This window comes from Gasterosteus aculeatus, chromosome X (assembly GCF_964276395.1).
Source record: "Gasterosteus aculeatus chromosome X, fGasAcu3.hap1.1, whole genome shotgun sequence".
NCBI classification, from domain to species: Eukaryota; Metazoa; Chordata; class Actinopteri; order Perciformes; family Gasterosteidae; genus Gasterosteus; species Gasterosteus aculeatus.
Window position 1 is genome coordinate 7,293,302 of NC_135698.1, and position 288,358 is coordinate 7,581,659.

A 288,358-nucleotide genomic window follows, 5' to 3' on the forward strand; every position below is an offset into this window, starting at 1 on the left:
AATTGGGGCTAATCCTCAACCTGTCTTCTTGACATATTTTGTTATTAAAACACCCGTGATGATTCTGCACAAACTGCAGCTGTTTTCTAAATGAGTGCAGACACGGGGAACCAATCACACACTGTTTCATAAGCGTGAGTGAGTGTATATGCATCCGAAGCCTTCCGTTTCTTCACCGGTGTCTATTTGGAGGAGAGGCCATCCCTCACTGCCACCCACACCGCTCACCACTCGGTACATTATTCAGCAGAGAGGGTGGGCAGACTGTCTCCTGGCACCAAGAGGCACCAGGAAGCTGCCCACATCCCAGTTTTGGTGCCCACACCTTTAGTAATCATATACACACAAATCCCTGGTGCCCATATTAAGAAATACAACCTGGATAGCGTTTTTTTGGATACCAGAAAAAAGATCCGGGGTAAGCTAAAGTGATTTTATTGTGGCAGGTTCTGGTGTTGCCCCACACAACATATCACGCTTTCTTTGCGATACTCCAGCTATCTTCTTGAGCCTTTGAACCTATTTAATAGTTAAGATATTTGAAGATATTTCTCACTGAACCATACATTTTAAACTTATGGAGGCATTAGATGAAAAGTCCAGGGGTCATCGAGGTCTTGTAAGCATTAGGATAAATATTTCAGCACACAGACAATTGATGGTACAGTCGAGCAGATTGCAGATTAGATGTTCTTTGATCTCAGTCTAATTGCAAGGTTGGCATAAGTTCTGACAATGGCAGTGAAAGACTTGGATTTCTCACTAGGTTTTTGTTCCTCTTCAGTCTAGTAGTGAGACGCACTGAAACCACATTAAATATCTCATTTTACCTCCTGGTCATTTGTCATCGCCCGGCTTATTGCCGCCAAAAAAACGACCTTACTTTTCTCCTGATAATAGAGCCATGCTAAGAATATAATAGTCCATTGTCCGGAGTAATATGCTTTCTTCTCCTCTCTGATGTGTGTGTGTGTGTGTGTGTGTGTGTGTGTGTGTGTGTGTGTGTGTGTAGACAGCTCAACATTAGCAGCCTTGTGAAGCTTAATTAAGCAATACTGTCTCGTTCATTGAGTTGCTGTTGCACACGTACAAACTCCCAGAAGCAGCAAATGGCTTAGACACTTATTAACTTCTCCGTACAATGAGAGCTACAGACGCGACTGTCCGAGGCAGTTTAATTATGTGCTCACGGTTTATTAGTCAGTTCTGGCTGCTGTTCAAAGATTAGCACTGTTGAATTTGCTGCTGGACTTATTCATTCAGTTCAAGTTCTGTAAATATTCAAAATGTATTTAATTGGCCCACTCACACTCCCCCCTGTGCCCTCGTTTGACATTGGCTTAACATCTGGTCTCTCTGTATCTACCCAGAGGTCATTGTGGGTTTGTGTAGTAACTGTTTCATATAACGACCAAAGATACAGATTTATATATTTGTTATACAGATTTACAGTGCTGCAGTTTATAAAATGAAGGGATTTTTTTGCGGTTCAGTTGCTCAAATTTAGAGGGTTTTTTGTTTTGTTTTGTGTCAGCAACAATGCTATTTTCATGTAAAGCCTATTCTAGCATTACATTGTGAAGCATGGTTCAAAAACTAAATTAACTATATTCTGTATTCTGTGTTGGACGATGTTATTGAGTAATACTGAAAGGTTACCAGAAGAGAGAAAAACTGGGATTTCTTGTAGCGTGGAGTACTTACATCGCTCCTATAGCAACCGAGTAGCATGTATTTCATGTCAGTAGTATGAATATATACGAACAATAAGGGGGATGGGCGGATGCGCGTGCACAATATTGCGCGTGTGTGTATGGGGGGTTAATGTGTCAGCACTTTCTATGGCAGCGCATGTAGGTGTGTGTGTGTGTGTGTGTGTGTGTGCGTGTGAGAAGTGGGGGTCACAACCTTGCATTTGAAGGGTTTGTGTGAGTAGTAATAAAACAATAAAATGGATTAGAGACAGGATGACCAGTCACATAAGCATTATCAGAAACAAACAACAGACAGGTTGAGCAGACACATTTTGACCAGAAAATACCCAGGGCCCAATAGCTGTATGTAACCACCCCCACACAAAAGCATCTTTTTAGGTATTTGGGGACATTTTTAAACAACTTTGTTGCAGTACGTGGTTACAGAGAGTTTTAGATACTCTTGTAGTCTTGTAAAAACTTTTATAATTGTTTCATTTTCTCCATCTGAACGTATTTAAATTGTATTTACATGTTTGCATATGTCTTTTAGAAAGCGACTGCAGCCAGGATCCTAAAGATTGTGGAAGGTTTACTACAAAAAGCGTGGAAACAGACCTGCAGACACCTTCAAGAAATACAAAAACAACTCGAAGCATTGAGTGGCTTACCACAACCCTCAACAAGTAAGCCGTCCTTGGATGGTAAGGACGTGAACAGCATGATATAACATTTTAGACCTTTCACCTACTTATAGAACTTTTGTCAAATATTCTCCAGGGTGTTCTCCAAAAGGACCAAAGTGGGTTAAACCCACAATAAAAACGCCTGCGATAGAGTCCACATCCAAGGATACGTGGGGAGGTATTGAAGTTATTATTGGCCGATATAGCAACATTTTAGGTCATTATATAACATTCAAAATTGTTTTCTACTCAGGGCTGTGGTATCCATCAGAAGGCCCCGCGGTGTTTAAACCTCCAATAAAAAAGCCTGCGTTAGCTCCCACCCGTCAGGACACCAGGGGAGTAATAATATCTCTATCCACTTTATATAACTTGTGTTATATAAAAACATTTTTACACAGGTCTATAGTTTCCTCCAAAACAGGCACGAGGTGGTAAACACACTCAAAAGGTTAAACACACAAAATGTTAAAAGGTACGTATCAATCAAGACATATTTTTGAGTTTGAGCTTATGTGCATATATTTATACACTTTCTTTTATTATTGTGCAGACAGCCTTTGGCGGCGTGGACTATACCGAATGAAGAGCTGGAACTTTTTACCTCAAGATACGACGACCTGATGAGCGATGAGGAATTAACACGCCGTGTTGAGGCCCTCGAATCGGACCTGAGAGGAGACGAGACCAGAAGGCTGTAGGTGAGCAGAGAGGCCGCTGCGCTGGTTGTACCGAATGCCGAAGAGAATGACCGACATGGCGAGTTGTTAAAGGAGATCCGGGATTTGCGCCACACCACCCAGAATTTAACAGCATTAGTGACCAAACTCTGTAAATCGCAGGACGAGACCAAGCGAACCATAAAACATAATACGGCAGTACAAGAGAAAGCCGGTACGACTATCATAGACCTGCAATTAAATTAATTAAGAAATAAGAATTTACATCTCAAACTAAATACTAAAATTAATAAACTAAAAACATAAACATAAAAAAAATATATTCTCCCATCCTGCGACTCGATATTGTCACTCCCCCTGTGACATCATCGATGGAAGCGGGTTTGATGACATCATCAATGGAATGATTTAGGCCAAGCCCCTTGGATCTCCAGTACATATAAGCTCACTCACAAGTACACATCACACTTCAGCCAACACCTACGGAGACAAGCGTTCGAGATTTACACAGAGGATTTACACAGAAGATTTACACAGAAAAGGAAGGACAAAGACAGAAATTCTCCCAAAAAAGAAAAAACTGAAAACAATACAATGGATTTTTCCAATAAAATGCGTTTTTGGAAGAAGCGTGCCGCCAACCAAACGGTTGCTCCAGGGCCAAGTAATCTGGAGAACGCAGATATGACAGCGGCTCAACAAACCATTATGAGTCAAGCGTCAGAGATCTCAAGTCTGAAAGAGTCTTCAAGATGTCAAAAAGATGTTTGAAGATCCGTGAAGCAGAAATGCAGCTTCTGGTAAGTAGGGCGATCAAGTTAAACAACCTTGAACTTGAGCACCACTTCTCAGAGAAGGCGGCCAAACTCCAACAGATCCAGACAAACTCTACACAAGAGTACGAGATTCACTTGGCAGAACACCGAAACGTGGTTATTGCCCTCCATGCTGAGCAGGCCAAGACAACGCAGCTGGAGGAACACAAGAACGTTCTCGAACAGAAAAGAATGTTGGATTTATTCACATCTTTCATGGAGATTACTAAAGAAAAAAAACTACCGAGGGATAAACTTATTTCTGTCTGTACTGATGGTGCTCCCTGTATGTTCGCCAGTTTAAAGCTTTGTTAGAAGAAGTTGGGAATCATTATCCCGGTCTGCTTCTACACAGCAACATGCGTTGGGTGTCAAGGCGGAAGGTGCTCAGCCGTTTTGCAGCTTGCCTGTGTGAAATCCGGACTAGTCTTGAAAGGAAAGGCGTCAAGCATCCTGAGCTAGACAACACTGACTGGCTCCTGCGGTTTCACTATCTCGTGGACATAAGCGGCCATCTGAACCAGCTCAATGTAAAAATGCAAGGAATTGGAAATACAATCTCATCCCTTCAACAAGCAGTGTTTGCATTTAAAGGCAAGCAGTCTTTCTCAGGGACATTGAAACAGGTCGTCTTCTGCAACAATTTAGAGATGCATGCTTAGCAAGTGACTCCACTCAACATCTGGATCTCCAGCAGCTAGCTGGCTTTATGTCCAATCTCCTGCAGCCTTTGAGAATTTTATCCTTGCACACTGGTCTTCTCATCCTCATGAGTGTGCAGTGGACAAACACCGACCTGACATCCATCTATGGCGGCAAATCCCTGTCAAAATTCAAGAGCGCAAATAAAATTGTTGCGTGCGCGTAAATCAAACATCCGCGAGCAAAAGTTTGTCCCGCGTGAGATACTTGCTCGCGGAACGTGAAGCTCGTTGCTCACGAGGTTAACCTCTGCTCGTGCTCGAAGGTGTTTTCTACGCGCTCGCTGTTGTTCCATTTCCGCACTGAAGAAGGGATATAAAGTCAAAATCATGAGATAAAACGTTGTCAAAACACAAAGGACACCTCTCTGTAATCGTAGTGGACCGTAGATGACAACCAGCTACAACCATCATTTACCATCATTACCGGCACATTAGCCCAAAGCGTCCAGCTCTCAGACCGGTCGTCAGTCTGAATCTGTGAATATCTTGGCAACTTTACCGAACTATGGAGGAGCCTGCGCATATCTTCTCATTATTTTGATTTTCCAAAAAGTCGATCCGTATTGAAAGTTGGCAAGATATATGCAAGACGAACTTTTGCTCGCGGAGGTTTGATTTAAGCGCGCAGCAACCTGATTTGCGCTCTCGAATTTTGACAGTGATTTGCCGCCATATGCATCCCCAGGGTCTCTATCGGAGACTTTGAGCTGGAAGTTGCTGACCTGAAGGCATCAGACATGTGGATGAGTAAGTTCAAGTCACTTTATGGAGAGTTGGAAAGTCTTGCGCGACAGCTAGCAGAGCTGGCGAGGGAACACAAGTGGACAGAAATGAAAAATCTTCAACCAGCAGATTCTTAAAACTTGGAACGAGCTTCCTGTGACATACCACACAACGCAGCATGTGAGTATTGCCGTATTGGCCGTGTTTGGCTTTATATATGCATGTGAGCAGTCATTCTCACATATGAGGAACATTAAGACCAACCTACGCTCACGTTTAACTGATGGAAGCCTCAACGCCTGCATGAAGCTCAACCTCACCACGTATGAATTAGACTACAAGGCCATCAGCAAAACCATGCAGCACCAGAAGTCGCAGCAAACGTAAGACATATTTAATTTATTATACGTTAAAAATACCGTATGGCTCTCAATGAAATAGATTTCGAAATATTTGGCCTTTATGGCTCTCCCAGTCAAAAAGGTTCCCGACCCCTGGTGTAAGTGATAGTAAGGTTGCAAAGTTAAAGAACTTGCTTTAAGCTGCCAGTTCACATGACTAATTATTTTTTGTGCTTTCTTGCCTAGCAGGTCTCCGTAGATCGTAGATCCTTCTGGACCCTGGTCCTGACACCTGCCGTAGCCCTGGAGACACCTGCCACTGCTATCATCATCATCATCATCATCATCATCATCATTACTTTAAAACTAAACTATTACTGTCATCATTAACCAACATTACCCTTTTCTAACATCTTTGTGCTCTCCCTCCCCACAGGCTTCTGTGGATGGTGGTTCTATCTGATGGTGGTTTCCCCTGCAGTGGTCCTGCCCTACACCTGGCCTACAAAATAAAATGCTATACAAAATAGATGAATTGTTGTCCTCTGTGTAGAAGCGTTCGTAATGTGTTCCCCTCTCTGTCCCCTCTTTTAGTTGCACATGCAGGCTGTATTCTTGAGAGCTGGTCAGCTTGTGGATGATGTCGTTCCCCAGACGGCTCTCCGAAGCCCTGGATTAGACACAAAGAAACAATGGAAAAATATACTTCATTACATGTCATTTAGCTGACGCTGTTATCCAGAGCGGCTTACAATAAGTACATTCAACCATAGGGTACAAACTCAGGAGCAAGAAACAGGAGAGTACAATTTCCTCAAATAAGCCAATCTACAATAGATAAATTGTACTTAAAGCGCCACTTAAGTGCTGCAATTTGTTAGTCTTTAGTGGAGGTAGAGTCTGAAGAGGTGTGTCTTTAGTTTGCGGCGGAAGATGTGAAGGCTCTCTGCGGTCCTGGTGTCTTCAGGGAGCTCGTTCCACCATTTCGGAGCAAGGACAGCAAAGAGTCGTGATCTAGTCGAGTGTTTTGCTCTCAGTGAGGGAGGGACGAGCAGTTTTGCAGATGCAGTGCGGTTCGGGATGTAGGGTTTCACCATGTCCTGGATGTAGACTGGCCCCGATCCATTCACAGCATGGTACATGAGCACCAATGTTTTGAACTGGATGCGGGCAGCCAGTGAAGAGAGCGGAGGAGTGGAGTAGTGTGGGAGAATTTTGGAAGATTAAAGACCAGTCGAGCTGCTGCATTCTGGAGGAGCTGTAGAGGTGGAATGGCGATAGTGGGGAGACCTGCCAGGAGCGAGTTGCAGTAGTCCAGGCGGGAGATGACAAGAGCCTGAATCAGTACCTGGGCAGCCGGCTGAGTGAGAAGGGGACGTATTCTCCTGATGTTGTAGAGCGAGTATCTACAGGATCGTGTTGTCGCAGTGATGTTGGGAGTCAGGGTGTCACGCCGAGGTTCCTGGCGGTCAAAGTGGGCGTTAGCATGGAGTTGCCAAAGTTGACCGTCAAGTCCTGGGTCGCAGAGTCTTTTCCCTGGAAAGAGAAGTAGCTCAGTCTTGTCGGGGCTGACTTTCAGATGGTCAGCGGACATCCACTGAGAGATGTCAGTCAGACATCCGCGCGAGCAGGTCTATGATAGTCGTACCGGCTTTCTCTTGTACTGCCATATTATGTTTTATGGTTCGCTTGGTCTCGTCCTGCGATTTACAGAGTTTGGTCACTAATGCTGTTAAATTCTGGGTGGTGTGGCGCAAATCCCGGATCTCCTTTAACAACTCGCCATGTCGGTCATTCTCTTCGGCATTCGGTACAACCAGCGCAGCGGCCTCTCTGCTCACCTACAGCCTTCTGGTCTCGTCTCCTCTCAGGTCCGATTCGAGGGCCTCAACACAGCGTATTAAATCCTCATCACTCATCAGGTCGTCGTATCTTGAGGTAAAAAGTTCCGGCTCTTCATTCGGTATAGTCCACGCCACCAAAGGCTGTCTGCACAATAATAAAACAAAGTGTTTAAATATATGCACATACGCTCAAACCCAAAAATATGTCTCGATTGATACGTACCTTTTAACCTTTTGTGTGTTTAACCTTTTGCGTGTGTTTGGGAGGAAACCATAGACCTGTGTAAAAACATTTTTTAAAGTTATATGAAGTGGATAGAGATATTATTACAATACATTACACACGCACTAACAACTTTATTACCTCCCCTGGTGTCCTGACGGGTGGGAGCTAACGCAGGCCTTTTTATTGGAGGTTTAAACACCGCGGGGCCTTCTGATGGATACCACAGCCCTGAGTAGAAAATAATTTTTGAATGTTATATAATGTAGATAAAGACGTAAAATGTTGCTATATCGGCCAATAATAACTTCAATTCCTCCCCACGTATCCTTGGATGTGGACTCTATCGCAGGCGTTTTTATTGTGGGTTTAACCCACTTTGGTCCTTTTGGAGAACACCCTGGAGAATATTTGACAAAAGTTCTATAAGTAGGTGAAAGGTCTAAAATGTTATTATATCATGCGGTTCACGTCCTTACCATCCAAGGACGGCTTACTTGTTGAGGGTTGTGGTAAGCCACTCAATGCTTTGAGTTGTTTTTGTATTTCTTGAAGGTTTCTCAGCTCGGTCTGCAGGTCTGTTTCCACACTTTTTGTAGTAAACCTTCCACAATCTTTAGGATTCTGGCTGCAGTCGCTTTCTAAAAGATATTTGCAAACATCTAAATACAATTTAAATACGTTCAGATGGAGAAAATGAAACAATTCTAAAATCACTAGACCTCATCGATACTTTAGATGGTTAACCCCCCTCTGGACTGTCATATCGTTGAGAAACCTTAATGAATATATACTTGTAAGTAAAATGCTTGTTTTACTAAAATACAGAATCAACAATAAAACACATTACTCACCACCAAGGTGTTCCATCGTCGCTCAGAGTGGCAAAATAGGAACCGTAGACAAGAGTATGTAAAACTCGGTGAGTTTTACATACTCTGTGGGGGGTCGTGTTTTTTTTTCAATATCTTGAATATTGGTCTTCAGAACGTAGTTGCTTTGATTTTGCATGATGTTGTGAACTTAACAATCTCCCGGTTGCTAGAAACACATTTTGCTGGTGGTTTCCAGACATGCATAAAAGTTAAAATATAGACAATTTATCACCAGTGTGATCAATGACCACTGTTCATCAATGACGCACCAAAATCAATCAAGAAATGTGCCTAACTACTCCGCAGACTTCTTGTTTTGCAGTTAGTTAGCTACTGTGACAACATTATGTAGGCTACAGCGAGCAAGAAAGCGAACCTCCCAACTTCATTTCAAGAAACTCTGATATACATAAAGAAATGCGTTTAACAGTCATACTGTGCTACTTTGTATCTAATCAAAGACACAGTGCTGCAGGTACCCAGGTGGATCATTCTGCCTCAGTGTGACACGTCGGTCTGTGGCCTCATCACATTCACACAAGGAGTTTTTTCCCACCATGAGTTCCAAAAATGGATCAAATCTGCTGCTGATAAGTTTTCTTTCCACAATTCGCCATCGCCTACGCCTCAAACACAGACAAGCCACGAAACAACATTAATCTTTTACATTACAGGTCATTTAGCAGACGCTTTTATCCAAAGCGACTTACATTACACTTTAAACCCATGGCTTTTTCACATTTTTGCCTGGGGAGCAATTGGGGGTTAGGTGTCTTGCTCAGGGACACTTCGACATGGAACATGGGGCAGTCTGGAATCGAACCAACAAACTTGTGCTTCCCAGCACACCTTCTCTAAACCCTGCGCCACGACGACCAATCTTTCTTATTAGACTTTACTTCCCTCAAAAACCACAGTGGCGATCATCCATTTTTCTGTTTTAAGGCACTGTTAGAACAAAAACTGAACAGTTTCACAATAGCCTCTCACCCACCACAGTTTAGAGCTTTTTCTTTCTCTTTTGTTGTGCCGTTTGGCTCTTTTTTTTGTTCCGCGTTGATTAGACCTCGGTGCTGTGAAACGAGGCAGCGGACGTGGCCGTCGTTCGCAGTGCACAGGATGGGATGAGTGACACATCAAAGGCCGACAGGGAGCCGAATCAAGCCCCTTCTGTCTGTTGCGGGTGACTGTTGCTTGATTGCGTGAGGCTGTTTTTAGCTGGTTCGTCAGATACCCTGCAGGCACGGATTGGTGACAGTGATTAGCGCCTGATGATAAACTGTGTTTACTCTGGCATTTGAAAGCGTCGTGGTGATGTTTCAGGCGGCCATTGGCTGATTAGCCTGTGTGAATGGTGGATGCTGCTCCGGCGAATCCGAACACTCAAACTGGAAAACGGAATTAACGATCTGTATGTTTCTTCAACATATTATTATCATTGTTAATGACAGGAACCATAAGAGAAAATAAGCAATCATCCCATACGTAATCCATGAATCACGGCATAAAGTGGCATGGTGGTGTATTACTCAATTTTTTTACATCTTCACATTCTTTTTTTAATCATGTTACAGGTATTGTTTGGGAGACAAAGGCCAGTGTTTCCAACATACAATTAGCGGGTCTGCACAGCGCTCTGTGGGTTGCGTCCCTGCATTGGAAACAGATCTAATGGAGTCTGCTGAATGTTATTGACCCTCTTGTGTGTTTTCACTTCGATGAGGTAATCTGAGTAGCGACTGGGCATTCGGGCGTATAAGATTTTGCTCTGGCCACACAGCACAGGCATTCACACAAAAGGATTTTGTTATTCTAGTATTTTTTTAAATCCTTTGTTGTGAGCTTTTTGACAGGACAGATACATGGCTCTGTTCCATTAAGCACTAAAAGATCCCAGCAACAAAGCCGGCTGATTTTGATGCTTTGACTCTGTTGTTCTGAAAGTAGGGTTTAGGGAATCCTACTCCACTCACTAAGCTACTTATGATAAATGAGTTGTGCTAACGGTTACTTACGTGATCTACGTTTTTCTCGCTCTTGATCGTTGTTTCCTGTCAACGGCCAAAATGATACGGCACCATTTAAATATTGCCGGACGGAATTATCTCCTTTCCTTTCGTAAAGGAAGGTGCAGAGGTTCCTACGCTGAAGGAGCTTAGTAGGGAAGCATTGTAGCTCCTTCATAGCATTAGAGAATTCAAACTGCTCTCATCATGGCGGCCCCTTACACTGCGTCCGGGTCGCTTCACTCAGTTAGGAACCTTCCTGAGCAGATTCGACAATTGCATTCCAGCCTCGGGCTGCAGTCAAAGCTACATACTGGTGGCGTAAGCAGAATGCAGCACACGGTTCATTGTTCATACTGTGCTCATCAGTGTTATGCAGTATAAAACCGTTGAATCAGTTTATTTTGAAGTGTGCTAGAAACAGCTTTTGAAGCATTGGACCACCATTAAATAAAAGCCACATTGACAGGAATTATCAGGCCATTAAGTTACTGTTGTTATCCACCTCCATTTTTACCATGTTCCAGTTTTACTCTGCATTTGCCGTGTCTCCCTCTTGTTTCAGGTGTCTCATGTCTCCCCAGTGTGCTGATTGCAGCTTACCTTCCCGATTGTGTCCACCTGAGTTGCGTTATCTCACCCTCTCACCCATGAGTACTTACTGGTGGTGCTCTGGGTTGTTTGTCTCGGAACAATCATCAGGTGTAACTTAGCTTCAGCAAGCAAGTCTTGTCAGTTTCAATTAAGTCTACAACCTCGTTTCTGTTTTGGGATTCTGTCTCCGCTTGACCCCTTTTGGGCTTTGGCCTCCGACCATGTTTGTGTACTAAACCTGTTTTTAGACCCTTCTGAGAATAAACCCACCCTTGACTTCTACATCCGTCTGCAGAGCCGTGCACCTGAGTCCTCCTGTCGTTACCCAGGTCACGTACTGCACATTAGATTAGATCCCTTCCCTCTCTGTCTGCTGAGATCTGTTTTTAAATTACAAAACCTTTTTATAACTGCAAACCTCTCAACGACTTGTCTCACAATAATCACGATAACTTGTATTTGTGATCTGTATTTTGAATAGATATAATCCAGACATTGCAGCATGTGAGATTTAGCCTGTGCACTCCCTCTGTGAACTGAATGCGTTTTCAAGTAGTCAGCTGCAGGATAAAAAAAGATTTTTATTTTTTTTTACGGACCTGGTGGTAACTGCATGGAAATGGGCCGCTGCGGAACCCGGCAACAGGCCCGCTCGCATATTTTGATGGCACCCTGATCTTTTAAGGAGGCAGAAAACTTGCATTAGTGAAAACACTCCCTAATGGAACACTAATGGCAGAGTGGTGTCTTGGCATTTTAGTCGGCCATTGATTGAAAATGTTAAACTGTCGAGAGCACGCAAATTAACCTTTGGAGTTAAATGTAATGGTCCTTTTTAAAGAAAGTACTAAGAAAACGACAAAAGGTCACATAACTAGACTTTGCCACGCAGATAACGTTTTAATTATATCTTTGCAGTTGTATGAGATGCCAAAAAGTCACTGTACATCATCTTCATAACTAAACACTGCAGGAAATCTTTTTGTCTCTATCATTGGTAGAATAACTGCCTCTCCACGATGACCGTTATTCATTTTGAGCCTCGATAATGAAGCTCTATGGCTCACTTGTTTTCAACAAGAACTGTCCGCGCGGTTTGTTTCTTTTGTTAGATCCATCATCGCTTTGGTGCCATTGTGTATGTGTGTGTGTGTGTGTGTGTGTGTGTGTGTGTGTGTGTGTGCGTGCAACTGTGCCTCAATGACTGCAAATCCCAAAGCAAGGTTATGAAACCCATTTCCCGTGTTCATCAGCCCTTATTGGTGCTTTAGGAGACAATGTTTGGACTCCTGGTAGATTCATTTAGCATTTGGCTGCTGTGATTTCAACCTCAGTTACCCGACATGTTCCCTTTCCAAGACTTAATTTAATGCAAAACGTAACAGAAGTTGTCACAATCCTCCATCAGTCCCCCACCCTGCTTGTACCACATATAGTATCTGGTGTTACACACAGGGGCCTTCAGGATTCAAGTAGAAAACAGGAGACTCAGACGCTAATCATGTAATAAAACGTGTCCTTTATTAGTAACGTAGCGTAAAAAGGGGACAAGGTTAAATTCAACAAAAGGTTCGTCCCAGTCTTGGGTCTTCGGCCTTTGGTCCACACGCATGTGAGACGGTTCCTTCCTCCTGTGTTGTGCTGCAAGCGAGATTTGTTCATGCAGATCCAGACCGGCCCTCCTCCAGTCAAGGAGGTCACGTTTGCATCTTACCTTTGGATTTCAGTCCACCTTGAGTGCTTCTTGAACGTACTTCGACTTAAGCTGGCTATCCGAACGCTGGTGTGTTAGACGTCAGGCCTCTTTGGCCCCTTTGATGCCGGTGTTCTATCAGTTATCACACACTTGGGCTGCAACACATTATATTGTAATACTTCACGCATGTGGGCCTTTGTTTTTTTAAATGGTTGCCGCAGCTGACAAAAGAGAAAAATCACTTTTAATTTAAACTGATTATCACCAAACCAGTGTGGCGTGAAACCCCAATAATGTTAATAATAACAAACATCCGCCGGGCTCAAGCAGCCAGTTGGCTGAGGCTAGTGCGCAGGACCAAGGAGGGCTATAAAACGGTTCATTGCAGGTGACATCGTCTTGAGGGCATTCTGCCAATATAAAGGCTGAAAACCCATTTATTCATGAGCAGCAATTCATATTCGTTACTGTTTCACATCTGCGTAACCTGACCGATCGACTGAGATGACCTGAAAATACAGAAACAATTTTAAAGTAAAGTGCAAGTATAGACACATTATGTATTTACGTACACATAATCATACTAATTTAAATGACTTGATACCCACCTTCAGTGGCCAATTTACACAGTCTAATGCAACCGTTCGGCTATATATTTTTTTATACCTTTTTCTGTTTTTTTGCACTGAGATGTTATTAGTCGCTGGATTCCATTGTACTGAGAGGTGTTTTTAAATTCAGCTCCCCTCCCGTGTACGTACTGTAAATGGTAAGAATGGAAGAAATACAAACATGTGGCAATGAATCCAGCTCACCACTGCCTCCAGCTTTGACCTCAATTTAAAAAGAAATGGAATTTACACATTTGTGACGATGTTTCCAAAAGTGGAACAATCTGTGTGGAGGTAATTTATGGCAGGGCTCTTGTACTGAATTGCAATAGGTTGAACAGGTGTACCCATAAAGTGGCCGCTGAGTGAACAATAATACATTGTGTTATTCATAATTGGTCAAATGAGCCGCTGTCAAATAAATGTAGTGAAGCGAACGGTAAAATAGCTCCCACTAAAATATAAATCCATAAGTATCAGCGGCTTTTCAAAGCTTTTATTACAAGCACTGAAATTAACACACTAATTATTTCCAGTCCACCAATTAGAAGAAGCTGATTTATTATACCAAAGAAGAATCACCCATTGTACTTTATGTTCTGAGGAAAAATAATTAGATGAATCAAATGAATCCTGACAATATAAGTTAATGCCTCTAGTCCAAACTCTGCATGCACGTTTTTGAGAGTACGCTGGTTACACATCGCGTGCCGGCAGCACCGCTGACGTCTGATGTCTCTCCGTCTGCATGTGGAGGGAGCGAAGGTAGCAGCTCTCTGTCCGGGTCCCAGCTGTGGCTGAGCGAGGTCACAGCTACCCGCCTGCTATCATCCGGACTTGGATGCCTGCAGATGACAGCGGATGATTGACGGCAAACCTTATCAAATGGATTTGACATTCAGATCCCGGGGATCGGAGGAGCAGACGCCGGGCTCAGAGGGCATTGACGAAGGCTGTCTGAGGTCCTGAACGTCTGCTGGAGGTCTGCACGTGTATGATAAGTCTCATTGGGGTTTTCTTTCCACCATTTGGTCACGTTTCCATTCATTCAGATTGCGGTCATAAAAGCCCAGCGGATTGCTTTCATAGCAGTGTTCTACACAGAGGGTTTACATGAGAGCTGATCGTCCATCTTGAAGAATCAGGATGCCACTCGAAGAAGAAGTTGATTTACCTCCACGACGAAAGTTGTGCCCTACACGATGACATACGCTTTTCACAGAAATTGGATGTTGAAATGGTACAGACGTCGATGATATTCATTCAATGCAAAATAAGCCCAATATCTGCTGACCCCTCAAGGTTTCACCAGACAGTCGGAACTAAATGATGACCCCTCACATTGAATAGTCAAACAATCTGTTGTCCTCCATTTCTTTATTCATTTTTTAATCTATTTTTTTTGAGAAGCCAATGATTAAATCCGTTCCAAACATGAAAATGGTGCTTTTGTGAGACTATTTGCGTCTAAAGTCAGTTTCTCACATCTTTTAATGAATTGAGAGATCATTTTTTTAGTCAAGGACTGCCCTAATTTACTGCCTTTTTATTTCCTCGTCAAAAAGGTTTAAGGAATGGATTTATACTTTTCTTGATAAATAGCTGCTGAAAATTGGGATAGACACACGGTGTAAAAAGCCTTGGCAGTGTATTTAATGAAACAGTTCTTGTTTTTTTGAAAAAACAGATAAAGGATCTGCTGCTTTTATCTTTCTGTGGAATTGAGAATGTCCCTTTTTCATTTTGCGATGTCCCTCAAACCTCAATACAAACTGTCAACAAAAGTCTATTTCTACTGTAAAAGGAGGCATTCAAAGAACGCCTTGAAGTGGCTCGCTGTGATGAACACTCGATTCGTCTCTTGAGTGTTTCGCCGTATGTGTTTCGTTTTGTCCTTTGTCTTTAAAAACCCAGGTGAAATTCTCCTCTGAGAAGGTTTTTCATGCCACAGCAGTGTGGTAGAACTGGATCACAGGCTCGTCTGTTTATTTGATTTTGTGATGAGAAGGTTGAATCATTAAAGGGAGCGTCCCGTTCCTCCCGTTAGTCCTTGAGCAAACCCAGGCACAGTGACGTGTGACGTGTGAAGGCTTTTTAAAAGCATCGCATTAACACAACCGGCGTTGTGTCAGGAAGTCGCCTGTGGTTGTCTGGGTTATTGTCAGAAAGAAACATACACATTTGGATACACGCAATCATGGGTATTGGACTCTTTTGTGACATTACCCTCGTTAAGGATAGCGCGCTTGAATCACCCTCAGTCACCTTGCTGCTCTTCTACACACACACACACACACACACACACACACACTAAGTTAATTAGAGAGTGAGGCTGACGGGGAAAGAGAGGAGCTCCGAGGGCCTCTTCCTCCATCAGCGGCTCCCAACCAATCTCACCAATCATCTGTAATCAGGTTTGACCCTGACTGCGAGGGGGGGAAAAAAAAGAGGCGGTGAGCTTGTGATTCAGTCTCAGCGCTCAGACTGAGTGCTTCCACTCCCCCCTGCTACCTGCACATGAGTTTATAACCTGATTAAAGCTCATGGAAAGCTTTGAAGCTGCATCCAAATTCACTCCCTGGTTGAAGGAAGTGGATCCTAACTCACACCAGGTGCCGAGTGGAACTTTGTGTTTGGGTGAAATGGGTGTTGAATATTTCATAAATTGGTAACATTGTTTGAGCTCACGGCTTTCGTATTGTTAATTCAATCCGCTCCTCAACATTGAAGGAACCCATCAGTGGGTCAGCAGTAGTCTCCCCAATACATCATTTTGTGCAAAAGTGCAAAAAAAGTGGGCAAAGGGCAGAGAGATTAAATCACGCCCTGTTCGGTATAAGGGAAGCTTTGATGAGGCATCTGAAGACATTAGCGCTAAAGTAGCTCGAAAAAAATGTTACACGGGGCACTGAATGTGATGGATTTTGGGGACTTGCCAACGTGGCTTTAAAAAACAAAAATTGAGCCATTTACCTCTGAAAACGTCCATCTGTTCTCTTCACTGCTGTTGGCTCTGCTCATCATGCAACCACTGTAACATTGAAAACTGGGTTCAAGCTACTTTAAAATGTGAAATAAAAATATGAATAAAGCAAGATATGTGAAAATTTGGATAAGTATTAAACAAAATCGATTGGTCACATTCTTTAGTATACAACTTAAAATTGCATTGAGCAGTTACTCTTAAACAGTGTTTTATTTAGTAACTTATGCATATTTGCTTTCTTGGCAAGAATTCAATTAGATATCCTACTACTTTCATATCTGTGTTTTGATACAAACAGACTTCCCGTGCACATCAGTGTTGTTGAGGCGGTGTTGGTACCAGTGAATCCAGTGTATCAATCAATACAGAGGATTTTTTAGCAACAATTCTGAAGCTAGAAGTACAGCAATATTAGCTTGACGTTTGATGGTGTTAAGTCAGAAAAATAAATATATAACATCCTCCAGCAGAACAATTGTCAAAGTAAAGCATATTTTCCAACAGCCCACAATCAGACAGAAACAATTGCATTCAAAACATCAATGCCAGCAAAAACCGAGCAACGCCTGCTGTCACTCAACCCCTCGCGCACCCGTACCAGTGTTCATGCTAAGCTAACTGCTGATCGTAGCTCCGGGTTCAGCATAGACGCAAGAGAGCGTTGCCAGATTCTCACCCAAATCTCACTAGGAACATGCATCTCCCAAGATCTTTTCCTTTTAATAAATGCCAAAAAAAAGCCTTCCCAACGACCTTCTTTTCATTAGATCTGCTCATTAATCTATACTTACCCTGCAGCATGTCGGCCACTGCAGCATCTGCCAGGTGTAAGGAGGGAGCAGGTGGCCGGGAAAGGCCCGGTGGTGGTGAACATAATGTCTGTCCTATCATCATCTCCGTGTGGACGCATGGCTTCACATGGACGCACGGCTGCCTGAGAGGAACATTTCGGGCGCTGCAGATGCTCTCTCTCTCTCTCTCTCTTCTCCTCTGCACACCATCACAATCACACACTCGCAGATGTACGATTGCGTTCATGGCCGCTGTTGCGATTACTCTTGCGAAGTTGAACGAATCCATCAGAAGTAAGTGAAGAAACTGAGGCGGCTCATTTGCCGCGGCGGTCTTCTCCGTTTCTCTGGAGATTTCGGGAAAGTCAAAAGGAAAGTCAGTTATACCGTCAGGTTGCTTTAAGGTTTAAGAGGACACGGTGGGCAAATGATGTTTAACTGCTGAATCCCTCAAATTAAAAATAGCTAACATTCAAAGAGCACACAGCAAAGAACTAAACGGATTTAATGTGTGACGAGCAGGCGTCAGACGACTTTTACAACCACATTTAAATTGCGTTTTCACAATGACTGAACATTTGTCACACTGCTGACGACGACGATAAGCTCTTATATTACGAGGGAGTGCTTTTTAATGTTCGCCTTCAAGGGGAGGAAGAGAGCGGGAAGGAATCCAATTTCCATCTTTTTCACAAAAGCTATTTCTAGGGGTTCTCAGTCCTTTACGCCTTTATTTAATCAGAATTTACAGTGCTGCAATAAAAAAATAAAGTGTGTGTCATTGTGCCTCTTACATGTCACAGATTAGGTTAAAAATAGTTTTATTGCGCTGAGCAACATATTGGATTTATTTGTTTCTGATCTGCTTTTATGAGGTATTTGCTGTGGTTTGTGCAATAAAACACAAAGGCTCTTTGTATCAGAGGTCAACGTGCTGGGTTTTGCTCCACCTAAAACTTTTGACATTTGTGCTACGTGCATGTGTTTGCGTATATATGTTTGCACCGTGTGTGTGTGTGAGATAAAGGCAGCACCATTAGAGAGACACTGAAATTGCAGTTAGATGAGTCAGGGATCACTCGGAGATTAGCATCATTAACCTCCGAGGCTGAGGTCGCCTTTCCAGGCTTCTGTTTTTTCAGGCATGGAATTCTGCAGTGGAAAGAATGCAGGTTTTTTTCATATGAGATCTTCCTCCACATTTTTCATCTTTTTATTATTATATAAAAGAACTGAATTCGATACAATAAATCAATTTTGACACAATTCAGCAATAGGAAAAAAAAAACGTACTCTTGAAGTTCTTCCACCACACAGAAAGCCGGGGGGAGCAGTGCTGGCATTTCAGTCCTCCGTCTCCATGTTTTCAGGTTTAGGTCACAAAATAAAAATCTTTGAAGGATAGGAAATGAAAAAATAAACACGTCCTGTGTTGTGAATAAAGGCATCATTTAAACTTTTAAACTACCAATATTTAACCGAGGCCACAATCTCTCCCTATCACCGCCCTTCAGTTGCTTGAACCTTATTTTATAAATGACGCTGTGTTCATTTTTTTTGCTGAGGAAAACAAAATAAAGATTGAACATTTTAGAGAAATGTTCCATATTAATATTTTGTGGTTTTGTCATTACAATATTTTAAAATACTTCCTCTTTACTGAATGTTCATGGAAAAACTTTAAAAAAAACTAGTTTAAGATATGTGCATAATATTAATACATCAACATATTAATATGACACAACTACGGAGTGAAATATGAGTTCCCTTCACCGATCCTTGGCTCATCTGAGGCATCCAATGTTTATATTAACAACAGGATTGAAGGTTAATATAATGAAAAAAAATGAGCTTTAATAAACCATAATTATCCTTAAACAGCTTTCCTTGATCTCAGTTTTTTATTATTATTTTTCCAAGAGGATAGGCTGGATTAAGTGTTCCTTACCCATCCATCTGCCTGAGGCTTTTCTCCCCCACTTGCCTCTCGTGCATTCTCCCCTGCCATACTGATCAAAGACCCACCGGCAGGTGATGTCCACGCTGCCCGCAGCCACCCGTCAACAATGACCATTCATTCATTTTCACACGGGCCCCCGAGGTCCGAGGCCACAGAGCCACAATCATGAAAGCCTCAGCCGCTCAGCCCCGATGGCAGAGAGCGGCACGCCGGCTCCCAGCTGATGAACGAGCTGACAAAGCCTCCTCCCCCGTAAGTCATTTTCCCTCCCGAGGAAGCACGGAAAAGAGAAAGGCGGGGAGGGAGGGAGGGAGAAACAGGAATATGGAAAGAAAAAAAAAAATGAATTGACTTTGCAGCACGGCTATTTTTGGTGAGCCCGTAATGTGCTCTGTTAGTTTTGGAGGGGATGGGAAAGGTGAGAAGAATGTGCTTGATGCAGACAGGTTGCAGATAAGATAGATTTTAGAATAATGAGGCAACGGGGAGGCAAAGACAAATAACAAGTGCACATGACAAGATGGTTTGTTTATAATCATTCGTTGAACTCTCTGTTGCTTCACAATGACTCAATTCAGACATCCACTGTGGGTTTTTTCCTCAAACTGATAAATGTTTAAAGAGTAAGAGGAGAAATGTATACGTCTGTTATCTTCCATGACAGTTAATTACAAAATACAACCTCTGCAATGTTTCGTTACGTATTTGGCCTTTTTTAACCGCCAATTTTGTATTCCTCACAAAAAACAAAACTGGTCTCCTCAACCAGCTGGCAGACTGCGAGGTCGGTTTATTTTTCCCTCCACCACTCAATCTGTGTTAGGTGACTAAAAATAACTGCTTGGAGGGACATATTTAAAAAGGCAGCTGGCCAGAGGTTTGGGATCAGACAGTATTGAGACTTAGCTTGGAAAGGACAGGAGTGTGTATATGTAGATAACAAGGGGCGGACACTGTGTGGGGTAATGTTCGGGCCATGCAGGCTGGTTGATCACATCTACAATACTCTTCCTCATACCTTTTCTGTGGCTGCTGTTGAACCATAATGAACAACAAGTCCCTGGTCGGCCATTTTTGTTCTGTGTGGCCTATAGGGGGACTAATATTTCCTGGCAACCCGGCGCTGCAGACACATTAGCAATAAATAAAGCAACATGCTCTTCATACTGCACCTCTAGTGGGTCTTAAAACTGGAGTCTTCCTCGCCCAGGACTACCCACATGGGTGAAACAATCCTTTTAGAGGGAGTCTTATTGAAATAGAGGGATGTCAGGGGAAATTACGCGGGTATCGAGTAGACTTTAATGCTTCCTCAACATCCATCATACCAGCTTTTACAATACAGCGCAGATAAAGTCTTGTCCTCCGGATCGCGGTGAGAGGTGACGTCTTCGGCACCCTGCTCCGCTTCATTAACCGTTAAAGATTCATCTCTCAGTTATTCCATCTGGTTGGTCACAGAATGAGAGTTCAGAGCAGCACGTACATAGTGCCGGTTTTTAAAACTCCGGCTGCAGATCTGCAGCTTTTCTTTGAACAAACGAGTGTTTGAATGACGTTTTGGGGTCACTTGTTTTGTTTGACCACAGCAGTGTATTAAGCTGCAAACAGAAAGGCAGTGGGCTGGGAGGGATAAAAGTGGGGAAAAGTTGTTTGCGATTTATATGTCGAGCAAACCAAGATGTGGCCACAATCACAATTCAGTAACCTCATGTGTCTCATGTTGGATCTCTAAAAACAACAAGCATCCTCATTCTCTAATGGGCCTGAGTGCAACCGGAATACACTCCTCCCCTCTCTATCATCTCTGCAAGATGCATCGGGAAGATGTATGGTGGGCTGGATGCCATCACTGAGTTTACAAAATGACCAAAGCATGATTCTTCTTGGTAACTTGCCAACCCGTTCTCCTCTCGATTGTAGCAGAGAAAGTGCAGGATCAGGGTGGTTCTTTGGTTGAATATGTCAACCTGACTCTTTGACCCTTGACCTGATTGAGGTTTGTGCAAGTTTGGAATTCTGATTACTGAATTCTGAGTCCCACCTTTCTGTCAGTTTCATCACAGATTGATAATATTCCCTAAACTAAGTATATGACTATTATAAGATACAAAAACAAAATAGTTGTTCATAGGAGGGGGGGTTAGAAATTGACAAGTTACCGACATGGTGTTTGTTAAATTAAAATGAGTCTAGTTTGATTCAATATGATATGATTTCTCCAATCTTGTTTATTTGCAATAAGTATAACATATTCTGCAAGGAAGTAGGTTACTAGCCAATGTTAAGGGGGGGTTACACTTAGTTAGTATCAACTGTGTCTTTATTACAGGTCATTGCACTCTTTTCAATAATTGAAATCTTGATTGTTTTATTCTTATTTAATTCAAACATTGCTGGTCTCATGGAGCGTTTGAAATCATAAATGTGAATTCCCGGATTAGTGTTTCTTCTCCACCAACTGTGACCTCTTCATTTGTGGATGTTGTTCATCCCTCTAAAAACCCTGGATTTTCCAATATTTGGCCCACAATAACCCACATCTCAAAAGAGGCGTAAACTAGTTCAAAACAGGAAAAGAAATGATGGAGAATTCCTGTAACTGTGACTCAGTAGCTGGGTGGAAAAAGTCATTTGGGGCGAGCAGGGGCTCCTGCGGGCAATTCCTAAATGAAAACTGCTTGTGAATCGCACCAGATGTTTCTCTACGGTTGAAAATAAAGTAAAACAGTTTTTTCAAACACCCCCTTCTTTTTTGCTCCTCGTCCAAATAGGTTTGAATCGATCTGAGAGAATAGCGGGCTGAAACACCAACACAGCACGGGGGGGTCGACCGGAGGTCTGGAGGAGCCTTTTTACGGGTCGCCGCAGTAACCAGCTCAATGAAAACGTGTATTTACGGTCACTGGCTTTATATCAACGACTCAAACTAAGATGTTTTGGTAAACTTCAATGTTTTTTTAGAAGTACTTTTAATGATTGGATTCAAGACCATTAAAAAATGAAATTGTTAATTGTTCTCCAAAAACACACGGAATAGTGTATTAGACAAACTCTATTTAAATGGGGCTCACCGAGGTAATAATAAGTAATAAGTTAAGTTACTTTGTGTGTATTTTTGACCGAGCAGATTTGGTCACATTTTCAGCAGACCCACAATAAATCCATAACAGAACCACAATCCATCAATGTTTTTTGTGACAAAGAAGTTTGTGCTCCAATCGTTCAATCACAGAAAAATAAGAGTTGTAGAACCGATTGGAAACTCAACACAGCCGTGATACAAATTGTTCTTTACAAGTGTGTGTAAACTGTTGACTACTGGCATTTATGCACACTTCTAATAAAACCTAACAAAACATCCTGTTTTTGTTGTTGACCTCATGCTACATTTCATGCATTTATAGTGAGCAGGAGTATATCGTCTTCTTTACAGGTTGTTTTCATTTCCTCACCACCTCGCTGTGGTTTGCTTGGAGGCTAAACGAAGCGTTGTCTAATTGCTCCAGTGGAAACAAAAAGTGGTGTCGGAAATGTTGTAAACAACAAACAGTGGAAAATGAGGCCACGTGCTTTTCATTTCCAGACGGCAGCCTGGAATCATCCATTTGCGACTTTGTTTCATAGTTGATTAAAGATCCAAACGTGAGGCGACTCTCACGGGGTCTTTGACCACAGGAACAACTTTACTCCAGTGAATTGCAATGAGGGGAATCCAGCAGTGGAGTTTGGATTTGAGTTGTTCGAGCCTCAATCCCTTTATGGAAGGCAGGTTTGTCCTGCTTATTTTAGAATCTACTTGATTTAAAATATGATATGCAACCCGCTGCACGATTCTGGGAATTGCAAACGTGTTGCTAAATTGCCTTCCGGGATTTCAATTATTTTCAAATTAGATCTACAATATTTGAATACTGTATTTATCTTAGCCGGTTTGCTATTTACCTATGTAATTATTTTACTCTAGCTTGTCAACATGCTATCATTTACTAATTAGCCATAGTGCTAATCATTTACACACTGTTAATGTTCCCCTTGTGACACCCCATTCAGTGTATGTGTGTGTTTTTGTTTTATTTTGTCTATCAGCACAGTGAAATGCTGTAGACGGTCGCTTAAAGCTGTGCCTCAAATACTGCCCTCGAATGACCCTTAAATATGTTCCACAGATTCTCCAATTCACCCTCTGGAGAGAGCAATTCGTTTTTTAAAGGGAACGACGAGGATGAAGCTTAAGAGAGAACACTCACTTTGAAAGAACCTGTTTCCAAATCATTTACAGGTATCTTACTTTTTCTTTAATAAATTCCAGAGTCATCGTTATTTTGTCACATTAACCATGTAGGCCATCACATAGTGACCATAGAAGGTAGTGTAGCTTGCGTGTGAAACCAAATACAATGCTTATCCTCTGATATTTATACTTACATTGTATTTTACTGCAGAGATCTAATACCGCAGATAACTTAATGACGTTAATCTTATTTATTTACATTACTCCTCATCAGCCGTCGAGAAAGAGAGATTAAACGTGTCATGTATGCGTGTTGTTGATTTTCTTGTAGAAAAGTAGTATGGTGCAGATTGTCCTTTCATTTGCGTGAACAGTTTGTATGTTCGAACAGTCAAGTTCACTCGAGAACTAATGGAGGGCGGCTGTTTGTGGGAGAACTCCTGAGGCGTTCTGGAGATTGTTAGAGCAGCTTTTTAAAGGCTCACAGGTGACTTTTACTACTTTACATACCACACAGTTGGAGAAAACATCCATGTGGATTTTGTGACTAAGTGACTTTTTCCGAACTTTGGTGCGACTGAAATATCTCAACTGTTTTCTCAGTGAAGTGCAGACCTGGTGTTATTTGATTGAACACACAATCACAATCAAAGTGCTGCCGCAGAGCCCACGCGGTAAATAATGTTTTTTCCAGGGGGGGAACAAAAAGCAATTTCAGAGAGTATTTAACTGCAAGGATGTCAAACTGACTCCGCAGTGAAAACATGGTTAAAACGATAGATAAATAGCAATGCCAACGGATCCCGCTTCACCCGGGGAGAGAAGCCACACAGACACGGGGAGAAGATGGACTGCAGACAGAAAGGCCGCTGGGTGCAGTTGAACCAAGGACCTTCTTGCTGTGAGGCGAAACCACTGGACAGAACTTTACTGGTACAATCATTAAAAGGGTTAAATCATAAAAAAAACATCATTGTGGTTAGTTGTCGAACCCTGGTCAGAGTTCGTAGATTTGGCCGGTCTGCACACCATGGGAGGGACGTGGCGAAGGGGCGTTTAGTTAATTGGTTTTGAAAAGGTGTGAGCTCACGGCAGGCAGCTGTATCTGGACACCCAAAAATCTAATGCTGTTCACTGCAGCGAAATGAAACTACTGGTGGATGGACACGAGTTTTTTTTACGTACCGGCACCATGGAGGCTTTAGCGTGATTCTCCTATAAAATAAAAACAAAACCTGCAGGTGTGGCGTGTCGGCTGCAAGCTGTGGGGAGCCACACCGCTTCCCACATCTCCTCAGGAGACGGGACGTTTCTTCTTTTAGAAAAAGAACCGCATATCCTGTTCAGTGCTCATTTGGCCCTCAAGGACCTTTTTTGCTTGTGGTGCTTTTAATGTTTTGTCAGGTGATTTGTCTTTAAACGATTACTTCTGCGTTTCCATTGCTTCATCTTGGTTCTCATTTGCCTTGATCTCATTTTCTTCAGCACTATTTCCTCACACGGAGGAAAAGCAGTGTTGTACAGTACATCTGCGTGAAAAAAAGACTTCTGGATTCTTTGACTGGGAACGTTTAAAAAATATATATATATATTAATAATTGAAGATGTGAAATCAATTTCTCATCTAGTATATTGATTCAGCTGGCGTCAGATTGAGCATTTTTTGTAATGAACAGCTTACTTATTGATAAAAAACAGACTTTCATTACAGCTGGTGTTACAGGCATCTTTTCTGTAATATCGTTGTATCGAGGCAAAAGGTCTATGCCTTGCATCAAGATTTCAGACACACTCAAGTCTCTAAGCAGCCTGTTTCGCTTCATGCGCCGCGTTATTACCCAGGCGATATGAGTCAGACTGCGGATTTATCCTCACTCTCCTTCCCTTGCAAAGTCACATTGCATGCAAGTAAAACTTCTTAATTCCAGATGACAATAGAAGGTCGTTTCTGGAAGCATGCACCGTCTGCAGGTGGTCTCCCTGCGGCCTGGTGTATTTCTGCACACAGCCGTCATCGGCATTCATGACAGAAAATTAGAAAACTGTGGCTGTCTTGCGACGTGATGACCGAGGGAGAGCAGATTTCTCCCTCTGGTTGATGTCGTGGAATGGAGCCATACATTATAACAGACAGAAAGAAAATGGGAAGGGAGAGCGAAGACTGCAGGGATGGAAGAGACAGAGACGGAGAGAGTGAGAGTGGTTAATAATCAGTTCGGAGAAGGATGGAGGCGGTGGCGTCGGGAAGACAACAGACTAAAACAAACAGGGACAGCAGAGAGCAGATGGACGAACAAACAGCTTTGGGTCCAGAAGTCTTTGTCACGAGAGGCTCATAAGACCAACCTGACATCCAACCTGCTGGCCCACCGGCAGTTGGGCCAGACAGGTAGAATATATATGGCTTCCTCATAAAAGAACATTCCTGCCCTCTATATGCCACGTGTTAAATATTTAAAGGCTCATGGCTCTTTCTTTGATCACAGAAGTCATTAGCGAGGCTTTGCTGAGTTTGAATGTTCCTATTCATGATCCTATTCCTATGCAGAAAGACAGCCATTCAAAGGGACTATAGATTGTCTTGTTTCATTCATTTAAATTTTTTGTAAATGGTCAAAACAACATGTCCTGATTAGGCAACGGCGATGTGGTGACCAGTTTTTTTCCCCGTTTATGCTAAGCTAAGCCAACCGTAGTAGCTTAATCTTAACCATACAGACATGGGTGACGTCAATTATCTCATCAAACATTCAGCAAGAATTCAAAACTGTATTTCCTCTGTATGATGTTCTTATGTTAATCTGCCCTGTGTTGAAATAAGTTCTGGGAAAAGCCAGATAATGAACGTTCACTTCTCTGATTTATTGTAGCAGGTACAGTCCGTCACGCCACATGACACCAGAGGCTGGTTAGCAAAAACAACACACACACGGCAACCTCAGCAATCTGTGCCTCTCAGCAATCATCACATCAGTAACAGTATTTTGCATATAAACAATGGCATCAGTGTTTAAAGTGCTTAAAGAAACAGTAATGACAGCCTGAAATGTGGCAGCAATAAACTGGTCTCATTCCATCCGGATCGTTCTCCAGCCTGATCTCCAAAACCTGTTCGTAAAAACGTATACGAAAATCTTAAACATACAAATTCGTAGTGATACATACTAAATAAATACGGACTGCAACTGATGACGTCACCCTATTGAAAGTGAACGGGGACCTGCACCCCGTAAACACACTTTGTGAAGTCTAACGATGTAAAATTTTTGGAGATCACGTTGCCCCAACATGGCAGCGGGACACGTTCGCTGCTCAGTCCAATCATGCAGATGCTCAGTGCTGTAAAGTCTGTCTGTGGTCACACACGGTTTTCTCTCATTGTTTTACGATTCCACTACTGTACTTGCATGATTGAATTTATTATTTGGCAGACAGGGGAAAAGTCCACCTAAAAAAAGCTTTTATTAGAGAAAATGCATCCAGAAAGGACATTTTATTTCTTTCCATTAGGATGACACTGTTACATTTTTTTCATGATGTTAAAATGCCATTTTTTCTTAATAATATTATGAAGGTATGACATTTGTGTCGTTGATGTGGAAACTAAAATGAAAGCGAACGTATGGATGAATATAATTTGAGCATTTCTTACTACTATGGGGGTCTACCACCTGTTTCATTTAGTCAATGAACAAAAACAAGGTTGACTCGGTTGCTATGATTCCCCGTTTCAACGATTTGACCCATTGACCCCTATTCAAGCCCACTGAAGGCGTTTCACAAGCCAAGGTCAGAGCACTCACGCTGTTTCCTTCACTGGATCCACCCACAAGCGCTGCGCAGTCAGCTCTATCGCACTGCAAGTCACATGTTTACAGGGGACTGGAAGACCTGCAGCTATAAACACTTTTTTCTGTACATCAATCTGTTGACTTTGAAAATGCAATGTCACTCCCCATTGTGTGTTTGCTCCCTACAATGAATGAATGTTTGCTTCTGAAGACGGATGACAGTAGTTCACCCCCTGGTGTAGGATTATAACAAAATCCCCATTAACTCAAACTCAAAGTTACGAAGCAGCCGACAGCTTTCTTGATTTGAATTGTCACTTGAGGCGAACGTGAAGCATCACAGTACTGTGTCTTTTGTTCAACAGGAACCTTTCTGTCCTCCACCCAGGAGGGTCCGATCAATCACAAAAAGGAAGAAGACATTGTGATTAAAAAAGACACCAGTTATTTCTCCAGTCGGTCTGACTAACAGAACAGAAAAGGCCTGTAAAATGAAAACAGTGGAACAGTTGCATGATACCATCGTACTTGGTTTCTCCTTCTTTCCAAATAAACCAACTATAAAGCTGTCAACTTACATTAAATGGATTGTCTCTGTAAACAGGTCCTTACTAGCCAATGTCCACGGCTAAACTTATGAGTCAGTTTAAATAGGTCTACTTCAGGTTTGTGTTAAAAAGCACACATACTCGTTCTTCGTCATTTTAGAGGATTTTGAGAAGGTCAATACAACACTCGTGTCTGTGTGCTGAAGATACTCAGAGAGACGGGAAAGAAGGGGACATCTAGCTTGCACATGTATGTCCAAAGTGTAAAAATCCATCACTACCTCTAACGGTCACTAATTATCTGGTAAGTATTTTTGCATTACAGGCGAAATAGTTCCAGCATGCAATTTCCTTGATTACATTTCAGCGTATGGATCAGACAAGACAAAAATTTAAATAATGAGTTCACAGCTTACAATTTATTTTTCTTCATCCGTTTGATAGAGCGAGGAAAGGACCTTCACATTAAAGCTTTCAGCACATCCAGCCCCCACACACACAGAGAAATATTAGGAAACATCCACACAATGTTATCTTTGGGAATAAAACCACCCCCCCAATTTCAAGCTATTCTTTTTACAACTGAAGCACTATTTTCTTGCAATATTTATCTCTCTGAACACTTTTTCTTGTTTCACCAAGCTTAACAGTGTGGCCTTTTTGGTCTGAAGGTCTAAAAATAAAGGACTTGGAAGAGAATAATTTGCACATAGCTCCAAACCCCCCTCAGGTTGATGTAGATAGCAGATAGTGTGCACTCTGGATGGTGTCCCTTGGTGTTTTTTTTCACAAAGAAACCTCGGCTCACATGGTTCCATTTTAAAGGCCACTGTGCTGCTCAGCAGAGCTTAATGCTCCATTTAAACGTTTAACAAGCAACTCTGTGGATATGAAACGGCTTGTCAATCAGCTCGTGTTCCTCAGAGAGGTACAAATAGTCGATGACAAAGCGGAACAGATTTGCTGATGACAGCGTTTTGTCCTCAGTCTGCTTCAAGGTCCTGCAGTTATTCGCAGGCTTTGCTGATAACGCTCAGATGTCTGCCGGCTGTTTTGGGTTTTTGCGCCTTTGTGATCATCTGTCAATGGTTTCCACGTGTGAGAGAGCATGTGGAATGACTGGGGTCTGCAGGGGGGGGGGGGGGCTGCTACTTGTGCCTATTATTCTCTCGGTTCTGTGTTATCTACAAACAGCAAACACAAACGCACACAAACCCGTACACACACACACACACGCGCCGTTGCTGTCACCAGCAGATGGGAGCTGAGTGGCTTCATTAATCTGACTCAAGAAGGATCAGATAAATAGACACCCACATTGGAGCTTAAAGACTTCAATAAGTATAAAGCCACCTTTCATCTCACACGTTCTCCTCACACTTAACGTGAATGAAACCAAGCAGAAGACGGGAATGTTTAGCTTGATGATCAGCTTCGTTTGGAGTGTGAGTGGATTATTGCTATTTTCTGCATTCTAGTGGTGTTAAATAGGCTACAGATTTATGAGGTAAAACAGGACCTAATTGGATTCATTCAGCATCTTTGTCTCGGGAGCAGGCATTCGTTTGCAGAGACTGAAGATCTGGTCCGGCTCTCTGTCCTTCTACAGTTATCTTCCGCAGCAATGAGTGCCCCCAAAACATGGAGGATCAACTCCGGTTGTTCCTCTGCTGCTGGGCACTTAACATTCAAATTATCATTTTAATAGAAAAGTTAATAGGCAAACAGAAATACTGCAAAAGCTTATCAAACCTTCTCCCCTGTAGACATACGTTAATAACACAGAAACACACCGTGAGCTCAATGTGTCAGCCAGATATCGCCCCCAGCTGCATTAGCATGCGACCTAAAGGGACCTTGAACAAGAACCAAGGAGACAAATATGTAACAGAGGTTATGTGATGTTTGCATAGTGAGGGAATATGTTTGTTTATTACAGATTACAGAATGAGATTGATTACTGGAGGCGGTGATTGATGGTGGTGTCTCTTGAGAGAGCGTACTGACACACGTTAGTTAGACGTGAAGAATGTCGACTTACATCCCCGTCATGTGGCTCCTCCTCACGATCACTCCTGATATGCAAAATAGTTTGATATTATCATACTGCAGTCACTCTTGAAATGGTATTAAAAAGTCAGATTTCTATCCTGCTTATACTTACTTATATGCTTTTCTTGTCTGCCCTAATCAGGAAAAGTGAACGGATACCAGAATCTCACCAACATTTCCCGAACGGTTGCATGTATTTACACTTTGTACACACAAACTATATAACCAATAAATAATTTGTCTCATTTATGCAAGGAAATTTGATCCTTATATAATGGATTACAGTGTCTTGCGGTAGTGTCCGATTCTGCTCAAAAATCAATAAACAATTCACCGGTGCAGGACCCAAATCAAGGGTTGACATCCAGCAAGGTTCTGGTCGAGCTGTCTCTGTATTTGTGCCTCGTATTGGAGAACCAGGCCTCTGGACTCGGCTAACCAGCCCATGACCAAACGGTCAGTTTGTTGTGAGGTCAGATGATTGTGTTCGCCATTATTGAAGCACTTGCGGAGTCCACCAGCAGGTACTGTCTTCAGTGAGTGTGAGTGAAAGCGTCTCCACCGTCTGTTCCACATTCGTTCAGGAGAAAGCTGGATTCTATTTTACAACCCTATGAACCACAATGAGTTACCATTTGAAAAAAGTTCATCCCTCATAGCAAACACCTTCAAATAGGAGCAGACCGGTCAATTTATAGTTGTGGGACAACAGAGCTTGGATGGGAAGTTAATTTAAGCTCAATAAATCCAGTAAATTACTACAAATATATGAAGATGAAGCTCAATTAAAAGCCAGATTCTGATTTTAGCCCCCCTATTTCCTAAAGTGTTGAACAAAATCAATATATCCTTAGGGCATGTTGTAGTGTATTGCCAGACAGCCTGTAATGCATCTCTCCCATTATAAAGCTATTAGCAATCACTCTGTGCTCGAATATGATTTACGTCTCGACTCACTCGTTGCGTTCTTGCAGTGCAAAGAGGGACGAGTGCCATCACGGAAGCTCATGGCAGATGATTTGTCGTGGCCAGCAGAATGGAGTCTTTCATCACAAACTACTGAAATGGACGAGGCAAATGTGACGTTATTCTATCCCCGAAGGTCTGAGGCCTTCCCTCTGGTTTTCACCACAGGAGATCTATTGCACTGGCTCCCCGAGTAGGCCGCATGGCTATGTGGAACCTTAATCGACACAGCCGCGGCCCTCGGGGCGAGCTCTGACAACTTATTATCTGGCCGTACCATCCGTGGCGAAAGTCAGAGGAAAACGTAGCTTCCTCCGGGCTGCAGCAAAAGATTCATTACGGCTTACATACACACTACTGTATGTTTACAGAGGGCGGTTAGTGGAGCATGGCTGCCAAGGTACACCCCTGTGTTCCAGATGGCTGGCTGTCTTTTAAATGCTCCTTATCATGCACCCTCAGACACCCGTCACACGGGACTCACAGACGGCGGACAGAGACACCGTTGGCAGCGATTTGATGACGTTACCTGTCCGTTAATGCTCCGTACAACTCGTATGCATCATACCTCATGTTGCCTTGTAGTCGGATGCTCGCTGTGCGTCTCCCAGTGGTTAGAACAACATGTTTGCAGGCATGTGAGAAAGAAAGGAGGCCGAGCTGAGATGATCAGGTGAGTCATGAGAACGAAGCAAATGAACAGTGGAGAAGAATGCTGCAATCCGTCATGACTCCTAATTACCCCCCAGTGTGACTGGTAGGTCAACCCTTCAACCCAAACCCCGCCCCGTAATTGTTCTAACACATGAATACACGCTGCTTATGTGCGCGTTCACCCCTCAATCTTTTTTTCTTCTAGTTTCTGTTTCCTAAAAACTAATTACTGCTCCACAGCAATAGCAACAGAGGCCCAGTTCCCATAGTAACTGTAATGTGCAAGCTTTCTCGCCATAAGAAGTCTCTGCGGACACCCAACCACCTCATTTTACAACGAAGGCTGGCTTTCACTACGCTGTGACAGAGGTCAGATTTTACATGGAATTCCTGGCGCCTTCTTCAGAAAATGCATGCAAACGTTTTTACTGCAGAGGAGGATTAAAGACGGAACCTGCGGTGCTCAGAACCGGCGAGCTTCCTCTTATTGGGGCCTCGACAACGAGGAGACAAGCAACACCTCTTTTGGAAGTTGACAAAAAGCCGATGTTTGGAACTAAATCGCAATCGTTTGGGTAATTAAGATTTAAGAGATTCTCCCGTCTATCAGACAGTCAATCGACTTTGTTAACATCCTCGGGGAGGCCACGTCCTGGCAGAACCACCTCCCCAAGTCATCTGTTGCCCGCGGTTGATTGATGGGGATGACGCAGTGTGATTAAATCAGTCATTATGCTTCTCGGTGCGTCTTCACATGGTCTCCCAAACGGATAGGACAACCTCTTCTCTAATTGCACAAAGATGTGGATCATTGTTTATTTGGGCGCAAGCTGTTGGTGGACTGCAGTGTGTCTATTTATTTTTAATCAACCTGTTTGTGTCTATGCAGCTTGTGGCAGGAAAGCTCATGAAACGGGGATCCGCCCTGTGTTTGCTGCAGTGGATTCATTTGCAGAGCCACCAAAAGCAACGACTAACTCCCGACATGTCACACATCTTTAGGTCAACCATTCAATCTCATTTGATTTGTATGCTACAGCAAAAATCCCAACATTATTCATTTATAACGTTATAGATGTATTATTCAACAGATTGAAATTCAAGTCTAATATAAAAGTTCTAAAGAACAGTTCACCCAAAAGTAAAAGGTACATATTTTTCCTTCTACCTGTAGTGCTCTTTATCAATCTAGATGGTTCGGGGGAGAGTAGCAGCGTTCCCTCCACAAATTATAGACGAGACGACACTTGTGATGCTTAAAGAGCCTCAAAAAATGTATGAAAAACTTTACAGCCGTGTGGCTTTCCGACATCAAACAGGTTACTAATCGATAATCGACTTTACAATAAAAAGTTTCATAGCGACGCTGCTCATCACATCTCTTCCTCCAGCACAAGCCCAATGACATCATGACAATTTGAGCTGGTTGACAATCGTTTTTATACAAACACATCACCATACACTTGTGGGTCATAAAGGACAATTGAGAGAACAACTTCATTAGTTTGTTTATCACTAGGACTCAGATACGGCGTTGGGAGAGTGCACTGTGAACAGTAAAGCATTGGATCATTTCCTGCAAATCCCCCATGAATAAGTAGGCAATTTCATTGCAGCACAGCAAAGGCAATATTAACAATAAAAAATATACAGAGGTAAATAACGGTTGTAAATGAATTCATTCAATGACTGCTGCTGGTAAAATGATCATCTCAAAAAATACTTCAAATCTTAAAAATCAGAACTCTATGCATCTGTTTTGCTCTGTTTATTTCAGAAATCCAGAGCGTTGTAACATATGTGCTTGAAGCTCGTGGAATGAGATCTGGCCTTAAACACTGCCAGTGTGTCTCACCAGCAACAAGATTACTTGATTGTCAGACCCGCGGGGCTGGAAACTGGCGCTTACACCAACATTACATTCTTGCACTTTATTCATCCCGCTATTGTTGAGAAATATCTTGTATCTAATATCTTGAGACGCTGCCTTTCCCTCTTTCTTCTCTCATGCACAGTCAGTCAGCGACACTGCTTTCACCAAACAGACGGCGCTGTGAAATCACCTCAGTAATGAGCAGAACAAAAAGCCATCACTGTTCTGTGACCTCCTTCAGAAGGTCAGAATATCACGAAACAAGAACTCCCAGCTTCTCAAATGCAGGTGTTTGGTGGTGGAGATAAAACGCTCGTTATCTCCTAACATCTGAATATGCATTTCATTCAGTCTGAAAGTGATTTCCTGCTGCATTCCTGCACTTTAAAGGAGCAGTACGTAGGACTTAATGGCACGCGGCGGTGAAGTATCAAATTACTTCTTGCCTTCTCTCGTTCTTCACTTGAAGAACTTCACTGCATGAAGGGCAGACTACACAAAACATTGCAATCGGAAGCAAATGGTGACGTGCAAAATTATAAAGGGAATTATAGGGAATTTTAAGTGCTCATCCCTTTGTCCTACATGGAAAAAAATCTCGGACTGCTGCCAGTATCGCATTTCTTTTATGTTCAGGCTGTCTGGCTAAGTTGACGCCCTAATGCTGGATCAGAGCAGGCGACCGGTGCCATGATGATGAAAACCAAACAGCGGATGGAAAATGGATGGATTTGGGAGGGAGACCAGGAGCAGGTGCGGTAAAAGGTCTTTTACTTTAGTTTAACCCGTCTGCATCAAGTCTTTGAGCTCTCAGCTGCCCATAACCGGTGAAGGAAGTAGACACTAGTTGTGACTGGTTTCAACCACACCTCCCGAAGACATTCTTCTTTCATCTTTTATGCCTGTTACACATGCTGAAATAAAGATGATCCGTCAGTTCCCTTTTACTGCCTGTATTGAAAATCCCAAAGGACAACAAAGGGCCGCAATATTCACTTACCTCAGAGTTCATTTGTGACAGAGATGCATGATGTGTATCACTGTGACTGCGTTTAAAGTAGCTTCCCTCGGGGGGGAAGGTGTCAGCTGCAAGCACATGGAGCCCTGTTGTTCACTAACTTATGAATGTTAAAACCAGCCAAATGCAGCATGTAATATAATACGAGCAAAGCTATTTAGGATATTATATGAGCTGCCATGGTGAGGTCTCTGTTGAGTCATAAAACCAAAGCCCTTTTCCACCCTGCAATCGACAGGTAGTGTGAAGGTTTAACTACTGGGGGGGAAGTCTTGCCTTTGGTCCCTAGGTCACTCCCAGTGACGGGAGTACTTTGACATGTGGATATGGAGGAAATCAGGCATTTGCAGGAAAAAAAGAACGAAAGAAGACCCATCTTTACTATTTCTATGGATTGACATTCCATATTTCTAATATGTGTGACCTGCATATTGTCATGAATGCTGTGTAGCATTTCTATCACTCCACAATAAAATTCTCAGACAACCGCACTGATGGGAGGCTGATTGCCACCGTGAGGGAGACCTAAATGTAGTCCTGAGCCCAGCTGTGATACTGTGGCCTTTTCTTATTGGTCGCTGCAGGAATCTTGGTCGCGCAGAAGGAGCTGATTGACTGTTGACCCAGTGATTTGCATGCCACCCTGCGGGGACTGGTGACAGGCGACGGCTTCTTTCCGGGTTCAGCTCCGCTGTGCGAGGTGCATGATGCTGAGCTGCATCACACAGACAAGCGTTGTTTTGAAAGGCATTGGTTTCGACAGCTCAGGTGCAACAACAGCCCAACACTGAGTGTCAGATTAATAACCAGGATCCAAAAGATACTTTGATCTTTTCCCAGTTGCACACTGTCCTATCAAAGAACGGCTATTTAGAAATGACGGGGTGGTGTTCATCAGAGTTTGGTGAAAACATCTAATACTCAAACTCATTGTGCATCAATTTTAACGGATAAAAAAGTTGCATAAAGCCTTTGGAGAAGAAGAATGTGTGGAATAAAAAACAGCAGAGCTATACTGCTGCATAATTTGGATTTTTGCATGCTAATGCCTTTCCGTGGTACTTCTGGTAGGTCTTTCCACACCGGAGCCCCAAGCATTCTTCTCTGGAGCAGCGTGGGAAGGATTTTTCTGCACATTATCACGGGAATCATCTTATGCTGAATTGACACAGTATAAAACCTCTGTAGTCTGGCAGAAAACTTCAATGCTTAATTTAACCTTGACAAAGGCAGCGCCTACCTGTCCAATTCTTCCCTGCTTACCGTTCACTGTGAAAGCCCCAGAAATTTAGCACACTGCGTAAGAGTTTTTTGCTAAAGGTAAACTCATTAGAATAGCTTGCAGCAGCTCAGGCGGTTCAACAAATTACAGACCGCCAGATGCTGCTCTGGGTCAATAGGTCATTTGGTCTCCCAACTTCAGATTCAAACCATATTTTTTTTTTGAAAAAGTGTTTAAACTGTTGCACATTGGCATCGCAGCTGACTAGTTGATGATGAGAAATGAGTGGTGCCTAGTATTTGTGTGCCAAATATGCATCACCTCCGCGGTGTGTAAAGCTGTTTGCTGCCCTGAATACTCATGAATCCTCTTTTTTTTTACCTTTTGAAAAAGGATCAAGGGTTCACTTCTGCAGCCTCTAGTCTTGCACACGCATCATTAATCTACAAACCCTTCACAGCTATATTTCACAAAAATTAGAAAGCAGCCTGGTACAAAGAAGAAAGACCAATAGTCCAGCAGTAAGATGTGAGTAAAGCCAGATTGTGTTCATCTTGTTCTTGGTCGCCACTCCTGTCTGTGGTCTGACAAAGCTGTGAGGAACATCTCCCACCTGTGCCAGCTACCAGTTTGCACAGAGGCCCCCCGGCACCTACAACAACAAACACACCCTGATTGGACTTGAAATGAATGACCTCCACCTAATTGGGTCTGATGAAGACCAAAAAAGTGTATTTGATGCCTTTGTCGGTTGACGATTAAAAGTCTTCACGGATACATGAGTGATTCAGAGTGAGAGACAGAAGACAAAACACATATCACCTGTGACACAACTTGTTTGGATTAGTTTGGATGTAGATTTTAGCTGGAATTGGTATATCTTTCTTAATATTAATATAAGAGCATTTACCTATAAAACAAGTATAGAGCAAAAAACAGGGAAATTGTACATCAGTGCATTTGTCTATTTTAGGTGTGATACGCTACTGAGTGCAGTAGTAACACACCACATATATTTAACAAGTACATACCACCATGAACCAATATTTGCATTCAAATTCTTACTAAAGTTACTATAAATACCTGAGTATTCTGACCAAATGATTCATTTTAGTATTATACTGTAGTGTTCTTGTATTATTACTGCTGAATTGATAAGTATATCACATTTTACTTTTAACTACTTCATGCGCTGGACTCTCCGTGCTGTTTCAACTTACTCCACACTATACTCCACACTTCCACGTTGTAACGCTGCACCGTACGTTTTGTCATATTGTGACAAATGTCTTCCGCCAGTTGCCAGCCTCTCAAGTCACGCCTCAAGAGTTGAGCAGATCACAGCATAAATCAGTTTCCCCAGAAGACTGGATCTATTTTACCCCCCCCATCGTTCATCTGTGTCCTTGGTGAGAGAGAGAGAGGCCACGCTGATCCTCACGGCGTGCAGGCATCGTCGTTGGTCTCAGGTTCGGCTCTCCTCCAAGAGCTTCCCACGCAGGCTCCACTTGCACCGCTCTCCCATACATTAGTGATGGTGAGAGGGGAGACCACATTATAGTCACGTGTGATGCATGTTAGTCATATGAAAGATGTACAGCTGTGTGAGACCCAGAGGGCCGCTCCCCTCACTCGCTATAGGAATGCGTGATGCTTTCTGCTGGTATCGTTCTTCCTGACCAAACCCTGGCTGAGAATGTTTGGAAGCTGCAGCAATTCCCAAATGCATTAGACGCCAACTCATACATGCCATTGGAAGAGGAGGAATCATCTCCCAGATTCGATTTATGTGGACAGAAATCTCTGTATTTAAAGGATTCTTTGTGTTAGCTTGAAGAACCAAGGGAAGGGATACAGTTTTTACTGCACAGCCATCAGGCTGCTTAGCTTAGTTTTATAGAGTAAACATTACACGTGCAATGATTGCATCAACATTGTAGTATTACTACTGGACAGTGATGGAGGAGGCCAGAGAAGAGCTTTAAAGTACTGTTAGATGCAGTTTAAACACACCGATTGTACTTTCTGCTTAAATGATCCCATCCAAGATGTGCCGTTGAATTATTATGTTTTCTAAATTTGTCTCAGCACGACTCTATTAACAGCGGAGTAATAAAGCAAGCAGGGGAATTTACAAATTTAAAGGAAACCGATGCACTTTGTCTTGTCGTTTCCTTTCCGATCATGATGACAACTCCGGGCAGACGGCAGCTCCAAGTTGCTACATAATCAATGGTAACGTGCAATTGCTTTTCCCCAGGAACAGTTTGGACAAGCATGTTGGCTCCGTTTAAATGACCTCTGCACTCTATTGACCTTTAACCTCTTAATTACACATATGGGGGAAGGGAAGCCTGTTGGTTGATTAACACCACGCATGTATTTTAATGCTGATTCATGAAGTAATTCAATCACTCAGGAAGTTAAAAAACATTTAAAACGTTTTTTTACTTAATTGATCCTGACATAGACAGAACTTGATGCATTGCTATTCACGATATTTATTTAAGTAAATGACATATTGCCCAAACCATTTACGTTACCTCGGTCCCGGTGGGAAGCTGTCAGAACTTTCTTTTCAACAACTGCCAAATGAATATAACCTATAGTTCAACCTCCAGGACTCATCTCGATAAATCAAAGTTTTTAAAGTTTTTATGAGCCCCCCCCCCCACCCCTCCTCCGACCCCCCCGGTGGCCCCTGTAGTCTCCCGGAGCTCCGGTACTTTGACCCGCCTGTAGGAGTCACCAGCAGCCCGACCAGTGAGCTCCCCATCGGACAAGCCACCGAAAACTGTCACCGAGAGAGTTCCGGGCTGTTGTTTCTTTTGTAAGGGAGGCTCGGGGGGGGGGGCAGGGGAGCGGGGGGGGGGGGGGGGGAGTGGGGGGGGTCGAGGAGGCGATAGGCTGCATTTTGACGGGACAGAAGCGGGAGGAGGGTCCGGACTGGAAAGTTTGCGGGGATTTCGCTCTCTGTCGCGCGGCAGGTTGCAGCGGGTTCGACGGTCCCTCCGGAGCAGCTTCCACAGGTAAGAGACGCCGTTTTTTGTGTGTTTTTGTTGCGGTGTCGGTTTGTTTCATATCCGGGGGGGTGTGGGGGTCGTAGTGACGTTATCACGACCCCCAGCGGCCAATGTGAAAAGAAGAAACAATGTGATGTTGTTGGGTTAGTAGTGGCGTTTGTAACTAACATCAGACCACTGGAATGTTCCAAGGTTGTCAATAGTAAAAGAGGGGCTGATTCAAACTCCTGTTAAGACCATAATAATTAAGTAATAATTAATAATAAAGGCTACACTTAATTTATGAGTGCTGCTACATCATTTAGGCAGAAAGTTTCAATTGGAACTCGAATAGTCCCAAAGGTTCTCCTCTCATCCTCATCAGTCCACTCAGTCAATCTATCCCGCCGCGCAGGAGGCCTCAAAAAAAAAAAGATTCCGAAATTTAGATTCAGTTTTTGGTACGAGTTGCATTATCAGGTCTGTCACACAAATGCCTGGAGGAATTTCAAACATTTAAGCCACATTTTCTGAGTTCCTTCAGAGGCAACAGCCGAATGACGTCCACGCGACGTGTCTCTCTCAACAATGGGCTCATCACCGATGGTCCCGTCCGTTCGGCGTCGTGCAGCTCGCTGTGTCCGTACACTCGTACGTGCCTAATCACCGTGGTTTTGTCTGCTCCTCACTGAGCGTCCCGGGAACCTGCCTGTAAATCCGAGCTGATCACCCATCTGCTGCCGGCAGCGTCGGTCCTGACCTGGCCTTTGTGTCCAGGGCTTTAAATCATTCCATTGTGTTTTGGGGTTTATTTGATCAACAGCTGTCTGTAGATAAAACCAGCAGCTCTATTCGTTTTTATCGTGGTGTTTTTGCCGTGGATCATGTCTATTCTGGTGTATGGGAGGGAAGAGAGAGACGTCCTCCACCGTCTGACCCCACATTCCTGCTCTCCTCGTGGCATTGAGGTCAGAGACCCCGACCACGAACCACTGCTGAGAAGGAATATGTCAGTTTTCCACCGACTCTCACTAAAGCTTCACTAACATTTGGTTTCTAAATATCGGATTCATTTCCCACTTGTGTCGACAGGCCGTGCCGACCGTAGGACACTGACAGGACGAAGGAGTCAGCCGTGTCTCATTGTGTTCAGCTCTTCAGCGAGCCCCCGGTTTTACACAATGCACAAAACAACACGCAGTCGCTGACACCAAAGGACCCAAACTTTGTCTCACCATTTACATCCGGTAACAATCGTGACCTCTGTCTTTCTACTGGGACCCGCCGGCCGATTGTCCGCGGTGGCGAACAAAAGCGGCAATGTGAGCCTCCGACTGTGTTCACCTCCTCGGCTCGACTCTATGTGCTGTCCCTTCGTGAAAGTTCCTATTCTGTGGGACGAGGGGGGGGGCGGGACCGCCCGTGCTGGGTCGATCTCATTCCACCGGGCCCCGACAATAGATGAGCTGTGCTGCTGTATCAACATTTATCTCTGCAGCCCCCCCGAACTTCTGCCACTTTAATCACATCTTCCCTCTGGGCCAATCAGCAACAGGAAGAGCGTGGCCGCGCATCGCCGCCTTTGTCCGTGTGAGATATGGCTGGTTCCGCGCCGCTGACCCCGCCGGGGGCCCGTGACTCACCCTGACCGTGCATCTTGTGCCAGACAAGCCCCGTGACGTATATTCCTTATCTCGTTTTCATATGTGCCCATGCTGAGGCTGTGCATTCGTCAGACGCCGTGGCTGTTTACAGCACAGTACTCGTCCGTGTACGCACACTCGAGCATAGATGCCGTGCATCATTTTCGCAGTAAAATGGACATGTGGAGGCTTGACCCGTCTGCTCTCCCTCGCGCTGTATGATGAGTTTTGTGTCCGCACAGAGCGGGATTTGTAATGTCAGACTTGTTGATTTTAGCCTGCAGGGCTTCCTCTCCTGTGTAGTTATTGCCTTTTGTCTGTGTTGGCAAGCTGATGTGTTCCTTTTTAATCTGTTCTCTAAACCAGGAGCCAAAGGACTTCACATCTGTTATGTGTTTAACGCTAACAAATGTGATGTTGGAGAACGAACTTCCATGATGGGATCTGGTAAAACATCGGGAGCAGATACTGATGTAAATTACACAAAATAATAAAAAATCAATTTATGGCTTATTTATGCTGAGGTTGGGCAACAGTGCAGCTTTCCTTCAACATTTAGACCCTCTTTAATTTGGGATTATTTAGATTAGATTTTTATGGAGGAAAAAAAGTGAGCACGTGCTTCCTAATAATGACACATGTGTGCTGTTGATACACATCATTTATACATGCGCCATGTCCACACCCACACTTTCAGTCACAAGCCGTGTCTGTCACTGCTGAGCCGAGTCTCCTCTTGAAGAGAACGTGTCATTCTTAAACCGTGCTCGTGTTTGACGGGAAGGTGTTGATTTTATTTGTGATCAGTTCTTCAAGTATGGAAGGGATTACGGTTTCATGTGACCATCTATACCCTGTATCAAACAAGCCTGTATCAAAGCCCTTTCAAAGTGTCCAGGAACGGGGGGGGGGGGGGGGCTTATTACTCTGCTATCCAAATCGTACCATTACGTGTGAGCTCCGTGGACTATAAACACCACTTTGATCACGGAATAACTGAGTAATGCTGCACATATAATGTCTCAGCTTTCATCTTTTAACTATAGAACTGCACTGTGAAGAATGTAATAGGGTAAGCCAGTGCAGGTGATGTCATGCTTTGGGAAAAATATTTTTTTTCAAGAGGGGGTGTCGTGTGTGGACAGACTGCAAAGCCCTAAAATGAAAGTGAATTCAGTCTACACTTCTCATTATAGACTCACGTCCCACGCGTCCACTTTCTGGGACTCAATGTTCAGGAAAAGGGACGACGACCAGCGGAACACATTTTTTGATTAATTTATTTACCACAAGCATTTGCATGTCAGTTGTGATAGTTTCTTTTCAAAAAGGACTTCACTGTCGTCCCGTATAACAGCGGCACGCATCAATAGCTTCCCTGTATACAAAAGACTGGTTTGTAATGGGAATTCGAGACCGGCTTCTCGATTTTTTTAAAAATGTAGACGTTCGGCATTTGAGTGACTACATACTGCAAATTAAAAAAAGACAGATCAACAACATAAACGTTATCCCTGTGAATCAAAGGCTGCGGATGAAAGAGCTACCTGTACCGCCACCCATCGAGGTGTTATCATACCAGATATCCCAAATGACTACAAAAACTTCTCCTCTCCATGGTAAGTCACCAACAATTGTAAATCACACCTCTGTTGTTATAAAGCGTCAAATGCATTTGAATTTCACTTGGAAAAGCGCTTTGGTTTAACCGTCTCTGAGGGAAAACAAGAGAAAAGGAAAAAAGAAAATCAATGTATCATTTCCCACTCTGCCTGCTTTGTTGGCACAGCGTGTCCTCGCTTGTCGGCTCCCCTTAAATGCTTGTTGAATTAAAAAAAGACCCTGAAAGACCGATCCCTCGTCAGCTTTGAAAGCGGTTGCGATTAGCTATACACAAGGGAGCCTCATTGGCAAGGCACAGCCAGCTCTCCTCCCGCCTCATGCCAACGGTGCAGTGAAAAGCACCGTTTGTGAGTCGCTGCAGAGCCCGCTGACGCTTGGATTGAGTCCCCCCCAACATGGCAGCGGGACTCTAAACTGTGATCCGCTTGAGATGCTCTGTGGCCGCTTCATGCGCACTGTCCCCGTTCGCTCATCGCCGATGAGTCAAGTCAGGGAAGAGGTCGGCAGTAAGCGATGCACCCACTTGTAAACATGTCTGGAACTCATTAGATCGAACCCATACAACTCAGTTTTGGCAGGCTGCTGAATACAAACTACTCAACTCTGTGACACAAACAAGTGTCTCTTATCTTAACCTTTCATGATTCATTTAATGCTCATGAAATATAATCAGATCTATTCATCTCCCAGCATCTGGATGCACACATCGCTGAACGCTGTATCCCATCAGTGAAATATATGCTTCCGTCTCATGGGTCATTTGCTTTTCAATTTGCTCTGATTTGTATTCATATAATGCTGAGGCAAGCCGAACATGCGTTAAACACATCTTCTGCACCCTCTTTGCCGTTTGACTTGGAGTAGTTGGAGTGGTGCATCATCCTCCTCTCATGGAGGCCTTTCCAATCTGGTGCTACACAGGCTTTTAGGAACTCAAACTATTGAGGGTCTCTTTAGCGGTAGTAGCGATGGGGTTTTAGGTACAGGAAATGTCTCTCCACCACATTATGAATTCAGTCTTCCATCATTAACATCAGGTGCGCTCAAATTATCTTGACAAATATCGGATGAGAGGACACGTCAGAGACAGGAGACACAGTTTGACAGGTTCGACTCTGCTCAGAGCAGGTGACAGTTTAACCTTTTAATGTCAAGAAACGCGGGCTCGGTCTCGATGATTGACGTGCTTGATCTTTTCATCTCGTTTTTACATTTGACTTTTGATGTTTTTTCTCCAAAAGAAAACATTGGGGGATGGATAGCCTATATTTCTCCAAGATTAGAGCTTATCTTCATCTATGTCCTGTTATTTCAAGACAGTTGCATTGGTTTTCCAATATCCTGCTGCATTGTTTGTATTTACACAAAAGAAAAGCATTTCATGTTTGTGGAGAGTGGAGTGTTTTTGCTGTGGTCCACTAACTGCACAATAGGCCCCAAAACAGATTGGTTGAGGTTTATACATATATAAACCTATATATATATATAAACTCACTAACTTTTTTTTACGATAAATTATGTTTGTTTATTGAAAGAGCAAATATTTGACTACTTTGTTTCCCACCAAATTGTGTAATTGTCTGTAAATATTATGGTGTGTTGATGTTGACAAAGCCATTACATTCACAGTTTGAGCCCTGTGACATAAAAGCAATTCAATCAGGACAGACTCGGTCCGAATTGACAAACATTACACATGTATAATATTGAAATAGTGCAAAACTTTGGCGATTGGACTCCATCCTAAACCGGGATGCAGAGTTCTGCTCCCCCCAAAAGATGAATTTGATATAAATAAAATGATCAGTGTCTTACCTACCGCTGCCGCAGCATCCTAAGCAAAAGAGAACATTAGTGAGACACCATCATTTTAGGTGAGCTGGCCAGAGTAGACCCAGTGACTAGTACAGCGAAAAACACCCACTACTCTGCTAACATCCGACTGGTCACTTTAGACCCGGAGGCAACAGCGGTCACTTTAGACCCGGAGGCAACAGCGGTCACTTTAGACCCGGAGGCAACAGCGGTCACGTTAGACCCGGAGGCAACAACGGTCTCGTTAGACGCGGAGGCCGCAGCGGTCACGTTAGACCCGGAGGCAACAGCGGTCACGTTAGACCCGGAGGCAACAGCGGTCACGTTAGACCCGGAGGCAACAGCGGTCACGTTAGACCCGGAGGCCGCAGCGGTCACGTTAGACCCGGAGGCAACAGCGGTCACATTAGACCCGGAGGCCGCAGCGGTCACGTTAGAGCAGCGATCACGTTGGACCCGGAGGCAACAGCGGTCACGTTAGACCCGGAGGCAACAACGGTCTCGTTAGACCCGGAGGCCGCAGCGGTCACGTTAGACCCGGAGGCAACAGCGGTCACGTTAGACCCGGAGGCAACAGCGGTCACGTTAGACCCGGAGGCAACAACGGTCTCGTTAGACGCGGAGGCCGCAGCGGTCACGTTAGACCCGGAGGCAACAGCGGTCACGTTAGACCCGGAGGCAACAGCGGTCACGTTAGACCCGGAGGCAACAGCGGTCACGTTAGACCCGGAGGCCGCAGCGGTCACGTTAGAGCCGGAGGCAACAGCGGTCACATTAGACCCGGAGGCCGCAGCGGTCACGTTAGAGCAGCGATCACGTTGGACCCGGAGGCAACAGCGGTCACGTTAGACCCGGAGGCAACAACGGTCTCGTTAGACCCGGAGGCCGCAGCGGTCACGTTAGACCCGGAGGCAACAGCGGTCACGTTAGACCCGGAGGCAACAGCGGTCACGTTAGACCCGGAGGCCGCAGCGATCACGTTAGACCCGGAGGCCGCAGCGGTCACGTTAGACCCGGAGGCAACAGCGGTCACGTTAGACCCGGAGGCAACAACGGTCTCGTTAGACCCGGAGGCCGCAGCGGTCACGTTAGACCCGGAGGCAACAGAGGTCACGTTAGACCCGGAGGCAACAGCGGTCACGTTAGACCCGGAGGCAACAGCGGTCACGTTAGACCCGGAGGCCGCAGCGGTCACGTTAGACCCGGAGGCAACAGCGGTCACGTTAGAGCCGGAGGCAACAGCGGTCACGTTAGACCCGGAGGCAACAGCGGTCACGTTAGACCCAGAGGCCGCAGCGGTCACGTTAGAGCAGCGATCACGTTGGACCCGGAGGCAACAGCGGTCTCGTTAGACCCGGAGGCAACAGCGGTCACGTTAGACCCGGAGGCAACAACGGTCTCGTTAGACCCGGAGGCCGCAGCGGTCACGTTAGACCCGGAGGCAACAGCGGTCACGTTAGACCCGGAGGCAACAGCGGTCACGTTAGATCCGGAGGCAACAGCGGTCACGTTAGACCCGGAGGCCGCAGCGGTCACGTTAGACCCGGAGGCAACAGCGGTCACGTTAGAGCCGGAGGCAACAGCGGTCACGTTAGACCCGGAGGCCGCAGCGGTCACGTTAGAGCAGCGATCACGTTGGACCCGGAGGCAACAGCGGTCTCGTTAGACCCGGAGGCAGCAGTGGTCACGTTAGACCCAGAGGCAGCAGCGGTCACGTTAGAGCAGCGATCACGTTGGACCCGGAGGCAACAGCGGTCTCGTTAGACCCGGAGGCAGCAGCGGTCACGTTAGACCCAGAGGCAGCAGCGGCCACGGTCGAGGGCACCACCACCACCAGTTATATGCATGACTTACCGGGTTGTTGGTTTCAAGTATCGTGGCGATTCAGAATGAGGCCAGGGTTTTCTGGCCTCCCTAACCACCCCCCCAAAAAAAACTTGCAGATGCCCTGCATCTGCCTCCACGTCCTGACTCAGACCACCCTGCTGTTGTAGAGATGTTACACGACCCCATAGAATAGCCCGATCTGATGCTTGGTCCGCACGGCCCCTTTTAAGCAGGGTAGGCAGTGCCTTCTTTGGAAGGTAAAGTAAAGTAGGTAAAGGTAAAGTAAAGTAGCCTGCTACTATAGCAGGCTACTAAACTGCCTGCTACTGTAAACACAGCGGAGCCTTACGTCCCGACGCAAACTAGCATCACCCCCCCCCAAACACAATGCCCCACTAAAGCAGCACATTTGCGCTGCATCTCAGACAAAATTAAAGCTGCACAACGCTCAGCTTTCCTCGGCTGTTCAACATGTGCCGCCTCTGTTGGTCGCATACACCTGGGCGCAGCCAATCTCTGCTGATTGGATGATTCTGTAAGACCAGCTGAAGCATCTCTACATTACGTGTGGCATAAAGGGAGTCTTCCTTCTAGAACAGGGGTCTCAAACTCAAATCAGCTGCGGGCCAGATGCAGCCCACTTCAACCGAACGCGGGCCAGACTAGCGTCCGAACGGCATGGTCGACAAGAACACAACTTAACGCTCACTTTCAAAAGCAGTCATTGAACCCCACCCTGGGGGATCGGTCCGAATGAGACTACAACACTAGTCCTCCTTTAACTCAGCGGGGGAGACCTAAGGTCATGTGACCGTGGAATTCCTTTATAGCCAAACGTGAAGTTACGTGAATCGAAGCTGCGTAGTAATGGACGGAGACGCTCGTCGGTGACGTCAGATGCTTCATGTGTTGTTAGTGTGAGTCGTAAAGGAAAACTTTATTAAACGAGCGATGCTAACGGTTAGTCACATGATCACCTGCGCGAAAGAGGGCAGGAAACTGAATTTCACCCTCCTGCTCTCTGCACCTCGGCCGACACACACGACCCGCCCCCCATGTCAGTCACATGCATGCCACGTTCACTGGACAAGCACACAGTAGGAAACCAGAACATCATAACATGTCCCACACAGCAGCTGACAGTGGGGTTACAGTATAAAACTTGCGGGCCGCACTAACATTACACTTTCATATTAAGGATGGGGCCACAAAATATCGTCCCGAGGGTCGCAATTGGCCCGCGGGCCGCGAGTTTGAGACCCCTGTTCTAGAACTACCACTTAAGCTCCATTGAGTTCCTGCTTACAAAAGCTTTCCAAATCTGTGTTTGGTTTCATGAACGATCCTTTCTATGAACTACAAGTCCTGCTGCACGGACACTGCATTTCCTTACTACAGAGGTTAGGAGCTTTATGTTTCTGTATTTACGATGCAGCTTTTTCCATTGTTCAGAGTCTGTATTGTTGATTTTGTTGTTGTTTTTAAAGGGTTGAAATGGATATGTCAGTTTATTGTATTGGTAGGAATGCCTTCAAATCTCAGAATGAGTGCTATTTTAAGAGGTAGTGGTGCTTTTAGCTTCAGGGCAATGAACTCGAGTACTGTGTTTGAACAACTGTCACTTTCTCCACATTGTTGTCACAAAATGAGTTTCTTCAGCCAAGCATGCAGGGATCGCACGGACAAAAAAACAGATACAGCGTGGCAAATTGCACTTTGAAAACCCAAGATAAGCTCTTGGTGTGTTGTTGTGTTTAGGGAAATGGAAGTAATACCTTTTCAAATCTGCTCATGAGCCATCTTCCTTTTTGCCGAGGGTTATTGAGGACTTCTGGAGGCCATGCTCGGTTACCGAGGAGGATTATAAATGGTGAAACTATTGAACTCTCATTAAATCTATTACATTCTTTGGCATGTTGCTGAAAGCCGCACTGAACAATTTCGCACACTTCAGGCTGCATATGGCAATTTGTGCCACTTTTGACAAACCTGTGCCGGAAAAGTGAAAACGTAAGTTAGTTTACAAAGATTCTGAGGCTCAGCAGTTGTTTTCCTCTGAGGCGCGCGACGTTCACAAATTGATGGATGATCGTGTTGAGATCATACCAGCAACATCACACCTTTTACCACAGTTTCATGTTTTGCTTGATATGTTTATTACATTTAATCTAATCTCGAAATTGGGTGTTTACGCGTCATGAGAAATGATATTCCACAGCAAGAAAAGCCAGAGTCGCACCACGCTTGTAGGGCACTAAATCCGACGGCCGCAGAGCTTGCATTCTGAATCTGAATGTGCGCTTACTCACTCAGAGACCAGTCTTCAGGTGAACGTATGAATGTAGGCGTTGTGCGTCCGATGACAGTTGACGACACACTTTAAGTCCCATGTTTCTGACTGATCACACCAACAAGACTGAAGAACGCTGCTGCAAGTTCTGAACGACACCGCTTGCGTTGATTCACATCTTGTTGTCGTATCAATGCAGAAAAACAGAGAATAAATAACTGCATTCATATTAATTGTGCAAACTCTTTGAAGATTGGACTCCTTCCTGCTGCAGGACAGTTAAGGGTTGAGGATGCAGAGTTCGGATGAGGCACGTTCATCCCTTGGTGTCCCGGCACCGGAGGAGGCCCGAAGTAAAGCAGGGTCTCATCTGATGCGCGCTCAAATAACAACTGACGTCAGAAGAGAGGAGTAGTGATCGAGGCGGCAACCTGCTGAAAGAACACGATAGTTCAGCTTTACGTGTAAGCTTCACTTGCAAGATCGTACTGCGCCTGGAAAAGTAACCCAATAGGAGGGTCATGCAGTGCCAATCACTGCTTGTGAACTCTGTCAAACTAGGCCTCTTGGTTGTTTTCAGAACCTGAGAAAGTTGAGGTTCGGTGAATGACGTTGGCTCCACTATTTTTCACCCTGGGTGGCACAGTCACTCCGATCGCAGAAAAGCACCACACAATTGTTTGTCTCATTTACTACTGTTGGAGTGCCTCCAATAGTGGAGGCACTGACTGAAGCTGTAATGTATGTATTGAATTAGGTTATTAGGTCTTTGCCAGCAAAACACTGCTGCAGGATTGATGAAGAGATTACAAAGACAGTGGTGCTCGGCGTCTCACTATTACTTGAACTAACAGGGCAATTTGTAATATGTCTCACACAGTTTCCATGCTAATCATGTACTTAACACAAATCAATTTTTTGATCTTTCCTGAGTAATACGTTTATATGTTAAATCCACGTGTGTGGTTTGAAATTAGCAATATTTCTCAAGACTAATTCAGGTATTGTTCATATAAGTGGATTCATGGGGAAAGTAGATTAATTTATTCACTGATCGCTTTTCCATAGCTTAACTTTAAATAAAGGAACATTACTGATGTTTTTTTAAAGCGTTGAGTTTTGCATGGTAGCACTGCTGACTGAGGACCGTAATACTGAGAAGCTTTTTGGTTTGAACTTTTCAACAACTTTCCCGTTCAAAGCTCAGCTCCTCCCGACTCAAGATACCTGTTAATGTCCCGCGAAAAAGCGTGTGCGTACGTGATCCCATCCACTACCTGGGCTCACTTTTTAATATGCATGAAATTCCTTTTAGCTGCTTGCTACGCTCATGGAATTTGTAGTTAAGTGATTTATGGCTCCGTCATTATATACTGTTCAGGATGTATTGATCTCTGAGGCATCATCAGTCACAGTGAGTCCCAGAGGTCGTACTTATTTTTACTGCCCTTTCTTTTAGAAATGGCACACTAAACGTATAACAAGCATATCGCATATTTCAGTATATCAGTCGGCTGTCTGCCTGGACAAATTTCACAGCAAACAAACAGCGGCTGTTGTTAAATTATCTGACAGTAAGATATCAGCGAATAACAGACAGAAAGTTTAGTTTTCTTTCTGAAAACTTCTCTTTTTGTAGATTAGCAACTGGTGATTTATTAGTAATTGTTCATCTTTTTCACACTAATTCTGTATCGGAAGTCATTTTTTCCAACACCTCAAACTGGTACCGAACGTAGTTGTCATTCTTACCCTCATTTGCTTGTCGTCTCTAGAACGGTCCGTGGGAGTTAAAGTCGATTTACACCTTTTCTACTGAATGCAGATCAACCAGTAGGCTGTATGAAGTATGTCGATCGGTAACAGCTGCGTAAATGGGCTCTTAGTGCTTTGCCTGAAGGGGCGCCATGTGGTTGTGCTCTCTGCATCATGATCAATTATTTATGGAAAGAAAGTTCCCAGTAATTGAGTAAAGTTGTACCGTATGATCGCCATACAAGTGACTGCGAATACAATGATTACTGCCGAAAAATTGGTTCTTGGAAGGCAATGCCAGAATTTTTTTTTATATCAATTGAAGGCAAATAATGTTGGAAATTAATTAAAATAGTTCAAACAAGCGTCCTTTACTACATTGTACTGAGCTTTGTCTGGCAAATAGAATCACGTTCTCTCTTCTTTTTCAAATGTGGGAGGAAGCCGGAGAACCCGGAGAGAACCCACGCAGACACGGGGAGAACATGCAGACTCCACACAGAAAGGCCACTGCGCGGAGTCAAACCCAGGACCTTCTTGCTGTGAGGCGACAGTGCTTATATTGCTAACCTTCCACTAACGTTCCTGCAGGGTTATTTTCCTAATCTACCGTCAACGTTCCCGGTAGGTAGGGTCCCTAACCTTTCCCCAAGCTTCCTGAGATGGATTTAAATCCATCTTTTATCCATTCCTCACAGCTTCCCACCCTTACACAGATGAACACAGCTCTGTGGTGCATATTGAAGAGAATGCACTCACCAAAGAGATATTCATCACCGTTATCACACCAGAACTAGTTCTTGGATTACAGTCAGGGCTGTTTTATTCATGAGATCAGGTTCCCTGAGCAGCGTCTCTTTGTGTGGTCGTATTTGACGATGTGATTGGGATGCCTGCGTGGGAGAACATAAACAGAGTTTTATCTGGCCTGGGTCAGTCTTCCTGTTGTGAACGCAGACTACACCCGAGGCTTCAGGGCTGTCTGGGTCAGTCTGGAAGCACCGCTGTCCTCTCTCGGGGTGAAAGTTCAGTCGGCGGGCGAAGCAGAATATGCGCGTTGGCTGCAAAGCAGGGGAGAAGTCAGACAAGCAGATGCATTTGTAGGCAGCTAAATGGAAGAAAGTGAATAGTGGTTAAATGCCACCCTGTTTCTCGCTGGTTATCAGGTTTATTAGGACAGCAAACAGGCGTCCAGTACTATAACATGTGAGACAGTAGTAAGAAAGGCCCATCACGATACTTAAAGGTGGTAAATTCGCTCAAATGTCATGTCCTGTGCTTTTAGAAATGTATTCAATAATTAATAGACAATCACATTGGTAATTGTCCCTCATACTACTTAATTTGGACGTTTTTGTTCCTTGTTTACTTCTTCATTTTGTTTGAAATGTGATCTAATATTCAGATTCATACTCTATTCTTTATGTAGCCTAAGTGCCGTGAACTCTTGCTGAAATAAAAGATTGATGGGTGAAGCCTGAAAACAAGGTGCACTCCAAGGATCTAGACTAGGAAGTGAAAAAGAGAAGCTAGAAGGGGGAAGGACATACTAAGAATACATTGAAAGAGCTTCTCACGCTTTGGCTTTCATCACAAGCAGCTGAAACCTTGAGGGAGCATCTCAGTCTTGCCCACTGTACCCATTTATACTGACAGCTGGGGGATTCAACCTTCCTCCAGGGAGCTGCTAATATTATGAAATCAGCCCAGCTTTACAAGCATCCATGTCAAACCCAACAGTGGTCGTTTTCCTTTGAATCCTCAATGTTCTTTGCCCCAGATGTCTTTTAGTAGAGAAAATATTACCATGGCACAGGGTTAAGGTTGAAGCTCCATCATTTATTAATTGATAATTGGATCAATTTAATCCTGCAGACCCGTATGAATAAGCTCATACATTCTAGATTGGATGTTCTCAAAGCTCTGCTAAATACTGGCTCCAAAAACAAAAGCAGTTGGGTTTAAATTCCCTATTGTTCTTTGAGGTGTTTTTTTTAATAACACATGGAAGATTGAAAAAGTAGATGGGAAAACAACCATCCATTGTGTTATTATTTGTGCCACACATGCTTGTAAGACAATAATAAAAAGAAAGACTTAGTCTAGGAATTCAATCAGTGCTGCAAGGGACGAGCCTGCAGGTTGCAGACGCGCTCTGTGCCATCAGAGGCCATCAGGTTCTGGCTTTGGTCTCAGTTATGTTGGGGACACGTGAAGGCAGCGTGAATGTCTTGTGACGACCCCGTCACCGCGTGGTTTAGTGCGAGGTCACGTGACAGGTTCTGGTCTGGTCTGCACCGGCGACCTGCTGTATCCACATGGACACTTCACGAGCACGACATACTGCTGTGCACATCATAGGTTAGACCATCAAACACATTATGATTTTCTCATTCTAGCATCTAAACAATTTGTCTGTGACTATTCTTATCAGGCAGTTGGACTGTTTCATATCGTGGCCGTTAGTCACGTCCGTCGTTGTCAGGAATAGCATCGTTGGCATGCTTGGCGAGTTCAGCGGGGCGGTGTGTCATTTTAATGACGGTGCATTCTGTCATCCACGTAATAAAGATTTGTCCAGATGCCACTATGTGTGGTCAGTGGTAATGGCCCTGCCTCACTGGGACGTGAGGATTTTAGCATTGGTGTTCAATGGACGTGTTTTTTAAATTTCATTTCAACCACTCAAAGTTGTTTGGGTGTTTGTTTAGAACAGCACTCACACTTTCAAACCCTCACAGAATACAAAATCACATCTACTTGTTTGGCCTTCGTTGCCATTATTGTTCTGCAGATCTTTTATTTTTTATTTTTACCACTGAGCAGTTGATTAAATCTCATTACTTGCTCTCAGTCCCTGTTTTTCTTCCTCTGTTTGACAGGCTTTCGCTGGCAAACCGGAACGAGCCCAACGTCGCCGCTTCCGTCCACATCTGAGCCGGTGAGAAACCGCGCCACGCTCCAGCCCGTAGTCGGCCTAATCCCGTCTTTAACCCATCAAACTGCGTCCACTTTGTTTAAAACAGCATTTTGAGGGAGTTCAGAGTGTCTTTAAGTCAAGATATGAATACAATTTTAAGGATTGGGATGGAAGGGGCAAAGCCGCCTTTGTGCTCTTTAGCGTGTAGTTCGGGTATTTCCCAGCTTGCTTCAGGGTGTTGTAACAGCAAAGACAATAGATCTGCCAGGAAACGAGCTCCTGGGACTAAGTCACACATTGTTCAGGGCTGACTGGTATGGGTATGCTTCCTGTCCAACCACCTCCAAAAGGGAGGGAGGGGAGCGGGACTACAGGAAATAGCCCCTTACGCATTCACACACATTCACACAGACACACACAAGCACTCTGACACAAGCGCTGTGCCTTAAATCTTAGGCACCTAACCCTCATGACCTCCAGGGATGCCTGGAGCAGTAATTGGTTATAGACATAAATTATTTTGACAAAAAAAAAAAAAGATGGCAGAAACACATGGGAAAGCAGCCAGAATTTCCCCACAGTATGTGGTCATTAAGGTCAAGTGTCAGCAAGAATAGTGAGTGCCTGCTTCTTAAAGTATCTCAAAGAGCCATGTCGCTGTTATACCCGTGTAAGTCATGTCAAAAAAACTAACTTTTGATCCATCGTGAACGTGTGTTACTTTCCTTCTCCACATGACTGTGCTGTTCACACAGGATCGAAACAGTGGTCATGCACAGATCTCTGCGTATGCACTCTGAGGTGAAACTTGAAAAGATAACAGTTATAGCTGTTTTTACACACCGTGCAGGCACATCAAATCAAGCTGTCTGGCCATTGGTAACTCCTTTCTATTCCAACCACTATGCATACACGCTTTAAATACAGCTACCCTGTACATGTAACTATTCATCCCCTATACACACGTTCATGTCAGAGGCGGCCAAACAAGATTTCCCCTGCTCATCGGATTCAGTCTTATCATCGTACTAGCAAATGACACAGCACCTGCAAGCAACTTGGGATTCAGTATCTTGCCCAAGGACACTTTGTGAGCTGATCGATCGATGAATGTTGATCCTGCAGCACATGGACAAGCTTTATTGTGTTCGCAGGCAAACAAAAAGAGGTCTTTGATACTGTGTGTGTAATACCAGGTAGACCTGGGCAAACGTCAGTATGGCTACGCAACACTGTGCAACAAACACCTCAGTATGATACACTCCCATACAACAACTATCATATGATATATATTTTATTTTAGCACTTGTATTAAATTAAATTAAATTAGCACAGCATTACATCGTGCAGGTGCTAAATCAGAGCAGACTCGCACTTAAAGTATAAAAGGGGGTAAAATACATCAGCGGCCAAGCTGCAATCCTGGAGCAGGACAATGTATGCTGACATGTGTGCGCAGCACTCTGGATCACGACTATCCGTGCAGAAGAGGCTCAACCAGGCTGCTCAGTGGGAAAGCTTCGCTGCTGCTTTTCCTTCTGGGTCACACTGCCCAGGACAAAGTATCCTGTGGGAAGAAAGCCCCAAATACTCTGTGTTCCTTCAATGTTCTCAGCACAGATCATGATCACAACACTGTGATCATGATCGGGCTCGGTGGCTTTGGCTCCACTCGGTCAGGGACCTTATTGGACTGTCCAGTGAGGCAGCGACCTCTGGCAGCCACCGTGGGTTCTGCAGTCAGGAGCATGCCGTCTGCAAGTTTTCTTTTTTAATGTGTCACACAACCAATCACAGAAATTCTGAAGTTGCAAACATCTATGAAGCTTTTCTCTTCTCCATTTTCTATTTCCATTCAATGGCAGGAACATCTGGGCCCTCGGCTGGCTCTGAGTAATAAAGGAAGTTGTCCTTGGGGACAGGATGGTCTGGACAGGCTTTTTGGAGGGCGAAGAAACAGGGAAATTAAGAGCCCACGTTTTCTATGAATCCCCGCGGCACGGTAGATGTAGAAGCTTTTTTGGTCGCGCTTATTCACTTCGCTTTTTAAATTCTGCTCACACTTTTCTCCTGCAGCTGGGTCCAGCAAGGACAACTGTTAGCAGCCTGGTCTGTAAATTGCTCATCTCTCGCTGTTTCAAAGGGTCTCACTCAAATGGTTGCAGTTCTGCAGAATCCATGCTTCTATTGGAACTACTTCTGATACCCGATGGGGAATTTAAATTGTCCGTCTTCAACGGTGTGCAGGCAGGCGTTTAGGTTACTGCCAGCTGGTGGGATAGCATGTTTCTTTATGTCAAAGACTCCTCGTGCTTCTGCCGCGCTCGCAGCTCAGGTTTCATTTTCTGCTGTTCACAAGTGGGACTTCGAACACATGTGTTTCCATCGCTGGGGACTAATGGTGTTAGTTAATGAGGATAGAAAAATGTTTGCTTGCAACCCAGACACTATGTATTGATGACCAGTGGTTGTGTCACCCATTTTCATGGCAGGCTTTTCTGAATGAAAATCAAATAGGCTAAATCATAAGTAAAGAACACTGATTGACACCTCGTCTGCGCTTTGCCGGCTTCAGTTGCTCATTTCCTTGTTTTTCACTTAATTTGCAAGTGAGAAAATGCTAAAGGCAGCTGGCCTGCGTTTTCTCACCACAGCGGCGTGAAACCTCGTAACGGCAGCTCTCCACGTCTTCTGGACTGTTCCTGCGTGTCGTCTCTTTGACGTGTGTTTTTGGCTCTCGGTTGGAGGAGCGACGGGCTCAGCTGAAATGCGCGACGGCCTCGTGGCTGCCCAGTAAACCCTGAAAGGGGAAGCGGAAGAAATGGAAGATGAAGGACGAGGAGGTTGAAGGAGAGGGAACAGGGGCATGTATTTCACAGCCCCAGTTTGTGTTCTTTCTGTAAGAACATCAAGGCGTTGCTTCACTGCACTTCACAGCACGGCTCTCCAGCCTCCGTGTTTGATGGCTTTGTCAGCGGACCGCGGACACGAGACCCTCGCTGTTGCAGGGTCAAATGGGTTCAAATAGGATTGTGGACTTCAATCAAACTATAAGGGATGAGGCTGAATGCTGACTTTCCTTTAAAGTAATGGGTTTTTGTTTTGTTGACCAAAAGACATCTCTGCAAAGCCTGTTTGTGATATCGGAGGTGATCTTTTTGAAGCAGTAAGGGCTCGTAGACGTTGTGCACGTCGACCTTGAACAGATGTGTCATGTTGATTGGATTTTTTTCGTTTATGACAAATGTCTCTTGCAATAACACGGATTTACATTTAGGAGGTTTGCAAAAACTGTGTGTCTACACGTTACAAATTCCCTTGACTTTGTGCTGAAAAGTTTCTACCAGGAACTCGGGTTGGTTTCAGGACATCGAGAGCATCAATCTGGGTCAAAGCAAGATTTCTTTGCACCGTTTGCACTTCCAAGACTTCTTTTGTTCCCCATCTGCAAGCCTTCCTTTTGAAATATTTACCATAGCCCTCTAACAACTACACATGATGATATAAAGTAAGTAAGTTGCTCTTCCATATTTTCGAGCTCGCCTAATAAGCTCTCAGAATGGACCCAGATGAGCAGGTATTAATCTCCCTCGACTGCTCCGGCTAATTTGGGCTTTTATCAAAGGACTTGTTATCTTCCTCTTCCTCTGCAGTACAAATACTTTCCCTCTGAAGTGCCCTCTGCTGCTTTCACCCCATTAGGAAAGTGTGTGCTTTAAAACCTAAAGCAGGAGCCGATAAAAAAAAAAAAAATAGAACGTATTGAATATGAAAAGACGAGTGGATTGTTTTTAAGCCTGACGAAACTCGAAGCTCATTGAGGTCGCCGACGTCTCCGCTTGTAGATGAGTGCTGCGCTGCACTTTAAATTCTCTAAAAAACCTTTTCCGAGACTTAACACAAATATGTGTTTCTGCTTGCTCGCGTGAACGAACACACATTGTAATGACTGGGCCTCATTCATTCTGCTAAAAGCGGCACTTCGCCCCCCAAAAAACTTTCTCTCACTGCTTGTGTGCCCGTTGTGTTCGTTCAACATTTAGGCCCGGTCTCCTGTGAGGACCTGAATAGCACATGGAGCCCCAAGAGGGATCGATGAGTGACGTCTCAGTGGCTGGCTGTGAGCTCTTAACAATGTCTCTCTCTCTCTCGCTCTCTCTAAAGGCAGAGGGTGGGGGGGGGGATTAATATTCAAGTTGACCGTGTCCCAGAGCCTGTCCCCCGGTACCGTTGTGAGTCTTTGCTGACCTAATGGCTTTACTGGCTAGAAACAGAGTGTGTGTGTTTTGCGTGTGTCCCACGTTGTGAAGCTATTAAACGTCTTTCAAATGGGTTATGCTATTAAATATTATAACAGCAGGCGATTGGTGATGATTTGATAAGCTTCGAGAGAGAGAGACAGTTTTGTTGCTGCGAGGCTCCAGACAGACAAAAACAGATCTAGTCCTACATCCTCTTATCGAGGGTGACACTACTTTAAATCATGTGACAAATCACTGTAACTTTGCCTCAGATCAGCTCTCTAACATAATTATGCCTTCATTTTATGGCGCCTTTGATGGAAATAGGGTGAGGAGAGTTAACCCGAGTCCTTATCTTGCGGTATCACATGTTCTGCAGCAGCCTCGAGGAGGTGAACCATCTAAATGACATTTTAAAAATAGATTGTTTGTAGCCAGACACGCCGTATGTGTCTGTATTGGGTTCTCCCACTCCACAATGAATTAGTTCATAGGATCAGGATTGATTACTTTAGTATTCCATATAATTAGCATAACTAGGTTGAAGGAATAACAGCGCTGATGAACACGTTTCCTTGCAGTGTGCGCCATCTAGTGAATTTGGAGTATTATAACATGATTTGTTTATGCAAGTAATAGTCAGCTCTTTTTTTTTGCACTCTTGCAGCGTTTGAAACCTCTTACTACGCCTCTGATTGGGTTAAGGCCTAATGTGAGGGTAATACAGCTTTCGGAGTTGAGCAACACAACTCTTACCTTGCAGTGTCCCTTAAGAAATTTGATTTAAGACGTGATCCAACCCTCGAGGCTCTTAAGTTGCGGTTTAAAAATATCTAGTAAAGCCCTCACCATCAAACTCCTAACTCCATTTAACGACTCCCGGGAAAGAATGCACTTTGATCCCCACACTGAATAGAGTGGTTTCAAGCTCTGCCAGAACTTTGTGTTGGGTGCGACCCGCAAAATCAATAAGTTTCAATCGTTACATTCCAAACGTACCTTTGGAGAGAGACGTAGAAACGAAGAGGACGGGGAAAAAAACGAGATACCGGAAAGGAGCAAAGGAGGAAGAGAGAGTGTGTGTGTGTGTGTGTGTGTGTGTGTGCGTGTGGTTTTATCACAAGTGGATAATTGAAAAACGGGGAGTTGGAGACTCCGGGGTTGAAATAGGCTGTTCACCGCTGCCATTTATCCGCGTCACCTGAGAGGTGCTCGACCAGCCTCGCTGACTTAAAAATCAATTCTCTAATCATTTACGTCAATCACAAATGATCCCTCCGTCATGGCCTTCTCGCTCCGCGAGGCCTGTGTCCCCCGTCACCACTAGAGGTCAGTGTGACCCTGACATGTGTCCATGTGGAGGGGGGGGGCACGCTCTCCGGTCATCTCTGCAGTGAAGGCCTGCGTGAATGTGCAAATCTCCTGCTGTTTTCTCCTCAGCAATCTCTTATATATTCCCCCCCTCGCCTGCTCTGGTTCTCTGTTCATTGCCGCTCATCTAGACCTGAGACACGTTCAACCCGTCCGTGCAGTTGGAGTGGCTCCATAACTCATAAGCTCCTTCTTACTGCTCCGTTAGAGTGATCTAGCCGTTCAAAGGGAACAGCTAATGACTCCCGTTGCCCTCATTGACGCACGTCGGTCTATTTCAGGTCGCGGCGACAAACGCGTTCAAAGGTGGCCAAGTAAGAGCTGATGATCTGCGTGCGGCTGGATGGACCCCCCCCAACCCCCCCCCCCCCTCCCGTGACGCCAGTCTGCCAGTTGGTTTGTCGGCCGAGGGACTTCCAACGAGGGCAGAGCACCTGATCCTCGCGCCCATGAACTATGGCTGAGCCTCGCGTCACGCCGCTGACCGCACTCCGCCGATGGAGGAGACACACTGGGCTCTCAAACGTTTGAGCTGACTCGATGTGCCAATAATGGCATTTCTTCACCCCCCCACCCCTCCCCCCCACACACCCAACCTCCAGCAGCCGTCCTTCAGGCCCGTCTCCTTTATTGATCTCCATTTGGCCCGGGGACCAGTCTCCCCTCTCCGGGGGTAAATTTAGCCACAGCGGCCCCTCTCGGTCCTTCTCTGGCTGCCCCCTCTGTGGTCCTCTCTACCCTTCTGGAAGAGTCAAGGAGGTCAGTGCTGCAATCACAATGTGAATCACCCTTTACTTTTACAGGATTAATGGCCAAATGGGGAGACGTGTCACATGGCAATGTGATGCCAGTGGGAGGGGGGGGGGGTGGATAAGTCAGCCACACTTTATTTTCCAGGCTCTGTGAGGGGAGGCATCTGTTTGGCTATTGGATTTCAAAAGCAATAGTGCATGTCACAAGCGGATGTTTTATGATAGCGTAGATGATAGAACAGTTTTGTCATTCGATTCATATACAGATGTTGCTCTTTGATGTTAGTCATTCAGCCAGTCAAGCTATATTAAAGCCACGTTTCGCCACCAAACACCCAGAGGATCTGCCGTCTCTCAATGTCAGTGGTTTTGTCCTTAGATTCATCACACATGTCTCCCTCTGCTCCCTCCCTAACTCCTGTCTCTTTGGTAATACATCATTGAGCAATATCGTTTGACGATCATATTGACTTCAGCTGTAATGGAAATATTTGGTTCTGCACTTTGAAATGATTACCTCTCATAATTAGCTCGGAGAGGTTTTCTCCTCACCCCTTTTTTTTTTTTTTACATTGTAATTTACTGTGTTAATTACGTTGCCGGAGATTAAATATAGCATGGGGAATAATAATATTTCCCACTGTGATAGTTCTTGTCACATTAAGCAGGATTTAAACAACGAAACATTCATCATTTCTTGCTATTTATGTCACAAGAAAATAAATACAAAAAAAATCTCAATCTATAGAACACCCAACCGTGGTACAGCAATGTCCTCTGAGCCAATCACCTTCGTCAAAACTCAATTCCATTTGTGGTCAATCATGCACGTGGTATTGTCTTAAGCCAGCCACTGGCACTAGCAGACTTTAATGCTTGTTGTTTACTATTGCAGGCTCATGGTCCACATTATCAGGGCTGCTGTCCTGAATAACAAAGACTTCCCATCTGCCGTTAACCAAATGTTCCCCACTTGCTGAGGACACAGACTGTGAATTTACTGAAGGTTCGGACTAAAGGAAATGCACGTGTTGTGTGAGTGAGTGGATGCAGTCTTGGCAGCGTGCTTCATTTCTTTTCCTTGGTTGTGTTTGTCTTTGGCAAGGGGGATGAGTATTTGCCTACTTGGCCTGAATCTTTATTTCAAATTGTCTTGACAGCCCTGAAAAGCTAAGCTGGGCTGTTGGCAGCCTCGTTTTGTTTTGAAAAATGCAAGATTTTCATTGGAATGAAGTGATATGAAGATTTAGTTTTAAGTAATAATGGTTTAGAAAAGTAGAAAGAGAACTTGGTTTGGATTGAGTGGTAATTCATGCCATTAATGTTCTGTAATCCTGTTTTATGATGAACAGATGATGCACTTAAACAATTGGTATTTTCTTGCTTCATCACATAATAAGTCCCATATTCACATGGATCATTTTTTTGGCATGTGATTCATAGTAAATCAAATAAATGAAAGCATTCATGAAGATCTACAATGCACTAACTCCTTTAATGTTTTTTCTATTTTGGGGCTTTTTAATCTACTTTTAAAAAGAAAAGTTTAATTTGATTAATTGCATGCTATGTTTTTCTTTAAAAAGTTTTGGTAAAAAATGAAATGAATGAAAGCAACGTATGGCACATGGATTATTTATACTGAGGGACGGTCTCAGGACACGGAGCGTGTCTGTTGTGTCCAAATTCTGACAACAAAGGTTAGAGCAGACCTGCAAATGACACTGATAGTGTAATTAAGTCTCATTGATTTTCTATTACCTCAGCGTCTCAGCCTTGCCCCCCCCCTCCCCGAACAACGTACGGCTTTTATTGTCACTTATTGAATATGAGCTTTTAGCCTTTTCCCTAATGCTCCTCAACATACTGCGTCTTATAATACAAGAACATCATGACCATGCAGGCCGGAGGGAAGTCAAACTCGTGTGTGTTTTCAGGTGGTGAGGGAGGGGGGGTTCAGGGGGGTTGCTCGTCATCATCAGCTGCCCCGTTGCTGCTTTTGTTCCTGCCATGACTACATAACACTGGCAGATGCCTGCAATTAGCCGTCGTCTAGACTGACTCACCCAGACTCTTCTGGCTGTTCAGTTCTCGAGCCACAGGTGTGATGGGCTGCTTTTTTTTTTTTTTAGACGTCTCCAGCTTCCCCGCTCATTCCAACTGGTCACCCACCGCCTGTGTGGTCAGCGATGGTCGGTCAGACTGCTGCAGCGGGTCAGGGTTTTAATTTAGATTCCTGGCTTTAAACTGTAATGCGATTGCTGCTTATTATCGCGTGGTGTATACAGTACATTGGTGGCCTGCGGACGGGGAATACGAAATAAGAATAATGAATGATGCCGTATGGAGGGCATCAAGTGTTTAACAAACAATTTAGATTGTTTGCTTTTCTTTGCACAAATTCTGTCTGCTGAATGTAACTCAGCCACCACATTGAATACGTGCTGCTCTTATCAGCTTAATTGTGAGCCCGTTTACAGGCTTTAAATGCAAACCTCCCTTCTGTGTTCCACCTCTGCTGGGTGTGTGTGTGTGGGCGGGGGGGGTCATTGCCAGACAGTGAATTAATATGCATTAAAGCTCAGCGCTCAGGTGTGGAAGAAGAGACCTGGCATTTTGCGCAGAGCGGCGGTAAGAAGGTGGGCCGTGAGTGATGAGGGATCGGACCGATCCTGACACTTCGAGTCAGCCTTTATTCAATGTGTGCCTTGTGTCATGATCATGGGCCCGCCACTCCTTTCATCTCTGTCATGCACAGAATGCCATGACTCGGTCAGCGACTCCCCCGACCAATACCGACCACAGCTCCGAAACACACACACACACACATACTTTACTGTGTTGCCCGTCGTCAGGGGCCACTGTTCTACGGCTTTTTAATAGCTATTTATAAGCTGAGCTCTTTTCTGAATGCAGGAAATCCTGATTCCCGGCCAAACCGTCGACCTCTGGGCAGATCCATACATCACCTTTGCGTTGACTTATTTCTTCTTCTTTGTGCTCCAATAGGTTTTTTTTTTTCATGTCACTCCAGATAATATGAACAATACAAAGACATAATGATGAAGGTGACATTAGAAGGAATAAAGGAGGAATCTTCCTCTATGAGAGAAACAGTCCGACACACATGCACACACACATATTGTTACAATGAATAAAGAGATGGTGCGTTATGTGTAGGTTGTAAAGCCCCTTGAGGGAAATTCGAGATTCATGATATTGGATGAAATTGACTTGACACCCGCACACAAACATGCACATCTGGGAAAGGAGCAGCCACCACTGCTGCTGACATGCAATACTGTCCCCTTTTGCATCTTGATCCCCATGAATACCCCCAGTGGAGCTCAGAAATACACTTTGCTCACCCGGGCACGTAAAGGGAGACAGTGGTCAGTGGCGAGGTGCCAAGGAGACGACAAGACGCCTAATTCATCACTACGCAGCCTGCAATGTTGCCTACACACAGTGTGCATTCCCATGTCTCTCCTCTCTCTCCCTCTCTCTCACTTTCACTACACGGAAGATCTTGGAAAAGGCTAAAAAGGCGATATCATAATTAACGGATGCACATTAAAATCCGAGCCATGAAGCGTGTCATTAAAAAGTCCTCTGCTCCAAGCCACCTCCGTCCTTCTCGACTCCCCCATACCGAAACCAAAAGTGCTTCCAGTCTCCCGGTGGATTTGCCATTTGCATCACCGCGAACCACTGTCCGACCGTTTTTTTCAGCCTGTTTTGTCCCCCTCTGCTCTTTTGCGGCGAGATGAACCGTCTGCGGGACGGACTCGGGCACCGTCTGTCACCCCTGTCAACACACAGAGGTTGGTGAGCAAAGCCGCTGGATAAGACCTGTCCCCATCCGCAACATGATTCAGCCATAAGAGAAGAGGAGATCTCTCCGTTCCTCGCTGTGCCCGTCAGCACGCCGATAAATAAAAACCAACAGAGAAGATGGGGGGGGGGGGGGGGGGGGGGCGTTAAGAAACAGGGCTTGAGGTGCCTCGTCCTGTGCACAATTGTCTCATCCTGTTTTTCTCGGTGCGAATGGATGTCGAGGAGATGAGGGCGGATCGAAGGAGGGTGAGGAGATGCAGGGCAGGTTGCTGGAGAATGTGCGGACGTGCCTGAGAACTCGATTCCCGCTTGGATGAACCTCGCTCCATGCTTGTTGTCGAATGATCAAGCCCTCAACCACTTCTTTTCTCGTGCTAGCTTACTGCAGTGAGTTGTTCTTTTATCATCTTGCATCTCCTTTCCATTTGTTCAGCCATTCACGGTTTGTGTATATATATACATATGAAACATTCCATCAGACCGCCCATGTCTCCATCCAGCAGTGAGGCCGGCTATTAATGTCCGTGCCAAGACGCACTTCCTCAAGCTGCATCTCATTTCAGCTTTTATCAGCTTCAGGCATAAAGAATGTCTTAATCTATTTAGAGTCTTGTGGGGCATAAAAACAAATGGTGAAAAGATGATGTTTCATGTACATCTGCAATTTATCCCAAGAAATATGTCCCTTTTGATACGCACAAACACAAAACCACATTTAACGATGGCGGAAAGTGTTGTTCCCTTGTGTCTCTGCGATGCATTTTGACACCAGATGCTCTTTTTAAGTGTAGCCTGAGGTCGGCTCCGTGAATTCACATGAAGTCCAGTCAAGGATTTGGAGGGGACTCAGCGGATGTTACTGCGTCTTTTGTTTGTTTTCAGAGGGCAGACTTGGGATGGCTGACGACACACGCTCAAACCCTCTGGAGGGAGCTTTTGTGAATGGCCTTGTCAAAGGTCACATCTACTTTCCCCCGTTTGTGTACTGCTAATACACTCCGTTCCCATTTTGTCCCCCCTTTGCTTTTCCCCAACCTACTCTCAATTTCCCCTCTTTCCGAAATCTTTTAAAGCTTACTCCCTCCTTGTTGGTGCCGTTTGTGTCTCCAGTTTTCGCACATTGCCTGGCCCGGCCTCGGGGGGATTCTAGAGGAGAGGAATAGGCAGGACGAGGGCCTGAAGTCTCGATCCCTCTGCTGCAGCTAGGAAGGACATGTGAGGATTTCTGGAGACCTAAACACCCTGCAGGGGGCTTGAGAGAATCGCCAAGATGTTCGCATCCTCAAACACCCGCAGACACGGGGGGGGGGGCATGTTCTCACACATTGCGTCGTGTTGTCTGCACTCGCCCACGCGCGTATCCACAATGGGGAATACATATTGATAATGATCTCTTCTCCCTTTCAACCTCTGCTGTTTGTGAAAAGTGCTCATTAACCTAAACTTAAAGTCGAAAGCATAAAAATGCAGGGGAGATGTATAAGCTCCAAGTATGTGAGTGTGTATGTGCTACTGTCTATTTCATTACAACCAAGTGCAACAGCCCGAACACATTTCTGTGTGAACAATGTTTCTATGCAGACCAAAACCTGTTTGAAATATGGAATAACTGTGCAGTCCGAGCCTCATTTGGAGGCCAACGTTGTCCAGTTGATTGGAGGGAGAGGGCAGGGAGCAACAGGGAGGAAGCACTGCTTAACGTCGTGGTAAGAATCGACGGAGAGCGGGTGAGAAAGTCGATTCGCTTTAGCTAACAAAAATCAGTGGAGGGCCAACTTGAGAGAGGTGAAATAGGGGAGTGTCTTGGGAGATGGAAACCTTCCGAGGGGGTCATCCTAATTGCAGTTGGAGGACGCAAAGAAAGTGATTAATGTTGGAAAAGTCTTAGTGGAAGCAGAGGTCGGGCGGTTGCAAGAAGATAATTCCCAGAGTGCCTCCGAGCGTCAGCGTGAAGGAGCTGGAGAACTGAGAGGTGTGGAAAAGTTGAATCGTTGACTTCGGCAGCAAAGAGGAAGATTGCAGCTTCTGTGATTACATTTTAAACTGATATGATGCTGATTATTGTTAATAGTGCAGTTTGAACCTACTTGGATGTGGATGATTGGATGTTTCAAATCAAGCATTTGCATGTGTGGATTGATATAATTTCAATCATTCAGTGGAATTCCAGCATCCTGATTGCGAAGGGACAAGACTTCAAAGACTTTGCAGTTAGTTGAAGAAAGACGCCAGTTATTGTGTATTCCAGATAGTGGTTAATACTGTTATTACAGAACAGTTTAAATAAATAAAGGTGGAGAGAAGAAGCTAAGAAGTCTTACAACAACTAAATATAAGAAGAAAAAAAAATCCTATATGTTCACTAAAAAAAACAAAGTGCAATTACGTGCAGTTGCATTTATTGCAATATCTGAACTATAAATAAAGTGGGAAATATATGCTCATACGGCACTTTTATTTAAGCCATTTACTCTGGTTCTGTGATGTGTACACAAGAAGCTGTTAAGCGTTAAATTGTGGTTTGTGGAATCAGTCGTGAGTAAAGCCACAAAAGCGAGAGCAGGAAGGTGTTAAATAACATCAGCTCTGGAATAGATGTGAATCTGCAAGGATTTAGTCGGCACAACGACGCCTCCGGAACACAGACGTGTGATCGCTGTGAGTTCTGCGATGAACATGTTGTGAACATGGTCTTTCTGCAGCCCCCCCCCCCCCTTTGGACATGACCCACCTCGCCCCCCCTCTCAAAATATGTAGGGCATTAAGATGAGTAGGTTGCGTCAGCCTGCTTGTGTTTGGCGGTCGCTGTTGGGGTTTTTGTTCTCTGCACTGCGGAGCCATGATAGACATTTTTGCTAATTACGTTTTCCAAGCACATATTTCATCTGCTGCTCGCTGTTCCCTGTCTGCACTTATCATACTCCCTTCCTCCATATTCATTCGGCCCGCGCTTTAATTCTCAAATAACGCACCCCCAGCTTGACTTTTACCATTTGAAATTGCGGGAGAGAAATGGAATAATAGAGGTTTTATCAGCTGTATAAATCCAGTGTGGCATTACTTAGAGCAGGCCTGCTCCCTGGGAAATTACCATAAGGAATATAAGTGGCTAATACCACATCTTGTGTCAGGCTGATGAAAACTGCTTTTTTTGTGGTTCATCCTGAATCTGTTTTCAGATCCATTTTCCACTAACTGAGCCGCCCTGTCGGGGAAATAGGGCACGAGGTTTAGGCAGCATAGAAGGAACCAGATGCTTTTTCTTCTCCTTTTGTTTTCTAGCTAAATCACTTATAAGTCTAAAACAAAACATATTATTGAAATTTTGAAATGTCCTGTCCGAGGCCAATTAAATCAATCACACCTCAAATATATCACTTTTTGTTGGAATCTGAGACAGTGTTTCATCAAGTGGTGAGTTGAGCGGAACGGTGACCTTTGCCATCTGCTGATGATTCGCCTTTGTCAGCGATGAGACGGATTCCGTTCGGTCATGGGTGGTGACAGCGGCACCCCAGTAGCATCAAAACACTTACTCACTTCCCAATCCCCTGTGCGCAGAGATCTCCGGTGAGTGTGTTTCCAAAAATGTGTTGTGCACGCGCGCGTGTGTGTGTGTGTGTGCGTCTTGGTTTGATCAGTGCACAGCTGCAACTCCTTGGCATGCATGTGTCCCAACAGATGCCGGAGTCTGTCTCTGTGCGTTTGAGGGACACGCAGGAATTCTGGCAAAGAGGATGCTGCAGATGCCTCTGATTGCATGCCGGATCAGAAAGGAAAATTCCTCCAGGACAAGGATAGAGGATCTGCAGCCGGAGGCCCGCCGGGGCCAAATTGGCTTGGCTTCCGCGGTGAACACGGGCAGAGCGTGTCCACGTGGGGAACCTAAGCACAAAGACGCACACACACACAGACTAACACACACCAGGGATATCAGACCTGGATTCTATCCAGAACCCCTGGCGATGGTTGTACACGATGGCCGCTGTTTATCTACAAGCGGCGGTGATAATCTGCTCTCATGACTCCCCAGAGACTCCAAACCTTCTCTTGTGCGGTGAAGTCACGGTTGGCCAGCGCCACGGGGGATACTGGGATGGGGTTGGTGCAAAGTGTAAAACTGCGAGAGAGAGAGATTATTTGCTGAAGCAGGGCCTCGGGGGGGGGGGGCGGCTGAATACTTTGGGACATGTCCGGGTATTCAGGAGATCTGCAGCCCTCCACCTCTGTATGTGCGAGGATCAGTAAGACTTGCATTAGGATCTGCTTGACATTTTTCTCATATGAATAAGTCCTAACCGCAGGGGGACATGCAGCTAACAACCAGGGAAACACCTCCTGAAGTGGACAAGATGGGACATGATGGGTTCCATCATCACAGGCCGTTTGGTGTGTGAGAGATAAATAAGGTTGCGATTTGCCGAGATGGACAGATGTGGACTGGGGTAAAGTATAAATCAGATGATAGTCTGTTACAGCTGTGACAGGCTTTGCGACCAACACAAGAACGGAACAATAAAAGGGAAAAGTATGAAAATATAACGAGTCGTATCTGTCCCTGGGCTTTACAGGCAATGTGATGAGAGAGAAAGATCCTGTATCTTCTCAGGGAGTCGTAACACAAAACGTTTGGGACCCACTGCTGTAGCACACGGTAGATGAAAAGCAAAGCATGCAGAGTGTATCTGCCGTGGACATCATCGTTCCATACTAATGAATCCAGAGAATGTAACGTACTTCAATTGATTTAATGACTTTTTCTATTTCACCCGACTCGTTTTCCTTTTTGTAATTCTTTGTTATGATTTGTTTTGCACTTGCTTGTCATTCGGCATCTGTCCTCGGTGTGCGTTCGTTTATTTTACCTCCCACACACACCAATAATCTCGTACTCTGTGACCATGAATAATGAAGAGAAAACAGGATGGAAACTGCATGGAAAACCACAAAATATTTCTCTATTTTCATTGTAAACATCACAGTTTACAGAGATATGCAGCCGGCTCCTTTTGGATTTCATCTGTCCACTCCTGTTCTTTTTCTTATCGTTGGAGACGCAAACCTCATGATCAAACATTACCTCTGACGTCGTCTTAACCCAATAACACACCCGTGAACTTCAGAAGGCAGCATCGTTATTAGTCAAAAGAATTGGATTGCCGAACCTAAGTGTTGAAAAAAAAAAAGGGGGGGGGAATAGAAACCATTTAGCACCTTAAGCAGCTCTTGACGCCGCGATGACAAAGCAGAACCTTGCTGCGGGGCGCACAGGCCAGTTTTAACGACGCTAAATTAGTTTTCCTTCCTCTGCCCAGCGAGAGGCTGATTGTCGATAAACACAACAAGCCTGAGGCCGCATCATACGGTATCTCCCCTCTTCTAGCGCGGTTTGCTGTGTGCCACATGTTTCCCAATGTAACGGCCTATCTGTCATCCACGGGCACAACGTACCCCGCAGGAAGCCTAAACTCGAGGGCAGTTTTGAAGGGCAAACGTTCTCCGATAAACAAAAGTAATTGCTGAATTTCTCTGACCAGTTAACCACAAAACTATCGGTTCAATTAAGTTTTATTCCCTGTCCTTGTTTTCCGTCTTTTTTTGTGGGGGTTTTGTTTGACGAGGAGTTTTTATTTGGCTCATTGGCTCATGTTCTGGTCCACTTCCAGTTCTTCGCTTCGGTTTAAAAGAGCCCACATCAATTATGCAATACACACACACACACACACACACACAAACCTCACCACCATCAAAAGTCCGACCTTATTAATATCTGACTCTGACCGACCACTTTACGAAAGTTTGTCGGAAGCCCGTACTTCTTGTAAATTCAATTTGGCCTATTTTTACAGTCGTCTCTTAACTGTGAGCAGTAAAGTGGTGCCGCCGCTCTGATGATTTTGGCCACACGCTGCGTTTTGTGTTCAGCCGTCAGGCTTTCACACATAAATGATGTTGTGTGAGTTGACAGTCGGGCTGATGAGATGGAGCGAGGGGCGGTCGTAACTCCACCTCGCCAGCACACCAATAACCTTGGCCCACGGATCCCTGAACGCTGCAGACATTATCACAATGCACCAGGAATGAAGGTGCAGAAGCAGCAACAGCTGATCAAATGTGACTCAGATAAAATTATGAACATTATGAAGCTTCCTTCGTAGGTGAAAATTGAAGACGGCTAAATCCACATTTCCCCTCCTTTTTTTCCCCCCTTGCAACCGAATTTAAGATGCTGTCAGCATGTTCCCGCTCTACATGTAGGGAGCAATTGCATTGGTTGAAGCTCTTATGATTCAGCTTCTGCAAAGGCCTCCGGGCATGGATCACAGAAGCGCCACACAGTTTGGCTCGCTGATAGAGGCCCACTGCCGCCCCCAGCCAATGCCCCAATTTGACCTCCGCCCAACATCGGCCTGCAATCAGAGCTCGGCCGAGCCGCCACACTGTCTTGAATTACACAGCAATTCAGTCATTCAGATTTGTGATAGTAGTTGTGGAATGAGGAAAAGTGTAGCCTAAGTTCAGCCATCTGAGCTTTACGTTTCCGTTTTCAAATCCCTGTGGTGCCGAGCGAAACAATGAGTGTGTGTGTGTCTGTGTGGCGTAAAAGCTGTAGGCATCAATGCCACTTGGGGGGCTCCGTGGAAGGGGATCTGTTTTGGCTCCTTTCCCCCATTCCTGGGCGAGGGCGTCATGCCCTTCACTCCCCCATCCTATAATATGAGCGGTGGCGTGACGAGCGAATATCAGGCCAGACGGAGGCACGGCGACAATGCAAAGCGATGAGGTAGCCAGCGTTTTCCCCATCTCACCAGTGCAGCTGTCGTGGATTTGGAAAGTAAAAGTTTTCTCCCCTTTCGGCGTCGTAGAGCGGGTTTAAGCCGGGACGGCATTTACTGTTGGGAGGCGGTTTTGGCCCAAGGAAACCCTGTCGTAGGCAACGGAGAGGACACACGCTGGGAATGGTGATGAAGAAGAGACTGATCCGAGCAGACAGATATGGAAGGGGCAGCTGTTGGGTGCATGCGTCCCACGGATGAAGAGAGAGAAGGGCGGGCGAGAGACACAGGGGGGAAGTAAAAGGAGGAGTAAGGTATGCAGAGTAAATTCGACAGGATGGTTCTCTGGATTACACTTGGGTTGTGTTAACACAGCAGAGTCAGCAAGCAACTGCAGCACATGATAGATTCCTTACTGCCCAAACTACCTACTGTACCTTTTTTGTTAAATTTTTGTTTTGTACGCTTCAAACTACGACACAAAAACGCGGGGGGCGACGACGTGTCAGTTTTCCGGCCTTTAGTCGCATAGCATCTTTTCCAAAACAAACTTCGGCTTCCGCTAGCGTCTCTTTTCAAAATGTATCCAACGTAGGTTTTGCAGCTAAGCCACTTGATTGGGCAAAAGATCACGGTACTAAGTGTGCGTTTGATGCCGGTTTCACGCGAGACACTAGCCGCTTTCCTGGATGAAAACCTCCTGTGTTTGTTTGACCCCTCCTACATCCTCACTTCCTACCCGGGCCTTATTCAGTTGCTCTGACAGTCTACTAGGGACGCGGGTGGGAAAAGGAAACCATTTGCATTGTCATCGGCCGCAGAGGGGCACTGACCCGGCGACTGTATTTGACCCGTTGGGAATGAGACCCAGTTAAACCCCGAAGACCCAGCCGACAAACACGCAACAGCTCATTACATGTGCTCCCGTCAGCTGTACAAAATACATGACAAACTGAGATTTAGCATTGCGGTGTCCAGATGCAATAAAAGGAGACTGCTTTCTGTAGCATATTGTTCATAATCCCCATGACATGATTCAAGGAGGCAAACAAAGACAGTGGTGCGCCACAGTTATTTGGACTTTCGGCCTCCCCGCCTAAAGAATGAATGAAATTAATCTAATCAGGCGAGTCTACAACATAGCAGCGCTATTTTCAGACAGATATCTATATTTAGGATGGAATAAATATTTAAATAGATTCCTTTTTAAAACAACACTTCATCTTTGAAATGATTATGCAGAGCCGTTGAACGCGCTACGTTTAACCTCCAAGTGCAGCCAGACGTTCTCGGCTGACTCGCCGCCTCACTCACAGCCGCGTGAGCTCTGCGGACGCCGCTGCTGCAGGACGAATGGTAGCCCATTACCGCACGCGGCACCGCCGCCGCGGCTCGACGCCTCTCCTCTCGCTCTCTTGTTAAAACGAGGTTCCTTGTTTTTGCAAGGCCGCACATTTAGCAAATTCGCGCTGTAAGAAGAAAGGACGCGCTGAGAGCCTGAAGTGTTCTTCTGGGTGTAACTCCAGATTTTCTTTACATTCCTCGATTGGTCTCGGGCTCAAGAACCGAGGGCTTTTGTATGTGTTTGGAATGCCAAGGTCGTCTTCCTTGCCGGGTCTTTAGGAATTGTGTATGAATGCCAGTGCGCGAATGAGCACAAAGCTGGGAAAAGGGTAGAACAGAAAGTATCTCTCTCTCTCTCTCTCTCTCTCTCTCTCTCTCTCTCTCTCTCTCTCTCTCTCTCTCTCTCTCTCTCTCTCTCTCTCTCTCTCTCTCTCTCTCTCTCTCTCTCTCTCTCTCTCATCATTGTGGCTGCAGGATCTGATGGCAGCTCACATCTGAACACATACAGTACGCTCATATGCCCGTGATCTACATGCTGTATATACACACACACACACACACACACACACACACACAGACGGGGTAAAGGGCCACAGATGGTAAATACAGCTCGTAGGGAGTGAGTGATCACATCTCCAGACAAATTACAGTATGTTTACAGCCAAAGGGACATTACTAACTCCGCTGTATGATGCTCGATGACCAGAAACCAACATCCAACTCCGGAGCGTGACTTATTGTGGAAATGTGGTCGTGCTAAATGAATACTGACAGCATTCTGCATTTTCTCTTTTCCGCGGCCACGGTGTAGAGCTGGCCGTCCGCTTGGCTGTACGCCGGCGTCCGGGGGGACGAGAAGGCCGGCTTTTAGCGATGAGGAGTAATGATGTGACGTAATTACATTTGTCTTGTTGCACAGTGCGCCAATGGATCCAAATTAATTGTGCCCGGCTAATGGGAAATGCAGTGTCTAGTTTTTGCCTCCTGCGTCACTCTTTGGTTTGCTCTGTGCAGCGGTCGGCTATGTTCCCGCTCTATTGATCCCTCTGTGGGTTTTTTTGTTTGTTTTTTCCTCCGTCCATCTTGTTATCTCTGTTTCCTTATTATCCAACAGTTCTCACCTCCTGTCACGCTGGCACACAATCAGGATGCTCATTCTCCTCTCACTACTTACATTATTTTGTGTTCCTCTCTACTGTTGTGCCCGTCAACCCAAAGCCACACTGTGCTTTTCGCCCGACCTTAAGTATTTTGACATTGTATCTTTTGATGGAAATGAAATAACCCTGAAGCCAATGCATTCAGTCTTGCCGGTGCATTCATGCAATATGTGTGTTTCGCAAGAGCTTCTGAAAAGATGTGTGGGGGACAAAAAAAGATCATAGATAAAGTCAATTTTGTCAAGCATAGTAAGATACAGTGCGCGCGCTCGTTGCTCCCTGGCCATCAAACTCAGCTTCGTACTTTGTGCTTGAATAGATGGTGACTTTGCCATGTCCTCGAGTGCAAACCTCCTTCCTACACACGTATGAACATTTCAGCCGCCCTCAGATCTCAGATTGATAAACCTTCAATTGATGCGTGCTGCAAATTGAAAAAAAAAACCCATATCCTTGTACATAACCTTGCGTAGCCACACATAAATAGCCCCTTTGACCATTGTCCTTGCGGTCAGCTTATGCAACAGCTTCTATAACAGACGGAGGGAAACAATAGAATAGGAACGAAACCAGTGACTGTGCCCTCGTAAGTCATCTTGCAGGGAGGGACAAGTGACCCCTCTTGTGCGAGATTGAGGCGCTAAATCAGCCCGCAGACGCTGAAGGTGCTCCTGGAGAACCATCGCTCACGCTGCAGAGGTGCTCTTGATATTCTGCGTAGCTTTCTCTGCAGCTCTGTGGGGCCCCGTGTGTTTTTGTGTATGCCTGCGTGTGTTTGATCTCCGAGGTGTGCTGACAAAGACATCACTGAGCAATAAAGAAAAAGGGAATTGTGTATGTGCACGGCTTTTCCTTTCGCCAGGAACATGTGCTTACGTTGTGACTCGGCTGTCTGCTGGAGCGTGCAAGGTTCTCGTTCTAAGGGCTTCAAATCGCCTTGAGTGAGGCTCAGACTGGCCGACCAACTAGTCTGTAAAATCAAATGGACACAACTAAAGTGTACGGCTGTGTGACCTGTCAGAAACACACACACACACACACACACACACACACACTGCCTTAGGTTGCACTGTGGACACGCTCCACAATTTTAACAACAACTCTGGGCTTTTTGGACACGAGCCTTGGTATATTCCTGTTTTATTGTTTAAATACAATTTCTTCCTCCAGGAGTTTATAATTCATTCGGTGTGGTAGGAGATGGCAATAACAGCTCGGTACACAATGCCCAGTTGACAGATTTGATAAACAAAGTTAGTAAATAAATACAAAGTGATGACAAGAGAAATATTGATATTTGAAACGAAGGGTTTGAGTTGAATTATCTGACTCCCCGTTTGTTTTTGCAGACTTTTGACCCCCAGCTTGAGGTGCAGACAGACATTCTCGTCCCCCAATTCTCCTCCACCTGGGAAAGGTAAGACCCCACCCCTCCTCCACATGCTATGACAATCTGTTAACATTGCAGCATGAGAATGTGAGACACCCCAGAGGATTTGATAGCACTTCTGCTCAAACCCCTTATTTATATTGCTATGTTTATATAACAAGTCCATGGATAATAAAAAAAAAAACCTCTTAAGCACACATTCAAACATTTCTTTTAATTTTAGCCCACACTCTTGCTGCAGGGATTCCCCAGTAGGCACAGCTGTATTAACATACAGATGTAGCCAGGTGGATAATCTTCTAGATTACAGCAGACCCTCATTCATATAAGTGAATCCTGAATCCTTCTCCCTGAAAGCTGAAAGCCACCCAGGACATCCTGCTGCATGGTACCTGCTCTTCAAAGAGAGGCAAAGCTTAAAGGGGCTCCTAAAATTAGCATTGCAACAGATAACCTGCACCTTGAGATCAAAGCGATGCTGAACTGTTGGAGGAAGGTGGAGCGAGAGAGCCACAGAGATGGGCAGAGAACGTGACAGGCGGAAATGCTATTCATGCAAGGGGCCGAGCGCATAAGAGCCCCCCGTATGGAGGTGTAACGTTCCACTGCAGGAGATGATCCAAAGGGGGGGGGTTAGATTGAAGGGGCCAGGTTTTTTTGTGATGCTTACGTTGCTGTGACCGTGAAGCAGATGTCGTTTAATACTATAAAGTTGGTTTGGGAAACACTTATGGCACTTTTTATTGTATTGTGTGTCTTACAAATGGTGAAGCTATCGGTCAAAAACAAACTATAATACATTTAGCAAGACTGGTTATAAGAACCAATAGTTTGAAATTGCTGCTTCAACATTTTTTTAAATAATAATATAACAATACAATGTAAAAAATATATTTGTTTCAAGACTTGACTCCCACCAATAAGTGAATGTTGACAGTTCTAATATTATATTGTCCCAAATAGTCAATACATCTAAGGTATAACAACATTTTAATGGTCTGTAAATCCTTTTTCTTAAAGCAAATTGCTCCTCGAAGGATCATTACACTCTTAAATGTGCCATTTAGTTAATGATTACCTGCTTTGATTTGAGCATTGGCAAAATATCACACACACCATTTTGTAGCAGAATGTGATGATGATTATGCATCATAATTGCATGATGATCTGAATGCGATTGACTCTTTCCGGCTGTGTTTGTGTATCAGAAAGCCAGCGGCATGTTTTTCAATTGTCTGATACTGCTGTTGCTTTGATGTCTCTGTCTCGCTTCTGTGAATTTTTCATATCTCCTTGGGATTGTCAGCGATTGAATTCTACATCTCTCAAAAACAGCTGTATCCTACTTTTTGGGGGGATTTTACCACCGTGGACATTTTGGTGCACCAGAATAAGGCCACATCCACGTTAACCAATTAATACGCTTTTGTTTAAAAAGACCAAAAGGTACTCTGTCTACTCTAGCATTTCAACAAATGATTTCCTTCCATACCTGCAAGCCTAAAAACAAATACCACATGACCGTTCATGCACACTGGATAAGTAGGTCTAGGCAGGAGGTAGATTGGTTGCTTAAGTTAGTCGTTTTTATTAATAAAAGGTAGCGCTTTTCTTTCTTTTTCAACTTAGTTACAATACTGCAGACTTCAAAATAAAGAACTACAAATCAAAATTTGATAGATTATGGGTCAATAAATTACAGCACTGTTTAGCTCAGTGACAGTCCGTCTCCGTCGCACTGGAGAGGATTTATGCTTTTGTTCCTTTACAATGACTGTGAAGAACAGAAGAGGCCTTGATGAGAAAAGGAAGGTCGTCTGTTTTATGTCCAGCGCCACAACAACTGCAAGTACAGTACAGAAAGTACAGAAAACAAGATTGGCATTGGCTGTAATTAGTTATCAATTATGTTGATTTAGCTTTGCAGTAAAATCTATAGTCAAGGCTATTGCTTCTTTTCTTCTAGAAAGAGGTCACGTGATGGGGACACTGGAGACAAGTTTTCAAAAGTATCCGTCCTTGGAAGCGTTTTCAATCGTACGCTTTATCGGTGATCTAAAAATCCGGCCTGGTGTGGAAGCTCAGTTTATTAAAAGTTGTAAAATAAACCGTTTTAAAATGAAAACGTAGTAGCGTGGACATGGCCTATGTAAAATAGACTTAATCATAAGACCCGTGAGTTGTGTTTTCAGTGCATTTGAATTTACTGCCACGTTTTTTGAAATTGGACCGTTTGTTGCTTTAGATCCATATTTATTCCATGTACCTTTTATATATTTATTATTCAGTTAGCCTTGGTTAACAATCCCTTTGAGCCTCCATGACCACCAGCAGCCTTGCAGCCCTCCACGGGGTGCTGCGGCTGTTTCTGTGTGTGGCGAGTGTTACTGATACTCCTGCTGTTATGTTTGCTGAAAGATACTGATTGATGCTATTCCGCCAGTGAACCATTTACATATTTATTTCTTGGACCCAACAGCGCCACATGCACTAGTGGCCACGGGAGACCCCGTATGCCTGTCTTTAATTGGCTATTGATTGACTGTGCTATGGCAGGCAGGAGAGACAATAAATTACCGCCTGCTTGAAGAGAGCAATGTGGAAGACAAGTTGAGTGTGTGGGGGGGGGGTGTCAGCTCAATCCACAGTGTCAAAGTCTGTGGTTGTATTATTTATCCATACATCATTTATATTTATGTGGCGTTCAGTGACGCAACACACAACACGGCAGTAGCAATGCAATGCAGCTTCCTCTCGGACACTCTGTATTTGCGTAGGTCAATGCACACTGGTTGCCTTTGGAAAGATGGGATGACCCAGTGCAGAGAGAGGCGATGCATATTTGGAATGGATGATGAAACCAGTTTGTGTCTCTTAGAGCGCACAATTGGCTTTAAATTGGTTCCCCCATTACCGTCTGCATTGCGGAATTAAATAATATAACATCAATGTGGATATGTGCAACTTATCCACAGCATATAAGGGTGCATGAATTCAATGTCTCATAACAATGCAACATGATTGCAATCTCATTCCCAATGAATAGAAATAGGAAACATGAATATGATGAGTTTGCAACTCACTTTAGTATAAATGTATAAATAATACACACATCATTTGCATGTCATTGCAATTCTTCTATTAACTCAGACCAAAACGATGTTTGGGGGAGAGATTCGTAATTTCTCCCGTCAGGCTGGTAATTACTCTACCTCATTGTGCCTGTGCTCATGAGAGTTGTAAAAAAACAAAAACTCTACTTTAACCTTTTTTTACTCACTCCAAGTGGGTACTAAACTATTTTAAAGTAAAGTAAAACGATTACCCGATTTTTTTTTACGACCGTCCTGTCAGATACACGAAAGTAGTGAATGATTTAAATGTTTAACATGTATTGTAATTTAGTGACTGAATCCTCACCTCAGCCAAAACCAGAATTGGCAACAAATTACAATAAGGTGTCACTCATACATACACACACACACACACACACACACACACACACCTCCCAGACATTTGAACCTCTGCATAATTTATTCAACTCGTTGCTTTGTTCGCTGCCAGTCGGCCGGCCCGTCCATCCAAATTTCTTAATTTAACCAGCCAGCGGAGCCAGAGGAATATGGGAATTCCTCAGCTTTGCGATACTTCCCCAGACCAGGAACTATCCCGGAAAGGTCCCCTCCTGCTGTGCAGCACACATTCAGGCCCTATTCGGGTAAACGCCGGCCGGTTTGGCTGAGCTTTGAAGCCGCCCCTTTGCAGGAGAACGCGTTTTCCTCGTGCATGTGCAAGCTTGCATATTTGTGCAAATGCTGACACGCAGCCAGCTCGGGTATTGATCTGCAGCCATCCCGAGTGAAGCCCAGAGGGCAGCTTGTATCATCTGTCAGTGGACTGAGAAGGGCACTACGGCCACACTCTCAGATCGCAAATCCCACCAAGAGAGGCAGAGGGGAGCTGGTGAGCGACTCAGAGCTAAGAACAAGGAAGGACCATGAAAGCATAAAATAAGAGTTGCGAGGGACATTGTGCGTGCGTTTCGCTGAGCTCTGCCTCCACTGGCGCCTGCACAGCCTTTGCTGATTGATTAAAACAGACACTTCTTCGGGACACGCGGAGACGTCACTGCGCTGACCTCTTCACCTCCATGACCACCCTCGTGCTTTAACCCCGCGCCCCGCTCTGTGTCTGGGTCTCTCCCAGCGGGTCTCGCCAGTCTTCAGTAAGACAATTACATGCCACTCAGACAGCGGACAGGACTGACGCCCAGCAAGTGAATTACACACACACACGCACACACACACACACACACACACACACGTGTTTGCAGCCGCATGCGTGTGTGCGGCGCTATGCTTTGTGCACCATACACAAATGCGCATAGCTCTAGGAACAAATAATAATTCCTAATCAGGTGCGGAAGATATCGCTGCTCTGCTTATGATGACTAAGTTATCTTTAAAGCTTTCGATATCTCTTTGAAAAGATAAGGATAAAAAGTGAGCCGATTACAACGTATTTTCCCCCCCTTTGCATATTATTAAGTCACTACCATTGTGATCTTTGTCTACATTGTGCTTTTTCATGCTCCCCAATCTCTGATATGAAATCTACCCATTGTCTTCAGATGGGTTTGATATGAAGTGTTGGTCCAATGCACCAAGCCCTGCGTTGTTTTGGAAAGAGACACAACTGATTTGTATTGATGTGGTCCAAGGTCGCCACAGCTGGCGTCGCACGACTCCTCCCGGGCCGTGGTCCTTCACAGTGATTATTCCATTACCCTAAATCTGCTAAATCTGTTCCCACCGCACATTTAACACGCTGATGCCTCTCAGAGTGGCCTCAGTTCAAACGTTTCACGACAGCCAGCGCAGAGTGTGGGAGCCGATCGGACCCGCAGAGCAGGAGTGCTGATAATGGATAGAGGTTGGCTGGAGGTTCGTATTTGTTTGTCTATTACTGGCTAATGGGCGGATGACCCGTTTTTGCACCCAGACATGTGCCTTCAGTGCTCGACCTGGATAATTCCTGATGTGCATTGATTTAAGCTGTCCTGAAACAGTGTTACAAGAAATCCCTTCTACAACATCGAGTAATGAAATGAAATATGAGGTCAAAAATGACTGTATACAATATACGTTGCATTATAGAACGTTTTCTGGTTACTCAATTAAAACAGATGCTCGACATGAAATCACAGTTTCACCACTAATACTGGATTAAATAATTGACAAATGAAACGTATGATCATGATATGATCAGAATATGATTTTTTTGAAAAGATAATAAATGATCATATTGAGCCCTGTCATTGAAATCTAGAAATGATCCTTTGTGCCGTTTGATTAGTGGCCACGATGTTCTGCGAATGTCCCATTCAGGAAGGCTTTCACCTGTTAATCAGAATTGTTAATCAGTGGCCAACTTGAATCACTCCAATGATTTCTGCTTGTTGCCAAGCAGCTTGAACCACGTTAAGACTTTAGTAATGAACTTCGGATGGAGACTCAATAAGTTTCAATGCAGCCTCAGTGAGGTTTGATGAATTGGGTTTCTCACCAGTGATTTTTTTTTTCTCCATTTTCGAACGTTAATGTTTTATATATTTACACCCACAATAGATTTGGCTGTATACTGTAATTCAATCAAATCCCACCGCATATGCCCCACCCCCCTTAAATAACACTCCCTTTGATTACGCCTGTGTATTACCTTGCCCATAATCACATACAGGTCGTATTTTACTTTATATTTCTGTAAATGGTGGCAGATCATGAGTGAAGGTTACTTCCCTTTTGAGCTTGATAAGACATTTTACACGCCGGGTTACCGAATCAAAACCATCTCTTAGAGGATGGTATCGACCGCCAGCAAGGCTGAGATGAGCCAGAGCCTTTTGCTGGAGCTTCAATAACCGCGGATGGCTCAATAAAGGTGGCACAGATAATCTTGTTGCGAATGCATCAATATTCATTTTAAAAGCACCGTGTAACTCATAACGTGTCTTTGTCTGACTCCAGCAGGTGGAACCCTATGCGGGCTTCCATATATAATGTCTTGAGGAAGAACAAAGTACACCAGTCCATTAGTATTGAGTAAATAACAGTAGAAAGTATTTAATGACAGAAGGTACAATTTCATTTGAATTGACAGTGAAGTTATTTCATCTCAATTTTTTCATTTGTTAAACTTCTCTGGCGGAAAATATCACCTCAAGATCTGAAGAAAATCTATATGCATTTTTTTTTTCGCCCCCCCGTAAACTGGAAGACTGTAAGCGGCATTCAATTTGACATGCAATATCTTATCCAACATCACCATCGTAACGGAAAATGACAGCAGCCAAACATCTTACTCCATCGTTCGACTCCGGCTGAGGATCTTCTCCCGGCTTACCTCACCGCGTGGTCTGCGTACGTGTTTGAGGGTAAGAGGGGGTCGGCGGGGCTGGTTGTGTTTCCGCATGGTGTCTAAATAACCAGTGTGTTGCCATGGAGGGGCTGCGTGCGACTGAGCAGCGCTGGAAGGCTGAGAAAGGATTATTGGGATATTTCCATGGTATTTTTCTCTCTGTGGAGGTGCCCTCTGTCAAGCCCCGTTGATGCGTGTTTACCCGGCTATTTCCCTTTCTAAAGTCCATCTTTTACACTCTAACTCACGCTCACTGCATCAAACGCTTTGCTCTCGGCCCTTTTGGCCGTCACCGTCGTGTGCACTCACCTCCACGTTAAGCGGATATTCAAATTTGTATCTAGTTGCTGCCACGAGCTTCCCTTCGTCAACATTCTGCCTTCATCAACATTCTATATTTAAAGGTAACATTCTTCGTTGAATAATAACACATTTAATCTTCCCGCAGATGATGTTGACACAGTTATGATTTTAAACTGTTTTAGACAAAGGATTATGCAGAGATATAGGTCTTTGGCCGCAGTAATCTCTCGTTGGTGTGCAGCGTGCGTTGCGGGGGGGGGGGTAGATTTGAAGCAATCCTACTCTGAAGGTCTGAGGACAAAAATATGTAGACAGACAGATGGGTTGTTTTTTGTGACGCTGTTGAACATTGCCACTAATGCCGGGGATCAAAGAGAGATCAGTGGCAACCTTTCACCTCAGACGCAAAGTCTACGACAAAAGCAGGCTGACCTGGTTGCTGTTCGCGTTAAATCAATATGCTTTTGCAACTTTTGCAAGCAGGAACTCTGCATACCTTGACTGACATTGTGGGCTTGAGGGGAGAAGAGGGACTCAGCCCACAATCTCTATAACAGTATTTAAAGCCCCAGCAGTGTTTAACCCTGTCGCCAGACAGGAATGACAATATCAGATTATTCTGATCCACAGATTACATTCAACAGCAGTTTAGTTATACATTCGCTGCCAGATTGAATTTTTAGATTCTTGCTTTCTACGTGATTTGGGAATAGTAACTCCTGACACGGGGAAGGTTGTCGTTACGGGACAATCAATCCTTGCTGTTCAGACTGCACAACTAAATTGGGAGTCATAAAAAAATCAATGGTTTCCAGCTGAATGTTGGTGAATCGACGTGAACATGAGCAAATGCTCCAGTGGTCAGATTTGCTCAAATGAATGATGTTTCTTATGAAACCCCCCCCCCACCCCCCCCCCCCCTCGCCCGGGGCAGTTGTGCACTACACACCAAAAAACATCTTTATACCTTCCTCGTATTGAAATATGTGAAAATGATCACCTGTCATTAGCCGATCACCATCTGAGAGCTTCCCAACTGTCTACCTGAGGACAAATGAGACTCTGTCTAAAGCCCCACCCATGGGTGGCCTCTCCAGGTCCCCGAGGGATTGGTACAGTCCGTCTCTGAAGAAGAGGTCAGAGGTCTCCCATTGCTGTGCATCACCTGCTCGGGTATGTGCACATGCTTGGAGCACATGTGGGGGTAAATGGTACGCCGGCCTCGCTTCTCCCTTACAAGCCTCCCTTTGTCTGCAGATCATCTGGCAGTAAGAGGATTATTAACATTTTATAATGTTGAACTGGAAGCCGGGTTATCATCATCTTCTGAGGACGACCGGCCTTCCGCCTCTCAGGCGGAGCGTAAGCAGCTGTGCTCCACCGAGCAAACACCAGAAAGAAGAGGGTGCTGGCAGTCTGCGGCCGCATCCTTTTACCTGTGATGTTTGATTCATGACGTTATGTAAACAGATCTCCGTCTTGCACGGCCGGTGCCGCGGGCTTAGAATTCCTTGTGCATGCTTCTGAAATAGGGCTGTTTAGTTATTTAGATTGATGGTGTGCATCCACTGTTCTGTCTCTGTGCTGCAGAGCACACCCAAGGTTCTTCCACCCCCCCACCCCCCCCCCCTCCCCTGGGCCCGGTCAAGGCATTATGCGTATTGCAGACACGTTTGCAGAGCGGATAGAGAAAGGGGAGAGTTTAAAGGGTGTGTGGGGGGGGGTGCAGGATTAAAAGGGACACGAGATGTGAAAGGGAGCAGCCAATTGGTAAGACTTTTTTTTATCGGGAGCGCATGCTATATATTGCCATGAGCTGCCACATCCTTTATTTTCGAAACGCCGGCTGTCCTTGAGACATCCATTGTTTTGGTTGTCTCTCTTTTTTGTTTTTCTCCGAGCTTTTCCAAATCATGTGTTGCTGTCGCCCAAGTGGACGTGTTGTTATTTTTTTTCTCTTTATTCGACACTTCCAAAAACAAGAAGTCACCCGTTCCCACTTTCCATTTTCTAAAAGACGTGTTACTGTTTGGCTTGTGGCTCGCTGAAGAATGAAAAAGTATTTCTATAAATAATGGTTTGGCTTCTCCTTGGCAACCTTTTGAGGCCAAGCTCCTGGCATACAGCAACCCCAAAAGTGTCCTCAGAATTTATCTGGTCCCACACCCGACAGTATTCATCACAATGTGAAATGTCGCGCCTCAGCAATACATCACCATCTGGCCAGAGGGCCGCTGTAAATCAAAACTACACTGCCCTGGACGTCTCTATTAGGCCCATAAAGTTCCCTTTTATGCATTCAGACCCAGTCGACGGTGTTATGTCCTTGTTGACCACAGCGTCCTGTATGTGTGTGTGTCTGTGTGTGTGATTGTACTGCATATGTGCGTCTGCATTTATGTAAAGCTGCAGGCAGTTGTGAGGTGAGTTCTAGCCGCTGTGACAGCAGGCGGAGACTTTTCTGCGTGTGCGCCTGTCGCTGGTCTGGCAGAGCCGTGATTTACAGCCTCTGCCTGCTCCGTGGCTTCGCTGCGTGGCTTCGCTCCGTGGCTTCGCTGCGTGGCTTCGCTCCGTGGCTTCGCTGCGTGGCTTCGCTCCGTGGCTTCGCTCCGTGGCTTCGCTGCGTGGCTTCGCTCCGTGGCTTCGCTCCGTGGCTTGGTGTGGTCTCTGCACTCCTTTTTAGCCCGACGTTTTGATGAGAGGCCCCCACACACGTGCACACGCGTGTGTATGCGCTGATTTCGCCTGGGCGCGTGCGAAACGCATCGACGGGAATGGTTTCAGCAGAGGGCTTAATTCGTTTTTTTAGGAGTGAGGAGTGGGTGTTTTTGACTTTTAGAGCGATTCAGGGGCGGTAAGACGCATCCGGGTGGTTTCCCCGTGCATTAGCACTACGTCAGCAGTACATTGTTCTCGTCCGCTCTCTAGTCTCCCGCGCCGTCAGGATATCTTTGCCCTTCAACTCCCAAGGAGAAAGAAGGCTTTTTTTGTGAGTAAAGCTATGAGTTCCTTTCAACGTACAGATTATTCTCACCCTTTGATTCACATGCGTGATAGAGTGGGCTCTTTCTGTGGGCCACATTTATGAAAATTGTTTGTAAAATACATTTTTTCCCCCAAATAAATAGTGTGCATGAAACCAAGCAGTGTTTCTAAGGTGACACGGGGACGTGTATATTTTCAGCTGAGCTAAACCAGCGTTGTTGCCGTGTGACAGCAACATGGTGCTGCAGGGGAGGAGTTGTTTTTTTCATGCTGAGCTACAGCCGTCGTACTGCTGAGAGCTGTTAAACGGCCGTTAAATCCAAAGCTTACAGATCATCTCTGCATAAAAGTAATCACAATTTGAGTTGTAGCTCATTTCTTTTTAATTTGTTTCAAATTGTGTTGAAACCTACGTACAGGTTCCTGGCTTTGTTTATTGTATCAAATGAAGAGCGTATCAATCATTATGCGTCTAAATCTTCCATTAGTAACAAACTAACTAACAATAATCAATATTTTTTATGAAAAATGTCACATTTTACAGCTACTCATTTTTGTCCTAAACGCATTCGCTTGTCCTTCCTAGAATCCTGGACCTGCAATATTCCCCTCATTGCCCCATCACAGGTTAAGGCTTGGAGGCGTTTGGAATAAAATTCTCTAAATTGATGAGAATGCTGCTAATAGTCTTTCATTAACACGGCTCCATTGGCTGCGTGCACGGTAATTATTCTGAAGACCCCCATTAAACAGAAGGCAGATACACGCACTTTGAAATGCGGTAATATTGATACCAGTTGACAGGAGTAGACTTTTTCCAAGTTTGAAAGAATGCTCCTCTATCGTTTGCTTTTTCACAATCACAAAGAACTTTCAGGGCAAGAAAAGCGGGTCTACTAATTAGTCACATTCAGTGGTTATTATCAATGCATGGTAGGAAGAATAAGACTGTCCATCACTAAAGCTAGTTGTGCTGTACTGAAGGCCTTTCCTTTGATGACTCCTTAAAGCTGTGTGAAGGCAGCAGATGTCACTTCCATCTCTAACAGGAACATTTTTTTGTGGTAGCGCAGGTGTGACGGACATTGTTCAAAACTACGCTGACTTACTTCACACCAAAGCCCCAAAACTACAATACGATTCCGCTGAGGAAAAGTATTACCCTATTATATATAGTAGTACCCTATTGTATGTTCAAGATGTCTGTACGTCATGACAGGGACGGCGCAGTGATTTAAAGGGGCTGAAAGTAGTGAATGTGATTCTCACAGCCTTTCAGTCCACTTAAAATGACGCTTTTTTACTTATTCCACCGTGTGCCAAAATCTTTGCTAAGGGTGCAACGAGGGAAGTTGGGCTCAAAAATGACCAAAAGTGGACTTGGCACACATTCCCGCAGACTTGGACATGGGAGAGGGGGCGTACGAGGGCAACGTGGCTGTGCTGCTGGGATCATGAAAGTAAAGCCTGCGGAGGCCTCTCGTGCGCACAAAGCGGCAACTTACTTTACTGTGAAGGGAAGCAGGGAAAAAAACAAACCCTCTCTGCAGAGAAAGAACTGACATCTGCTGATTGTGGGGGACAGAAAGTATGAACATCTGCAGCAGCATGTTGAATAATACAGCACACAGTACGTAGCAGGGTAATCATTTTCCCCTTCGTCAGCTGTTTATTCTGAACATGAAAATGCGCGTAGACGTAAACTTTAAAAACAACACTTAACAACAGCGAAGCTTCGGAACTGTAAATGCAAGATGACACGTTTCGCGTGATTACATTTGCTAAATGACACTGAAAAAAAGAAAAAAAGACAGCTGAGGCTGAATGGAGCATCGTCCTGCAGGAATTCTGTCATCAACTCCAGTATTGGAGTCTCTCGAGAAAGACACCGGTCGGAATCGAAGCAGCAGGCACTGAGATGGGGCGATTTATATTCAACAGCATCTTTGGTGAGAGCGACGGGTGGATTTCGCGTGAAGTGTGCGGCGACGAGTTCTCTTGAATCACCGGTGCCACTTAAGAACGAATGTGTTCACGCGAGTGGCTCTTGGTGCACGTCAGTCTCTGCTTTAACGCGATCTGCTGCGGTACTTGCTCGCCTGTCTACCTCGCAGACACCGATCCTCGGCGAGCTCTTCTGATTCTACACAGTGGGGGGGGGTTTCTCTCGACCACCTACCAGCACCACACACACACACTCATTTCGCAGACACCTGCTCTCCTCAGTCCTCGGGGCTCGCAGCAGGCCTGCCCGCCATTCTCCTCAGCCATGAGCCAATCAGTCGCCCACCCCCGCTCCTCGTTGGCTGACTCAGAATCAGGCACCCAGGTTTAGGGAGGGAGCTGCTTTCCTCTTTGTTTTGCTGCACAATCTGACATCTTGTATTCGGGGTCAGCGCTGTTTCATTAGTTGAATGCTTTACGAGGTCAGAGCTTTCATTAGCTAAATCCACCCTTTCTTCCGTAATCAAATCAGCACAATCGGATCAGTCTCTTTCATCAGCTACCTTTTTTTCTCACAAGGGGATCTCCTGCTGTACCGTTTCATCCCGAGAGACTCTCTCCCTCACTCTCTCTTATTGCTTTCTACAAGCTAAGATTGTGCATGTCAAATATGTCCAAAAATTGATTCTTTTTGTGCCCACTTTGCATTCTGCGCGCTACTAATTCTCCCCGCGTGTATTTCTTTTTCTCGGTTTTCTCATTCATGCTTTCCCAATAGAGGCGAGGGAAGGAACCCCGGTTGGCGCTCAGTATTTCTCGGAGGACTAACTCCAAAGAGAGAACTCAATCTTTTAAAATGCTTTTTTCTAAAAAAAAAAAAAAAAGGCTCAGGACTGACATGAATATTGCAGAAAGAAGTCAGGCTTTGAATTCAGCAAATGGGAATAACTTTTACGCTGAATAGGCGTCAGCACAGAAGCGTGCTCTGGAGTTGGGACGGTGGCTCCTGATAGGTGGACATTGTACTGCAGGGATGAAAGAAAATTGCGAATGCTGTCACGAAACAAAATGAAAAAATTAGACGTCCGACAGTTTGACAAGCACCAGCAGCTGAGGCTCATTCATCTCTCTAATGTCAAAGCCCATGGGGGTGTTGTGGAACCTATGACCTCACTTCCTCCCGGTTCGTGCCTCCCTTTTCCACATGCTGCCTGCCTCCTTTGGGAAAAAGGAAGTGAAGCAAATTAATGAAATGTCCCGTCAGATCATTTTGTAATGCTGCGGGCTCTTCATTTTCATTTTATTGAAATGCAGCATCGTTCCCGTTGGAACTCTACCACTTGCCTCTCTGTCTTTGTCATCAGGCTCACAGACATGTGACGCAGAGACGCCGTCCAAAAATAATTGATACACATGAGAGAGCTTTCAAAGATGGAATGGTACCGTCACACCAGAGTAATACCTGAAAAGGGAGGAAACATTGCATTCTATTTGCACAGTTGTTCATTTGGCCCTCTTATGTATAATTATATATTATATAATTATATATAACCGCATAAGTGTGCATCTCCACAACTTGAGAGCGATAAATGAGTCATTTGAACTAAACCTGCTCTCCTCCACTCTCCACTGGATTGTAGTTTGTTTCATGAAGTGAGATTCTGGTTTTTGTTAAACCTTATTCTGTAATAGTTCTGACATCTTTTATCTGGGCCCTAGAACAACCTGTTTCCTTGTGCCTTGACAACTTTGTCCACAACGCTCCCTGTGGGTCATGTGACTGACATCAGGGAGAGTGTGATGTTATGCGCCTGCTGACGTGCGTCAACCCAACGCTCGCAACAGGGATGAAACCGGAACTTTGACGAATCTAAGTGGAGGTCGAATGTTCATAATAATCGAATGTCAAACGGGCAAACCGCAAGTCTGTGTACTGGGTTTGTAATGCACCAAAAATGAATGTAGAGAAAACGAGCCTTACCAGGCATTGATCGGCTCTGACCGCAACAGATCCGGCTCGTTAGTTACAAAACCTCAGATAAATAATATACAAATAAAGACAATCTTTATTCCTCACTCAGTACCCCACTTGTTCAGATAGCGGTGCAGGGACCTATTTTGTGGGGTATATTGGTAAGATGTATTGTTTATTTGATCACAACACATTTCAAATGTATTAAATCAATCATGTCCTCGATGCACTTTCTTCTTCCGTTGCATCACAAAATGGGTAAGACCAGTACAAAGCAACTAAGGGCCACTTCTTGAGGTTAGAGGTCTGGTCCCCCATCTCCAAGTTAGATGGAGGACTTCTTCACCCCCTGCCACAGTGTAGTTCTCAACACACGTGGGCTAATTACTCTCCTCCCTTCTGAAAGAACCAAGTCAAGGCCATTTTCCAACAGCAGCGGGGTTATTATAGTCTTTAATGTTGCCGGAGACTAAACTGGAGTGGTTTTTCAACGCATAGACATCAGAGTGCGACACTTTGAGTGGCACTCCACATGCAATGAAGCGGAGCTTGTTCTTTTCACCTACCGCTGGAGCTCAAGGTGAACCTTCCTGCCAATTTGACTGAGTAAGTGCAGAACAAACGGAGGACTCTGCAGCCATGCGCACTGTTAGGATTGTAAGGGTGCCAAATTGCCCACAGAGAGCTGGTTCACAGCCTCCCTGTATTCACCTCTGGTGGGAGATTCCATCCGGCATGAGGTCTTACTAGGGGGCGGCCGTGCACCGCGTGCCACACCGGCGTGGCGGTTGCTGCAGCGTTGCCATTCATCGCTTTGCTCGGGGGAAAAAAACAACAATGCGTTCTGAATGAGCTCAAGTGTTAATTCTGAGAACTGCTCACATGCGGTGGAACAGGAATGTAACAGTGTCAAAGAGCCGCTTCAGTGGGGAAGAGTGGGTGGGCATCATAAAGGGTTAATTACAGTACTTGGGTTTTGGTTCAAACGCTTAAACAATGCAGGTTTTAGCTTAGGAAATAAAAACGTATGATAATCTTTTTTTATTTAAAAAAAAAATGATGCTGCTCAAGACGTCTCTATTTTGCGTCTCATTCTGACACCCTGCCGTGTTCCATCTGTAGTGCCAATAACCACTGACCTGTTTGAATGGCTGTAGAGCAGAAAATGAAAAGTCAATAGATGGAAGTTTTGGCAAAAGGACAACCTGTAATATGTGTCAAATTTTATAGTAATCCATTCAACAGCTGCAGGAAAACCTTCCCAAAACCATAAATGTCAACCTCATGATGACGCTGGAATGAAAGTCGGGGTTTAACCTGTTTTGGTCCTCTTGAGAACATGAGGCGGTACAACGCTGTGTGACGACCCTTTTGCAGATGTTGAGATATTTCATTTAACTTAGACCTCGAAAGTAGTGGAATTAGAAATCATCTTGCAAAGGAAATCTGCACCAACATTACAGTATGTTTGTGTCTCCAATAATCTCAGCGGGGCTTCAATGAGTAGTTAGTATTTTCAAACATGAGGACTAGAAAATGCCAGGGCTAATCTGTTCCATAGTATTTTGGGATTAAACATATATAAAATATAGAATTATTGATGAGGATAATAAATGCGTTATGAAAACAGCCAAATTGTTACAAATAAGTATAGCGTCATCAGAATGGAGCTGAATAAAAGGAGGAAATGGAACAATCAAACAAGGATACCACATGACCAAACCGCGTGGAGGCAATTCATAATTCTGATAATTCATTCTGATTGTCATGAATCATTAGTAAATATGCCTCTGAATAAACTGTGGATCTTCATTTATGTCAACTGTCAGTTTGACAATTCTCCAGCTAGTTAGTTGGCTCTTACGTGTTGATTGAGAGCTGCAGAACTACAGAACTCAAACGGTGCACAACTTTTTTATAACAGGCCGGCAATTTGACACTTTATGAAATGTAACTTCTAAACACTTGATCCCTTGTCGCTTGAAATGTTTGAGTTACTACTTTACCACAAAGTCTCATCACACGGTGGAAACGCAGGGTTGACATTGTAAATACAGAGAGCCGAGCGCCTCTACCTCCACTTACGTTATTACTGGAGTCCAAGTGGCACTTTTGTCTTTCCTGAGACGGGAGTGGATTCTATCCTCAATGTGAATTAAAGCGTCAACCGAAGCTATGTAACATTTTAAGGTTTAGTTTATATCTTCTCGACAAAGATACGTTGCTTGAGAATTCTGTTATTTTTTATACTGGTGGAGAAAAAGGGCAACAGCTTTTACTTAGATCAGGTTTTAAAACCTGTGCAGTAGAAAACTGTTGTAATTCTACTGAAACCGCTTAAAGGATGAGGACAAGGTGGGAGAGACATTCAGAGGGACAAAGGATTACAAAGATATTCCTGAGTATTCTTAAGCAGGAGCCAATTAGAAATTAGTCTTTTATTTCAGGAGAAAAGGTGATAGAAATAACGATTAAAAATGTTTTGCACACTGAGGATGGTCTTTTTTTAAATTTCTTGTATTACTTTGGCTTAGATCCACATTCTCTACTGTTGCAGTGAATGCTGTTTCATAAATTGCTGAATCAACCCCCCTAATATAAAAGCAATTACAGAACATGTGGGCTCCATTTCAGCCTGTATCACCCAGGCTGATTGCGGCACTTATTCTACATTGCAACTCACATCATTCAAAAAAAGTAATGTGTGTGCAGATGAGATTTTGGCACCTGGACAGAAGGGCTGTGAATCCATGCCTGCTAGCACGAAGCCGTGCTGCGGTTGTTGCCAGCTCGATGGAGGCGCTCTGCCGCTGCCCCGAGATGACCACAGAGAGTATTTTTTTGCACCAGTGCCACCAGGCCTCCCCAAGTTCTAGATCAAAAAGGGGTCACAATTACACAGTATGTCACAAGCTATCACTCATTATGTTATGTAACACTGTTTCGCCGTCGGGGGGGGGGGGGGGGGGTAATAGATGTCGCTGCTCCTTTACCCCGTGATAAAAACCAGAGCTGAGGCCAACCCGACCACACGCACGCACGTGCACAAATGCATGCGTCGCCTTTCAGGTGTTTAAACGAACATGGGCTCAGGTAACCTTTCCAGCTGAGCTTTGGTGGGGGATGAGCTGCAGCGCGTCCTGTCTCTTCAACTCTACGTCCTGGTGTCACACCGAGCCTAAAGACTACTCATCTGTCACCTTCACGTTTCCTCCTCTATTGACAACCTACCCTTAAGCTCCAATACGCACTGCATCTTATGACGAGCACGTGTCACATCTGTGGCTCTCATAAAGACATACTATATATATATATATATATATATGCATGCGACTGCTGTTATGGAAACCACAACAGTTCAAACTGTTTTCCTCCTGGAACAAGGCTTTGGTGAACAGACATTTGGTCTTGAAACAACATTTGCAATCTGACTCATCTATAAAAAGAGTTGGAGAGAGACACAGAGGGCAACAGAGGGAGAGAGAGAGAGGACCAGCGGTCGAGCAGGCTGCTCAGAAGAGCTTTATTTAATACTTATATAATGTAATTCCGAGGTTTAGTCCATCCTGCAATCAACCCATATCACACACACGCGCGCACACACACACACACAGAGTTAAAAACACATAGGCCTACATGCATACGGTATCTTTGCTTTTCTGTATTACATTCTATTACTGCATTTGTGATGACGATGCTGGAAGAAGTGTAAGAAGACTAGATTAAATGCAAGTAGTGCGTGCAATAGGGGGGACTTAGCCGTGAGCCGTTTCACTGTATCAAATTCCCCAAGCCGCAAAGATCACTTTTCAAGCAGGCTTAGTTGTTAACCCACATATTGAAATGCATTCCTATTTAGAGCATGCGTACGCTACGGTCATTGTTGCGTGAGGATACAGATATGCAAATGCCGCAAAAAAACGAAGTAAGCTGTATCCATGTACGCGTAGGGACGTAGATTTCCGCTTCACCTTCCCAGGTAACGTTGGGTAGTGCGGAAAGCATGTTCTTTTCCATTAATACAGGGTACGAAGGCCATGCAGGCCGAGGAACAAGTGGTGCTGTAAACGTTGCCACCTGATCCGGATTTGGTTTTGTATTTTTCTTCACTCCATTCATCAATCCGGTTTGTCCCTTTCCACGGTCGCTGAGGAACGTTTCAGTGTTAAGTCCTACCTCTGGCACCTCACAGTCTCAAAGGTGGATCATGCACGAGGCGTTAGATGAGTGAAGCCAAGAAAACGCATTTAAATACCAGGATGTCGAGATGAAACGTTTTTTTAAATTAATAATCACTGATTACTTTCTAGTTTACAAATGGGGAATTACAAAGTTTATTGCCCCCCTGCGTTTCCACTTGAAAGGCTTGACATCTCAGAACCATTCAGGAAGAACATTTGACTAATTTAATCACAAGAACGAAACATGTTTGCGGCGGAACCACGAGAAATGTGTATTGCAGCTCTGCAAAAACTAATATTTGGCTCTGATGTAGAGCCAACAGCACCTTAAAAGCCAATAGCTGGAAATCACAGCCGGGATGAGGAGGAGGCTGCTTCCCACCCTATAACCCTCAGGGCTTCATTCATCCGAGCGAATCCTGTGGAGGTGTCAGAGTCCTATGTGTGCCAATCGTTTGGGGCACTGGCTGTAGAGTTTTTATAATTGTTATTCTGTGCAGAGATGGCAAAAGGTATGCGTGACTAGCTTTGACGCAGGGATGGGCTAGAGTTTTTGTTTACAGAGCACACAGGAGGGAGGCAAAGTGAGCCTTTGCAAATGTGACAGTGTGGGACCTTCCAGGCGCAGACAGACAAAAAAAGGAAAATCCACATGAATGCACATGGAAATCCAACCAACACACACAGTGGTTCGACTAAAAGAGTTAAGAAAAATACAGTTCAAACAATCAGTCACGTGTTTTGCGTCCTCTTTTCTGCATGCGACAAAAACTATTTGTTCACATAGGAATAATTAAAACTGGTGCAGCTATGGCAACAAAGAATAATGAATCATTGAGTGCAAGCCAGAGCGACTCACGTCTCACGTCTCACGGCAGTGTTGAAAACTCACTTTTCCCATTAGCTCTCTTACAAGCTGTCACACAGCAGGACCACCATCCGTCATCTCCAAACAGAGAGGACGCCAACAGAGCTGGCTCAAGGGGGACGGGGGGGAGAAATTAATATGTTGAACGCGCTCGTATGGGGAATTGGATAGAGGACAACACATGGTTGGATTTGGAGAAAGATATGCTGGACGGACAGAGAGAAGGACGGACAGGTGAGAAAGAGGGAAGGAGACAGGGGCACAGATCAGGGCTTCGATGCTGATACTGCGTTGGCCCCCCCCCCTCCCGCTTAGCTTGGTGACCTCATCGCGGCACACGGCCGCATCCTCGCAGCCCTTTTAATAGGCAAGAAAACAAAAGAAACGGAGAGCGGGAGCTCTCCATCCAGTTCACTTCACTGGCAGAGTGCCTGACGATCACAAGGTCACACTCCTGCTCCACTTGTTCCTGAGTGACAAGCACGAGGTCAGTGTTAAATGGAAGACTGCAAAACAACAAAATAGTAAAATAATTATGCACAGCTGAGATGGAGAACAGAAAAAGCTATTCTGGGTATCAGCCTTTTATTCATTCACATGGTTTGCTCTCTGCTGCAAACATTTCAGTCAGCCTGTTTGTTTTACAAAGGTCCATTACTGTGAGCATCATTTTCTCATTTGCCACCGCCTCTCCTTTCTGTTTGCTGTTTTAAAGTAGGTATGCTTTTAAGTGCAACTGCTGCTGCCGCTGTTGTTGTTGTTGTGGGTTGTAAATGGCAGCAGTTGCCATCAACATCTACTCAGCCGGTCTTAAAAAGGGGCGAGCAAGGCATTGCCAATTCTATTTCCTGACCTTCTATTTTGCAGCCGAGCCATCATGAGCTCATATCGTTTGTTCTCCAGTGAAGGACTACCTCAAATGACCCTCGCTCTAAACCTCCTATCACCAAAGCCAGCGTCAAATGGCAACGCATGTGAGAGGAGTGTCGGGACGTGGGTAAAAAACTATGGGTAACACAGAAAGAAGTCACAGAGTTGTTGTGCCCATCTAAGATATTAAAGCCGAGTCGTCTATTTTAACCCGCAGTATGATGCTTTATTGAAAAGAAGAAGATGGAGAGGCGAAGTCACAGAGCAATCCGGATGGACATGAACTATTAGGCCAGGTTATCATGTTTTTATCTATTTACTGTGCAATAAATTATAATCCAAGACGTTCAATGAAGGTTTTTTTTAAAGTTTGGTTTATTGCATTTTGAGTTAACATTATATAGGCAACCACTTAGCTTGACTGGAATTGCATCCCCAATATCAGAAAACGATATCGTGGAACTACATGAAGGCAATGGCATCAATGGAAAACTATTAGGAGATTGTGTTGACACAGACATCACTCCCATGAGAACTGCATGAATGTTTCTGAAGGCCAACAGGCTCACAGTTCACTGTACTGCTATCAAGACCGATACTCAATCTGTAGCGTCAAATCTTTCTTTGAGTTAGCCTGTGAAAAAAATAAGTCGAATGCAGGCGCCGGCCTCTGGCTTCGCCGATTGAAGCACATTTGTAGGTGTCAGGAACATTTATTACCAAAATATGTTAGACGTACAAGAAATTTGATTTGGCGGTGCGTGCATAACATCAGACAGTACAATGGACAACAAGACAGATGAGTGTCTGTGCAAGTGACAAGTGTCGGTGTATGTGCACGTGGAGTGTGAAGGGAGTGGAGGACCTGGGCTCTGTTGATGAGCCTGAGCAGAGGATGGACTCGATGATGGCTGTGTAGAAGTGGACCATCATCGTCTTTGGCAGGTTGAATTTCTTCAGCTGCCTCAGGAAGAACAACCTCTGCTGAGCCTTCTTGGTGATGGAGCTGATGTTCAGCTCCCACTTGAGGTCCTGAGTGATGATGGAGCCCAGAAAACGGAAGGAATCCACAGCGGTGACGGGGGAGTCACACAGGGTGATGGGGGAGGGTGGGGCTGCGTTCTTCCTGAAATCCACAACCATCTCCACTGTCTCCAGAGCGTTGAGCTCCAGGTTGTTCTGGCTGCACCATGACACCAGATGGTCAGACTCCCACCTGTAGGCGGACTCATCCCCATCAGAGATCAGTCCAATGAGGGTGGTGTCATCCGCAAACTTCAGGAGCTTGACGGGCTGGTGACTGGAGGTGCAGCTGTTGGTGTACAGGGAGAAGAGCAGAGGGGAAAGAACGCAGCCTTTGGGGGAACCGGTGCTGATGGTCCGAGAGGCTGAGACATGTTTCCCCAGCTTCACGTGCTGTTTCCTGTCAGACAGGAAGTCTGTGATCCACTTGCAGGTGGAGTCGGGCACGTGCAGCTGGGAGAGTTTGTCCTGCAGCAGAGACGGGATGATGGTGTTGAAAGCAGAGCTGAAGTCCACAAACAAGATCCTGGCGTAGGTTCCTGGGGAGTCCAGATGCTGGAGGATGTAGTGGAGGGCCACGTTGACAGCATCGTCCACAGACCTGTTGGCTCTGTAGGAAAACTGCAGGGGGTCCAGGAGGGGGTCCAGGAGGGACTTCAGGTGGGACAGGACTAGCCGTTCAAAAGACTACAGAGGTCACGGTGACGGGCCTTATAAAGTGAACATCTCTCTGGCTGGCTGTTTGCAGAAACAATTCAAATTTTTGGAAGTTTAGGAGAACATTTCCCTAGTTCTCAAATGATTCATTGCCTCAGTAAACATTGTAAACATGAGTTTATGGTCTCAAGACATCTTGAGTACAGATAATTAAAAAATGATGGCCTAGTAAAAGAGCAAAACCTATTAAGGACGTCATGATGACGAGGTCCATTTCTTATATACAGTCTAAGGTTGAATGGTACTGAAATATATCAATGTTAACTAACAAAGACTATTGTACGGCAAGTGAGCCAAAGGCACTGTAGCAGACCGTAATACCTAGCAACCGAGAATTGCTTTGACGAACGCCACACTCAATTTCAAGGAAAATGAAATTGCAGTAAGGAAGTGAGTCACGAGCGCAACAGGGTACCTTCATCCTACTAGTAATCCTTGACCACACGTACACCCCTCTGGTATGTAAGCAAAGATATCACTGCGAAGAGGCAACAGCTGCTAATATTATGTGGTGATGGGTACAACCATCAAAGAGTATTTAAGAGGTAAATTGTCAAAGAGAAGAAGCCACTTCAGGGCAAAATACCATGTTCCCATGCTGTGCAATCCCTTCTGCTTCGTAGGCTGACTGAAGGAGATGGATATGTTTGCTGTCTTTTTGTAATGAGTGACTGTCGTAGTTGAAATGTTTTGCAATATTCTCTTGTCTCTCGTTCATGCCGTGACAAAAAACAACACAATTACATTGTTATTCTACAATTCACCCGTCTATCAGGGTATCGGGTATATTGAGTACACACAATAGAACAAGATGAAAAACTGCATTGCAGTCTTAGTGCACAGCATTCGGGGTGTATTATTCTGTCCTCTTGCATTTGACCTGCTGACGCTGCCGATACGTGCCTCTTGGCGGGACCTAAGGCCCGTGTGGCAACCTTGTAATAAGTATCCCTCGGGCCTGTACCTGAAGCCGGTGCTCAAGGCTGCATTAAACATGGATGCGTGGACGAGGGAGGCCGGCGAAATGAAGGTCCTGGCGCACACTGTAATCACGAGTCTATCTGTCTCTGCATGCGCAGGCTGCTGTGCTCACATTCCTCTTATCGCGGGACAGACGGCTGTAACCCCGGCATTAATCCCCCTCAATCTACACAGATGACACTTGATGCTGCAATCCGTCTTCGTTCGCTGTGATCTCTTTTAGACCGTCCTGCCTCCAGCGCCTGCCTTTAGCCACAGCGACAACCCTGTGATGTCAAAGTCCTTCTGAATGTAGAATAAAGAAGGATGCCAACATCCATTTGTCTGGCAAGTCATAATATATTTACACATACTAGCAGGTAATAAGTTACACTAAAAGTTAAACTAGCATGTGGCTAATTGACATTGCTCAGGTAACTTCTCATTGAAGTGAAAAGGGCTGCACTGTTACAGCATACCTAAGTTATAGTATTTCTGTTATATAATTAAAAATTAAACTAAATCAAATCAAAATGAACTAAAATGGAGAAGTACCGGCATCGGACATCAACAGCCAGAAGTTAGGTAACAGCTTGTATTTATTTTTGCTCACCCTGTTAAGTATTTACAGCTCCAAGTGTTATCCCAGATCAAAAGGCTCTCTCGTTCAGGTTTAGTGTGGTTGCTTGAGAGCAGATTTTCTTTTCTAACAGCTGTTTAAATCGTTCCTTTACTCGCCAAATGCCCTACATCTGTGCTCTGGCTAAGCAGTGCCAGAACACACGACATCCACCCAGATTGACTCATTCATCACTGAATTCTCACCTTTTACCATATGTGCCCTGAGAGCGTGTCAGGGGTATATAGGTTGATGAGTGTGTATTTAAGTGCTAGTGGTTATACATATTGTCAACTGAGTGAAAGAAGGGGAATGACTTTTTTGTTTTTTTGAATTGTTGGTAAATTTGTACTGGAAGTTTTTCATTTTCAACTGGATAAGTAATCACGGTCCGACGTTTGCAACTTTGAGCCATATTAAATAAGTCGCATTGACTGTCTTCCACATTTGTTTTACTAATCACAGTAACTACACCCTCTAGCTATATATTTTCTCCTGGAAGCACAGTATTAATAAAAGAATCTGAGCTGGAGTAAAGTAATGTGTATTAGCTATTTTTTGAAAAATAATTACCCCTGCTGCCTCTTATTATTGGACTCCCACAGTGCAATTGGTTGTTTCAGTAGCTACTCATGGAAAAAAAGGAACCAAGAACACTTCATAAAGACGTTTCATTATTACTGATGCTGTCATCTTGCACAATTTCATTATCCCCGATGCTTCTAGCGCAGCAGGGCCCCTTCCCGTCTAATCACATGGCTCTGTTTTTCTGCTGCTATATCTCCGCTCTGCTATATCTGTTGTGGTTGGTGTGTCAAACCCACCACAGATAGAGAAGATTGTAAGGCCCTAATCTCTGTTCAAATTTCTTGTCAGCATTAAAGCTAATTTGATTCGCTCCATGCTTGAAAAGTTGCAACAATGGAAGTAGAAATGTGGGTGTGATATTTTGGGGTTTGAAGGGTTTGTGGGGGTGGGGGTCGGTAAGAGGTCCGTCGATGCCTTATACAGTTGCAGGCAGTTTATTATTATGCTGATAATCAAACCATCAATGTCAATCATTCCTGCTTGCAGCTCAGGACACACCTACATCCAAACACAGGGAATCATTAAACGTCATACAATGCAGCTGACATTTAGATCAGGTGACCTAAACAGTGATCCCGGGTCAGTTCTATGCTATTCCTAGAAGCTTTATGAAAGCAAACCCCGGAGGCTCGTTTAATAACCCAGATCATGTATTCATGAAAGCTCCCAGTCTGAAGGTGTTTATTTTTTGCCTTTTTTGATGGTCTCTTGAAAAAGAGCTGAGAACATTACGAGAAAAAAAACAACAACACCAAAAAAAAAAGGTGGGAACAATGGTGATTGAAGGCAAAAATAGCATCTATTAACAAGGCAACTAACGATAGACAAATCATAATTAGAGTGCACAGCAGTGATACTTTTGCCAGTGTTGCTGCAAAGCCGTTCCCTGGATTTTTCAGTTCCTCGGTTTAGTGGTTAGGCATATATAAAGTATGAAGCATTATGTTTACCAGCCTAAGCCATTACAGCAGATTAGATTTAATTCAGCCCTACATTGTTGCAGAAGGTTGCCGTGTTGTGAATATTTGCTCAAACATTACTCTCAAATGTTTTGCTTCCCTCAGTCACCTTGAGTAGGAAAATTGCTTGCATGTAATTAATAGCGGTATGAAATTGGAGCTGATATTATTAAAATTAATGTAGGTGCAGCGCAGAGCCAGTGCGAGTGGATTGGATTTGTTGGCCCTGGGACTCGCATATGTGCTGTCCCTGCTCCCCCAAAAAGTAGTTTAGGTAAAGGTCAGTGAGACCTTTAACTCCAGGCCTATCGCTTGTGCTGCTTCTTTATAAACTTGCATGAGTCATCACGCTGGGGAGGCTTCTTGTGTGTGTGTGTGTGTGTGTGTGTGTGTGTGTGTGTGTGGACAGTTTTTCGGTAATATCAGGAATACTAAATTATTATGCCTGCTTTATCAGCGAAAACCTGGACAAATCAAAATTCTCTCTCAATGTAAATCCGATGGCATCTTCAGCATTGGAAACCTGCCGTTCACTTTTCACTGTGTGAGGTGCCGGCTACTTATAATGGACGATGACTGTCTTATGTCGAAGGAGCAAAAAAATGAAGGATGATCCGTCCCCCCCCTCCTCCCCCAAGGCGTTTTTTCTGCATTCTGTGCAGTGTGCAGTTGCTCTCCGGTTCCACCTGTGCCGTGGCCGGAATACCACAGCCGAGACAGACTGGAGCCGAGGACACACTCTGAACGGGAAATAAAACTCCTGACCAACAGCACATGACAGACAGATGCCCCCGCTTGCATAAACGTGGCCACCTACCAACACACGTTGACATTAAGTGCACTTTAACAGCCTGATTTGAGGGCCACTGGTTCTCCATTGTGTGTCAGGTCAAGACCAATGTTCCATGTGGACCCAGCACGCTGTCAGTCAGACTGACTGTTGAATCGTTGAATTTCTGATACTTGACACTATGGCTCTCCTTGGCCCGAGGTACGTTGCAATGAAACCATATGATAGTGTGTCAGTGAACTGTGAATGCAGTATTAATGGCTTCACAGTAGGGGTGTAACGATTCATCCACTGAATCGATTAATCGATTTATATTCCTGCGATCCAACTGAATCGATCTGTGCTCCACAAATCGGCATTCCGGACGACATATATCGATTACATATCGATTGAAATGGTACATAATCGATTGTATCGATACTTGGAAACTGCACATTGGATTTAAGTACAAAAACGGTGTGGATGCGTGTGTGTCTGTTTGTTTTTTAGCACTTTAGACACGTTAAATGTTACTGGATTCAGTCTGCCTGTCTGTGACGTCATCAGTACGCAGCGGCAGCCGCGCGAAACTCAGAACAACAACAAAACACAGCGTGGAGGAGACGACTGCGAGCGAGACATTTACAAACCAACTTATCGATCCAGCGCGTGGAAACATTTTGGCTTTTGCAAACACGGAGGTGTTCTAAATAAGTCGGTCGCTGTTTGTAGAATATGTAGAAGCCAAATAAAAAAACACGGAAATGAGACGAATCTTTCCAGCCATCTACTAAGGCGCCGTGGGATTAAACAACGCCGACAGTCAGGCGCCTCTAGCAGCGTTACCGCTGCAGCAGCAGCAGAAGGTAACTGCAGCTCTGCAGACACCTCAGGCCTCGCCAGCACCAAACTCAACATCACAGTAACAATTGGCAAGTTTATCTGTAAAGACATGCGACCCTACAATGTGGTTCAAAATCCAGGGTCCAAACATTGTGTAATTTTTGTGTAATGTTTACATTGAAAATGGCACTTGATTCAAATAAAAGGTTAATAGATTTGCCATTAATTGTTGTTTGCTTGTTTATAATATCCATAATTAATTTAAACCTGATTTTCTTACGAGAAACAACAGGGATCTCAGAAACTTTGCCTGCACTGTCCAGTAAAGTTACTGAATCAAATCGAATCGTTCTAAATTAACCCAGATCGTCCATGAATCGAATCGGCAACCCTGAATCGCGATTCGAATCGAGTCGTTCACAGGCATACACTCTGATTAGCTTTCTCTTACAGTGGACTGAACAAGCCATCTTGTCCCTGCAAGTAAGGCACAGCGTTTTGTTTATTTATATATGAATGTAAATCAGCAGAATAAAGAAGCTACTGAGGCCGTTTTCTCGCTCGGCAGAAGGTCAGCGTGTGTGAATAAAGAACGACAGGGGACTCAGCGTGTGTGTGCGTGCGTGTTTGTGTGCACAAGCAAGACAGAGGGCTGCATAAAGTATACAGTTGTGTGTGTGTGTGTGCACTGAAGAGAGAGGAGAGTTACTGCATTAAATGTAACTCTGCAGGCAGACGGGCTTTGCCGAAGCCCCATATCAGGTTTCTTGTGTGGGGACAAAGTTAAAGATCTCCTCTGTTGCTGCTGCGCACTATGTGTAACGGTATAGCCGTGTTTTGGGAGTCTTTAAGGTCACTCGTCTGCAACAGCTGCAGAATATTGTGTGTTTTACCTGGCTGAGGCTGTGCGCGAACGTCATCAGATGTAGCACATGTAGCCGGCCATGTCGTCAGTGGGGTCGTTATTTGCATAATAGCAGGTGTACTTTTTACACTCATTTGCAAGTATATAAAATGAGACTTCTTTTCCCTTTCTTCAGAAAATGAGATTACTGTTGAAAAGCTATAATGAGGAAGCCGGGTCCTTTCCCGCAGTGGCGCCCCGAGCGAGCGGTTTTCCATGCAAAACCTCCCGTGACACAAAGCAACGTTACTGTTTGATGTGTGTAGATTAGGATGTGCAAGGAGAAGGGGATATTATATTCCGATGCCACGGGTGATAGGTCAGAGGAAAGCCATTTTCTGGCCTTAAATCATTTTGAGGGGGGCCGTGTGCTCTTGAAAGTGATGTAAAATTGATGACTGAGTTGGCAGAGGGGCTCATATTTCCTTTCCAGTGGCCTCCCTGCCTCTGAAGTTTTTGGAGCATGTCATAGCTAATCTTGTTAGAATTCATATTCAATCATTTCCTCGGAGAAAATACATTCATTTATACTGCTCATTTACATAGAGTATTTTTATATGTAGAAGCAGACAATGAATAATCAATTCATTGAGGCTCTGCCTAAATTGCTCCTGCCTTCATTATGTTGTGGGATTTGTGCTGAACCAAAAATGATTTTCATTTAAAACACCTACAGGCTATTTGGTTGCAGAAGCACCGCCAAAAGCATGACATGGGGGGGAAAAAAAATTAGAGTTAATTTGTAATCATCTGTCCTTAAAGGGAATGCGCAGAAGTGCACAAAATGTGTAAGTAGGTGAAATCGGAAAAGTAGCCGCAGCCAATTTAAGCTCGAACTGTGTAGAGAATTCAAAGGCAGACTTTAATTAAGAATGTCCGGCATCCAGCAAGCGTTTTGTTTCTACGTGTGTGTGTGTGTGACAGATGTGTATTGAAGATAATCAATGTAATAGATTACTAAAAATGTTGTAATCAACTGGCTTCATAAGTGCTGCCAATATATTGCTGCAGGAGAAGCTATAAACCCACATGGGATACCACAGGGAATGTTGTCTGTTACCCTGTTTATTTTCATTTTCACATACATTCAGATGGATATTTTTCAGTCTGATTCCTCTTTAAGATGATCAGACCTTGTGTTGCAGAATTTAGCAGAGTGCAAAAGACTCCTCTTGCCTTGTTCAACACCATTTATACGGCTCTGCAGACATCTGCTGTTTCCAATCCCCCAGCCGGAGGTGAAGAAGCTATGTGCGTGGCTTCTTGTTGTTTACATAAAACTTCCATCGGCTCCGGTTTGTTCTCCATTGCTGTATCGTATTCACATGTGCTTCGACAGGAACTTCCAGCTGCCTCTTAGATTGCATCAAGGAGATGTGTATGTATATGTGTGTGCATACGCAGACACAAATACAAATGTTTGGTTATTTATTTGACTATTTGATGGGGTAAAAAAGACGTTTGCAGGCATTGCTGTGCCGTACGAGTGTGAATCTGTTGCTTTTTCGGCAATTCTTGACTAATCTTTGGAGATTGTCCCGCAAACACAATGACATGGCAGCTGCTTCTTTAGAGGAGGGCATTAATCCACGGCGGGGCAGTTACTGTAAAAACGAAGGGATCCAGGGCATTTTGCCATTAATCTCCTTCTTTTATCCCTCTCCTCTCATCTGAGGATGCAGCTCGTTGGAGAGGACTCTCTGGATGGCAGTGACAGAGTGACCAGAATGACCAAAGCCATGTTCAGGGCCAGACCCCATGTCTCCAGTTCAAACACACACACACACACACACAAAAAGATGAGCCAGTCAAGGCATGCCATATTGTGGGGAGGTGCTACCCAGCTGGTGGGATCAGAGCTGAAGTCTTGGGGATTACCTTCTGCTCTCTGCAGGTTTCTTGCATATTTAGTTTGATATTCTTGTTTCTCCCAGCGCACCTCAATTCGTCTTTTTTCTCTCCTTTATCGTTGTATGTGGGCGTGCAAATACTCCTTTATGATAAGCAATTATGTTAATGGAGGATGGTATATGTCATTGGCAGCTCCGGGACCATGCTATATCCACTCCCCCCCAACATCAGTGTGAAGAACGTGGATGAGACGTCTTTGTGGAGCACACAATGGGGGAAGCTCCTCTGGCATGCTGTTGTTGCCTTTAATCCGTCCTCGCCTCTGAATCCTCAGCCAGGAGCTGCGGCGCATCCGGCACAAAGAGCAGAGCGACGCTCCGACTTTCTCCTCATCTTCTCATCGCTGCGCTCCCACTTGTCCAGATTTCTCCATCTCTGTCCCAGCACAGCGCTGCAGGCTGCCCCCTCCTTTGCGTTGCATTTCAGCAACGGCCGACTGAAATATTGATGAACCCCCACGTGACCTCTCGGAGCAGCATGTTTAACGTTCCCTTCAGAGAGGCACGGGCGTTGGACGGGCTTCACGTGAGGCTGCCGTGCGTCTCACCAGCTGTTTCCCGCCACATCCCGTGGCCCGGGGGAACCACAGAGGAAACCGCAATGATGCCTGTAGTCCCTGCAGAGAGTCGCTCTTTAATCCGCGTATTTAGATTGACAGAGATCATAGACTCACGTAAGCTGGTGGGTGATTTGCATCCCCCCGCCCCGTAACGGTGCTCTTACTGCCCAATAAAAGGAGACGCGTGGGCTTTTGGTCTGGTTGTTTTCTAATGGTGCACATTCGCCGCCCTCCCGCTCGTTTCATATCATCTCTCTCTCCGTACAACTCGTTCAGCACCCAGGGGGGGTTTATTTTGTCTTTAACCTCTTAACCTGTTTCCTTGATGCACTGGAGGAGTGTGTGTGTTTCTTATGAGGCGCCACACAAACACAACTCAGCCTCAAGGCGTTCCACAGCAAAGACAGATCACACCAAACATATGTGTTCTTGTTCCTCCACAGACGTAAATAGTTAATATATGTCGCGCCAACGGCACCAGCTGGTTATGGACACTTGAGGTCTGAGTGGCGAGCTTTCCCGTTGCCGTTGCCATTTCTTTCCATATGACTTGGAGATAACTGCATCCTCTCTCTCCCCTCAGAGCGCATAAGAGCCTGCTTCCGTTTTCTCTCCCGACCCCATCATCCCTCACCCATTCGGCACGACACACAAACTGCTCAAATGTGTGCAAGCAAAGTAACATAAACAGTGGCACTTATAGAAATTCAGTTGCATTTTTTCCTTGTGTCATCACATTTTAACAGTGGCTTTGGTACCCGTGTGTAATCTCGCCATAACATCAAAACACAAACTCTCTAGCAAATTGAATTTGTTGTTTCTTGTAAAAGACAAATATCTGCTGAAATGATTTCCATCAGGCTGTATTCTGCTTTCCTGCCTCACATCGGAGTGATTTTGCATTATATAACAGTTATTGCGCACATAACTAGTCAGTGGGAAAGTTTTTCTGATATCAATACATGTCAAGATTAAACATGTGCATATAAAATCACATATGAAATCATCAAACTGTGAGTAAAGGTCATTTGGCATCGTTAAACGTGAACTGTTCTAATGTACAGTAATAGCCACTTATAAAACGTAATATTTGACACCCTAATTTAAATGTTTTATGGGTGATTTTTATCTGTGTGAATGAATCAGCATCTCATGTAATGACTGATACTCAATTATCATATTTCAGAAAAGTTTCAAATCTACCATCTCAAATATGGCAGCAGAGAAATTCATCGTACTTCATCGTAGCCCCCCCCCCAGTCAAGTAGGATTAACTGACATCAAATCAATAACCGAGCGCTGGCAGCGGTTCCCTCCGCACATTCCCATTGAAATGGATTATTTTCATACTGCCGCCGTACCATCTTCATCACGTAGTTATGAACCTTTTAAATATTACATGAAGCTCAAGACACTGGTGACCGACATTATCGAAACACGGCGTCACTCCAGGTTTATCTGCGGGTCTATTCTGGGGTTCGACATCACAGGCACAGGCTCTCTACAACGGCCGTTATTGAACTGGACTTTACTGCATGTGGCATCTCAATGACGAAAGACACTTTCTGGTCTAAATGCTAATGTCTTGTAGTCAGAGTGTGCTCACATTCCTTGTAAAAAACCCCGCCCGTCTCTCCTGTCCAACCGTGTGTTCCCCAAGCTGTGACGGACGGGCCTGCAGGAATTAAGTTTAAAATGAGGCTTGGCTGCAGGACTGGCTGCTGGGGCTTTGGGGCTTTACTTGCATTTAATTTTATATGCGCATGTGAGTGCGTGTGTGGGCGCCCCGAGTGCACCTGTGTCTGTCTGTAGGTTTATGGATAAAGTACGACATAACTGCCGCTTTTTCACTCGCATCCCGACGAGAGCCACTAACACTCGACTCAGCTGTTAGTTTCTTTTCTCACGGGGTTGTCAGGGGTTTTCCCTCATGGAGGAGAGGGCGGATATTTGTTATCCTTTTCTCTCTCGGATACAAAACTGTTTGGATAAGTGCGTGAAATATGAGTGAAGGAGCAGTGTTGAGCGTCGGTAATGGACAGTGAACTCAAGTTTCATATCCCCGGATGCCGGTTTGACTTTGAGAAACAGCGCTCAATCTTTTCCCAGCTTTAAGGCCCTTATCTGGAATCCTCACACACTATCACAATTGGATCTTCAAGCGAGCGTGATGTCATAAATTCCTAATTAACACCCTTTCCCAGACACCTTTATTGACTTTTTGGTTGCAAATCATCCAAGAATGGCTGAAGAATGGCGGCACTGTCTGGCCAGCTTAATACCAGAGGGTAATATAAAGAATGTCATAAAAGGCCAAGATAAAGGCATAAATATCACGGCAGATTGACGTCTGGTATTAACTTGATTTCGGGGACGAGGCGGCTGTCAGAGTGGACCGTGTTTGCACATCATAACACATTCTTTAACCAGAAGTCAGTGTCAACCTGCGCTCATCTTCCTGTTTGACGAGTAACTTCTTACTGCAGCGACTCGCCAAACCTACGCAGGAGCTAAGGAGCCCCAGCAGCGGCATATTGTACGGGGAGGAAACCCTTTGTAGTTTTAATTCTCTCCTCGTGCCAGGGCCCCGCTCATACATTCACACCAGGATCATGTGCCGTTGCATGTCATGTACTGTGTCTCTGCAGGTTGGATATGGTTTCAGATTGACTGGTCAAAAGGTTTTGCAGCCTTAATTCCATGTGTAATGTGAGCAAAAGCGTATTAGCAGCAGTAATTATATAGTAAACATTCATTCATACGCGTGTAAAGAGCAGCAGACCTTCTTTTTTGGAGTGACGCAGCGCAGACGACATCATTTGGGAAAAGACATACTCTCCATTTGACATTTTCACAGAGCCAGTGTTTTATTTTGGGGGATTCTGTCATGTGGGAGGTGACCTCGTGGTTGTGATTGTCGTGATTCAATCCCAGTTAGTAAATTAGAAACATTCATTGGCAGCGTATCGGAGATATAATACTGTTTAAAAGAAGTACTTTTATCCAATGAAAGACATGAATGTGTTGCACAAATCTCTATTAAATTGTAGGTCTAAAATGTAATTCTTCTCAGTGGTAGCTCTTTTATATATTAGATGAAAACAAATACTTACATTTTTCTGGTGCCAAAAACAACTCAGAGAAACAAGGCGGCACCAGGGTTAAAGCAGATCTCATCAACGGGGAGGTGAACATAGTTAACAGTTCTGTCTCATATTGGCTGAATGTAAAAACAGTTCTAGAGGTAGAGAACTTCCCCGTCTTGTATAATCCTCTTAGCTGTGTTGAAAGCAACCAGGGTTTTTCATCCACTGACATTTTAGGGAAAATTAGTTTCACAGGGCTGCATTGAATTGATGCATACATCTATCAAGTATTCTTTTAATAATAGTCTAATTAGTCACGCTGTCTATAAAATGTCAAAAAATAATGACAAAAAATGATTCAAAGCAACCAGTGTTGCTAAGTTTAGAAAAAGCCAAAAACCAACAGAAAAACAAATATTCATTTTTATAGGAAAGCAAGCATCAGTGAATGAAATCTATCAAAACAAACGTCTGTAGTTGTGATCAAAGGCGTTCAAAAAGACACACACACACACAAACACACACACAGTCTCAATAGACCCTCTCAGATATTATGGTATGGTATCAAAATCCATCATGAGCTGTGGCTTCTAGTTCAACAGTCATTTACCTGTAAAATGGGTAAATAAAACCAGGCTATAACTAAAAAACAATGTTGGTGCCAGACTCTACCCACATCAGATGTCTCTGATTTGATATGGGTTGTTGAATTAAAAAGGTGCATTCTGCCAATTTTCAACATGAAGATCGGTACAAATTGAGTTGCATCGTGGGAAATGTGGGATCCAGTATTGTTGGAACGTCACCTGTAGGGAAGAGTCATTGCCACGGCTGTATCATTTCTGACCATAACTTTTTTATATCTCTTGCGTGTCCCAAACTATATGAAAGCGTGACATTGGAATAACCAACACTCCTTAAATAGTGTGCAGCTTTGCCACCAGCAGCAGACAACTTCAGAGGATGACAACAGGTCCGTAATTCCCCTGTAAAATGACACTAATAAAGCTACGTGCTGATTGCTTACTTTACTTTCTTCTCAGCGTGATCGATTATAGAACGTATCTCTCGTTGCCGTTTTAAAGACAGAACTGTAGTGATATACAAAGCATTTATTGTTCAGTTAATTCCTTGCCAGCACAATGAAATACAATTAGGTCTCTTTTGGAGAAACAATTTTGTGAAAAACATGAACCGTGTGAAGACTCAAGAGAGCTCGAGAGGGTGCGAGTAATTCAGCTGAAGGATTTAATTGCAAAAGCTCTTTTATTATTTATTTGGACAGCAAATTCCACTTTATCCTCTACTATTTCTCTGCTGGAATATGTAAAACCACAGCGGCAGAACGCTGTCCTTAATTCTCCCCGCCATGCTGTACCCAACACATACAGTATTGCTTACATGTATATATAGTCTTTTCTTAATGTTTCTTACACGGGGATCCATTTGAAGTCCTCTCCTAACACAACTCATGCATCATTATTTGTTCGTCGGGGCCCTGGAAATGTTTTTGCTTCCCTCTGTGAAGCCTTGTCCGCAGGGCTCCGAGAGCTCCCCCCGTCGGTTCCCACTGAGCTCTAATCTCTTCACTCCCGTCTATCTTTGCACCGTGCACATGTCAAAAAGGAGCTGCCGGCTCGACTCGGCGTCACAGAGAATGTTTGACTACGATCTCACTCCCCCCCCTTTCACACCCTCCGGCAGGCCGGCCGGCCGGCCTCAACTTTTTCTGTGCCGTCCCGCGGCCGCTCATCTCTCCCGAGTCTCCCCTAATGTCTCTCTACCCCCCCTCGCCGTAACGCAGCTGCTCCGAGTCGATGGATGGATCTGCGTCGTGGAGGGAGGAGGCTTGGATGTGTCCTTCAGGCTACTAGCGGAATCAGCAACATGCACGGAGCCCCACTGATGTCTGATGAATGTGTGTAACACTCTGAGAGAGAGCACCGCTGATGTAAATTGGTATTGAATTTGGAGTTAAGGCACCGAAACTCACCAAATGGAAATTGCCTGGATTCAGCAAGTCTTTGTAGATTCATATATTTACTCTAAAAGGGTAAACGGAATCCTTTTTCCGTTGCAACTTGTGACCAGCTATTTTCATTGCGTTACGTCTTAAACAGATTTGCCTTGATAATATGGAGATGCTGCCTTTAGCAGATAATAGATCTAAAAAAAAAAATGCTTCTTTTGTTAGTTTCTCAAATTGTGAAAATGTGATTTTCTTCTGACATCATCAACCATGTATGGGATTTACAGTACGTAAGTTTGGAAACATTTTCTCATTCAGTAAGTGTGTCCAAACCTTTGATTAGTACTATAAATGAAACTACGTATGTCACTTAATGACGTGAAATATGATATTAAATGTGATTTTAATTGCAATATTTTTAGTAATATTTTTAGCTGAAGCAATTGGTTCACATAAATACAAACAGACATTTTGTCTTTTATATGGAGATTAAGGTTGATTTCTTGGCGCTTTTGTGTCAGTATTGTAGACATTGGAAAAGGCTTTTTCTAAAGGAAAAACAAAAAACACTGGTTACTCTAAAGTTTACTAATTGGCTAGTTATATCTCAATTGTTTTAATCCCCAAATAAAAGACAGCGTAAAAACTAAAAGCAGTTGTGTGCTGGAACATTTTGTTGACCAGACCCTCGTGCTGTTGGACAGATTTCTCGGCGTTGTGAGAGGGTTTCCTGTCTTCTAACACCACAGCTTGGTCAGTGGCCTTATTCTTCCAACTATAACCCACTACGACGCAAGTAACCCTCCAGGATCGGTATTCGTTGTGTCATGGATGGCGTGTGAAGTTTCTATTCCCTTTCCATTCAAAAGAAACTTCTGATTTGACAGGACATGTACGTGTCTCTACTCATTACATTTATACAGTCTCATGTTTTTTTTGTGTAGTTTTTAGTTTGACTTGCCAAGATCTGCAGGGCTTGGAAAACGTTGTTTCTCTGGGCACCTTTTTTTTATCCAACTGGCTTGTAAAGCTCATTAGTTGCGTTGATTTGGTGTCGCAACTCTTCCTTTTAGCTCGAAAAGGCAGGACCCAGGTTTAGTTATTAATCAATACGCGAACGGTTTTAATATTCCGTCATTCAAACCATCATACTTTGGATGTCGCCGGTAAACAAAACAATTTTCCATCTATGTATTACACCCGCGCCATACGCCCGACCTCAGTGTTTTTCACTCTCCGACGGTGAAACACAAGAGGGTTGGATTAGCTTGTCTATGTCGATTTGGGTATTACTGGATTTAGCTTTAAGACCCTTTAGCTGACACTCTCTCTCCATCTGTCTTGACAAATGGAGAGAGAGACCATTACCAAAGCAGAATAATGTGCATCCTAGTGGTGAAGAAAGGTACGTTCTCTGAGGCCATAAGGGCATTATCGCACATTGTTTTCTCACCTGAGGTTAAAACTTCAATACAATAATAATAATTCAGTTTTATTGAAATTGGACCCTGAAGGGTCTTTTTTGCCAGTCGGCCTTTGTTTTCTAATGAAATACGTAAATAAACATTTAGTCGAAGCTGTGTTGAATGTTGTTGGCTTTTTGTGTGAATCTATTTAGCGCCTTTGCCCCAGAAAGTGTTCAGCGTCTCAAACATGATCAATCACTGTCTGTCTATAGGAGTTTACTACGGATTATTTACAGCAACATCAATCAATAAAATGACACATTACAAACTAAAACGAGCGTTAAACTGCTGCCCGATTGACCCCTACGATTACCTTAACCCTTATCGCATTCATTTTCTTTTTTTTGGTATTTTAGTATTCTAAAGCTCATCTCTGGCCTCTCAATTCTACTGACGGCCGACGCGTAAATCGGCGAACGTGTATAATCAAAGCCAACGCGGTGATGGGCTCATTAAAGCTCGGGGAGCGGAGAGGAGGAGCGTCGGTCTGGCTGCAGCTGCTGCATTGGCTGTCTTCTCAGCGGGGAGGGGCTGAGGGAGGGAGAGAGAGAGAGAGAGAGAGCGGGAGGCAGAGAGAGAGAGAGTTGGGGGAGGAGGGCAGCGCTCTCGTTCGGGAGATAGGGAATGCCCGTTAGTTGCGTCTGCCAATAATAGCCCATCAGCCAGAGCGCCGGCATCGGGAGAGCAGGAGAGCGCAGGCAGTGCGGAGGACCGAGCCGCCGAGCACAGGAATGGTACACTAGGAGGAGGAGGAGGAGGAGGCAGGCGCACTCAGAGAGAGCCAGGGCATCGGAGGAGAGAGGAGCAGAGCGGCGAAGACAAAAAGTTACCGGGTCAGCAAGATAACGCGGAGAAGCGGTGCAACTGGGACTCACCGCTCTCTTTTCCCGGCGGCAATAAGCAGCAGAGGAGGAGAGTGATTATTACAAAGAGGGGACGGAGGGAGTGCTGTAACTTCTTCCCAGGAAAGACGGTCCTGTCACAATTCCCCCCGCAGGTCTCCTCTGCAGAGACGCATGACTATCCCAGCAAGACAGCTGCAGCGCAGGAGACACTTGGGTCTGGCAAAAGGTGCCTGAAATGTGCCGTTGTACTCACTTCTCTGCTGAAGCGTTTCCCACCCAGCTGAAGTGGAAGTAGTTGTTCTTCTGGAAGGCTTTTATCTTTTATGTTGCTTCAGAGTTTGAAGCAGTGGTGACTTGGTGGCTTATTTGTCCAGTCCTTTCATCCCTGAGACTATGGTAGCCGGTGCGTCGGGGAGCCCTTCATCAGCAGCTACAGCCCTAGAGCATGGAGAAGTCCAGCAGTGAGGAGTCAGCCATTCACCGCAGCCCCTCGGTAGACAGCCCGGACTCCGACTTTGCCCAAGCCTCCACGTCTGGCCACCCGTTTGGCGGCCGCGGCTTCACTGCCGGCGCGTTCTACGGCTCCACGGGCCCGCGCAAGGACGCGCAGCAGGGCCAGGCTGGAGTGGCCGCTGACGCCGGCGCCGGAGACAAGACCAACAACAAGTACAGCTCTCCCAAAGGCAGCAAATACGTAGTCTTTTACCTGGATCTATCCTTTGTGTTCCTTTTAGAATTCAAGAAGTGCAACATGGCAAGGGGCTGCCTCTGCTGCTTGAAGTATATGATGTTCATCTTCAATCTCATCTTCTGGGTAAGTGGCTCATCATTTTTTTTTTTTTTCAATGATTTTCTCACACACATGAATCCTGATAATGTTCAAATGTGTAAGAAAGGGAGCTCTGCATCTGTAATTATGCTCACAAATGTGTGATGTGTCTTTTTCATTTTTGGGGGGGAAACATGATGGCAAAGGGATGGTTGTCTGTGAAATAATTTGTTTTTATTACATCCAGCCGGTTTCACATTGTGCACGTTGCTATTCCTGGATATGACGGTGGCATTGCTCCACGTCTTCTTTTGTATGTCAGTGTGTGTGTGTGTGTGTAGGAGGAAGGGGGGGGGGGGGGGGTGAGGGGGGGTGGAGGGTTACTCATTGAGAGGGTTGGATGATTTACGGTGGACATGGGAGTTGAAACGCAGCTTTAGGCATGCAAGTGAAAAAGTATGTGCCTCCACAGTACAGTTACACTAATAAGGAACACATCATGCCCCAAGGAAATCAGGGTTGAGATGGTCAGCTGGAGCTCTGGGTGATTCTAAAGATCGGATGTTTGAGCTTCTTGTTATTATTTCTTGACAGGCTGACAGTGATAATCGAGTACATTTTTTTCAGGACATTTGGCCCCCGACATTTTCATTACGAAATTGTTGTAATTATCCGTATTTGTTGTAATCCTCGAATAATAATAAGAGGCGGGAAAATAAAAACAAATGTGATGGGTCTGTTTGCCAAATTTACCTCAAAAAATAGATCCAACCCTCAGAGACCAGACCAATGTGTGGCCGACTTTGCTGTGTACTCGTGCATGGGCATTTGTGGTAAATGTGGGCATCCCTTAAATGTTTACACAACGGATTAGAGGGCTTATAGGTTATTGGGCCAAGTCTTTTGTGTGGATGCAGCAAAGCGTGAAAACGCCCCAACACTGGGGTCTCTACCATCCCCGTCCCACCATGTGACTGGGTCGTGAGCCCTACAAACTGGGGCACATTGGAGGAAACAGAGTGGGCATTAACTTAAGCCCAGCTGTGATCAGGCCAGCATTGAAAACACACACACGTACACATGCGCCACACAAACCCAGATCCATCACTTTGTACTGAAAAAGGAAAAAGCACTGGCGGTAACCGGGTCCCGTGGCCGTCTGTTATCCCCCGGGGCGACATCTCCGTATCGCACTCATGTCATTAACCAGTCCACAAAGAAAAAGGGCCAGAAACAAATGGCTCAGCGGCTCTTCTGCGGGCCGGCCTCACCTTGATGCAATGTTTGTTTAAGCGAATGGAAGGGTCGGAAGACATTAGACGTTTTGGGATTAATCAATGAAGACATTGGCTTACCTTGATGCGAGTAAACACATCCTTTCATTCATTCAGTACACCCGCAGTGCAAGTAAGTGCTCCAGCCTTGATATTTAGATAGGAAGGGAAGAAAGTTTTAAGTGATTTGCCAGCCACATAAAAAGGATCAATCTGCGGCGGATAATCATAATGTGTTGTGTTACTGAAAGGTTCATTGAAACAGAAGAAATGGGTAATTTTCACAGAAAAGCCTCAGTAAAGGGAGGTTTTGAATCAAAAAATGAAATAAGCACAAAAAGGGCTGAAACGTATGAAATCCCTATCGACAGATCGGAGATCAAGAGCCGAAGGGGACATTTGTTCACCAGTAGAATGTCACGACCTGGCTCCACCAAAGGGCCGCCACGAGGAGCACGGATCACATGTGCTGCTGTGTCACAGGTTCCCGTCATGGCACAATTGATTTACTCATTCAACCGATGAATTGTACCTCATCTCGTTCTTTCTTTGAAGTAAAAAGGAAAATACAACAGATCAAGATCCTGTTACACCAACGGGGAAACACCAGCGGTATGTCAGTTCTGGACTGCTCGGCTTTTTAATAGCTCGGAAGAGACCTCGGTGGGCTGTTTTAGGTCAACCTTTGACAGGAGTCACAGGGTCATTACGATCCGCTATCTTCTGAGGGGGGTTTGGGGGGGGGGGGCAGTCATGGGGGATTTGTGGGAAGGCGTTTGCTTCCAAGATTCTTTCCGGGCACAATTTGTCCTTAAACCTTTTTCAGTGGTAGAACTCCACCACTAATAACCGGCTGCTTACACACCACTAACAGGGGAGGGGGGAAGTGGCTTTGGATTTCAAGGCTGGTGGCGCCCGAATCATGTGGAGCCGAGGCTTGTTGGCCTCCGAGGAAACGCGTTACAACCATCCCGAGAGTGCGCGCCGAAGCTCTCCCTCAAGTCACATTCCTTCCAATCGTGTGTTTGAGTGTCTGTGTGTGCGCGGGGACCGTAAGTGGCTGTGGACTTTACCCAAGCGCAGCAAAGCCCCCCCTGCTGTGAAATAATTGAATTTTTCTCTGGTAATGTTGCCTTAATGAACAGCCACCATGCATTTTCCCTTTCTGCTCCCGCAGATTGATACTCTTGTTTTCCTCCCCCCTCCCCTCCCCTCCCCCCCCCGGTAGATCATTTTAACCACGGTTTATTCAGTGTCCCATGGGAAGCGAGTGGGGTGAGGAGCGGGTTGGAATGCAACATGTGGCCGGCGTATCCGTCCCACCAGTGTGCGACGCGCCAAGCGGACGGTCGCCTGGTTGCCTTTCTGGATTCTGGGGCAGACGTGAGCCTTTTATGAAGGTTAGCAGAGCTGGGAATAAAAAGGGTTCTATCGCCAGCGAGGTGCACCGGAGCACTAGCTGAGATGCAGGGAGGAGGGTGAGAGGCATGTTGTATCTTGACACCCCTGGGACGGCACCGCTCGACCTCTGACACTCCAGGAATCACAAGGTTACTGCAGCTGGTAAGGAGGTTTGCCTCTGAAGCTGAGACATCTCATCTCAGCACTGCAGGGGGGGATGATGCCCCGCTGTAACCTGACGCCAGGTACAGCGCGGGGCTCCTCTTTCTGACCGTGCGCGCACATGAACCAGCAGGCGTTCGCTCACCAACCCCTGCTCCACGGGGCTTACGGTTTGTAACTTGAAGACCAAGGTAAACAGCAGCAGGCACTCCAGGCATCTCTGTAGATGCGCTCATCCTTTTGGCCCCCCTAGCAGTTGTTCATGACCATCTGGCTCCTCTTTTCTTATAAGGGATTAGAAGAAGCTGAGCTGCAGGGGGAGTCTCGGGTGGATTAGAACAGCATTGGGTGGTGCTGTTGGGATTGACAGCACGACTCCTCAGGACAGCTCCATTCTAAAGCCAACAATCGGCCAAGCAAATGGCCTTTGTGCTGTGACAATGTGCTGTGTCGTTGTGAGAGGGGCCCGTTGTGCTCACATACACACATCACCTGATAAGGTGATTGATATTACGACCTATTAGGCGTCAGCCCCTGGGAGCATATTAGCGTTGGTGTTCTTGCTCGCCACCTCCCCCGTTAATCTCTTCCTTTCAGGCTTAAATTTACCATCCACGTTCGTACAAATGTGTCTTGTCCGGCGACAACTAGCACCTTTGAAAAGTAAGAGAAGGAAACACTACGCAGGGATTCATTCGGCCAAAATTGGTTGCTTATCCGGTGTAAGAGATAAGTTGAGATGTAGCCAAATGAGCCCATCCGATGTTTGCCATCATCGTGCCATATCAGAAGCTCAAGCCACATTAGATAATCCTATTTCAAAGAAAGATGTCAGCTCAGCAGTCTTGTCCTACAAGTAGATGTGGGATGGTAGTTCAAAGGCACTACTTCTGTTAGAGCAGAGAAAACCAAATGCATTTAGCATTCATGAATTGCCGTGCTTACTTAGGGGATTGCTGCAGGATTTATAAACCATTTGGTCCTCGGCAACAGAAGATGTAGTTTCCACATCGATTTGATCACTGTGTTCAAAAACGTACCTGCGTTGTGCCTGCAAAGAGTCGAGCTACCGACTGACTCAAGGTGGTCTGTAAGAAGTGTATTTGAACATCTGCATCTGGTTGAGTGAAATTCAGAAAAGCATTTCACAAAAGCGCCGCCTTTCCCCCCCGTGGGATTTACGATCCGAGGTGCTGAAGCTATTTGTATTGTGTTCTTCTTCTCCCTTTTTTACAAGAGGCAGAGCTGAACTGCCATCAGTCACTGCCAGGTGAAACAATGATCGTGGCGAGGGAAAATAGACGGGGGTCGAGCGGGTTCTATGGGATGACGAAACCAGCTGTATATGATGCGCTGTCACATGCATTTCATTTCGTCAATCCTCCGTGAAAGGCTGACTGTTGAATCCTGTTTGAGTTTGAAATGGCAGAATGAAGAGTAAACCTCAGCCAGTCTGTCCACCTGAATTTTACGCCTCCGGCTATGATTGGATGGGTAGTCTGCGGATTTAAATCAATGCTCAAAACAAGCGGTTACAGATTATAGGGCATTACATTATTAACTTCATCCACTATATAGTTTACAGCATTTACTTTGAAAACATCTGTGTATATAAACGATTCTTTAATCAGTGGAAATCTCGCTATTAGCATTCCGTAAAGATCGCAGGGCTGACCTGCTTGGTGGCAGATCGTCTGGAGAGATCACTCTGATTTACACATCTCTCAGGGCCGCTTCGATCTCCTGGCCGCGTTGTGGGCGCCGCCGCTGAGCTCATTAGCTGATGTTGCAAATCAAGCGGGATGCGGCGCTCCCGTGTTTCAATCTTAAGGGGTTGAGGAAATAGAGCAGGGGAGTCGGAGGGGTGGATAGGTGGATGGGTATGTGGGGATTTGCAAAGGAATTAAGTCAGTTAGAGCACATAGAAACCCCTCAGTGTTTTGATGGATCCATCTGAAAGTCCCCTTCTGGTCCAATGAGAAAAACATACATTCACACTGGCCAAATCTGTTGTGGTCAGGGTGTTGATTGGAAAAATGTCTCATCAGGAATGATTATACATTACATCTTGTCTGCCCAAGCACATGAAACATAGGGATCTTGTTTTCTCTAAATATAGGCCAAGAGGAGTTCAGAGCAGAGGGAATGTGAGAACGATAAGGGGGGGGGGGGCATTAGTTCTGCATACACAAGCAGGATCTTTTGTAATGACTATGCGCCAAATTGTGCACCTCAGGCAATAGAGAAGTAATGTGTGGTCAATAATGTGGTCAATAATGTGTTTATATTACTCAACTGAAAAATAGAAGATATCTGTGTATGTCGTGCTGTTGGTTTAATGATTTAGGTCTTATTCATTCTTTTTGGTCATTTTTGAACACTAGTGCAGTGAGACTGTCACAGAAAGTAATATTTACAAGCTAACCAGAACTGCCTTGTTCATGTTTTTATCCTTTGATAGTTCTTTGCATTGGAAGTGCTCCATTTCTTACAGCAGCAGCATGACAAAGCAAGAAAAATAAATTATAATGAACCTTCTTTTTGCACAATGTAAGTTCCGAGTGCTGAACAAGAGCAGCCATGGAGGGGATGAAACAACCACAGCGTCTGAGCTGATAAAACAGTTCTGTTGACTTTGTAAAAAAGCAATAAAATTTAAGTAATTTGCCGAGGACAGGAAAGGCAACGATATCGTCACGCTGTGGAGTCAGTCATTATTACCTTTACTTTAATCCCTTTACTACGACAGTGAGGAAGAGTTCGGTCATGACATTAGCCTTTACTCAACATCATCAAGCGGCAAATGGGGCCTAAAGTCGATGAGCCGCAGAGTTCTGAATCCATATTTCTGTTTAGGAAAGTTTAAGGTCCCGATCCTCACGCCAGCTGACATCGAAAGAAAGCTTCTGGAGATCCATGAAGGAAACAGACGGACGTACTTACACTCAAGCAGAGAATCCCCGCTGTGTTGTTGGATGGTTGACAGTCCAAGCAAGTCCTCCAATCAGAGGAAAATATCCACAAAAATACCTATTTTTCTCTCTGCAGCCTCACAGACGAGCGCAATTGTTCCACTTATAGTGGAATTCAATTTGCTGCAAAGTGATTTGTGTTATAAAGTAAACTGTTGTGCAAAATTACAGTAGTTTTGCTAAATCCATGTTTGAAAATGAGCGCAATTGTTGTTGCTTTTCGAACATTTCGCATGTCGCGGGGTGACATACACTTGGGGGTGTAGCGCCTGTGGACTTCAGTACAGCTGCGAGCCACTAAGACAGACACACTGCGCTCTGTGAGTGGCCTTGCTTAAGCTTTTCAAGCCGTCTCTGTCTGTAAAAAACACTTACGTCGCATTCACGCTGCCTTTTTTTCAGTTTCATTTCAAATGCTTGATTCTAAATATCGGCGCAGCAAAACAAGTCGGCGCTTTCACGCGCCGCATAGGACAAAAGGCTCGGCGCTGCTCGTGCTGCTGCAGGTGTGAATTCAAACCGCTGTGTTTTTTCCCATCTCCTCTATCCCAAAGAAAAGAAAACAGCAATGAAAGGTAATCTGCACCTAAGCAGTGAATACATGTAGGTTGTTGGAGAGGTTTTTCTAGTTCAACTACTCCTTTTCTTTCAAACACCTAATTGCAAATTATTGTGAAATCAATGTTTCACAGTCAGTATCACCTTCCGGCTCTACTGAGCAGGCTTAAAGAATATCATTTCCTTGGTAATTCCTTACTTGGCCCCGTGTTTAATTTACGGAACATAGTACGTGTATGTTAACTAGCTGCACGTCCATCTGCTGTGTGCACGCCGTGTTTCGAATAGTGGTTTTAGAAAAGCACAGGTTTTGAGTGTCGCATGGAAAGGCTGTTTCCTTGGAAATACTCAATGTCTAAAGCTGCAGTTAAGTCCATCAGAGCAATGCCCTGGCTCACTAAGATCTCCAGAGGTTATCAGCCGGGCTGAAGATGCATCAATGACTGACTTTAAGACCTATTTCCCTGGAGCCACCAGCTCAATTGATTCAGTTCTCTTCCCACCATAAACCCACTCAAACAACCCTCGAGAGCTTGACAGTTCTCTTCCCCCTTTTTTAAACAACATTTAGAGACGCGGGACTCACTGGGCAACCGCACCACGCTACATTAAAAGAATGAGCAGCAGATTGACTCCGAAATTTGTAATGTTTTACAACTGCCGTCCTGAATTTGGGTCAGGGACTCAGGCCAAAATGAGCCCGGGGGCAACTCGACACGCAATGAGGCGGATCTTTTCCGTCAGAGCACATGACGATTCATTTGGCCGGTTATAACTCAGCAATAAAAGGCAAGATGATCGTCTGTAAATGCCTGGCATGTTTTCATGTTTTTACTCTTCGATGAGGCAATTGCACATGCGCTGTACATTTTACCATCAGCCACCGCAGTAGACTTTGTGCGTCAAGGTTTGAAACGGAGGCCCGTCTTGTTTTCACAGCGAAAGCCAGATCTTCATCAGAGCAGGTTGTTGCAGTGCTCTCGTTATGTCTGATCCGATTTGAGGTTGACTGGTATTTGATGTGCATGAGGTGTGCACACAACGTTGCAATGATATTGTCCCTGAAGAGGGAAATGCAGTAACTGGTCCAGATCCTGCACTGCTACAGAAGCGGGATAACTGACAAAGCGATTCATCCTCTTCCTTATCAGAGCTTTAAACTGTCCTCCTGACTTCACCAATGTCTTATCACGACTCAAGCAAATGGTGCTGCTTGTTGAAGTTATTCCTCTTTGCAATTACAGATTGTATTTTCTGTTCTGTCTCAGGGGAAACGTCCAAAGGTTGTGTGTTCGAAAGATGCAGTCGTGAATCTGAAGCAGTCGAGGACACATATATACAAAGTTAAGCACGCAAAAGCAGCGTGGTTCCGTCCCCTTGGAGGTCTTTCTGCGAACCAGAAGGATGTGTCAGCTCTTGTGTTTCAGAGAGGACACGGCAGTTGTTTTGCATGTTGTCAGTAATGGCAGATGTTCACCAAGAGAGCAGAATTATCAATTAGTTATTCATTCCGTTCGTCGCAAAGTATTTTGAATAATATTCGTAACATTAAAATGCATTTGTTTGCCTGAAGCCGACATTCATTAACCTTTTATAAGAACATATGCTACACATGAATATGTTAGCCCCTGCTATGATGAACATCAAACACATTTTATTCAACAGGCTGACCAAAAAATGAAAATCTTTTTCTATAAACTTCACATTACGTATGCAATTTTGTCCATTTTTGTCTTTGTTAATAATTAGTACTGTGAGAAATGGATGTGGAGACTTCCCTCACTGGCTATGTGGCGTTTCTCAGTCCCCGTCAGTTGTCATTATTTCTGCACAGATGTCTTCCTTTCTCTTATTAAGCAACCCAGGCTACAGTAATGGCTCATTAGGCACGGCAGCAGCATACAGAGCTTGATGTCGGCAGGACGAGGCCAGAGAAAGGAGTCTAATTTGATAGGTCGATGATGGGGTCATCGCCACCATCAGCCGGCTGATCTCATTCATCCGCGGTGAGCCGGGGTAATTAAGACGGACCTTTTGCCCGTGTACACTCTCACCAGTGCACTGCTCTGACACAAATCCCCATCGCTGTGATCATTTCAGCAAAACATAGAGTGGCGTGTTTGGGATCAGCCCATTAATGCCCCCCTTCCATGTCACAAACACTTTTACTATTTCAGTAGCATTTTAGATCTTCATTTGACAGTGTTTTGTGTTTGCTCGGCCATTCCGCGAGCAGATGGATGGAAGGACCTCTTACCCAGGAGCAAGGGAGGTGAACACGTTGATATTTGATGACAGCTCCACGAGAGCTGGGCCAACGTCACTCTCTAATTCTATTTTCTCTCTATCTTACTCTGGCATCAACATCATGTGCTTGTTGTTTTTCCTTCCCTGGACAAACAAGTAATGTGGGTTAATTCAGAAGAAAAACAAAATCTACATTTAGGGATAGTTGGATTTACGCTTGTGTTTTCCTGACTTTGTCCTTTAATTAGGTGTTTTTGATAAATTGCTCTATTAGCCCATAATTTGCTGCCCACCATTAAGTGTGTGTTTCATGAGGTAAATGCTCATGTTAAATTCAGTGGCAGCTGGTGAATAATATTCTAGGTAGGTCGATCAATTTCAGCAAACAATCAAGTATCATTTATTGCAAAACAATTAATCAAAATCATAAACACTGCAGTTATTTTGTATTTCTCACATTATTCCCACACAAAAAACAGTAAATAACATTATATATACACACACACACTATATTGTCAGAAGCCATTGAATTGCTGAATTCTACTTTTTGTTGACAGTAAATGCTGCTGCTGTTAAATATCGGGACAAACAGAATGTGTATACTCTTTAAAAGCATCAGTTCTGAGGTTACTGGCATCAGTGAAATACTAGGTGACCACATGATCTATAGCTGCAGTAACATTTTTTCTTTTTTTAAACAGAGACAAAAACAGCAATCAAGCATTAGAGGAGCAGATCACAATTGAACTCATGTTTACCCAAAGAGGATCATGCTGACGGTAGAATAAAAGTTTCACTACATAAGTAAGTTTCAAAGGTCGTCGGACAGCTCTGAGCTCGTTCATTTTCTGCATTATTCATCTAATAAGCTAATAACAATCGAATTAACAGACCTTCTTGATTTATTAATTCGTCCTTTCAATATACACCAAGCTCTGTGTGCACAGAAACAACAGGCACAGCCTTTAATATTCTTCTAACGTGTAATCTCCACAGGCGTGCTGTTGATGTACCATCAATTATGTCATGATTTCATTTGAGCAGTAGAAGTGGAAACAGGATACTAATTGAGTTGCTAAGGCAGATGATGAATGAAATCTCCACGTGATGAAGATCCCTCATCTCACATGTGAAGGCTGACATGTCTGCTCGCTGGACCTCCGTCAATATTATTGAGAGCCCAATAATGGCACATAAAAAACACCTCCCCCCCCACCCACAACCGCATTTAATCTGAGTGATTATCTTGCAAAAGAAAAGCGAAGTAAAAAATGATTGCGCTGAAGCGGGTTGTCACTCGGTCTTTAATTCTTGCACGTTGCAGAGACGGAGGGATTTCTCTGTATTGATGCAATTATTTATTCAAAGTCTTTTCTAATGAATCGTTACAGACACCTGTGACAGGTGCAAACAAGTGATTTTTCAGACAAGTCACCGCGTCTCCTCTACTTCTCAAGACCCGCTTTCATACTCTTGAGCCACAAGAGGTCCGTGTCTGTCGTTGTGTTGAAGAATCTTGCACAAAAGCAATCACATCAGGGTGGCTTTATTAGCCGGGTTTCGCTGCTTACCCAACGTCGCCTCAGAACGCATTCTAGCTGAGAAATCTGTCTGTTGGTCATATTAACTGTGGTGGGCGGTCAGCTTTATCTCCTAAATGAGTCCTTCGCCATCAGCAGTTTCCATTTTCGCAGAGACGAGAATAACTTCATTCAAAGTCACATTTATTTGCAGAGGATGTGCTCGGGCAAGAGAGGGAGAAAAAACAAAACATCAATATGTCTTTTTGAAACGGTTCCACTCGGTCCTGGTTACCGGGAGATGGAGAGTTCAGCTGCAGGTGTCCAGATTCCCATTATGCCAGAGCCCGTCCCACATGCAGGCTGTTGTCTCTGTATAGATGCACAGTTGTTTTGCTGGTGAAGAAGGTGAGTGTGGATGCATTGGGTGGGGTTAAGCACGGAGATGCCTGCTTTTGGCTGTCAACATTTTTGCAGGTCTGCATAATGAATCCACTTGACTTGCAGTACACCAGGAAGGCAGCCAAGGTCAGGGGAGTCTGCATGTATTTTCATACCCGTGGGTTTTTTTTGGGACTTTTTTGTATATTTAAACGCAAGTATTTGCTGTTTGCACTCGCCACATGAACAGTAGTTCCAGTTAATGGCTTTTCTTTAGTGCTGACACTAACAAATCTCACCTAGATGTCTGTGCGTCTAAACATTGATCATAGTCGCTCCCGTAAAAGTGCAGGTTTGCGGATCTCCCATTGTACTTTTTCCCCCCGCAGGGTTGTCAGCACATCAAGCCAAACACAAGCTTCTTTAGAGAGGATGTGGGACGGGAGGAAGGTGAAAAGTAGGCTGCCTTTGATAGAGAGTTTAATGCTTTCCTTTTTTTAAATTCAGACCTTACTCCTCACCTCATTTTTAATGTGTCTATTCTTCATCGATACAGGGAACATAAATCGCTCACAGCTTATAACCAAATTGTGTTGGCTTTGCATTTTTTACAATGTGACAGTTGTTATTTTTCAATGAAATGCATTATTGAACAGCTCTCTTCTTTCGTAGGAGTTGTTACTAATTCATTTCCGTTCTCCTTCTTTCTTCTCCTTGGAAATCTGGGGTAAAGTGAGGTAATTGTTGAAGTAGAATCGAGTGACATTTTTACATACTATGAAGCATTTCATTTGAGTGTTGAGGATCAATATTTAACCTCGCCACCTCTATTGATCTCATTGCCCTCTTCTCCTCTGTGCCCTTGTCATTGTTGGTAATCAGTAGATCTTGGGTGTGCTTGTTACAACCAACACTCCTCCTGAGCCAACTTTTCCCCACGTCATTAAAAAGGAACCCGTTACACTGCAGAAACCCGATTAGACCCGGGTCGTGCAGAGCACACGGTGTGTAACTCATGCAGCTCACGAGGGACAAACAAGCCCCCTCAGCAGCTCTACTTAGAATACCCTCCCATCATGTTCTCTCAGAAATAGGGAACGTCCAGAATCTAAACCAACACGTTAATCACATGATGCTTTCAGGGAATGCTGTATATCTGTATAACGCAAATGTGAACACTTCAACATGTACACACAAGGCACAAATATTGCAGCGGGCGCAAATCAGCACACGTCTGCTTGAAATGGCCTCTGGACACGAGCGATAAGTCAGGACGGCGTGGATCAGCTTCACCTGTACCTTCTGCCTCATTTGCTCCTGTCCAAACGAGATAGGCCTGCTCTCGGCTGGCAGCTTTCCCGCGTTGACACAAAGCGACGGGCCCTTTTTTTTCGACGCGTCACCCGTGTGGCCGTCGTGGGGGGTCCCAGCCGACTTGTCACTCCACCATTATCTTGCCCCAGCCTCAAAGAAAGGACATTTAAAGGGACAAAGCGGAGCTGTCGTCATGTCAAGACGGCGCGATGCCGTGAAGCTAATCACCTGAGCCGACACCCCCCTGATGTTGTCACCCCCGTTGGACAGGTGGACAGACACAACCACGGGGGAGGCGCCTGCTTCAGAGACGCGCTGCACAGAAAGTGTATGCAATCTAAAGACCATTCTTTGGTAAACAAGGAAGGCAATTTGGCGCACTAAAGCACAAGGGAAGGAGGAGCGAGGGGGGAGGAGCCAGACACCTGTTGCAACAGCGGCAGGTGACAACCTGTGCACTTTGGATTGCATTATCCAGTGAACTCATTGTGATATATCAATCTGCTACTCCCAGCAAAACATAAAGCTGAGCTTTGCATTTTTACCAGATAACCGTTACGTATCGATTTTCTTGGGGGGGGGAACGTGCAAATCTCATGATGAGAACACCCGTACCAAACACCTTTTGACACTGTAATTTATTGTAAAGGTTAATCGTGACATAGACTTTAAAGCAGGAACTCAATCTGGCCAATTGCAGACAGAGTGAAGGCTGGCTGGTAAATGAAATGCACGGAGAGCAACGCTGCGCCGACCTGCTCGCGGCAGCCTAGTTAATCAGCTCCGGTGATGCACTGTTGCCAGACGCCGACTCAGCGAATCTCCTGATGTTATCCACATCTTGGTACAGTCGTCTTACCGCGGGCCATTCCATTACACTGGGAATGAAGAGGGAGACCGGTCAGGGCAGGCAAATAAACAATTTTAGGTGGAACTTTATATTATGTTCAGACCCGAAGCCGAGAGATTTGTTCCCCAATTAACCGCTGCCTGCGGTCGCAGATGGGATCTTTGTAGTGAGTAGCAATGAGGAAAATATCCTTTGCTATCGGGAAACCTCGGCTTTGTTTCTTGGACTTTAAACTTGACTTCCTTAGAGGCCTGCGGCTCCAAGTCCAAGTGTTTGCGAGTTAATTCTTTCGGTGGCTCGTGCTGCGGTTGTCATCCTTCTTCCTCTTGTTCGCTCTGAGGTCTCCGGATCAACATTTTGGTGCATGGTTACTGACAGTGCAATTATTTTGTTACTTTGTTAAGAACTACTTCTCCTTGAGTAACTCTAGATAGGCCTGCGAGTTCCGCCATGCTACAACTAGACTGATGCACGCATTCAAACATAATCACACAAAACGCACATTCATTTGTTGAATAGCCTTCAGGCTTAGGGGATGTAAATATAACCTGCATTTTTGCCTCACTCTCCTTTTGGAGCTCAATTCATTCTGTACAAATGTAATATTCAAATTGCCATGGCGTCTTTGGGACATATGTTCAAACTAAAAACCTCTCTCTAAATGCTAATTTTATTAATGCACACTTTGTGTCAACTGTGTATTTTCTTTACACCCTCATCAGTCATCTCAAAATATATTTGATTTTTAGTTGCATAATAAATCATGCAAAAATAAATCGGGATTGTTTGAATCATTGCAATAAACCACAAGCGTCTACACATAGTGTACAGTGTATCACAACAACCTTCACATTGATTGCTAATGAATTTGGTACTCACACTGGTGTTCGCCTCTGGATCATTTGTGATTAATCTGAGGATTTTTCATTCTGGAGCACAATATGATGAGAAATTGTAATTTATGATCAAATAGCCAGAAATGAATGATATTCCCACCGGCCTCTGTACTTTGTTCTCTCTTATTGGCAATTGTTAAATGCAAACACAAACACATGAACACATTAGCATTCTCACATTGAGCTCCTTAACATGCTGAACAGTAACTATGTCAAGAAAAACCAGGCATTTAATCACCTTGTGCTCCAGGACATTGTGATGGGTATTTTTTTAATTGCTTTCAATTTTGCAGTCAATCAAAATACTGCATCGCATGTGGCAAACAACTTTTTCCACAAATACATCCCAGTGCCTCGTCATCCTAAATCTCAGATGCATGTTCGCACAGCGCGTTGGTTTACTCGGTGCGTGAATGGAACATGCGATGCCCCCGGATGCTGGGCTGCCCCTGTGTGGAGACGGTGAACTGGAGATGACAGGTGTTTACAGTATATATATATTGGAGGGGAATGAAATTGCTCTCTGAGCAGCCATCGGGAATTCAGAAAATAGTGTTTACAGCGGCGTCCTTCTCAGTCGCATCTATTACCAGGCATCCATCTGCTTTGTATATCTACAAATCCTCTCTGATGTGCCCCACGTTATAGGTTAAACACTTCTTACCCCGCTGTGATGGAGTGCAGCAAACCTGGACCGGATTAGCGTCTGCTTGAAAGTCGGCAAACATTAGAATCGTATTGGTTGCAATTGTTATTATTGTTACCTCCGTGTGACATTTCACTACCTCTTTGTTTAGTCAGATTTGCGCTGAGTGATTGCACATAATGGAAAGAAAGTATTAATTTGAGATACCACCATCTGCGTTCTTTACCAAAAGCCAAATGTGGAGTTGGTGCGAGAACCATGTGCTTCTCTTTTTATGTTGATTGAAACCTCCCTTTTCAACAGATACGTGTCTTATTTCCATGAGAACATTTCTCAGCAAGATAATGACAAGAGACTTGTCGTGAATCAGTTAATAACTCTTTAAACATCTACAGTATTTGCAGTTGTTGGATATCTGTCAATGTTGACAAGGGCTCACGCAGACATATGTGCAGCGTCGACAGAGTTTGAAATCTTTTTTTAATATATGTATGACATTTCGGATGGGGTTACTTGCCTTGTTCACTCACCTCAGTTGGAGAGATTGATACCACTCTGTTGTCTAATGCCAAAGGCCTGTTCTCTAGCTAAGTATAACGATTGAAAGCAGGAAGTAAAGGGTTGCCTGTTGCTATCCGAATGGAACAACATCCTCCTTTCAGCCCCTTTAAAAAGGATGGCTATTTATTAGCCGCAGGCCGGGCTAACTGTTCCCAGATAAGCTTTACAGCGTCGTAGCTTAATAATCAACTGTACCAATCTCCACATTAAACAGTCGACAAGGTGTATTTTCGTATTTCCAAAACAGTTTAACTGCTTGATTAAAAACAACAAATATTTCAGTAAACAAGAACTAAACTGCAATCAATAATATATTACATGCTTGTTTCCTAAGGAAAGAGATCTTCGATTTTGAATCCCCCTGAAGTGAGTAAATATCCTGTCTGTACACACGACTCCAGCTAATAGGACCACCGTCCGTGCCATGAAAATGGTTGGATGGGGAAAAGAGATTTACAAAATATTTGTCCCATTTCCATGAATACCTGTAGTCAAGCTTGGGAGTTCATATCTTGGAGCATGCACTCGAAATGGCCGGTAACAAATCACACATTTCAGCTTGTTTTCTTCCTAATGGATTTGGACTTATTTGAAATCGGATCATCAACCCTACAACATTTGCATGTTCGCCTGACATTTCCCCCCTAGAGCGACGCAGAGGGTCGTGTCACCGACCCGAACTCCTCTCCATGTGACTCAGTCGTCCTGTGGTTTTAGGCCGGCATACCTTCCACTCCCTGCTTCAAAGGACTCACCGTTATCACCCGGCGCAGCCCTCCATGTCATTCAGGGACTCGGGCATGCACACAAAGAGACACGTAAGTGGATGCAAATGTTCCAAATGTCTCAATCCAAGTGTGCTATTACCCTGAGAAATTAGCTTTGTCGCCGTTCCACAGCCCTCGAAATTTGGATTTTGATGTCCTTAGAATTCAAACTGTATCAGGAGTAAAACAGTCCTAAAAAATCCTCATGAAAACGGCTCTCTATAAAAAGGGTGATGATATGTATTCTAAACTCCAAAAGCATCAAAAGCAATCTGAAGGATCTGGCATTTCCTTTTTTCCAAAAGATTTGCAGGCTGTCTAGAATAGAAAATGTTCTCTGACCGGAGGATAATTGAATTGAGCACGTTCGCCGCCCACCGTTATACGCTTCAGCTCCACACCTCCTCTGTGTCAGCGCAGCGGATCGGGATTTCTTTAAGCTTCAGAGAGAAAACAGTGAGACGGGAATTTATTGATCAGTCTTCTCGAGAGCTTCACAGATCATTGAGTTTTCAACATTTTTGCACTGCAGGGGATGCTCTCCACATCCAGCGTCTGGTTATCTCTGAGAGATAAGCAGGGAGCGCTGAGAGGCTTTACCTTATCATTGTCCCGAATGTAAATCACCTTTTTCTATGCCCATCCTCTTGTGAGTAAACATAACAGGAAGATATCAGCAAAGCAGGCGTTTCTTGCAGCCCCCACAGTCCATCGATGACAAGTATAATACAATGTGATTAGTCTAAAAAACGGAAATGGAGCCCTGTACTCATCGTTTTCCTGCCGTCCACAAAGTGGTAGTTAGGTTGCAGGGAAACTAGTCGGGGGCCGAGGCAAGATCATGAATTATTGATAGCCGTGCAGGCAGATGGCAGAGAAGTGAGAACACGGTCGGTGAGATCTGCAAGAAAAGTTGTGGGAAACGGATATTTAGCCCGTCCAATACTATATTTACATCCTGGCCTCTTTTAACCAGAGCAGTCTGAGGTGGTTCATGATGACCTGTTGAGGTCCAACCCTAACCCTGTCCAAGTTGAGGCCAAACAACAAGGAGGTGTTTTTACTCTACACATTTCACATTGCGTAGCAGTGAAGCAACCAGGAAGCAGGCGTAGCCGGCCCGCAGGGCTTTAATGTATCACGTAAATTGAATCAAAGGGCCTTAGATCTGCAGCCTGCACTCTGGCCCGTAGTTTGTTTACAAGCTATGGCCAGTCGCTCACACTTATAGTATGACTTCAAGCATCTGAGAATATGTAAATGTGAGTGCAGTCATGTTTACTGAGGCAATTCATCCCCTTTTTCTGCCGAGGCTGGATGATCAGAGTCTCGGATGTGATAGGGCAGTTTTGTTTATTTTATCTAATCTCATTAATGTACGGGATTATTTCTATGCAGAGATCAAAGGGAGGAGGCGAGCGTGCACAAATAAGGAAGCATAGTTCTTACCTTCCCTTTCAGTCCCTTCTCAGCACTTTCTGGAATTAGCAGCATACTATGGGGCTCTAGCCTTAATATTTCAACAGAGAGGAGCTTGGCAAGGCGCCATGTCCCTTCGGGCTGAATGTAGAAACCAAATGCACTGATGTGTCAGAGCAACTTCCTTTAGCAGCCCACACACAGAAGGACCTGGTTGTGTGTGCATGCATGGATACGCTGGTGTATGTTTTTGGTGTGTTTAGTATGATCTTCCTTGATAGGCAATCTTGCGGTAGGGCCACAGCGTGTAGTGCTTTTTTTTTTTTCCGCAGCCCATATCCAGCGGTGACGTGCCAACTTCAACACCACATGTATTTCTGTACTGTATTCCATTCTAATTACAACCCAATTATCTACACTGTGCAGCTGTGATGAGGGTGCCCTGGGGAGGAGTCCCGACATGTTGACTCAGACTCTTTTATATTTGCTCCGTCTCCTGGTGGTTCTGTATGTGTGTTTTTGTGCTCGGTCAGATTATTGAAACTACATCATTTTCATCCTTCACGGCCAGTCAAAGCATTTTATTGCTGAATTCCAGAGGAGTTGCTTTAGTGTTGCTTACCTGGAGTCCCTAAATAACCAAAGAAAAATCACCACAGTAATGAGTAGACCTCTCACCCGTCAGCATGAACAATATTACAGTCTGTTCTTTCTTGCGTTGTTTCTGCTACAAAAGGCATGCGTCAACGTCAGCCTCAGGACCGCCCGCGGGCTCAGAGATCAACTCAGTTACTGCAAGAACATTGCAGGGCTGGTCATCAAAAAACAGCCCAAAGATGCAAATTTAGATCTAGTTTTGTCTTGAGGTCCAGCTGTAAGAGAGGAGATGTACCAGAAAGTGGTTATTGTGCCTGAGTGCCTTATCATTCGCCACTATTGACCGTCTGAATGTGGTGGATTCGGGGATTGGGGGGAGTGTTGGGTGACAGCAAGTGATCTGTTTCTGGATCCCAACCTGCACTTATCCAGCTGAATCAAACAAGAGCTCCCCCCTTGCAGAATCACTCATATGATCATAATACGTTTCACTGCATGGTTTATTCATAGCCATAAGGTTTCTTCCCACAAAGAGATCCAAAATAATTTGCCATGGCGCATAATAATTTCAAACACGCTGTTAATTAATTATGTTGTGGATGTTTAGGATTAAATCTCGAGTGAGCCATGATATTTTCTTAGGAGGCAAAAATCAATACCATTGTCCAATTTGGAGTCCTGAATCATTCATTGGACGGACGCTAACAATATGACAGCGGATCTGAATACAGCGACAGACTCTCGTTACCCATTGCTGACGGGTTGATTGCCCCGGCCTTTGTCATAATGTCAAATGCTTCTGCAAATGGGCATGTATTCTTCGGCTGATAACTAGAAATACCTTTGTGGTCTGTTGAAGTAGTCGCTGCGCAAGACAAAACGCTTTTGTGACGCCGGGGAAATGTGTCGAGAGGGACAAGCGTATAGTGCGTCTTATTGCGAGGGAATCTGTTCATTTTTCATTTTTGCTCTTTCTCCGCGGCCCAGTGGTAGGAGACCACTGGGTTAAATGGCTTCTTGCCTCGCGGTGAATCAGGGGGGCGGTGGTGACGCAGGGTAGTTTCTCACAGTTGTAAGGCCAGATCTGTTAGGGGGGAAACCAGAGCCCTCGTGATTGACGAGTTGCTCAGCTTCATCCATCAGGCCTGGCACACGGAGGCCTGACACTGCCATATCCCTCCCGAGTGGGCCGGCTCGCTACAACCCTCCAGCTATATTTGCAAGCTGACATTAATGCCTTGCTTTCTCCGACTATCTAAGCCCCCCTGTTTCACTCTGTATGGGGCTGAAAATCTATGGCTACCCTATCCTGCGCTGCACTATTTCAGCAGCTTCTAAGTGGAAGTCATTCGATTTAAATTTCTCAAAAATAAAATCGATGACTTCCCAAATTCTAGGAAGGAAGAGCAATAAAATGCACACTTTGATGGCCTCCAGGTGGATCACGCATTATGCACACAGAGCAAAGGGATACATTAATAGACGTTCATGTCAACTTTAAAATGATATCTAATATTTAATGTAGTCTTCACCCATATACGATAAGCTTAAACAGTAGAATACGTTCCAGTCAGAAGGCTCCACTCACTCCATCAGGGGAAGTGAGATCAGGTGTGCCCGGAGACACACCTGGACGTCATCTCGTCAAGGAGTGGCTACAAAAGGACGAGCAGAAAAGACACCACAGATGAGACATGTTGGGAGAGGCGCTCTGTTAGGGCTGAAACTCTAAAAAGGAGCTTGATTATGTGTTTTTGTTTCTTTACTTTGGTTTATTAAGAACTGTTACCTCTCTACGAAGCAGCTCTCTCTCACTGACTTGCTGCCTCTGTGCAATCCTGTTAGTCACTAATGCTGCAACATAAAAACAGGCCGCCACTGGGACCTGAACTGAAAATAAGTTTGTGTCCTCCTGACATTTTATCCACCAAATCCCGGCCGTGTCTTCATTAAAGTGTACTCGGCGGTTGATCCATGTTATTTTTTAATCACCCCTAAGCAAGTCAGAGAGGTTTTTTGGGAGGAGTGTAGAGCGCCTGAAGAGCCTCTTCACGGCAGGGAGTCGTGAAAATGAATATAAAACACTGACACAGACACAATGCAGCTCTGAATTCAGGTCAGGACTGAACCCAAAGCTACATGCACAACCCTCCTTGATCCTGCAATTTAAAAAAAATAATATTACAAGGGAAAAGGTTGCGTCCGCATTCAAGCAGCTCGAACGCAACCTCAAATAAACGTCAGATTTTCATAGAAGTAATCAGACCTATAAAACCAGTCAGTCTGCTACATTTAGTTTTTTTTTTGTAGTTTTCCGACACGGGAAAAGGGCTGAGGGTTTGTCAATTGCCTCAAAACATACACACTGTCCATTACAACTAATGCCGATCCACAGCAGCTGCAGCTGGGCTCACCAAGAATTCAAACCTGCACGGAGTGAGGCGCTACTCCGTCTTAAGTGATGTTTTATGGATTGTCATTAAGAATCCGACAGCTGTAAAAGCCAGCTTAGGCATGCTTGCACTTCTCCTCTTTAGTGGAAGCTCCAGCTAAGTGCAACATGGAAAAGGTCCACTCGAGGGACCCCCGCATAGTTCTCTTGCATAATTCCTCGATAAACTTCTTCTGCATGCAGATTACACTATATTAAGATGATGCATCATCTTAATATGGTGTAATTAATGAGGACAACTTTTGCCCTGGTTAATTGAAATTCTGCAGTCAGTCTCCCAATGGAAAGAGAGCGAAAGAGTGAGGGAGGAAGGGTTTAGGGAGAATCAGAAAACGGGTTTTACCGTATCGCTATCGTCGGACAAACTCTGCTAAAAAGCCCTCGCAGTAGACACGGCAAGCTCCTTCTGTATTCGTCACCACCTGAACAATATATTCTCTTAGGGGCTTTTTCCAAATCCAATTTAAGGATCGCATCTCCCGCCCCAGGCTAGGTGTTTGGGTTGTAGCTCACACACTGACTGCTTAGAGAAAAGGAGGAGCAATTATGAGTTGGCGACGGAGGATTGAGGGCCGAATGAAAAGACTCCCACCACATGGGATGAATTAAACAAAAGCCCTGTGACATCTGTCATGAAAACTCCTCCGACTGCCACGACGTTGATTGCCGTCAACTGTTTCGCTGAGGGTTTTCTTTCTTTTTTCCTTATCCAAACTGGCAGTAGAGGCAGCAATTATTTTGATGAATAATGAACGACAATGTCAGGTACTACGTGTGAGACAGGTTGAAGAAATAGGTTGTGAAAAAATCAGTTTTGAATGCGTCAAAGTTATTGTTCCTCCATTTCTTAGCTAACAATGTTGCCTACACATTCCCAACCCAATAAAATTAAATGGAAATGTATTGTGTTCTACTTCAGAAGGCCTTTGCATGAGTTCACACCGAATAAATCCAACTTAGAAGAATGCCAATAAAAGTAAAAAGATCATATAAAGCAGTGGTGACCAATCAGTCGATATGCAGAAGATTGCCTGCCATTGATAAAAAAAAATCACGTCACGTCACACGTCGCATGCGCAGTCGACTTTGGGAGCTAACGGAAACTAGTGCTAACGCTAATTAGCAATCCTTGCTTACTAACGGGGACATTTCATCCAAAAGCAAGCCTGGGTAAGGTAATGACCAAGGAGGGTTATGACTGTTCCCTCGCTTCTGACGGATGAGTAGCTTCTTGTTTTTTAGTTGTTGTTATTGTTTTTTTTAAATATCGATTTTGTTCGCGCTGACGGCATGCAACGCCGTTGTTCCGTTTAGTTACCGCTACTACTCGTTGGATTCATTCTATAGATGTGCACATGCCTGAACAAGCAATCTCACCCTGGAAATGAAGAGAAATGCAATAAAAAAAGATTAATTATATGTATTTTGGTGCTATATTACTGTCTGTTAGTCACATGTGCCATTCTTTCATCCTGACTTATATTCATCACCAGAGTGAAATATTCCATTTGGCATTGTTAACACTTAATTTTCCTCTTGATTGAGTCTGACTTTCCAACCTCGGTTCAGCACACCAGGGACCGAGGATTGCTGAAGAAAACGCACAAAAAACAAGCCCAGTTAAAAATGGTTAAAGCCATTTTATCAACTTAAGCTGTTAATTTCCATCATAGCTGTTTTTTGTTTTTTCTGCTTTTCTTTCTTAATCATGTAGTATATCTTCATCTTACATTTTCAAGCAGCTTCAAAAGTCCAAACGTCTTTTCAAAAGCTTGATATTATTTGCAGCCTCTCTGGGGGGGATGGTGGGCTTTTATAGAACGGACTATTATTGACCAGCGATGTCAGATAAGATGAGACCCGGAGGAGCTCGACAACTGACAGCTCAGGGCAGAGTCCTCGTCCCGGAGTGCAATCCAAAAAAAACTGGATGGCGTGCTATAATAAACACTCTGAGCAGGAACTTTGGTTGAATCCATAAGCAGTGACTGCCCGTCAAGTTTGCCCAAACCGGTGCTTAAAGCTTCATATCCACGCACACGCATGTGCTCAGGGTTTCACAGTAATTTCACATGTTAAGTACTTCTTTCTGCATAATCTGTCTTCTGCCTTTAAGCACCAGCAGCACGCAAATCCAATTTTTGAAGCATCTTCCTTGTAGTGAAGATTCGGTTTTGTTTTTCACAGAAATAACTAGTGTGATTTGGAAAGCGCACATTTGCAAATTAGATTTCATAACTTTGTATTTAGAGTCGCCAAAAATAGAGGTAAGCCGGAGTTAAAGAGATTACACAAAAAAAAAAAAAATCCCCGCTCTTCATTCTCCCTCCTCTGTCACTATTTTTCCCCCAAACAAGCTCTGGGGTTAACAGGTTTCCAGCCCAGCTCAGTGTTAACGCCTCAGGAAAGCTCTGTTTTACCGGAGCCGCCGAGCGCACGTCTCAGGGAAGTCGAAGCCTGCTTGGACTAACAAAATATCACCGCATCCACGCGGTATTAAGAGCTAACGTGTTTGTGTCCTGCACACAGATGTGCTCTTTATTCCCTCTAAACATTTGCTCTGCGCTTTAACGAGTATAAAACAAATGATTCGAAAGGACCTGTGTGGTTGTAAAACCTTTTTAAAGGGGGGCGAGAGAAGACCTATCAAATAACGGCCCTAATGAATTCACTAATGACAAAGTTATATTTGATGTCGCATAACATATCATGAATAAAAATGATTACCAGATGGCAACATTCCTGTAGCACCAGCTAGTCATCGCATGCGCCACATTTCTGGCTGTAACTCTACGACACGTCATGCTGTAAAGACTCACAATTATATCCGATGAAAACTGACAACCCGCAGATTACACAAATATAAGCAAGTCCTGCGGCGAGGTGAGAGCCAAAGATTGCCAACAACAGAAATATCTTCATTCATTCTTCATCAATCATTAGTCAAAAATATTGTAATTTTGCAGTTTAGTTGGTAATTCCACATCTATCAACCACTACTACTACTGAAGCCCCAATCTACTGTATGTGGATGTATTGAACACCATAAGTGATATACAAGTGAAATAAATCATTTGGATCATGAGAATATACAAACAGCCGTTTGAGATGTTGCTTGCTAAAAAACTTCCTTCTGCTTCACTTTATTTAAAACCAAACTTTGCAGAGAGAATGTTCACATATGGTGCTCTGATTTGAAAGAGGTTTAAAGCTTCAAATGCAACATTCCAATGGGGTAAATTTCCTGAAGTGGTTTTTTTTGGGCCATTTTCATTTACTTTCAACCAGTAACACACTAACAATTACACATCTAAAAAAAATCTCATACGTGTTCCCTTTTTATAGCACAATAATTGTTCAAATAGATCGTGTGGTTGCAGAGATATACCAAAATGGGTATGCACAGCTTAAAAACAATTGAATTATCTGGTGGCAAAAAACCCCTAGAAGGCAATATTGGCTTTGCATTTTCTCTGCTGTTGTCGTCTGGGTGATGAAACGAATACCCAATCCTGTATTGTATCTAATTTAATGATACTTTAATGAGTATTTTCACTCTCTCGGATTCTCCTATTGTCTTCATCGCTTTATTTCATTCCATCACACTACTGTTAATAAGGCGTTGAGTAAATTGGACCGGACGAGCAGATCAGTTGTGAAGCCGACTCCTTCCTAAGAGCTGCTCTCTTGTGTGGTGACTTTCCAAGGAGGATCGCAATGACCTGAGTGATTATTGAACATTAGTTCTTCATGTGGGGGTAGTGCCTCCAAACAGTAGAATTCGTTTAGCTTGCTGATGGCAGTAAAAAAGTGCAAAAGGAAATCTGCATCGTCATTGTGGCATTTCTTATATTTTGCATAAGCATAGTCGTTCACTTAGTTGCTTTGGCTTAAAGTAAAACGTTGTTACTCTTGAACTCCAAAAAGGGAAATGTGTATTTTTCAATGGCGAGAGCGTAGCAAGTTTGGTTTTTCGGGAGGCTTTTAACGGCGCGGCCATGTACACTACAGCAATGCCCTCATTTACCCTCCAGCAGTTCCACTTATCAAGGGAGCGTTTGGACTCTGACACGACACCTGCACACTGACCGGTCTGCTGAAAGGAATAAAAAGGTCTTTCTTTAGCTCAACAAGACAGTCTCTCTCAAAGAAGCCGTCCAAGCTACACTCAATCTCGCTCATAAATGGGAGGAAAGGGAATCATTTACTCTCCATCCACTCTTTGATTTGATCCAGTGACCACATCATTCTGTCCATTTTAATCATTTGGCTCCCAAGTCAGATTTTTATGTGTCGGCCGGCTCCCGTGTGGGTCTTCATTTCCTCGATCCTTCCCACTTCGGCTTAGCTAACGAGGATTATCGCCGTTCGTCTGCTAACTATGAGCAGCATGGATGACAGATGTAGCTCGACGTAATTAATCAACGCTGGCATTTAGTGAGATACACCTCTGCTCCACCTCCTTTTGTTTCTCTGCTAGTCCTTGTGTACACTATTTAACATACACACATTGACTTATGGATTGATTTAGATGGTTGGTCATCTATTTGCTTTGCACACTGAACACTTATAGTATCGACCACACACACAAAACTGGCATGTGCTGTGTATTGATCTCACTAAATAATGGTAGAGATGGATGGTGTTTGTTCTCCAGCTGATTTTTCCTTCTTTGGGGTGGCATGAAAAAAAACTAGTATCCTGTCTAAAGTCTTCATTGGTTATGCACTAGTGTTTTCCTATTTACTTATTTGAGCTATGCATGAGGGGAATTTTGTATCCGTACTTAAGAGTGATGAGTGTGTGTCAAGAGCCTAAAGAATGGATTTCCATTTTTATTATAAGAAATCCAATCAAGTAGTAGAAGACGAGTCCAGAAGTGCACATTCGTCTCTGATGATCACTTATCGTCATATCTTGCTCTTCTACATACACTGCTCGGATCATGTATGGAAATACTGTTTTTTAAAAGTTTCATGTTCTTGCTTCAAATTAAAGTGAATGAGATTAAAAGCCGCTCCCGCCTGTCCTCTCATCATGACAGTTGCTCAGCGGTGCATGAAATGCAAATGGCTCGGCTGTCGAGTATACAATTACCTGGATCTTCAGGATCTAAAGGGGCCCCGTAGAGCAAAGGCATTAGCGTCTCCTTTGACCTCTCCTCCCAGCCGCTCTGGATTCTGCTAAGTGTTCATTTTAGGGACCTAATGATCCAAATGAGGGCCAACCAAGAGTTTTGCCTCCCTAAAGAAGAAAAAGTTTTCGAGTCAATTTACAGATGTCTCCCTCGAAATGAGAGTCAATGGAGGAATTAGTTTCGTGCTTGGTTATGACACCTTAGCTAATGGTGGCGCATGTTGGCTTGTAGCCAATTTTAGACATTTGCGTCTGTGTAAATGGCAGTATTGAATTAGTTTGCTGTCTTGTTTATATTAAAGGACGTGGCGAGAAAAAGAACCTGGGCGAATCACTGCGTCGCTTTGCCCGTGACATTGAATGGCGGTAATACTAGAAACCCTCTGCCCGCATGCACTGGATAGCCCCACTCACATTAACATCTTTCAAAATACTGGGCTATTCAGATCATGTACCCTGAATCCCACCGGCATGTTCCCTTTGAGTCCGAGGAGGTAAAAGGTCGACCCCCAACATTCCCTCCCTTCTCCTGAGACCTGCCTCTTTTTACCAAACAACCAACAATTAATGTGTCATCGTGTCTGATTTTTCCTTTTCATCTTTTCAAATCACGAGAGGGAAATATTTTTCTGGTTTGTGTCATGGAAATCGGTCCAGCTCCATTACGCCATCGGCTGATTTTAGATTAAAGATCTCGCCCTAAATCAGAAGCAGGCCTTGTGTGACAGAGGCCCACCGCAATCCCCCGTACGGGCCAGCTCGCCAGCGCGCTCTATATTTAACCACATCTGTCATCCTAACGTGGTTGGACTACAGCTGACCTCACTGCGTTAGGGTTCCCGTGCTCTTACTGAACCCATGGAAATATTATTGAACAAATCTGAGATAATGATGGTCACGGGGAAAAATGACAGCTGAATGCGTCAGTGGGCTAATGTTCAACCAGGCGTTTTTTCATCATCATTTCCCTTGTATTTATTTTTGACAAAATATCTCATTATTGCGAGTTATAAACCATGTTTAGTGTGTCAGATGATAAAAAAAAGGATAAAATACAGCCTTCGACGTCAGAATGCGTTGCTTGAGAAATACCAAATAATCAAGACGGCAAAGCAAAGTACAATAAACTTAATTTGTATTAATCAATCCCTAATGACATGTATCCCTTGTAACAATATTCAAATCGCTGGATTGCTGTCAAGTTGACATATGGGGAAATAAACATCTTTATGTAGGTTTGCAAATCTAAACTAAACCACCATCCACCCGAATAACATGCGAATAAAGCACCGCTGGTGATCATTGCGTATACGCCTCGTTTGCTGTTTTCAGAGAGCAGTGTCCTTACTAAAAAATATTTAGTGAATCTTTGAAAATAGCCCTTTTTAAATTCTAGGTGCACGAGGGTCAACCTGTCCCTGACTTGGTGCAGCTACTTAGGTCAGCGTCTCCTGCTGCACTCTGGTTGAGGTTGCAAGGAGAATGCAGTTTCTTGCAGGCTGTGCTTCAGGTATTTATTTATAACATTCTGAGGGGACTCTCAACAAATGGTGAACCCTTCAGCTGTCAACACCCACATAAAAACCTCCAGGCCTGCAGCCTACCCCCTTTGCATTTATGTCTCTGTGTCAAGGCAAAAGAGAAATTCTGTACCAGGAGATTATAGGGATAGTTGTTGCTTACTGGTGACCTGACCTATAGCACGGCCTCCCGACACTGACCTGGACCTCGGGCGTGCTCGACAGCTCTTTAAATCAGACGGGGGCCACCATATTCCCAGAAGGAAACTCAGGGAGGCATGAAATCTGCTCCGAATCCCGTGCACGTGATTGAGCAGACACACACACACACGCAGACAAGGAGTTGACGATAAACAATAAATGCATCTGTAGATTATCTGACCTGCAGCACATGAGGTGAGATTCAAACATGAAACCCTGGGACGGCCAGGAGAGCATGAGAAGTAAAGTGAAGCTTTTTTTTGTTGTTCGGTTCATGCAAAGATGACATCGTAATGTGCTTTTGAGCTCCCTCATTCACCGGCAGGGAAACGGCTGATTGCCCGGAGACACAGTAGCGACGGGCGTTTTCTAAAGGAAGCGTTTCTCATCCTGTCATTGTAATCACGTTTTTGGGGGAGGCATTAGGCGTTTGTCTCTCTGTGTGATGCCCATGTTTGACAGAAAGAGTTTACCCGCATGGGAGCTGCTCAGCCTCCAAAGCCATCATCAAAACATAGCGAGGCCTAGTAAACAAAGTGATGTTATTTTGTCTTTATCTCATCTTGACACATTTTTATTTCAAAAATATCCTCCTGGGATTGGAAAAGAAACCAGCTTTTACTAGTATATGAAAAGGAATTCCTCCTGAATTGCAGATTTTGCATTTTTTTTATGTCATGGCTTTGCGCCTTTTTGTCTGCCTTGATTTTAAATAGTTGGATCTGTGATGACGTGAGTTATTTTTAAACAAGAAGGCAATATTTGAGCCCAGTCCTGTTGAGCGAAAAAGGCAAAATTCTTCAAACTCTTCGATAATCTCCATATTTCATATTGAGGGACCGTTGACCAAACGTGACACTCTGCCGGTTTGACTCATGCTTTGGCGATAGACCAAACTAACAGTCAGTGTGATGGTGTTGCAATCACGTACAGAAATTACACACAATATACCCCCTCCTTAGATCGGTCTTTGATCTTGTGTCTGATGACAGACTGGCCTCCACTGCAGGCGCTAGAATTCCCCACGTTATGACTGGAGGTCACTAGTGGCAGCTGGAAAGTGAAATGCACATACATCCCATCATCACATAGGCCCACGCGTGTTATTTTGCACATTAAGCCGTGTCATTTATTTGGTTATTCAGGCCAGAGTTTATTATACGGTTCTTGATTTTTATGTATGCTCTGCACACGCGCCACAGTGATTGATTGTGACCATCAAGAAGTGACCGAGGGGTTAAGTGTCCTCTTCTATTTTGGTATGTCGGGTCAAAGATATGATGGCAGGTTTACCTTTTTCGAGCTGCAGCTGCACTTAAAAAAAACTTTACTGACTCATTCGGGCACTTAATTCAAAGCCTCGTCATTAGCAAAGTGAAACTAGCCTTTGCTGGATAGAAATGTTTGTTTTAATGTAGTTGTTCAGAACTGGCGATAGAACAAATAGATTCTCTTGGTTTCTGAAAGGTACAACGAAACATCCAGTTAAAATAAGACCTTACACTACAACAAAAGACAATGTCATTGAGAGAAATGACTGCGCAACTTTTCATGCACGTATAAACTGTCCCCAGAGGGTATTTTGGAGTCATTCCCACAGTAGATAAGTGTGTTGCGAGCGTGCACGCTTAGAATGTGTGTCTTTTCTGCAGTGGGACACACTGAAAGGGGCCGTGTACATCGAAGCACCGACTGAAACCCACATTTCACTCTGCGCCAGCTGGCTGGCAGTTCTTGGAATTCTACACCAGGAAACACGCTCCTTATCTTTCTCACGCTCGTTGGCGAGTAACGTATATGGTGCTGAAAGCGTTCGTACTATGAGCGTTGGACTGCAGAGAATTCGTCTTACTGACAGACTTTAATGCCGATGCATTGATTTGATTCCAATACTATTTCTGACTATAGGCATTGATCCATATGTTCCTTTTCAGACTGCCCCCTGAAAGCAAAATCTAATATGTTGTGTAGACTCTTTATGAAATAAATTATCCTTTTATACACTGAACCAGCATTTACTACGGTTAGGAAGTGCAGTTGTAGTCTGTAGGTCACAGATGGGGTCCCATTACAGTGTCCTCAAAGCAACAATACAGCCTGCATGAAGCCTCATTTATTCTCCTTGAATCTTTCCTCCCCTCGTCTCCTCCCCTTTCAGCCTGAGGTGCTCTACAGTGAATAATACAGCCACTGCTACATCACAACATTAATATAGAGATTGATGCCCCACTATTATTTGGCGATGTGTCTCTTTGCGCGGTCCAGTGCGTCGAGATGATGGTTTTATGTGGGATTCAGGGGTTGACTGACCAGAAAAGAGTAGTTACACAGTCCATTTCCCCTCCTGCACTAATTAGCATGTCAACTGTAAAGCCGCCTCCAATGAGCCGTTTAGGAGAAGAGAAGAAGAGGGGCAGAGCAAGGACGCTTCTCTGCATGTGCCATCAAACGGCCGCTAAAAGTGGACCTTTTTTTTTGTACTGTGCAGAAAGAACGCTTTCCAGCAGCGTTGGGCGGCGGCGGGGGGTCGTCGTGTCGGAATCGGAGCTCTATTTGTATCGAGCGAAGGTAGAAGAATGTTACCACTCTGAAGTGCTGCCTGGAGGTAATATATTTAGGAAGCGCTTCATGAAAAGCTTCATATCCTCATAGAGTCCCAGATGCATACAATACCTCCCAATTACCGTCCAGGCATCCACTTGAGCTGCTCTTTGAATGAATATAAAGAAGCAATAGGATTCTTAAGGGGGAGCCGGTATGAAGGGAGAGAGCTGCCGCCACAACCACAGGGAACACTGATTAGTGCTTCACCACATGGCACATTAAAAGTCACAATGAGTTTTTCCTCAGTAGAAACGGAGTAACTCAGTGTAAAGTCATTTGGTTGTTCATGCTACAGCTGTCAAGGCTTTGTCTCGCATCAATAGTGTTTATTTTTTCGACGTAGAACAGGTTTTTGTAATGACTGCCGGAGAAGGGTTTTTTTTGGCACCCGGCTTTTAGACTCGGGCGGTTCGGCTGCCGCGTCCAAAGGTGACATGGAATCCGGACTCCCCTCTGGATGAGGAGCAGATGCGAACTTAACTGGCGCTGGAGGACACGCCGCACCTCCCCAGGAATACAGATCGTCTCTCTGCGCTCGTGTTGTTTCCGCTCCCTGTTCTCTCGCACTCTCGCTGTATTATCTCAAAGGGAAGTCATTTTGTCACAGAGAATAAGGTCAACCTTCCAGGATTTGTGCCGCTGCAAAGTCGTGACTAAAAGACGGAAAGCGGAAAGAGGGGGGGGGGGGGGGGGGGGTGAGGCTGTTTCTTTTGCACAATTCACTTATTCCACCAGGCCTGCAAATATTCCTGAAGCTCTTTTTGTTGCAATAAATCATAAATTATCCTTTATTATATTAGGATGCACTGCAACATGGTTTGGAAGAAATTAGTAGAGAACAGACTGTTCCCTGCAGTAAATTAGGCAACAGGGGGACGAATAAGACTTAAGGGAATGGAGAACGGGGCCAATAATAAAAGTACACTATCAGGTTATTTAATGACTTTATTGGAAAGGGTCTAATACCATTAGTAAACCTCGGCCCCCACAGTATGTTCCCTTCGCATTGCCTTTAAAAGTGTGGTGAATAATTTACAGTGTGAAGAGAAAGGCATATATAAAAAAGCCATTCATACAGTAAGTGCAGGGAAGCGTACTCTGTGGCACGGCGGCTATTGAATACACGTCTTTCAATCTAATATCCTCTTTTCCAACTAGACATCCGCCTGGTGCTTTGGTTTTTACTTAAGATGATGTGCATATTTTGCATCTTCATCTTCCCTCTATCCCTCCAGGGATGCATAATGCCTCGCATTACATAACAGTGTTTTTCCATTCACAGCGCCGCTGCTCTAGGAATAAGCATATTCTTAACTCCTTTGCATTTGTTAAAAATTTGTTACACCCCCTCCTGCAGAGCGTCTGAAACCCCAAACGGAGAATAGACCCTGCATTTGGGGTTCACCCCCTCATCTTTTTGTTTTTACAGTCAGTACACCCGTTGGCGGGACAGGTCCTTCCTTTTCCGTTAGTGGTGTGGCTGAGCCCTTTTCACGTTGTGGTGAAACCTTTAGGTCACGTGTCTCTAAGGGACGTTGTGTTTGAGCAGCAGCAGCAGGTCAGATCTTGGTGGTTCCGTGCGGTACTCGGACCGTCCCTGCAGCAAGACCACGCGCCCACACACACACAACAATGTCGCCATCACATGTGAACCCTGCAGCCGGTCTGTTTTCTGCACTAGGTGGAGACCGACTGACCCTGTAGATGAAACTATAACAATGCTCCCCTGTTGCCCCGATTTGCTTCGCTCGCTTCCCGGGAACGATCCCGAGGCCGCTTCACACCCAATCTTTGGCCTTGCAATTGTCAAACACTTGAAACACATTTTGTAACCAGTGTTTTGGGCTTCCGGCAATCGCAGACTTTGCAAGGTCACCTCGGTCCACCCCACAAGGTCCCTGCGCTTATTAGAGAAAACAAATTACGCTACTGTCGAAATAAAAGGGAAGGTTTTTTTTTTTTTTTTTTAGATGGGAGCTCAAGTTGAGCGATGTGGGTGTCGACAGCTCTTTACCAGATTTCCCCACACACGGTTCTGTAGCTCTGTAACGACTTATTTTGGTACATCAACGTGCTGAGTTTAACACGCCTTTCTCTTTTACTTACAGGATACTATATTTTTTTTCCTTTTTCCTAGAGCCCTTCGGTCCTCTGCGTCCAACCTGTCTAATACACCAGTCTCTGGCCACGCTGCACCTCTGCTGAGCCAGCACTCTCATTAAGCCGTTCAACTAGTGAGACTCAATGGGAGAGCGTCCGACCGTCTGCCGGCCTCTGAGGATTGTCTGCATGGCCGTTCTTGCGGACCGGAGTGAGATATTTATAAGGGCCAAATGTTTCTGTGCTCTTACAGGCGAGCCAGTTTATGGAGAGGAAAACAGCCACCCGTAAAAAACAAATAGACATTTATTCTTTATAACACGTTGCCTTTTTTATTGTATCCAAATGCCTCGTAAGATAACTTCATGAGCACATTTGGCGTCAACACAAGCCGACGATATTCACATTTAATTTGTGCTTTTTTGAGGAACGTCTCCCTCTGAAAATCAACTCCGTTTATATATTCATATCTCGTTGTCCTCATTAGAACATCACTGGGACTTTTATGGTCCTTCATCTCCTTAAAGGACTGAGCGTTTGGGGGTTTCTTAGCTTTGGTTCTGCGCTGTCTGGGAAGAGATATTCCAAAAGTAGTAGACAGGACAGCTTTCATCCAGCATGGAGAAATAAAGGAGCCTGGCTCTGCTGCGGTAGTGTTTGCCCGTACTTGGACCACGGGCTTTGGTCTTTGGCGCTGTGCTTAAATTGCAGGTCCCATCTCAGCCTCCATCATCGCTCTCACTTCCTCTGACTAGCGGCGGCAGGCAGAGCTTCCTGGCTCTCTGGCCCTATTTGTGTGGGGGGATTTTCCCCTTCCTGGTGCTCTCCTTCTTGTCCTGAATGCATAATTGAAGTGCCTGCGGGATTTCAGGCTGATTGAAGAGTCTTGTTGGAATGGTACAGATTTAACAGTGGAATTAGTCAGGGGTGTCTAATAGCGTTTCTTCTGCCATTGTCCCGGCTTTCTCTCTCTCTCCTTTTTTGTCTTGTCCTCTGAGGGTAGATAACGGCCGTTGTCAGGTGTGAAAGCTTGTGCATGTGTCAGCGCGGGCGGCAGGGATGGCAAGGGACAGGCAGAAAAAGGATTGTCTGTCTTTAATCCTTCCTGGCGCGATTGATTCAGTCGCTCTGCGGCGAATCGGCCTTTCAGCTCTTCATGGGAGTCAGAGAGAGTTGGAGACATGTCAAACCCTGCTTCATTGATGTGTGCATCATAGTGTACCTGTCCCTAAATCTCTCCATGCTGCCCAGTTTAGCCTCCACCACAAAATCGCTCCAGGCCCGACAGTGGACTAGCGCTTGTGATGGGTTCTTCTTGTATGGAAACGTATCACACGTTCCCTTCTTTTTTTTTATTTAGGTGTACGTGGTCACAACAATGTCAGCCATCGAGGTGTTGGGCTTTTGGTTTTGAAGCAATCGCTACTATTACGAAGTTTGAAAACTGAAAACACAAAGTGATAAAGGGTTAAAGCTGTGAGACAAAAATGCAGACAACTGTAACTAGAAACTAGTGACTAAGACCATTTACTGAGGTTTAATAACCTCAGTAAATGGTCTTCGTCAAGGAAAAAGTATTTTCTCATAGAATTCTACACAAGTCGTCTTTGCTTGGTTGATGCCTGGTGGAGATGCACGTATAATTGACCCCATAAAAGCATAAAATTGTCTCTAAATTAAAGTTTACGTGTGAAAGCCACCAGTCCACCTGGACTTCACTGGGTGAATTCCACCTTAACCAGGCAGATATACCGTTTTCATCTTATGCCCTGCGTCTGTCAGCCTTTTGAATTTAAAGTGTTTATTCTGGGCCTGAAAGCACTGTTTCCCTCAGCCAACATCACAGACCTTTTGAATAATGTACTTGTTATACAACTGACCTCAGCTATACACTATTCAATGGGGAATGACTGCGATGCCTTCAGGAAGTCTAGGGAGACTGTGATGTGGAGTTCTTTGCCTACAGCTTAACTTGTCTAGTATCATCAAGCTAAATATTCTATTTAAGAGATAAAGGGAAACACATGGGCCCCATAATGTAAGGGTTAGGGTATCATTTGACTGTGCTACACTGAGAAATGTAGAACATCCACTCCATGAGCTGTTGTTAGTTTTATTTTTTTAAGAAGCTTCACTTCCGAATTGTCAATAATTAATTGTTTCTTGAGTGAAACATCTTATGGATAGGCGGGAATGGCTTTTACTTTGAAAAAACAATAATATGTCCGTAGAAACCTAAATCCCAACTGCAGCGTCATTCAATTCTGTGTCCATCCAATTGCCCAGTATTTGAATATTTAGTGTATCAAGTGTTTGATTTTGATTTTGCCGATTTTCTCACATACACTTACAAGAATGTAGGCGTCTGTAATTTGTATCATAAGTACTCTTCAAATGTGAGTGAATCTAAAACATAAATCCAGACAATCACATCGTATGATTTTTTTTTTTTTTAAATGATTGCAGAAATTAGACTCCTACATGCTGTAAATGGGAAAACCTGCAAAATCTGCAGTGTATCAAATACTTGTTCATCCCACTGTGCATATTTTTACATCATTATTCACTTGAATTCAACAGATGAGAAGAAAGGCAAGTGAAATGACTTTGCGTATTGAACAAACTATTGTCCATTAAAAATAAAGGAACCAGAACCCACAATGATTCTGTAGACTTTTCAAGCAGAACAAGAGTCAAAGAGAAATTCTTTGTCTGTGGTAATGTTGCAGATAATATTTTGCTCCTTTTGCACATAGGCTTTTGTTTAGTTTGCTCTAATGGGACCCCCATGGAGGATAAGTACTTATTTATTTGGAGGAAATCTTTTTCTGACAGGTACACAAACCCTCCCTTGAGAGTCTATTCTCAAAATGACCCATTTTCCTTTATTGCCTGCCAAGAAGACCGTTTCCACTCGCTGTGTAGAAAATACAAATAGCCTGTGTTTACTTTCAGGCTTTTTTTCTCTGTTCGCTGTCTATTCTGTTGTTCTTTGAGTTGGCAGGCTATTTCATAGTTACATGAATCACATGCTGTCGAGATCACATGGAGATAAATAAATCTTCATCTTCATTTCAGTGTAAAATCAATGCTAAAGCAGAAGATGTTCTGTGCTACAAGAGAGAAAAGTTTCCCGATGATAAAGAATAAAGATGGAGTTGCAGTAAAGGTCATAGGGGATCGTTAAGTGCTAAAGTGGCTCCATTCTACAGCAGTAAAGTTGGCGTTTCCCCCCGATTTTACAGTTTATTGTGCTGTTGTGGTAGCGATTTCTAATTACTTAAACAAAAAGGTTAGATTTTAGTTTGGCACTACAGATGTCTGTGGAGACTAATTATGTCTGTTTTAAAAGACACTGTCTTTTGTTTATTTACTCTCAGCTTTAAAGCATTTCATGAACTAAAGAGGCGCCAACACACACGTATCACTCACGCAACCAAACCTTACAAACTCCCGCACAAGGAGAGTTGAGCCACCGAGGACGGCGGTAATTTGACGAAAGCCGTCATTCTCGATGACACCACTGTGACCTCTCTGAGAGCTCAGTGATAACGAGTCGGCATCGTTCACCCTCCGCTCTCGCGCTGAAGTGGGGTCCCGCGTCGAGTGGCTTCGTGTCACTGAACCAGTCGGTGCAGTAACTGAACCAGTCATTTGGACGAAGGCTCGCCCTCTTCTCTGCCTCCCACACACACCCAATCGGTCTGGCTTTAATGCTTGCGTGACCTTCTTCCACGCATCCTATATTTTGACCCCCTTGGCCTTTCTTTCCTGTTTGAGACGTTGCCTCACAGTTGATACACACCCTATTATTGCGCTTATTCCCACCCTGGAGCTTGTTAAAAGGCCGCAAACAGCAGGACCCGATTCATCCAGTTAGATGGATTCCCACCTCGTTGTACTCCAATTTCCTCTTCTGGAAATTAAATGTTGCTCGGCTCCTTTCGTTGTCACTTCTTTCAAAAATGGAATTTAGAAACCAAACTCAATTTGCCAGGCCATGGAGGTGCTCTCCAGGTGTTGCCCAACACGTATGAAAAGGGAACAGGACAATTTTACAGATGCCCAGGATCCCTCCCCGTCAAGTTACTTTTTTTTTTTTCATAAATTCAATTTAGCAAATAAACTAATTATAACAGTTGAAAGACACATATGTTCATATCAGCCTCCATCTCAAAATTGAAAAATACACTATATGGATCCAACACAAAGCAGTCAAGTTGCTCCAACAGTGCAACCAACCCAGAAATACATATATGCCAATGTAATGAGCTAAAAGACCCGAAGCTTGTTAAAACTGAAATAGTAGTGCGAGCCGTCACGGGTCAGCCTCAGCCGCTCCTGCGAGTCGCATGCACGACTCGGGAAAGCAGAGTAATACTGTGTGAGCTGCAGATTTCTTCTTAAATTGGCGTGTAGCATCATGCTGGGGCCCCACCAACGAGTTATCTAAAATATATTATCAGTGGCAAGGTAACTTTAGGACATTTTTAGATTATAGTGAAAAGTTGTTGCATAACCCATATTGACTTTCCCGTCAGCGAAAACAAACACGGAATTCACTTTATTTTGTTTTCTTTGTTCACAGAAAATAATTAGACAATACGTCCCTTCAAAACCAAATGTTAATCATCACCCTTAAGCATCTGCTCACTCCAATTGGCACTTAATGACAACCCTTCGCCGTGACTGTTTGCCGGCCTCCCGCTATTTGGGGGATTCCTTCCCCTTCGGACGGGAAATCAAAACCGGGCCGGCCCACAATTTAAAGTAGATAAGAAGTTCAGCGGAGATCCTCGAGGTGAAGCTCAGGCGCGCGCGCCAAGGTCAGATAACCAAGGAATCACCGCTTACTCTGGAGGTTTTTCCTGTAGCAGCGACACAAAGGTCTGCATGTTTTGCAGTAGCAGTAGAGTAAGCCGGGCAGAGATTACTCCTGTTACCCTCAGAACAGATTGTGCCATGGCTGGTTTCACAGTCACTTTAAGAGAAAGCGACAGAGTTGGACGAGCTCCCTTCGCTGGCCATTAAATACAATTAAGGGGAGACATTGAAACCCTCCCTACTTGGACTGCATAAGCTCCTTCTGTTCCCCTTTGGCGCTTTCAGTCCAGTCCATCTCCCTGTCCTCTTAAAAACTCCTCCCCTGCGTCCTCCAACACTTCTTCACGCTCTGCGTGATCTATCCCCCCTCTGTGGATTTTAGCTGCTCCGCATAGAGACGTGACCTTTATGAGCCTTTTTAATTGACGCCCTCATTCCGCCTTTTTTAATCAAGGGCCAGCGAGTGCCTACCAAGAAATACTGTTTCCTCTCAAGTATTTATATGAGATATGTTATTGAAAATCCCACCAGCACCACTCAGACTACTGGTTCTTTTTGGGTGAGAAATCCAACGTGACTTCATTGCTACGTGTCCCTCTCAGAGTCTGCTGGGTGGACGGAGTTCGCAAACTCCCTTGTCTTCAACCTTGATGGCAGCACCTTCAGAGATTGCACCTTCTGAAACTGGGCTTTCGTCAATCCCGTCTCATGTCCCGATCCTCTCTGTATCCCGGCTTTTAATTTGCTTCCAGTGAGTCCTCGGTCCTCAGGAAAGCACGCGTGCACTGCCATAGCCAACGAAAGAGACGACATGCACTGAGTCAAACCTCACTGCTCAATGACACCTGGGAGGGGGCTGGAAGTGTATTCACCTGCAGATAAATAGGACTCATTTGACCTGCGGCGTCTCTCGCCAGCTCATTTAAACCCTCAAGAGTTTCTTGTGCTTTAAGTCTTTATTTTTAACCGCTGTGCGACCCAGGCGATCACCGAGGCTGCTTGTTTCTGTTGTTATTGCTGCAGCACATTTTAAGGTTTGTTATCAGTGATTCCATTGATCAATTCAACTTTTTTTTTTTTAAAGAGGAAAAAGAGGCAGGGATTTATTCATAATTCTTACTGGATAGTGACTGTGTGTGTGTGTACTTGTTTGCAAGCGCAGGAGGTTTGTTGCACATTTTGCTGACAGGCATTAAAGTGCTGTGGAGCAGCGGTGCAGATAGAGGAGAGGAGGGGGGGAGCGGTGTGAATAGAGGGCTGGAAAAGGCTTTGGTGCGATGATTTACCATTGTGCCGTCCCATATTTCACCTCATTTGGATTTTTTTTTTTTTTAATCATGGAAAGATTGCCTTGGATATTTCATTCCATTAGGTGCTTGCAAAGATGTCACCACTTACCTCCCGGGCAATATTTCACGGAGTGGGTTGCGTGCTGTACGGCTCTTACCGCTGATAGATAGACTAACACATCAGCAGATGGGACACTTCTGCAATCAAAGCCTTCCATAAACACCTCTTTGCATTAATGAACTGCAATGCAGACCTCACACACATCAGCAGCCGCCTGGCGGTGTGACTGAGGGGAATTAGTGAATTGCTCCCTCTAGGTGAAGTTCAAGTTTACTGCGGGTGGTTTTGGAAGGCTTGGAACTTTTTCCATTTCAGAGGGTGGCAGTAATTACATCTGTTTGTTCTGGATTTAACATAATCGGCTCAAATATACAAAATAAGCGTGGCCCAAGTCCAATTTTTGCTCTAATCTCTTGCAGAGCTGTTATTGGCTTATCACCATTTTAATTGGTGTAAAACCTCTTGTGTTTTTTTCAGCAGCGTTTGGTGATGACTGTGAGCAATTCAGCCTTTTGCAATGGTGCTGTTAGAGAAATGTTAGCCCTAGAAGCTCAAACATTGGAGTAGTGTTCAGAATGAATACCTGCCTGTCTTTATGTCATAAGCAAATCCTGCCAGAGGAGAAGTGAAAATGAACTTTTCTTTGTAAATAATTGCTGTAACTAACCCCGACTCACCTGCTGTTGGTTTGCTGACCTTGTGCTCTCTTTCCTTGCAGTTATGCGGCTGCGGGCTGCTCGGCGTGGGCATCTGGCTTTCTGTGTCGCAGGGCAGTTTCGCCACCTTCTCACCCTCGTTCCCCTCGCTGTCGGCCGCCAACATGGTCATCGCCATCGGCGCTATCGTCATGGTAACGGGCTTCCTCGGTTGCCTCGGGGCCATCAAGGAGAACAAGTGCCTGCTTCTGAGCGTGAGTTCAATCCGCATGCAGAACCTACGCAGTGCCCTATTAGAAAGGAGACGACTGTCTAAGGATTCACACACTGCAGCTCCGCTCTCCCTCGTCTTGTCCCCCATTTCCCCCCCATGTCAGCCATGCAAATATTAGCGGAGACCTCTTGTAGGGACAACCTCCCGAATACCCACGACCACACATGCTCGTCACAGGCCAGCAGGAACCAGCACTTAAAAACAAATTACTGTAAAATAACGAGGAATTCTCAACAGTAATATACTGTTATTTGTCAATACTGTAAAATATCGCAACGGTTGACGTCTTGGAAGAAAATATTTTTTACAGCACGCTACTTAAGTAGTATTAAGTTATACTACTGCATTTATTCCTTTTTCGGTTGACTAACTCCACCCACTACTCACATTGCATTAAGTGTCATGTAGCTGAGGTACGGCGGACTCACTGCAAGAGGTTATTTAATGTTATTATATGGCTCTCAAAGGAAAATTAGAACTGAATTCTCCCTTTCGGGAAATTAAGGCATCAACGCATTCATGACATCTCCATGGCTTTGTTCACGTAACAGAAAAATAGCTGTCAATCAAAAGGCCTTCGGTGTTCCCAGTGTGGTTGAATTACTGTACGCGCACTAAAAGCACTATTTCTGTGCTAAATAATTGAGAATGATTTATTATTCATTTCAAAGACTCTTGTCTCGGCCCTGTTTGCCAAAAGTTACGCATGGTTTTATCTTGCGTAAAATTACAGAAGTTCACCCAATGTCATGGTGTTTGTGCGCAATATAAAAAAAAAGAGAACTTTCCTGTAACTCTTGGAACTTTAAATGAGGAGTTGCGTTTTCCGCTCTGGGTACTTAACATCACAAACCGCTCAATCCCCTGAAGCTCCTGCATCCGTCAAAAGCCCCGCCAAATCCTCTGTGTTCGACATGGCTTCCTTCACCTGCCTAACAAGTGTGAAGCAGAGAGAGGGAGTGGGGGAGGGCGAGGGGGACAAGAGGGGCACATTTTCAAATTAGGGAAAGAAGAGTGACTCAGAAATCTAGAGCTTCTGATCTTTCATTAAGTCAACCTGGTGCGGTAGCGTGTCATATATAGCCTGTGATAATTCCGCCGCTCTCTTTGCTAGTAGTTGTTGTTTTTGTCCAGGCGAGACTGTCCGGATCAGCACGTCCGGGGGGGTGGGGAGTGGAAGGGATGAGAGCAGGACGCTGAGACATCAGAGTGGGCTCAGATCTGCCGCAGCAAACAGATCTGAGCATCTACCTTGACATATTACCTCTGAAGTTTCTGTGCAGACAACTCTCTCTGGATTAGCTGAATTCCCAACATCCCAGACATCCTTTACAGTTCATTTTCATTCTCCCTTTCTAAAAAAATGTTTGCTCAGACAAATTTGGAAGTAAATTGGGAGAGATAAGTGGCAGAAAGTCTTTAAAAACCCTGTGTATAGACACACAATCATCAGAGCACCATCAATGCGGTGTACAGAAGCTGTCCTTTTAACTTCCGGCTCCAGGAAATTGTGACAAACCCAACTGTGAAACACAACAGTGACACTGTCAACCCAGATAGTTAACCGACAGCCAATCAGTACCATTTCATCTGGGCCTTGGCACAAATATTAGCCTACCCCCGTCCTCCCAAATGAGCATAGCATAAGTGGGGTTTTCTAGAATCTAGGTCTGCCTGCCTCCTCCCATGTTGTGCAAAATAACTGGGTAAATATTGAGCTGAAGAGGAGAACGGTGGGATGAGATGGAAGGCTCTGTTAATCTAGGGAGGTAACATATGTCAAAATACACTTATTTTATTAATGGCCGAGGGCAATGTAGAGGTTTGATCCCACTCTTCTTTCTGCATGCTAAGTATGCAGTTATCTAGTTTAGTTTAGCACAAACGCAGGAAATGGAAGCTTTGTGCAAACATAACAAAATGTGTATACCAGCGCCTCTAAAGCTCACTGATTAACATGTCGTTTCTTATTTGTCTGACTACTTCTTGGCTGCACAAAGTATGTCATGCAGTCCTGTTGTCACGGTTAGAAAGGCTGCCAGGCAACCAGCAGAGAACTGGATGCTCTTTTTACAAATACCGTGTTTGCACAGTCAGGCAGGCTGTTTTCCTGTGTTCTTAGTCTTAATGCTAAGCTAAGCTAACCGATGTTGACTGGAGTTTTATATTTATTTAGCGTAGAAATGTCTTCCAGCATAACTCTCTAAATAAGCGAACAAATAAGCTTATTTCACATAATGTAAACAATTGATTTAACCTGAATTGACTGCATGTTTCTATGTAAAGCTACGGAAGGAATCTAAAACCCACACAATGCCCTCTAAGGTAGACTATGAATCAAAAGCACTGCAAATCAAAGTTGAAAAATGAATGTTGTGATCCAGTGCGTCATTTATATTCTTGGAATGTGTTTTCCTGTGGCACTCATTGACACAAATTACTGCAATGTGGCCTCTTCATTTTGAACATAATTTTCCGTGACATGACAAGGTGGAATAACAATACTGCCAAAGCAATTGTTAAAACAAGGCTCTCTCTCTCTCTGACAGTTCTTCATTGTCCTGCTGATAATTCTCCTGGCAGAGCTGATATTGCTCATCCTGTTCTTTGTGTACTCAGATAAGGTAAGTCAGCATCGTTTTTTCAAATTATGGCCGTCATTGTTCCAGTAAACTCTGCACCATTCTTCCTTAAGTAGTCTACACCGTTTACATGCGCTGTGGCGGTTGTTATGCCCACATTACAGCTTAGTCTTCGCATACAAAATATTGCCCAAGCAACTGCAAGGGCTATTGGTATGAACATGTCTATGTCCAGTTGCCGCTGGACTATCTGAGCTTTCTTGGGTTACATTTCTCAGACAGGAAGTTGACTTATTTCCATGCAGCCATTGATCCAGCAGTCAAAGGTTAAGCTGCAAAAAGCATCCCAATGCCAACCAGTTGGCTCCCTGTAAATGGCCTCAGGCGCATATTCCCATGACCCCCGCATGGGCTCAAGGCAGGTGACGGCCTCTGTGGTGGCAACAGATGACTCTATGTAAAGCTCTGGAGATCACTGACATCCATGAACTGACATAAGGTTCTCCTCAGGTTAATCAAATGGCCCCACAAATGTTTTAATCCGGAACATGACAAGTGTCTTGCGGATGCACGGCGATGAAGACTTCTCTCTCTTTTCTGTTTTCAAGGACTCATCGTTGATAGATCTGTCTAATATATATATGCTCAAAGCCCTCCAGCTGCCAAATTCTTACTCTTTGTTCTGAGGTTATTGCTCAAACTTTTTGCTCTGAGGCAGATAAAGGAATTAATTTAACAGCCAATCCATTCTCAGATTTGTATCAGGACTCGGAGGCACACACAGTCCGGAGTAAATATGCCTGTTGCCTTATCTCAAAAATATTGCTGGCTTAACTTTTGGAGGAGGAAAAAAAATCCAAACTCTGATCCCTAGAATTTAAATAGAGATTCTTGACTTCGCAGCGGTGCATTCCCATCACCTGTGAAGTCTGGAAGCGACAGCCAAGCAGGGCTGAGGATTTCTCAAACGTGAGGTTTAATGAGTCTGCATTAGTGTTGGATAGGGCATCACCCCGGGAGATCCGCCGGATTCAACGCAACAATGATGAATAGCAAACTTATTCGGGGGGGGTGAAATAAAGATAATGCTAATCGCTAACCAGCACATTACGCTAATTGGTGTTCGCAATGTCATCACAGCAAATGATGTCATCCGAGATGCCGTTTTCAAACTTCTCGCAAACAGGAGGACAGCGCTGACGTTGAACGTCCCGATTGGATGAAGAGCAATCGCTGTGTTTTTTTTCTTCTCTTCTCTGTACTTGCCTCTCCCCGGTGAGATTTAGTATGCTGCGTTATCCTCTCCTCATCCTCTCCTACAGGCTGTGATCAGAGGAATCACTAATTCACTGTTCCTATTTGATCTTCTAATCACAAGGCATTTATTAACAAGTCTGGAAGACGTACATAGTTGGCATCTTTTCAATGTGTATCGGCGGAGGCCTGCAAACAGATATTTCAGTTGTTCGAATAGGTCATCTTTAAGTCATGATCGATGCGTCTACAAAATGTGATGTTTCCACACAAGCTCTGGTGGCTGTGTAAGGAAGAAGCGAACATATAGTATCTGGTTTTGCTGGAGAAACACATTTTATTCACGCCGCCACCTTATTTCTGCATTTCCACCAGTTTAGTTCTTGTTAAATGTCCCAAACCCAGCAGTGTGGTCTCGAGGTGTGGCTCATGTGCAGGTACCGCTCTTTCCCTCCACAGCCCAACGGCATGAAGCCATCCAAAGGCCGCAGCGTAATGAAGCTGGGCCCGCAACCAGCTGACGGCTCGGCCACAAACCAGATTACAGACTTTTCAAACGCGTCTTTGACGACGTGACCTCATTGTGCCTCTGTCGATCCAACAAGCCTCGCCTCGCCTAACCAGCTCAGAGTGCGAAAACAGAACCTGGCGAGCGGAGGAGGGGAAGCCTAAAGAGTATGTTCATGTGGGTGTAGGGAGAAGGTGAAATGCAGGGGAGGGAATAATTTAACTAGCATCTAGTCATGTGTTGCATTGGTTTTCATGCAGAATTATGTCCAATCCTCGGCCACGCTTTATTCCGTTTCCAGACCAATTACAGAGAAGTGGCGGGGGCCTTCCCTTCGCTCGGTTGCGTGCCACAACCTCAGGCTACCCGGCACAGGCCTGCTGAGCAACTTGGGGAACTAAGTATGCTTTTTAATGATGTACTGTTGGAGACCTCTTGCTGTGATGCTGCTCCTCTCCGCATCATTTATTTCGCATTCCGGGCAGTTAGCTGACACACTTCTCCAGATTTGAGCCATGAGAACAACAGCGAAATACTATTAGCTTCGGTTCCTCAGGGGCCCTCAGAGAGTCAAAGAACGTGACAATTACAGCCAGTGTGACCACACAATATACAACACAAGTCCTTTTTGGAGCAGAGTTCAATTGGATGTAAAATAGTAAGATGTTGTGGTTCACGTGACTTCAAAGATGTGCTGTGAATGTCACTTTAGTGTTTGGTTATTCGCTAAGACTCGTTCCATACTGTTGAACAGCTAGCTGGAGACACCTGCTTTCTTTTACTTGAGGAAAAAGTCAGATAAGTGACACTTAGTTGCGCAGCTGTTTAAGGTTTTCACCTCGTCGACCATCTTTAACTTTTGGACCTCAAAACTCACCTCGAGTGTAACCCAAAATACTATGACCTAAACGTTACGGTACATATAAGCCATAACCTTTAATACCATATGATTTCACGTGAACCATCCAGGGAATGTACCGGCTTTTCTGTCAGCGTATTGTGTTAATCTGCTCTGATATTCTAGGAGGGTAATTACAGAGCATATAATAAAGTAAAGCCTTGAAACGGGGGAATCAAACATTGTTTGAAGATTGTAATCCCTCAAAGAGATGAATAGTCATTTGTAAAAGGTATATTAAACTCACGCAATACACTAATTGATCTTTTATACGCCTATTACACCACTGTAAACTAATATATAGGATGATTCTTTAGAACTGTAAATTGTTTTCCAAGAGAGCAGTTGTTAACAGTCGTCCTAAGAGGCTAAATTAATGCTAATAAATAAAACATTCTTTACTTATAAATGAATAAAATAAATATTCCTTAAAGGATAAAAAGAACTGAAAAACCAATGAAGAGTATCTCCATACTGCACCTCTCTGTGAGTTCAGTACTAACTGGCTGTCTTGTATTATTACGGCGTTGCAAGCAGACGGATCAGACATTCCACCACCCACTCGCTGTTCTCGGCTTTTGTGCAGGAAACACACCAATTAGAAGCGGCAGCCCATTCCTTCAATCATTGCGTCCACCTGTAATATATGCACGAATCCATGTGTTTCCACCTTTCTGTGACCGTGTTCGCCCTGCTGAGGCCTTTTAGATGTACAGTACGTGATGAATGCACCACCTTGTTTAACCCGAGCAGCCCGGAGGAGAACACAAGATGATCTGTGTAAACAGAAGCATGATCATTGTCTCAGGGAGTTGTGAGTGGAACACATCTGAGATGATGCACAGAAAAGTAACCTGGAGTTAGTGCAACCCCCATACTTTGTCGAAGTCTGTTATTTGTGAACAACAACATGAGGTTTCAGTCAAGTGGATTTTTCCCCCATCTGGAAAAATAAGACACAACACAGAATGTGTATGAATCTGCTCCTTTTCACAGGGAGAGTTGCATGATCAAATCCATGTTCGTTGCCGGGATCCCGGTTCTGCTTCTCATTAGCAGTAAATGTGGATCATCGAGTTACATTTTCAGGCTGTAACAAAGACTTTCGCACATTAAACAGAAGAAACGCAGAGACTGATCGGCGACTCGGAAGATGATTTTTTTTTATTGTTGTTATTGTAGCACCTCCTCCCCGACCCTCTATGCTCTCTAGTGACTAGTGTTAGCGCGGGGAGTCGGTAATGAGCATGCAGCATCACAGCCTGGATGGAGAGGAAAAGATAAAGCATAGAAACAGTGGCAGAGATTGATGATGCTGCTCTCAGTCTCATATTCCCGCACAAGGAAATATTGGCGAGGGCCTGCAGCCCGAGGTGCACCGCACAGATGTGCTGCTCTGCATCAGAAAAGTCACCGAACAAGAAGGAGGAGCGCCATTTCAAATGATACAAATCTTCAATTCAACGGTCTTAAAGGATGTTTCGAATGGGCTTTGCATGATTTGCAATAACCAAAGCATATTATTGCCTAGGAAACTACTTGGTACTTTTCCTGTGCCATTGAGCTCACAAACCAGGTGTTTAAGGGCAATTCTGTTTTTAGATTGTATTTCTTTTAGAAAATCAGGATCCCTCATTATCCACGAGGTTGCAGAAATTTTAAAAAAAAAGCAGAAAGCAGCTTGTTGTGTCAGGCGGTGACAGCCATCATTTGGCTTCACTTATTTTGGGGCGTATAAGGTGAGGTGTTAAGCTTTAACTATTAATGCAGGTGCACTCCTTTTGTTGTAAAATAACTAGTACTTTATAGATGTGTGCTTGGTACTACAGTAATAATTATCCCACGTCTGTCTGAAGCGCCTCTCAATCTGTCCTTGCAGTTAGCAAAACCCCCACGGGCAGTGCAAACTGCAGGCAAGCTGAAGCTCTGATTTTGTATCTCATTAACACCTTCAATGAGATATTAATCGCCGTCAGACATGCCACAACCCTGAGCATATTATTGGGGTTCAGTCAGGAGGAAAATGATGTGCTAGCGGCGCATGACGTGTGTCAGATCCGCTGTAGTGGGGTCACTTTTAAAAGGTAAAAAGAAAGAAAAACTACCTCCTAACTAAGCCGCTATCAGTTTTATTCACAAGAAGGACATCCTGAAGAATTCTATTCAATCTGTGAAAAGGGAAATAAAAAAAGATGTAGACAATGAATGCATCCGCACTAACATTTAAGCTTCAACTGCCTGCTCCGATACGAAGCATATGATGGATATTTCAACTCAATTAACGATTCTTCAAAGGACCCCTTTGATGCAAGGTCTCTAATACCGGCGGGTGTTTGTCTTTTTCGTCTTCAGGTGAGCGAGAACGCCAAGCAGGATCTGAAGGACGGGCTGGCTCTCTACAACTCCGACAACAACATAGGCTTACGAAATGCCTGGAACATCATCCAGGCCGAGGTAGACACGTCTCACGCCATGCATTACGTCAAGTGTTCGAAAGAATCTGCATGAAACAAATGCATACGGTACACTAAAATATTCCAGCTAATGTAGTTCCTGGCTTCGCAGTGGCTTTATGCAACTTCAAAGTCAAAGTCTGCTGCGCTTCATTATTGCAGGGACCAATCATCATCATCATAATCCTGGTCACGTTAACGTTAGTTTGGGGCCTCTGAGGTCGGGAAGCGTAAATTCATCTTTTGTGCGACGTGTGCTTGGCCTTCACAGTGGAAGTGCTGCGGTGTGATCGCGTACAGCGACTGGCACGAGGCCCTGCAGGAGAAGATGGTACCAGACCGCTGCTGCCAGGAGCATTACCAGGACTGCGGGAAAAACTCAACAAATATGTTCTGGAACAGGGTGAGTTCATCTGCTGTAATGGGTTTTTGGTTTATTCATTTGTTGTATGATCTACACATCCAGGCTTAACTTACATAAACCAAATGTAAAGAGACACAAAACGTACAGAGAGAGATGCAAAACGACCAAAAAGAGATATTTTGCTGGCTGTATTCTGTGTGTACATTCACAAGGGACATCACAGCCACACATCTCCTTCGGTCCATCTGCACAGTAGTTTAAAAGTTTTTGTCTTACAGCTGATCGCAATGTATTTGTTTCCATTATGCATTAAAACACAGCACCAATCTCCCTCCACTATGACTCTAATCAGCCACATTTGGTCTGGCATGTGCTTATTTAGCGAGTCCAAAGAGGTGGATTAAAAACCTGAAATGAGCTCTAATCGAATTGCCAGTACGGGAATAGGCAGACATTGAGCTGGCCCATTGGGAAAGCACAGTTTTTAAAGCTTGTGTGTGTAATCCTGCCCAGAGGAGACGGCCGCACAGTTACTTTTACATGCTGCATCAGCACCCACCCTTAAGAAGGGGCTCCGCCTCGCAGCTTCCCCCCCACCCCCACCTCCCTGCCAGTGAGTGACCCTTGAATGAACCAAGGTGGTAATACATTTAACAATATATGTGGCCCATAAGTCTGCATATAAAAGTCACCACTCATGGGCCATTCCCCCGTTTTAACACCCCACCTGGTGGTGTATTCAACCGAGGGGATATCCCATATGCAAGGGATGCATTCGAGTGGGAAAGCGTGAACAGGGTGGTTGGGATGACCCAAAACAGGCGGCAAGTGAAATGGACGTGATTCTCCTGCCGCATGGGAAATGCACTTTTCTCTTGTTGTTGTCTTGTCTTCACAAGCTTGTGCTTCATCTCAGGGCTGCTTTGAGAAAGTGGAGGAGTGGCTGGATGACAACAAGCACCTGCTGGGAACCATAGGCATGGTCATCTTGGTAGTGCAGGTAAGAGGCTTAGTGATAAATTGCTCTTCCACTCTTCATTTCTTCGTGCTTCTCTCCCTGTTTCTCTTATTAATGTTTTCTGTGTAGGTGCATTTGTTTGTGTCTACCTGTCTGTGTGCCTTCCGTGGCCTCTTTACCTCCATCTTCTCCTGAGAGAGTCATAAGGATTCTTCTCAGTGGGCGTTGCGGACACCCACTCATCTTGAAATATTGAAGCAGCCGTCTTCTGCACCCTGATCCTGTCTGGGAAAATCAAAGCCACTAGGCGTACAGCCTAAAGGGATGTAGTCAGGTATAAGGAGCTCTCAGCTGAGACACTGAATAGGAAGGGAGGGGCGGGGGGGGGTAGATATTCCTCCTATAAAAGATCTGCTTTACATCCATCCCTCTTTGTACGATGACTGTCACTGCCACTGCAGTACTGTTCCCACGTAGTTGGAGGTTGTGTCCTACAAGTGTCTGCAAACTTTACTTTTCCCTCATCTCTGCATACATTTAACTGCTGCTTTAACTTACTTTGAACATACCTTCAGAGTTATCATCTGTCCCGGGAGGATGGTGTTTCACCCGTTCTTAGTTACCTTCAGCACAAATTTAGATATGTTGTCCCCTTGAGTGATGTTTGCAGTTGTATGTCGCATGCATCATTTGACTTTTTTAATAAAGTCTGCTTAAATTGAGGTTTTACCTGTAAATATCATGTTGACTGTTTTTAAATTGTTTCACTCTGGTTTACGTAATGAAAAATATCCCCTGCTCTCTGCCTTTTCCATTTTCATCTTTTTGGCTGCCCCCCCCCCTGCCCTCACTCTCCGGTTTGCTTATTCATGAACCATTTTTCATTCAGAGCCAGGTGGCCTCGCTGTGAAATCGCTGCGTTGAGTTTTATAAGATGCTTCTTCATTTCAAATGTCCTTGGGAAAAGATCGTGCTTAAGGCCTGTGTTAAAGTTCACGCCACCCACTGTTCAGCATTACTGTTTACATTTGTCGATACAAGATCACTATGTATCACTATGTATTCATGACAAGATCACACGCTTCCCGCATCCTTCCAAACTCACCGACCTTCTGCAAACACGTACACACAGGCTGCGGTCAGAAAGTTATTTTTTCTCAAGACTGTTTTTAAGTGAGTGAAATGACCTGGAGGCGTCTCAGCGCCCCGTTATGATAAGAGCTGTTCAATCATCTAAATGCTTAAGGAAGACTCTTCAATGCTTCGTTTCTTTGCTCTTTTAGCAGATAAATCGCTGAACCTTAATATATTAAAGTGACACCATTTGATCGTCAACGAAAACAAACATTATTATAGTACAGTATTTATTTAATTCCAACATTTAATAAATAAAAAGAATAGGACCACAAAATAAAACTTGCAAACTGAATGAATATCACTCTATAATAACTAAAAGTTTATTCCCTTTTTTTCTTCTTCTGACAAATATCGGCGCGTTGTGGAGACTAATTGGCTGACATCGTTTTGACGATCTCGCTCTCCTCCTGTACACACACACACACACACACACTCTCCACGCGCTGCGAAGTATGCGAGTCGATTAACAGACCTTAAGCTGTCATGTTCCAAGACTCAAAAGTTGGGGGATATGATGGAGGTTAGCGTCATGAAAAGATGATGCCCTGCAATTGTGTCATTTCACATGACTGCCGGAGGCACAGGGGGGGAAGTTGGCTTATGAATGATTCAGGCCTGCAGCACATACAGTGTGTCAGCCCTCGGCCAAAGCCTTCATGTATAACTCCATCCACAACGGTTTCAGAAATTCCTGCCGCATTTATATTTTCTTAAGCAGGGGAGGATGATGGATCTTTGAAGAGCCCGTTGGAGCGACTGACTCGCGCAGACTGAATAAACACACTGAGTGACGGAGTTGTGCAGATGAGGCACATGTAAATCACCGGGTTTGTTTTTTTCAGCGGTTTGAACGCATCCTTTGCTGGATGTTTACCTCAAACGGCACTCGGCGTTTTGATTGGCAGGGCTTTTTTTTTTTCTCTGAAGCAGCCCGACGGATAAGGCTTTCGACTTAAACTAACCAAAGACAATCGGAGGCTTTCCCAGGTTAATCACATCCCGTAGGAATCCCCCATGGAGGCGGTTTTCAGGAAGTCACAATGCCTTTTCACTAAAGACTATGCACCATACAATACTTTGCCGTTTTCCTGCCATCCCATCTTTGCCAGATAATGGTTTTAGGATCAGCCCTTTGACTGCGTTTGATGTGGAAGTATCAGGGGTAATGGAAACTTCAAAGAGATAGCCGGACACTTTGATTCAGTGGCATCTCAATTTGCTTTATTGACTTAATGCTGTTGCACGCTTTTACATTTTTTTTTTCCCCATCACAAAGATTCCAGAACTCGCTCTTTTTCAGACCGTCTGAGAAACGGACGAAAAAATGTGCTCGTGCGTCACCGCGGGATTTAAACTGCATCCAAACGTATTGCAGCCTCAGGCGTCAACATCAAAAAGACCACACGCATGCACACCCAAAATGTATGTGCACACACACACGCACACACACGTTGACCATGTCCTTCTCCGCTCTTCTCCACAGCTGCTGGGCATGGCGTTCTCCATGACGCTGTTCCACCACATCCACAGAACAGGGAAGAAGTACGATGCTTAGACTCGGAGGGAGGCTTCCAATGGAGAGGAGCCCCGCTGCCCGATGGGATAAGACTTTACAACCTTCTATGCGCCCCCACCCCCACCACCACCCACTTATCCCAAACCTTCTGTACAGATTCCAGCTGTCTCCGCTCCATTCTGCTATCTCCTCTCACAACATTCATTTTGCCAAAGAGTAACACAACTGGAAGAGAAGGGACAGCTACTTTTGGCAAGGAAGTGAATCCCGTTCGGGTTTTCACTCCCTTATTTTTTCTTGCTTGGACTAACAATTTTGCTGGAAGGAAGGACAGACTTTGAGACAATGAAGACTTTACTAATGGCCGCACACCTTCTCCGAGGGCAAAGAGAACATAGACAGCTGATAATTACCCTCCAACATTTGTGGAGCTTCTTTTTTCGTCATGTGTATTAAAGTCAAGGCCCCTTGTCACTTGTAAATGAGAAAAGTTTCAACATTGAATGGAAGTTTTCTACTTTACTGGTTTATCTTTGTTGTTGAAATGTCGAACGTCTTCATTTTTCCTTTTTTGTATGTCGTCAGTACTGCAAAGTGTAAGTGTTGAACTGATCGGTGCAATGATGGATTTGGCGTTATGCAGCTGTTGAGGGACACAGACACGTGGGGATGATATTTAGTGTAATACATAATTATTATTTTTATGCCGATTATATATTTTGGTAAATCGAGCTTCATAGAGGAACGTCATGTAGGTGTGAGAAATAATCAGTGAACATTTTTTAAACAAAAATATTCTTCTCCGAACACTAAATGGTCATGCAAAAGTCTACTGGTGAACACGCGCGCACACACACACTCCACCGGGACGGTCAAGTGAAGAGAGATGGGTGATTCAGTTCCAGTGTTTGTGTGTTGATGGGTTTTACCATGTCGTCCAAGCTGCAGAGGAAACAACAACATGGTGCAAAACGAGGGCACGAGGGGTAAAAAGCAGAGCGGCCATGTTGTGTCTCGGCTACATTCTTTTCAGCGCAGGTGGCACAAATTCTCTCTGTCCCTTTCCACAGAAGGAAATATGGGCTTTATGCTTCGTTTGTACCCACAATAGCTGACATTCCAACTCATCACACAGTTAGTCTGGTTTGCGACTTCAAAGATTTCGGGTAAGCTTCCCTTTCTTGCAGCCGCGGCGGAGGAGGAGGATCAAAGCTGAGACCGATAGGTACGGCAGCAAACCTTACAGGACAGGATTGTTTGTCTATTTAGTGCTGATTCGCTAAAAGAGTGTACGCTGAGAATACTTTATCTATCTGGTATGGCGACTTAAAGAAAAAAGCCCTCCAATGATTCTCCTCTAAGCTTCAAAATATCTGTGACGGTGTTAGTAGCGGTGGTGTAAAAGTCCAGCTTATTCTTAAAAGAATTAGTCCAGTTGGAGCCGTAATTTCAACAATGAGGCCAGAAACAGTAAAACGCTTAAAACAGGAAGTAAATTCAGTAAAATCATGTTGAATATTTACAACAGTTAGTTTAACTCATTAATTTCCTGGTCACCTTTATTTCCTCTCAAATAATTTTCGCTAATCGTTGGCCTAAAATTCTATTCGATCATTTGTATGCTCCCGTTTCTATAATTTGACAATGAGACGGAATAAACGCCCTTTTCAAAGAAGACATTTGGACTGTGCTTCTGCGGCCTAATTAACCACGGTTGGATTTCATCTGGCTGCTTTTATTTCAGGTTCCTGGAACTGCTTGTGCTTCCTCACTGGACCACTTGACAAGAACAGAGACATTGGGTGGCATTGTTCTTTTTCCTGCTTTTGAAAAGTCAAAACGTCTCCTGTGAGGAAGGCCTCCTTCCGTGTTGCTTTAGCATTTTGATAGTGACCCTGAAAACGGTGTTCACGTTAGCCTCCAAATGGCCCTCCGATGTCACGATGTCTTTTCCCCGCGCAAAAACGCGCCCGCGAGCAGCCGCCTTCCCCCCGCTCGTCATACGCTGATACAAAAGCGCCGCGCAGGCAAACAGGTGTTTTCCATTACCGCGGCTGATTAGATCCATCTACTGTGGGGAAATTGGAGGGCATTGTGTGGAACATGAATTCCTCACTCACGGATACTGCAATTGTGGGAATCATTTTTTTTTTTTAAAGCACTGCGTTGGTGTCTCACAGTTTCTCTCACTCTGGGCACAGGAAGACTTTTCCATGGCTCATTTGTACCTCCCAACAACCGAAAAAGACCTTTTTAAATTGCTCAAAAGAAGTCCGAGATACGGGCTGCAATGCCTGTTTCTTCCCCCATCCAACTTCTTTTAAGAAGCCGCATTTTTTTTTTTTGATGAGGATGATCTCCAAAGCTACCAAATTAGAATGACCTGTAGAGGACAGATGACCCTGCTGTTGGAAAGAAAACGAGTAAGTGTGTCTTCTAATTCGCAGCCAATGTAACTCTTGGCAGAAAGGTGTGTTGCTTTGGAGCTCGGACACTGTGCATCCCCGGTTCATGCCGTGATTCATCGAGTGTCCCCGTATGCGCCGACTCTCCTTGTTGTGTCCACGGGGGGGTGGGGGGGCGACATGACAGCTGCTGATGTGAAGCGCCAGGACGAGCGGTCACATCTCCTCCGCTCGGCTGCCTCCACCAGCCCCTCCGCGCATCTCTTATTTACCGCCTCGCTCTCCAGACGCCCGCCGCAACATTTGCAGTGTTGCGGCGGCACCGACTGCGGAAAGGCAGCCGCGCTCGTATACGACCGTTTGGAGTTGGTTAACTGGAATGCTCTTAAGCGCAGGCAAGTTCGGGGGGGGTGGGGGAGAATACAAGATGACAGAAAATAGGAGAATGGAGTCGATTTAATGACGTCACGCCTCAGCAAACTCTTTGCTGCTGACTGCTCTGACATTCAGACATCTTCTCTTCCACGTGAGCTCCCCCCTTCAGCTCCGCCACTGTCACTCCGATTTCACGGGTTTGTCAAAACCAAAATGTTCCTTCGGGTTTGCAGAACGAAAGCACATTAATGAGGGGTCTTTTGTACATTGGTTGTTACTGTTTCTATGTTTGTTTTTCTACAATATACTGTTGTTGTTTTTCTTGTTGTAGGCAGTTTTGTTTTCCATTCATGACAGCGGCTCATTGTGAGAACATGAAACCATCAAGCATTTGTTTCTCAAAGGATTAGTCTTTGCGACGGTCCTCAATAAGTTGCAAAAACGCCGTCCTGTCTCAGCACGGCTCCGGGCAGATAAAGCGGTTAAGTCATAATTGATAGAAAGGGAATCGGCTGAAGCCCACAAAAGCAATCTGCACGCTTGTCTTTCTGCTCCTCTGCGTTAAATGAAATTAGGACGTGCTTGCAAAATCTGCAGTATGTCTTCTTAAAACTGCCATTGTAGGAGCCATTATGAATTTCTAGAGCACAATGTATTAGACGACACAGTACGTCGCGCCCCCCCCCCCCGATGTAAATATGCTCATTTTACAGCTGATCTATCTCATTGTTATAATGTACCTCTCGTAGTCACATTGACAGTTTAATTGCCTAACAACCCATGATCTTTTGTGCCCAATAACAGACACACGTTACTCATCCTCTCATGTCCGATAGTTGTTCTGCTTATGTGGAGTGCAGGAGCAAGTGTCAAATTTGGGCGTAAATTTGTGTTTATTCTTAGTGTAAGTATGGTTTTCACATTTTATTGTACCTTTTTATAAGACACACACTTTTCTGTATGATCTTTCTTGCATTTGAGGGAGTATAAAGAATTCCCTCTCATCCAATGAACCACGACGCTGGTAAAGGAAGAATGCACACGCAGTAATTGGGTTTTCTTTGCTGTGAAGAATTTTGAGACCTAGAAGCTATTTTTTTTTTTTTTTTTTTTTGCCACCTTGGATTTATAGTTTCTGTAATCTCTTCTTAATCCCTCTCCTGTGCCACAGCTGGCGGTGAGCAGTGGAAATGTGTGCTCTGGAACCAGGTGTGTTTTGATGTTGTGTTCTTTCTGTGGGGCACTGATACCTGATACAAGCCTCGTCCTGTGGAGTTTTCATGTGGAGCCACTATGAATATCTATACCAGGTGGTGCACTACCTGCTCTTTTATTCTCTAAATCAACTATTTTTTAAATAAAGGAAAGAGTGTCACAAAATCCCACGACGCCGTGCGCTCATTGTCTTTCATGTTTAATGACTGCGCTCCCGATGTATTCCCTTTTTATGTCACCGTCAAATATTCAGGCAGCATTTAAACCGTGGGGAGGTTGGAAGACGGGAGTTGGCTTGAAGAGCACAGCAGATCCCGCGGTGCGTTTAATGACACACACTGTCATCGGGCATTAAAGCGGCCTCCTTTTTCTTTAAAGGGATGACAAAACCGGAGGGACTGTTGTCCTAACGACACCGAGACGGGCTAATGGTGGTCTGCGAGTGGAGCAGTTTCCTTCTTCTTTGTAAAGAACAAAAGGGAGATGATGAAAGTGGGAGAGCCCTCGCCAATTTGTCTCCAGTTTCTACAGCTTGGAGTATTTCTGCGCGGAGCGCTTTCCCTTTTTTAAACTAATTGTTTTTAGGCCCGTGTGAGATAGTGGAGTTTATTCCATCCTGGCTTTCTGTTTTACATCCCTTTTCCTTCTATGCAACAAAAAAAAGACCTATTTCAGCCTTTTGTACGGATTATTTTGTATGAGTAACATGATCTGAAGTAAAATAAACCGAATCAACCATTTATACTTTTTCCCCTAATTGTTATTACAGCATTTCACCTTTTTTCTCATCCTTAGCAGAACTCGTTACATTAACCCAAATTGGGAAGCTTTTTATTTTGATGAGACTGTTTGGTTCGTCCCCACACAGTTTTATTTAGCCTGTTAACCTGAAGTGGACCTGATTTCTCCTCCTTTCAGTCACTTGTTTCCCAGATTAAACAGATAATCTTTTTAACTTTGACAGAACTCCAGCGAGAACAATACAGCTGTTGTCTCATGCTGTTGGTCCTTCTATAAAACATCAGTGAGATATTTTCAGCTAACTAAAGTACAATTTGTACTTAAAAGATTAATTTGGAAATGAAAGGGTAGCGCAACATGAACGTCGGTGGGTGAGTTTAACTGGCCGTGTCCAAAGACAACAAAACCCACCGAACAACCGCTCAATTATTAACAGGCTATATTTTATTGAATTTCTTTTAACGTTGTGGTTTTACAGCGGTGTTCGTGTGCTGGACTATTTCTTAGCTGGGTGCAGTTTGCCCCAGTAAAACCACAACCTATCCTTTTTCAGATCTTTGCTTCCCACTGTCTCCGTTTTTACTAAACTAAGCAAAAAAAGCAGCTGGTAGTTTCTTACATGTACCAACGCAGGCATATAAAAAGGTTGTGCTTGAAACGTAACTTAAAGGTAATCCTCCAACATTGAGAAATACTTTTTTCCCTTTCTTGCTGAGAGGTCAATTTAAACACTGATGCCACTAACGCTTTAAATATGAAGTTAACACAAAAATTGGAAGCAGTTATTCTGGTTCTGTCCAAGATTTGAAAAGAAAACCACATAGTTTGTTTTAGTAAAAACGCAGTTTCATAATTGGCGTCTTCTGTGCTGTTAACTTGTAAAACCAATACACAAGGTTTCTTTACTCTTTGCTTTCTGCTCAAGATCTCGTCTTCATGCCGGGATAAACCAACCGTGTTCAGTGCAGCGGTGGCCAAAGCAAAGTGCATAAGTAAGGGGAAACTTTATTATTTATTTATCATTATTATGATTCTGTCTTTTCTGAGAAAGAGATCAATGTCCTTAATGTACTCTGCTACCTGAGGGGACCTCATGTCCTTCTGTCATTGCACAGAAGACATTGGATGTAATGATTAAAAATACACACACAGTATTCTGTCTCCAGGGACAGTTCGGGGGACATGTCTGAGTTTTCAGCTGTAGTTACAGGAGAGCCAGTGGCGTCTTCTTCATACATTCACAAAAACCTGTTCTGTCCTCATAATCTGCCACCAGTCTGACAGATAATCCACGTTAGCCCGTCGATTATCAATTTGTTTTTACATCTAAAGCTCGTTACCCAACGGTGGCCTGACGCCATCGCACCTTGATTGTTAATTTGAGTGATGTCTGCGCTGAAATCCAACAGACTCGCTGTGCAGCGTAAACCGACACAACGTGTGCCAGATGTCGTTTACCTACATGAGACGACGTTGTCCTTTTTGTCAGCCAGGATTCCACTGCAGCCTTCGTAGGAGAGCATCTGTAATTTCGTAACAAGAACGCAAGCCGGTGAGGCACTGAGCGACAACATTGGAACAAGTGGGCGATATGCATGTAGGCCTTTTTACACAAGCAGGGAAAGCAGCACAGATCGAGTGACCTGCATGAAGGAAGGTCTGACGCCATTCAGCTGCACTCGGCCAGAGATCTTTCCTCTGTAATCTGATCATCCTGCCTGCACAGACTGTTCTGGGCCCCACCAGCATGGCAGGGCAGCGCCACATACCCGTGCCCCCCCCCCACACTTTTGCCTGACACCCTCGCAACCCCCTCTTCACAGATGCACGTGGTTGCAGAGTGTCTGCCGGGTGAGACCCGATCTGAGGACATATTTGAAGTTAACCTTTAATGTAGAAACACCTGCAAACGATGGACAGGAAACGGGGTCTGAACCGAGCTAAGGATTTCTCCTTCGTCAACCCCTGGATCAGATATTTTCTGTTCTTCTTCAGCTTTGTGTTTTGGGTGAGTAGAGTTGCGCTGTTGATGGATTAGTAGTGACAAAAACACAGCTGTTACAGTGGCCCAGGGCCCCCTGAATATCTGTGAGCAACAGCTATCAGGGAGCTTCAGCTTTCCAAAAATGTTAGATCTGCTAGCAAAAGGGGGGGCAAATTAAAACGAGCTTGTAAATAAGAAATGACCAAAGATAAATCGGATGGTAAGCGTAGCTGCAAACAGCAGGAGCACCCGGCTGCCCTCCTGCTGCCTGTTTTAACAAAGACACTGCAATTACTCATAAATCATAAATGTTGACTCTTGTATTATTCTCATTAGTTTAGCATTGACTTATACTAAACCATAAAGAAATCGGGCAGTTGTGTAAGCCCAATGGTAGTCTGTAGTTGGATGTTTCCATATTTGAACAGAATGCCGGTGCTTGAAAGCCACTGTTGAATTTATTGTTGCATTGTGAATGCACATAATTGGAATATATAAATATTAAATGTAAACATAACCCAAAACATTTGAAACTCAGCCAAGTCATGTTTAAATTCTGAGAAAAATGAAAACCTTCAGATTTAAAATGGTTTTCCATTAGCTTTAGGCATTAATCACTAGTTAGTTAATAACTGGTTGAAGCATAAAATTGCAATTGAACTAAACCAACCTAATTATTGATGTTTTTAACTGTACTGTGTGTGTTGACAAAATTTGAAAAAACTCAAATGAACACCTTGGTTCCTGTGAAGGGGCTTCGGTAATATGAGTAAGTACCATGAGCTCCACTAGTAGTTAGTTTTACTGAGGACAGGAGACACCTGATCAGGCCCTTTTCCTCTAACATTCGTTTTATTCACACAAGCAGACACACGCTTTAGACTCTCTGACACTTCTTCATTACTACTTGAAGTGCACAGATCACACGTGTAGCTGCCTACACCTCCTCTTGTATGCCTCTTCACCCAATCCTGCAGAAACCCAGCGGGGGGGGGCGCGCACTCCTGCAGAGTTTGGAAGCAATCAGCAGCCACACAGCCCGGCCCGCCGTGACTTTGTTTATCAGGCCCGGGCTCAGAAGTGAACACTGCAGCAGTAATCCATCAGGTCTTTTGTCCCCGCGTCCTCGCGACTCAGTTCAGCCGGCTTTCACCTCCGCACACAATCCGCCGGGAGAGAAGCCCGATTCATCCCTTTTGAAAAGCCTGAAAACAGAGCTGGAATACATTCACTGTGTGTGTGTGCTGCAAATGCACGCCCATCACCCGTATTCAAATAAACACACACCGTTGCAAACTGACAAATGGAGCTGCAGGTGCAAACACGCCTACACAAAGGAGGATGGACTCTAAAAGCAAGCAAACAAACTGCCCCTTCAAAAATCAGCAGCTCCAAAGAAAAGGTGCATCATCGATTTTTTTGTTTTTGTTTTTGTGTTTTCTCAGCTATTGTCTTGTCAACTTAAATTATTCTTTTGGAAAAAAAAATGTGAAGGAGATAAAAACAAACCTTTTTCACGGTAACAACTTACTTTCCCAGAGCACAGAAGAAGAAATGGGGCCGCATGTGAAAAGCTGCTCCTCTTCCATAGCGAGAAAATCCAAATAAATACACGCCTCATTGATCCTCATGAAATTCAGAGATCTAATGCAGGTTTTTCCTCATGGAACCCAAAACAAATCCATGTTTTAACAAGCTGTGCGCAAACACTCACAACGACACAAGCGCGTTTGGTCCTCAGCTGACCCTGTCAACCTGGAGGTTGGAATTTCTAGAGATTTATTCAAAAGTGAGAAAAACAAATCAAGGAAAGAAAAGAAATTGACAATGCAGTGTTGTAGTGAAACCTGATTAATCAGTCGAATTCTTCCCTTCATCCATTGCGTGCGCCTTATGGGCTCCCAACGTCTCACTGGTGTTCAACATTTCAAACCGTGGGATGTTTTCTTCTGTCTTCTCGACGTCGAGCAGGTCAGACGGGCTGGACTCTTCACACTCTCTCCGTCTCTCGCTTTCTCACCTTTTTTCTCCTGACTGTGTGTACAGCATCTGTTCTCCGCTCACAATAGTTCGGTCCCCCGCTCGGCAAACCGAGGATAAATAACAGACACGCAGAGACATTTTCATGTGAAAACTGAAGCTTTAAATTCAGAAGGTGACAGAAAGACTTCTCCACATTCAGATGATTAAAGTCAGGTTCCATATGTTTTGTTGTCGTTTCCCCCCCGCTGACTTCCATCTGTCTGTTTATGGTGGAGACGTAAACTGACGCTGTGCACACTCAGCACCCGAGGAAAGAATCGATGCTGATCGGACCACACCTGGTCCCTGGTGGAAGTGCAACTAAAGAATAGACCTTCAACAATGAAACGTACATTGTCTAGATGTTTTTCAATAGATAATTAGGGAATAGATGGATGTGGTAACCTCTAAGGGAATAGCATGAGTTTTAGTGAATAATGTTAATTGCTTTTCTTTTTTATTTAGCAGAGGAGATTTATTCCACTTCCATACAATCAGCTGATACATTTGAAAAATGTCCAACGAGGGCACGACCTTTAGATCTCCACTTGCATTCGGCAGCACATTTGAAAAGACTCGATGTTTGCTAAATGTGAAGCACAATGAGAGAATTAGTAATCTGCTCAATATGCTTTTTTCCAGGTTTTCTCCTTGTTGATTGTTGCCGTCGGAGTTTATGCTAAAATCCAGAAAGCTACAGGTACAAACATCGCACACTTTTTACATATTCATGTGCACATTGTGCACTTTTCCACATTTATAATGCTCAAGAATGTGTATTTTGTTTGTTATATATTCACTTTAGGTCCATTTATTGCCAATAACCCTCTCCATTCATTTTATATCTCCTGAGCTGCGCTGCTGTGATACCGTGACCTCTTACAGCGGGACACCTGTTGACCCAGATCAAAAAAAAGCAATCGCTTGATATGTTTAGCGGGTTGCCAAGTATGAGCTTTATCCTCATTCCACCTTGTGTCATTATTTTCACATTAAATTTGCAATCCGAATCAGACAGCGAAAAAGGATTTTTCACCCAACTGATTATCTCTGCATAATCCACAACAGAGCATTAATATTTTAAAAGAATGAAGGCAGCTGGTGTGGGAAAGGAGGATTGGAAAATAAAATCGGAGAATAGGAGCGGCGAAGGGAACTAGTTAGTTAGAATGAACAGAGGTTTGAAAAGCAGAAACGAGAGCAGAGGAAAAAAGGTACAGGTAGCAACAGCGGAGTATAGACTGTTAAACGGGGCTTTTCATGTCTTTCTGCCAGACGCAGTGCGGAACACGTTCCTGATCGACCCGGCTGTCATCCTAATTGTGGTGGGGGTGGTCATGTTCTTCATCACTTTCTGCGGTTGCATCGGAGCGCTCCGACAGAACATTCGCCTCCTCAAGACAGTAATAGAAACATTACTAATACTGCCGCTGTGCTTTGCTTCCAATATGGAAGCTCAAATTACGTTTATTCCAAAGCCATCTTTGTGCAAACAACAAATCTGACAGTTTTGATTCTCGTCTGAGGTAAACTGTGTTTTATTATTGATGTGTTTCGTTGCTTCCTTCTAGTTCTCCCTCAGCCTCACATTGGTCTTCCTCACTCAGCTGGCCATCGCAGTTCTGGGCTTCTTCTACTCTGAGCAGGTACTCGTCTGACAGCTCTCACACTGGACTCATACACCAACCAATAAAAAACATCTGTGCATTTGGAAATGACAACGTATCAAACGTAACAACACATTGAGTTTTTGCGTGAGAAAGTTACTTCAGAGGAAATCAGTGTTTTGTATCGTCTACAAGGCTCTGGTTTGTTTTGTAGATTTTAAGATGCCATGCATCTTAATTATCTCAAGGTGCAGTGACGTAAACTGACCTGACTGCTAAATATACTGCAAATATAGAGCAGTGTACTCGAGACGAGGCTCCTGGTGTAGGCCTACTTTTTCTAAATAAGGGAATTGACAAAGAATCTCACCAAAGAGGAGAATCGATAACGACTCTGGTATCAATGCTTCTCATGGAATGAGACTTTTTACTGGTCCTGTACATATTCGTGTGTGTGTGTGTGTGTGTGTGTGTGTGTGTGTGTGTGTGTGTGTGTGTGTGTGTGTGTGTGTGTGTGTGTGTGTGTGTGTGTGTGTGTGTGTGTGTGTGTGTGTGTGTGTGTGTGTGTGTACTAGAAAATACTAAAGCTGTGTCCTAAATACTGACATTTAGTTGTGTCTCATTTGCAAAATGTATTTTGCCGCAAAATCCTCAAAGGGTCCAGCTCTGAGATTGGGACATTTCAAAAGCCTCTCAGAGGATCTCCTTTTTAACTACCGGGCGCTTTATTTTACAGATAAAAAGCACAATTTACAGATTTGTATTTAGTGCAAATTGGGCCATATATGGAAATATCGGATTCTCAGATGGTTTCATGTGAGTTTTAGAACATCAAGAGGATCAATTATACATATATAATCTACATAATTTGACAAAAAAAATTCCGTTGTATAAAAAAAATATACCCACGCTACAAAAAAGCAAAGGGCCTCCTCCCTCTTAAATCAACTTATCTCCTTTACAGTAACATCTTCTTAGCGCTCCACTGAGAATAAAAACAGACCCAACCGCTGGCAACGTACCCTGGCACCAGTGCGCGCCGGGCCGCCTGATGATACCTCGCCTCTCCCCTGCGTTCCCTGTCAGCCTCTGGACTGCGTGCTGCTAAACAGAGCAGTTTAACAAGCCTCCCAGCATCCTCTCCTCGCTAAATGATTCAAATGCTCCGGCACTTCAAAGTGAAACCAAATGTTCCATTTCAACAGATCCCTTAAAGGAGACTGTGCCACTAATGACACGGGGAGGTGTGACGGTGGGAACCGCGGCCCACGAGCACTTTGCACCACGTTGGGGGGGTTGCTGTAAAAATACTCCCACAATTTAGTTAAAGTAGTCAGAGATTTTCGGTCTATTTCGATACAGCTCACAGTATTTATCGGCGTAACCCGTTCGTTATGTAACAAGAAGCGTTCAGAGCCTTCCGGCAAACTGCTTTCAGAAGATCATTGCAGACTTAATGGAATTTTAAAGTTCAGTGGCACATTAGCAAACGCTCCTATTGGCTATTACATCTGAACTCGAGTCTGTACAACCACGGCCCTCGTTGTAGTGTGTTTTTTTTTAACACTGCTTATTCATGAGAAGGGAACGACTAAATAAAATGAAAATAATATAATAAGGGAACACACAATTATAATTCATTTAGTTTTAAATCCTCATTATATATTATTCAAACCAATCAATGCATTTAATTTATATTTTTATACGGGCATTATGTATTCAAACAAAAAGGAGGTGAAATTTTATGACAAATTGTGAAATCCAACCAGTTATCTTCGGTAGACAAAACCTGCGTGTGCTCTGTATTTTGTTTGCATCTTGTACATTGGTCTGAAAGCCGTGGATAATTTTCCTATTATCATTATATTTCCTTCCGGCCGTCACGCTGCAGCACCTTCTGCTCTGCTGCCGTATTTCCCGAGACATTTCCCACAGGAGGCTCACACAACGCACAAAAGAGGATGTGATGTGTCTGCCTCATACATATATTGGTATAATTCATGTTTATTGTTTACATCAGCGGATGCGTGAACACACAACCTTCACGGAAAGACTTAACACATCATAGCGTTCACGGCCTAAAAATCCCATTGTCTCCCATGTGCCTTCCCTTAGACCCGGGATGCTCTGGGAAAGTTTGTGAAGAAAGCCGTCGTTCACTACAGGGACGACCTGGATCTGCAGAACCTGATGGATCACATCCAGAAAGAGGTGCTGTGGTCAATTCCACGTTTATTGCATATTCCTGAGCACTTAACCTATACGGAACCACCGAAAAAGGACCACGAAGCCGCTTACGTTTGTTGTTTTGGCCTTGCTGGGGGATTTCCACACGTTACCGACGCTTCCTGTACTCCACGGGTCTCCTCATGTGATATTCCTCTCCCATCTGCACACAGGCCGGGTTTCCTCACGGGAGAAGCCCAGACTGGCAGGATGTTGTTCACAGGATGTAGTTCACAGCAAGACCACGTTTCTAAATATACACTCTGCTCGGCTCTCCCTCCCTCTTTGTCTCTCTTCTTTTCTCCCAGTTCCAATGCTGCGGGTGGAACAACTACACAGACTGGTCTTGGAACCTGTACTTTAATTGTACGCATGAGAACCCGAGCTCCGAGCGCTGTGCCGTGCCTTACTCCTGCTGCGCTCCTGTTCCTGGAGAGGTGAGGGGTCTTTGTTTGACATACCGTGTGTGGACAAACTGATTACTAACTGAAAGTGTCATTAAAACACGGCCATAAAAAGGCACATTATGTTGACCTGCCAGTTTACAGAGCAGTGTGAAGGTGTGTTCTCACTAATGCCTCGTGCGGTGTCTCAGCAGCATCCGCTGAATAAAGAGACAGAACTTCCCTACAGAACCAGGTAGGGAACTCTGTGGAGACGGGCCGTGATCGGGGCCCCTGGGGCCCACCTGGTCCTGCGCAGACGTTGAGGTAGCAAGGACAGTCGCTGGGTCGCATGTTGCAGCCAACAACACCCACAGCTGTACGCCTTAGGCCAAAGGGGGAGGACGTGAAGTTACCGTGTTCCAAACCACAGGGAATTGCGAGACGATTGGGAAGTGGGTCCGCTGAGGAGAAAAACGGCGAGGAGGACAGGGCGTCCGTTTCCGTCAGTCTTGCCTACGATTGATAATAGGAGAACGTCTGCGTCTCACCTGGCTTTTCACCGGATAATGTTATTAAAGCCAGGCTAAAGTCTGCGGCTATGGACCTTTCACTGCTTCTTTATAGTGAGCGGAGGTTCAGATTTGGTCGGACGGAAGGGGCTGTCGCTTTATTCACTGGAGGCTGCTGGGACACAGCGTAAGGGACAAGTACGAACTCTTGTGGTCATTTATACGACCAAAGATGTAGCACAACCCGTTTGATCCATCGGTCAACAAAGAAACACATGAATCGATGCAGCTCCTGTATTTATAAGATATTTGGGTAATGAGGCTCATTTGCAAAGTAAGGCTGCATCAAATCCAGCTCGTCACTGTTATCTAATGTGTTCCCTGATTATGTGCAAATGGCACAAGAGCAGCTTGTTTTCAGCTTTGCATTGCAGTGTGATATTTTACACTTTGGTAGTGCTCTGAAAAAACGTTTTCCCGGTCACAGACCTCAATAACTGCACACGTCTCAGATGTATTCAGAAGCTCCTTGGACTCATCTAGCTTGATTTGCTTGAAGGATAAAGATGTAAATAAGTGAGGTTGCTATTTTGTCCGGTTCGTGGGGCCATGCCTCTCAGGCTAATTTAATTAGGGAAAAACATTCCATTGAAGAACATTTCAGCGCAGTGGGAATCCATGCAGAAGACGTGAGGAAACATCAGGTTAATAGTTGGGATGCGAAAAAGCCATATTTAACCAGAAGAAATCCCAACCTGAATATTACAGAGGACGTGACTTGGGAACTGCCCTTGACACGAGTATGGAAATTCTACATTCCTTTAGTTAGTTAGTTAGCAATAGTCATAGTTTGGCATATTTTAAAAAGTCAAAGAAAGTCATCGAAAGGTCATGCTGACAAATGTCATTAAAGTCACAGTATAGAATGTCAAGACATAAAAAAGACACCATATATTATGTAGTAGTTCAGCATCTTGAATAAAGTCATAGCGACACAAGTCATACAAAATGTATAGTATAATGTGTTAAAATGAAAAAGTACTATGGTAGTACTATAAACTAATACTAGTATATAGTATGTTGAATTTGTTTTTAACTCATTCTACAACCTTTTGACAAAAGCATTTCCTAAAAAGTCAAAGCATACTATGTGAAAAAAGAAATTAAAAATCATAGTATAGAATGTCAAAAAAGAGTAAATTAAAAGTAATAGTATAGCATGTTGAACCTGGGAAAGTCATAATATAGTGTAATATATATATTTTAAAAGTCATAATGAAAGCCCTTTTCTCATAAACTGTCTGCACGGAACCAACACGCAGCACAGGCATGACTCATTAAATGTGTACAGATAAGCATGCATGCTGGAGCCTGTTGGAGCCTATATATATGCATGCTGGATGCTGGATGCATGCTGGAGCATATATATATAATATATATATATATATATATATATATAATACACACACGGTTCTCACACAACGATACATTTTAAATGCTTGTCTAGCCCCTGGCCGACTTCCAGCAGCACAGTTTACAAGCCACAACAATTCCTTGTACTTGAGGTGAATGCAGTAATCAAAAGAGTCCATGTGAATCAATCATAACATTATTGATTACGCGTAATGCTACACAGAAAAACATATCAAAGCAACCTTTTTCTACATGACTGAAGATTCGATCCACTAAACACTAGAAGAGCAATCTGCTGTTCATAGCCTGTAACTGCGCGGCTGCTTCAGGGACTGATTAGTCTGTCTGGTTGCATCAAATGGACACGAATGTATCAGTACCTCTACAGTCTCTACAATCAACAGACATCCGCTGACCTTTGACCTCTGCAATTTAACAGGAGAGATGTGAAAAGCAGCTTATGAGAGTGTCTTCTGAGTACCGCAGAGGTTCAATACAAACTCTCCCGTTTTCTCTCTCTCTCTCCGCCTGCACCGTTGTCTATCGGGTGCACAGACTGTGATCAACACAATGTGCGGCTTCGGGGTTCAAACCATGAGCCACCTGGAGGCGAACAAGTCCATCTACGCCGCGGGCTGCATGGACAAAGCGGCCATGTGGATCGAGTCTCACCTCTTGCTGGTGGGGGCTCTCGCCTTGGGCACAGCCTTGCCTCAGGTAACCCCACTCACCGCTTTGCTTAATTCAGCCCACGCGCACACCTACAACAGTCCTCTCCCACTGGTAACCGCAGACAATTCTGGCCCGAGAAAATGTCTCTGGCGTCGTCGAAATAACACTCAATACACACATCAATACTGGGAGGCAACTGGAGACTCGCTGGAATTGAGTTTGTAGGAATCAACTTATTGAGCCCTTCTCCCTCCACGGTGGATTTGGACAGGGCTAAAAAAGTAGCCCGGGTAACACTTCATCAATCAGGGCCCCAGCAACTTTCTTTAACACACACAGCACAGGTGCAGATCGCCTCACATTGAATTAAGCTGTAGTTGCACAGAAAGAAAAAAAGCTATTCTTATTCCAGAGGAAACCAACCGGGCGTGGGGTCAGTGTGAGGCCACTGGGATGGAAATGATTTAAACTGGGGTTTATACCTAGACAGCAATAACTATGCACGATTAATTTTTAACTGCACATTATTCTTTTATCGCATTGTCCCAGACAGGAAGCTCAGGTTGATCTGCCGGCGAGGTAGAAGTCTGCATGCGACAATGTAAGCAGCGGGGGCCCGAGAAAGAAGTGTAGTGATTCCGCCCTCCTACTCAGCAAGCTCCACGCACCTCTAATGCACCACCAAGAACTGTTGATGAGTCAGGTCAAAATGTTAAGATTGGCCGTGAAATCAAACCAGCACTTGCTGCCTCCTAAATAATTAGTACGCTTACTTATCAAACGGATTCAGCTACTGTCACGTCGCATCCTCCTACAGAACGCTGCTTTGCCACTGAATCTTTTGCCTAATGTTTCTTGCTTTCATATCTGTCTGATTGGGTCCCCGGAGATTCTGCTAAGAGCGAAGCATGTGAATTACCCATGAGTCCTGTCAAAACAATTGCACTAGTATTGCAGTTTGGCTTCGATCTGCGAGACATTTGATTATGAAGTTCTATTTCTGGTCTGAAACATCTTGACTTAACTATACCAAATCAAACTGCCATAAATGAACGTGTCCATTCAGTTAATATGACTTTACAGTGAGTACATGTGACACAATCCATTCAAGTCTCATTTTTTAAAATGATTCCGGTGCAAAATGCGCACGCAGGACCTTGAGGCGCTCTGCAAAGTGTACAGTCAGAGTGTGTTCCGCGATCTAAAGTGGCTGCTACTGTCCTCTAGATTGCAGGCATCGTGCTGTCCCACATCCTGGTCTCTCAGATCCAAGATGAGATTACCTCCGTGTTGTGAGCGCGGGCCGGCGCCGGGAAAGACAGGAAGAAAAGAACTCGCAGTGCTTGTGCAAGGGCATCTTTTTTTTTTATTGCCACTGTATCACTGCGACATCGAATACATTTTGGATTTGAACGTGTCTGAAGTGTAGTGCACCTCATTGTGTTATTCAGTGTCATCACAAGCTAAATTCAATGTGTATCATTATTAGACATTGACTTTAGGATCGACTTTACTCCAAAGAATGTATATTTAAATGCCAGGTGGTATCATTTCTCCACGTACAAAAGCTCAGAAGGTCTGCAACTAAAAGAGCACTAATGTCTACGTTTAAAAAGGGTTGCAGTGGAAAGTTTTGGATGCAAAGTAAAAGGAAGCTCTGGCCCATCGGGATTGGGGCGACGACGTCATTAGCACGAGAACTCCCCGGAGCAGCTTGTCTAGTCGTGAAGAGCCAAAGCTCTCTGCATCAGACGACCCGTCAGAGGGGAGTTCGGCCTCATGGCATCGCGCTCAAGTACGAGACATCTGCAGGAATTCAGCACAACACGGAACAGTACGAGGTTTTAAACAGATTTACACAGACAAGCCGAGCGGCCAAACCCGATCAATAATGAAGGTCTAACACAGTGTGCAGACAAGGAGATGTGGGTTGCATAATGGGAGCATTAAGCTAGCGTTCTGGAAACACAGGGACTGATGAAAACCTGAGTGGACGTGGACAGCGACTAGGCTGTGTTTCGTGGTGAAATCCAGTGCTTCAAAAAGGTGAATTACATATTTTCTTTTTTTTCTTTCTATAAAACGTGAAAAGGTGGAAATCGAAGCCTTCGGATTGGCAGGAAAGCCGTGTCGTGCATTACCTCCCCATTTTCTGATGGTGCTTGTTCTCCGATTTTATGGCCGCATGAATGAGCAGCTGATTGAAGACGTCCCTCTGAAAAAAAAACAGCAGGCGAAACCGTTAGCGGACAAAACCTTCCTCCAACACTGTGGAGTGTCTTTCTATTCCTTTTGCGTTGTACTTTATACTACATTTACACTTTTTCACCTTGGGGAACATAAAATGCATCACAGATGAATTACTCATGAGTCAGGGCGCCACATTCTCACACCACGCAGCCGCTTCGGTGACTGAACGGATGCGGCTGCTAATGCAGAGCTTCAGAACCACGGCGGACAACGTCCTCTACGACGTCATCTCGGGGGAATGGATTTGGATTGCGTTTCAGGGAGCGTACCTGCGCATCACTCCCGCCCATTTCTACCAGGCGATAGCGTAGAGGGTACAGTAATTCCACGGTGCGGTTGTAGTTGCCCTGGTCGTACTCCGTCATGGCCTCGACCATTGATACACCCAGAGACGCTGCCAAGTGATGCTGTTGATTGTCCCCCGGCTCTCTGTGGGGGGGGAAGAGGCAGGATATTTACTGGTACATCTGGGAGGTTTACAAGCTGCTGGAGGGCGAGGGAAACATTTTCTTGGGTAAAGTTGGGAGGGATTTTCTTTGTAATACTTTAATCCTTAAGTTTGAGAGAAACTTCAAAAAGACTTCACAAACTGCCTTACAAGAAAAATGGAAACTTGAGGTAACTTTGTAGCATATTTACAGAGGAAACTTTTAATGAAATGAAAGCAATGAATATTCCTTTCCAACACGTAATCTCATACACTAAAAAAAACATTAGCTTAACAAAATCTATATAACAACTACATGTTCTTTTACTCCCTTTACAGGCAGACAGGGGCATTAAAGCATGACTCTACTTGACTAAAAACCTGAATGTCCGGGTAGGACTCACTTAGCTGTGAGTCCACACTATGTGGACTTAATGGCATAAATGTGGATTATGTTGCCCAGTGTATTCCTTGAAATAAGCAAAAATAAATGCAAAACTCAAATGTCCTCATGTCTCCCGTTTCTTACTTTAAGAGCCCCCCCCCCCTCACGTAGGTACGTGTTTTCCCACTATTGTGACTTTATATTACATAACTCTGCAAAATGTAGAGAACGAATTTTAAGTGGCAGCTTTTCTGCGGGCTGCTCGGCGGACTAAATAGAGAGCGCAGGGCGGTCGGGACGCCGGGACGCGTCGTACCCGCCTCTCCACAGCTGCTGCATCTGCTGCAGAGGGAGGACTCGGAGTTCCCTTCCTGACCGCACACGCTCTCTACATCTCGCCAGCCTACGCTCAGCCTCGCTTCGGTCTCCGCTTTGCATGAGGCCTGTGAGGCTCTTACGTAAGGCTGACAGACTGAGGGGGAGGGAGGGGGGCCGAGCAGAGGACATGGTGCTTTACTTGGCCAATTCCTGGAGGCCCTCCAGCAGCCGCCGAGAGGTGCCGCCGTCTTTGGCTCCCAGCGACGCCATGAGGAAGTGGACGTCGTTAAACAGGGTCACGTGGTCGTCGGTGTGCGGGCGCGTCACCTGGAGCACCTCCTGCCAACGGTCCTTCACGCACACACCTGCACCGGGACAAACACACACATATTGCTCTGGAGGCTAGAAAGACAAATTTTGAAAATTTCAGTTGGAAGAGGCTAAGAAAATATGGTCAAATAGGGGAAAATAACTGCGTTTTTCACACACGAGTAGCTGTTTTGCTCGAGAGGCATACGGTGTTAAATTACCCGTCTGCCAATAAGCAACACATTAGAGTAATGTTGCAACGCCTCCATTAGGCCAACCGGTGTCATTCTGCAGATTTCTAGAATCTCAACAGCACCCTGATGATCGGCCTACAAGATATTGTATTTTTTTCACGGAGCAGGTGCGAATAGGAATTCCTTTAACATTAACAACGATAGGTCGTGGATGACCACGCCGCTCTGCAGCTTACCCTCCATTTCCAGTCTGCAGAGCATTGAACTGGCGTCCACGGTGTCCAACATAGATCCTGTTGCTTTGCAGCGTCTGATTACCTGAACGCAGGACAAACATTTGCTATTCACCCTGCACACAGAAGGACGTAACGCGTAACTGCATCCACGCAATGACATTCAGCACAGTTATGCATTTTTAAAAGAAAGGTCTCGTTCATGTCTTGTTGTACTCCACTGATGGGAGCGGTTAAACATTCATGAATATCAAACTTTGTGTTAGAATTTCTGTTGCGTCGGAACGCACGGCAATGTTGGGTAACACTGTGAACTGTTCCGGACTTTCCTATTTATAGCGTGAATGAAAAAGTAATCAGCTCTGGCATTTGACACGAGCAATTTGTCATCGTGTGGATTTGACTTCCATTTGCACACGCGCTTCCTTCTTGACTCACAACGAGCGCCACACATTGCGTCTGGTCTGGATCCCCTGTGGGTCGGTGCGCGCGTGGCTCTTGAACGCACTCGGACAAATCTGTCGTTACATTTTGGATGCAAAACCAACCTGAGAATCGTATATCTGCAGAGCGGCTTCGTATTGCCCCTGTGGAGGCAGGGAAAAGGTTAATATGTTAAACTCCAGACTTGAGAGACAAGCGGGGCTGAGAGATAGTGTGGCACAGGCGCAAACACAAATTAATCTCGCAATATAATCAACTTCATATTACCCGGGGGGGGGGAAAGCATATCATAAATACAGGCTCCACAAACACGCTCACCTCCGACTATTCGCTTGGATGAGAAAACTCATTATAATATTTACCTTCTCGATGAAGTATAGAGCCCAATGCCAATAGTTATGACTGGCCAGCACGTCAGACGCCTGAAAATGAATGACAACGTCTTCTCTTTTAGTTAGTGAAAAAAGGATGTTAAATGATTTAATTGAAAAAGAATGTTTAAAAAAATAAATAAAAAAACACACACACTTAGCATACGAATAGCAGCATAGAATGTGTACCTGCCAGTCCTTCTCTCTACTTTCCATGAATTTCAAGCCTTTGTCCACCTCGGCTTTCATCTCATAAACATGGGCCACAGAGTGAACGGACCAAGCGTCCTCCGGAGTCATGGCGAGGCCCTGCACCAAAAAGCTTTAATCGTTTTGAAGGAGAAGCAACACAAATACATAAACAAGCGCTGTTTTCTTACGCCGGGGCGAAACGCAAAGCAAAATAAATGACTTGATGTTCCTCAACCTGTTTTGAGGAGCGTCGTGTGACACAACCACTTTGTATGCATTGCGCATTATTCATGTGCGACAGCAAATTACTTTTTTCCCCGAATCGAAGTGACACAAAAAAAAAAGGGGGGCCTGGACCCCCGAGCTACAACAATGACAACAGTGTTTACAGCGGACCGGGATGGAAAAGAAAATCTCACCTCCATGGCTACTTTCAGAGCCTGGTCGTAGAAGTGTGTCTCCATGAGACCAAAGGAATACATTCCCTTCAGGTAGCTAAGGAAGCAAACACACACACACACACACACACACACTTGTTGCATCAGTGCCGGCGTTTGACGATGCTTTTAAATTACTGCTAAGTAGGAACATGGGCTTTAATCTATCCGTGGCACGGCTCTGACGGCTTATTCATTTGTCGGGCTTAAAGATATCGGTTTGTTGGGAGGCATCAACGTCTCCCTTAAATGTTTAAATATAATTTGGATTTTATTCGATCTGACAGCTACAGTATAGACTTCGACTATGTGTCACTAGATAAGAGGTAGAAGAGAACGTTCGTTTACTTGCTTTAAGTCTCTGTCTCTGTTTCCATGTGCTGAGTGACTTTCATCTTTATTGGTGCGCGTCAAAACTGCATATTTTATTTCTTTCACTGATGCCTTTTTCTCATCAAAAACAATTTGTAGTTTGAGCTTACATGAATGCCTAATACACTAATGTACTGTTTCTTTATAAAGAATGTGCATGTATTTGATAAACTACTCCAGAAACTACCATTAAAAAAAAAAAAACATAATAATAATAACAAAGTTATTGTATTTCCTTTCAAATGTCATAAAAGAATGTAACAAATGTCGTTAAAAATTCATGGCAAAGTATGTAATGACAAGCTTCATGAATATAACAACAGTAGCACTATATGCCATAAAACGTAACATGTCGTACAACATTCTCAACTGAGTATGACATTCATAGTATAATTTGTCTTAGTATAGTTTGTCATAATTAATAGTATATCAACATATCTTAGCCTTGATATGTAAAACTGTTATTTGGTTACACATCCATTTTAAAGACACCATTTGTTTGTTCCTGTGAAGGCTCCCAATAAGAATAATCAAGAAGCCAAATTGTCTTTACAATCGATGCTTGTGTTCATGCATTCAGCATGTATGTAATGTTTGCGGTGTTTGCACCTGAAGAAAGGCATGTGTGGTTTCCAGTAGGGCAGCACCCGGGCCACGGAATCCCTCAGCTGGGCTTTGGCCCCCGTGTAGAAGTAGCCGTCATGAGAGAACTTGAGAGCCAGCATATCGGTGGGGTGATCCACCAGAATGTCTTCCCATACGTCGCAGGCCTTTGAGAATCGTCTGCAAGAAACACGAGTCACTGTGAAAAAGACATTAATGGAGGACAAAGGCAAAAAAGGTGTCAATATACTTTGTGCTGAACTGAGATTAGACGGAGCCCTTAAAAAAAAAATCCTCTGCATCCTCTACAATTAAGAAACAGAATTCAAGATGGCATCCACGTAATTACAGTTTATAATACGGCGCCGTGGGGAAATAAGACACTCCAGATAGAATCGGAACATGACTTGCCGTACTGTGTCTGCAATTTGCATACGACTGATCACACGGGAACAGAAAAAAAGAGAAACTTGCAAACGCTCTTGTAGTCATTAAAAAAACATTTTTAATTTGGACCCGACTGCACTGTAGCGTTCTCTTTAATGCACGTTACATTAAGATCAGTGAATACGTACCTTTTGGTAGGATTATTATACTGCCATTTGTTTGATATACGGGGGGTAAAAAAAGTAACTTAATGTCAGGAATATATCTATTTCAGCAAATATATTCCATAATAAAGAAACTGGATGTAGAATTTGCTACAGTTTAAGTTCCTAGAGAAAGAGTGAAGTGTCTGCTGTCCTGATAACCCCCTTGTTGTTGAATTGATGATTAGTGATGAATATGTAGTTCTAATTAATTAATATACCAATCACAGTGCAATACTTTATCTCAAAGACAAGTAACAAACACTATGTTGATATGCATTATTCAAGGGATTACTTCGAAATAATGTTTTTTTACATGTAAAGGGTAGGATTCAATTTATTTAATGAAAAGCCCGTAGAAGACAACAAGGAATGTTGGGATCCCATATTAGAACTGAAGAAATGTTGGAATTCTTTTGCGTCCCTCGGGTGGGGGCGTTATTTCCCGAGGACACTTGGCTCACGGATCTCACCCGTGGGAGAAGTGCTCCACGGCCGTGACATGGAGCCGCTCTCTGGGGGAGAGGGCCTGGCTGTCGGCCAGCTCCACGGTTCGCCTCACAGCGCCGGCCAACCGCTGGTTCAGACGAGCGGAGCTCGCCGTCGACACCAGCTCCAGCCCCGTACTGATCACATGACCCATGACTGCGGGGGAAAAACGGAGAGCAGAGAGGTCTTTCCCGTCCACGTGATGAAAACCGCCTGCTGGTACATTTTTTACTCTTCACTTAAAGTAACATCACTTTATATCGAAAGTAAAGTTTTGACATTCAGCCAAATATTGACTAGTTGATGATTTTAAAGGCCGATACCCAGTACGGGGCAAAAAGACATGGACAATAAATCTGAATAAACCGTTGTTTACTCTATTTACACCGGTTTAACTATCTAAACAAATAACTGCCCAACAACTACACTTAAGATTAGTGTGGTTGGAAAGTTAACTATTCCAATTATGGTTTGACATGCGCTTAGTTTTGCATCTTAACAATGTTCTCTATGCAGGTTCACCGTAGCTTCAATAACTGTTGGACCTGCACAACAGCAGCTTGATTCATTTGCATGAACCACGATGAAACATTTAAAAAGGGCGGATGAGAGCTCAGACCCACGGCGATAAACGGCGGCATCTAGAGCGTTGATTAAAAAGGTCACGCAACTGCTTTGTTTGAGAGACGGCTACTGATCGACACCTACTTCTCGAGGTCAACGGGTTAATGCCGTAGCTAAATAAATGACAGCACGGTAAGTCATCGCTAAATGTCAAAGGTGTCATCATATCAGAGGTACGACAGACATTTTGACCTGTCATGGAAACGCAAAAGGTCTCCACTAACTAAATGCATTACGGCTCAGTGCATTCATTTAGTCATTTCACTGTGCAAAATATAAAACACCAGGGTTAATGGAACTGGTTCACCTCCAAGGCCATTGCAGTTTTCAGTGCTTATGAAGTGTGACTGTGCAATACGTGCACTCGCGTTTTATGACGTGTCCAAAGGGTCTTTTTAGAAAGTGCTTGTTTAGCCGAACAAGTATGCTATTTATCGCAATGTTTGCTTAAAGTCTCTGGGGTCACAGTTATTTTGAATTACTATTGACTATTTCAGCAGCAGATATATTTAGCGCCGGTTACTTTCATCCCTTCTTAGTTTTCGTATTCTCTTTTAATATGTTGTTTCAAATAATGTTGAAAAAGGTTGAAAAATAATAAGCTATCTCTTTACCAAAGTTGGGGTCAGCTGCCTGAATAGCAGAAATGCTTCCTTCAAATCCTCCCACGTTTTCATCATTCTGCCACTTGACATACTAGGAGACGAACAAAAACACACGTTACGAACTGTAAACGTGTCTGCAGACATCTTCCCTGCAGGTGCGCGTTACCTGAGTGAGTATGGCGTCATAGAGTTTGCAAGCCTCATTGCTGCTGGTGGACAGGGGGAGACCTTCTGCACTCCAGGCCTGCGAGGGGGGGAGAGACGGCACAAGGCTGCAGGTGTGAGGACTGTCCCCCCTCACACCTGCACAGGGGGTCCGACACAGTGACTTCATGTCGCCGCGTTGCACCTTTTTACGGTGAAAGATCGATCCAGCCCAATCAACATTACATTACATTGTATTTAATCCTCGTGAAGCTTATGTAAACTAGATTTGCCCCATTTATTCCGAAGACGAAGCCATGTTTGTTGTAGTTTCCTAAGAACATGGATTTACAGTGAATGTCGCTCTTTTCTCCGCTAAACTGCGTGACGTTTATAATGCAAACCACCAACCTTACAGTCTCTGAAACTCGATGCCAACATCTTTGTGACGCATTAACTTTTCCAAAAGGTTCAACAAGTTCTGTCAACTCTTCTCTGCAGCTTCGTCACGTAAGATTTACGCACACATGACCGGAAGTCAATTCCAGTGGCTCGCTTTCAAAATAAGTGCATGGAATACAAATCGATTACAATCAGTACTTTAGTTACGGTAATAATACACGTTGTAACCTGTGCATTTTTGTTCGTAGTAGTGAGAACTGCAAAAAAACGGGTGCAAGGGGGCATTTGCAATTGCCTCGAAACGGGTGTAAACAGAGATCAGCTGACCGGGCAGCTAACAGCGCTAACGATGCTAACAGCGTTAATGGTGCAAACTGCAGCAGTCCTGACCCGAGGGGATTCTGATGGTTGCTTCCTTCCCCCCTTCGTCCCTGAACATCATGATTGTCTTATCAGGAGGCTTAACATAAGAGAGCAGCTCACACATTTATATTGTACATTTTTGTTTGCAGCTTTGCTCATTTCATTGTTACTTTCCTTCCATTTCTGATGTCAAACTACTTTTTCAATGTTGAAGGGATATTGCATTATTTCTAAAAATGTTTTATTTGCATTGATACGTCGTGTTTTCAATACTTTTTTTTGTAAGTCTGTAGTCCTTTCTTTCCAACTAATTGTGAAAACACTTTCAAAAACCATGTTAACTCTGAATGCTTTACTTAAATCCACCTATACACATTTGGGTTTACTATTAATCCCATTGCTGAAGTACATACATCACATTCTTTGTTGAAATTAACAGAATTTAGCCATAAGGGATGTAAAGAGAGCCTTTTAAAAGAACAACTGCATTGTTTTATTGCCATTTTCAGCATACATCCAACACCCCTATGCATTTAGCTACATGAAGCACTTACATTACAAGTCATAACTCAACTGAACAGTTTAAAAATTAGGATTCATCTTCTTTACATATGATACAGTTTGCACACGTTAATAAATATCAATACAATCGAGTCAAACTTGTCACACGTCATCTAAAGCAACAACCCTTGAAATGATATCACTTTGTTTTATTCACATGTAATACCAAGTCATAAATATAGCCTCTCGTGTTTCTGTGCTGTAAAACGGTGACCACCTGCGTTTGTGAAAAAGGCGGTTAGATTTGAATAACCATCAGGTGAACCGTAATGTTCCTGCTTGCTGCCAGTTGCTCGTGAAGCACTTTGCTTTTCTTCAGCGGCCCCATTTAAATTCATCCATCTGTTTGGGGACCCGCTGTACAAAAGTATTTGAAAAAAAATAAAAGACAAGTAGAAATCTCGAGTTCCAGTGGGATACACACACACACACACACACATGTGACTACGTCAAAAAGCAAGTCAATTCAGAAAAATAAAACAAAGCATCACTATAAAGAATGAAAATCCAAAAGGCAACTTGTTCAAGGATAAAGTATTAACACTGCTGTTTGATGATAAAAGTGGTGTGTGGCGCACTCGTCACATACTGCAGAATATAAAACCAGCAGAGAAAGCCCTGTGGCGCGAAACGAGTAATGTGACCCACGCTGATCTCACATTAACAGTGACATCGGCTATATTCACGACATTCCAACGCTGACGCACACGGTGGGGAAACACAATCTGAACTCGGGGACACGGTTCCTTCAAAAAAGGTAAATCCATTGAACGGTTTGTTTTTACGCCGCTACGGTTTACTATTGTAGGAATCGTAAAGGTCCAATCGCCGCGATGGACCATTAGTTGTAAACGTCAGCGGTCAGTGTGATATAGAGTGAACAGTGAACATGTCAAAGGAGAGACTCATCATTATCCAGTCACGTGAAATGTGTAAGCAGCATAGCATTATATGTCCTCCATGTAAAAAGACACGGTAAAGTCATTCTGTGTGCCTGCAGCCTTCATTCCTGACATGCAATGGCTTACGGGTGATTCTTTATCATGCACGGGGGGGGGGGGGGATTCAGGGCACTCTCCTGTGAACGCAGACACAACTAAAATGATTATCTGTTAAAAGCAAACAGAGGTAATAAATACATAGAAAAACCATGGCCATGTTAAATGGAGTTTTAGTGTTGACTCGCGAAAACAAAACCGTGAGGGGGAAGAACTGAGCCTTTCGTGGTGTATTTATGGTTCATAAGATGATATTTTATTACTCCCCGATGGGTAAATGTGTGTTGTGTATCGTAAGGATGCAGAAGTCAGTTTGTCACTGGATAGAAAGGCAGCTTCAGCAGAGGATGTTTGTCCCACAGTCAGAACGATAATCTGAGATCACTCCAGCAGTTAAAAACACACCTCTGCAGCCGTCCCCTTTTTCCCCCCCAGAAAAATAATGGACCCTCATACGCCCGAAAAATGCAACTTGTTCTATACACAAAAACACAATTCTTTACATCAGCAGGACCGAACTGCATTCTTCCCTTTTAGATAACCGAGAATGGAACAAGTCTCTTTAAAAGCCCCTCTGCGTTGGAGAGGATCCACCTCAAGGCTGGGACGATAAAGCTGTGAACGTGCTCGCCTCTCCAGGGAGGAAAAGCAAAGTGATTAACTGGGACCGCTTTGGGTAAACATCGCGGACTGCGTCGGTTCCAGAGGCGGAGCGCAGCGTCCATGTATGCGAGCGTGAGGGGGAACCATGACCCGCGTTCACTGCTGCAGGTGTTCAGAGAACCTCTATCACAAGCCCCCCCCCCCAGGACCTGATGAGCTGGATGAAATGATTTCACTCCTCTCAAACCCAGTTGAGGTTGAAGCCTTTGGAGAGCATGACGCCCTCCAGATCCTTGTCCTCCTCCTTCTCCCGAAGCCTCTGCTCATCCAGGAGGGCCACCAGCGCGTCCCGCTGCTCCACCACCTCCAGCATCTCGTTCAAGATCTGCTTCTCCTGACCGAGCTCCTTCTCCGTTTTCAGGTTGTCTGAGAAATGTGGACGGGGAGGAACGAGGGGTTAAAGACGGCAAGAAAACATTACGCGGGTCTAAATACTCCACTCAGCAGTCGTTAGTCAACACGCCTGCGTTCACCTTCCACGGCCATCCGCTCCCTGAGCTCCTGCTGCAGTCGGCTCTGTCGGTCCTCCAGCTCCAACTCTCTGGCACTTGGGGACGGATAGAACAAAATGAGCGAAATGAATCATCCGCTTTAAAAAATGTCTGCCGTTTGGTTGATTTAATCACTTGTCAGAGTGATGACGGTGTTTTTCTATTGAATTGCAATGATGATCACATATGTTGTGATTGGGAACAATGAGTATCACGTTATTAAGGCGAACAATCTCATCATGTAATAATAATAAGAAGAAGAATAAGAAAAATAAAAGAGAGTATATCATCCTCTCTGTTTGCACTGTTTTAGGTTAGAATTGCAATGTATTTAAATGATGGAGCATTATATCCTCATCACGTTTATAGCATGCATTGCATTTTTTTTAGGATGACACCATTGTTCAAGTTATTCGCTTTGCAGACGATCCCGCGAATCAATCCTCATGACTTAACATGAATGGGATGAACAATGACATCTGATACGGTACAGGTTAGTTTGACCATAGTGATCAAAGTTAACAAACGGCTGCATACTTTTGATATCCTCATAAAACACAGAAGACTGTGCCCGGTTACTACAACAGTGGCCACCAATAACATACAGCTTTGGAAAAAAAACAAAAAAAAAAAACTTTGACAACTCACTCATCGATCAGTCTGTCTCAACATTGGAGAAATGTACTTACAATATCATGAGTTCGGACTCATAGCGGACCAGGGCATTCTTCTCCTGCACCAGCTTGAACCACTCTTGCATCAGCTTGGGGTCGTCCTTCTTGCCCATGCCTGCAGGGGAGGAGGAAGCACAGAGTGGGAGTAAGGCACCCGGCGGCTGGGAGACGACACTAATGTCACGCAGGCGCGAGGACCGACACGGGCAACGGCGCCACAGGCCGAGCCAGGATGTCCTCGCTCAGGGAGGCCGAGGGGGGAAGGATCGACTCGACGGTCGTACAATCCTTAGAGGTGGTGCACAGAAGATGGCGTGGAGCTACACACACAGGTCCCAACTCTGGTAAGTGCACACACGCACACGCACAAACCACACGCACAAACAGATGGAGAGGTATTAACAAGGTTGACAGATTGCGTCACCCAGTTCGGACTGCAAAATACCTACTTTTTTGTGGTTAGTAAGTGAAAACACACCGACTGGTAGCAAAGAATCACACACCAGGAAAAATTGAAATCCTTTTACACCCCATTCATGCAGATCGCTTTAATTATGGGAGAGCGTTATCGTTGCGGTTTTCATAATTGGCACATCCAGTCAGAGAGCAGAGCGGTCCGGTCTACGTGACAACCCTCCGACGGAGCCAAGCCGCTTCAATGTAACAGCGGACGGCAAACCGCGGTGCAGCGCTGCGCGCTCAGACCGAGGAGAGGAGGAACGCCGCGGCTCGCTTCCGCTAATTAGCAGACAAGGGACGGGCAGGAGCGAAGCGGAGAAGAGCTGCTCCCGCTGGAGAGGGATGCAGCGCGCGGGTTTTCGGGAAACCTATTTTACAAATAGATTATATTCTGTGTCTCTTGAACTATTTTGACTTTTTCCCCCACCATCTCCGAGCCCTCGTCCCAACGCTCCCAACACCAAAGGAGAGACGCCCGTACAAGGCCGCAAACAACAACAAAGGAACAAAACAAAGCAATGTACGCGGATTAGAAGCTCAGCCAAAATGCAGCAACAGGTGTTAGATACTGGAACGGTACGAGCCATTATTTTTTTAGGACGGTGAGGCTTGAATATTTATACCCGATCATCACACCGTGCAGATTTCTCACTCCTTGAACCACATTGTTGCCCGGAGCCTAACTGTGTCTCCTAATTTTAGGAGTACATGAATGCATTTAACCTTTTTTTTTTTTTAAATGGGATAATTCCTTTAAAAGGACCATGCAGCCTCCAGATTCATTTTAGCTAAACAGAAAACAGACCACATGCTGTTTATCAGACACAACACAGCAGAGTGTTTTTCCCATTTAAGTGAATCCAGCTGGACGGAGGTAGAAAAAATCTTCTTTGCGATTGTGTTTTATTATATTATTATTATTCTCGTACAGTTGGATGAGAATACTATTTGTGCACTATGTACAATCTAAACATACGATAAGAAAAATCAATTGCCTCAATACGAGCCTGATCAAACAAACAGGAAGAGGAGGAGCAGCAGATGTGGGGAGGACGGGAAGAGGATCAACGGGGTTGCCCCCGTTTCCGAGATCCTCGCGGTTGCCATGGTAACCCGCCACAACCGTCAGACGAGGCGGCGGGGCTACGTTACCTTCAGGGGACCAGCAGGGGCAGAAGGAGAGGGGTCTTCGGCGTGGCGTCCCCACAAAGGGCTCAACTTCCACAAGACCGAGGGAAAGGACGTAGAGGGGGTGGAAATAATGCAGGAGGGAGAGCGCAGACATCACAGGGGGGAAAACAATGCACAGAGCATAGGTGGGAGAGGAGGGGGGTGGGGGGGAGTGATTAGGGAGAAAGAAAATTGAGGAGAAAATCAAAAGAGGGCAGGAGCACTGTGATAGGGAGGAAGAACCACCCACAGAGAGCAGCTGGGGGATGTGACGGATGACAGAAATAGGTAATAATAAGAAACAGAAACAAGAGAAGACAGAACAAGTGGTGCACAGAAATGGAAAAAAGAATCACCGTTTCTTCAGATAATCTACAACTACCTTTATAGCCATTGTTTAACAACAGCACACAGAAGTAGTTCATCCCATTATCAAAGCTGCTACTGATCACCGAGAGATACGCGCCATTCACAGATAATGGCTTCTTCTTAAAAGATGTTTCAGTTGCTTCCTGTAAACAACACTTGTTTACACCATTCGGCCCAATTACTTGCGAGCATTGAGAGTTTTACATTTCAAAGTGCAGCTACCATTGAAGTGCGAATCAGGACTTTTTCTAATATTCGTCCATTAAACTAATTTTCCCGACAAAGTGCGGCCCTACCTCCATGAACCCTCCAAAATAAAGGGTATAGAATGAGAGTAAGAGGAATAAGAGGCACACACAATGTTGTCGTGGTGGGAAAAAGAGCCAGGAGAGTGAAAAATGCCACATCATCACTGGAAGGGACCATCACAGAGAAGAGTGGAAATAATTCTTTATGACTCCACCGAGTCACTCGAACCCCCACCTCGCCATGTCAAGCTCATTTTGTTTGATTGCATTACCTTTCCCCTTCCTACAGGTCTAGATCTTCTTATTTAATAACTATTCTTAAACGCAGTGGAGTTCTGCCCCAATGCGCAAGCGCGCGTACGCACACACGCGCACACACGCACACACACACACACACACACACGTGCATGTTGTAGATTTGTTCACCTTTGTGTAAAACTCCACGCAATCTCCTTGTCTAATTAGTGGCATCAACCAGCAGGTCAAAAAACAACAGAAGCACAAGCCTTGCTCCAATATGGGCAAATGCACCTCATTTAAACTTCTGCTTGGATCCTCCTCACTGACAGTGAATAACTATTAAGCAAACAAAGCACTGCTGTTTTTGCTGTACACACGTGGAGGAAAGAATGCATTGTACTCATATTCAAACAAGGCAACAGTCTGCAGGAGAAGACCACAGCCAACACGGGATTTCTCTTCCAGACACAGTTAACACAGTGTTATTGGCCCACGGCCGCTACGGGTCAAAGGTTGGAACATTGTCTATTAGCACAAACCACAATTAAACTATACACACAGACACACACACACACACACTTGGGGAGTTATGCAACTGAGCAGGTATGAGAAAGTCAGGAGAGCATTTACTGGGACTACAGGACTGAGGTTCAGCGGCACAGAGCTCCGAGGGGAAGATTACAGCCGTGCCAGCAGATTAGTATGTGACAGGTTATATGTAATATATGTGATCACTTTCACTGTTGGTGTGTGTGTGTGTGCGGGAGAGACTAAAAGTGCGTAGAACAATGACTAAAACTGACAGGAGAGAACATTTTGAGGAATATTCTCAGCTGTGGAATTTCACCCATTTGTTGCACTAGTGTATGGCAATAGAGTGTGTGATTGAATCAAAATAAATGACTAAATGATTTCCCATTGTGCCAAGTTGATGTGTTTTTTATTAGATTTTGGGCAACAACTGAGATTGATTTGCACAACCACTGGCTGGTAAAAAATCCACATTCCTTTTTCTTTTGTGGGTTTCCCTGGCGATAAGAAAATATAGAATATCAGCATCTTTAAGCTTTAAATCCTAATTTACACTTCTAGGCGCTATTGTGACCCTCAAGCATGAATTTGGTTAACAAACTATGGGGGGGGGAAATCTTGCACAATATTTTTTAATGAATATGCAAAGAAGGTCATCTTTAAAGTGCATGTCTGTATGCACGATGAAATTCCACAGGCAATTCTGCCAGTGCATTATTTATTTTTTCTTCTCCGCTGCTGGACTTGTCCCCAGAGCGCGCGCAGCGCTTCTATGAATGCAACATGAATTTATATTGCTACTTGTATATCTGTTGCTGCAATATGTCGCTGTCTTCATCATGAAGTCTCGGCGCCGAGGAGTCAAATTAAACTTACTTGTTAATTCAGTTATCATTTATTGAGTTTATAGAGATCAAAGGCAATCTAAGGAGGACAGCATGAGGCCAAGTGTCTAATCTTTGTTTGATGTAAAGAGGGTCAGTGTGGGGGGGAGTAAGGAGGGAGAGAGGGAGGGGGGGTTATAGCAGCATTGCAATGGGGCTAATAGCCTGCCAGTCAGCTAATCAAGGTAGATATGAGGGGTACAAAGCTTAAGTAGTAAAGAATCAAAAGGGGGCAGGAGGACAGATGGGTTAGCCATTGGGTTAGTTTGAAAGCGACAGATTTGAAATACATACCGCCCAGATGCAAGTCCAGGATTTCACTGTAATTAGAATCTCCCCAATAGTCTACAATGACAGGGATATATTAAAGAGTTATTTCATACAGCCCCAAACTCGGCGCACAAAATCCTCCAACAGCAAGTCATGCATTTTCTTGCAAATAGTTCTTATACAAACACACACACACACACAGACGGCACACTTGGAACAAAGACAGTCCATCAGTACTCACCACAGTGCAAAATGCAGTCAGGCTGAGCATATGGCTTTTCTTTCAAAAAATAACAAGAGGCTGCAACATAGATTTGCTGTGTTGCTGTTTTCTGACTCAGTCTGCTTAATATCACACAAAGCCTCTAGTAATGTGCCGAGTAATTATTATCTTTGTATTGCCTGCATTTAAATTTGACAGAGCAGTTGTGCAAACAGCTACGTACTATCCAGTCCATGTGCACAAACAAACGTTCAATTAAAAACATTCAATGATTTAATCAGGTCGGACTGAAAGAGCAGCTGCGTGATAAGTGCGAGCTTTGAGTGCAACAGACAGAGTCACAAACAACTCTGGATTGCCGTTACTCACCACATTAAACAAAAAAAAAACTAATTTGTATCAATCAGCGACGGCAAACGTTTGCAGAAAATACCGCAATAAAGTTGTCTGCCGCTAAAACCAATTGGCTTCTCGCATTCTGATTGTATTCATCAAATGCAACGTGATCCTCTCCTCGTCGTGACGGGAGACACAAACACATCCAGAATGAGCAAACACAAATCTATGCCGGGACACACATTCTCCTGATCGCATGCGGCTCAGACCGACGATGGCGGACACGTGATGAACGAACAGCAGGTCAACATGTTCGGAGATGGGAGAAATGTTGCAGCGTGTCACCACAGATGGAGCCTATATTACAGTGCCACATGTCATTAAATAAAAATAAAGAGGAAACTGCGGTAAATCTAATACCTGATCTTCTTTTGTGCTGTTTGGGTAATGTATAAGTACCTTTATACAATCCTTTAAGAGAGTAGAGTAGTAAACAAGTTAAAACATACTCAAACAACTCATGGCAAAAGCAAAAAAGTTATTTTGTTGCTCTGGAAAATTGGCTGAATTTAAGAAACGTGCAATCATTTGCATGATAAAAGTTTATGCTACCATCATCATTGAGTAAATAAGGATGGAATAAACTGTAACCTCTATAAAGAGGACAACCTCAGCGTCTTCCTCACATACAAAGCTGACCTGATGTATTATTATTGCACTATAAACACATAATTGTATTCTCAGAAATACATTGTCTGTGATAGTCCCTTATTCAGATACATTCTGGCTCATTACGTTGGAGCAGCAAACGTCTTTCTGCTCCACACAGATCTACGTGCCGACACGTCTTCAGTGCGGCTGCAGAAACAGCAGAGAGGCAGACTGAGCTCAACGCAGTGGAAATGATTGCAGGGGGACGGCTTTTCTGAGTTACTGCTCTTAGTGATCATCCCAATCATCGTTGTTATTATTGTTCCCCGTGGAGCTCTAGAAAGAGGCAGAACTCAACACGTAAAGATAAAATATACCTCTCGTGTCAGCGATGATGCAAAGAGATTTAATTGCCTTACATCATTGGGTGATCGCTAAACCACTCATAAAAATGTAAATATCGTTTGTTTTCTCTGAATTAATGTTACTCCACCCTTTGGTTTACTGCATGTGGGTCATTTGTGCACAGTGGCACTCCTCCCCACCCCAAGTTTACCTTTCATTAAAATTATTTAAATTCTGTCCAATAATAGAAGTTATCTCCGACACTTATAGAGGTGCAGAATGAATAATTTGTTACCTGCTTCCCCTCTCAAGGCTTTCTCCACAGCTACGCCCCTCTCCTCCAGCTGCCTCTGCTTCTCCTCCACCTGCTCCAGCTGTCTCTGGATGATCTGAACGGACAAAGGAGTCGTGTTGTTAACAAAGTGCATAAACACAGTACATTACGAGTTATCGTTCATGGCTGCACAGAATAATTTCTACCACTAATCACAACTTTTATGTGCGACAAGTTTGGAAGGGAGGCGTCCACAGAGGTTCACTAATGCAACAGTTTAGCCTCATTAAAAATAACCGTATGGGGGCACAGTGGGAGGGCTGCTAATTAAAGTCTACGAGCACACAGGGCAAATATTTCATGGATTTCACCGAAAACGGTTCATATTTCATAGTTCTCCCCCATTCAGCCCACACTCACACACACTCTCTCTCTCTCGGCCCCTTGTGTTTGACTTTAAATGGGAGGCAATGAGGGATGCAGCCTGTCGCTTGTTGTTGGCCGATGCCACAATGGCCGGTGAAGTACAACCACTGCGACTTAAACCTACTTCACTATCAATATCATGGGACATTTTGTATTAAGAATGTTTCATAATTAAAATGATCAATGATTAGGAGGTGTACGAAATGAACAGAAATGGCTCAATCCGAAAGTCTCCCCCCATCCTCCCTCAGATTCTGACCACTTTGCTGAACTTTTATCAGTGCCATGCAGCTAAAGAGCTGAACAAGAAGTGTGGTTTGTGTTCTGCAAATAGCCACTAAAAGGAAGCAGCGTTTAGACGGGCTAACCGCAGCTTCCAGAGGAAGGCTTAAGCTGCAGCTTAGCGCCGCGCCGGTGGACTGGAAACCTCAGTGCTGAGTTTCAACGTCAATGACAGTGAATTTAACACCCAAAGTCTGAAAGTGACTGAAATTTAAGACCGTGTCAGAAATAAGAACCAGCCACCATCCAAAATGCAGGTGAAACTCGCGAGCGGTTTGCTAGAGAAAGAAAACACGGTGATCTAATGAGTGAGTGGTCGATTTTGAAATCCAGGAGGCAGTTGGACAATAAAATATATTCCCTAATAGTGTACATAAAACAAAAACACAACTACAAGACAATACAGACTACCTGTAAAAAAAATAATAACTTTGCAGCCTGATTCCAGCATGAGGCAAACACTACGTACATTACATTACTACGCTGTTTTGAAGTAGTTCGTGCACAAAATGAGTAATGATTCTGTGAAACCGGCACAAAGGAATGCATCCAACCCACTTTCAAGAAGACATCAGAAGACTGCAGCCGATGGCCTGCAGCTTTGAGTCCTTAATCACATCAGCATGCAAACGAGGTCACAATGACAACAGTCAGGTGTGATGTTAGCCATCTACGCTATCTCTTCCTCGCGTTAGCCAGCATGGAATAGTATTTCGTCATACAAATTATAATACCAACGGAACCTTTGACCTGACGATGGAGCTAAATGAGGAAAATTTAGAGGATTATTCATCCAGAGGAAAGTCAGTACACTCGATAGGCGCTGCGACGTTCGACCAAGGAATGTCCACCGCTCAGAGGCGATGGAGCAAAGGTCAGCACGGGTCAGTTACCTGGGCTCGGTGCAGCCTCTTGAGTTCCTCCTGCTTGGCTTGCCGTCGTGCAGCTTTCTGGACCCTCCGTGTCAGCTTGGCATTTAGCTCTTCCTCGGTGTAGGTTTTCTGGTGCAATAACAACAAAAGCAAAACAAATCGGGTCATTAAAGTCTCACGCACAAGCTACTTCTATAAGGCGCGGAGTCCACGGGGCCCTGGCCCCTCAGAGAGAAGGAGAGGGAGGGGGGGGGGGGGGGGGAACTGACTACATCTTGCAGAAGGCGAGGGACAACAAAAACAAATCTAGCTCTGGATATTTCAGACTTCACTCCACAGGATCTACATACAACACTTATTATCAAGTTCGCACTCTCCCTTGATGACACAGCAGGTGAAAAAGCCATTAGCGGAGTGGTGAGGACATAAAAAGCCGCCGCGAGTCGAGAGAAAGAGAGAACAGCGCTGCGAGGAAAAAGGTCACAGCTATTCCTGTATGTATCCAGGCGGGAGCGACAGTGCCGCAGTGGCAGATAGAGGCAGGTTAATATCGTCCCGGTCAGAGAGGAACGGACCCTCGTATCGAGAGACCCAGGAGGCACCGTTGTGGCCGGAGAAGCGAACGCTAATTGGAAGAGTCGCGTTTTAACAGAGCGGATGTGCAGCAGTGAGGGTGCGACTGCCACATGCATACAAAGAGCACGAGGTGTTATGACAGTAGACCGGCACATGCGCTGAGGGCTCGGGGGAGGGGGGGGGGTGTGTTATCGATGGGAACGTATGTAATACTACCTTTGTGGCGTACGATCTCTTGAACGCCAGTGCGTGAGGGACATATACAGACTTGGGGAAGACAAAACAAAAAAGGGAGGAAACGATGATGATTAAATGGGTTAATGATTATGTTGAATTGGTAAAAAATAAAAACAAACAAACAAACAAACTAAACATAAAATATGATAATTTAAGCTGGTGCAATGTTAATATCCCACACCAACACACAAAATGGCACAGTGCAGTGACATTTTATACATCCATGTTAATCAGAAATGAGTCAATTGTAAAACATATTGTAAGAAAAACAGACTTTTCCGATTCTAACACAGAGCAGACGGACAGTCGGTTATTGTCTCTAAGGCGATACATCTAATGCACTCACGGATCTACAGAGCTGAACGGTCACACGAGACGCGTCTACTTGATTCCAGCGGGCTCTCTGAGGCCGCATGAGGCACAACGCAGCTTTGACCGCCCCCCCCCGGAGCTGCGTACGGTCCAAATTCAGATCAATATTAGTAGAAAAACAACTGAATGTAAACTCTTTTTTTCTTAAATGTGTTTACGGTTGATGAAGTCATGCCTCTGGCCCTGAACCCGACAGCACCGATCTAAACCACCAGACACACACACACTGAGCTGCAGTGGAGGCAAACATTTTGAATTTCACTCTCACATAATGAAGGCAAATGGATTCATGTAGGAACTCTTAGGATGGAAATTATAGAAATGCTGAATTTCTGATTAGTCCTAATATGCCATGTCCATATTTAATGAATCCAATCTTTGGAATAATTTCCTCATTTAGTAATTTGGTTGATGATGACGTGAACAAGTATATTGTGGGGCTGCATTTTTTTTTTTTATCATGATTACCTGGGGGCAAGAATGTAAACAAGGATTGTATGAAGTACTGAGGAATAATTTGAGGCGAGTAATAAACCAGATGTTGAGGTATTTTATTGAACGAAATCAATAAAATACCTCAACAGCTTAGTGTACTTTACACTGTAAAATATAATAGATTTGCCTCTTTACAGAACTATGTTTGGAAGAAATTCAAAATCCTTTAACCCATCTCTGCACAATACCTCTTCATTGTCCTTCTCTTTTTCTCGGTCAACCTCTTTCTCCTGCTCTCTTTTATTATGACTCTCTTTCAACCGCTTTCTTTCCTTTAACTCCCTCCTTCTCTCCTTCTGCAGTTTCTCCTCCTTAAACGCTTCCTTCTGCAGACCTGACACAAGGTCAAAGATGTCCAAGTGTTGCTGGCAGGGGAAGAAATCATTGAAAGAAAAAAATATATAATTTTCAAGAAGGAAGTTAAACAGCAGAGGATGCAATAGATGTCTACGCTCGATAAGCCCCAAACGTCCTCCGTCGCTCAATAGGATCGGGAATATCTACAACAACCAGAACCTAAACTTCCACAGATGTTCACAATCTCCGCGCCCCTGGAGTTGAGCTGAGCGGCTCCGAGCAGCTGGTCTCCACTGATAGCGGGCAGATGCTTTGCAGACGGAGGCGTCTCGGGTGGAGGCGAGCTGGGCTCGATGTGTCGCGGTGAAGATGCGACATGTGTTAACGCGTCCATTATTACTCACGTCTGCCTTTGACTTCTGGGAGGACCTCTCCAGAACGTCGTCGCAGGACAGGTCCGACTCCTCGGAGAAGCTCAAGTTCCTGCGTGATTTCAGGTCTGTAACAAGCAAACGAGGCTGTAAAACATACTCCGAACCGGCGTCACATTGACTAAACCGAACAACCTTTTCGTACCGGATGATCTCGCCAGAGGCGACGCTTTCTTCTTCCCAGAGTCCTGAGTGGTGGAGCTCGAGGACGGCGTGCTCGGACAAGATTTATCCTCCTTCTTCTTCTTCTTTTTGTCCTTCTTGTACCCTGAGAAGACCGCCTTCCACAGCGACTTGTGCTTGGGCGGAGTCTCGTCCGCCTCGGAGAGCCTGCCGCCGTCGTTCTTGGCTTTCTTCTCCTTCTTGTTCTTGCGCGGCGAGAAGAGGGAACTCCGCTTCTTGCTCTTGCTGGCGGAGGAGGAGCCGTCCGACGAGGCCGCCGAGCTGTCCAGGCTCTTGTTGCTGTTGAAGAAGCGCTCGGGCAGAGTCTCCGCCTTCTTCGACTCCAGGGCTTTCACGGCCGAGGACTTTGGCGATGCGGGCGACTTTTTGCTTTTTGCCGCGACGTCCGCGCTCACGCTCCACGCCACTTTGGGGGAGGCGCCCTTGTCCGCGTCGGACTCTTTCATTTTATTCAGCTGCTTGGCCATGGCGTCTTTCAGAGCTTGGCTCTTCACGGACTTCTCTCGGGCCTTCATCCTCTCCTCTGCGATCTCCTTGGCCTCCGGGGAGAACTGCGTCGCCCGCTGGTTCTTGAGCGCTTGGTTGACGGGGAAATTGGGTTTACCGTTTTCCATCGCCAGGGCCAGATGCAGCGGAGGTCTTTCCCTGCTGGGCTTGCTGGTGGGGGGAGTGTAGTACCGGCTCATGCTGGTTTCCGGCGTCCTCTCGTCGTAGGACTCCTCCACGTCGTCAGCGAACGGAATCTCCTCCACCGTCTCCACGAAGGACTTCCTCGCCTCCTGCGGACGGGGCTGCTTCTTCTTCTCCCTCATCACGACCGCCACCGGAGACGCTTGTGGTGCCGCCGGCGGCGGCGAGGACACCTTCCTGGGCGCGGGCACGGGTGCAGACGCGGGGCTCGGGTGGGTCCTCGGTGCGGGAACGGGGCTCTTGGCCTTCGCCGGCTCAGGCGGAGGCTTTCCTGTTCCGTTGCTCCAGGACACCTGGTTCCTCTGCTGCCGGAACACGGCTGGAGACTGGTTAGCGGGCACGGGGGGTGGCGGGCTGGAGGGCGGGGTGAGCATGACGGAGTCCGACGTGTTGAAGCCCTCGCTGTTTGCCGTGTGGCTGGTGGCCATGCTCCCGTTCAGGCCCAAGCCGGAGCTGCTGCTGGCGTCCCTCCGGTCCGAGCCGTTGCTCTTGGGCTCCGCGGGAGCAATGGGGGTGATGACCTGACCCTCGAGGGTGATGTTGAGTCTGCGGATGACGGCTCGGCCAGCGAAGGGGGGCTTCTGTTCCTCCGTCACGTCGGGGGCCTTAATGGGCGCGGAGTCCTGCGCGGGAGCGATAAGCACGCTCTTCTCCAGGATTTTACTGCTGCGGTCCAGCGGCGTCAGGCCGAGGCTCTTCCGGATCTCGGCACTCTTCATCCAAAACTCCTCGATGATATCCGTCTTTTTAGACGGCGTCTCCTCTGCGGAGGAATCCATTGACTTTGACGGCTCGGGCGAGCGCCTGTCCGTCTTGGCCAAGGGGGTGGAGGTGACGGCGGGGGCGGGCTGAGTTCTGACGGGGGAGTCGGAGGCGAGGGGCGACGAGGGTTCCTGGCAGGGCAACGGCTGAGCGCAGATTGGGGACAGGGGGTTGCCCGTGAGGGGGCAAATGGAGCGGTGGGGGTAGACGGGAGATGCAGCAGGCGCGCGGGGCTCCGGCGCGGCGGCGGGCTGAGAGCGGATCGGGGAGCAGATGGGGGACTCGCTGGCCGGAGGGCCGATCGGTGATCTGGTGAGAGGACTTGGGGGCGGCGAGGCAGCGGGAGGAGACGGGACGCAGGGGGCATCCTGGGCTGGAGCAGCGGGCGGGCACAGCGGGCTCGTGGCGGCTAAGGGAGGGGAAGGAGTGCGCCTCTCAGGCTTCATTTCCTCAGGTATGAACGGTTCTGGGAAGAAGCGCGTGCCGGGGGACGTCACCGCCGTTATCTGGAAAAAGAAACAGAAGATTAGGATGTAATCACAACGAAAGTCGCATAAACTCTATGTGGAATTAACTCACCTGTGAATCAGGATCCGGAGATTTGAGCCAGGGAAGAGGAAACTCTTCTTTCTGCAGGGGGCTGTCCCTGGATGGCTCTACGTGGAACAATAACAGTAATGCTTTTATTCATGTTAAAATATTTGTGGTGAATTTAGAGCATCATTAGGGACACGTACCAATACTGGAGGCCATTTGAAGACTTTCTGATTTCCCTTCATCCTCGGGAAGCACTTGCTGTGGCTGGTGCAAAAGAGCCTCAGCTTCCGCATCTGAAGGGATGTCATCTATAATAAAGACATAACAATTTGAAATATGGAACTGTTAGGGTGCATTATATTGTTAGTTATACTGTTCTTTTATCATAAAAGGAACCAAAACTGGAATTGATCCGGTTTTATTTGTGTGAGCGCTCACCCTGATCCATCTCTGTTCCCGGCTCCGTGTCTGGACCCTCGGCTTCTGCTTCCAGATCTTCATCCTCACAGGGCTCTGATGTGACAATTAAAAGCAGAGTCAGCGTGAGTGTCATTCTTTTTTTTAAATTTTTTTTTTTAGGAAAATTGTTGAGAGAACCAGAATTCAAATACTGTCTTGTCAAAAAGAGTTTAAGAGTGGAGCGCAGTTATAGGAAAAAATCAACGCATGAAATGGCAGGAAAACCAAATTCCATTGGTTTTATTTCAGCTTTAAGGAAAGCTCTATGGCAAGAAAATCATAGTTAGTTGAAGTACTCATGAAATCCTATAAAATCAGTCAACAAAGATCAACAAAGGTTTGGGCTCATGGCAGCATTAGTTATAGATACATGCAGCTATCCATCTTCAAATGTGCAAATGGATTACATTTGAACCAAGCAAAAGCCCAAAAAAAAAGACATTGGTTAAGTAAAGAGCAATAATCCTTCATTCGAAATAAATTGGATGGGAGAGGCTGAAAATAATCTATTCACTTTAAGAATAATAGTAACATTAACCATCACAGTAGACAGGCGTTTGTCCGTGTGGGTGTCTAGTGGGTCTCAGCACAAGGAGATTGCTCAGCTTTTAACCCCGAGTACAAGTGTTGCCTATGAATTCAAACATGTGCGTGGGACTCTCATTACATTCAGAAGAGCGTTTAAAAAGAAAATTCAATAAAAGACCTCAACAGCCTCGATATCTGAACTCTGCGCGAGTACAAGTGCCATTTCCAGGTTAGGGATTTTTAATTGTACATTAACGTCCTTTGCTCCGTGTACGCACCACACACCACGACCGCCATGTCCAACATAGCTGGCTAATAAATGTTAGAGAAGATACACGTTTCTGAAGTTTGGATGGAGAAGAACAAAGGGTGGGAGGTGAAACGAGACCCAAAGAGTGCAGGACTCTTCAGAGCGACAGCCTTGCGTCATGCAAGCTTGTGAGTTCACCGGCATCGGAGCGGGTCGGCAGCATGCTCCAGAAGAAAAAAAAACAAAAAAAAAAAAACGGCCAGACAGATAGAGGAGGAGGGTCTAGGACGGGAGGTCGTGATCCCTTATGAGTCTGTGCTACCTCCAGACATGGACTCCAACCAGACCCTCACTGCCTCGCGTCGGGCGGACGTGTGGGCGGGCGCTACGTTCAAACCAGATGACAACAACGAAGGGTAGAAATAACGGTAAAGTAATTAGACACATGGGAAGGAACATGGCAGAACACAAAAGAACAAAGCAGAACAAAACCAAAAAGGAACTGACAAGGGGGGTTATGAGGCGCACTGGGATGTGCTTAAAACACGAGGTTCACTGCCGCAACTCTGAACGACAAATTAAAAGGTGGAACACAAAATAAGACAAAATCAGAGATGGTGACAAACGACAGGTGAGTTAGTTTGGGAGGGGGGTGGGGGGCGCGGCTCCTCCCGTCGCAGACACAGAGACACAAAACGGAACAGCAGCAGCCGCACTGGGTGGGATGGGACGGCACAGCCTAAACTTAGATCCCGTGAGGCCTGAAGCCTCGGCCGGAACCTTCCCGGGGTCTTCAGCTCCTCTGGGTGGGTTACCTGTGCGGGGGGGCTGCGTGAGCTCAGAGGGTCGGGAGGGTTGGGAGGCCGAGGCCGGCGAGTCCAGGTGAGTTCTCACCAGACCTGGAATGGCCTGCGGATCCACCGGCTGAAGGATTTGTTGGATCTGCAGGTTTCGGGCTAAACGAGGCAGTCGGTGGAGTTGTGTTTGATGCCAAGAAGTCAGATGAAGGGAAATCAAGGCAGTTGAAAATAAAGAGGGTCAAGAGAAAAAGGAAAGAGAAAAAAAAGGCAGGGAGAGTTAGAATGCAGTGGCACTAAAAACACAAAGGGAGGCTGCATGCACTGGACTGCAAAAAGAAAAGAAAGAAATGATATTGACATGTTGAAAACAACAATGCTGCAACTCAATGCCAAGACATATCTGCAGCACCTACGGGGGGAACTCAGGTTAGTGCATTGAAGCCATAAAAAACAAAAACCGAGATACTACAGGTTAGTGTCTCACAGTAAAGAAACCCATTTTCAAACGCAAAGTCCTCGTTGAAACAGCAAACAACAAACCAAAAGAAAAAGCCACAAAGCACTTCTTTGTAAAAATCCTTTAAAAAAAGGAAACCCAAACCAGCGGGGATTATATTTCACGCTCACAGACACTGCAAACGCATCCACAGGCAGTTTTGCTGCTACCTTTAAATGTACCAACATCCTCTTGGTCTGTGAGGTGCTTCTCCAGCCAAAGGCCAGACTGCAGCTCTTTATCCCACGGGCAGTAGTCCCCCTCTGTCGGCAAGGGGACACGGAGGCCCAGCACAAAAACACAAAGACAGATACACACATTCATGCACGCTCACAAACACAGTGGACTTAGGGGCACGTGATGAAGAGGAGGTGGATGGAGACAAACTGCATTTACAATCTTTACAGGAACCGCCTTGAAGTCAAAGGCAAGGAGGGGTAAACAAACAAACTGATTTACCATCGCTAGACTCCTCATCGTCATCTTCGTCCTCATCTTCCTCCTCGTCCTCTTCGTCGTCCTCGTCTACTTCCCCGTCTCTGCTGGCGGCATCGGCCGGGGCCTCGCCCCCCTCCTCCTCCTCCTCCTCCTCTTCCTCCTCCTTGCCTTTGAGTTTAGCGTGGAGCTCTACCGCCTCCCTCCAGGGAACACCTCCGAGGTCCGAAGGGCTGAGAGGCTGCTGCTCCCCCTCCTCCAGATCCTGGTCCTCCTGCTCGTCCTCCTCCTCCATGTCTGACTCCGAGCTACTGTTGGAAAACACAGGTGGAGCAAAGCGTTAGAACAAGTAGGAGGGAAAACACGGACAGGCCGCAGGGTCAGTGGAGGACTTTTTGTTTTTGATTTTTGTAATTTGCAGGTGAACCTTCGAGGAAAAATGACATTTCCGTGTGCAAAAGCCAAAAATGGATTTAAGTTTTTCAATTTAATATCCTTTCTACGATTTAATGCTAGTTTATTTATTTTTTTGAAAACAACTTTTCAGTGTAAGTTTTTAATTTAGAAAAAACAACTCAATTTTGTTCAATATTGTTGCTGTTGGTTAGTGGATTTATTCATGAAAAACTAAATAGTTTGTCACTTAAATGGATAACTAATTTCAAGAAATGCAGACGTGAATAATGCAGATCCTATTGTGACTTTGTCCAACTATCAAAGCATCAGCATTTCTTATGCTTTTACCTGGAGCCCAGGTCGGCATCCGTGGGCTTGTCCAGCACGCTGCTGAGGTTGTGTTCTGCCAGCGTCTCCTCGGGCACCTCCTCCAGCTCCTCCTCCCTCTGCAGGGACAGACGGTAGTTCTCCAACTCGATGCGCTCCGGAGTTCCCCGCAGACGTTTGGCCAGGCCGGGCTCCTGCAGTCCGTTTACCCCCGGTGCTGGGGTCGTTGGCGGAGGCGAAGGGCGGAGGGGAAATGGCGTCATGGCATGAGGGTCAAGGTGGAGAGGGAGGTGGGCAGACGAAGGAGAGAACAAAAAAAGGCAACTGAGAATCATATTACATGCAACAGTAGAGAGGAGAGAAACTTCTGCGGTGTGGGAGCCGTGCAGGGCTGACTGAAAGACCACGCTGAAGATGTGCGTGAACAACACAACGCTCTGCATCCTTAACTCTGCTTTTAACCTGTGACGCTCGTTTCCGATTATTTTTCTTGTGCATTTGATCTTTTCCCGTAAAGTGCTTTTGAGTACCTTTTTAAAGTGCTACAGAAATCCAATGTATTATGTAAACGTAACAGTCTAGTGCATCAAAGCCATCAGACATCCAGGAAATGCAACTGCTGACTCTTCATGCACATTACTTTGTATTTTAAGAACAAACTGACAAGGACACACCGATTGCAGATCTACAACTGAATTTATTGCATTAGATTATTTTCCTACAGCAAATATTATCAACAAACACACATAAGTTTAACATTCTAAAATGATTCTGTATACTAGAGTCTTTAATACCAGATTGGTGCCTTGCCTTTTTCCCATCCTGAGAAGCAAATCTTTAAACTGTATATTTATTTACCTAACTTTATCTACTGTGTGTACATATATATTTGGATGATATGAATGAAATGGATGTAAATAATTTTTTTTTTTTTTTTTACAACATACTAAACTTTTTGTCCCTTAACTTATTCAAGCAGCCATTAAATTGCTCTCAAATTCAGAAATGAACCCATATAAATGCCACTTAAAAAAAGATAAGTGTGATAATGAATAATGAATGAGAGTTTTGATGCTGTAGAACATAAGACATGTTGACAAACAGCTGTACTGCTTTTTTGGGGGGGTGGGGGGGTGGGGGGGGGTGTTGGAGTTCCTCTAAATAAGGCAAAATGCCGGACAACGTAAAACCGAAGTGAAAATAACTAATTTCACCAAGTTAAAGGTCACTTTTTTTACTAAAACCAGAACTCAATAAAAAGGTTTGACCCGTGACCCTACAAATACCTCCTATAGTTGCATATCTAACCTAAATGTTTAAAATAAGAAATATTATTAACACTATTTTAGGAATTACTAAAACATGAGAAACACTGGAGCATAATGATTGCTAAATGTCTTTAGTTCTTACGTGTTAGTTTGGTTATTGTAACAGTATTTTGGATTTTACAGTCCAGTAAATAACTGCAGCAGGCCTTAACATAACTTAACTAACTTATAGTGCTCTTCTTTTGTTAATATTACCAGCCTGTTCAGCTCTTTCTAGTTTTGGTTGATCATACTTTACAATAATATACGATTCAGCAAAGATGAGAACGATATTAGGCGATCGGTCGAGGGATGCAAGACGACAGACGGGAAGGTCGGGAAGGGGGGGGGGGATCACAAGAGAACCAATCACAGGCACTAATTCAAGCACTAGTCAAGCTCTCAGTTTTAGGATGCTCTGATAGGAGGGGAAAGGTAAAGCTCACAAAAAGTACAGATACAGGCACTTTGTCACAGCATGGTGGGTTTAGTAGAAAGGACACTGTAGGCGCAAAACAGCTTATAGAGAAAGAAACATCACAACGCAGGCTCTAAAAGAAACACATCACACAGGAGGAGGTACAGCTAAAAGAAAGTGGAGGTTACAATCACAACAGAACAAAGCTTGGCTCTTCATTAAAACAGGCAGGAAAGTGTCGATGGAATTAACTTAGATGAACACATTGCTGATTGCGAGTTTTAAATGTTATTTTGAATAACAGCTGGTACATTACTGCCACATCTGTTAATAAAACCTGCACAGTAGGAGTTACAAATGGCTAATACTGTGCCTGACGAGCCGACCAGAAGGAACTCTGACCAACTCCGTTTTAATGACCAAGCCAAGAAGAATAAATAAATTAAAGATGCACCATTCAAATCTAAAATCCCAAGCTACAAAAATGTCTGCGAGAAAAAAAAAAAAAAAGGACTAGTGCATCTTCAAGGAGATAAATAAATCACTGAGACGGGGAATCACGAGGTTTCACATGAACAGGCCGCAGGTTCAGTGATTCATTACACGCAGCCAACTCTGCACAGTCCCACTGACATTAGTTGGCAAAGGGAGTAAGGAAAAGGAAGGAGGGACAAGAGAGTCATGCTAGAGGAGGTTGAGCAGGACGTTGATGGAGAAACAGCAGAAGAGGTAGATGCAGTAGGTACACAGAAAGGGGGAGTCTAGGGGGTTGCGGGCCACCTGATGGCAGGTCCAGGAGAGCGTGCGGCGGAGGGTACGCAGGCGGGCTCCCGTGCCCGTCACCAGACGGTAAGGCGCAGCCACCGCAGCGAGAGAGGAAAGCGGGGTACCTGAGGGCTGGAGCTCGGCCGAGGGCGCTGCAGCACCCGCCGCCGTCGCCGTCGTCGCCCTCCCGGGGGCATCCACGGTCGCCGTGGCAGATTGGGCCGCCTGGTTCTCCTGCACAGACAGACGAGGTCAACCGCGGCAATGTCCCCTGATGCTACTGCCACCCACATGTTAGCTTTTTTTTTTAGCTTTTAAACAAAAACAATACGCTGGTTTCAAGGCTGCGCCCGTGAATCCCACCGGGATCTAGTGCAGGGGAAACGGTACCTTAGCAGTGATGGGACCGGGGGAGGGAGCAGGCCTCTTTCTCTGAGCGTAGCCGGACAGACGGTAGCAGTAGTGGGGCTTGCAGTAAAATTTCCCTGTCGGGTAAAGGAAACACAAAGCGCATATGCAAATCAATTCAACTGAGAAATAAATATGTGCATTGCATAATCTGGAAAATATGAATCAGGATTCTGATTCCAAATCCCACGTAAGCTTGAAGCATACATGGGATTTCACTCTGGTTTATCCTTTGCTTTCCACATGCATTTCTTTTTTACAAATAAACCAAAAAATATAAAAATTATATGTATAGCCATTTACAATAAAAAGATCTTCCCTTCTGTCTCGGCTCAGAAGTCCCACGGCTAAATGTGAAAAACTGCCGCCTATCCTCGAGCAGCTCACAGACCAACTACGAGACTGAACGTGACTCTGAGGTCAATGTAATGTGATTCAACACAAGCCTTTGGGCTGAGCTTTACATGTTAAGAAAGGGTTGAAAAGTCATGTGGTTGTAGCATCTTTCAAATGAATCTGGCGGCCCACGTTTGTGCAGAAATGAGCGAAGTCCGGTGCAACTTGGTAAAGTGCACGTGTTGCTTTCAGCTCATTTATCTCTGTGCCTCCGGTAAACATCCACGGGGCAAACTGAGCCGACGTGACGATGCTGGGACAAGACGATGTCGCATGTGTACAGACTGTAAAGCCAAACAAACGAATGTAATTGTATTGAACTGGCTTTTTATTTTACTTATTTGTATTTGTTTGGTTGCTATCGGCTACAGTCGTTCGTTGGGAACTTCATGACAAACGAAACACGATGCACGAAAGTAATGGTCGGCAGCCTCACCGTCCTCGGCGTCGAAGGCGTAGGAGGACAGCCGCAGGGTGGTGCTGCAGTATTCGCACTTGAAGCAGCTGCGGTGGAAGAACTTCCCCTCGGCGCTCAGCCTCTCCATCACGTACACGCGCTTTCGGCAGAAGAAGCACACGTCGCTGCCGCCGATGTTGACGGGGAACTCCTTCCTGAGGGAGCCCTGCGGGAGGACAGCGCTGAGGGTCAGTTGTTGGGGAGAGAAGAGGCGTAAACGCGTCAAAGGATTTAGTGGAGGTCACATGGCAGCCCACTGCCGGACTGTAGGAGCTAATTCATAACCCTCGGACAAGAGACCACGGCAGAGGTTAGGACTGGGGGTCCCCCAGTCATCGCGTCAGTGATCCACGAACCGTCACATACGCGGTTACTTCTCGGGGAAAGGCTCAGCGTCTCCCTCTGATTGAAGCTGATTGGCTATCTGCTCAGCCAACGAGCAAACTCCGCCCGTGTGCATCCTTACACAGCGCCGTCAACGGCATCGAGGAAGGAAAAACACAGATGGCCAAACGTCACAAAAAGGAAAGTAAGATAACGTGAGCGACGGACAGCTTGAATGCGCCTTCATAACATCAATGCCTCTTGATGCACACTGCATGCGCTTGTTTTCATTCACATGCACATGACTGTTTGCATTGTTAATGGGGCAATACATATCAATATATGCTACTGTCACGCACCAACCGCCAAGACAAATTCCTTGTACGTTTGACATATTTTGGCAATAGATGTTTCCGGATTCCGGATTCCTGATAAAAGAAATTGTTGCAAGAGACCATTCGACCTGTGCTGTTATTACCCGTCATAACTTTAAATCTTTAGTCGATCTGTACCAGGATGAGGATAAGATCATTAACAACAGAGATCGCATGGACGTTGTTTGTATGAGGTAATCCTGACCCACGCAGGCTGTTACTGTGCATGAGATTGGAGCTCGCTTTGCAGTCCCACTGCGTTGCAAAGTTCTTTTCCTGACACCACTGGAACTGCGCTCGTCAACATGGGAATTAAACTAGATGAGATTTTTTTTTTCATTTTGCTGCCAAGCTGCTCTTCCAAATCCAAGACAACTGCCAGAGACTCGGTTGGCGTCGTGACTGTGTGGGTATTATAATTAGGTTCAGGCGCGTGCCAGATGTGAATATTTTTTTTACGTCGAGGCAGAGAGTCACAAGGACGGATTACTCACCCACATACTTATCACGGCGACAACAGGCAGCAAATGAGTCCCTCCGTGTTTCACAACAAGCAGGCAGCGTTTAAAGAGAGTCTCGAGTGAGCTTAAGCCTTGCTGAGCAACACGTGTGTTCGTGTGAGATGATGCGGCTCCGTGAAGCGCGCTCGCGTCACCACAACACATTCCTGCACGTGGATATCTACCTGTCTCAAGGTGTGTGACTCGGACAGGTGGGGGCCTTTATTTGAATATGCCCTTGGCTGTTAACTAAAAAGGACGCGAGAGGGATTCACTTTTTACGATCGGTGCTTTCATACAGTTTAATAACTAAATAAACAGAAAGATGAATCCCATACAAACACATCTTATCCATCATAAATATTCCTTCATAGGTCATAATGCATGCTCCCTGTTGCAATCACTAGTTTAGACTAATAATAGATATTATCAACACTGATGATCTCGGTGTCTATTTTTGAAAGGGTGAAGTTGACCAACAATCAGGGGAATTTCACCTGTGCTCCGGCTGGCTTGGCCTCGAGCTGAGAGGCCAGTAGCTCAGCCGTCTCCTGAATACTGAGCACATATAAGGGCATTTCATCACCACAGTGCAGAGGCCTTGCTGCCTCCTGCAAATGAATACGTAATTCAATCACAGAAGAGATGTACGAAGCAGAAAATGTCATCACCTTTTCAAAAGGTTTCTCAAGACAATAAAAACCACGGACGATTTTGCCAGCCAGTTTCATTTGTTGGCCTTTAATTCAAGCAGTGTGGGTGAAGCAAAGCCAAGCGCTAACTGAGTGCACTGGAGATAAACTTCCACATGAGGTCGCTTGAGATGCGTGTTAAGAGGGTCAGTCCACGGCACCAAAGCCTAACCTTGGTGCAGCGGCTGGGAGGAGTGGGCAGTGGTGGACCAAGGCTCAGGTCCCGGGACAAGTGCCACTGCTCCAAAAAGAGACGGGACGGCTTTTTCTTAGGCTCCAGAGGAAGGGGGAGGGGCGAGAGGGAATTAAGACTTGTGGGGATGTAAGTCCGGATATAGGAAATCATCAAAAATGAAAGAAGGGATGTGAATGGCTTTCGGCTCGGTCGGCTTCCCCTCCTGCCGGGGAAGCTCTATTGAGACCTGATGACCATTTGCGTTCGGTTGAATGGCTCACGCTTTTAACGTGAAGGAAAGCTAGATTTCTCCTCAATAAGGCAGTATAGTTTACAGCTAATAAACCAGAATGATTAAAGAATGTGCCATGCGATCACTCGTTTACTCTACCCCGCATTCCAGAGGCGTCTCGTAGTATTCAAGCTCCTCTTCCTCCGGACTTTTATGCAAGTGCTTGAAGGCAGAAATGAGCAGACGCACATACCGTATCAACACTTTGGTCTGCATCGAGCATGTACACATTGTTTTTTTGTTTTTGTTTTTAAAAGGAGGCGTGTTAGAGAGCAGCTTGTTTACGCAGGATTTCTTGACGGTGCCTTGCAAAGAAAGATCAAATTACCTGACATCCCCAGAGTCTTACATTTATTCACAAGCCGTCACATCCAAACAGCTTCGCCTTCAGCAAGAAAACAAGCAGCTCCTCTTGATAATGACACACACACCACCCACTCAAAAGGGTCCAGGGGAGAAAACAACACTGTAACCTCTCTGGGTAGTTCATTCGGAGAAACGCTGCGCTTTGGTTTGGTTTTTAATTCAGACCACATCCTGCAGAGGCCAAATCGGGTGGTACGGCAGACATAATTAGAGGAGGCTTTCAGAGAACAACAAATGGGAGTTGGGGTAAAAGGGGCCACTAGATGGCTTTTCCATGGACACGTGGCCGAGATAGATGGACAAACACACACAGACACACACACACACCGACACAGCAGTCTGTGTGTCACCTCTGAGTGGAGACAGAGCGAAGAAGTGGAGGAGGAAGAAGGGAGCAGAATGGTTTTCTTTGGGCAGCTCCGAGAGCCCGAGCTGGACAGTTGGTCCGCGCCACCACTGGCCTTGAGAGATGAAGGACAGGAACGGCAGATTCAGCAGAGGAGGAAGAGAATGATGATGAAAATAATGAGGCTGCTAAGAGCAATTAGGCTTCGCACTCCCAATTGTTGTAATCTGCAGCGGGATAATGAATGTCAGTGCTCTGAAAACTTTGCAAAACAAAAAGGTAAAGTTGTAGCTTAACATATTTGCATCGGCATAATTTTTGTTATCAATTTGGTTAAAAGAATTAGTGTGGGGTGACACTTCACAACGCAAGCATCGTTATCCTGGCACCCAAACACAGACTACCCCAAGTGTATGCAGTAAAAAAAAGGCCTATAAATACAGTGGTCAAAAGAGGAAGTGATTCACTGGTTCTCTAGTTAACTTTGTCATATATATATATATATATATAAAAAATATGGCCAAGCAGAGTGCAGGAAAACCACAGAAAAAGGCCTTGTGAAATATCATCAAAAGTGTTGTCAGTTAATAAATATAAAAAGTGAGTACTGAATATAAGAGTAGCTTAAATAACTATATCCTAAAATAAGTGCCTGGGATTTTTGCGATTATTTAAAGTCTTTACAAAAGACTTTAAATTAATTAACTTTGCAGCTAGACTGACTGTGCAGTTTGAGGACGTTTAGGAACAGCAGTGAATTAAATCTCGTTAAAGACGGGGGGGTTTGGAGTTTAAATCTGTCTCTGTGAGGGGAATACTTAATCTAGTGACAAGACAAAAAGAAGACTACTTTCCAAGCATCATCAGGGAAAGGAGAGAACAGTAAAGCAGGATGACGACAGGGGGGGGTCCGGACCGAATGGGATGCAAAGGTTGTTGGAGGACTACTGGGCTTTTGAAGCTAGGCTAGGTTTAGCGTCGCCAACCATACCTGCTCCCCTCTGTTGGGCAGCGGCTGACCCTTGATCATTTCTTTGTAGCGAATGCTCAGCTGCTCCTGCTGCTGCGTGCGTCTCTGAACCAGGACACAGGAGAAGCAGAGGACAGACAGCAGAAGACCCTGAAGGCAACGCACTCCAAAGCGTCCCGCACAGAAAAAAAAAAAAACACCCGACAAGGTGACTAGTACGGCACGAAGCAGCTCCCCCAGGTTAATGCCACACACCGCGGGGACACATGGTTAGGTCAGCCTAGCTGCAGGTCGCTACGGGGGATGAGGTGGGGGCGGTTCCCCCTTTTACCTTTCTCCACGCCGGGACGGGTGCCAGGCGCACCGGCTCCTTCGCAGGCGCTTGGGGCAGGCTAAGGGGAAAAAGGCGATCCAGATTGGGCAGAGACTCCCCCTTTCGTGGTCAAGACAAAGATGGGGGAGGGAGGGGACGGCGAGCGAGAGGGCCGCATAACCGTGCAAGGAGGGCGTCGTGACAGAGTCCAAGACGAGAGGTGGAAACAAGGAGAGAAAAACAGAGACGGTGATTCATGGGAGGATGGAAACAAAGGGAAAATCATGTGTTCAAAACTAACGAGGAAATGAGTCACACTCATGAGAGAACCATGCGGAGAGCTGTGTGCTATTTCTAATAGCACTTAGGGATATTTAAAAGGGAATGTACAAAAAAAACAAGGAACGGGAAGAACATTTTGTGTTTAAGTATTTTTAGCTAATTGCGCAGCAATTTGGCTTTTTCTAAATCGCCAAAGATTACCCTTAAAGTGAACCTTAAAGTTGAGTTTAGCCGCATCATAAATCATACAATTTGCCATTTCCACCTACTTCAATGTCCAAACAAACACACCAGCATAAGCTTCCATGTAGAAAAAAAGCCCTTCAAAATCAGAGGCAGCTTTTTTGAAGACTGACAATAACAAGACATTTTCTCAAACAGCACAGATGAGAGTTTCCCCCCAGTCAACAATCCGGCCTAGTGTTCTCCCTCCCTCGGTGGCAGGCCAACCGAAGCTCTGCGAACCAGTTCACCTCCAGACCCGGTCAGCAGTGCGACGCCGCCTACGTGACCAGAAACAATACCGAGCCCTGACCAACATTAAGCATTCTGGACCTCGGCTCATTTATAGGCCCAATTATGCGTTGAAGGGTTAAACAAACCACAATGAGGACGGAAACATCTGAAGTGCAACAAAGTCCGGACACATTCAGCATCTAGCTGCCTAATCAGTGGAGAGCTTTGCACCACCGTACCTGTCGTTTGAGTCCCGTTGCCTGAGGAGCGTTCTCCTCAAACTTGGCGAGCAGCTGGGTGGCCATGACTTTGACCTTGTTGTGGTTCCCCACGGCGCCGGGGTCCGTTTTCCTCTCCGACAGGACGGCTGGGACGGACGGCCTGTCGTCACGGCCGCTCCTGGACGCCTCCTCCTGTGAGAACGCAGACATGAGAAGCCTGTTTGCCTGTCAGCAGAGTGGGATTAATGAGCCCGCTGTGGTTGGATTGGCTGCACAAACGATAACCACAAACTCAACATCTGAGTCGCTTTGCTGTCTGAGCCACTCACATCTTCGGACTGGCTGGTTTTCCTTCTCTTCCCCAAACCGTCCACGTCCTTCTCCTTTTTGTCCTGTTGACGACAACGTCACGCGTTATTTTCACTCTCGCGGGCCAATTTTGCCATTACCAACGGGGCATTTCTCCAACGCTGACCTTTGGGTTCCGTTTCCTGGATATTGCAATGCTCTGACCAAGTTTGCTGAGGAAGGAGATGGGGGATTTGGTGCTGGAGATCAGTGCCGCCTTCTCCTCCGGGCTCAAATTGTGGTTATCTGTGCAGAAATGAGCAGACAATAAGCAACTGATTAAATCCTCTTGGTCGTAAGGCAAATGATGATGTCAAATCATCCGCGGCACTTCATATAGACACCACTGTAATCCCCGGTCTCACCTCCGGGGGGCACTGTGTCCTTAAACATCTCGTAGAACTGGCTGAGGTACATGACCATGGAGAGCTTGTCCGGCTCCGTCACCGAAGACATCTCCTTGCCCGTCATGCAGGGCGAGATGCCGAACTCCCTCTCCGCCACGTCGAAGCCCAACTGGTTGTTCTTCTCCTGGTCTCGCTCGTCCAGGGAGCCAAAGTCACTGGGCGCAGCGGGAAGAGAGAGTGAGCAGTGAATGCAGGGACCAAGACACGGGGACAAGTAGGTAAAAAGATCGTAAACCCACAAACACTCAATGTCAACAATCTTAAATCTCTGCTGCTCCTGTAAATGTAACACAAAGGCACATTTACAAGCTACGCGGGCATTTACTAGAAAAACTAGCAGATTTGTTTAAATAATACATTATGTTGGGATTCTTTTCTTTTATCATGTTTTAAGAACATTTCAATTTTATATATAAATCATTCATATTTAACAGTTTTTTTTCAACAAAGAATAAAACATGTGACATCTTCCATTGGTTCATTATCATATTAAACTATGGTCCTAAACTGTATATCTTCATCTACAGGAGATTATATTAAATTAGACCCCCCAACAGTAAACTGTACTTTAGCTGCACGGGAGATTTTTTGTTGCTACAGAAACAAGCTGTGCAAACCATCGTTATGATGTAACCAAATTGTTATGGAAATTTATTTTAGCCAACAGACAAATACAGAACAACATTATCATTTACTACTGATTAGGAAGCAACACCGACGAGTGTGATTCAAATACTATGATCACCAGCTGACTGCTTACGTTGTCTGCGTGGGTGGTTTTTAGATTTCAAAAGCCGACAGATGCTCTGTAGCTCTGTGGAGCCGAGGCAAACGACAGATTGGGGATAGAAATGATGCCTGGCCAGTCACTATGAGCGACCCCTACATTGCTCATGTGATCGTTATTCAAAAAGTATTGATTACTGCAGTTTTTTAATTATTTAATACAATCTTCATAGGATTGTTCAGAGTAAAGACTTTCACCCAGCTGAGTATTCTCTTACTCTCCAAATCAATAAGAGAATGATCTAATATTGCTCATTTTGTGATGAATCGCCAAAAAAAAGAGATCTCGTCTCTATTTTCCAGCAACTTAACAGCAGTTTTGGCTCTAATGGATGTAAAGTGACACGGAGCCTCCCGGTACACAGGAGAAGAGAAGCATCTCCGTACAGCAGGATACTTACACACGTTGCAGTAAGAAGAATTAATGCATCAATACTGCAGCTGAAAATACCATTTGAAGGAGCCATCAATACATCTCAACTGCACGTGCAATCCACTTAAAAGCATTAGAACTGGAACATCAGGCACAACGTGAGCTCTCCCCTCGATGCCTTTGTGTACATCAGCACACGTGAACGCAGTTTTCCCAGAGGTACCGTAACTCATCTCTCCCCCTCCCCTCCTTCCATCAACTGGCCTATAAAGAGCAGCGGAGCACAACTGCTGCACTGCTAAAAGGTCACTCGGGACGCGGACACTTATAGCTTATAATTGCAGTTGTCGCATTGCAAACTACAATGCGGATGGAGACGGTGTTGTTTTTACTGTGTGTAATGTTAAAGAGAGGGTTTATGTGTGTGCGTGTGTCTTTCTTTGGGAGGAGCAGGTCAGGACATGAAGAGGGCTCCAAGAGGCCATTAGTACATAGAGCTGTCAACCCATTTACAGTGATGATTGACTCAATATACAAAGGTCCCGACCAGACAATAAACATATACACACACAGCAGGCTCGCCATTACAGGCACTGCAGGAGTTTTAAACCTTTAGCTCGGACCATAAAGGGTTACGCGTGGCAGAGTTTTCAAAATTCTTTTTTTGCAAAAGACATTTGTTATCGGCAGGAATCGCAACTCCTTTTGAACGGTGTTCTGCATCGGGACGCTCAGGCCTGACTTTCTCGGCCCTCATGGCGCTTCTGTGGTTTTTGGCATTGTGCATGATACAGAGCAGTGATCAAACACCAGTATTTCATTAATAAGCTGTATGTCTCACTGTGTGGAAGGGACGCATAATATTATTTCCTGTGCCACATCGGGCTTGACTTAAAACATTGTTTTATTAATTCTTGAAAGAAAAATAAATATTCATATATGAATTTGGAGAATTATTATTTATTCCGAAAATAATCAAAAAGAATTCTTGTAAAAATGTAACTTATTGTTGATGCAACAAGTCGGTCAAAACTAAAACCAGGAATAAAGATTCTCGTATATAATGTAAATAGTATACAAACACAGTATTGTATTGAGGATATTGGCCCCAATAAATAGGCCCGTCACTGGTTCCGTACAGGTTTCTTTTTGCTACTCACATGAGGTCCGGTCGGTATCGGTCGATGAGGGCGCACAGGGCCAGACCGCTCTTCCAGGACATCGTAAGATCCGTCACATTGACATTCCTGTACCCCTCAGTTTGTCTCTGGCACCAATTCAGCAGCTTACTGGATCGAGCTATGGATTCTGGTGAGGCAGAAAAATCAAAAATCAAAAAAGCACAGATGAGTGACGCCTGATAGTGACGCAGCAGGTTAAACACAATCTGGGTTGAACATAAAACAGTTTCTGGGCAGCATGACGCGGTTTTCTGCTGGACAATGTCATGGAAGGCTGAGCATGGAATCACAAAGGTCCGTCATCCACGGCATCTTCATTCATGTTAGTACCAGTTTTAACCAGCCAATGAGTAAATATTATGAACAGTGAAAAGCTTTAAAAAGGACAAACATGGAGGCAAATGAGAGATTAGGAGAGGATGCGCACAGGAAACCTTAAAAACATTCAATAAATCCACTGAATAAACCAGTGAGCTTGACTATGAGTTAGTACACAAAAATCTGCAAGGCTGCAAATCTGTCAATCCCACAAGTTCCATCAGTTTGCATTGTTCATTTTGACAGTTTCCAACTGTTAGAACTATCAGGAATTCTTGAAAAGCAACACCATGCTCTCGGACTTTGTGTTACCTCGCGACTGCTTGTCAAGCAGACAATTGTCTAGAGTGGAAATAGTTCAATATTACACATCAGCAATCGGCGCCTACACCAATCTGCACCATTCCTTATGCACTACTGAAACCGTTCATATTCTACAGCAGGTAACAGAGACTAACCATTCCTGGCCAACTTTGGCGTCGAAGAGTTGATCACATTCTCAATTTCGATGCGCATTTCCCTGGGCTCTCCTGTGTCGCACAGGTGCCTCACCTGCAAGATAAACACAGTCGTCAGTACTACATTACGTGGACAGAACACGCGTTTCCCGGCTTCAAAAGACGGCACCGGAGATTTGATTGGCTCTCGCTCACCTGGCTGGGCTTGAGGAAGTTAAGGCAAATGTTGGGGTAACGCGTTGTTGGGTCCACGCTGAAATGGCTGAAGTTCTTACTGACGTTTTCCGGCGTGGTTTGGGGCAATAGGCGGTATATACTCTCCCTGAAAGCACAGAGGAAAACATCGGCTATATTCCCATGTGCAATATGAGCAGTCCTACTGATGGGAGGAAAACTACAGGCAGATACTAAGCGAATCGATCGCGAAAACTCATTAACATCGTTATCAAAAAAGCACAGATGGCCATATAGGGGAGTCCCATTCCATTCAGTCCTTATGCGAACCGCTTATCCCATTAGTACGAGACGAGGTGGGACCAGTGCTCGAAATCACGTACACATTTCCTAGTAAAGCACTTAAAGATAAGAGGGCGTGTTTAAAGAGACAGAACACGCATCTGCAAAGGTGTCGCTGTGTGTGTGTGCGCGCGCGGGCGCATATTCGAGTACAAGTGTTAGGTGAGTCTTTGTGTTTCAGTATTTCCACACTCTCACCTCTCAGCTAGAACCTCAAGAGAGGTTTTTCCCTGAGCCCAGCTCCTCACCATCCAGCCGGAGTCTATGGCCGCCAGGAAGCCGCGGGCGATGCCGGTGCCCATGGGCCAGAAGGGCTGAGGGACACAGCAGACGCCACATCCAAACCACCAAATATGGCCACAGGAATTAGGAGAACAGAAAAAAGGGGGAAGAATGTCAAAACTGTGGAAAGCTTTAGAAAAAAACAAAAAAAACAAAGACGCCGTTTCTCGCTCCATCTCACCTCCAGCAGGCTGTCGCCCACCAGCGCCACCAGCAGCTCGTGGCCGTGGCGCTGGCGCACCATGGCGGCGTTCTCCGAGGCGTACATGCAGGTGAAGTCGAACATGGCCACGTCGGGCTGCCCGTAGTGGTTGATGGCAAAGTCCAGCGCGGGCAGCTGGTGGTTGGTGGAGAAATCAGCGGCCTCGCGGGCGTAAGACAGCAGGGCGGCCTGGTCCACGTTGGCCCGGGACAGCAGCAGCTCTGTGTCCGCATAGTCCTACGACAGGGACGAGCGGTTAGGAGTGCACGTCTGGATGAAGGCAGTGTTGGATGAAAATCCGCCGCTCAGGAAGTAGCGCGTGTCTTCAGACTGAAGCTGGCCATGAGAAGAATGCTTTTCATCGATCATTTTTTGTGACTGGGTCAAAAGTGACATTGTGTAAAGTTCAAACCGTAAACGTTCCCCGGTGTGAAGTCTATTTTAGAGTCAACGGCCCCAGAATAGACTTTTCTGTCTCGCAGTGGAATAAACCGAGCAGTTCTCTCCAACATGTAGCTTCAAATCGCCGCATTCCTTCACTGTGGCATGTTTTCACAGAGGGCGTACAAGGACATTCTTCCACCTTCGAGCTCCCCGGTTGTCCAACGCAGGCCCGTGGTGGTGGTGATGGTGGTGGGTGAGGGGAAGGTCAGGGTAGTGGAAGACATGAATGAGAGTCGTTCTGCAATTTTGCTGCCTTGAACTCGTGTGGAGTCGTTGCCCACCTGCCGCCCACGGCGCACTTCTTTTTGTGCAGGACGGAGTCAATGTACTTGCTGTAAAATGATCCGTCTAGGACTTTGTTTTAACTACCAGAAGTTACTTAAACTAGTAAATTATGACTTTCATTTGCACATGCCTGTATACACCAAATCGCCTCAGGGCGCAGACTTGTGCGTAACCATTAAGCTCATTAATGTCATCAGCGCAACATGAAAACACACTCGATGATGGTGATTAGTGACGGGCCTTTTGGGCGGCTTGTTAGAATGCAAAATGCCATCACACGAAACATAGCACGCCTTCAGTTACGTCTGTACATGAAGACATAAAAAAAAAAGTCTTTCCTGTGGAAAGCGGCCGAGGAAAGGAAACTACCGCGTACAGCGAGGACCCAAACACGCAGTAAGTGTGCTTGAGTTGTCCGTTTGTTCCAGAACACTGCTGGCCTGGTTAGACCATTAGGCCGATACTGGGCAAAAAAAAAAAAAACACAAAAGGGAATAAAAGGCTGAGAGAATGAAAGCGAGTGGGACACTGAGGCGAGAGAGGGACAGACTTTTTTGTCAGATTTTGTCAGCGACACACAGACAGAATACATTGAACGGAGATCTGGGCTTTGATCACTTACGTGCAGAATGACTCCCTTCTCCAACAGGCTCTGTTTTTTGGCAGTCATCACAAAGTAGTGCGTGTCGTCCTTGTAGTACACAATGTTTTCCAGGTCAATACCTAAAAAAGACCACAGAAGCACGGTTACGTACCGAACCATTGTTCTCCTTTTACCCATCGGCGGCTGTCACGTCGTCATTAGAGCAGCGATTACCCGACCAGCAGCACATCGCCACGGCCACACTGTCGCGTCAGCAATAAACTGGCAGGCTTGGCATCGGATCTAATGTTAAGCATTTTAATTGGACAAATTCAGAGCGGTGTTTCAAGGAAAGATCATTTATCCTGTTAATTTCCACCCCCACTCTCCAAAATGTTGATTCCAGGAACGTTTTGTATCTGTAATTTAAGGTTTAAAAACATAACGCTGCAGTAGATCGGAGCAGAGACGGACCTGTTGCTTCTCTGAGGTCTTGAAAGAACTTCTGGTTGAAGATGAAGGCCACCCCGCTAATCTCCTCAACCTTCGCCTCCGCCGACGTGTTCCTGTTGATGAAGTTGGCGGTGATGGCGATGGCAAGCTTCCCCCTGAACTCCTTGCGCCGAAAACCTGCGGGGGGGGCGGGAATTACAAGAGAAAAAGGAAGTAGCTGTCAGGAATGTGAGGAATCAGTGGGCACGGGACACGAAAGCAGAGCGCTTGAGTGCTCCTTGCTTCTAAGATGCATCAAACCCAGCAATTGTACACTATAAACACAACCAGATGGTCTGTATCCTGACAGCGTTCTTCTAGGAGGATGAGGGGGGGGGTTCTGTGTGATTGCAGTTCATGGTTCTCCCAGAGGGAGCCTGCTGATGCAGCACAAGCGCTCACAGAGGAGAAAGAAGTCGGCCTATTCAACAATTCCTGCTCTACTTTGGACGCAGCGGCCAAGACGGAAAACAAACACGCAGATGTAAACAGACGTGCACACATGTTCATTCATGCGCGAGGAACGCAGTGAGGTCAGCTACAGCGGTGCACAGATGAGATCATCGTCCTATGAGTTGGTTTATATGCAACACACAGCCCGTATTGGCCTTTTCTCTTGTTCAAGGAAAACGAACAGCATTGCGAGGACTTGCCTGGCAGCGTGTTTCTCCTCCCGTCGGCTCCAATGATGACGTTGAACTCCAGCTCGTTGACCGGGTGGGTCCTGGGGTGCACCTCGGCCCTCCAGCCGATCCCTGAGGAAAACACACGGCACGTGTGACGTGGAGGAAACGCACGGCGGCGGCCGGCACACCATCGCTTTTGGGCGCACTCACTTTCAGGCTCTTGGTCTTCTGGGGGCTCGATGAGACCCTTGAACTCCACGTTGACGTGGATCTCGATGCCCACCAGGAGAGCCACTTTGAGCAGAATCAACTGTAGCTGACGAATACCTGCGACACGAGAAAAGGAGAAGGGGAGGACACTTGAATGAACTACGAAGGACACAAACGCACCTTCTCTCCCCAAAACATTGAATCTTGAAATCTCATAAACGAGGGTGTCGGGTGCACTCACTGATATGATCGATAGCACCAGCGCAGAACTTCCCGTAGAATTTCTTAGCCCCGAGGCCCCTGAGGTCCTGGATGGTGAAGGGCCACAGGTGCAGCACGTTGTTCCTAGAGAAGGCGTCCCTCTTCTCCAGGAGCACCACTTTTGCCCCGAGGAAACCGAGCTCGATGGCCGTACGTAAGCCGCAGGGTCCCGCGCCAATGATCAGACACTTGATACGGAGAGAGCAGCATGCAGCAGAGGCAGTAATGAGACAGGTTTGAACCGTGCACGTGAAAAAAAACGAGTCAGGACGCCTCACAGCGCACCCTGACAGCCCAATAACCAGCTTTTAGTTGTGAAGTGCATCCTCACTTCGAACTCTCGCTCTCTGCCACACATCCTTACACAGCGGCAAGCCGCCAAACGATAGGATGGAATATGTGATGACAGCAAAAGTCTGAGAGAAGCTAAAATAAGCTAACAAAGCTATTGATTTGTAGCTGTGTTAGTGTAGTTTAGCCCTACCTACAACATTAGATAACCTGACATAAATTAAGGTACTATAAATGAGCCTTTTGAAGCTCAGTCCATGCTAAGCTAGTTCTAAGTCTAGTATTTGGTTGAAGTAAGTAAACTTATCTGTAAATAGTCTTTAAATAAATAAATCAGCAGTCAAATTAACACAACCAGTTTATCAGCCTCATTTTGGAGCGTCACTTCACAAAAAGCCTCCCGCGCACACACACACGCGCTTGATCGTGCTAAGTGGTAATTATCGGCATCGAATGGCAGAATTCCCTCAACGTCGAGGATCAAATTTGAGCTCCCGCTGAACTGAAGCCGGCCCTTGAAGGAAAACGGTCAACGCTCACCTTCGAGTTGGCACAGACGCGGCCCTTCTTGTACTCCTTCTGGCTCGCCCGCTTGTCTAACTTCGCCCAGAGCGCCTTGGCCTTCCAGTAGTTGAGCTTGGACTTGAGCTTGTGGTAGAAGACCCTGTACTCGCAGGGCTTGACCTCCAGGTGGTCGCACAGCTCCTGGAAGGCCTTGAGCGTGCCCTTGCACGTGGTCCCCTGGACGAAGTTGTCGAACAGCGCGTGGGCCTTGTTGGCCCCGTTTCCTCCCATTGCACCAGCTCCCCCATCCCCCATATTCCAGACTCCGGGCTTGTGAGGGTCCTGCTCCCCGCCCCCCCTCCCCCCCAGGCAGGGTTCTCTGGGTCCAGCCCCAGCACTGGACAAAGCTCTCTCGTCGGGGGGGGGGGCTCTAACTCCCAGCCTCAGGCATCTTCATTCTGTCCGCAAGAGGGAGTGAAATAAAAAAAACTTGATTAGTTAATAAAAAAGAACAGCAGATTTTAAATGTCAGATGGAGATCGACACAAGCGGTTGAGACGGCCTACAACTTTTGGCACCTTCTTAATAGAACGTGTCCTTACGTCCTCGAACCAGAAAATTCACACGTTGGACGGGGAAGCAATCACAGCAGCGATCGCGGACGAGTGCCGGACCGTTTGCGGCCTCGCTGTCATCCTCCTGCAGCACAACGACCTCAAAACAACCCAACCAGCCGTCGAAGGACGAGGACCCCGGACACAGGAAGGGCACTGAACACAAGGCCAAACAGGAAACGCTCTCCGGGTACATCATCCGTCACGACGGGACCGTCTTGAGATCTGTGTGTGTGTGTGTGTGTGTGTGTGTGCCACGAGCAACCTTTAGAAGGTGAGCGTTACATCAGTGCGCGTAAAAGAGGACGAAAGGAATGTTGCAAAACCCTCGCACAGAAGTGGTAATGGGGAATGCAATAAAGAACCGAGCTTCAACCCCTCTATTTGAAGAATATATAAAATACATTTCAAGCAAAACAGCTCCCCCCGGGGAGTTTTCATTCAACGCATCCCAAGAACCAGCGTCAACGAGGGAAAAAAAGAGACAAAATGCATTGTTGATATTTTCTGTTTTACCTTCTAATATCAAAATATCCAGACTGCCTACAGCTTACTTTAAAGATATTGCATGTTCATTTGTAAAGTGCTGGTAGGTGTATTGTTGGATGGCTAAGCTAAGTGCTAGCTGTAGCTAGACATCTATAGTACATCAGACATAAGAGAAAAGCCTAGTTTATGCTTCTGCGTTTTCAGAGCGACCCTTGTCCCTTTTCACACCTCCTTGCGTGCGTCGACCCACTACGCTGCGATTGGTCCGCTAACTACGTCCTTTACGGAGTCTCACATTTCCGTTTTCATAGCACAATACCGGCATTATTAAAACGAAGAATGTTTACGAGAGAACGGATCAGATTAAAGAACTTTTGTCTGAAGAAATGCGTAAATATGAGCGCTTATACAAGCCGTCATTGGCGGACTAGAAGGACGCGCGGGTGGCCTCTGATTCATGGAGGGAGATCTCCACAAACGCCGGTTTGCCGGTCGAGAGGGGAACAAAGTTGTGGAGCAAAATACGGGACAAATGTGTCCGCGATGAAAAGCAGCAGTGGCGATGCACGGGGCAATAAAGTCTATGATAAATAAATAAACTAACCAACAACCTCCACACACAAAGACGTGACTCTCCAGGTCGTCTTCACCAGAAACGCGTTACTCCACCTGTTGTTCTGGCGCTGAATTGCTCTGCAACACACGCAAGACTTAAGAACCATGAATCGAAACGAGTGCGTCGTTGCAACGACGCAGACGCACACGCCAGCCTTAAATCACAAATGATTTGTATGACAGGAAATGTGTTTCCTAAAGAGGTCAAACGACTGTACGGTATGTAGGTATGTTAATGTGAGGGGAAAAAAAAGTCAAAGACATGTTTTGAGTCACCGGTCAGGCGAAGACGGGGGTCAATCTACGGTAATCCAGAGGAACACACATGGATATCAACACTGGCAGACACTTCCTCTAGAAGAACTCCAGTGGGAGGGCTTCTGAGCTGGTGTACGAGGGGCCGTCCCAGGACCCAGTGGCACCACACGAGGAAAGGGAGGTCAGCGGGCCGCCTTTTCACACGCTGCCAACTCCTCACTGCAGTGGAATCAGCTGGCTCTTGGTTTTGGCTCGGCCTCAGTCAGCCGGGATCGGAGGGGGGCGGGGGCGAAGGTCGGGAAAAGCGGGATGGGCCTCCTCCGAACCTGCTGCATCGTATCCGCCACGAGACGAGCCGTCAGGTCGGGGGAGGGGGGGTTACGCGAGTGCGTCATCGTCATCATTTCAGTAGCTTGAAAGCCGAAACACGGCCTCGTCCCGGTGTTAAGAGCGGCTTCAACGCCGGTCACGGAACATTAAAAAGGGATCGGTTGTCATCAAAACAGCCGGCGTTCGATACGGATTACTTAACGCGCGGGTCAACCGTAGCGGCTCTGTCGTAGAAAGGCGGGGCGAGTACATAAACGGCGCCCGAGCAGTTATCAGACGTCTTAAGCCTGTTTGTTTATCTCCACGAGGACTCGAGACTGCAATGTTGACTGTAGCTCACGCTGACATTCAGACACGCTCGCAGTTTCTTCAGTGAGCCTCGAGTGCTGGGGAGGGGGGCGGGGGGGGCTGCGCCAAACACTGCAACACGAAAGGCAGTTTCAAGGTCATTTCATAACGAGGTTCTTAACTTGATGACAGAAGGCCAGCAAAGAGATTCATCCGCGTCGACAGCGTTTTTGTGTGGCGGAGCAGGATCAGGTCGCCCCAGAAGCCACTGTCAAAAAGAACAGGAACATGGGACCAAGCGGCGTCAGGGGCAATCATTATGCCTCACGGGGGAAATGAACGGCAGGGCGCCTAAGTGGTTCCCTCAGTGGGCTTTTCACTGTGAAGGACACACAGCTGACACCATGTACACGACACTTCAGCTACCAAGGCACAGCTATTTGATATTGTATATCATTTTGTAACCTTTGTGACACACACACACACACACAAGACAAAATGATCCACCCCCCCCCCCGATACCTACAACAGACCGGGCCTGTCATTTGAATAATAGTGACACATGTGCTCATTCAACAGTAAATGTTGCACCATGCGTGTCCGCAACGCTCAGAGGACCCCGACGCATTAGCACGTTGGCGTCACGGGCCGGGGGCGTTAACCGTGTCAAGTGTGTGTGTGTGGGGGGGGGATAATAAACTTCCTCCTGGGGTTTTCTACAATGCTAAAAATTCAACAAATCTATTTAAAGTGGACAATAAAAAGAAGGACCATCAAAGCAGCTTTGGCTCTCTAAATCTCCTGACATCGGGATGAGCTGCAGGATTTCTCGCATTCGCAGGATTCTCAAGAGAATTTACACTCATGCAGGCAAAGCTTCACACACACACACACACACACACACACAGCTTTTTGCTGGGAGTATTACATCATCCTCTAATGTAAAAATAGAGCCAGAGATTAGGCCACTAGGCTACACGTGTGACAGCACGGCTTCTACGCATAGTGTATGCCGTCACTACCAAACACAATTCATCTCCACGGTTGAACAAATGAAGCGTATTATTCATTTTTTGTCTGTATTGCGCCTTTTCATTCCAGGCTTTAAGTCCCAGCCTGAGAGAATTCACAATGATATGTTGTTCAAACACGTGGAATTTCCTCTTTCAACATAACTGAGAACAGAAAATCAAGCACCAATCAGACGTGTCTATTGTGGCGCTTTCTTACTTACAGCAAAAAAAAAAAAAACACACAACACAGAAGCTTTGAGGTGAACAATTCACGTAAATTGCGTTAGCCGCCATGGCAGCACTAATTAACAGGCCTTGAGTCGTCTTCCGGCTCACTGACGACAGACAGAAGACACCGTGCAGATGAAAGCCACGTCCCAGCCTCCCTCCTCCTCTCATCCATCGGGATTCAACCAGGTCTTTGTCTTTGTCGTAATCGATGTGCGAGCTGAACATTTGGTGCATCCCGCTTGTTCACCGGGTGTAACGCGCTGTAGTAACAGCTGGATCGCAGCGTTTTATGTCTCTGATTATTTCTTCCTTTCGTTGGCCATTACTCCCGGCAGGTAGTCACTATAATAGGTCACCGTGCAAGGCGATGTTTGCCTTACAGTTTAACTAGAACAAATACAGAGAAATGTGGCTGCAGGTGTGGCCTGTTCACGGGCTGCAAGCGCCGTCATCGTGTAACTGGACCGATTATTAAAGGAAAAGCAATTCAAGAATTGATGAAAAGGTCTTATCAGCTGTATATAGACAGATTACCAGATTGATTGGTAACAACAAAACAAGTTCCTTCTCATCACATGAATGATGTAGTTCATTTATTAATAGTATCATTAAGATACACAAAAATATAATAAAAAGCGGATGTATCTGAGTGGGTTAAAGGTTCAGGGAAAATCTATGAATGAATGAATGAATGATTCTGCCAGCTTTCCCTGTCATCATGCATTATATTTGCAAGTATTTCTATTATGTATGAATATTACAACTCAAAAAAGCTCATTTTTGAATATGAGTAACCCAATTATTATTGAAAGTCTGTGCCATTTACAATAATCCAATAGTCTCATTGACACCTTATACAACAATTTCCTCATCAAAAGGGTGTGTGTGTGTGTGTGTGTGTGTGTGTGTGTACAGCTGTGCATAACAACTAAGGTGCAAGTGGGATCCACAAAGCCCATTGATCATTTTTGGATGTTTTCCCAACTTTGAGGTCTTCTTTTGTTCGTATTTCCAAAACGACCGAAGCTCTGTCAGGGACGCTCATTGTTACTCAACAAAAGAATCAAATTCAGAGCATCGTGTCAAACGCTGAGAGGTATTCTCCACATTCAAGTCTACAAACAGAAGTGTTTGTATGAACCAGAAGATCAAAAACTAGTAGAAATACAAATACCTGAAAGGACAGTACTCATGGATTGTCCCTCCAAACATTATCACTGCGTGAACACAAAGATTACACACACAAAGCGTGAGTCAACAGGGAGAATGAATAGCTGGGTCACACCCTTTGATATCGGTTATTGTCCAGATGTAGTCATTATGCCGCTCTGCACCACCAAGCAGGTTACTCACACACACACACACACACACACACGCAGTACACTGAGCAAAGAGCGCGTTCAAACACTCTGCAGTCCTTAAACTTTTTGTCCTTGATAGTTGACACCACGATTAGCTACTCTGCTTCAGCAATGTTTTGCTGAGTAAATGTGCCAGAGATGCAGAACCGAGAGTTTCAGTGACGTGATTCTAGTATGAATGGTGAGAATATGGATTTACCAGCAAGGAAACGCCTGCCGGCCGCGAGGCTGAAGCACTCGGATGGGGCTGCTATGTGAAAGTCATATTGTTGCAGATTGCACCAGACGTTAACGGTTTACATTTAGTTCTGGTAATTTTGATGTACTAAAAAGGTGGATGGTGCAGTGAATGAATAAAATCATTTTGTTTTAATATGATAAAAAGGTATTTCATAAACAACCGTCTTATCAGACCTTTATGACCGCTCATGTTAACGCTTGAGAAAGTAGCCATGCGCAGGAAAATTGATTTGCAATGGAACGTTAAAAAATAATTAATAATAATGACAATTTTTCTGCAGTAAAATCTGTCCTTTCTGGCTCTTGTACTGCGTATTTTGCAGCTTGTCTACATGTTGTCACAACCTTTTGCGTTTGTAAATCCCGCTCACATTTGTAAAATAAAATGAAATGCCTTTTCTTATCATCAAAATTTTTTCTGCAGATTTTTCTCCAGTTTACAGCGACTATTCACAGAATCATTGCCACAAATTCACCCTCTTGGCTCAGTCCACCCTGGCAGATAAACAACGTCAGCACCGGCGATATCGGTTTATCCACGCGTACTGAGTGGAGCCTCTCGGAAGTTCAGCTCTTTGCTTTGTAATGAATACGGGTAGGAAGGGGAGAGCTACACGTCGTCCTGTACTTTCCCATGACTCCGCCTGCCGGTAAGAAACGCTCAGGCCTTTGTGTGATTGAGTTATGAGGCCTTCCAAGGTCACTTTTTACATCCTGGCCCCTCTGTTTGCACTCATGTCCATCATCCTTCTCGTGTGAACACACAGCGACAAAAGGAACCAATTTGAGATGTTTGGTTTTGCCGTGGAATAAATTCAGTGCCTGATTGACCCGCCGGACTGAATTTTGATCAAATGCTGGTTAATCCGACCTTCATTTGTTTTAAAAACATTCCTTGGGCATCCTCGTCTTCTCTCTTGCACGCCCCCCCCCCACCCAGTTCCACCATGGTCACGGCTAATCCTCGGAGACTGGTCCGTGTTCGCCGGTCTCAGATTACGCCTCCTAGTTCACAGGGAAAGCTGGATCGGAGCGGACGTGCCTCCATTTCACCACAAACACACACACACACACACGCTGGTGTGAAATATGCAAATCAGGGACAGATAACCAGATGGTAAAATCCACAAGGATTTTTACAGGCAGTGCTATTCATAGCTGTGCTTTTTGCTCTTCGTGTGGTCTTGTGTGTTCATGGCTTCTTATGGACGGTGGGAAAAGTGGCATTCCAGTTGGAATTGTAGCTGGTTACTCAAATCGCGGCGGCAGGTTCTGGCAGGCCGATCTAAAAATCGACCGTGTTTCACACCTATAAGCAAGCAGTCTGTGCACAGACTCAGAAGCCTTTTCTAATTTGTTCACAAGAAAATTGTTTTTGTTTGCTGTTTGCTTTTTTGAACTTTGAAGCCGATCACTTTAACATAACCACAGCCTGGAATGGGTAGAATACCGGCTACACAATGTGTGACGCTTTCACCGTCACTTGCTTTTGCGCAGAGTCGACGGTTGCCGTCGGCAGCCCAACTGAGCAGACTGGAGGAACATGTGGAAACCTCTCAAAATAAACTTTCCCAGTGTTTTCTGTCCATGAAAGCAAACCGTCCACAGACCAGTGGGGGATGTCACAATGACCACTTGTTAAATACAGTCTTGGTGTGCGACCTTCATCCCTTTCTAGGTGACATAATTCAAGACGGTCGAGTAGAGCTGGTCACGGCTCCTCTGTTGTTTTACTTCAGTGTAACCAGAGGACGCACGATCCAGATCGACTACAATTTTACAGAGACCAGGACGCTTCTTGCTTTTGGGAGGGTGGCTCTTGGCAAACGGGGGGGGGGGGGGGGGGGGGATCGATTCTTGATCTGCATTTGTAAATTGCCTTGCATTTGTAAAATGCCGTTTTAGTCAAAATGAATAAATACGTAAATACATGAAATATGCATTTGAAATGCATCATGAAATAAATAAATGAGGCAATAAATACATTTAATTATTTAATGATACTTTTATTTCATAATGCCACTTTTCATTTATTTAATTTTGACTAAAACGGCATTCCATACGTCCGGAGAAGGGACTCAAAAGGCCAAGTCGGGGGTTTAAGAGACCAAATGTCTGCATGTTCTTTGAGCTCTGATGCGAACAGACACACAGCTTGTATGTACTTGTATGCCTGTACTCCTGTTGGCTGAGTGTGTGTGTGTGTGTGTGTGAGCTCGTCCCTGAGAATTACAGATAAAAGGAGAGAAATGAGAAACAAGACACTGCATGGATACAGAATCGTGTGAATTGTGAGAAATCACATGCATGTCCCAGGAAACAGTCTAGCATGTCGACCCGGACCGTCACTGCTCAACGTTCAGGGAATCATTTACCAAAGCCAGTGCCTCGTTTTGAAATAGCTTCATAAATCAATATCCTCTGACCGGAGAAGCCTCCGACCTGCCACGCAGAGCCTTGGCGGGACATGCAAACGTGACACGCAGCCAGCACAAGCCGCAACCTCGTCATAACAACAACAACCCTGTCGTGACCTCGGCGCATGGCGGGGGGGGGCGTGAGCGGTTCACATGGTAAACAGGTCGCGGAGAGAAAGCGGGGGAGTGAGCAAACTGTCGTCGACTCGCCAACGGCGCGGCAATGTAGACCCGCGAGATGCCACAACCCCGAGGGAACCCGGAGAGCCCCGGAGCCGCGGCAGCCTGCCGGAGAGCAGCGAGGCAGCTGCAGGGGGCAGGCGGCCCGGCCCGCGGGGGGCTCCAGTTGCAGTTAATTAAGAGCGAGGTTGTGTTCCCTGAATCAACTGCCGGAGCGACGTGGCCACGAACCTTAAACCGAGGCCCGTGGATGGCTGGTTTACAAATATCAGCTGTCCTCGTTCAGCGAGCACACACTCACTCCAATGTGTAGGTGCCAACCCCAGCAATCACACTGACAAGAAACCTGCTAGAGGCAATATAAAAGTGTAGATTGATCACAGGATGATCCAGTGGGACGGTAACTGAAGACCCACACAGAGCCACGAAGCCGTAAGCTTTATCGAGGAGAGGATGGAAAAAAAGACTAAACTTTAATCCCTGACTCACATATTACAAGGAGCTAATCGGGCGCAGCACAGATTAGGACATGACAAGTACATGGCTATGAAATTTTGTTTCAATAATAAAAAAGGATGGGGGGGGGTAACTAGAGAAGAGTGAATTTAACTAGAAGAAGAAGAGTGCAACATTTATATTTTACAATTTTTTTATATCTCGCCTAAATGTATATTCCCTCGCTTTAATTCTGCGACTCTTGCCTTTTGTTTTTCCAACGTCGTTTGTATTATTAAATAACAAAATATTTCGATAACTTTATTGGCCTTGAACACAGACATTAAAAAAATAAATAAATAAATAAATAATGAAACGTAGTTTGTCAAAAAAAAAAAAAAAAAGCACTTTAACTACGGTCATTGTGTCTGTAGTTCTGACAGCTGCTGTGCGAAGCAGGTGTCAGCCAGGCATCTTTCTGTATAATTAAAGTAGTGGCAGAGGCCGCCCCCACCCAAACACAAGCCCTCCAGTTACTGCCCACACTAATATTACACATTCACAGGTTGGTTGTGCCTATCGGGTGGGGGGGTGAAAGAGAAACTTTTTCAACCCACAGACAGAAATCCAGCCCCACCGGGACGGAAGAAAAGACACTGGGAGGCCTGGCCTGCGAAAGGCTGTTTACCTTCTTCTGGGAAAGAACATTTAGGAGGGCTTGTTTCTCCATGAGGGCTGCCAAAAGAAGAATTCATCTCTTGTGCAGATAGGCGGATAACAAGGCCCCGGGACACACACACACACACACACACACACACACACACACACACACACACACACACACACACACACACACACACACACACACACACACACACACACACACACACACACACACACACACACACACACACACACACACACACACACACACACACACACACAGAAATACGACGTGTCCCCTGGAGGGACGGGCGGTTTGCTGGAGTCAAAGGGCCCGACATGAGAGGAGGGCTCACGGCCATAAGCTGAGCAGCTGGTAGATGCTTCCTGTAGCCGGTTAGCTGAGGACAAGCTGTTATATAGGATATATAACGGTGTGTCAGACCAAAAGGTAAAATCTATCAGGACGCGCCGGCTCTTTGTTGTGTATCGGAGTGCAGGGACATGGTTTATTCAAGGGTCGTTGGCAACACGTTTAGATCCTCATTCTAAGCTAATGTTTGGAGTAAAACGTGTTTAGTTGGACCTTTGGTGTGATGCATGTTAGGACGAGGACCGGAGAGATCAAATCCCAGCAACGTCATCTAGTCATCATTCTTAACGGTTCTTAATGGTTTAAAAGCACTGAAAGCATTTGTAGAGCTGAGGGAAGCTGAAGGGGCAAAGTGCTTCTGCTTCACGTCACACAGCACCTTTCAGGAGCTTGAGCACCCTGCAAACGTCTTTAATGTGGAGCTGCGAGAAATCACCAAAGCAAACGGACCCGCGCACAACATCAACCCGGGGGGCTTCGCCGTTAGCCCTCCGAATCGGACGTGCATGAAGCCACGCTGGGAATTGTTCTGCTGAGAAAAAACGAAATGGAAAAACAGCAACATTCTAACATCCACGGTATCTTAACGGCTTCTGTCCGTCTGACTCAACACTGAGCAACAGGCCAACACTCACACGACCTCATTTCAGGACACGGTTGGAGGTCGGGAAACATGGAAACTGTGCTTCATCGCGCGGTGCCTTCCTTTGCTGTACGCGGTCGACGCAGAACCCTGAAACGGTTAACAAGGCGCCGCGAGCGTCTCCTGTCTGCAGACTCCTTTTAGGGACTCACTGGCTGCAGACCGCAATCTGCACGCCGGCCCGACAGCAGCGGGCTTCACGCGAGCCAACGGACCTGCGGGAGGCTAAACCCGAAGGTCACGACACGGCAGGAGGTGTCCTCAGAGGACGTCCCGCCTCCCGTAGCGGTGCGGTACTTTGTAGGGTCGGTGCCAGACAGGATCTCGCTCTCTCTCTCCCCCTCCCTCGGAGAGACAGTTAAGCGAGGGGGGGGGGGGGGGGGGGTCAGTGTTTCCACACCGCCTTCAAAAAGATGAGGCAGGCGCCATCAAACGGATTGAATTATTAAACCAGCCTCGTCCGGGTATCCAGCAGAGTCCACCGGACCACTTTATGAGGAGGAAACGGCTTGTTGTTCCGACTCCATGATGAAAGGGGGGGACATAGCAGCGAAATCCGCTGACTAGAATAGAAGACATTACTCTTCATTATGAATAAATTGGAGAATGAGTGCACAGTTAGCTGTTTTTAGAGGGGAAACAAAAACAATAAATATGAGAGACAGAAAGCCAGCCTAGTTTATCATCACAACATGGATGAATAGAAAGCTCAAAAGACGCCATCAGACTGTATTAGAAATCCCGTGATGCCAATATTGCCATTTATCGATTTGCAACATGTCTCCCGGTTGCTTCCTTACAAACAGCGCTCCATGACACACGTCGATCATCTCACGACGTGCAGCCACGTCCGATCACCCAGACCTACGAAAAGGATTCAATGCCGTCTAAGCAAACATCCTTCCCCTGGTCCTTCTCTGTTCCGCATCCTGATCCATAAAGGAGCTAAACAGCGAGTTATGGGAACACGGGCGGCCTAACAGAGGTAGCACCTGCCCACCGGTGGGAGAAGACCTTTCTCGGGACGCCTTTGCATCGACGCTTGCTGCGGCCAGGAAGAGGAGGCGGATGAAACGACGAAACGACGCGGGTGAATACCGGAGATCCAAAGAACGAGCGCTTCAAGCAGATATGGGTCTCCGCCAGGTCAGGACCTCACCGCTCCACCGAGCCACAGGGGAGGGGGGGGTGGCGGGGTCGATGGCGTGGTCCACCTCTGGAACGGTATGTGTCGTCAACGGGGGGACGCACAACGAAGTGAAGCATGCATCAGTGGGCTGATTGCCATCGCATGATGAGAAGTCGGTCCAACCTTCTACGGTGCAACAGGTTGGACCTCTGGGCCTAAAAACAACAACAACAACAACAACACCACCACCATCCCTCACGCTCTTTGAGCATCATCGCTCGTCCAGTTCATTTCTTTTTTTGGAGGCTCTGCTTACATTAGATACCGAAAAACCATTGTGCTCGATTGTTGTTTAACACAACTTGGGATTGGCGTGTGTTGTTCTATACTATTCTGCAACATATGTGTAAAAAATGTGACGTTAAAAAGGTAATGCATGGGAGCAGCTGGATTGTCCCAAACAAAAACAAAAAAGAAAACTGGTGCTCCCTGTCAAGGACAAACAATTAGCATGTTGTTGTTTTTCAAAAGTAGCCTTCGTATACAACAACATCATTTGAAATTGTAATAATACCAATCCGATATTTGTCAATAAAAGGACACACCTAAAGAAGAGAGGAGACTTTGAGCCACATCATCGCGCCCCATATGAGGATATTTCAATAGTGCAAACATCGCCACCATTCAACACATTCCACAGGCTCTTCAATAGAACTCAACGTGACATGGAACAGACGTTCAAAGCAGAGTTTGCAGATCCTCTGATGCGCCGTTTCAGCAACGCGCACGTACGATGCACAAAAAAACAACGTAGTTAAGATCGTTAGTAACTCTGCTAAAACCACGCGAGCGTGACATTCCCCCGGACACGCAGCGGGTCCCGGGTAACACGTTACACAACGCGCCGCTAAGAACATCCCTTCTTACCTCTGGAGTGAGTGGCTTTTATCATTCGCTCGTACGTGGCCGGAACTATTCCATGTCCGCGCGTGGCTCCAGATATTCCCGTAAAATCCTCTTGGCGGGGTGTAATTTTTGGGGGTTCGGGAAGCGTTCGCTGAGGCCGGAGCGAGGAGCCTCACAGCGGAGGAGAAGGCGCGACTTGAAACTGACAGAGAGGGATCGGTCGAAACCATGAGCACGACAAGGTGAGGGGGGGAAGCGAGCAAGTCTATGCATGACACTTTACCGAAACATAGCGATGTTATTTATTTCAATGTAAACCGGAAAAGGGTGAATGGGCTAAAACACCCCGCCAACTTATGCTAGGAATACACCGTGTTATGTCAGAAATCATCCGGCTGTATTTAAAAATAGAAGGTACACCCCCCCACTACTGCTTGGAATGAGCCTGCGTGGTTTAACTCAATTTAATCCAATTGGTCTCTTCCATCGTGACGCAGCAGTACGGCTGCCTTCACGTGGTGTCAGAAATATTACAACTAGTTTACACAACAAGAAAAGGCGGTCGTCATTTCATACGATAGCAAAATTGCAGAGATGTTATAGCAATTCTCTTTTACTGCGAGGTTCTCTTCGATACCTTATGTGTGATTGTGCAGCCTAAATAACTCCACTCGACTTGTCATGACTCCTTTAGACAGATGTCAACAGAGGTTATTGAAGAGAGCTTAATAATGAATTATTAATAGTAATAATACATGCGCACCATCGATTTAAATTCAATAAGAACAATTGATGTAACATTCGTGCGACTACTATCCTTGTTACTTGTATCTTCAGTCGTTTTGGTATTAAAATTAAAATGGGCTTTGTAAAGGCAGCATTGAAGGAAGTGAAAAGTAATTTATTTGGTTGCATGAGCAATGAATTTAATTCCTCAGTTTCAATGAGTTTGTTGTATCTGTCCGCAAGGGCCCTTTCCAGTGTATAGAATCTTGCAAAAATATTTCCCACTGAATTCCATAGCTCATTTGTTTGTTTTCTAACAAAGCAAAGCCTTGGATTGTATTGTGGTTTTTGAGCAGCTAAAGTTTGCCTTTGTGGAAAACCACTAAAGATTACCACTTTGGATAATAATAAGTTTCAAACAATCGCTTTCAAATGGCAAGACAGCATGTGCAAAACAGTACAGTGAGTCTCTGGTTACTTCCCACAGACAGAAATATGCATCACTGATGCACAGCTTTGTTCCGTCTCATATATTCCTACTACAGAAACTTATTGTGGCAGACAAACGAACAACGTCGCATCCCGGACAGCGAATGCAAAGAACCTATTAAAAGCTGTAATGATTATCTTAAAGGGTTTAAGGACAATGACTTACAGGCCCGTCGTGAAAACCCTACTCAACTATCACAAGTTTCACAAGTCACTGCTGCCGTTGCCAACATCTGGATCACAGGCAAAAACAAAGGAATATGAGCGTGCTTTCGATAAGTTGTATCCACTTTGATCACAAGCAGGCTGTTGTCTGTGCTCTCTACTGAGGACAAGGCTGGAAGGACAAACCTTGCTGCTACTATCAGCTTTCTGCACATTACAGAGTCGGTCTCTCCCTCCTAAACACACAGCAAGATGGACACCTTCCCGTCACCTCGTGTCTCCGGACAGATAGGCCTGCGTGGCTGGTTTTTACAAGTAAACAGTGACGCACGGCGTTTTGTTATCTCTGACGAGGATGTTGTATAAACTTTAACTTGAAGTCAGCCACGTGGAAGGAGCAGTGCCATAATATTTTTGTTCATTTGAGAGACTGCGTCACTTGTTAAGAGATTTTAACCTTCGTCTGCGTGTAACATTCATCCTGCCCACAAAGATGTAGAATGGAGATGTATTTGAATTGGGCACAATTTAATGCTGTAAACTAGCCAGATTTTTATCAGATCATACAGGATCGGTTAAGCAGTGAAATGTAGTTTGCCTCAAATAAAATACTATTTTACTAGTTTAAAGGCAAATTTTGCTTCGTGTTGGAAAATGAAATGATCTTTGTTTCCAGTAGCTCCAGACTAACAAGGTTTATGCGTAAGGTAAAAAACGTTAAACTTTTCACTTCCTCTGCTATCATGTGGCGAGTTGGGCTCCGTACTGCTGCATGCTTGTCAAAATGTATACTACCTCCATCATTTCCTGCTACTCAAAACGAGGATTTCCTAATATTATCCATAAAGAAATGTGCCGGTGTATATATATAGAAGTATACATACATAAGTATATGTACCTACTAATGAATACAGCTCTGTCTGATGTAGTTACACATTGCAACATTTACGTCTTTCCCACGTTTTTGCGATACTAATCTACTAATACGAATAGGTCAAAACCTTTTTCTGATTTGAAACAGCAGCATTTCGTCTGTGAGAGGACTTGCAGCCAGGAAAAGCTCAGCGTCTCCACCGCCGCAAAGGACGTTCTACATGTGAACTCACCAATCAGAACAAGCTGTCCTAGTTGGATTTGCACGGATTTGCTAATTAAACAAACCTCAGGGGACGCAGGATATCCGCCGGGTCTGCTTGTGTGAACATGAGAGAGACAGCAACAGAGAAAAATAACGGACCGGGAAAAGAAAACAAAAGAAATGGGATCAGGAGTCAGGAGGAGGAGGAGGAGGATGGCTCGCTGCCGAGTTTCGGCCACATTAATAAAAAACGCTTCCAATTGCGCGGGTGCCACCACGCCTCTGCTCCGTAACAGAGGCTTGTCATCAGCCGTTCACTTGGGATCAGTGGACGGCTGACTGAAGCCTGCAGACAAAGGGCGGTCTGCCTAAGGAGAGGCAGGCTGCACACATTCCCAACATAACAAAGGAAAGACCCATGATGTCATCCGTGAAAACTTCCCGGGCATCTGCCGTGTCACATTATCAAACAAAGCTGAGGATGCTGCATCAAATCTCCATTCATTCACCTGTGATGGAGGCTGCACGAAAGAGGCCAATGAAGGCAAAGGTACTCACTGTACGGAGGAAGGTAGACAGACACCAGGTATTCCTCCAACTGGGATTTAATTCTCTTTCTATATTCCTCCTTCGCTGTCCTCGTCTCTTTCTGCCTCTCCTCCCGCCTTCTTCCCCCCTTTTCTTCTCACCACAGCAAGATGCTGCCTGGACCAGTGCTCGTTGTCATGGTAACCGAAACTGGGGAGGATTCTCATGTGACCGGATCTCCCCGGGCACTGATTGGTCTGACGCATTAGAGGGGAGGAGGGATGGATTGGGAGGGGAGGGAAGGGGAGGTGAGGGGAGGGGGTGGACAGGGCGGGTGACGTCACCCGCCCACAGGCTCACCAACGGGAGGAATCCTGCAAGCACACACGCACACACACACACGCACACACACAATGGGTGACTCTTTAAGGTGGGGTTCAGCTGAAGTGGTGCAATTATATTGTCACGGATGATCCGGTTTGACTCACTGACTTATGGGGTGTCTGGCTGTGGGCCTTTGCTCAGCTGTCTGTCGCTCTAATGTGCGAGGCTAAAAAATGCCCCAGGACCCCAAACTGCCAGGGGCCCGAACGCAGAAATAACACGCAAGTGTTACAAGACATGCGAGAGCCCTCACGTGTGGCAGCTTGACCTGCAGGGCTGCTACCCTTCAACCTCCCCAACGGGGACGGGAGAGAACTATTTATAGCGCTGCAGAAACCAGACGGATACGTAACTGCTACTATTCACACGGTGACATTCCTCCTGCATGCAGACAAACAGTGAACCAACGGGAGCCTCGGCCACTTAAACATACAATCCAGAGCAGGCCGCTGTGTCGGTTCCCTGCTGAATTAAGAGATTACGTAAATAATACAAGCATTGTGCCCAACACATGGCTGCCACACAGAGTCGTGGCTTGCTGTGCAGACTGTTGTGTCTCTGCAGCTCTGCCACAGATGTGAAACGATGAACATGATGACGTTCAAGAGGAATCCGCTGTTAGTTTATTCAAAGCTGATGTGATTCACGTGATGCTTTTGCAAGATGTTGAGTACACAACACAAAAATATGTCTCAATGATCTTTTGCTTTTTCAGAATTATTCCCCAACAGCAAAGACGTAAACGGTTTATTTTGTGTGCAACTTTTATTTCCTGATGGACCAAAAACATTTAGAATGTTTTCTTCCTTTCATCTTCTTGATTAAATAATGAATATCTATTCTTTGAATGTGAAACAAGTAACTGCTTAATGTCGTGAATATCCTCGTGTTTTCTTTTATCTCCGTCTACTTCGTACAGAAGCTGTCTGGATCAATCAGAAATGCAGCTCGACCAGCGTAGAGGAAACCACAGATACCCTTTATGCAGACATTCTTCTTTTAATGCTATAACTGGCTTGAAAGCTTCATTAAAAAAACAACAGATGCCATCTGTTCCCCTACAACCCAGCAGGCACTGTACACATACATTTGATATTCACTCAAATTAAACATACATTTATATATTAATTCTAGTCTTGGTCCATAAGCACAATAAAGTAAATATGCAGGATCAAGTCAGTGAAGCATTGGATCGGTGGGTGCCACATGTTTGTGCCTCCATGTGTGCACATTGATCTGAATTATAGAAGACTGTAGATTCAAGCAGGTTTCAGCAGGTTAAACGACAGGAAAGAGCACGGCAAGGCAAGCAGCCAGTTATCACCCCGTTAAGACTTACTCACTCTGCCCTTTCACCATGAGCATAAATGGCGAAGGGAATGACGCGAGCAGTGATGCTGATCAGCGGCATCACGGTGTTTACAGCCCGTCATTAGGGACCCGTTACGGGTCGGTGAGCTGCTGAGGAGGAGAGGGAGAACGGAGGAGCAGAGGCACCACGGCAGAGCGATGGTACCCTGAAAGACACCTGTCACTCACCACTCTAAATAAGCAACTTATTGGAACCCAGAGATGATCCCAATATGAGCTATCGGAGCCAAAACAAATGATATTTAAAAAAAAGTTTTTTGTGGAATCACATCAGCCTTTTAGGTAACATGAATCCAGCTTGAACATTTATTATTAGCGGGGGGGCAAAGCCAGTGGACAAAGGCTACCAGTGAAAACACGAGGCAGGAGGGAAAGGAACGACAAGCGATGTCTGATGTCAGGAGGCCCGGCTGCGGCCGCGTCAGTCTGAGTGCATCTAAATTCAACTGCATGTGTTTCACGGGACCTCAAAGTGGGGCCCTGTGAGGACGGACACAGCAGTGGTCAGGGTGCGCCAACAGTGGGCACATTGCTCGCACTTTTAGCGGTTCACTGTGTCCGTGCGAAGCTGCAATGGTAGAATATAAGTTGGTGTTAAAAGGCCGTGACCCTTTTCCCCCTACGTGACCCTCTGCGACGCAGGCGCTCCCACGGCTGTGACCTTTAGATGGCTGAATTGGATTGGCTCGCACTGGTTCCCATACTGGGCAGTGACCAAACCAGCACCAGGACGTATGACTTATTCTCTGCGATAAGAGAAAAAGAAAGAAAAAAAAGAAGGACCAGTTTACTGAAATTACAAAAAAAGTTCTCACTTGATAAAAAAAAAAGATTTTGAAGGAAGACTAAAGGTCGCGTTTGCCTGAACACATTGTCATGGCAACAAATCCGATACCGTAGATGAGATATTCACCAGTCTCCACAACCAATGCACCGCTAATGAAATTTCTTTAGATCTCAGAGACATAATGTATGTATTGAAAGGGACACAAATAAAATCATATGCATACCAGTAAGAAGAAACTTGATACCTCCAAGGTAAAAAATGTGTGTTTTTAGCTGAAACAATCCACTAATATGCATTCAGTTTTTGCCTGACAGATGTATTTCAGCCCTCCTGCTATGACAGTAAATATAACGAGCTGAGCGGGAGAAGGGAAGACAAACAGCAACAACACTGAGCAGCAAATAAAAACCACTCCGTGTATGAGATGCTCAATAGCACTCTTTCAAACTCAATAAAACAGTGGACGCCCGTCATCTGCAACTTTTCCTTAATGAACATTTAAGTCAGTTTTTCAAAACGACGCCGCGAGGACTCACGTCAGCTAACCGGTGACTGGCAGCTGGCTTCAGATCACTGCACTTAACCTCCGTGCTTTGCACAAACAAGTTTTTAAACATGGTCAGTTACCACGGCAACCAGCTTCTCCTCATGAGAAGGAGAGTCTAGAGATTGCTAAATATATCACATATTTGGGTGAAGGACTACACAACTGGAAAAATATACTATATTATACTGTACATACAAAATGGTTCGGGTATCCTCTGTTTCCTTGGATTTGTTGGTTTCTGCTTAAGATTAAACACACTTTTTTATTCACTATTAGCTGGCAGAGTATGCTGGGATTCTGTCTTACTCCTGCTGTTGTTCCCTTGTACAGACAGTCATCTAAATGTAACCTGACTTTAATTTAGCAGGATCAGCGATGAAGCCTGCCTCAGTGAAGTCAATACGCTGGCAGAGTAGAAACATGCCAGACACAACAGAGCATGGAAATGGGTAATTGCATCTTAATCCAAGGAATTAGATGGTTTGATGAATCAAATTACATCATAACACAAGTTTATAATTCAGCAAAACTGTTTGGTTCAGCTGACTTGCAACATATGTTGGACATTAACCTCGTTACAAAACTTCATCAGGTATGATGATGGACTAGTTTAAGAGACAAGCAATACTGTCACTTTCCTGAAGGGAAATTTGCATCATGTCATATTTAAGAGTGATGCTCTTTATTGCATGTCATTGGTCTGACAGATGTATGTACTGTATGACGCTCTCCTGCAGAACAAATAAAAAAAGATCTTCTGGAAATATGTTTCTTAATAATATAGAAAAAAACAACAACAACTTGATTGATCCTTTTCTTGAGCTTATCACATAGGACAACATAAACCGGGCTCAGGTGCTATTTGCTCATTCTGCATCAGAGCTGAAGTGTCCTTGACCGACGCAACATGACATTTTAATCGAGACCCTTACGGGCCGACGTGGACTCGTTGACCCAGCGGGAGGCCGAGGTCACGGCGGTTCAGTGCATTCACACGGAGCGGCCGTGATTGGTCCCGTTCTTCATCCTCCACAATGAGTCAGTTCAGGAGCACGGCCCAAGGACGAACGTGCCTTCACGTTGACACTGCAAACAAACACACCCGCACACACACACACACACACATTACAATATTTGGTGTCCCTTCAGTGTCACTGTTGGTGCAGGAGGGCAGCTATCACAACAATAGCAGTTCTTGTTTTGTAGAGTTTTGAAGAGGCGGACACAGTATTTGAGTTTCGTAGCACATACCAACACTTCCTTTTGAATGGTTAACAGCTGTAACCTGCATCAAAGGCACAATTTTAACCACTCTGGGATTGTGCCAGTATTAGTTCCTGTTATGATTTTGCTGCGTGTCTCCAGAGCGGCCTCCCGCTGTCAGGCCCCGAGTCCGTTTCTGGGACTTAATAATGCAACAGGACATGTGCAAATTGGAGGCGGCTGCAGGGTTCAAGTTATTCAAAAGTAGTACTGGCTTCTTTTTTATGCCTATGGATACATTGTAAGCCTCACACCGAATATCCCGTGACTACAACAGATGTCTTTGCTGTTGCTCTGACATTGACATGTTTGGGTTTAATGGAGCAGTTGAATGAGAAGTGACAGCCCGAATGCAGCTGTCAATAATTCTCCCCACAGGGTCTCTAACACAGAGCATTACTGGCATCTTATTGCAACAAATTGATCCGGCTCCGTTCAGCCATGAGTAGCTCACCCGGACTCTTCTCGATGATCAGCAGTTCAATCTATTGGTATTGACATGCATAAGTGAAGACAGCTATCAGTCCAAGACCATATTATCTTTTCTCTCCGCTCGGCCCTCCAAATTCTCACACTCCCTCTCATCAAACCAGATCTCTGCCCTCTGTGTCGACAGAAAAGAGCACAGCTACCGTCTGCAGCTGTTCAAATATTGTGACACGTGACCCGTGTGCTTGCACAAAGAGCGCTTGTAATGAGTGGGACTGGGACACAAAGACGGAGGGGAACGGGGAGCTCATCTCTGCACGGCCCGTCCCCACCTGTCAACCGAACACACTGCATTGTATTTATTGTGCATTCTGCCAACTGCGTGCACTCTGAGAAATAGCCACACATGCAGAAACCTCACACACACACACACACACTAAGCGTCCCCTATGCAGTGCTGTGGCCCCTTAACCGCCCACAATCAGGCAAAATCTGAGGAGAAGCACTATCTACATGAACCACGTGTTGAATAAACATGACATTGAGGGCTGGATTTCCAACAGAAATCTTATCTGGTGAAATTAAAAAAAGGGCTTTTGTTCGTCTGTTGGTCCTGCTTCGTCACTCCCTGACGTGACGTTCACTGCCATTCGTTCTTCCCACCAGCAACACTTGTGTATTGTGTGCTTCTAGCTTCTTGGCATAGTTGGGATCAAAGGAACAACGGACTCGGCCTACAGACGCTTCTTAAAAGAATCCGACATTAAATCCTCCCTCTCAAGACCTACAACTGATACTAATACTGCAATCTGACGGGATTATCTGAGGCTCAATGAGAGAAAACATTCAACCAACCAACCAACCCCTGGAAGGGAAGTTGGTTGAAAGAAGAACTCCTCAGAAAGCCACGGACACGGCGACCTCCGGCAGCTTCCTCCCGGCGTCCAGTTCTCTGTGATTAGGAGCAGCTGCGTTTGAGCCAAATGCTCGCTCTAACATGCTCACAACAAAAGGAAAACATGCGGAGGTTAAGCATCCCAGTTAAGCCATTTTTAAGTCATTTTTGCTTGATATCGCTTGATTTCATGATGGCACCTTTATGAAAAGAGATTTTGAGATTTCACACAATTCCTTTGCGTGCTCACATTGCGACCTCGTCGTTGTGCTAGAAGACAAGTCCGAGAATCAAATAAAGTCATTTAGATTCATCCCCTTGGAACCATCTGCCATTCATCACCGAAGAAAAGCCTTTACAACTCAAAGCAAGAGGAGGAATCATTAGATCAACACATCGACAGGCAAGAGTCTGAAATAGGAAAACATCTGGCTGTTGAATTAAAGTGCACCCTGGTTCACACATGTTCATTCGGTCAGCACGGGTATGAAGACGTCCTATAACATGGCGGCTAAATGTATCTATACTGGAAGTGATGAGCAGATCGGCCGAGAATGCAGCCTTTTTACTACAGTAAAAGGGAAGAGAGAGAATCACGTCAGTGTCCAGCTATTCCAATAATCCCAGAGTTGAGTCATGACCTCACCGAAGAGGCCTTGTATGGTGTACGGCATGTGCACTTTTCTCCTTTGCCTGAGGAGATTCTACAGACTTGGCTCTTCATGAGGCACCGAGCTATGAAGTAACACTCTGATTCGAGGGCCTCTGGCACCATTGAGTTGATGCATCGTGCCTGGTTACCTTTAAACTGAACATATTTAGCATTAATATCAACTTTGTGTTGATATTAATTAACTGTGTGTCTGAAAGCAGAATCATCTCTAACACAAAAAATTCCGAATGAAAGATTTAATTTGAAATATACAAGGATTATTTTTCTTGCACAACTAAATTACAGGTCCTGTTAATTGGATGGTGAAGTTTGAACAAATTCTAAGTAATGACATTACGTTTTGGTAATAAATCTACAGTGCAGTGCTTGTTTTGAACATTTGGTTTGCACATGTCGTCCTGACATCAGCTCCTACATATGACCTCATGTCTTTGCTTTCTCTCACCCCCTCCCTCGTTCCAATAAACCACAGAGCTAATCATCAAGAGAGTGAAGGAAAGGTAAAGATTATCACCGCTTTAACAAAAAAAAGAAATCCCCTCCAACATTCACTGTGCAAGTCAGTCTGTGGAGAAACTAAAGTGACATGATGATTTTTGTAATGTGGCACGTGGCTAGAAGCTGGATAACAGCCGTAGGAGCAACACTCATGCCATGATTTTGTCATCCATTCAGGGTGTGGAGCAGAAATTTGGTTAACTCTGAATCCCGAAGTCGGCCTTCCTGTGGCGTGGGTTACCGTGGTAACCGTGCACTCTGGGACAGAGGCCCTGTCGGGCAGCTATTCTCTGTGTGACTGTTTTTACAAGCGCTGTATAACTCTCCGCTCTTCTTCTGTAACCTTTAGAGGGACAATAAATCAGACAGACAGGTTTCAGTAAAGTCACGTGACACCCTGTTATAACTTGAAGGCGACTATGGGACAGGCAGATACTTATTATATATTTGATGAAATTGCACTTTCTTGTTTCTTGCTCTTCGCGGTCGTATACTTATGGTTGAAATGCACTTATTGAAAGTGGTTTTGGATGAAAGCGTCGGCTTAATGACATGTAATGTAATGTAGCGGTGCAGGCAGCTAAGTGTTAAAGCCTAAAAAGAACCCATTGTCCTCTTGCAGAGGAAAAATCCACCAAAGCCAAGAATAAAAAAAACGTAGCCCAACCACACCCAAGCAGTATCCAAGCACACACGGTGGGACTTTGCACAGAATACATCTGCGGAAGAGAAGATTCCCACAATCCATGTGGCAGCTCGGCCGGAGCTCAAGCAAATTCACGAAAGTACAAGTTTAGAAATGTGGATTACGAAAAAAAAATGGGATGAAGATTTTTCTGCACAGTCCATGCCGCTCACGCTGAGCCCTCCGCCTCACTGTCCCTCGGACGTTGAACCTGCATGAGTGGCCAGCTGGAATCCCCGCCCCGTCAGACAGGCTTTCTTTAATCCAGTATTCAATTGGGACTGTGTCATCACTACTGTCCAGCACTGTCCCCTGCCAAGCGTCTGCAGGCGTCCACCAGCGGGTTTGTGATGATCTGATATGAAGTTATTTATTTGGCTAAAGAGTCACTATATAGGTAACTATACACAGGCGACATGTTATAAGTTTCATTTTCAGGTTACTTTTCAAACTGACCGTATTTGAGGACACACACACACAAATACAAATTTGGAAATCTAATCTTTGGAAAAGTATTTTTAACTTTTGGGGCAATCGTCTCTAAGTTTATGTATCAGTACTTGACAGCTACACTGACATTATCTTAGTAGTTGTTGTTGTTTTTTTACTATAATTGTTACTGTGAGTGACTTGAGAGTTTGTTTAACAACCTGGGGACTTGTTGTGTGACTGACACGTCGCCTGTCTGAAAGTTGATCCCGGTGGGATTGGGAAGAAGAACCAGGGAGACAGCTGCAAGTGAAGAGACTTAAGTCCAGTTGGGACTCGCTCCCCACTGTTTTGTGTGGACATGAATCAAACGTCCAAATAGTTGTTGCATCTATTTATGAACTTCTGACCCCGGGTCTGACCTCGTGCTAACAACCCCTGCTGCTTGTATGCATTGAGGTTTTCCACCAGCTCCTTCTCGCTCTTCTCACGGCTTCAGCGCTGCAATGTCCTGTTTTCTGTTCCTCTGCTACTCGTCTGACATTCCCTCCCTGTTGACCTACTTCAGACATACACCTACACCTGTACACATAAAGTACATGTTGATGCGATACACAAATAGCAAAACATAGAGTCTTTAATGTCTAGAAAATAGCATGTCAACACTGACATATCATAGTCTAATCAAGTCACCTAAGTGCTATAAAACAGGTTACTATTTACACGTTCAGGAGCTTTCAAATGAATTGTCCTTTTAGCTCTATTTTTGGTCTCCTCCCTCCCCTGAGAAAAACATCCAGCTCTTTAGCTGCCAACAGAGCAAACTAGGGCAACAGAGACGGAGTGTTTAGGTGAGAGGGATCTGCACTGCATTGTCAGCTGTAACCGCCGTACCAGATCAGTGAGTGTGCGATGAACTCGCGTGCACCAAACAAAGCTGAGAAAGACTTGGTGACACTTTACCGTCACACTGACATTAGTTTTTGCTCCTTTAATAACGCTGCGTAGAGGAACAGGAAACAGATTTGGTTGGTCAATAACTCTAAGTGGGTTTGTTGCAATGAGCGACGTCGTTCCTGTTACAGATGGTCACTGATCCATTGTTGACATAAGAATAATGAATAGTTCAATATATGCAATAAAACCAATTTTGGTTGTTAAATAAGGCTTACTAAGTATATATTCAGCTCACAATGATTTAAACCCAGTCTCATCATCGCCAACCAAATGTGCGAGAAGCTACAGATATGATAAACTTTTTGAACCCAAATCAGTGCGACCCAAGTTGCAGATTTGGACGAGCTGCAACTGCATGATATGCAGCAGCCGTATGTACACGCTGCTCTTTGTGGTGAGGGCAGGTTATGGTTAAGGGTCACAGCCACTATTGATTGGGGTTAGGTTAAGGTTACGGTCATAGTTACAATTGCACTGGGGTTGGGGCTTAGGTTGGGCCCTTGTTAAGGTAAGGGGGGGGAGGGGGGCATTTAATGGTAATGCAGACTTTTCAAACAACCGTGGCTCTGGTTTCATATTATGCAAGATTTCGAATGTGCTGGATTATGACAGACACAGTTTAATTTTGGTTCTCTTATCATATCTAGACTACCTAAATTCTTTTGTTCTTATTTCACAGTGCCTAACCTAGTATATGTTTCAGAGTTGTAATGGAGAGCAGATGAAATAACCCATAACTTTTGTCAATGTTTTCATTATCTAATGAATATACAGAGAAATGTTTGCAGCAGTCGTTAAGCCATTCTGCCCGGTGACCTCTTCCCTGCCGTGACTCGCCCACATGTGATGCGTTCAGGTTAGTCGCATCACATGTAAACAAAGGACATGCGGGCAGCAGACAGAACGTGGGACTAGTGGGGGATCTATTGGAAAAGTGTCCTGAGGACAGACTGGAATCCGAAGTTCCACATACGGGTCTTTTGTCTATTAGAAAACAACAAAGCCTCTGAGGGGAAAACCGCGTAGAATTCTGGTTTTTTTCTGTTGTTGTTGACTGGTTGACATGCAAGCACAACCATTCACACGCGAGGCAATGCGCACTCACTGTCATGGTCACTGTTTCTGTTTCTGTGGATGTCTATGAGAGAAATGTGATACAGGGGTCAGCGGCGTAATCACATCTGGCTTCCATACGTTTCCTGTGTAATGCAAGAAGCATAAAGCGAATAATTAAACATCAGGCCCCCATTCTAGCTTAACAGCAAGCTGGTATTTTTGTGTGATAAAAAATGTGGTTTCTTTAAAAATGAAAAGATCACTCTTGAAATGTCTCGAGCAGCTATTGTTCTTCTTTCACCTGACTTTTTACTCTCTACGTAACAACGCGATTGACGATGAAAGGAGGGCAACTGACTCGTGGCCCGTAGAGCCAAACCGACATCTGACAAGAGCCATGACTGACTTGGTTGGGGGGGGAAGGGTACGAAAAACAACAATGGCTGACTGTCCCCGTCCTGATGAGGTCATGGTATCATTTGCAGGGAAGAAATCCAATCAAACCAAATTGGTGTTTTAAAGATACTCTCTGTATTCTGCATTTTAGTAAATCTTCATTTCAAACAATCATTACATATTCATATTTGTAAATATTTACTGTCCAATCCGATGAGAGCGCTGTTGTTTTGAGGTGGACCCGTCCGCCGATAGTTCAACAGCCGTTGTGACTGAAACCAGAAAGCAATCCCGCAGCAAAAGACTTGCTTTCCACTTTGATTTGTTTGAAACTGGCCTCATATACAATATCAAACCCCAAAAGATGTGTTTTTGTTCTGAGGTGCAACCAGAGGACACGGCTCAGCCTCTCAAGACAAAACGCTCTTTGTTTTCCTCTCCATCCTTTCTAGCTAGTGGCCCTTAAGTTAATAGTCAGTAGGGACACACTGATACCGACGGACTCCAAAAGCGAATCATTCAATCGATAGTTTTAACTGCATGAAAATGTTTTACACTTCAATTGTAACTACTTGATTTTTTTTTAAGTGATGAATCTTCATGCTGAGCCTGACTTACATTTGAAAGCATGATCCTACAGTCCACTCCACCAAATACCGGCCTACAGTCCACGGCATCTCGCTGATGTCTGCTGATCTTCTCTAAACCTGAAGACAGAATACACTCCTGCAGTGTCCATCTGCCGTCCAAAACAAAGCTATTGAAGAGATAATAGTTTAACAGGATTATCTGCTGATGATCGTACGGAGAGACAAAAACAAAAACATGCTAAAGAGTGCATTTTTAATGCATATTTAAAAAAAACAAAGTCGGAATGTGAAGGTCCTCTCTCATTCGCTCCGTGTTAACATTCCGCCTGTGGACGGAGCAATCGGTTGTGGAGCAGGAATCCGGTAAGGAATGCTTTCACTGATCGTCCCGCAGAAGTCTCCCCTCCCGTGCACACACGGGGCACGTTGCCCTAAACTTTAGGCCCTAAAGGATCCTGCCGGGGCTGCATTCTGCTGCTGCTGACTCTCTGAAAACATCGAGAGGCTGCGGTCTGCAGGACAGCCGTGCAGAGAGATCCAGTGTCTGCCAGCAGGGATTAACGCCGTCAGATGATCGGCTGTCTTAAATTCAACAAAATACCTCCGCCACGGAACGCCCCACTCTTATATCTCTGTAACCTACTCGGGATTATTTTGTAAGAGCACTCCAGCGCACCACCTTATCGCAGCGCAATCAACATGTTTGCTGTGTGCATCCTGTCGAGGACGACAAGTTTGGCAGCAGGAGGAGGCCAGCAGCAGCTGACTGGCAGGATCAGTGTCTGAAGGCTCTTATGAATGACAGCCATTCACCAACCCCCCCCCTCACTTTGAGCATCACATGAGCGCTGCCTCCTACCCGGCACGGTGCGGCACAATAGCACGCGGTGTGTTCGATACAGTGCAGCCCGGTGCCGGCGAGGAGAAGAGAGATGACCTGCACGGCGACCTTGGGGAGGGACACCGTCCCACTGGCGACGGAAGGCAGAGGAGAGAGAATTTGTGTCGGCGGGAGTTACCTGAGCCGCCGCTTCGGGTTCCAACCCGCTACCTCAGATGCCTTTGCTAACACTAACACTTTGGCCTTTACCTCACGACCTTCTGCTTCTGCACCAGCGGCCGGGACAGGGAGCGCTCACCCCGCCTCCTCCCTCCTGCTGCGTTTCCTGACGCCAACGTCGGACAGACAAAATGGGAAAATTACCCAATTACGGCTCTAGGGAGGGAGTAGGGGAGGTGATGATGGTAGAGAGGAGAGGAGAGAGAGAGCTGAGGGTTGGAGTTTAGAGGGGCTGCAGTGACATCATCACTGGTGAACTCGTGGCCATAAAACAAAAGTGCAGACGAGGCGAGAACAGGGACGCGGCTGCCTGCCTCTGAAAAGATGCCCGGCTACTACTGCGGTGTCTCTTGTTAGCCGACCGCCCCCCCTTCCGTGACGCCACCGAATCATGAGTAACCGACTCAAGACGCGAAACAACGCAGCAGCGTGCAGAGGGTTGCATAATGAAGAAAAGAAAATACAGCAAATCAAATGTCGGCAACTGTACTCACCCCCCCCCCCCCTCCCCTCCCTCCCACATTCATCTTGGTCTCCATAACAAACACTGTGGGGAAACGTCCCAGTAGGCTCCGGTGGAGAAACTCTTCCCATTGCTCTGCATCGTGAAATTCCTGAGAACATAACACAGTGAGCAAAAAGGCGAGCCGATAGAACTACTCACGAGTGTTTCTCAATCTGTGCTGGGATCAGTGAAACGGCAGGTATCCTCTTTTCTCATGAGTCACAGGATTTCCTTACACACTCCTCCTCCTCCTCCCGGCTCCGCTTGTCTTCCTGTCTTTTAGAGGCAGACTAAAGAAACGAGTGGCTGAAGAGAGAGAGAGAGACCTGCAGTTTATGGAACCACGTCAGTATGTTGATGCCTCCCTCCCTCCCTCCCTCCCTCTCGCTCTCCAAGGTCAGTGGGTAGAAATGGCCATACGACTCCTCCCTTAGTGGGCAAGTGCTCCCTCTCCTGCACCCTCCTACAGGCTGGACACCCGGGCAGTAATTACCGTCATGATCCAGATTAACTCCTGGGTGTGCTCTTGTTGTGCTCTGCTGGATCGGGCTGGACTCAGCTAGCAGAGCTCGGACGGGACAACACACAGACAGTAATCCTCTCAGTGTGTGTGTGTGTGTGTGGGAGCGGGTATTAGACCCCACGGGAAGGGCCAGAGGCAGCCAGACAGGACGGGATGGGAACACTCTTAAGCCCCGCAGACGGAGACAAACTAGGGGAAAGACACTGAGCTAACAGCAGGAATGCACCAACAGGAATGCATCCTCGGGCCGAAACGTACAGACGTGTCCAATCAGGTTGTGTGATGCACAGCGTGATGAATAACCCACACGTATAGCGGTGGAATGTATATGCATGGACAATGGAGGGGTGGACATTAAAGAGGATCACATTTAATTAACACTGATCGTTTAACGCGGAAAAGCTACGTAAAATTGCGTCTGTAGTCACGGTGCAGACCGGAGACCCTCAGCAGCAACTGGTTCACCGAAATAGTCATCAATTTTTGCTATTTAAACGGATAAACATATTGAGTTTTTGACTTTAGTTATATACATGAATGCGATCAGGCTGTGACAAGATGCGCCCGTCTAATACTTGCTGAGTCGTGGGCGGTCCGACCCCTGCAGAGAGAGTCGGAGAGCTTTGCTGACCGTCTATCTGCTTCTCCCAGTGGCTTTGGATCCTGTGATGGGATTAGAGGGGAGAAGCGTCTGATGAGATGGGATAGAACTATATGCCCAGGAGTACAGACCCACAGCAGGACTCGCAGATCATCACATTGATCGACAACTATGTGCCAGTTAGTTTAAGGAAAGATAGGCATTGTTTTCGAGTAATTTTGTATAGTTTCCCGCCGTACACATGCTGGTTGCCATTTATATAAATGGATTATTGCGAGCTACTGTTTGTAATGTAATATAAGAGCAAACCTTAACTTTTACATATCAGAATCACCGTTCATCCTCCACAAACGCTCTTTCCAAACAGGACATTTTCAGAATTTCTCCAATAATACAGATGATATTAAAATCAATAATAAAGAGTACATGTAAAAAGCTCTTTTTAGACTCACAGAAATATCCTCAGGAAAAAGTTACATCATCTGCGGCCATGGGGGCAGTCTGTTTGGTGTGAATGGAGTGGGTTTGGTTTTGTTATAACGTACTGACACCCTCTGGTTATGCGAAGTAAGTGCAACAGCTGCAGGAGACGTAATGATGATATACACTCAAAAAGACAAATTGTGTTAACACGTCAAATGGATTTGTGGTTCTGAGCTTAACATTTGAAGACGGATTGAGTGACAGTTTCTTTTGTATTTCAAGAATTTTGGAACAGCGTGCTCAAAAGCAAACAAAGAAATACAATAATTAATCATGCGACATCAACTTAAACATAAAGTTGGGCCAGCCAACTGGTCCTTTTTTTACAAAATATAAGAAACAGATGAAAGATTATCACGGGAATGAAAGATGAACAAAAAGGTGGGTGGGTTGTTGTTACAGTACAGAACCAGCAGATGGAGGCACACAGTGTGAAACACAAAACATGACATGATCACCAGAGTCTCCCTGCATCAATGGACCGTCTGAGTCTTTTAGGCTGCATCGTAACCTTTGGTACTATGAAACGGAACACATGTAGAGATATATTCCGTATACGTCTTCCAAAAGGTCCGAAAGGCACAACACAGTGAAAAACAAAAATGCTTCTGTAACATCTGTAGAAAGGTTTATAATCTGCTGAAAACATATTCTCAAGGCATGCTTTGCAATCATTCATCTTCTCGTTTATTTATTTAAATAAAATATCACTTCAGTCCCCACGAAAAATGTTGGGGGCATGTGTAAAAAAAAAAAAAAAAAAGTGACCTAGAATGTTTTTCAACCAGTTCGATGACTAAGATAGATTCAAGAGGAACAAAATGGCATGAGGCAAAGTCAAATCCAAAGACATTTTTTAAAGAAAAACACACCATGACTGGTTGAAGTAAACCATGAATGACAACAAATACAGTACCCTTCCCTTCCTGTGCCCACAAAAAGGCAAAGAGGATGTGGAATACTGCATGAAACAGAGACGGTAGCTCAGTACAAAGTAAATACAGGTTCATGTTAAAAGCAAAACAGAATACTGGTCTTTCCCTCCATCACTGATTATTTATCCACAACGAATCTATTTTGGATGACCTGAGCTGTGCCAGGTAGTCTGCGTACAGTGCATCGGACTACGACCACGCACGTACTCCCTTATTGTCAAGTACATACTGAAAAGCATCACTTACCGTTTCTAACACACGTGTGTCTGTATCTCAGAGACCCGTCCCGTTTGTAAAGGTCATGTGATTTCAAGGCCATCTTTGTCATGTTTCTCTAGGCGTCTGTTAGCTAATAAAATACAAATAAGAAAACACAGCACATGAATTCAAGTGAAGTCGTCCAGAATAAAAAAAAAGATCTGGGAACATCAACATCAGACTAACTCTGAGTACGGAAAGACTAGGTAGTGTTAATAAGCGTTATTGGTTGTTTGGTTGGTTATTATATGAGAGTCTCTGGGGCTGCCACTTTGTGCCTGCTGTCTGAACCGGCTGGCTGTGAACTTTGACCTCACTGTAGGCTTGTACAGTAGACTGGGTCGGGTGGACTCCGTCACAGTGTCAAGGCATAGCATGGCTCATCATGGCAGGAAACATGAAGTAGCACCTGATGGGGATGAAGAGGTTGAGGGCCTGCATCAGGAAACACCAAAAGGTACCTGTAGGGTAGTTTAAGTAATGTTTAAAAAAAGGAAACATCCCTAAATCACAGGAAAGGGGGTGTTCCTGTTTAGTGAAGGCAGCATGAGAATGAAAGTGTGACACAGAATACTGAGTCTGAATAAATGCAGCAAAAATCGCAAACTTGGTCTTGGACCACGGCACTCCATGACGAGGCATGACAGCTCCGTGACCCACAACTGGGTCCGGGGCGACGCGTGTCCGGCATGTACTGTCCTTATGGTTCCTCACTCACATGACACCGTCTCTGATCTGACGCACGGCAGTTGATATGCTCTGCATGGTCTGTACTAACAGCCTCTTTCTCCTCTTTCCTTGCCACCTCTTCAGCGTAGCAGCAACTATCTCTGCTGTACACGCTTGGAGACTTCCACGGGAAGTAAGTTTCAGGATTAGGCGAAAAACAGGCAGGCAGGGGAGGGGAGGATGGGGGCGGTCAGTGGCGTGACTGGTCAGAGCCTCGGACGCCGCGGGGCTTCAGCTGTGGTAGCTGGGCACAGCGGCCTGTTTCTGGGAGAGTCGCAGCAGCTCCTCCCTGATGGCCTTTATCAGGGAGGCGGAGGAGTGGTTGGGAGGAGATGTATCCAGGGGAGGTGGGGCAGACAGATATCCCACCACCGGGGAGTCGAGGTGGACGGGGGGCGCGGAAGGCTCCCTGATACCACCTCTGGGCGCCTGGAAGGCAGAGGAGGAGGTGTAGTCAGGACACTCCAGGAACTGAAGGCACAGAGACGGGGAGGAAAACACATGAGAAGAAAATGGGGGAAACATTTCTCAAGTGAATGAACTAGAGATTGTGAGAAGAGAAATGCAGCAAGGGAATTATAAGCATAAGCATATAGATAAAAACCAGGTACATGCTTAGAGGATGAGGCTGGTATTAGTGCTCAACATGTTTATTTTTAAGATACGGTCGCAAATACCTACTTTCCTTTTCATAAAAAGCTTGGCATTTTTCTAAAACTGATGGGCCTTGGTGAAATGACATTTTCAGTCGTGGACTGACAGGCATTTGATTTGAATGTTATGTACTATTTACTCAGCGCCCATTTTAATAGTGATTAAAGTAAATGTCAGCCAGTGAAACAGGGGGGGGGGGGGGTGTAACAGATGTGCTTCGGAGCCAACATGGAGCTATAAGGCACCGTGGAATAAGCGACTGTATATCAGGCGACATTTGTTCTTAGGACCGGTTGAGTCTTCATTTCATGGGATTTTGACGGATTTGAAGCATACATTTTTACCCAAAAATGTCAGCTAGACAAGACCTTGGTGCTAACGGGATTACATGTGTGATTCACTCACTGCATCTTTCTCCGGCTCCGTCCTGGAGAAGTTGTCCCCGTGGTAGTGGTTCCAGCCGAGGCCTCCGTTCTGCCCAGGGGTCGCCCTCACCCCCGCTGGGTAACCATTCAAACGGCTGGACAACCCCACCTGTGTAAGATGGTGGAGCTGGGCGCCTACACACAGACACACACACACACACACACACCGGAGCTACGGTAAGTGACACACAATCCTCAGCAGCACCTTCAATATACTTTGATGTAATCACCGCAGTGAGAGAAGCACTATGTGTCTGCTGTAAATGCCAGAATACGTTTCTATCAGCGGAAGTCATATGATGGCAGCCACATCACGCTAGCGCCTTTAATAATTTAGGAGAGAGACGAGGCTCTTTTGGTTTGACAAGGTGATGGTGTGGGACAGCGCTGTGGCTCGCTTTTAGGTTTTACCTAAATGAACTGTGTCCACAGACAAATAAATACATTCATCAACCTTCAAGTGTTGACTAACTTTTTCTTTCTGTATGAAAAAGTACTTTGTACTTATATGAAGATGTAGGAAGTGGCAATGAAAGAATCAGGCATGTGCCCACCTTGCGCTTTGTTTACATCTATATATGTGTGTGTGTGCCTGTGTGCACCTGTGGTTCCGCCCACTGGTCGCGGCCTGGCAGACGAGGGCAGCTCATCGGCGTAGAGGCCCCTGCTGGAGTACAGGCTATCTGGCTGCGGCTGCTCGCACTGACCTGCAGTTTCTCCTGCCGGCAGGTAGCACGAGCCACGGCTCTGCCTGAAACACAAAGAGACGCAGTTTTCACTCGCACAAAACAATTATGGTGTTGAATCTATTGGAATTCTTCTTCCGTTTCAGGCTCTACACCGTCGTATCGACAGTGCCCTAAAAAAAGATCTGCGGGGAGATTTCACCGCGAAGACCAATCACCTACCAGTTAACTAATGAACCAAAGACTGACTGAACAGACAGTTCATTTTGAGTGTCTGTGAGTGGCTGCTGCTGACCCTGATCTGTACAAAACATACATTCAGAACTGGCCTCATGCTGTTTCCATCCCCTTAACTGGCTGGAAGCTGCTGATGACACGGTGGTCTTTTGGGAGCCAGTTCAGAGACCACTGTTTTGACCGGCTCCATTAAAGCAATAAAATAAACATAACTCCTCCTTTGCTATTCATGAGGTCCGACTGACTGGCTGGACGAAGAAGGAAAACATTCCCTCTGCTAAAGTGGTGGAAATCAGACTGTACTGATCAATAATTAATCACTTTGGTGTGGGAAGAGGTGAACGCCAAAGAGCCATATTATCTATTTATTAGTATCGTATTATTATTAACAAATACACAATTTTCATCAAACACTAACCTTGGTGTCAGGCCTTGGACAGGAGACGGGGACATGCTTAAGTCAGTGAACCTCTGGGGAAGACAAGGAAAGACACACGATGTTTAGAATGAAGTGTGCTACTATGGTAACGACTATGGCAAAAACGCTAAGCTCATTATTCAGCGGCATTGAAACCAAGCAGCCAGCTGGAGCTAATGCAGATCAGGCACATGCAGGGTATATTCCTGTCGAGTCTTAGGAGTAGTAGTAGTAGTCTTAGGAGGGTGGCTGACCGAGGCTGTGAGGTCGCAGGCTTCAAGGGGGCGACAGATGGAGGAATACTTAACCGATTAGTTTGCTAAGAGGCTGCGATTAAACATGAAGCTTTAGGCCTCACGCTGCGAATGAGCCAGAAAAAGGCTTGAGAAAGGGAGGAGATAGTGAATCCAATGGATTTTACATGCTTCTCTTCGCTGTTTTGCTTTTTTGCTCTTACAAGTCTTAACTGGGGAGCTGATCCCTCTTTAGTCCGCGGCCAGATCAGTGACAGAATACATTTCACACTTATATACCATCAAAAGCGTATATGCGAAAGAGGTGTGACATAAGGGGAAAGCAGCGTGATTGGATGTTGCCTGGATGGTTACTTCTCCTTCCCTGTCAAATTAAGGGCTGCGGGCAGCTACTCACCCCGGGGAAAGCACCCGGAGCTTGGTAAGAGAGACCCCAGGCTCTGGGGCCGCGGCCTGGAGGGCTGCACAGGGGCGGGTTGGTGTTGACCCCAGGGAGGGTGATCCCGGCCGTGCTGCCCTGGGAGGTCGGCGACACCAGGGCGAAGGCGTCGTCCAGCAGCGAGTGCATCTGCTGCCGCGCCTCCTCAATGGAAGGCTGCGGAGTCATGTAGGGGGGCGGGGGAGGGGCGTGCCCCGGAGGAGAGGAAGCGGGACCCAGGAAGACGTCGTCGGTGGGGGAGGGGCTTCTGTGAGGGGACCCTGGGCCTTGGTCGGGGTCCGACTGGAACAAACACGACACGTTTACAGACTTGTTGGGAGGACGCGCTGCACATGTCCTCGCTCTCGTGTGCTACTCACTATGTAGGCCACGTTGTTGACTCCAGGACACTTCCTGTAAACAGCATCGCTGTCGTCAGTGATGAGGTGGTCTTTGTCCGCTTCTATTAGGCCTCCATTCAGCTGCTCCTTCATTCTGTGTTTGGGAGAACGCCTTCCACGACTGCTGAGGAAGGATCATCGATTTATTTGTACTTTTGTTTCACTTAAATGGAGGGAAATTATCAACAAATGTCTTGTAGCGATATTTTTCAACCTAGATTGTTTCGGAGTAAGTCTGCCATCTCGACGATATAACAGGACTCTATAGCACTTCGTTGGTGGTTCTCAAAGGGCAGAATGAAACTCAACAGCACTGTCTCTCTCTCCAGGAATCATGCAAAAATAATCCACATACCTTTTTGTGAGCAGTTCCATGAAGGATCTATGCACTTATGTAAGAGAGGCTTGTGACAACCAGAGATGTGAATATCAACATCGACCTGAACTGAGCTAGATGGGTGCGGCTAGGCGAGCTGTGAGTATGATGGATAAGCTTCCTCCTGCGAGTTTTTCATATGTATTTGTATCACTTTGTCACAGTCGAGTGCTTTGTAGTCCCGTTATATCCAAGAGAAGGCGGACATCTCCCAAAATAGCCAACTCAGCCCAACCAACCCTTACACACACATCAACTTGTCCACCAATAAACCAAACCAGTGCAATGACAAACACCTTTTCTTGGATTCCATGAAGAAGGGGGGCATCTGGGAATCGGGGTCCAGGATCTTATCGATCTGTATCTGGGCCTTCTGATAGATGCGATCCTGGTCCTTTGCGTCTCCGAGGCCACTCGTCGAGTCCTCCATAGCAGGGAAGTCGTAGTGGCCCTTCCTCTTGGCCCGCAGACGGATCTTGTTACGATGGTGCTCTATCTCGGACTTGTGCCTCAATGCGACCTGGATCTGAGGAGGTAAATAGCTCATTAGACACCATCCTTTAAATGTGCACGGATCAGAGCAACTGCAGATTAATTAAGACTTATTAATGCCCATACAGTAATACACCACTTTTGTGACAAATCAAGAACTACAGCAGCCTCAGTACTATAATAATGCCCGTTGAACCCTTGAATAATACCCCACGAGTTTCTCGACTCATAGATATTCTTAAATCGTCCCTCCACATTAGTGGATTGTCTTGGGCTTGCCAAGCAATGGAGCCAGAGGAGCGAACCTCTTTGTTGATTTGGTTGGTGTCGGACAGTTTGCCGCTGATGGGCGGGCTGTGCAGTGGTGGGACAGGCATGGGCTGCATGGCAATCAGCTGGATTTTGTTAGGGAGCCTCCTGCTGGCATCCGTTGCACGGGCCATCCGATCAACATGCTCAAAGATGAAGCCCGAGGACAGCGGCTCATTTTTGCAATTCAGAGGAGGAGGACCTGAGGAAGGAGGCGAAAAAAAAGAACTCAGTCAACTCTATGTAGTTATTGCAAGTTTAAAGTTTGGACTTTAACTAGGGATCAACGCACAAATGCCTACGGCGTTAACACCTCTAAGAAAATGTACTGGACTGTACCTAAAAAGTGTGGCAGATCTTTCTGGTGGTGACAAAAGATTTCTATTGCCAAAAGCTAAACGTCCTTTCAAACAAGTGGAGCTGCTTCTCTCCACACTGTGACTGACAAGCCGAGGACAGAACTACCAGACAACAGACAACACACGGACACAGCTGCTGGAGGTCAAGCTTGAGGTCGATGGAGATGCAGACAGAAAGAGGACAAACGCTTACCGATTCTATTCTTGCCTGGAAACCGGAACAGAGAGGAGAAAATTGTTTTATGGAGATGAAAGAGGGCAAATGAAAGCACCTAAGATAAATGGAATGGTGGAAAGTGAAAAATGACGAGCTTCTCATTAATGAACTGATTAACCGGCTGAATGAGCAGAAAGGAAGCCGGTACATTACAAAATACTCAGTGTCTCATTTACAACCTACTTCTAAACACTGCAGCAGAGCATGTGCAGTCCCGGGGGAAGATTTATCAATAACAAAACAGAGATCATTCCTCCTCTGCGGGGGAGTCAGACTGGAGTCTGTGTGACTGAAGGCCTCTGTCTCCAGCAAGTAGTGTCTGACTGCTATTGCAGGCTTTAATCCATCAACAGGCTGTCGGATAGAGGAGCGCCGTCGTCCTCCTCCTCCCCCGACTCTTCCCTTCCCCCTCTCATCTCAGGACTTCTTTGCACCACCGGATAGAGTTCCCTCGTGGTGTTTCTTTTTACCTCCCCTGTAATCTTTACGTCACTGCTTGGGTTGACGCTGCATTTCTTCTCAATCCTCCTCTGATTCCTCTTTTTTTCCACCCCCTTTAAAATCTCCCTTCCCTTAATCTGTCCCTCTTGTCAATCAAACCCTGCCGGCTGGATTAGGTCCCTTTTGGTCTCTTTCTGTCTGCACATTCCCGCCCCATTCCCCTCCCCCCTTGACTCTTTGCGTTTTAGAGGAGTGACGTGAGCGTCGCCACGGTTACTTGCCGTTTAAAACATTGATGGGGACCGTGCGGTTGTGCTTGCTGTCGCTGGGCGTGGCCTGGCCCCTCGGGTTCTCCTCAGCCGATTCCCGCTCGCTGGAACGGTCACTTACCACAGAGTCCCCGTCGGATGGCGAGATCCTAGCAGGACCACACACAGACACACGCACGTGCACACTGGCATGAATAATCGAAGCCCAGGAAGACACGAACGTGATGAAACTCCAGGTGCAATCAAAAATAGTGCTTTTCCAGACAGATTGAAGCGGCGGAGACTTCTAAGGAACGCTAATGTGAATCGAAGCTTGTAGTGCTACGTGCTAAAAATGATTTCCATTGATGGAATTATTAAATCCCTGAACGAATTTGTCCTTGCTGGTTATCAAGTGAGGAAAAACAACCAATATCACTCCAAGTCAACTCCAAAACAAGGCCGTTGCAAAGAACATTATTAATGAATACAGAAGTTAGGAATAACTGCTTAGCTAATGGGTTCCAAATGATTTCCATTATATATAACCAGAGCAGATGGTGTTTGAGGAGAAGTAATTATGCACATATTATTTAGTTATCATAACTATTACATGTCAAGTAAATATAGTATGCGACTATTAATCTAAACTACTTGAAATGAAAAAAGAAACTAAAAAACAGTAAGGTTTATACAAGTAATATAGAGTCTTCCAAAGGAAACGAGGACCCTGAATGTCTGGCGCATCAATAATTGATCTCAGGATCTGTCAAAAGCTTTTTGTCAGGATTGAGGATTGTGAAAAATCAGAGGTAACAAAAGCAAAAACAAGCGGTGAAATGTCTAAACAAATATCTTTGCACAGCCATAACAGAGAGGCTATAATCAGGTGACAATAATAGAGCAAAACACCTTGAAGAATGAAGTTTTAATACAAATGATGTTAGGGTTGTTGTGTAAGCTATGACACAACCCATGCAGACACAATCTAATGTAGTTTTCTTTTGACTCACCGTTAATTGGTTTTCGAGTCTAAGTTGCTCCTGTACCTCGAGCAGCACTGACCTTTCTCGTCTCCGGCCGCTGCGGGACGCCTTGGTGGAGGTTTTGGACACGGGTGTGGGGATCTCCCCGTTCTCAGACGGGCTGAGGCCATCTTTGAGGGACAGGGGGCCGGGCCCTGACGGGACAGGCTCCTGGATCACCATGACGTCATCCTTACTGTGCTGGCCAAGGTGGAGCTTGGCGAAGTCAAATCCTTTCACACTGGGAGCCTGCAACTGGGGACAGACGCAGAGGAGGAGGGACAGGAGCAATATTCACTCTTAGGACAGGGAAGGGTAGATAATGCTGTAAAGCCACATAGTAGAAGTTACGTAGCTCAGGTAAGGTGTGTGAAATGATTAACAATACTGTTAATAGATACTTGAAAGGAAAGGAACGTATTTATCAATGAAGTACTGGTCATTTTTAAGTGGAAGTGGAAATTTATCCAATTAAGCACATCTATCCAATTAAAAAATGGGAGGTTACATTGACGTTTGTGATTTTACAGGTTGAATCAAAATATACAGCTTGAATTGGCACCCAGCACCTACTACTTACACCGAATGGCTGATGAATAAAGAAAGAATATGAGAAAGACAGACAGGGAGAGATGTGGGGAAACACTGAGCGGCTGTAGGGAGGGGGAGGTGGGGGGGTTCTGTCTAAAGCCCTGTGGAATCTCCGACAGCAAAAGAGGATGTCACAGAGGATGTCACATCTCAGTGAGTGTGTTTGCAGTGTGTGAAAGAAGGAACGGTGGCATGACCTGCTGCTGGTGTTTCTCTGAACCATGTGTTCACTCACTGACTTCATTGCTCGCTCTTTGAGGAAATAAGCATTCGTGAAGAGGCCGCTGATGAAGTTAATGCCGATTCGTTATAATGGATACTGAGAAGCTTGTGACATCCCCCATGTACTCAACAACTAATACTTCGCCCGGTCGGAAAAAGGTAAATTGGGGAGTCGCTCACAACCAACACTGTTTATGAATCTGCTACTGCACAACACATTGATCGGCTTCTCATCAGGACCTACGGGGCACGGAGACACCAGTACCGAACCCACAGGCAAATTCACCGTCGTCGTCTGGATTGCTTGTGTGTGGACATCACAACCGTCACAAAGAAGAATCCTAACGTCTATTAGCGACATACAAACACAGGTATCTATGACTACTGAACAATATACCTCGTCCTTGGCTCGCCTCCCTTCAGTTAACACTTTCATTTTGTCTCCTTTCTTCGGCTCTTCTGTTTTCCTTTTCATTGCTTTGCTCTCTTGTCTTCTTTGTTCTTCCCGTTTAACTCCTTTCTTTTTAAATGTATCCTTTTTCTCATCTTTGTCTTCCTCCTCCTCCTCCTCCTCCTCTTCCCCTTCCCCTTCCTCTTCGTCTTCGTCCTCCTCTTCTTCCTCCTCACTGCTCATTGTGCCTTTGCTCTTGGGGAGAGCTACTGGTGTCTAAGCAGAAGCAATGGCGGATAGCATAAATATTTCTACGGTGTCTCAAGTCCAAAATGCAAACCTAATACTAAGCGCTATTAATTACTGTGTTGTGTTTTACTAAGTACAAACACACATAAAACACGTCCCTTCTACTTCTTCTAGAAACCACCAGACACTGATATGTACCTTCCCTCTTTTAACCTCCGCCTCCTCTTCCTCTTCAAACTCCTCTTCTTCTTCTTCTTCGTCCTCCTCATACTCCCCCTCCTCTTCCTCACTAAAATCTCTATCCTTTTTGGTTGGAGTCTGCTGAAGAGAGGCCCTGGATTCTCTGAAGGAGGCAGTGGACTGAGAGAGGGGTAATGGTGTTGAGTGACAGATGATTGTGTTAGGCAGAGAGGGGGCGGGCTAAGTGATACATTCAGTGCATTAGCATTTGTTGCGTCGGCCATATCTGCAGAGTTAAGTTCACATCGACTTAACTCAATATACAAAAAAGCGAGTGGAGGGGAATGAAAGCTACATGCAGACCTCACGATCAGTCCGGAGGCTGAAGAATACTTAAAGGAAAACCTCCACAGCGGGCCAGTTGTAACTGGGCACACAAATCTATTCCAGCCAACGACATCTCAGTCGTACTCACAGGCTACGCGGCGCTGTGGCACTGCGGTGAGTTACTGCACCTCCTGTGCTTCACGTCAATGTAAGGAACGGAGGAACATGAAACACTTGCATGACACCTTGGCTTTCAAAGCTGTGGGATTTGCTTCAGGCATTAGTATTGCTTTCAAGTATCGCAATGAATTAGCACTGTTATTTTGTGTAGAGGATGTTAACTGCACACCAAAACATTATTCACTCTCACGATTTTCAGGTAGATTTGAACCTGTTTGAAGTGAAGTGACTGTGTTTCCAAGAAAAGACTATATAGCCCGCTAGTTTGTTGTTGGACAAGAACATTTTGTCCATCAGGATGTTCTGTATGAGGACCTCTGAGAGCAGAGGAAATCTCTTGTGTCAATTAACGTCAGCACAAAACAAACTAGTTTTTTGCACAGAGTGAAGGCACAAAGCGATGATACGTTTTTCAATTGTCACCACTGAAAATAAAAGTGTTGGGGTTGTCGGGTCTTTAAGTGAATGAATATGCGAATAAACATAAAGATATAGATTTGAATGAAATAAAAGAGCAGCCCAATATATCATGACTTGTTATCCAGCTCATGGCCTCTAATGAGCCTCTCTCATAAAAGTTTTACTGATCCTGTCTAAAAGTAGAAATTATGAGGTCATACAGCACAGTCATGGCAGTGACTGATATACCTAATTAATTGGAAGTCCATTAGAATATAAAAGGGTTCGGGTCTCTCTTGCTTTTAACATCGACTGCCTTGGACCTTCCTAGGCTGAAGTAAGGCTGTAAGTAAGCAATATACATTATACAAATCTTATTTATTTCTATCCATAATTTACAAAGAATGGTGCTCTGTCACTTTCGGACCCTCCCGCTCATGTGCTGATTAGTGTCCACTCGAATACGTCTCAGACTTAAAGAAGGAAACACACAGAGACACAGAGCTCAGACGCTGAGCAGCACTGATCCGTCTCTACCTTCTGCCTCTGCTGGATGGAGGTCATGGCGTCGGGCTGGAACTCCAGCTTGTCCGTGCGGCACAGTTTCCAGTACAGGATGGAAAGGATGACGACGACGACGAGGACGGGAATCACGACTCCGACGACGATCCAGGCGTTGGTGCTCTCGGCGTCGGAGGGCGAGGGCGCCACCTTCTCCACAGCTGCAGACAGAGAGGTGAAGCGAGCGGCAGAGACTTTACTACCGCTTCAGCATCTAGTCCAGTCTTTTAGCATGTGCCAGTGAAGGGTGTCTCCAAACCTTTGACTGGGACTGCACAGAAACATGACAATGCTGACCTAAGCATGCAGCGGGGTTGGCTCTTCCCTCAGAGCTGTAATCCTTGATGCAGACCGTCATTAGTTTTAATTAATGACGGTCTGCGTATTGAGTCCCCGGGGAGAGTAGCGTAGGAGCACAGCACAGGGACAGTACTGCCTCGAGGGGCTTTCATTAGGAACTCATTCCTTGTTTAGATTCTTAATGAGGAAGACAGGCTTTTGGTACAGCGTGTGCCAAGGAGGGTTAATTAGCCTCAAATGTTACTAGAAACTCACAAAGGAACACATGGAGCCAGCAGCTATCTTGTGTTCTTTTTTTAATACTTATTATTATTCTCTCGGGATCCCTTTGTCCCAACAGCGATTCGGCTCAACTCAGTTAGGTGCACTCAGACCTTGAAAAGTTGCGTGTATCACAACAACAAAAAGCAAAGCAATCACCGCAGTGCAGTGTGTGTAATAAAGGAATGTAACAACAAGACAACAATGTTGATTTTATATGTCTAAATGCACGGGTAAAAACTGAACAAAACATGATTTAAATTCCATAACAGCCTACAGAAAAATGGCAGTGTCCTAATTTAGGACACCGTGGCAAAGCGGGTACTTTGGATACGTAGACATGGGAGGTCAAATTTAGTTTCAAGTCCTGGGCCATCTTGTTAATCACAACATCACTCGGCTGCTGCCCTTGATTGTCAGTTATCCAATATGCAAGTGGTACTCACGCTGTGCCAAAATGCCCTGGACACGATATCCTAAAACGATGGCAGCCCTTTGAACGTCGAGGCTGTTGAGCAGGTTGGCTGTTTGAGCTGCAGGCAGCCTCTGACCACCAGGAGCCTCCACAAAATACACCATCTCCAGGGGACGGTCCTCACCCACCAGCCGGCTCGCACTTACAACCTGGGAGGGTCGGAGGGGTGGAAGCACAGCGTGTCATCATTTGTCCAATCGCTGTTTGCAATGAAGTGAGAATCACAGAGATGTGAAACTAAATGACTTTAAACAGATGGGACAAAGACCCGACACCCAATTAGATGTACAGTGAACCTACAACAGAGCAACTTCAACCTCCTCTGAGTGATGCTATCCTGAGCTGTCAGTCATTTCTGTGGCTGTTTTAACCTGTAAGGTGCGCTTTTAAAATTGTTCAACAAATGCTAAAAGAAGTATTGATAATATGATCATTATTAGCGTTAAGTACAAATATTTTGTGATTAAAGTTCAGGAGGCTTGAATCTGACAAGTATTGAGTTAGGACTCTTCAGTTCCTTTCATTCATTAGTACGTTGGCTTCGAGTGGAAGACATTCATCGCCTGACTGGACACATGGTCTTGTATGTGGAAAAGATGCAAAACCCCCATATACCTTTTGGCTGTATTACAATTACACAGTCTATGAGATGGCTGTCACTACTCTTTTAAACAGAGATGGTAGATATTGTGACATCTCATCTCTTTCTCCTGACATTAACATGTGCCGGTGCATGACAAATCTGAAAGTCACTTAATCACCTTAGTAGTACACGCTTGGACTTGAGAGTGCACACACACACACACACACACACACACACACACACACACACACACACAGAGAGCAACGTGCAGACTAGTGTTGGCTTCATGTCCAGATGTGCAATAAGAAGAGGGACTGCTCTGTCTGATGAAAGCCCTAATGAGTAAAGTGTCCCCATTTTAATGAACTCCGGGAGTTCTGCAGAAACAGAAATTCAGGCACCCACTATTCTGTATTGAAACTCGTTATACAAGGCACTGTTTCAAAGATTCTCTCTGATCTGTCAGTCTTTTTGAAATGGCAGTAAAAAGTATGTCTTCAGGCACAAAAATAACATGTTCAATACTTGAATTACGTCACAAAACTTGCCTGTTGTATTCTTTTGTCTGTTATCTTATGTGCATAAAGAATCAGCATGTATTGGCAAGCACACAAATATAAAGAAACAGCACACTCATATTTACACACAGTATTAATTGGTTCAATTATTCGTCCATGTTGTCTAATATGTGTGTATGTGTGTGTGTGTGTGGGGGCAGTCTCCCTCCGGGTGCCCTGAGGCGCAGCGCAGTCTGCTGACTGCGTTACTGGAAAGAGTAAAGCGCCCATGCCTGGGCTGATACAGAAAAACGGCTGGGCCGACTCTTTCATCCGGGCGCTAATCCAGTCCATGCATGCTTATTAGAGTGGAAAGACAGCAGCGTGAATGTGTGTTACTGCACGGCCCAAATTCAACCTCCTCTTTTTTTTTGCCCAGGCAGACTCATAAGGTATTCTTAAAGGTGACAACGCCACACTAGTTCTGTCACATAGTGTCTGGAGCATCTGTTTGATATAGTGTCTTTGTGTGTCTGTGCAAGGGAGCGATATAAAGGATTCTTATGAACTCGAGAGCCTCACTACATTCAACAGACACTCAGATAATACTGTCTTTGAAATACCCAAAAAAAGGAGGCTACAAAGAACACAAACACGTAAGGCTTTGATGTTTAAAATATTCCTATTTAAAAGATGGAAGGGGTGCCAAAGTCTAAAATCAGAGACCTTATCCTAGCACAGAGACAAGTATTAAAGTTATCACTGTTATGGTCATCGGTTACCAAAAATGACACTTATCACACCGACAGGCGACAGCCCCCTCGTTTAAAGACCACATGTGCTCCGACTTTATGAGCTCCACTCAAATATGCATCGCTTGTGTTCCATAACAAGTAGCATTTATTGTGAGCGTTTGGCTCTCCCCATTCTTCTGATTTCAAAATATTTTACCGACCCATATATCTCTAACCCCGTAACGTCTAACCTCTCAACAACAGAGACGCGCTCTTAATCACCCCGACTGCAGGATACAGACAGGAGCACAAACAATTAATAATTGATCTGCTCTTAGCAGCTCTGTAGTAACAAGTAACAGGACTGGAGAAATGAGGGAAGAGGGAGAAAGAACAAGGAGACCCGAGGTTGTGGTCTTTGAGTGGCTTGCCCCTTTGGCTGAATGGGATGCTGTTGCCAAGGAGACAGAGCACCATCCTGTCCCCTCAGAGATGAGCAGAGCAGGTGCAGAGCCGATGCACAAAAGCAAGTGGTTGATTAGCAAAGCAAGAGGACATTCAGTGGTTACAAACACTGCAGCGCTCACATAATGAGCGCTCAGTACTCAAGGCAAAGTGATAGGAGAGCGCTTTCCTCAGGGAATAAGCATATCAAATGCTCAAGGAAGGAAGTTTTTACCCAATTTAATGAGTAATCGTTTAACAAACGTCTTTTTCAAAAGTTTTCTTTGGTAATAAACAGGAAATGAAATACATACATATGTCTGCATGTATTCAGTACCTGAATGCTGTTGTTGCCTATTAGCGTGGCTCTCCTGACGCGTCTGATTAATCCCGTTGCCTCGCCCAGCAACATGGCCACCCGGCGCTCCATGTTAGCTTGGAAGGTCCTCTCACCCACTGTCTGGTCAAGCACACCCAGGAGCACTTTGTACAGAGACACCAAGAGAAATCATGTAGGGGATCAGCACACAAGGTCTCTAATGTAATTAACTGCAGCGGCTGCTCATCACGCTGTGAAGTGGACCCAGGTACCTGTTCTGACCCAGGAGGAGCGGAGCAGCTGGCTGGTGTTCAACTCTGGATAATGGAAAGCTGTTAGAAAAAGTGCAAAAATGAGGTTAGGGCAGAGCACGGTTTTACCCAAGTTCATTGTTAAACTCAGAAAACAGCTGCAGCTATTGCACTAAAGGCGACATATTAAGGGAAGTGGAAATAGTAAAAACTCACGCTCTGCAATCTGCAGTACAGGGAAGCCCATGTAATAGCTGAATTCCACCATGGTGAGCTTCATCAGAGCATTGCTGACCTCTGACCCCATCAGATAACCCCTTGAACCGCGCACTGTGAAGATCAAGTCCACTGGTTGCCTCACCAATCTTCGTTCCTGATATTTGGGAGCGGCCATGGTGATGTTTAGAACCTTGAACACAATTAGAAGGAGACGTGGTCTTCAGCAGCCAGAAGATTATGCAGCAAAAAGAACAAAACCATTTTTCTTTCTCATGTTGATGTAGTTTCTGGGAAACAGGGTTTGTCTCTGTAAGAACATGGTTCATAATCTGAAACCCGTTGGCTTCAGCGATTGGAAAGTAGAACAAAAATCTGGCAGAGTGGCCCGGGGCACAGTACGCTAGTTGTCCATAAAACCTTTTCACACTGCAAACAAAAGAAAAGAAATACAGCTTGAGTTAATTCTTACCTCTACCCCAACTAAAAAACGATGACACAGGCATTGGTGTAATAGGATTAAACAAAACTCTACCGGGGCCAACCAACCACATTGCCAAATAAGCTCTTTGTTAACAACAGTAAGCTTCCTTAATACTTGAGTACCAGGATCCAAGTATTCCAGCTAAGATGGACAATGAGGGAAGGGTTATTCATGTGGACAGTAAGTGTAAGGAAACAGCAGGGTTTAAAGGTGTCTATGGTCATACAATCTGTCTGGTGACCTGAATGAATAACCATTGCTAGCCAGAATTTAGTTCCTTTGCAAAGGGTAAAAGCTTGTAACAGAATAGCCTGTACTTTGTGTTGAAGTGGGCCCATGAGGTTCTCTGGGCATCTCATCAGGAGGAGATCCAAACAAAAAAACAAAGACTATAGATGGGAAGACTGATGACTGGGCCACTTTGCTCTCCACGCAGGCATCGCCACCAAGACCCATAGCTAATTATGTCAAATGGATGCATTGATGCATTTAGCATTAATCACTTTTGGCTTTATAACTAACATTAATCTTAATAATTATCCTTCCCTGGCTCCCACGTAGTCACTTCTGTCTCTCTTTATTGTGAATAAACACAACAGCTCCTGTACCAAAACATGCTGCAAAATCTCCTTTAGATAGACTGATGAAATAATACATTTAGCTATGAGAGTCAGACTCATAGCTAAATGTCTCTCATTGAGAGATGAGGGCTATTATTCAAAGGGATTAAGATTACAATCTCTGAATCGTTTAGCATTAAGGCGCGAAGGCACAATGAAACACTTCCGAGTGAAAACATCTCAGTCAAATGAGCGAGGACAATCACGCCTCCCTGCTCTCTGGTCCCACTCACCTGTACGGTGAAGTTGGTCGTTTCCTTTGAGCGCCGACGCACTTCCGCAAAGGCCATGGTCAAACCTGTCTCAACACTCTCACTGAAGTTGCAGAAGCGCACGTCTACGTGACCGGGAACAAACTGCAGCACTGCTCAAAGAGGAGACAAGTGGCGCTTTAGATCAGGGTTCAAAACCGAAGGTTACCGCATACGAATCACCTGTTGAAAGGTAATTTACCTGTGTGGACTTGATATTTACGGTCTGGCGTTGTCCAGTTGGGAGAGAGAAACAGGAATCGGCGCCCGGACTTCCGCAGCGCATTGACGACAGAAATAGCCGTGTACACAACTGGACCGGACACTACCCGGAACACAAACTTTGGAGGGGGGTCCACAACCTTTGGAGAAAAAGCAAGAGTGTACGACGCAGTCAAATCCCTTGCTGGAGTGGGAGCATTCACTCACAGTTGACTGACTTTAACAACTGGTCCTTCTGAAAGGTCATTGTGATCTTGTGGATTGGTGGTTTGTTTATTGTGCAACCGCTGATAAAAATACTCAGGACGTGGTCTGGCCTCCATGGTTAGTCTGCACCACTGTAATATACACACACACACTCACACAAGAAAACAACATACGTCCATCTCGCAATATATATTCTCAGAAGATCTCTTTTACACGTTGCTCTCAAAGGGCCTTCTTATTTGTCGAAACAGGTCGCCTAGTATTACCTTAGAATTAATAGAATATCCTAAATTTACCTGGAGCTCCATAGACTTGTTGAATTCACCTTTGAGAATGTCCCTCACTTGAGATTTGGCGTATCCAACTGTGGCCCCAGAAGGAAAACCTTTATGAGAAAGCACATGGCATATTTTATCATAGTGCTCATTAACATCCATTTTCAGTCACAATTCTGAGACATCATACAAGTAGATGACATTTTGAATTGGGGGCAGAATTTAACTTAAATCAGAATGTAGTGTCGAACGTACTAATATTTATTAAATAAGCAGGCCTCTCCGGGTGGCAGAGGTATGGTCGTGGTGCTGCTGTTGTTGCCGTTGTTGTCGTCATGTTCCTTTCGCTGGTGGCGGTGGTGACGTTGACACTAGTTGAGGCTTCGGTGGTGCCAGTAGCTCTAGTTGTGGCTTGATGAGAAGTAGTGGTGGCAGCTGTGGTTTCGGGTACAGCGGAGTGGGTCTTAGCTTCGCTGCCAGTCGGGATCGAGGTCATTGTGGCTGGGATGTCAACTTGATCTTCTGTCACCCCCTGATCGCCCAACACGACCGGGGGGTCCAAAGTAGAGTTAGATGTGGGCTCAGTTGACACTGAAGTGATATTGAAAGTTTGTTCGGTGGACTCTTGGGGAGTTAATTCTGCCGTTCCAGCTGTGGTGTTGGCAGGAAGTTCGGTGGGAGTGTCGGGGGGGCCTACGGTTGCAGTTAAGACAGGGGTGGTGCTTGATGGGAAGGACTCTGTAACAAACCAATGGACATCCGTCAGAGAGGTGGACAGCAGGACATCATCTGGCAGCAAAGGCGTGGCACTGGGTAGCAGGCCAACAGACCACTCCGTGGTGGGCACTTGACCCCCCCAAACTGAAGCAGATGGATCAAAGAAGTGGGATGAGACTATGGATGGATCCAGAAAAGAATGCGTGGCGTTGATCAGCTGAGGACTCTCCTCTGTTGTCGATGACTCGTCTTTAGGCTCGAACCCCGATAGATCACTGGAGGACCCGTCCTCCGCTAAGTTGGTGTCTTCCGTGACGCTGCCTGAGGGTGCGATGTCTGCGGCACCGACTGATACCATGGTAACGTTCCTGCTGCGCTCAGCTTCGGGGTCGGAACCGTCCTTCTCCATAGTCAATTGAGTGACGTAATACTCCATGCTGTTCATATCAGGTAAGAGGACATCCGTCGGTTGAATTGTGAAAGAATCTGGTAAATTTATGTCGGACGCGTCGGGTACCTCGCTGTTAGCTCTGGGAGTAGGGTCCAGGGTATAGTGAATCGCAGAGGTCAATGACGAGGGATCAATGGATTTCAGCGGAAAGATGGCGCTGTAGGCCGTGGTGAGGGTGGCAGTACGCGAGGCATCGAGAGGTTGCAGAGACGAAGGGGAAATGCCGACTCTGGGAGGGAAGGATGTGTCATAGCTTTCCGTATAGTCCTCCGGATCGTACGAGTCGGAGGGCACCCTCGTGGCCAGGGGGTAGTCCTCCCCATCGGCATTCAGGAAGGACATTGTCTCCAAATAGTCTCCAGATCCCCAGTCCACTTCCATGGAGTTGGTGGGGTAGAAGTCCTCTGGAGGGACCTCAGTGGGTTCAGATGAAAGCAATGTGGGGTGGGGGTCGATGAAAGGCACATTGTAGCCGGGGGCCAGAATCATATCCGGGTTTGGTAGCATGTTCGTGTCCCGTGTTGGTTGGTTGTCCTTGACGGGGGCGCCGCTGGGGGCCGTCCGGTTCACCTCTAGGATTCTACTATGAGGGTCATCTGCCGCAAAGTCAGCGAAAGGCAGTTCAGGCTGCTCGAGGGGCTGAGCAGGAAATGAGGTCACGATGGCCGCCGTTTGCTCGGATGCACCCCCCTGCTGCAGGCTGATGGGTTTTTGATCAGATTTAGGGTCGAACTGAGGTGACGTTGGCGTTGTAAAAGTAGTGGGGCTTAAGGGTGCCATGGATATGTTTGCCTGAGGCTTCAGCTTGGATCTCAGAGGAGTTGGAGAGAGGGGGAAAGATTGCGTGGACGACTTTGCCTTGGCCAACTTCCAGTCAGTGAAAAATGTAGCTGCCTCAAATTGTGGACTAGACTCTGATATAGGTTCAGAGGGGCTTAATGAAGGAGTGGCAAGAGGATGTGGTTCTTCTGCAGGGACTTCACTTCTTGGGAAGGAGTTTTCAAAAGCAAAATGTGTGATGTCGGCATCCCTGACTACAAGGTTTGGTTCAGAAATGGATGGCAGGGCAACAGGTGAGTCCGGGCTTGCAAAGGCAGAATAATATGAGGCCGGTAAGGCTGATGGTTTGAACGCCGTTGAACTTCGACCATGTTCTGAAACACCCATGGGCGGCTTTGTAGTGGCCAACAGAAGATCATCTGCAGAGGAGCAAAGAGAACGTTCCAGTTTAGCATTTTAGAACGAAGGAAAGATTCATCGCTGACTTCAAACGGATTTAGAGTCGGACTTACACACAAACTTTTTGAGTCCACCCGTTTCCCGGCCGTGAGGCCTTGACAAGGTTTGGCCGTGAGGCCTTGACAGGTTTGTCCTAGAGTAGTCTATCACTTACATGTGGTTTTAGCCTTGTATCTGTTTTATATCAGGCGAATCTCAAAATGCAAGTTATTTGTGTGTGTTATATTAATTAACTTCTTTACCAGTAACATGTAAACATATTTGTACATGTCAGAACACTCACAGGGGTTCAACTCGATCCGAAAGAAAAACATATCCAGATAGACAAACAGGCATGAAAACGGGTCAAGGGTGAAAAAGGTGAGAAGGATATTACCCCTCTAGGGCAGGGGTTTTCAACCTTTTTTGTCCCAGAGATTCCTTCGAGTCATTAGTTGACAGGGGGGTGGTAAGATATTACCGACCAATTTACCGACTCGGTTCTTTGAATCTCGTTCAGTAAACTGAACGAATCTTTCTTCGAGTCATTCATTTGACGGGGGGGGTAAGATAAATTTTCCTCCCGACCGTGTCTTCGGGTCAATGATTCGTTCATCGTACTTTGAAGTCAAAATGCGTATCAGGTTGGCAGGTCTGCTTATTGAAAGTGGTGGACCACTTTACCTTCTGCCTCGTCAGTCCCCTCACCTCAAAATCTACCTCCTCAAAAACGGTAGCGTTAGCTAATCATTTTCCACCGGAGCTTATTTAGCTAGCTGGCCAACGCCGCGTTCTCTCCTGCTGTGTTAAATGACTCAATTCATCAAGCTGTAGCTAACGTTAGCTAAGTCTATGTCAACAAAGCTCCTGGGTAACTTCACTTAGATATACCAGAAAATATTAAAACCATCACTCACCCTGTTCGCAATTCACTGAATCTCGCGTTCCCTTCTGACACGCGCACCTGTTCGCAGTTCACTGAATATGAATACCCCCCCCCCGAAAAAAACCTCATAGAATCTACACGATTCACGTAGGTCACCTATTTTGGTTTCAAAAAGCCGAAAGGTGAGGGATTTTCATGCCTGGACAAAGGAGTTATTACACTTTTTATCATGGGTATTGCATAACATTGTGCATCATGCATAATTAATATGGGAAGTATCCTTGTTGATTACACTACATTGAGCTAATATCTAGAATTCAAGGAAGATAAGCTGAAGGGAGAGGAATGGAATAGGTCTTAGATAATTCATGGCACGTTACGGTTCTCAGGGTTAGAGATGATTTAAAATAAACCATAATGTGAGAGTTTACAAGCCTAAACAGAGCACATCAAGGTAACACGACAATTCTGTTAAGCAAGCTCATTGCAGACCGCATGTCCTGAGAGTAACACTTGAAAGGGAGCAACTTTCATGGAGCATTATTTCCATCGCCAGAAGCAAGCCACCAAATGACATTCTTCGTAGTGACTCAGCAGCTATTGGTAATGCTGCTGCTCTGGGCAGAGGCTCACAATCGTACACACATGAAAAGTAGACAAAGAATCAGCTGAGGGAGAAGTCTATTTATAACGCTGGGAGCACAGAACAGATCATTTACCAAAAAAAAAGAACATATTTATGTGGCTCTGACTTCGTTTTGCCGCATCGCTTCACACAACGACTCGGCCTCCAGCTCGGCCCAGGAGAAAACTCCCAACTTAATTATAACCTACACTGGTACCTTAACCGAGTCAGAATGCTGTTATAACAGAGCTCATTGTTCTCTGAAGGCCGGTCTGCGCTGCACATCCCCAAACCTTCACACACACACGCATGCACACACACACACACATGGACTAACTCTTAATTTAAGTCAAACTCTGCACTCTGATTTCCTTTTGGCGGTAAATACAAGTGCTGCAGATGTATAAGACGGGAAAAACTGTTTGTCTGAAAAAAGTGCCGATGTTTGAGGTCACACTGCGACCCCAAAATGTCACCTCATCTCAGCCCTGCGGTGACAGACTAATTCCTTTACAGTCACATGTAGGACATGTTAACATGTTACCAGGCACGGGTGGAGGACAAAGCATCCAGCTAATTGAGACAAAGAGTATCATTGGCAGGTAATTGATGACCACCCCGACAATCGGACTGATCATCACAAAGACGTGATGGTTAAAGACAAGGACGGGAAATAACCTCAGACGGAGAAAACATAGCGGACCCAATGGTGAGTTTTGATGTTTGGAAAAGACCTGGCTGCCCCCCCCACCCACCACTCTGAACGAGCCCTCCAGAATGAGTCCTGTGACGGACGCGTGTATCGGAGAGACCACGTCCACATTATAAACTATAAACAGTAAATAATTAAGCGGGCCTGGTCCTGTGACTCGAAGGCTCATCGGAGGCGGCGCCAGCGGCAGCAGCCGGGCACGGAGCGGAATGACTGATTACAGGCGCCGCAAAGCAACAAAGGCCTTCAGGATAAGGCGGCACTGCCACCTGTCCACCGCAACACGAGCGGGTCACACTCGGCTGGCCGCTCATTGTCAGCCGAGACGGGGGGGCGTGAGACTCGAGGCAATGAGGCCTTCGGAGAGGCCGCACCTTCAAATATCAGTTCACCTCAAGTCCCTCAGCTCAGGTGAACCGGACCGTTTTTGACAGTCTTGGGAGTCTCAGTCGGCTTTTCTCATTCTGCATCATATGTGACATTAAAAGAACTATGTGTGGTTTATAAAAATATCATCAAAAACGGTGACGCTACCCTACGTAATCTCCTCACATGAGTGAAACAATATAGCAAAATCCCATTGCTCTGTATTCATTCAGAATTTATGCAATGACTTTTAATTTATTTATTACATGATTCCACTTCCATTCATCAGACCGGGGTGTGTCTTTAAGGCTCGACTCGGTCTAATGAATAGCTGCCTTGTTCGTGAACTAAATTTGCATTTGGCCAAATTGACCAGTAAAGAAGCCTACAAGTAATTTTACTACATGTGCCTCATAAACCGGTAGTTATCTTATCGTGATTTTATCTCCATTAATCGCTCAGTCACATGATGCTCAGCAGCGTCTGGCAATTAAGTGCCAACATTTATTTTTATTTTTCCGTAAACAGATAAACACATTTCCATATATAACGATGTTTCAGTAAAAAAAAAAACACATTTTCCATATTGAAGCGGATAATGTCTTTCTTGGAGCTTGTTAGGTGGGTTCTGCCCCCCTGCACATTTGGTTGCAGGCTCGGATTCCTGCCAGCAATCATGTAAAAAGGATTCTAACAAGAGAGGGATCATTACTGCTGTTGGCGGGTCCTCACCATAAAATGAAAATAAAAGAAGGACAGGACCAACGGTAGAGAGACTGTGATGAAGGCAGACACGACGTCAGGCATCTGAAAAATCACTAACGCACTTACCGGGGATGGATATAGGCTGGATTTTATGAGATCATATATTGGATCGTCACTAACCTGAAATTGTGTGTCTGACTGGAAAAACGGCTCTGTGGAGACACAGAGCGTCTGAATAAACCTGCTTTTACAAATGCAAATTGAGATCAAATTTGTACTTTTACTTAATAAATTAAGAGGATTATATTCAAATAAACCAAAAATTTTTTAAATACATCTCAGGCAAGAAATGTTTGGCTTTCACCGTGATGCAGCGTGTTCTTGTTTACAGTGTTTTGGATGTTTATGTATAGAAGTTCTCCGTGGAACCTTTTCAATGAGTTTTCACACCACAGAAAGGTTCTTTATGTGATTTTTTTTCTCACTAGTAATCGATGCACATCCTAAACGCCAACAAGACTTTCATCACAAAAGAGTCAGACTTAAACAAAGCCTGCAACAACGAACAGAAACAAAGCGTAATCCTCAAAGCAAGACAGATTGTGATGACTAGCGCTCTGATCCCACGCCTGGAAACACAATTCAACCTGATAATGCCTCTGCAGACAGAACGTGGCTGATGTCTGGAAGCGAATCATTGAAAATATCTTCCCATGGACTCCTTCCCTGCAGCAGACCATGTAACTAATCACCTAACAAAGCCATTACGTTCACAGAAGCACAACTTGAAGAAGACGGATGATGTGTTTCTCTCTCCATCTGTTTTAATGCAAGCGGCTCTGCGAAGCCCAAATATGGATTTCCTGCTGAATAAAATGAGCATCGCAACTCTTTTCATGCTTCAAAACAAGAGGCGTGAACAAAAGAAACACGACGCAGAGACATTAGGTTAAACAGAATTGTTCAGTTATGATTTCGGGGCACTCGTGCTAGTGCACATACGTTCCCTATGTGTCTGTAGAGAAACCAGAGATTTCAGACCCTCTAATTAAATCGTTTGCCAGGCTCCTTATTGCAACAAAAAAAAAGTGATTTGTGGTTGTGCAGTATAAAAAAAGAGGGAAGAAGAAAGGGGTCTTTTGGTATTAATGCTGGCTAACTAGAACCCCACACATGGTTCTGTTTTCAGCTGAGCCCCTTGCGTGACTGCCTCCCTTCAGCTGGCCGGCGCTGCGTACGCTGAGTGCAGCCCAACAATCAACATATGGCTGTGTTGACATTTGGTTTATCGGGGGAAGCTTTTAAGATGGGAAAGATCCATTGTTTTTATCGGTAGATTTCAATTAGATCGAGACAGATCCCTGCTGACGCCTCCCCCCCAAATAAACTTTATAAAAGGGTGCATTCATGAAAATGAACACTAGTTGCTATCCCATGTTCCTACTTGTTGAATTCAAACAGCAAAAGAACAGACTGAAGTCAATGCTATAAATAGAATCAAAGTTTCAAAGCTAATCCAAATATCGCCAATGATCTACAAGGTCAACAAAGGTAGAGCGGCCAGATAAAGAGCATGTGCAAAGAGAACAGGCCGAGGTCATGCCTGCACTTCATCAAATATTCATGTGACCCTTGTTTTGTTTTCCTCAGGGAAGACTTTCAAAGATAAGAGAAAGAGAAGGGGGGGGTAAAATAAGCGGGGCAGGTTGAGGGGAAGGGGAGAAGCATAAGAGTACAGTAAAAGAGAGAAACACAGGGAGAAGGAAAACGAGTTAAAGGTAGAGTCAGCTGCAAGGTCTGCACAGTCTTCAGCAGCTCAGCCAAAGTTTCCCCCCGGCTACGGTGTCACGAGCAATCTGTTGAACCGCGGAACTCGATTGGTGCCACGTGTGGTTCTTTCAGAAAAGCCGTGCACTTACAGCTACGCGGGTAGAGCGGACTCACAGCCGCTCACCGGGCACACAGCGACACTTTCCGAAGGAAGACAGGGGGGCAAAGACTTGTAAGCGGAGAGGCCCCGGGGGAGGGGGGGGGCTGCGTCGCTCGGCACCCTCCTCCACTTCTCCTCAACCCTCCCAGAACGAACGCACGTCCACAGCTCTCTCGTGTCTGCTTCCATTGACCACCCAGCCAAATGATGCCGGGACGGGCCAGTGAGCCGAAGGGCGGGGGGGGGGGGGGTTGTCAGCGACCCGAGCCGCTGTCCAGAGGAGCTCTCTGGTTGAGCCGAGGGCCAAAAGTAAAAGCCAAAAGGTTCGACTCGGGTTCTCCTACTTATTGATCTACAACTGGCTTCCAGCGCTGGTGAATAATGAATGGCCACATTGTCATCAGAACACGGATCACATTTCACACGGCAACACGGTAGTCAGTCAGGACTCGGCTGGCCTGCAGAGCGCCGCGTCGAACTTGCCAACCACTGCAGTGCAGACACGAGGGGGGGGGACAATGACGGAGACAGAGACAGAGAGAAAGGGGGACTTAGAAGGAAAACTGCCTCAGCCATTTCTAGGATATTTCGGGGAGCGTTATTATATCCTTTATGCGCAGCGATTTTCTTTTATACAGAAATTCAGCAGATTATCAGAAGGGGGACGGAGAGAAGAAGGGAAGCAAGAGGAGGACGACTACGACGTCAGAATGGGAGGAACAACTAGAAGTGGGTCATCTGTTTATAAACTATAACGTGTGCTTTCCCGACTCTGGAAGAGGAAAGCTGTGTGAGGTGTGATTTTACTGTTGCCTTTCGCCATGGAAACGCAGTTGTCATCGTGTGCATGAAATAATAATAAGCACCTCCTGTCGTACAGTAAGAGATTAGATCTTCAACTACATGTGGAACATAAACTAGTCTTTAATCTTTAAACTCAAATCATAAAATGGTAGTTTTCTGCAAACAGGAAAGGGAAATCATGGCCGAGATGAGGCAGTGCTCAGGATCAACCCCTCAAACAATCGCCTCTTCATGTTCATGTCCGGGATGTTTTTCAAAGATCTGTGAAATCTTCTATCTTCTGCTAAGTTCACTGTGCAGCGAGTCGGTCACACCACATGAATGGCTGTCAAAAGAAAGAAGCTGGGGCTGGTCAGCGTAAGAGTTTAAGATGAACTAATTCCGGATTTCCTGCACAAAGCTTTCTCCCTGGCATTTACATAATCCTATTACTGGTAATATCAGGGTTTTTTTGGTTGCTCTTGCAACGTGTTCCTCTCACAGGCCGGTGGGGGGATGGGGGCGCGGATCGTGTCACTATCTATAAAAGTAAGCCCCGGGGAATGCAGCCGTCAAATGGATGCAGCGAGACCCTTTCTCTTCCCCTAATTACTGGAAAGTGGTTTAACGATGCACACTGTGTACTCGAGGGATCGAGCCACTTCCCCTCTTGTGGAAATCCAGAATCAGACACCGGAGTCACTTTATTATGACATCAACTATCCAAATGGACGCAGCAGCCCCCGACTGTGCTCACATGAAAATCAAGTAAGCTCATGTTGAGGTAAACGACCGGACGTGGACGTTGCTGCTTTAAAACATGCACAACTAAGCTTAAGGCTACACACCCTGCAAGCTGAATGTCATGTATGATGTATTTGCATTAAGGAGATGACAAGCTTGCAATAGAAGAGCTGGGAACGTTGCACCTGCAATCTTACGACTGGAAGGTCGCTGGTTAGCCTTGAGCTAAGCATCTTGTGCAAGGGGATGCTCGTAGATGTGCAAATCATCGCTTAAAAATAAGGCGTTCATGCTCAGCTGCCCTACTAGGATGTGCGAGTCAGTGAAAAAAAGGTTTGTCTTACCTGCAACGGGTGAGTCGGCAGCGATCACCGACACCAACACTGTAAACATCCCGAGAAACAGTGCACGCCGGCCACGGGCACGCATGAGAGTCTTGAGCATCTCCACCAAACCCGCAGGGGAGACTAAACCTGCCATGGTACGGCGGGGGAATGGTCAAGGCATTTCACCCAATTCAGACGAGAAGATTCATTCCGAATGAGGCGATGGAGGTTCGGGGTTGTTTTCGGGGGGGCGGCTGCGTGGTTTGGGTCTCCTTTTAGTTCAGGGTCCGTCCTTTCATAACGTGTGCTCACAGGGAGGAATGGCTGCTGAAAACAAAAGAGCAACAGTGTTTATGTTTTATTACTTATCTCTTTATCAGCCAATGACTGGAAACAACCACTGAGGTGTCCATAAGCAGACAATCTATTCATGGTTACTTTCTCAAGGCACACGATAATAACAACAGGTAATAACAGGTCAGTAGGAAAGGTCATTTTTCTGGAAATTCAGATTGATGATTAGGAGGGTTGTTAATTGTATCATCACATTTATTTTTCCTAATCTATGCACTGGGCCTATGCAACATTGGATTTGAAAGTATTTGATAAAACAAATATCCTATTTTACCTCGTTCCCTACAACGTTAAACAACTGTGACAGAATATGCATCTTCCAATAGAAGTGGAAAAACGAACAATCTAATGTTACGTTTTTTAGCTGTAACGTCGTGAAAGTAACCTGACACATTCTAGGCACATGGCGGATACCATTAGCCAAATGAACAGCAATTACGTCACCGCCATGGCATTAGATCAACGTTACCCGTCATGACCGTTGGTGAACGTGGTGAAGGCGGCGGAGGAGGAGCAGCACGGACGGCGGCGCGCTCTCCTCATGACCCGCTCCCCCGGTCCCTCGCATCCCGCGTATTGCCCGGTGAGGCTCGGTAGAAGCAGGTAAATACCTCTCACCCTGAGTGCTAACATACCTTAGCTTAGCTTAAAGGGCACAGATAACAGGACACCCCCCCCTCCCCCTCCTCCTCTCCCTCGGCCGTTCCTGTCAGCCCCGCTCGTAGCTGCGCATTCACACTTACCCCCCCAAAAAACGGAGCTGCCGACTCAATGAATTCCTTTGTCCGAGTTACGAGGTACGTCCTGGGAATGAAAGTCCGCCAGGCGCTTCGTCGTCACACCGTCCCGCAACCACCTGCCTGCGTCCCAAGTTGTTTCAGTGCGCACGAGCTCAAAGCTGGCCTTCATCTGACACTCTCTTTTTTGGGGGGGGAACAGTTAGCTCCTCTCGTCCCGAGGATAGGGTCAGTCCCGCCCCCCCTGGCTCGTCTGATTCGTTTAGGATTGATGGGAGTGGCTCTCATTGGCTGCCGCTCAGTTCTGTCAAAGTTACATTAGGTTGGTCCTCCTCGACTGGCGTCTGCGGCTTCCACGGCAACGTCGCCTCACGCGATGATGCACGTAGCAGGGTACAGCCGCGGGTGGACGTTATCAACGCCAGTCTTTTTATCGGATGATTTAAACCGCTGAAATAAATCAGAACCTAATTAATCTAAAGAGGAAGCATGTACTTTTTGGCAATGACTCGTTTTTGTTGAGGCCGAGTGGCTGTTGGGACCTCTGCCGATTGACGTCAGTTTGGTGCAGTTTGGTGCACGCTGCCACCTGGTGGTCAAGTAGTGTGACTGTAGCTGAAGCGAAATTCAACCAATGTATTTGTTTTTTGTTATACTTTATTTAAATGTTAGCAGGTTATGCTACTTTAATCCTACTACCCTAAAATCCACTGAAAATATTATAGTTATGCAGTTCCTTTCCAGATTAATATTGGACATTAAAAATGCAAATTACCGTTGCCATGAAATGGAAGGGGTTCTACCTTGAACTATTATTAGAATATAATGATACTTATAATCCTGTTATACAAAGACACCCTCAATGGTCATTTTTTTCTTTGATGGGTGGCTTTAATATTTGATGCAAAATGTAGGAGTACTTTTGGACCTATCCTGATAACTTTGTATTTCTGCACAGTGTTATTTAGTGGAATTTGTATTTTGACTTTGGCAGTGAGCAGAACATTATTTCACTACTAGATTCAATCTTGTGCTGCGGGCCACTTCAAAAGGATGTATAAGTAAAATAAGTGGAAAAGGTGCATAGACTTTAAACATATGTTTGCATTATATATTTATAACCGTCACACACACACAGACACACCACAGTAGAAGGAGATCGGTGCCGTGACTTAACAGTTTAATGTAAATCCAAGACAAAGTGTGAATACATTTCTGCACATATACAATATGCATATGTGAGCATACAAATTCTCATTAATAACTCGATTCACCTCGGAGACCGAAAAAATGATCAAAAGTAACAGTGAATAACAAGCTATAACATAGTTCACCACAACGCGAGCCCCTTCTCACCCTACAGTTAGTAAAGAGGACAATTCAAATAACTATATTCTTCTATTTGACGAAGCTATTTGCTTGTTAAAATCCTCCTGTAAAATTTACAATGCTATAATTAGTTTATTCAAAGCCTAATATAAATTCACTCCATTTTTCTACAACGAAAATGATTAAGAGAAGCACACAACATCATAATGGTAACACAAGCGCTTAGTAGCTCAACTTCTTAGGAGGTTTAATTAATCCTTCTTCTTACTGTCATTATATTTATTTAAACATTCTATAAAGCCAATAAAATATCCATTCTCGTAACATACTTAATAATATTAGGGTAAGGAACAGGGTATACATTGAACGCTACAGATCAGAAGATTGAAAAAATGAGACATCACACCCCAAAAAACAAAAGTAAATAAGAAGAGACAATTAACAGATAAGTATAGTAGGAAATACTGCAGCACACATTAGCTGTATCGACAAAGAATGAGATTTTACACCGATGAGAAACCATACAGCAAGAAACAGAAAAGGGGGTCAGGGTTTGATGCACTCTTAGGTCTTTAGAAAATGCAAAATAAACGGATAACTCACTTGCATGAGTATTGATGTGATTAAATGGAGCAATGCAAGTTTGAGAATGTACCAAAAAAATCACTTTGACTTTAACGTGACGTCTAGCTTTAGATGAATATTTTTGTAATGTAAAAAAAGGCCAATTTGGCTTTGAATGTAGCTTTGGTCTACCACTTCTAGATTCCGTTCATTGACACCACAAAAACACAACTAGCTTTGGCTAGAAATCTTCCAGAAAGTAAAATGGGGAAAAAAAGCTACATTTTTCATTTATGTAAAGTTGGACCAAATATCTGACAACAAAGTGGTACATATGGATCCACATCCATGCCTGCTTTTACATAAATTAGAATAAATTAAGATAACAGGAAAACAATCGTATTTCAATCAGTTTTGGTTCTTAATTTCATTCATTCACCCGACACCCTCTATCAGCGATGGCATCAAACCGTGACCACCTCACCCTGAATACCCCAAAGGAACAGCCAGCAAAAGGAGCAGATCTCCCCAATGAAAAGGTAAAAAAAAAGAACACAGACTCTCATCTGAAAGGGCTTTAAGAACGCTCGCGTGGCTGGATTATGAGTCACCTGGTGACAGAGAGGTCAGCCCATGATTAACCCACCTGACGCCTCTTCCTGCACTTAAAGCGCCTACGAGTTTGCCAAATGGTTTACGTTTGCGCTGAAGCTTGTGTGGATGTTGCGGGTGGTCTGCTCTCTCTCTCTCTCTCTTTCTCTCTCTCTCTCTCCAGGAGTTTATCCGACTAAGACTAATGCAGCGCCGTCGACGCGCTCGTCTCAGGAATGTTTCCCGGTGTCCCCAAAGCTCCGAAGGGGCGAATCACCATGAGCAAAGTTGGAAGTTTGAGTATAGATTTAAAGGAAAGTGCCAGGCTTCACGGGGAGAGTGAGGTCGGCGGACTGGTCGGCCATTTGGAAGACGGTGGCTATAGCTGGGAAGGCCGCGCTCACCTCGACAACACAAAGCGTTTTTACACTCTACTTAAGCACATTTTGGTAATTGTAAGGTCACTCGATCTACGTCACATTTCTGATTCCCCCTTTTTTTTTATAGGAGACAAAACGTTGGTTATGTGAAACATAATAATAGACAAAGGTAACATTAACACATTAAGTCATTTCCAACAGCTTTGAGTATACGGGGCCTCTATTAATTTAGTTTGAGAAAATAGCAATTATTTGACACCCCCTAATCGTGAGGATGGTCATAGTGTTAATGACTTACTCTTACATAGGATTTTGCTGGAGATCAGATCTATAATTATTGCGTCATGCATGGCCACTTACGGTGTAAAAATGAAATGAATGGTCACCCACGGAGAAAGATCTAAAGCCATTTCAGATGTCGCAGGTCACGCATTACATTCATTTCGTGCGGGTGGCCGTGGTTTTAAAGGTATAGTCGGTGCATTTTTGATTAATTCATTTTGACAGGTCATTTCACTTCATGGCACGCTAATGTAAAACAACATTTTTAGTTTACAAAGTCATTTTCACACAACACCGATAAAGCAACGACATCATCAACAACAACAACAAAATAAAATCAAAAATAAAATAACAACAACTGGCTTATCAATTTAGAGAGAAGTTTGATAGTTATTGATCATTCAATCTAAACACCTGTGAGGAGTAACGACAGTGAAAGCAAACGCGCAGCTCTTTTCCTGGCCGAACGTTCAGGATTTTAGTCAAATCCGTTACTCTGCTGTGTTCCATAAATACGTCGAATCGCCTTCGTGAAACATGCATTTGCTTCTGGGGGGGTAAAACAACGCGTCCTCAAAGTTACTCGTAAAGCGTTTAAAGATGAGACCAGGAGTTATTTGCCCCTCTGCTGCCCTTGCAAAAGCTCCGGTGGTTTGCTCGCACTTTCCTGTGCTGTGCTGTACATGATTGGTCTGTTGAATTCTTTGGTGGGAGAAGCGAGAGAAAAAAAGAAAAGATCTAATGTGACGACGCTGTCCGACAGCGACGCCCGATTCCCTTAAACAGTGGAATGTTTCAGTAGTTTGTCTCATTACAGAGGAGCCAACAGATTTCAATGGATAATCATCTCCCTTATATGTGTGTGTGTGTGTGTGTGTGTGTGTGTGTGCTTAGGCCCCAATGACCTACAGAAAATTAAATAAAAAAAGAAGACAACAAAACAGAGAAGAATGATGTAACCAGCAGGTTACTAAGCAATCACATCTTCTACCTCGGGCCTGCGTGCTGGAGGCGGGGTGTGTGGGGGGGGTACCGGGATGACAAACCACTCTGGGGGGGTCCCGTGAAGTGACCCCTCAAACCAAAGCATGTGTCTATAGGGGCACGATTAGGTCGTCATCAAGACCAGCCGTGTTGCAACACTTTACACGGGTGCGCCCACCTCCACGGAACACTAAACATCACTGTACATCAACCTCCAGGCTACAAAGCAGAGCCCGACATATCATAAAAAAAGACACATCCACAAGAATTATTGCAACAATCTCTAAAAGATAAACACAATAGGTACTACAGCCATTTCAAAAAGTTCAAGGTAATGTTAAGTTAAAAAAATCACTTCAAATGCAAATACTATGGCAAACCATAAAAGGGGGAGGGGAAGGCTTTCACTACGACACCAGCAGTACTGCTGAGTGTTCAAGAGCACAAATGAACGGAGGAGATTATTTGTATCATTGGCTACAAGAAAAACAACAACAACAAAAAAGATGTCTGTTGAGTCAAGCAGCAAACGCGCAAAGTGACACCGCTATTGGTCGGTTGTCTAAGTGTTCGGGGTGTCCTGTTCGGCTGGCGCGGCCATGTCCGTGGCGCTCCTGGCTCAAAGACAAATGGACAGTGGCGAGGAATCGTCCTCGAGGCGCCGCCTTCCAGGTGCACGCTGGGAGATTCCCCCTTCCGCTCACCCAAAACCTCCAGCGTAAAACGAATGACACTACGTCAAAACCAAAAAGGATTCATGTCAGAATTATAAGTGTGCGTTCAGGTGAGGTGAAGCCCCCCCCCCCCTCCGGCTGCCACCATCCCACCGGGCTCAGCGTCACTATCAACCTGCTCAGTGCCAACTTGCTACCATTTTAGTCCCATTCAAGATTAGGTTTCCCTCTGCCCCCTCCAAACGCGGACCCCTGCGCCCCCCACAAACAGCCCCTTCCCTCCCGCCCACACAGTAACCCTCTCAAAACCACCCTCGATACCCGCCTCTCTTCTTTAGCCTGGCCGTCCCTTACTTTCTGTCAGGCCCTCTTCTGCGTCTCAGAACATTCCCGCCACGTGAAAACATTCCCTTGAGTGATTATAAAAAGAAAATCAAATATTTCCTCCCAGCTAAAGCCACAATGTTTGGGTGCCACCCGTGATAGAGGTTCACGGCTACAGCTACACTGCACACCTTCTTATATACATTAAAATCCACAGCAAAACGTAAGGAGAATTTATCTATGACTTTGGTAAGTACCCCGGGCAAGTTATCTCATGCACACATAATAAAATAGCTCAGCGTGATATCAGCTCAGCTCTCGACTGACATTAATCTTCGCCGTGCGCGTTACGCCGTCATTAAGGGCGTGAGCCTGCACCTGGAAGTGAGCTACAACCGCCCCGACTTGGATGTCAAAACCAGAGAAACACGCGTCTCCACCGTCCAGCTGAGAGTCTCTGGTGGCTTTTTCGGGATCCAAGCCAAGTAAACTGTGTGGTTATGTCTGTAAGGCACTACGAGGGAACAATGGTCAGAACCTAAAGACTGGAGAGAGTTCTTTTTTTTTTTTAAGGAGGTGGACTACGCACGCATGGCTGACGGTAGCACACACAGACAATCACGTTGTACATGCCTATGTTATTATAACCACTTTGTGCAATCACATTGAAAAAAAAGAGGAACAAATAAGACCGACTGGTATCAGGGGGAGGAAAAACAAACAAACATGTGCAGACTGCTACATTCTAAGACGCCTAGCTAAAACCCAAGTATATCGTTATAAAGGTGAAACATAAAGGAACAGAATATCTATAAATGCACACTAAAAAGTTTGTTGTCTTCTGTTGGTTATATTTCCAGAAAGCTCCTCGGCTGGAGAAGGTGGAGCGGGTTGGGAGTTGCCTGTCTTTTGTCCCCACACCGGGGAATGATTTTGGAAACATTAAAGACAGTTCAAGGCCATCAATATATATATTTTTTTTCTTTGAAGAGCAGCAGGTTTTCCGTATTTCACCTTCTCCCGAATGTCTTGGGATTCCAAACTTCCAGTCAGTATCCCCTGTTCAACAGTCTCTTACCAAATATACGGGGGGGGGGGAATAAAACACCAGAAAGCCTCCACTGTCCCCAAAGGGCCCGTTTTCAAACGTCCCTGTAAAACTAATGACACATTACTTTCATTTAAAAAGCAATGCGGAGAATAGACAAATAAATGCAAAAAAAAACAACTGGCTCTTTCAGGAGAAAAAAAAAAATGAAAGAAAACACTCTGAAATTCAACCCCATCTTTCCCTTCTAGAGAGGCTGTTCCTTCTTCTTTTCTTCAAGCCATTTGCGACAGTTTCATGAGGATTGCATGTTCCTCTTTCTCTGTTTATGTCTGAGGTCGAGGAGAGGATGTTCAGGATTTTGGGGGGTGGCGGGGGGCAGCAGCAGCAGCTCTCCAGTGTCAGTCAGCGTCCTCTCTAGAGGTAAGGGTACTGGTTGACCTTGGTGGGGCTCAGAGGGTATCCAGTGTAGACAGCGGAGGCGGGCGAAGCGCTGATGTAGGCCTGGTGGGCAAACTGGGCCTGGTACTGGCCGTGGTGCAAGGTGGGCGAGGGCAGCACGCGGTGGCCCATGCTGACCGGGACCTGGTGGACGATGCTCGGCGGGTAGCTCCCGTGCTGGACTGCGTGGCGCGCCGAGCCCTGTGACGCCACCAGGTGGGCCACGGTGCCGGTGGAGCCCAGGGCGGCAGGCGCCGTGTACGTGTAGAGGTGGGGCTGGCCGGGCAGGTGCGTGGCCGCCAGGTGCGGGTGGACGTTGCCCGCGTGAGACGGGCTGTTGTGATGGAAGGAGTACGGCGGCTGGGTGGCGATGGTCG

The 288,358-nt window shown here is 45.1% G+C and overlaps 6 protein-coding genes across 27 annotated transcripts in view; 2 read left to right on the forward strand and 4 right to left on the reverse strand.

Moving 5' to 3' along the window:
* Positions 1-38,454: 38,454 nt before the first annotated feature.
* On the forward strand, positions 38,455-165,372 carry LOC120809324 (tetraspanin-9). 3 transcript variants are annotated; one of them, XM_040163036.2, is made up of 10 exons: positions 38,455-38,616; positions 52,425-52,483; positions 73,293-73,360; positions 110,826-110,905; positions 149,331-149,522; positions 152,092-152,166; positions 157,137-157,238; positions 157,509-157,640; positions 158,518-158,601; positions 161,180-165,372. In XM_040163036.2, exons 4-10 carry the CDS (start codon positions 110,843-110,845, stop codon positions 161,249-161,251), a joined length of 720 nt encoding a protein of 239 aa, XP_040018970.1. In that variant the 5' UTR covers positions 38,455-38,616; positions 52,425-52,483; positions 73,293-73,360; positions 110,826-110,842; the 3' UTR covers positions 161,252-165,372. The 3 variants fall into 3 exon arrangements, with proteins under 3 accessions (XP_040018970.1, XP_040018971.1, XP_040018969.2); XM_040163037.2 differs by lacking the exon at positions 52,425-52,483 and having other exon boundaries at positions 38,477-38,616; XM_040163035.2 differs by lacking the exons at positions 38,455-38,616; positions 52,425-52,483; positions 73,293-73,360 and having other exon boundaries at positions 109,808-110,905.
* Positions 165,373-167,738: 2,366 nt separating this feature from the next.
* tspan33b (tetraspanin 33b) lies at positions 167,739-178,575 on the forward strand. 4 transcript variants are annotated; one of them, XM_040163039.2, is made up of 8 exons: positions 167,745-167,956; positions 170,597-170,654; positions 171,230-171,279; positions 171,526-171,600; positions 173,677-173,772; positions 174,096-174,224; positions 176,651-176,812; positions 177,995-178,575. In XM_040163039.2, the coding sequence occupies exons 1-8, from the start codon at positions 167,861-167,863 to the stop codon at positions 178,061-178,063; spliced, it is 735 nt and encodes a 244-aa protein (XP_040018973.1). In that variant the 5' UTR covers positions 167,745-167,860; the 3' UTR covers positions 178,064-178,575. The 4 variants fall into 4 exon arrangements, with proteins under 4 accessions (XP_077938171.1, XP_077938170.1, XP_040018973.1 ...); XM_040163038.2 differs by having other exon boundaries at positions 167,746-167,956; positions 171,230-171,357; XM_078082045.1 differs by lacking the exon at positions 177,995-178,575 and having other exon boundaries at positions 167,739-167,956; positions 173,677-174,224; positions 176,651-176,671.
* ttc38 (tetratricopeptide repeat domain 38) lies at positions 178,108-186,322 on the reverse strand. Of its 2 annotated transcripts, none has more exons than XM_040163032.2 (14): positions 186,166-186,322; positions 185,777-185,854; positions 185,620-185,701; positions 184,366-184,537; positions 183,309-183,482; positions 182,310-182,385; positions 181,888-182,007; positions 181,690-181,749; positions 181,432-181,470; positions 180,887-180,968; positions 180,347-180,512; positions 179,287-179,446; positions 178,909-178,982; positions 178,108-178,573 (listed from the first exon to the last, which is right to left on the reverse strand). In XM_040163032.2, the coding sequence occupies exons 1-14, from the start codon at positions 186,193-186,195 to the stop codon at positions 178,486-178,488; spliced, it is 1,401 nt and encodes a 466-aa protein (XP_040018966.2). In that variant the 5' UTR covers positions 186,196-186,322; the 3' UTR covers positions 178,108-178,485. The 2 variants fall into 2 exon arrangements, with proteins under 2 accessions (XP_040018966.2, XP_077938168.1); XM_078082042.1 differs by having other exon boundaries at positions 186,171-186,275.
* A 666-nt stretch (positions 186,323-186,988) lies between these two features.
* Positions 186,989-235,786, reverse strand: LOC120809321 (protein-methionine sulfoxide oxidase mical3a-like). Of its 8 annotated transcripts, XM_078082022.1 has the most exons (43): positions 235,593-235,786; positions 223,423-223,844; positions 222,572-222,779; positions 222,331-222,447; positions 222,148-222,249; positions 221,477-221,632; positions 221,042-221,142; positions 219,670-219,927; positions 219,405-219,520; positions 218,886-219,012; positions 218,691-218,784; positions 218,545-218,574; positions 217,894-218,041; positions 215,533-215,729; positions 215,295-215,413; positions 215,149-215,211; positions 214,838-215,011; positions 213,879-213,980; positions 213,569-213,652; positions 212,582-212,692; positions 209,488-209,674; positions 208,638-208,732; positions 208,373-208,481; positions 205,779-205,974; positions 205,059-205,345; positions 204,770-204,862; positions 204,119-204,259; positions 203,626-203,688; positions 202,505-202,579; positions 202,267-202,374; positions 202,109-202,185; positions 200,040-202,035; positions 199,868-199,962; positions 199,355-199,531; positions 198,279-198,329; positions 197,508-197,615; positions 195,928-196,021; positions 195,057-195,107; positions 194,102-194,152; positions 191,518-191,583; positions 189,922-190,021; positions 189,215-189,288; positions 186,989-189,107 (listed from the first exon to the last, which is right to left on the reverse strand). In XM_078082022.1, exons 2-43 carry the CDS (start codon positions 223,699-223,701, stop codon positions 188,923-188,925), a joined length of 7,065 nt encoding a protein of 2,354 aa, XP_077938148.1. In that variant the 5' UTR covers positions 223,702-223,844; positions 235,593-235,786; the 3' UTR covers positions 186,989-188,922. The 8 variants fall into 8 exon arrangements, with proteins under 8 accessions (XP_077938148.1, XP_077938149.1, XP_077938150.1 ...); XM_078082023.1 differs by lacking the exons at positions 203,626-203,688; positions 204,770-204,862; positions 212,582-212,692; positions 213,569-213,652 and having other exon boundaries at positions 214,838-215,044; XM_078082024.1 differs by lacking the exons at positions 203,626-203,688; positions 212,582-212,692; positions 213,569-213,652; positions 213,879-213,980; positions 218,545-218,574.
* A 17,096-nt stretch (positions 235,787-252,882) lies between these two features.
* Positions 252,883-281,703, reverse strand: LOC120809322 (UPF0606 protein KIAA1549-like). Of its 9 annotated transcripts, none has more exons than XM_078082035.1 (23): positions 281,371-281,703; positions 280,292-280,600; positions 271,066-273,177; positions 270,832-270,920; positions 270,309-270,468; positions 270,089-270,219; positions 268,752-268,944; positions 268,557-268,616; positions 268,303-268,448; positions 265,679-265,856; positions 264,648-264,832; positions 263,223-263,384; positions 262,782-263,051; positions 261,612-261,826; positions 260,580-260,716; positions 259,278-259,483; positions 258,777-259,006; positions 258,084-258,225; positions 257,683-258,006; positions 257,032-257,084; positions 256,293-256,441; positions 255,671-255,825; positions 252,883-255,040 (listed from the first exon to the last, which is right to left on the reverse strand). In XM_078082035.1, exons 2-23 carry the CDS (start codon positions 280,425-280,427, stop codon positions 254,843-254,845), a joined length of 5,631 nt encoding a protein of 1,876 aa, XP_077938161.1. In that variant the 5' UTR covers positions 280,428-280,600; positions 281,371-281,703; the 3' UTR covers positions 252,883-254,842. The 9 variants fall into 9 exon arrangements, with proteins under 9 accessions (XP_077938161.1, XP_077938159.1, XP_077938160.1 ...); XM_078082033.1 differs by having other exon boundaries at positions 252,883-255,082; XM_078082034.1 differs by having other exon boundaries at positions 258,084-258,228.
* Positions 281,704-282,522: 819 nt separating this feature from the next.
* The window catches only part of LOC120808936 (homeodomain-interacting protein kinase 2-like), a 61,005-nt gene continuing 55,169 nt past the window's right edge, over positions 282,523-288,358 (reverse strand). Inside the window, exon 13 of the mRNA XM_078082997.1 lies at positions 282,523-288,358. This exon is cut by the window's right edge and continues 61 nt beyond it. Within this exon, the coding sequence (XP_077939123.1) occupies positions 287,958-288,358 (401 nt within the window). The 3' untranslated portion in view covers positions 282,523-287,957.

Bases quoted from the DNA above. Each gene is read 5' to 3' on its own strand.
- tspan33b (XM_078082044.1), top strand. From the start codon at position 167,861: ATGGACAGGAAACGGGGTCTGAACCGAGCTAAGGATTTCTCCTTCGTC. The intron at 170,655-171,229 runs GTACAAACATCG...TCTTTCTGCCAG, and splicing joins TAAAATCCAGAAAGCTACAG to ACGCAGTGCGGAACACGTTC. The intron at 171,601-173,676 runs GTACTCGTCTGA...GCCTTCCCTTAG, and splicing joins GCTTCTTCTACTCTGAGCAG to ACCCGGGATGCTCTGGGAAA.
- ttc38 (XM_040163032.2), bottom strand. From the start codon at position 186,195: ATGTTGGCATCGAGTTTCAGAGACTGTAAG. The intron at 185,855-186,165 runs GTTGGTGGTTTG...CCCCCCTCGCAG, and splicing joins CGAGTTTCAGAGACTGTAAG to GCCTGGAGTGCAGAAGGTCT. The intron at 181,750-181,887 runs GTACACATTCTA...ATTCATTTTCAG, and splicing joins GTAGAGAGAAGGACTGGCAG to GCGTCTGACGTGCTGGCCAG.
- LOC120809321 (XM_078082022.1), bottom strand. From the start codon at position 223,701: ATGGGGGATGGGGGAGCTGGTGCAATGGGAGGAAACGGGGCCAACAAG. The intron at 218,042-218,544 runs GTAACACAAAGT...CTGCCTCACCAG, and splicing joins GCTTGACAAGCAGTCGCGAG to AATCCATAGCTCGATCCAGT. The intron at 190,022-191,517 runs GTAACGTAGCCC...CCTCCCCTGCAG, and splicing joins CCCCTGCTGGTCCCCTGAAG to GCATGGGCAAGAAGGACGAC.
- LOC120809324 (XM_040163035.2), top strand. From the start codon at position 110,537: ATGGAGAAGTCCAGCAGTGAGGAGTCAGCCATTCACCGCAGCCCCTCG. The intron at 149,523-152,091 runs GTGAGTTCAATC...TCTCTCTGACAG, and splicing joins ACAAGTGCCTGCTTCTGAGC to TTCTTCATTGTCCTGCTGAT. The intron at 158,602-161,179 runs GTAAGAGGCTTA...TCTTCTCCACAG, and splicing joins TGGTCATCTTGGTAGTGCAG to CTGCTGGGCATGGCGTTCTC.
- LOC120809322 (XM_078082031.1), bottom strand. From the start codon at position 280,427: ATGGCAGGTTTAGTCTCCCCTGCGGGTTTGGTGGAGATGCTCAAGACT. The intron at 270,469-270,831 runs GTAAATTTAGGA...TTTTCTCCAAAG, and splicing joins ACAAGTCTATGGAGCTCCAG to GTTGTGGACCCCCCTCCAAA. The intron at 264,833-265,678 runs GTGAGTACCACT...CTCTGTCTGCAG, and splicing joins CCAGGGCATTTTGGCACAGC to CTGTGGAGAAGGTGGCGCCC.